Source organism: Budorcas taxicolor, chromosome 19 (genome assembly GCF_023091745.1).
Source record: "Budorcas taxicolor isolate Tak-1 chromosome 19, Takin1.1, whole genome shotgun sequence".
Taxonomy (NCBI): Eukaryota; Metazoa; Chordata; class Mammalia; order Artiodactyla; family Bovidae; genus Budorcas; species Budorcas taxicolor.
The window spans coordinates 5,139,506-5,427,863 of NC_068928.1; the positions used below are offsets into that span (position 1 = coordinate 5,139,506).

Below are 288,358 nucleotides of genomic sequence, written 5' to 3' on the forward strand. Positions count from 1 at the left end.
CTTTCAGTTTTTCACCATTGAGCATAGTTTTTGCTGTGGGCTTTTCATATGTAGCCTGTACTCTGTTGAGGTAGGTTCTTCTATGCCTATTTTTTGAAGCGTTTTTATCATAAATGGATGCTAAATTTTGTCCAAGGTTTTTCTTCATCTATTGAGATGATCATATGGTTTTTATCTTTCAATTTGTTAATATGGTGTATCACTTTGATTGATTTGCATATATTGAGGAATCCTTGCATCCCTGGAATAAACCTGACTTGATCACGGTGGATGAGCTTTTTAATGTATTATTGAATTCTGTTTGCTAGAATTTTGTTGAGGACTTCTGCATCTATGTTCATTAGTGATATTGGCCTGTAATTTCCTGTTTTGGTGTTGTCTTGGCCTGGTTTTGGTATCAGTGTGATTGTGGCTTCTTAGAATCAGTTTGCAGGTGTTCCTTCCTCTGCAATTTTTTGGAAGAGTTTCAGACAAATAGGCATCAACTCTTCTCTAAATGTCTGATGGAATTCCCCTGTGAACCTATCTGGTCCTGGGCTTTTGTATTTTTGGAGAGTTTTGATCTCTGTTTCAATTTCAGTGTTTGTAATTGGGTTGTTCATAATTTCTTTTTCTTCCTGGTTCAGCCTTCAGAGGTTGACCTTTTCTAAGAATCTGTTCATTTCCTCTAGGTTGTCCATTTTATTAGCATATGGTTGCTCATAATGTTCTCTTATGATCCTGTGATTTCTGTGTTTTCTGTTGTGTCGTCTCCTTTTTCATTTCTAATTTGTTGATTTGACTTTTCTCCCTTTTTTCCCTGATGAGTCTGGCTAGTGGTTTGTCAGTTTTGTTTGTCTTCTCAAAGAACCAGCTTTTATGTTTATTAACCTTTGCTATTGTTTCTTTCATTTCTTTTTCATATATTTCTGCTCTCATCTTTATGATTTCTTTCCTTCTGCTGTCTTTGGGGTGCTTTTGTTCTTCTTTCTCCAGCTGCTTTAGTTGTAGAGTTAGGTTATCTATTCAATTCTTTTCTTGTTTCTTGAGGTATGATTGTATTGCTATAAACTTCCCTCTTAGAACTGCTTTTGCTGAATCTCATAGGGTTGGGGTCATCATGTTTTCATTGTCATTTGTTTCTAAGAATCTTCTGGTTTCTTTTCTTACTTCTTCAGTTATCTTCTTCATTATTTAGTAATGTATTGTTTAATCTCCTTGAGTTTGTGTTTTTTGCAGGTTTTTTTCCCCTGTAGTTGATATCTAGTCTCATAGCATTGTGATCAGAGAAGATACTTGATACAATTTCAATTTTCTTAAATTTACCGAGGTTTGATTTGTGGCCCAAGATGTGGTCTATCCTGGAAAATGTTCCGTGTGCACTCAAGAAGAAAGTGTATTCTCCTGCATTTGGATGGAAAGTCCTGAAGATATCAGTTAGGTTCATTTGGTCTAATATTTCATTTAAGGTTTATATTTCCTTATTGATTTACTGTTTTGATGATCTGTCCATTGATATAAGTGGGGTGTTAAAGTCCCCTACTGTTACTCTGTTGCTGTCCATTTCCCCTCTTATGCCTGTTACTGCTTGCCTTAGGTATTGAGGTACGCCTATGGGTGCATAAATATTTACAGTTGTTACGTCTTCTTTGTGGATTGATCCCTTGATCGTTATGTAGTGTCCTTCTTTGTCTCTTCTAATATTCTTTAAAGTCTATTTTGTCTGAAATAAGGATTGCCACTCAGCTTTCTTTTGGTTTCCATTCACATGGAATATCTTTTTCCATCCTTTTACTTTCAATCTGTATGTGTCTTTAGGTCTGAAGTGGGTCTCCTGTAAGCAGCATATGCATGGGTCTTATTTTTTTATCCATTCAGTCAATCTGTATTTTTTGGTTGGTGCATTTAATCCATTTACATTTGAGGTTATTATTGATACATATGTTCCTATTGGCATTTTCTTGATTGTTTCGGGCTTGTTTTTGTAGGTCTTTCCTTTCTCTTGTGTTTCCTGGCTGTGTAAGTCCCTTTAGTATTTGTTGCAAGACTGACTTGGGGGTGCTGAATTCTCTTAACTTCTGATTGTCTGTAAAGCTTTTGAATTCTCCATAAATTTTAAATGAGATCTTTACCATCTGCCAGCAATCTTGATTCCAGCTTGTGATTCATCCAGACCAGTATTTCACATGATGTACCCTGCATATAAGTTAAACAACCCTAGGCTTATATAAATAGCTAATGCTGTCTCAAAGAATTTCTGCTGTCAGTTGTACAAAGAATTGTCACAATTTCTAAATGCTGTTATTTCTTTGTGGGTGTGTGTGTGATGACACATAATGCTGAATCTATAGGTCTAACTTTACGACAAGGAATGTTTACATTTTTAACATTAGTAGAGTGAATTATGTGTGCTCACTTGTGTCCGACTCTCTGTGGCCTCCTCGACTGTAGCTCACTGGACTCCTCTGTCCGTGGAAATTTCCAGCGAAAGAATGCTGGAGTGGGTTTTGTAGGGTCAAAAAAATAACCTTTAAAGGTATAAATGATCTTGTTATTCTATATATGAAGAAACTAGGGGGCAGAGTAGGTAGGTGGCTGTTCAAAGTCACATGCTCCTAGGCAGCAGAATAGAACTTAAACTTGTATGTTTTAACTTTTAGTCCGTCTTTCTCCAATGCACTGCATTTCTAAACAGAATCAGTGGCAAGAAGAATTCCACATTTCTTTTTGAAGAGACTGTTAATTTCAGACTGTTGATATTATGAGTCTCTTTGACTAGTCATTTCTTTTGAAATTATAGCAGAAAAAGATATGTTTTATTTATTTGTGTGTGTGTGTGCTGAGTCATGTCCAAATCTTTGTGACCCAATGGACTGTAGCCCATGTGGCTCCTCTGCCCATGGCAAAGATTACCAGAGTGGGTTGCCATTTCCTCCTTTAGGGGATCTTCCTGACCCAGGGATTGAACCTGAATCTCCTGCATTGGCAGGCGGATTCTTTACCACTAGTGCCACTGGGAAAGCCCTTATTTATTCGTATTTATTTTTACTACTTGCCAAGTTGCTTACAACGCAGTAATCATAAGACATTATTTAAAGAATATAGCAAATTTTCTTTAGCAAACACCAGACCTATGTTATTTTCTCTTTCAGCTTTAAAATTTGCTAGTATTTTAACAAATGTAAATAAAAGAATGACTTAAAAGGAAAATGACTTTAAAGAGAGATAGCTAGAAGGAACCTGTCTTGAATACTAGACACTAAACCTAATAACTAATTTTTAAAATATTTTTTCTTTATTATCAAAATAATACAGCAAAATATATATTTATAATTTATAATTTAAAGAAGAAACTTAAAAATAGCTGACTTTAAAAATAAACTTGTCAGTTATTATTATTTACATTTTAGTTATATTTTGCCATAAATGTGATTTTAAATGATGAAATTATTCTGTCCATTCTGTTTTTACACAGCTATTGTTTTTCACCTAATAGTGTATTGGGAAATTCTTTCCAAGTCAACAAACTGGAAGGAATGGATCTGCATGATCATTTTTGGTGATTATGTAGTATTCTTGTATGTGGGTAAATTATTTAACCAATTATAAGTTTTTACATTTTTAGGTGGTTTCTGATGTTTTATCATTATTAACTAGTCTGTGATGATATTCATGAGCTATTATATTTTTGCATGCTTCCTGGATCACCACTTGGCATCTGTAGACTTTTAAAGAGACTGTGTCTTGCTTTCATAGATAAACTGGATTTCCTACCATTACTAGTATCCTGTTTCCCCAAATGCCCTCATTAAGGTGTTCCTTCTTTCTCACTTTTCCTAATCCATTTTTTCCTTATTGTTCATAATTGTTCTTTAAATGTGCTAAATTTTTGCTTTTGAGGTATATTTTTCAAGTACTAAAAGCCACACTTACCTAACTTTCTTAAATGTTTCTGACCTCAGCCAAATCTTTAACAGTTCAGTTCAGTTCAGTTCAGTCACTCAGTTGTGTCCAACTCTTTACAACCCCATGAATCGCAGCACGCCAAGCCTCCCTGTCCATCACCAACTCCTGGAGTTCACCCAAACTCATGTGCATCGAGTCAGTGATGCCATCCAGCCATCTCATCCTCTGTCGTCCCCTTCTCCTCATGCCCCCAATCCCTCCCAGCATCAGAGTCTTTTCCAATGAGTCAACTCTTCACATGAGGTGGCCAAAGTACTGGAGTTTCAGCTTTAGCATCATTCCTTCCAAAGAACACCCAGGACTGATCTCCTTCAGAATGGACTGGTTGGATCTCCTTGCAGTCCAAGGCACTCTCAAGAGTCTTCTCCAACACCACACTTCAAAAGCATCAATTCTTTGGTGCTCAGCTTTCTTTGGTGCTCCAGCTCTCACATCCATACATGACCACAGGAAAAACCATAGCCTTGACTAGATGACCTTAGTCAGCAAACTAATGTCTCTGCTTTTGAATATGCTATCTAGGTAGGCCATAACTTTCCTTCCAAGGAGCAAGTGTCTTTTAATTTCATGGCTGCAGTCACCATCTGCAGTGATTTGGGAGCCCCCCAAAATAAAGTCTGACACTGTTTCCACTGTTTCCCCTGTTTCCCCATCTATTTGCCATGAAGTGATGGGACCAGATGCCATGATCTTCGTTTTCTGAATGTTGAGCATTAAGCCGACTTTTTCACTCTCCTCTTTCACTTTCATCAAGAGGCTTTTTAGTTCCTCCTCACTTTCTGCCATAAGGGTGGTATCATTTGCATATGTGAGGTTATTGATATTTCTCCCAGCAGTCTTGATTCCAGCTTGTGCTTCTTCCAGCCCAGCGTTTCTCATGATGTACTCTGCAGTCTTCTTAGTTGAACATAAAATCAAGAAATGCCCTGTATGTCTGTCTGGAATCTGGTTACTTAATGTAGTGTGTGAACCTGAAAGAACAATTGATGCCCTTGGAAAGGCTAACAATGAGTGCTCTTTCCTAAGAAAAAGCCTCCTTCATCTCCTTTTTTTTCTTTACTCTGACTCTAAAAACATAAACATAAACTCTCACACTCAATAATCAACTAAAGATCCTCGGTCACTTGATTGAAAGAATCTGGTGAGTCTTCAAAGACATTTAAATGTATATCACGTCAGTAGCTTCTGATGAAGCACCTTCCTCATGTGCTTTTAAATTATTTACTTATTTATTTTTGTGGTTTTATTTATTTACTTACTTATGGCCACATTGGGTCTTTATTGCTATGTGTGGGCTTTCTGTAGTTACAGCCAGTGAGGGCTACTCTAGTTGAGGCGTTCAGGCTTTTCAGTGTGGTGCTATCTCTTATTGCCCAGTGCAGGCTCTAGGTTGCAAGGGCTTCAGTAGTTCTGGTGCACAGGTTTCGTTGCCCCTCAGCACGTGAGATCTTCTTGGATCAGGGATTACACCTATGTCTTTTGCATTGGCAGGTGGATTCTTAACCACTGGACCACCAGGGAAGCCCTCTCAAGTGCTTTTTAAAATAATGATGATGATGGTAAAAAGAGGAGAGAGGGAAGAGACTGTTTGGATTTGGAGTCAGTATTAAGCTAATAAATCTTTCCTCCGCTGTTACTACATCTTGTCCTTTGTCTCTTTCCTTTTGGTTATCTTTTCAGTTTAGGGGAACAATTAAAAGACTTTAGGGTTCTTTGGCAATATTGCTTGTTAAGAAATTTGAAGTAGGTATAAAAATTTATCGAGGTGGGGGAATTAGGTTCTTGCTCATAAAGCTCCTATGAGTCTATTCTAGAAGTGTTATTTTAGTCTTTGTAATGATAAATCAGTCTTTTTTTTTATTATAGTACCATGCTATACTTTATTTTTTGAGTATATTCTTTTTTTTTTAATTGGAGAATGATTCCTTTACAATATTGTATTGGTTTCTGCCATACAACAATGCAAGACTTCCAATTAATTCGTTGTCTATAAGTTGTATGTGTATATGTATTGAAGTGCTAAATAAGGTGCACTTGGATATAAATCCACATGTTGCAGTTACACAGTTTTCAAGTAAAATCTAACATATTAATTGTGCCTGTTGTTATTTTAACTGGTTTATTAGCAAAAAGACATTTGGGAATTTCCTAGTTGTCCAGTGGTTAGGACTCCATTCTTTCACTGCCGTGGGTGAGTTCAATTTCTGGTCAAGCTGTGAGGAGAAGCCAAAAGGTAAAAATAAAAGAAGGACATTAAATCATGTGGTAGAATTTGGGGTGAAATAAATTGTTTTCTAAAAGGTACTTTGTAGGCATTCCAAAACCAGTTTTTAACCTTTACAAAATAATAGGTGTTTTAAAAGGCATTAAATGAATACCAAAAATGACTAAGAATTAAATAAATAAGAAATATGCTTCCCAGATGGCAACAGTGGTGAAGAATTGGCTTCCCAGGTGATGCTAGTGGTAAAGAACCTGCCTGTCAATGCAGGAGACTTAAGAGACATGGGTTCAATCCCTGGTTCATTCCAGTGTTGTTGCCTAGAGAATCCCATGGACAGAGGAGCCTGGTGGACAGTCCATGTGGTCACAGAGAGTAGGATACAACTGAAACGACTTAGCGTGCACGCACGCCAGTGCAGGAGACGTCAGAGATATAAGTTGATTCTTGAGTTGGGAAGATCCCATGGAGGAAGGCATGGCAATCTACTCCAGTATTCTTGCCTGGAGAATCCTCTGGAAAGAGGAGCCTAGCAGACTACGTTGGGTCCATAGTGCCACAACAAGTCAGATATGACTAAAGCAGCTTAGCAGCACACATATGAAGATAAGTTTAAAACACTGCAGAAGGTCACAAAAGAAGACTTGAACGAAAGGAAGTGTATAGCAAGTTTTTTGACAGGAAAATTCAACATCAAAATACTTCTTCAGTCAGTTTATGGATTTAACATGCGTGAGTGTGTGCTAAGTTGCTTCAGTCATGTCCAACTCTTTGTGACCCTGTAGACTGTAATTCACCAGGCTCCTCTGTCCATGGGATTCTGCAGGCAAGATTACTGAAGTGTGTTGCCATGCCCTCCTCCAGAGGATCTTCCCAATTGAGGGATCAAACCCACATCTCTTAATGTCTCCTGCATTGGCAGGTGGGTTCTTTAGCCCTAACGTGATTCCCCAACAATTAGCATTTAAAAAAAAGGATAAGGAGACTTAGATGTTAATGTATAAAAATCACCAAAAATAGCCAGGGAGGCTTGATTGAAAAAGAGCAACAAGGAGGGATTGGTCTTACCAGACATAAAAATATAATCTCCATCATTAAAATAAAATAGCATGGTATGTGAATATGTAGACTAACAAATGGGCCAGAATAAAAAGTCAGTAGTAGAACTAAATGCTTATGAGATTTGATGTATTATAAAGGTTGCATCTCAGATCATTGGGGAAACAATAGTTTATTTAATAAATGTGGTTGAGACAACTGAGTGATCTTTGGGGGAAAGAAAAGTTGGATCTATCTCTTACTCTGTGAACTAGATGGATTCCAAATGGGTGAAAGATTTTAGAATGAAACTATAAAAGTACTGAAAGAAAATGTGAGAGTTTTTTGTGACTTTGAAGTGGGGGAGGACTTACATTTGACTTAAACCTAAAACCGTAAAAGAAAAGATAAATTTAGCCACAAACTTTTGCCTAAACAACAACAACAAAAAAATCTGTAACTACGAATGAAATAACCTCAGATATACAGAAGACACCACCCAAATGGCAGAAAGCGAAGAAGAACTAAAGAGCCTCTTGATGAAAGTGAAAGAGGAGAGTGAAAATGTTGGCTTAAACCTCAGCATTCAGAAAACGAAGATCGTGGCATCTGGTCCCATCACTTCATGGCAAATAGATGGGGAAACAGTGGAAACAGTGTCAGACTTTAATTTGGGGGACTCCAAAATCACTGCAGATGGTGATTGCAGCCATGAAATTAAAAGACACTTGCTCCTTGGAGGAAAAGCTATGACCAACCTAGATAGCATGTTAAAAAGCAGAGATGTTACTTTGCCAACAAAGGTCTGTCTAGTCAAAGCTATGATATTTCCAGGGGTCAAGTATGGATGTGAGAGTTGGAGCACCAAAGAAAGCTGAGCACCAAAGAATTGATGCTTTTGAAGTGTGGTGTTGGAGAAGACTCTTGAGAGTCCCTTGGACTGCAAGGAGATCAAATCAGTCCATACTAAAGGAAATCAGTCCTGAATATTCATTGGAAGTACTGATGCTGAGCCTGAAACTCTAATACTTTGGCCACCTCACGTGAAGAGTTGACTCGTTGGAAAAGACTCTGGTGCTGGGAAAGATTGAAAGTGGGAGGAGAAGGGAATAACTGAGGATGAGATGGTTGGATGGCATCACAGACTCAATGGGCATGAGTGTGAATAAGCCTGGCATGCTGCAGTCCATGGGGCTGCAGAGTCACACGTGACTGAGTGACTGAGCTGAACTGAAGAACAAAAGGAGGAAGATATGCTTGCAGTTCTTAGTGCAGACAGAGGAATAATCTCCCTAGGATTTAAGAACTAGAATCTCGACAAAGAAAAGGTAACAATGAATAAAAAAAAAAACTGGCAAAAGGAATGCACAGTTTAGATAAAAAATTCTGAAACCATAAAGAAATGCTCAGCCTCACTCAGGCTACATTAAGAAACCATTTTCATCAATATGACTGTCAAATCCAAGATATATAGTGTATCATATTTGTGAGAATTTGCAGTAACAGGCAACTGCTGTTGATGTAGTGGTAATTAGTGCAACTCTGATATAGGGTAGTTTGGCATTTTCTGTCTGATTAGCAGGTATATAAACTGATTTTTCTAAATTTATCTTACAAATATATTTGTATAGGTGTAATATGACCTATATATAAAGATTTTATTATGGCATGTTTATAATAGCAAAAATTTCAAGCAATCTAAATACCTATCAAAAGGGAATAAATAAATAGTCATACATAAAATAGAATTAATATGCCATGTAAAATATATGAAAAGAATTCCAAGTTATATATTAAGTTAAAATAAGAAACAGGTTGTATAGTAGTGCATATAGTATGCAAGGCTAACACACACTTGACAGGGACTGTCCACATCAAGAGTCTGTGTGACCTATGCACTCTGGGATTTTACAGTGTACAGCCTGAACAGCTGGATGTTTTGCGCCTAATTTTAGCTGCTTTCTGTGTCAAAACAAAAGTTAAGGATTCAGAATATTTATTCATCCTTGTTTATTGTATTTAAAAGAACTAAAAGGATTCATAAGAAACTGAAATAGTAGATACCTAATGTTTAGAAATGGCGTGGGGGTGAATAGAATGGATATATACATGCATGTGTGCATGCTGAGTCGCTTCAGTCATGACCAGCTCTTTGCGACCTCATGGACTATAGCCAACTGGGCTCCACTGTCCATGGGATTCTCCAGGCAAGAATACTGGAATGGGTTACCATGCCCTCCCCCAGGGGATCTTCTTGACCAGGGGACTAAATCCACATCTTACGTCTCCTCCTTTGGCAGGTGAGTTCTTTACCACTAGTGCCACCTGGGAGGCCCATATATTTAGATACATAAGGCCTGGATAATTCCATCGGCAGAAGAGACTGGTAGGTTACAATCCATGGGGCTGCAAAGAGACACAACTGAGATTAAACATACATACACACACGTGTACCCACACACATATTTCCCCACTGCAATGTATTAACTTATTAAATTTTAAAAATAAAAATATTTCATTATGATAATTTAATCAATTAACCTTTACCGTAATATCTGTTAGATGTATTTATCCCTTTGCCACTTGTTTTCTTTATTTTTGGTCTAGTAAAAACTAGTTTTAGCAAGTACTGAACGTCACATCTCTGAGAATATAAATTATTAAATCTGTTATTCAGATATGCATGGGAGGCAGATTTTTATCTGATGAGATTTTTAATGATATGAAATAAAACTTTTAATGCAGTTGTGGGAGTTATATATCAAAGTAAAACTAATTTGTTTTCTAAAATAGATTCATCTTCTATTTTTCCCCAGCATTCCACTTTCTCTGTTTTTGCTGACCTAACCATTTTCGGTTATGAGTCACCAAACAAGGAAAACAATATTTTCTTCCAAAATATTATTGAAAGAATAGTGTTTTCTTTCTGTGTCATTCATTAATGCTGTGAAGTTGAGGTGCTGGGGTGGAGATGTAATATTAAACGAACCCCTATCAATTGAAGGCCTGCTTGCTTGTATTAAGGATGGAACAGGAGGGAAAGAAAAGGCATTTTATGATTTTTAAGAATATGACAACGGATACCTTTTCATGTGGAGGCAAAAACAAAACAAAACAAAAAAAAGCCTGCTTTTTGGATAGATAGATAAGATTAAATCAATTTCATTATTGTAATGAAGTTTAATTTAGGTTGGTGCAAACGTAATTGCAGTTTTTTCATTGTTGAAATTTGTCATTTGATACTGGAATACATGAAGCACAAGCTGGAATCAAGATTGCTGGGAGAAATATCAATAAGCTCATATATGCAGATAATACCACTCTAATGGCAGGAAATGAAGAGGAACTAAAGAGCCTCTTGATGAAAGTGAAAGAGGAGAGTGAAAAAGATGACTTAAAACTCAACATTCAAAAAACAAAAATCATGGCATCCGGTACCATCACTTCATGGCAAACAGACAGGAAAAAATAAAAACTGTGACAGACTTTATTGTCTTAGGCTCCAAAATCACTGTGGATGGTGACTGCAGCCTTGAAATTAAAAGACGTTTCCTCCTTGGAAGAAAAGTTTTTCTTTTCTCTGACAAACCTAGACAGCATATGAAAAAGTAGAGACATCACTTTGCCAACAGAGGTCCATCTAGTCAAAGCTATGGTTTTTCCAGTAGTCATGTACGAAATGTGAGAGTTGGATCATAAAGAAGGCTGAGTGCTGAAGAATTTATGCTTTTGTATTTTGGTGTTGGAGAAGACTCTTGAGAGTCCCTTGGACAGCAAGGAGATCAAACCAGTCAATCCTAAAGGAAATCTATCCTGAATATTCATTGGAAGGACTGATGCTGAAGCTAAAGCTCCAACACTTTGGAATCTGATGCGAAGCGCCAACTCGTTGGAAAAAAAAAAAAAAAAAACCCTGATGCTAGGAAAGATTGAGGGCAGGAGGAGGAGGGGGCGACAGAGGAGGAAATGGTTGGATGGGATCATCGACTCAGAGGACATGAGTTTGAGCAAACTCCGGGAGATGGTGAAGGATAGGGAAGCCCGGTATACTCTAGTTCATGGGGTTACAAAGAGTCAGACATGACTGAGCTACTGAACAACAACAAATTGTAATACATTCTTAAGTAAATGTGGTTATGTTACACATCATTTTAATACACATTTCTTGCTTTATTTTTTTTTTTGCTAGTGACTTAATTTCTTGCTATTTATTTTATATTTATTTTAGACTATGGAAATGATGTTAGACAAAAGGAAATATGAGCAGTTTTCTTATTCAGTTTTATAAATGTATCATAAGACAGCAGCTCCAACTCACAGCATCAACAACACAGTTGGCCCAGGAACTGCTAACAGAAGTACAGGGCAGTGGTGGTTCAAGAAGTTTGGCAAAGAAGACAAGAACTTTGAAGACGAAGAGCGTAGTGGCTGGCCATTGAAAGTCGGCAGTGAGCAACTGATAGTCATCATTGAAGCTGGTCCTCTTACAGCTACACAAGAAATTGCCAAAGAACTCAACATCGACCAGTCTAAGGTCATTGTTGAAGCAAATCCATTTGAGGCAAATTGGAAAGGTGAAAAAATTCGCTAAGTAGGTGCCTCAAAGAGCTGACTACAAATCAAAAACCTTGTCATTTTGAACTGTCATCTTCCTTTTCTCTGTGCAACTACAATGAACCATTTTCCAATGGGATTGTGACGTGTAATGAAAAGTGAATAGTGTACAACAACCAGCAGTGACCAGCTCAGTGGATGGACCGAGAAGAAGCTCTAAAGCACTTCCCAAAACCAGACTTGCACCAAACAAAGGTCAGGGCCACAGTTTGTTGGTCTGCTGCCTGTCTGATCCACTACAGCTTTCTGAATTCCCATGAAACCATTACATCTGAGATGTATGCTCAGCAAATTGATGAAATGCACCAAAAACTGCAAGGCCTGCAGCAGCCTTGATCAATAGAAAGGGCCCAATTCTGCACACCACCACCCAACCACACATTGCACAACCAACACTTCAAAAGTTGAACGAATTGGATTATAAAATTTGGCCTCATCTACCATATTCACCTAACCTCTTGCCAACTGATCACCACTTCTTCAAGCATCTGAGTGTTTTGCAGGCAAAATGTTTCCACAACCAGCAGGATGCAGAAAATGCTTTCCAAGAGTTTATTGAATCCCACAGCATGAATTTGTAAACTACAGGGATAAACAAACTTGTTTCTCATTGGCAAAAATCGGTTGATTGTAATGGTTCCTGTTTTGATTAATAAATATGTGTTTGAACCTAGTTATAATGATTTGAAATTCACAGTCCAAAACCACAATTACTTTTGTACCAACCTAACATCATTTTCGGGAGAAGGCAATGGCACCCCACTCCAGTACTCTTGCCTGGAAAATCCCATGGATGGAGGAGCCTGGTAGGCTGCAGTCCATGGGATCACGAAGAGTCGGGCACGACTGAACGACTTCCCTTTCACTTTTCACTTTCATGCATTGGAGAAGGAAATGGCAACCCACTCCAGTGTTCTTGCCTGGAGAATCCCAGGGATGGGGGAGCTTGGTGGGCTGCCGTCTATGGGGTTGCACAAGAGTTGGACATGACTGAGGCGACTTAGCAGCAGCAGCAGCAGCAACATCATTTTCATAAAAGAGAAACAGCATATTACTGCATTAACTAAAACTCTTTTCCTACTTTGTTGGAGGATGACATTTTTCCACATTAATTAATTTTCCAGCATGCTATAGTGAAAAAAGCTTGCATTTGAAGCCAGGTAGAACTGGATTCAAATTCTGCTTTATAGCTATTTAGCATTGTGGTCATAGACAAGTCACACAGTTTCTCCATTAACTGATTTTTTTTTTTTTTAATGTAAAATGGGTGCATATTACCCGTCTTCTGGTGCTGCTCAGAGGATAAAATGCTCTAGTAGCATGTCTGGCTGTATTGATGTTGCGTGATGACTCCTCCAAGTCCCCAGCACCCAGTGCATATCACTGTCAGGGCACTCAGCACCCTCCTAATGTCTGTTCATTTGATTATCTCTAGGGATAGACTCTTCACTTTTTTTTTTTTTTTTACCTCCAGCACTTAAGACAATGTCAGGTATGTTAGGTGAATGAAATAATTTAAAAACTGAAATTTCGTTTTAATACTTTAAAGTGGTAAAAAGTTTAAGTGACACTATGTGGAATCTATTATAAAATTTAACAATGACACATCCATTATGCTTGGATATCCATGATCCAGGGACCCAGTGCCCTGTTAAGACAAATCACTACCAGATCTTACTTGCTTTGGTAACACTGAAAAGGGCTGTTTTTCACATGTCCCTTAATCCTCCTGGCAACCCTTTGAGCTAGGTGTTACTGTCCTTACCTTAATATAAAGCGATGCCAGGAAGTTAGGTAACTTTCTAAGACTGTATGGCTACCATATAGCAGTATTGCCATTTGAACTCTGCTTTTTTTTTTTACTTAAATCTAATGTATTTTCCATGGTATTAAATAAGATAAATACATTTGAAATACTTAGCATAGTGTGTGACGCATGATGCCAAATGGTAGTTGCTAATATTGTAATATCAAAACTTCATCACTGAAGGGTTGGAAATCTTCTCCAAACATGTATTAATAAAGCAGTCTCCAATGTATTTATAAAAACTTGCTTTTAGAATTGAACCCTCTGATACAGCTGTCTTAGTCTTGTGGACTGATGCAGCAGTCCACAAGACTGCTTGACTTGGGTCATTACTCTGTCAAGCCCTAGGATTTTAAGCTCTTCCCTCAAGTTCCCCCTCCTTCCTCCGTGGGATACTGAGTAAACTTCCTGCCTCCTGGCCACTGGGCTCTTGCTGCTGACAGCAGTGTTGCTTGGTGGCTTCCCTTTCCTGCTGCGGTTGATGCGCATGCTCCCACAGTTTCTGTTGCTTGCTACCACAGGGGCTGTGAAAGTTGAAGCAGGTTTTTAACATCCAGGCCAGTGATACAACTCTGTGTTAGGATCTCAGAAGGTAGTTGGTGCTTCTTCAGAATCTGTTTAATTTATTGGTGGAAGAATCTAGGGTTTCTTTCACATAAATAGTTGGAGAAGAGATTTTAATTCTCTACCTCAGTTTCTCTCTGCTTAGAACTATGGGTCCTGAGTCCTCAGCCTCTGTGGGATACTGCAAGATAGGTTGATCTACAGCTCTGGCTGTTTTTGAGGTCAGAATTTTGCCATGAGTGAGATATGGTGTGCTGAGTTAGTGGTTGCCCTTGGGCTTCTTAGAGGTGTAAATGCCACCTCTGTTTACCCCAGTACACCCTATAGATATTACCATTTTCTTTATGTGTGCTCAAACTTAAAAGTGTTACAAAGCCTTTCCCTAGCTTTCAGCTTCCTCAGTCCTCTTTTTACCAATTATCATCCTACTGTCTATTTTTTTTTGTCTTCCAGAAATTAATTGAAATTTTTCATCTCATGGCTTTTCTTTCATTTTTTTCTTTAACACTATGAGTTCATACTGTTTGTAACCCTTTACTCTTGTATTGTGGGCGCTTAGAGGGAAAGAAGACACATGCCAAAGTCATGCTGACGTTCTTAACTGAAATCAGACTTTTTTAAATTTAACTTTACTAAGGTATTTTTGGTTTATAACAGATAGCACATATTTCTACTGAGACAGTCTGGTACATTTTGACATGAAACCCATCACTACTACCTACTGCACCTATAAAGAAACTGACACTTGAAGGAGCCTAGGAGCTCAGATTGGAACCCGGGCGTGTCTGATGTCAAGTTCCATGCTGTGGTCTCTGAAGTCTGAGTCCTAGCTGCGAAAACAACTGACTATTTCTCATTTGCACAGGGAAAGAACGCAATCTCTGAATCCTGCTGCTGCTGCTAAGTCACATCAGTCGTGTCCGACTCTGTGCGACCCTATGGACAGCAGCCCATCAGGCTCCTCTATCCACAGGATTCTCTAGGCAAGAATACTGGAGTGGGTTGCCATTTCCTTCTCCACTGAAGCTAACTACTCATTTCTTTAATAAGAGGGTTGTGCTAAATGATCCTGATGTCTTTTTCAACTTCACGTTTTTATACTTCATGTGTATTTCATATGCAGAAGTGGTAAATCTCTGTTTAAATACAGCTTTTTTCAATTAAATGAAACTGTGCTATTCTCTGTAATTTTCAAGTGGAGCTGTATATAAGACATTAAGAATAGTATTTTTTTTCTTTTTATAGGAAAGCATTTAAGAAGCTCTTGGAGTAACATGAGTCAGAGTAATGTAGGACCTACAGGAAGTCCCTCAAGATAGTTAGGTGAGACAATATTATTTTTTTCAGAGTGTATTGTATAATTATTTTGCAGATGATCTGACTATAAAATTTTTAGCTTTGTGCTCACAAGAGACATTCTGCTCAGTCTTTTATTATGTGGTTTTTAAGCTTAGTAATGGTAGAAGCTACAATAGTTATCTAATACTTAAAACTGTGTTCTTCACTTCTGCTAGAAAATGCAGATTTTTATATAATGATATAGATATAGTCCTGTAACTCCATCTAGCTGTCTATCTATAGAACTGTCTCTACAGTTCTTAAGATATTATCAGCAATGACTAAAATGGCATAGCCTAAAATATATAAAATATATAAATATCTATCATCTATACACAGGCACATATTGTTTACATGCAAAGTATATATAATGTTTTTATGCAAAGCTGAAATCAAATTTGACTATTCTAAGATATGACAATGTATTTTCTACTCTCCAATCTTAGGAAAAAGAAGAATTTATAGACTCTTCATCAAGATCTTCATTTACGCAGCTGTTAAATCCAAGGCTACAGTTGTGGTGAAACCATGAATAAAAATACATCTTCTGTAGCATCATCCAGTCTGCTTGAAAAGTAATTTCTAAATTAAATTTAATATGTTTGAAGTATCATAGTTTAAAATATATAGAATATTAATGAATGTTGGGGGAAGTTTCATACAGCTAACTACCTGTGGTGTAAGATAGTGGTAATAAAAAGGTTGATCAGTGATTACCTTTCATTGTAAATCAAGGTATAGGGTAAATCCTGCCTTCTCTTTTAGAATTATTTATAGAGCTGGATTTTTAAACATTTGGTCTGATTTTTTAAATATCTAAAATATTTTATAATTCCAGTATAACTATAACATAATGTAAAATTAACATTTGCTGAGTAACAAACAAGCTCTAATACCTTAAAACAAGCAAGCATTTATTCTGTCATGATTCTGTGGACAGCTCCAGTTTGCACCGGATCCTGTAGGATGGCCTCACTGATGTGTTCTGGGGCCTTGTTTTCAAGGTCGGCTGGCTGAGGTCTCTTTCAGCCTGGTCTCCCCTCCTCCAGGCAGCGAGCTCAGGCTTTCTCACGTGGTGCAGAGTGGTTCCCAGCAGCAAGCACCATTGGTTTTCAAATGTCTGTTTTCCTCACATTTGCTTATGCACCATTGACTGAAACAATGTAGGTAACAAGTCCGAATTCAAGGTCTAGAGTTACAGACTTTACTTTTTAATGGAAGGAACAATAAAGCCACATTCTGGGGGCATCCAGACAGAGATGGGAAGAATTGGTGGCCATTCTGTAAACATGTGACACACATAGAACAAAGTATACTCAGAGAAGGCCTTCTTTCAGTCTTATCCTTCTTTCTGTGCCCTCTTTCTCCTATAAATACCATCTTTTTTGTTCATTCTTTTTCAGTGTTTCTTTTTGAATGAGGAAATACATATCCATGTGAATATATATGCATGTCATATATATGTGTGTATATAATTATATTTTTTCTCAAAACAGTTGTTTATTCTGTATAAAGTTCTACTGGACATTAGATATTCTTCTACTCTTGCTTACGTAGTAAACGAGTGTACACCAGTGTTGCCTCAAGTTTTAAGGTCTTTCCTAGAGAATGGTGTCAGGTCAGTTAAATTCAGTGTATCTTTCTCTGATGCCTCATCCTGGGAGCACTGGGAAGCTCCAGTCTCCTAGGGACATAAGCCAGGCCCAGCTGTGTTGATGAAGAATTCTCTCCACAGTGCTCCATGCACTGGTACTGAACAGCTTTGCTCTGTGGCAGCACAGAGTTTTATTCAACTTCTTAAGGCAAAATAAAGCTAATGAGAAAGAAATATATTACTAAGGCAAGATGTTCTAAAACACCCAGTATCCCAGGCTCCACTTGCCAGTGCATTCTTAACAAAAATGTAGTGTATTATATATAGTGGTATTTTGGGGGGTTTTTTTTGGAAATAATTTTATTTATTTTTGGCTGTGCTGGGTCCTCGTTGCTGCTTGGGCTTTTCTCCAGCTGCAGAGAACTGGGGCTGCTCTCTAGTTGTGGTGCGTGGGCTTCTCACTGTGGCGGGCTTCTCTTGTAGAGCACAGGCTGGATGGTTGTGGCGCACAAGCTTAGTTGCTCTGTGGCTTGTAGGATCCTCCTGGACCTGGGGTTAACCTGTGTCTCCTGCATTGGCAATGGATTCTTTGCCACTGAGTCACCAGGATAGTGAAAGTCAAAGTCCTTCTGTCCTGTCTGACTCTTTGCTACCCCATGGGCTGTACAGTCCATGGAATTCTCCAGGCCAGAATACTGCAGTAGGTAGCCTTTCCCTTCTTCAGGGGGTCTTCCCAACTCAGGGACCAAACCCAGGTCTCCTGCAATGCAGGTGGATTCTTTACCAGCTGAGCCACAAGGGAAGCCTAAGAATACTGGAGTGTGTAGCCTATCCCTTCTCCAGCGGATCTTCCCGACCCAGGAATCAAACCAGAGTCTCCTGCATTGCAGGTGGATTCTTTACCAATTGAGCCATCAGGGAATCCCTGAGTCACCAGGGAGGTCCTGTATATATGAGTTTTTGACCAGGCCTTTTGTAAACTAAAGTTATGTCCTGATGGTCACTTCATATCAGTTTATAAAGTTCTTCCTTGTACCTTGTTGTAACTATAGTATTCTGTTCTTAATATATCAGTGTCATAGTTTATTTATCCAGTACCTTATTGATGGACATTTGAATTATTTGCAATTTTTGGTGATCACAAATTATGCCAAATAACTAACCTAGTATACAAGTCATTTTATATTTGTCACCAAATTATCTTTGGGAAAGCTTCCTAAAAATGAGTTTGTTAGATTAGAGGGCAAATTGTTGTTCTTGTTGTTGTTTAGTTGCTAAGTTGTATCTGACTCCTTTGCCACCTCATGGACGCAGGGTCCTCTGTCTATGGGATTTCCCAGACAAGAATTCTGGAGTGAGTTGCCATTTCCTTCTCCAGGGGATCTTCCTGACCCAGGGATCAAACCCATGTCTCCTGCACTAGCATGTGGATTCTTTACTACTGACCACCAGGAAAGCCTAGAGGGTAAATTAGAGATTACTAAATCCCCATTTCAGAGGTTGTACCATTTTTTATTACCACCAACAATGTGCAAGAGCACCTCTTTCCTAAAGCCTTGTCATATATTTTCAAAGTTCTAAATTTACATTGATCTGATTAGGTAAAAAGTAGTATTTCTGCCTGGATTTAGCTTGTAGATTCTCTTACTATGATTAAATTTGAGCAGCAGAACTATTTTTAATTGCAAAAAAATTAAGTAAATTCTTAACAAGGAGAGACTTTTTAAAAAAATTTTATTTAGTTATTTGTTTGGCTATACTGGGTTTTAGTTGCATCATGTGGGATTTAGTTCCCTGACCAGGGATCAAACCCAGGCCCGCTTAATGGGAACACACAGTCTTGACCACTGGACTACTAAGGAAGTCCCACAGTGAGGGAATTTTAAAATAAGGGCCTAGAAAGTAAATACACTGCTGTGTTCATCATAGATACTCTGTGCTGGGGTTAGAAAAGGAGGAATACTTTACTGAAATAGTAATGTGTCCTGGAGATCGTGTGTACCCCCATTGAGAGGAATTTACATTTAGACAGTTTAAGAGATTGTTGGAGGTGCCTAATGAGACCTTTGTCCCCTTTCTCCTTCATCTCCCCCGCTTCTAGGCTTCATCTCTTTATCTCCTTGCAGCCTAATCTCCCTTCAAGAAAGATTTTGAAATCTGACAATAGAACATTTTCTGCCTTTTTTCCTAGCTAACTGACTATTACCCTAGTAACCACATAGGCCTTCTTACCCTAGAGTTGAATTCAGTGTAATACAATCATAACGGACTTTTAAAGTTTTAATTTCTTTCATTATACTTTTTTATGATTTAACTTTTGAATACAAGTTCTCATGAAGATACAGCTTGAATTTCTATGGCAGAAGTTAAATATAAAAAATTTTTTAAAGCTGTAACCTTATGTAAAATATGAACAAACTCTTTTTAACAGTGGTTTCTGTGATGGCACGTTTGAAGACAGCTAGAAGTCTTGTATTGAACAATGGCTTTAATGTACCAGTGAAACATCGAGGTTGAGGTGCTCTTAGATCTTAGACCTTACTTAGACCATACTTTGGCTCTGGAGCGAGATAGACCAGCCTCACATTGCTGTTCTCCAGCTTTGTAACTTTAGGCCACCAAGTCAACCTGCCCAGATTTGGGTTCTTTTAGAAAAATGAGGGTAATAATATTAGGGATTTTATAAATATTAAATGAATAACATAATTGCTTAGCACAATACCCACTACACCATAAGTAAGCCCTGAGCTTCATTTCATACTTTACTCAAATTCTCTTGGACCAGTAAAATCTGTTCTGACCACTATTCAGAAACACAACTTGGGGTGGGGGGAGGGTGTACATTTTGCAGAATTCTTTTTAACAGTTTCTTCCTTCCTAATAGCATCACTTTTATGTCCAGCAGAAATCACAGCTGGAGCATGTGCTTTGTACAAGAAAAATACTCTTAAAGGATAAACTGAGGTGTTTTTTTTTGAGATTCAAATAAAGGTTATATTTATTTTGCTTAAAATGGCCACAAGCGTGTCTTTTAAAATTCGCTTACCCGATTCATTAAAGTGTTTCGTTTTGGAATCCTAAAGTGTAGTAAAAAGTCAGTTAAAAGCAAGTCTCTGCAGTTACCTTTAATAAATCTTTGTTTGTTTAAATAATATTTTTAAAGTGTTCTTCTACTCCAAAGAAATAAGCATTATGGCTGTAATTTCTCTTATTGTTTGGTTTACCAAAAATTTGTTTGGTTTACAGAAAAATTAGATTTGTTTTACAGAAAAATTAGAATTAGGGCTAAGAAAATTCATTTGATTGCCTTTGTATGATCATACTTTTAATAATGTCATTGCTAGTATGTACTGAGTATTTTGAATTATCTAGGTCTAAGAATTTAACAAATAGTTTAAAGAAACAGTAGGTACCCATCTCTGGGCAGGGTCTCCCTGGTGGACCACTATCTCTAGGCTAATTTATGCATGCTAATTTACTTTATCTTAGGGATCCTGCCTTTCAGATGATTACAGTTACCAAGAAAACAGGCCTTGGTCTGAAGATCCTAGGAGGAATTAACCGGAATGAAGGTCCATTGGTATATATTCAGGAAATCATTCCTGGAGGAGACTGTTATAAGGTAAAAATGAAGATAAAATAACCCTTCACCTAAAAGACAAAACCACTAGTGATGAGGCTTGTTTCATCATCAGTAAATTTTTTGTTAACTGAATGTCCACTATGACCATTTCTCAGTGAAAGACACAAAGAGAGTGGAAGTAGACCTTTACACTCAAGGAACTTTAACCTAACAAATGCATAAGAAATAAAAATGAATTAAATATGAAAAAGCAGATTTTAAGCTCTAACTAAAGGTTATATATTTTTAATTATATGCTGTTCAACTTTTATCGTAAGTCTGCTGAGAGAAATCATATCTGAAGACATGTTCTCTATTCACTGCTCTGAGTTTGGGTTAAGTTAGATCAGTTAAACTGTGTTCATTTGGCCTCTCTTAAATGCAAAACAAAACTAAGCAAATAAAATCTATTGATTTGTGAATTTACAGTAATTCTTGATAAGTTTGTTATCACTTACTAATTGTCCATATGAGAAATTAGATTTAGAATTAAGGCTAGAAAATATCTTATTTAGGAATGAGAAAGCCTACTCTTCTCATCACTGTAAGAAATATGTAAATCATGAATTCTTTGCTCTTGTTGCTAGGAAGCTCAGATTCATATTTGAAGCATTTAGTTAACAAATTGGTTACTATATTTTCATGCTCATTTCTCTTGAATTTCATGTTATTTCTGTTTTGCTAACGTGATTCTAGATTTCTTTTGTTGAAAATTTCCTCCAGTCCTTTTTGGAGAGATGTAGTATATAAAGAATTTAATAAAATATTCTATTAATATCAAGCTATTTAACATGAGAAAGGATCTTCTTACAAAGTTTATTTATATTGTTGTTCTTATTCTAGTTATTTTTGTTGAGTAAATAGTCCTACCCTTACCCCTAGTCCTATCCCGAACACTGTTTAGCAAGCAGTTTGTTTATTCAAGTGGATTTTTTTCCAAGTTAGGGAAAAAAAATCAACCAAAATTTTCAAAGCAATAGATTTAAATTTTCTCAGGTTTGTGGAGATAATACGGTGTCTTCCTAATACACTTACCAAGCTGTAAGTATTATATAATAAGTACAGGATATTGTCTCTGGAGTAGGAAATTGCAACCCACTCTAGTATTCTTGCCTGGAGAATCCCATGGACAGAGGAGCCTGGCAGGCTACAGTCCACGGGGTCGCAAAGCATCAATCAGACATGACTGAGCGACTGAGCATACAAACATAAAATAGGACATTATAATGATATAATTTTGGGCTACTGAATTTAATTTATTAACTAAATAAGAGCATACTTAAATGCTAAATTTAAACAAATTCAAACAAAAGACAAAATTTTTCTTTTAAGAATTGAGATATATTACTTTAGTTTTAAAGCGAAAGGATGTATGTATTCGGTATGGCTAAGCTATTTCTTAGACTATACTTGCAGTGATGCAATAGCTTATGGTACCTACCACGTGGTAAGAATTTACTTTTAAAACAAACATCAATTTGTGCTTTTTTTCCCCCCATGAAAAATATTTGTACATAAAGTAGTAGTAGTGACTAGGTGCTGAGTGACTCGTCTCCTGTCAGCAATCACTGAATAAGAAATTACACCTGTAATATACATTTTCTCTTGCTGATTTTCTGAGAATTCCGTTGTTTGAACGGGCATTAGAAAGCAAAACCATGTAATAAAGTATATTCTATATTTACCACTAGAGAGCAGCATTGGGTTATTAATGTATTTTTACAGTAGTTGGTTGTGCCCAAGAGAATAAAACTGCCAATACAGAGAAGAGTGTAGACAGAAGAGAAGTGAGTTTTTAATGCTTACAGTTGCTTTTATGTACTTCCTCAAAATGGAGAAGTACATACATCTTTTGCTCTGAAAAGACAGATTAATTCAATTTTATATAAAATATTTTAAATGAATAATAGATTTTACTTTGTTCTAAATACTGTGTTCTTGCCCAGAAAGTCCCATGGACGAAGGAGCCTGGTGGGCTACAGTCTGTGGTGTCGCAGAGAGTCAGATATGACTGAGCGACTAAACAACAGCAACAACAAATACTGTGTTAGGCTTGTTAAAACTTCTCATCTGCACCAAATTTCTGCATGTATATTCACAGAATAGTAAACAGACTCATAGGTTATCTTTATTAAGTTGGTACACTGAGCAACTGTTAATATTTTTTAAACGCATATGAGTGCTTTTACTTGCTGTAATTTTAACATTATATTGTTTCAGAGGTAATAACATAGCCAGTCTCAAGCTTATTCCCCCTCATACACACTTAAAAATATTTTTCCTCTTGGAAGATAAGAGATAGAATACTGGTTCAGTAACCAAAATGGTCATGTTTCTTTTAAAAAATGTATTCAGAGTTCAGACTTGAAACATCTTGAAATGTTTTTGCTGCTTCAAGTAGGAAAGAAGATTCTTGATTCTCCTAGCTCTAAGAGCTGGAGGTAGCCTATCGGTTGGGAACAACTATGCTAGGTACTGAGTTAAGGGAAGGATTAAATGTGGGAACTCCAAGGCTCTTTTCTCTCCACCAGCCAATTCCGTATCAGTTTGGAGTCCTCAGTGTTCAGTCTTAGAAATTTTGGGGAGTGGGACATTCCTTTGACCTTCATACACACATATCCGATTGTCTGATCCACATTTCCACTTGGATCTCTTCAAGGCATTTCACATGCAACTTGTCTGAGGCAGGATTTATGATAGTCACGTCGTACCTTCATCTACCCATTTCTCCCCAAATAGACCTTCTACCAGTGTTCCCAGTTTCTGTGAATGACACCTTCCAGTTGCACAAAGTCAAAGAAGCAGATCTCATCGTAACTACTTCCTCTCCCTTAACACCCATATCTAATTCATTAGTACTTACTGTTGACTGTTTCTAAACAGTTCTTGAATCCATCAGTCTTCTTGATCTTCACTGCCATCACTTTTGTTTAAGTTATCATCAGTTCAGTTCAGTCGCTTAGTCATGTCTGACTGTTTGCGACCCCATGAATTGCAGCACACCAGGCTTCCCTGTCCATCACCAACTCCAGAGTTCACTCAAACTCACATCCATCGAGTCGGTGATGCCATCCAGCCATCTCATCCTCTGTCGTCCTGTTCTCCTCCTGACCCCAGTCCCTCCCAGCATCAGACTCTTCTCCAATGAGTCAACTCTTTGCATGAGGTGGCCAAAGGATTGGAGTTTCAGCTTTAGCATCAGTCCTTCCAAAGAACACCAGGACTGATCTCCTTTGGAATGGACTAGTTGGATCTCCTTGCAGTCCAAGGGACTCTCAAGAGTCTTCTCCAACACCACAGTTCAAAAGCATGGTCCCTGACACATATTAACTACTAAATTAATAACTAATGAATGAGTAATTCTTTAGTCATGTTGCTGAGAATTACTGTTTACCATTTGACTGCCACCATCTGGGGTCCACACCAAAGTGCCTTTTCTTCCTAGCTCTTTGTGTCTAATTCTGAACAATACTTTTTTTTCTTCTTTCTCTGCTAATACTGTAAGAACAGGCAGGAATCAGACATTTTTCTTCAAACCAGATTTATTTTATTTACCTGATTCTAGGGTACACACAGACATGTACAGTCAGCCCTCCATATCCTTAGGTTCCAAAACTATAGGCTCAACCAACCACAAATTGAAAACATTCAAAAAAACATATTCCAGAAAATTCCAAAAAATAAACGTGAATTTGCCATAAAGCAATTATTTACATAGTATTTGCATTGTATTAGGTATGATAAGTAATCTAGAGATGATTTAAAGTATACAGGGAGGGTGTGCATAGATTTCATGCAACTATAATAGCATTTCATGTAAGGGACTTGAGCATCCATGGATTTTGGTATCCAACACTGAGAAATGACTGCATATGGATACACACCAATATTTATAAAACAAATATATAGATAAGTAATTACATGTGTATGTACATACACATGTGTGCTTGCTAAGTTGCTTCAGTCATGTCTGACTCTTCGTGACCACATGGACTGCAGCCTGCCACGCTCTTCTGTCCATGAAGACACAGGCACGAATACTAGAATGGGTTGCCATGCCCCGCTCCAGGGGATCTTCCCAATCCAGGAATCAACCTCATATCTTTTATGTCTCCTGTATTGGCAGGCGCATTCTTTACCACTAGTACCACCTGGGAAGTTCTGTACACATACATAGGGGTTTTTGTGTGTACATATGTCTGTATGTATCTATTTTCTCTCTAGCATCTCTGAAATTGAAATGCCTCTTAACAGTAAATGTCATGGTGTAACTGGCAGCATATTATTCAGTGCTACATAAAATAATGGTATATTTCATAATCAGTATTACGGATCTTAGATATGATAAATGATAGGATACTGAAATAGGAACTCCCCAGGTCAGTAGGTGCCCAAAGTGCTACTGGAGATCAGTGGAGAAATAACTCCAGAAAGAATGAACGGATGGAGCCAAGGCAAAAAAAAATAGCCAGTTGTGAATGTGACTGGTGATAGAAGCAAGATCCGATGCTGTAAAGAGCAATATTGCATAGGAACCTGGAATGTCAGGTCCATGAATCAAGGCAAATTGGAAGTGGTCAAACAGGAGATGGCAAGAGTGAAAGTCAACATTCTAGGAATCAGCGAACTAAAATGGACTGGAATGGGTGAATTTAACTCAGATGACCATTATATCTACTACTGCAGGCAGGAATCCCTCAGAAGAAATGGAGAAGCCATCATGGTCAACAAAAGAGTCCGAAATGCAGTACTTGGATGCAATCTCAAAAATGACAGAATGATCTCTGTTCATTTCCAAGGCAAACCATTCAGTATCACAGTAATCCAAGTCTATGCCCCAACCAGTAATGCTGAAGAAGCTGAAGTTGAACGGTTCTATGAAGACCTATAAGACCTTTTAGAACTAACACCCAAAAAAGATGTTCTTTTCATTATAGGGGACTCGAATGCAAAAGTAGGAAGTCAAGAAACACCTGGAATTACAGGCAAATTTGGCCTTGGAATGCGGAATGAAGCAGGGCAAAGACTAATAGAGTTTTGCCAAGAGAATGCACTGGTCATAGCAAACACCCTCTTCCAACAACACAAGAGAAGACTCTACACATGGACATCACCAGATGGTCAACACTGAAATCAGATTGATTATATTCTTTGCAGCCAAAGATGGAGAAGCTCTACACAGTCAACAAAAACAAGACCAGGAGCTGACTGTGGCTCAGATCATGAACTCCTTATTGCCAAATTCAGACTTAAACTGAAGAAAGTAAGGAAAACCACTAGACCATTCAGGTATGACCTAAATCAAATCCCTTATGATTATACAGTGGACGTGAGAAATAGATTTAAGGGCCTAGATCTGATAGATAGAGTGCCTGATGAACTATGGATGGAGGTTCATGACATTGTACAGGAGACAGGGATCAAGACCATCCCCATGGAAAAAAATTGCAAAAAAGCAAAATGGCTGTCTGGGGAGGTCTTACAAATAGCTGTGAAAAGAAGAGAAGCAAAAAGCAAAGGAGAAAAGGAAAGATATAAGCATCTGAATGCAGAGTTCCAAAGAATAGCAAGGATAGATAAGAAAGCCTTCCTCAGCGATCAATGCAAAGAAATAGAGGAAAAGAACAGAATGGGAAAGACTAGAGATCGCTTCAAGAAAATTAGAGATACCAAGGGAACATTTCATGCAAAGATGGGCTTGATAAAGGACAGAAATGGTATGGACCTAACAGAAGCAGAAGATATTAAGAAGAGGTGGCAAGAAAACACAGAAGAACTATACAGAAAAGATCTTCACGAACAATAATCACGATGGTGTGATCACTCACCTAGAGCCAGACATCCTGGAATGTGAAGTCAAGTGGGCCTTAGAAAGCATCCCTCAAAAAAAGCTAGTGGAGGTGATGGAATTCCAGTTGAGGTCTGTCAAATCCTGAAAGATGATGCTGTGAAAGTGCTGCACTCAATATGCCAGCAAATTTGGAAATCTCAGCAGTGGCCACAGGACTGGAAAAGGTCAGTTTTCATCCCAGTCCCAAAGAAAGGCAGTGCCAAAGAATGCTCAAACTACTGCACAATTGCACTCATCTCACATGCTAGTAAAGTAATGCTCAAAATTGTCCAAGCCAGGCTTCAGCAATACGTGAACCGTGAACTTCCAGATGTTCAAGCTGGTTTTAGAAAAGGCAGAGGAACCAGAGATCAAATTGCCAACATCTGCTGTATCATGGAAAAAGCAAGAGAGTTCCAGAAAAACATCTATTTCTGCTTTATTGACTATGCCAAAGCCTTTGACTGTGTGGATCACAATAAACTGTGGAAAATTCTGAAAGAGATGGGAACACCAGACCACCTGACCTGCCTCTTGAGAAATGTGTATGCAGGTCAGGAAGCAACAGTTAGAACTGGACATGGAACAACAGACTGGTTCCAAATAGGAAAAGGAGTACGTCAAGGCTGTATATTGTCACCCTGCTTATTTAACTTCTATGCAGAGTACATCATGAGAAATGCTGGACTGGAAGAAGCACAAGCTGGAATCAAGATTGCCAGGAGAAATATCAATCACCTCAGATATGCAGATGACACCTCCCTTATGGCAGAAAGTGCAGAACTAAAAAGCCTCTTGAAAGTGAAAGTGGAGAGTGAAAAAGTTGACTTAAAGCTCAACATTCAGAAAACGAAGATCATGGCATCTGGTCCCATCATTTCATGGCAAATAGTTGGGGAAACAGTGGAAACAGTGTCAGACTTTATTTTTGAGGGGCTCCAAAATTACTGCAGATGGTGATTGCAGCCATGAAATTAAAAGACGCTTACTCCTTGGAAGAAAAGTTATGACCAACCTAGACAGCATACTGAAAAGCAGAGACATTACTTTGCCAACAAAGGTCCGTCTAGTCGGGGCTATTGTTTTTCCAGTGGTCATGTATGGATGTGAGAGTTGGACTGTGAAGAAAGCTGAGCGCCGAAGAATTGATGCTTTTGAACTGTTGTGTTGGAGAATACTCTTGAGAGTTCCTTGGACTGCAAGGAGATCCAACCAGTCCATCCTGAAGGAGATAAGCCCTGGGATTTCTTTGGATGGAATAATGCTGAAGCTGAAACTCCAGTACTTTGGCCACCTCATGCGAAGAGTTGACTCATTGGAAAAGACTGATGCTGGGAGGGATTGGGGGCAGGAGGAGAAGGGGATGACAGAGGATGAGATTGCTGGATGGTATCACTGACTCTCGATGGACGTGAGTCTGAGTGAACCCCGGGAGTTGGTAATGGATAAGGAAGCCTGGTGTGCTGCGATTCCTGGGGTCACAAAGAGTCGGACATGACTGAGCGACTGAACTGAACTGAACTGAGATGTGATATATTCAGGATTTTTTTTTTGGTCCAATCTTACAGATTAAGATGAAGATCATATTAATGAATGCTAGTAGTCATTGCTCACAAAGGATTATAGCTGGACATATCTAACTTCGAAAAGAAATCTATTTTCAGGATTTGCTGAGTGTGTCTCTGGAGCTGGGACGAAGGCTTTTTGGCTAGGTAGGACAAAGGTCTCTAGATGACAAGGGCCAAAGAAACCAGTCCTTTGGTGAGAGCTAAAGCAGTAGCAGCCAAGAAGATTCACATTACAGTGTCACACGCGTTTCTCCTTTGCCGCTGCTGTTTGTGTTAGAGCCGCCTTAATTTCTTCAGTGTTTGCTGGGCCTTTCTCATTTATTGTGGACCTGTTGTGTACTTGGCACCACGCTCAGCGAGATAACCGTGAAAAGGCCATAGTTCTGGTCAGTTGAAAGAATGTGTACTGCTAATGTTGGAGTTGCTGAAGTAATATAGTCTAATGGCGAAGAAAAAGATATGCAAACAAACAAGGACAATATGGAGTAAGTACAGTAATATAGATAAGTGAAAGCGCTTTTGGAGCAAAGAGAAGGGGACAGTAAAGTAAATCTTGGGAGCTGGAGAAAACCTACAGCAGAGATAATGTTTGAATTTGGCAGTGAAGTTTAAATGAGAGTTCATCAGACAGAAGTGTCAAGGTGAGTGGTGGCATTCTAGACAAGAATTAATATGTATAAGCACGTTAAAGTTTGAAAGACCGTGGCAGGTTTGAAGAACATTTTCTCAGAATAGGATGAAGAATTTATATGCTGAGAAGGGAAAGTGGATATGAGGCTAGAAAAAGTAGGTTGCATCTAGTTTGTTGTTCTAGGTTTGGGAAATTCACGAGTTTCAACTTTTCCCGTCAGTGGGCAATCATAAGGGGTTCTTAATTTGAGGACTGGGAGGATTAAATTTGCTATCAGTGTGAAAATTGCCTTCAACAGATATGGGATTCTGATTCACCTCTCCGTAACACCTACAATGTGTTAGGATTTTATATACGTTATTTAATGATCACAGCAACGTTGTGCAATAGGTATTTATTCCCCACATCGCAGCTAAGAAAATGAGTCTCATGGAGATTAAATAAATTGCCTGCATTCATGTTAATAACTAGTATTGTGAGAGGACACCTCCATTGACACTTATTGAAATTATGGGAAAAGAATCTAAAAGCTCTCAGGAGCAATCTTTGTAGTGAGGAATACTGAGTTAGAGTCAGGCTGTGTGGATAGTTTCTGATGCTCTGATAATAGACATTGTTTGGAAAACTGTGTAGTGGTCGTTATAATATGAAATGGACAATGTTGACAGTTTTTAACAGAAGTATTCAAGAATACATTATTATTTCAACATCTTTATAAATGTCAACGTGAAAGAATTCAGACTGAAGCTGGGTGTGTGAAAGTGCTTGGCACCTTGCCTGTCATGTTGTGTAGTTGCTCAGTAAGTGCTGAATCAGAATCTAGACAGTGTGGAAGAGGCCTTGGCAAATCCCTGAAGTCACTATCTTCTCAGACACATTAATCAAGCTGGGGCAGAATTCATGGGCTTTGAATGCCAGGCTTTTACAGAAATAGCTTTGTTTTAGTTTGCAGGTTCTGACTTTTAAACCGGTTCAGAAATTCACATGATCAGCTAAGATCTTATTCTTGGAAGCAAAAGGGAAAAAAAAAAAAAAAAAAAAAAACTGCTGCAAGTACTTTTTAGAAAGAAAAATATATATAAACACCAGAAGCCACAGTCAGAGACTTTCTTCCTCTCTTCTCTGACTCTTGTCTCCCTGGAAAATACTACTTCAGTACATTGGTATACCTTAATATTAATATAAGATGTGTTAAATTGCCTTTCTGAGAGCTTTTTTGTTTTTATGGCCAATACCGTATGGCCAGAGAAGAGATTGTGGGAGAAGGTAGGTCATCTCAACCCTGTTGCCCACTTCTGTCTTCTGAAGGCCTTTTCTCCATAATGCTGACAACCAGCTGTGGTTTCTATAAAATACACAGAGAGAGGAACTGTCTCTGGCGATTTAGAATTTAGTTCTTTGTTCCTTGTGGATGAGATTGTGCACCCCCTGCATCCCCTTCCTTCACCTTCTCTCATTGTTTATGAACATCTTAGCTAACAATCTGTGGAGCTCAAATTCGAATTCAGATATATCTGGTTTCCATGCCTCATTCTCTTTTCTCCTCACCAGTCCACTGCCTCTGAAGGCTCCTGCCCAAATAACAGACAGTGGAGTTGCCATCTGGCTTATAGTCATCATCATGGAATTTTCCCTTTTCAAGGAAGTTTAATAAAAGCCAGGAACTGTTAATACTAAGAGTATAGACTAAAACAAAAATAACCAAATATTTACTGTCCACCACCCCAATTCTAAAAGAACTCTTTTCCCCTTGTCAGAGTCCTTTAAATGCTTTGCTTCAGTGGAGCAGAGCTTCTTTCACTGTTCCTTTTCTTTCCCTAAGTTATTGCCAGGCTTTGGGATATAAGTTAATAGTAGTATAGTCATTAAATTTCAGTTATAATCTACCTTTTTAAGCTGACTCTAAGCCAGAATTTTTTGCAGATTCCAAATGGGATAGAGTTGGACTTAGCAGACATTTATTTATTTTTAAGCTAGATTTTAAAAAAATCACTATTTTACCCTACTTCCAATGCAAATTTTGGAATATAGAACCAAAATAAAATTCATCTGGTTAGAAACATTGTTGAGCTTAAATGTCATGAAGTGAAAGTCACTCAGTCGTGTCCAACTCTTTGCAATCCCAAGGACTATGCAGTCCTTGGAATTCTCCAGGCCAGAATACTGGAGTGGGTAGCTGTTCCCTTCTCCAGGGGATCTTCCCGACCAGAATTGAACTGGGGTCTCCCTTATTGCAGGCGGATTCTTTACCAGCTGAGCCACCAGGGAAGCCCTAAATGTGCATTAGTCTAGTTATTTTAATGGGATGGAAATTTTCTCTTCTTTTTAATAATGTAATATTTTACACATACAAAAAGATATTGGAGCAGATATCTAACTTATAAAGCATAATAGTGAAATGAACCTATGAATCCACTTAGACTTCACTGTTTGGCTTAAGTAGAAAATATTACTATTAAGTCTTCCTATGTGTTTTCTTCCCACTCCATTACATTTTCTACCCTCTTTTTCAGAATTAAGTGCTCTCCAGAATTTTGTTTATTCTTTGGTAACTTTTACTAGCCTTATCTTTTTGCCTGTGGCAAAAAGGTTGTTTTGTTTCTTTGTTTGTTACCATTTCACTTTAACCTCAAGGAAATGACATCCTCAGACTAATATTTAGCATATTAAATCACAAGTTCTTGTATGTAAGTTTCTAAGTATAGTCTGAATATAGTTGACTTAAATGCATATGCTACCAAAGTCTGTCATCAGACTTGGTTTTATAAAATATTACAAAATCAGCTCCTTCGTTTTACTGAACATGTAAGATCCATATGGTAGATACTTTCTCCACGCTGCTTAGCCTTTTCCAGCTTTACTATTGTGTTTTAGTTCCCATACATTGGTCAAATGGAAGGAGGGGGAAAAAAATCTCTTGTGAATATAGCAATTGTGTGGTCTCAAACTTTACTAGTTATATTTAATCACATGCTTATAAAATCCAAATTAGTTTTCAAATACTATATATTTTAAATCAAATTGACTTTGTGGTTTTATATTTATATTTCAGAATGGTCATAGGGTCGTTATTCATTTAGATTATCATATATTTTATTACACAGTATTAGAAAGAACATGTTTATATTTATTTGCCTTCCTGTATACTCAGTGTTCAGTGTAAGAGATAATAATAAATACGTTAAAAAAAATATCATTACTCAACAGTAGTGAAGTGAAGTCGCTCAGTCGTGTCTGACTCTTTGTAACCCCATGGACTGTAGCCTACAACGCTCCTCCATCCATGGGATTTTCCAGGCAAGAGTACTGGAATGGGTTGCCGTTTCCTTCTCCAACTCAACAGTAAAGTAACCATAAATCACCATTGTTATATATAATGCAGTTCAAATCAAAGGTTAGTTATCCAAGGATATAGCTTAGATGATAAGACTTTTTAAAAACTGTTTCCTTGAATTTGTGGAATTTACTTAAATACCCTCAAGGGTAAAAATGCTTTTTAACTTTAAAAACTTTTCCCTAGTTGTAGAAATAATGGTTTCTGTATTTGTACTAATGACTGAGAAGCATCTTACGAAATGAAAATGAAAAGAGTTCATTTTTCATTTTCCGGTTTGAATTAAAAGACAAATGAAAATGAAGAAAACTTACCTAATGTATACAGTAAATCTTGTAACATTTATGCTTTGTCTTAAACAGTTAGGCTAGTTTTAGGCAGGGGGACTTTCCAGGTTGCTTATTGGTAAAGAAACTACCTGTCAAAGCAGGAGATGCAGGTTCAGTCCCTGGGTCGGGAAGATCCCCTGGAGGAGGAAGTGGCAACCCACTCCAGTATTCTTGAACAGAGGAGCCTGGTGGGCTACAGTCCATGGGGTTTCAAGAGTCAGACATGACTGAGCACACACGTGTATAGTTGTTGGCAGAGATAGGCCCTGGAAAAGACAATGCCAGGCAGCCAGTTAAGATTGGTTGTTATTACTAGGATGTCAGTAAAACTCCTTGTATAACCAACTGGTCCTATGTCAGTCACAGGAGGGACAGCAGATCCAAAAAAGATGATGTTTGACCATGAACATAAATGTGGGTAGAATCAATATAGTTAAGATCATTGGCTGAATTTTTAAAAATTCTAACTGTGAAGTAACTCTTAATGTTTGATGGGTTGAAAGATACAGGAATGCTCAGAAAATAAACTGACTGAGTCTTATATTCTGAAATATCCTAGAATTATTTAGCCTAGTTTATCACAGACAGACCTGTGTTTGTCTCATACAACTGACCTTTTAAAACAGGTTTCTTTTCCTAGTATACCAGGCTGTGTCTTCATATCTTCAGGATACCTTAACATGAAAGTTTATTCTAGGAATACATGAACATTTCCATTTCATTCATGTATATTAGAAAAGTGAAAGTCACTTAGCTGTGTCTGACTCTTTGTGACCCCATGGAATATACAGTCCATGGAATTCTCCAGGCCAGACTACTGGAGTGGGTAGAATTTCCCTTCTCCAGAGAATCTTCCCAACCCAGGAATTGAACCCAGCTCTCCTGCATTGCAGGGTGATTCTTTACCAGCTGAGCCACAAGGGAAGCCCATATTACTGGAATGGGTAGCCTTTCCCTTCTCCAGGGGATCTTCCTGACCCAGAAATTGTAGTGGGGTCTCCCGCATTACAGGTGGATTCTTTACAAACTGAGCTAACAGGAAAACATGTATATTACCAAATCAGACTTTAATGAAAACTTTTTACTATTGGGACTCTTTTTTTTCTTTTTACTCTTTTCTTTAAGTCATTCTTTACTAATACTGTGCTTTGCTTTAATTGTATCAAATTAATACACAGATCCCTTGCATTCCTAAACACTAACAATGAGAAAAAAGAGAAATTAAGGAAACAATCCCATTCACCATTAAGATGAAAAGAATAAAATACTTAGGAATAAATTTACCTAAAGAAACAAAAGACCTATGTATAGAAAACTATAAAACACTGATGAAAGAAGTCAAAGATGACACAAATAGATGGAGAAATATACCATGTTCATGGATTGGAAGAATCAATATAGTGAAAATGAGTATACTTCCCAAAGCAATCTACAGATTCAATGCAATCCCCATCAAGCTACCAATGGTATTTTTCACGGAACTAGAACAAATAATTTCACAATTTGTATGGAAACACATAAAACCTTGAATAGCCAAAGCAGTCTTGAGAAAGAAAAATGAACGTGAAGGAATCAACCTGCCTGACTTCAGACTATACTACAAAGCTACAGTCATCAAGACAGTATGGTACTGGCACTAAGACAGAAATACAGATCAATGGAACAAAATAGAAAGCCCAGAGATAAATCCACGCCGCTATGGACAGCTTATCTTCGACAAAGGAAGCAAATATATACAATGGAGAAAAGTCAATCTCTTTAACAAGTGGTGCTGGGAAAACTGGTCAGTTCAGTTCAGTCACTCCATCCTGTGCAACTCTTTGCGACCCCATGAACTGCAGCACACCAGGCCTCCCTGTCCATCACCAACTCCCAGAGTTCACTCAAACTCAACGTCCATTGAGTCAGTGATGCCATCTCATCCTCTGTTGTCCCCTTCTCCTCCTGCCCCCAATCCCTCCTAGCATCAGAGTCTTTTCCAATGAGTCAACTCTTCGCATGAGGTGGCCAAAGTATTGGAGTTTCAGCTTTAGCATCATTCCTTCCAAAGAACACCCAGGACTGATCTCCTTTAGAATGGATGGGTTGGATCTCCTTGCAGTCCCAGACTCTCAAGAGTCTTCTGCAGCACCACAGTTCAAAAGCATCAATTCTTCAGCGCCCAGCTTTCTTAGCAGTCCAACTCTCACATCCATACATGACTACTGGAAAAACCATGGCCTTGACTAGACGGACCTTTGTTGGCAAAGTAATGTTTCTGCTTTTTAATATGCTATCTAGGGAAAACTGGTCATCCGCCTGTAAAAGAATGAAACTAGAACACTTTCTAACACCATACACAAAAATAAACTCAAAATGGATTAAAGATCTAAATGTAACATAAGAAACTATAAAACTCCTAGAAGAAAACATAGGCAGAGCACTCTCTGACATAAATCACAGCAAGATCCTCTATGGCCCACCTCCCAGAGTAGTGGAAATAAAAGCAAAAATAAACTAATGGGACCTCAGTTCAGTTCAGTCTCTCAGTTGTGTCCTACTCTTTGCGACCCCATGAATTGCAGCATGCCAGGCCTCCCTGTCCATCACAAACTCCCGGAGTTCACCCAAACTCATGTCTGAGTCGGTGATCCCATCCAGCCATCTCATCCTCTGTTGTCCCATTCTCCTCCTGCCCCCAATCCCTCCCAGCATAAGAGTCTTTTCCAATGAGTCAACTCTTCGCATGAGGTGGCCAAAGTACTGCAGTTTCAGCTTTAGCATCAATCCTTCTGAAGAACACCCATGACTAATCTCCTTCAGAATGGACTGGTTGGATCTCCTTGCAGTCCAAGGGACTCTCAAGAGTCTTCTCCAACACCACAGTTCAAAAGCATCAATTCTTTGGCACTCAGCTTTCTTCACAGTCCAACTCTCACATCCATACATGACCACTGGAAAAATCATAGCCTTGACTAGATGGACCTTTGTTAGCAAAGTAATTCTCTGCTTTTGACTTTGCTGTCTAGGTTGGTCATAACTTTCCTTCTAAGGACTAAGCATCTTTTAATTTCATGGCTGCAGTCACCATCTGCGGTGATTTTGGAGCCCCCCAAAATAAAGTCTGACACTGTTGCCACTGTTTCCCCATTATTTGCCATGAAGTGATGAGACCAGATGCCATGATCTTAGTTTTCTGAATGTTGAGCTTTAAGCCAACTTTTCACTCTCCACTTTCACTTTCATCAAGAGGCTTTTTAGTTCCTCTTCACTTTCTGCCATAAGGGTGGTGTCATCTGCATATCTGAGGTGATTGATATTTCTCCTGGCAATCTTGATTCCAGCTTGTGCTTCTTCCAGCCCAGTGTTTCTCATGATGTACTCTGCATGTAAGTTAAATAAGCAGGGTGACAATATACAGCCTTGACATACTCCTTTTCCTATTTGGAACCAGTCTGTTGTTCCATGTCCAGTTCTAACTGTTGCTTCCTGACCTGCATATAGGTTTCTCAAGAGGCATGTCAGGTGGTCTCATGTTTCCATCTCTCTCAGAATTTTCCACAGTTTATTGTGATCCACACAGTCAAAGGCTTTGGCATAGTCAATAAAGCAGAAATAGATGTTTTTCTGGAACTTCTTGCTTTTTCCATGATACAGCAGATGTTAGCAATTTGATCTCTGGTTCCTCTGCCTTTTCTAAAACCAGCTTGAATATCTGGAAGTTCACGTTCACGTATTGCTGAAGCCTGGCTTGGAGAATTTTAAGCATGTAAGATGAGTACAATTGTGCGGTAGTTTGAGCATTCTTTGGCATTGCCTTTCTTTGGATTGGAATGAAAACTGACCTTTTCCAGTCCTGTGGCCACTGCTGAGATTTCCAAATTTGCTGGCATATTGAGTGCAGCACTTTCACAGCATCATCTTTCAGGATTTGAAAGAGCTCAACTGGAATTCCATCACCTCCACTAGCTTTTTTTGAGGGATGCTTTCTAAGGCCCACTTGACTTCACATTCCAGGATGTCTGGCTCTAGGTGAGTGATCACACCATCGTGATTATGTTGGTCGTGAAGATCTTTTTTATACAGTTCTTCTGTGTATTTTTGCCATCTCTTCTTAATATCTTCTGCTTCTGTTAGGTCCATACCATTTTTGTCCTTTATTGAGCCCATATTTGCATGAAATGTTCCCTTGGGATCTCTGATTTTCTTGAAGTGATCTCTAGTCTTTCCCGTTCTGTTGTTTTCCTCTATTTCTTTGCATTGATCACTGAGGAAAGCTTTCTTATCTCTCCTTGCTATTCTTTGGAACTCTGCATTCAGATGCTCGTATCTTTCCTTTTCTCCTTTGCTTTTCACTTCTCTTCTTTTCACAGCTATTTGTAAGGCCTCCACAGACAGCCATTTTGCTTTTTTGCATTTCTTTTCCATGGCCATGGTCTTGATCCCTGTCTCCTGTACAATGTCATGAACCTCTGTCCATAGTTCATCAGACATTCTATCTATCAGATCTAATTAAACTTAAAAGCTTTGCACAATGAAGGAAACTATAAGCAAGGTGAAAAGACAGCCTTCAGAATGGGAGAAAATAATAGCAAATGAAGCAGTGGACAGTTAGTTAATCTCAAAAACATACAAGCAGCTCAATACCAGAAAAATAAGTGATCCAATCAGAAAATGGGCCAAAAAGTAAACAGACATTTTCCAAAGAAGGCATACAGATGGCTAAGAAAGATATGAAAAGATGCTCAATATCACTCATTACCAGAGAAATGTAAATCACTATGAGGTTCCATTTCATGCTGGTCAGAATGGCTGCCATCAAAAAGTCTACAAACAATAAATGCTGGAGAGGGTCTGGAGAAAAGGGAACCCTCTTACTTACACTGTTGGTGGGAATGCAAACTAGTACAGCCACTATGGAGAACAGTGTGGAGATTCCCTAAAAAGCTTAAAATAGAACTGCCAATCAACCCAGCAATCCCAATGCTGGGCATATACACCGAGGAAACCAGAATTGAAAGAGACACGTGTACCCCAGTTTTCATCGCAGCACTGTTTACAATAGCTATGACATGGAAGCAGCCTAGATGTCCATCGGTAGACAAATGGATAAGAAAGCTGTGGTACATATACACAATGGAATATTACTCATCTTTTAAAAAGAACACATTTGACTCAGGTCTAATGAAGTGGATGAAACTGGAGTCTATTATCCAGAGTGATGTAAGTCAGAAAGAAAAACACCAATACAATATATTAATGCATATATATGGAATTTAGAAAGATGGTAACGACAACCCCAAATGCAAGACAGCAAAAGACCACAGGTATAGAGAACAGACTTTTGTACTCTGTGGGAGAAGGCAAGGGTGGGATGATTTGAGAGAATAGCATTGAAACATGTGTATTACTGTATGTGAAATAGATGACCAGTGCAAGCTTGATGCATGAAGCAGGGCACTCAAAGCTGGTGCACTGGGACAACCCAGAGGGATCGGATGGGGAGGGAGGTGGGAAGAGGGTTCAGGTCCTGGAGAGACACGTACACGTGGCTGACTCATGTCATTGTATGGCAAAAAACACCACAATATCGTAAAGTAATTAGCCTCCAATTAAAGTAAATTAATTTAAATTTTTAAAATTGGGTCAGTAATATTTTTAAGAAACACCTTAATCAGTTTCTTTACAAATATTACTATTTTTGTTAGGATGGACGTTTGAAACCAGGAGATCAACTTGTCTCAGTAAACAGGGAGTCCATGATTGGTGTATCATTTGAAGAAGCAATAAGCGTAATTACCAGTGCCAAGCTGAGGTAACTATTCTAGCCATAAGATAGAATGAATCATGTAGCATGTCTCCCTAAAAATAGAAATTTAAGTTGTCTTAGTACTTACTTTAGACCCAAAACAAGTCTTTTTTGCTAATATTTGAAATGTCATCTTAGAATTCAATTGTACTGTATCCATAAAGTGATTTCTTTTAATGCTAGGTCAGAATCTGCTTGGGAGATAGCATTCATAAGACAGAAATCTGACAGCAGCCATTTAGAAAATCCATCTTGTTCATCCCTTTTACAAGCTACAGGAGAATATGGACCTCAAGCCTCAAAATTTAGCCTTATTTCTTCTCCTGAAATACTAATTCCAAAGACCTCATCCACTCCCAGATCTACAGATGCCATTTTACCTTCTTTTAGGAGGAATCAGGTAATCTTGTATTTCTCTGTTTGTTTACATTGTCCATGAACTCCTGTGTATCTTTATGTTTGATGTATACATAATAGAACTTTAATTCTGATAATATAGTTTTGTTAACCAATTGGTGTGTCCTTGAAAGATCTTTTTTGTTTAAGATTTTTATGCTGTGCTATTAATAATTTTTCAGGTGAATGTATCCTATGTCAAGAAAGTCATAATCAGAAATGGCATCACAAAGATATGCTTAGATATCACTCAAAACTGTGATATGAAATGTTATATTTATTTTCAGATAGTCTCTCATATTATTCCATTCATTATTTTTTTTCTATTTTCTGCTTGACTGAAGGTGAACAATCTTCCTTTCTGCTCCTCAGCTCTTTTCTACACTGAGTAGGTGGATATTGTTCCCTCACATGCATATGCTGGAATATAATTCACCTTTGTTGTTGTTCAGTCGCTAAGGCATGTCTGACTCTTTGCGACCCCATGGACTGCAGCATATCAGGCCTCTCTGTCCTTCACTGTCTCTTAGAGTTTGCTCAAACTCATGTCCATTGAGTTGGCAATGCCATCCAACCATCTCATCTTCTGTCACCCACTTCTCCTGCCTTCAATCTTTCCCAGCATCAGGGTCTCTTCCAGTGAATCACACAAAAGGGGGTGTTTCTACATGGAAATCAATATAATTACAGTCATCCTTTGATGTCTGTAGATATCCAGGACAACCTCCTCCCACAGCCCCCACAGCAGATACCCGAATCCAAGGATGCTAAAGTTTCTTGTATACAGTGGTGTTGTATTTGCATATAATCTATGCATACCCTCCCCATATACTTTATATCATCTCTAGATTACTCGTAATAGCTAATATAGTATAAATGCTATGTAAATAGTTGCTGGTGCTGCAAATTCAAGGTTTGCTTTTTGGAACTTTCTGGAATTTTTTAAAAATAGTTTCAATTTGCTTTTGATTGAATCTGCAGATGCAGAACTGGCAGATACAAAGGGATGACTGTAATTACTAATCGTTACAGTGTAGTTAATAATGAATTATAGAATAGAGCATATACTCTATAAACAAACTTGAAACTCAAGTAGGCTTTTAGTCAGTAGGATAAAATTCATCATAGGTATCTTCAGTTTTGGGTCCATGCTAATCAGATATAGAGTTTAAGATTTTCTCTTAGCTCTTATACTTTTTCATTTGGGGTTATAATACCTTTTCAGAGACATGGTACATAGCCTTATATTTTGTTGTCCTTGGTTATGGTAGAGCTAAAAGCAGTTGTTGCTTTAATTCTGAATTGCTTTGTTTGAAGGTGAATATACCAAAATTTTAAAGGTTTCATATTTTTGGGACTATTGCTTTAATCTCATTAATCATTCTTTTTATGTTAACATGAACTCCTAGTCTGGTCTTTGACCTACTTTAGAAAATGATATTTCATATTCCTCATTTTCTTTCTTAGATAAAAACTGGATACAAGAAAACAGAACAGATTCCAATTACTTCTTCAGACAACAGCCCTACAGATATGTCTAATACAGGTAAATGCACATTTAATTCCTTTTTCCTGTTATTTTTTTCAATTACTCTCTCAATGAGGAGTGTATAATGTGACAATAGACTTTAAAGAAGAGTGCATTATTTCTTTTTTCTTCATTGAATAAAAGAGTAAAAATAATCTATCATGCAGTGGTCTCTGTTAGATTATGACTTTTATTGAAAATTTTCCTGAGCAAAGGGTTGTAATTTTAAAAGATAAATTATCATAATAGTATCTATGAAGCTGTAATAATCAATGGACTGTTAAAACCACATAATGAAAACTCTTCTTTAAATCAAGATGAGGTTTCCTTGCCCTTTTAGTGAAATCCTGGTGAGATATATTAAATGCAGCTTTCAGAGAAATTATAGAAGGGAGCATGGCTTAAGGAAAGAAATATGTTTTATTTTCCTTGGAAGAGATTATATAGATATAAATTGGAAAACATTTGAGTATTATGGATTCAGTATTATTGGTTCTTAATTTTCATGAAATGACTTTTTGATATTTTTAAACAATAAAGGATTAATTGTGTGTTACCCATAAAAAAGATTTTTATCAATCAATAAAGTGTTTCTAGGCTCAAGAACACAATCTTCCCCTTAAATTTTCTCCAAAAATTAAATGAGAAAACAAAGAAAAAAACTGTCCTTATTAAAAATTGTGTAGAAAAGAAGAGTTAATTTTATATCTATTAAGAAAATTGTTACTTATATGTTTTAATTTTTGGTATCATTGTATAGATTAAAACTGCAAAATAAGAGTTAGTAAGAATTTTATAGTGTCATAGTCTGGGTTACTTTAGCAAAATACCACAGACTGGATAACTTATAAACAACAGACATTTATTTCTCACAGTTTTAGAGGCTAGAAGTCCAGGGTCATGGTGCCAGCATGGTCTGAGAGAAAGCCTTCTTGTGGTTGCAATTCTCATTGTGTCTTCAAATGGGAGAAAAGTCTAGGGGGCACTGTGGGGTCTCTTTTATAAGAACACTAATTCCATTCCTGAGGGCTTTACCTTCATGCTCTAAGCACCTCCCTATGGCCCGAGTTTCTAATACCATGATCTTGGGGGTTAGGATTTCAGCATAGAAATTTTGGGAGGACACAACATTCAGACCATAGCACATAGCTCCTATGCTCAACAGGAATTTATAGTGGATTCCATAGTCATTTCCCTGACTTGGAGCAGTATTAACCAGTGCATTAGGAACAATTTTTAACCATCAATTATATGCCTTTTTACTTAGTGGGATTTGTTGGCCTTTAGAAACTTATTTAGTATTATTTCCTTTACATAATTAATTTCCTTTCTCTTGATATATTGTTTTTATTTTAAATTGGGAACCCATGTGAGAAAAAGAAGATAGATGAAAGAAGCAAGCAGTGGTATGGAGGCATTTATGCCACTTGTTTTTAATTTTGAGAATAGTTGAACTACTTAACGTGTCTTTTAGCCATTTATTTATTCAGTAAGTGTTTACTGAGTATGTCATGTACATCATGGTTCAGTAAGAATTATAAAGGAGCTAGAATATTTCTCATGAGATACTTAATAGTATATTGTCAACTAAAGTATGAGATTAAAAACCTTCATTATTCAGATTGGAAAGCATTGTGTATGTGTATGTTTGTTTATGTGTATGTGTGATTATTTTATTGGATAACCACTTGACTATTTGCCATGTTCTGGGTTGACTAGAGCAGGCGGTGAGTAGTTCAGTACTTTAGGAAGTATACTGTCAGACTTCTCTTGTGCTCCAGTGGTTCACCTGCCAATGCAGGAGACACAGGTTCAATCCCTGGTCCAGGAAGATCCACATGCCACAGGGCAACTCAGCCTGTGTGCCACAGCTACTGAGCCCACACTCCAGAGCCCACGAGCCACAACTAGCAAGCCCACATTCCATGACTGCTGGAGCCCATGCACCCTAGAGCTTGTGCTCTGCAACAAGAGAAGCCACACAATGAGAAAGAAGCCTGTGTACCACAACCAGAGAGTAGACCGTACTCACCGCAACTACAGAAAGCCTGTGTGCAGCAAGGAAGACCCAGCACAGCCAGAAATCAAGAAATAGAAATACACTGTCTTGCCTAAGAATCCCATGGATGAGGAGCCTGGCAGGCTACAGTCCATAGGGTCTCAAAGAGTCGGACATAACTGAAGCGACCTAGCACACATGGCACACACACACACTTATACTATCTTATTGATGAATGACATACTTGCACAAGACATGTGAAGACATGAACAAAGTGGATTAAGAAAAGTAGTCGTAAGTGACCTGAGTGTGATACAGGGAAAATACAACGGTTAATTACCAGGCCCTGAATGCAAACTTAGAGATTCAGATCTCTGTTCCCAACTTATTAGCTGAATTAGCTTATATTGAAACAGTTTCCTCACGGGGTTCTTATGAGTATTAAACAAGATTGTGTATACTAAACAATTTGTAGTTGGTACAGAGAATATGCTTAGTACATTTTGCTATTATTAATTTTACAGAAACTGAAGTTTAGAATATAGCTCAGATAATATTCCAGGACGTATTTTTTAGAGCAGAAGTGAAAGCTTCTGTCTTTCAATTCAATTTTACATCCTCCCTCTCTACCCCTGAAGCTAGTACATTGTGTCTGATTTGTCGCAAAATACCCAGGTGGTGTTTATGGTAAAGAATCTACCTGCCAGGGCAGGAGACACAAGAGATGAGGGTATGATCCTCGATCGAGAAGATCCCCTTAACTAGGAAATGGCAACCTGCTCCAGTATTTTTGTCTGGAAAATTCCATGGACAGTGGAGCCAGGTGGGCCACAAAGAGTCAGACGTGACTGAGTGACTGAACAAGATACAGAAATCAATAGGGAAAAATTTCTTGGCAAAAGTCAGACGTCTTCTATATCTTGAAAGAAGTGATAAACGTCAATGGATGGATGAAGATAAGAGATCATCCTAAGTGAATGAGGCACCATCATCAAAAGCAAAAAATTAAGGATGAGCTACATGTCAAGTGATCCTAGGAGGCAACTCCAATTAGAGCAAGGAGATCCTACAGTAATGAATGAACTGGGGTAAATTTACATCAGTGACTATAAGAAATGATGCTTGATTTTGTTGTAGAAAAATAATCTACTGAAAAATCTATTTGAGTGAGTAAGCTCTATGTAAATATTAAAACGCAATTAGAATGGGAAATTTTTTTAGAGTTGAAATGAAATTGACTTTAGGATGAATCATTTTCTTCCATAAGAATGTAGTAGACAAGATATTTCTGAGGGGAAAAAAACAAAGTCAGCTCTAAATTCTGTAGGTAACTGACATACATTGTGACTTGTTTAAAGTAGTTATTTATGAATTCCCAAATTAGATCCTTAACTGTCACATCTAAACTTCTTCAGCCAGTTGGTATTTATTAATCTTAAAAATACATGAATGTTAATATAATCTCAACAAAAATAAACTTAATGAAGCAAATCTACCCCTGTTCCCATCTCAAAAGCATTCTGAAGTGTAATGTAGTTAGTCGTTCAGTCATGTCTGACTCTTTCGTGACTCCATGGACTGTAGCCCGCCAGGCTCCTCTGTCCATGGGGTTCTCCAGTCGAGAATACTGGAGTGTGTTGCCATGCCCTCCTCCAGGGGATCTTCCCAACCTAGGGATTGAACCCAGGTCTCCCATATTGCAGGCAGATTCTTTACCATCTCATCCACCAGGGAGGCCCAAGAATATTGGAATGGGTACCTATCCCTTCTCCAAGGTATCTTCCCAACCTAGGAATTGAATTGGTGTCTCCTGCATTGCAGGCAGATTCTTTACCAGCTGAGCTACCAGGGAAGCCAGTAAAACTGGTTAGAATTTTTTAAATCCACTTTATACTTGAGTATGCCTTTAGAAACTATTCTGTTATATAAATTTCATATTTCAGAATACAGCTGTTTACTACTGCCATAAGCTGAATTATGAGGAAGCTAAAACCACACTAAAGACATTCCTGAGAAAGTCGGTAAAGAGTTATTGCATGAAGAAAGACAACCATTACTTTAACTTTACCACAGCAGAAGCCTTAATTCTCCTACAGTAAGGCTTTTATAACTGAAAACAAGCTAGTAATGAGAAAAACATCCATGGGAAGGTTCATAGTATTAACCAAATGGCACTGATTTTTGCACTCATAAAACATTTATTTCCTTTCTTCTAAAAAGAAGAAAAGGAAGAGAAGATCCAAGAGAAATAAGCCACAGTTTGAAAATTCTCACCCCCCACCCCCCACCGCACCCACCCACCACATGAGTAAACAAGGCGCTCAAGGCTGAAACTGAGAGGGACTCTGGAAGTTGAGGCAAACTGTCTGTGATGGGTGCTTTCCGGATCAACCTACCATGAATTACGGCATGCACGAATGCATGATTTATGCCTAGATCCTCCCAAAGTTTTGGCTCAAGGTAAAGATTTAGGGGATGCTTGGCTAGAAGAGAGATTTTGGTAAGCCATTGAGAGGTTAGTATAATTTTACACTAATCTCCTGTTTAATCTTTGTATGTATGTATGACCATTAACAGTACTTTATAGTTTACATGGGCTTCCCAGGTGGCAGTAGTAGTTAAGTACCCACCTGCACATGCAGACAGACTAAGGGATATGGATTTGATTCCTAGGTTGGGAAGATCCCCTGGAGGAGGGCACAGTGACTCACTCCAGTATTCTTGCTTGGAAAATCCCCATGGACAGAGGAGCCTGGCGGGTAACAGTCCATGGGGGTAACAAAGAGTCAGACACGACTGAAGCGACTTAGCACACACGCAAGCATAGTTTTCATAGTAGTTTTCTATGGTTTTTAATTTTACCATTACAGTTCCTGTGATCTGTTTTATTCCTCCTTCTTTACGGATGAGAAGACTGATGATGAAAGATATTGACACATTTAAACAATTGGTTTAAGAAGTCAGAAGAGATTAGAATCCTACATGGTCACCTACTTGCAGTATGATCTTGTGCTAGTTTCTTTACCTTTTGGGGTCTTGGTCTCATCATTTTTAGTTGGAAATAATAATACCTGTGTCACTGTGGTTATTGTTGATTAATGCCCTTATGTACCTAAAGACTTCCTATCTAAAAGTAAGCATGGTGGTTTAGTGGCTAAGTCTTGTCCAACTCTTGCACTACTTTTCTCTTATATCCACTGTTGCACACAGGGAATGTTTATGCCTGGATGTAGGAAAGTTATGACCAACCTAGATAGCATATTCAAAAACAGACACATTACTTTGAGAACAAAGGTCCATCTAGTCAAGGCTATAGTTTATCCAGTAGTCATGTATGAATGTGAGAGTTGGACTGTGAAGAAAGCTGAGCACCGAAGAATTGATGCTTTTGAACTGTGGTGTTGGAGAAGACTCTTGAGAGTCCCTTGGACTGCAAGGAGATCCACCCAGTCCATTCTAAAGGAGATCAGCCCTGGGTGTTCTTTGGAAGGAATGATGCTAAAGCTGAAACTCCAATACTTTGGCCACCTCATGTGAAGAGTTGACTCACTGGAAAAGACTCTGATGCTAGGAGGGATTGGGGGCAGAAGGAAAAGGGGACGATAGAGGATGAGATGGCTGGATGGCATCACTGACTCGATGGACGTGAGTCTGAGTGAACTCTGGGAGATGGTGATGGACAGGGAGGCCTGGCGTGCTGCGATTCATGGGGTCACAAAGAGTCGGACACGACTGAGCGACTGAACTGAACTGACTGAACTGAGGAAAACATAAGGAAAAACACACGCCTTGGTATGTGTCCCTGTCCTGCCCTCTCTTTGTCTCCTCTATACCCTTCCACGCACGCTTGAATTGAGTAATTCATACTCAGGGTTAGTCTTGATCTGAGTTCATAATTAAGTTAGCTTGGGTCCACCTTGTGTTAGTGTGGATTGATGGCACGTCAGGGACCAGGCTAAAAAGTCATTGTCAAGACTCACATGTCCACCCCCTGCAAATGAAAAATAAGGTTTGACTTATCTCCTGTTTGGGTTTCCATACTACTTTACTCCATGCTGACCTTTTATGCAACACTTCAAGTTTGGCAAAAAATTTCTCGTAAGAGGAAAAAGAATGTATTTGTAATTTATTTTTAGCCCTTGGCCAACAATTAGGTATCACAGTAAAAAGACATCTTTGTTGCCTTTGTCAAATTTGTAAAAATTCTATTATACTAAAATCACTCTTTCTCAACCTTTGAATTCCATTTAAAGTTAAAAGTCAGTAACCGGTTTTTGTGTGTGTGTGTGTGTGATCTTGACACCTATAAGTTATATTCAAGATTTTACATAGAATGTTAAGGAAGTGTTAAAGGTTTAGAGGAAGACTATTTATTTTCATATGCACTTCTTATGTTCTTAGGAAAGAGAATGCAAATCATTTTGTACTTAGAGACAGATGCTCTGAGAAATTAAAAAAAAAATTAAAACACTGCATAAAAATGTGACATTTTAAAAAGTTTTTTCTCTTCCTCTTGTTTCTATGTAGAACTAGTAAAATACCATTTAAAAGTGTATTTAGAATGGTGACAATTTAGATACAAGGATTGACATGGATTGCAGAAATCTGAGAAAATTTGGCATATTAAGGCAAATAATTTTTCAAATTCTAGTCACTCGGGACACCTGGTTTTTACTTATAAAGCAAGGATACAGCTTGTCTAAATAGTCAGGGTATACTGAGAAGGCGTTAGAGAATGGGTGAGAGGTGTGTGACCCTCAACTCTTGAGAATCATTTATGCTCCTCAAAATATAACCCTTCTGTAAGATAAGAAATAGGATTTTCAGTTCAAGAAGTTCTCAGACTAATCATACTTTATGTGCAACCTTGAAACAGTTTGCATTTGTGAGTTTTTCCATAGTACCTTCAGACCTCATATAGCAAACTACTTCTGCCAAGGAGAAATTATGACCTTTTTGAATTTCTAATATAATTTTACTAAGGTTGGAAGAAAAAAAGACTTTTCATTTAGCAATTAAGGCATTATGATGACAGGGTAAGTGGTGGGATGTATGTTTGTATTTTAAATTAATGTTTCTGTGGGACTTAACGCATAATTGGCTACTCTTTTTAGACCATGTCTTTTAAGGCTTAAGTCAAGTTGGTCTAGATGATACATTTTAGATTTAAAGAATAAAAAATAATGAAAACAAAAATGAAAGCTGCCAACTGATTAGCCAGAATTCTTTCTGAACAGCAGGAGCCAAGAACACCTCCTGTCAAATGAAAAGTTCTATTCCAATTAAATTTCCAATTAATCTGTACCCTGTTGTCTCTTAGATATTGCCCCTGCTTGGACTGATAACTATGGGCCACAAGGAAAGAAGATTTCCCTAAATCCATCTGTTCGCGTTAAGGTAGAGAAACTAGAAATGGTAAATACTTGAAATTTTTTCATTTTTCTTCCGTGAAACTATAGCAAGGAAGTATTGTCATTCTTTGTGAGGATGAAGGATCGGAGCCATTAGTTTCTTGAGTTATCCATTTGCAGTTAATTAGACTTCAAACCTGTAATGGCAATAAGTACAAGGAAGTAATACCCCATTATTCAATTTTTGAAAAAGTGAAAGGAAGCTAAATCCTAAACAACAAAATATAAACCTACTGGATAAAAAGAAAATGGTAGCAATGTACCCAAAAAATCATATGGAGGGTAACTTTATAGTGAGAATTTCTATGTATAAAAGAAACAAGATGATTAAAAAAGAAAAATTATAAGCAGAAAAAGATTTTAAAACTTTTCCTCTCAGGTTACCTGGGAGCTGACAGCAAAAATATAAGAAAGTTTTTTGGTTGTTCATTTGTTTTTTAAATATGAAAATAGATATAGTGCTAAAGGTTCACAGCCTCTACTTTGCTTTTGTGGATAATGATTTTTTACATTTAGGAAGAGTATAAAAATGGTCGCACAGAGTCAGACATGACTGAAGCGACTTAGCAGCAGCAGCCGCAGAGTAATTACACATTACCATTCATGCACATATTCAGACCTTTGCATGGTCCTCTAATAATACCCTTATCAACACCAGTTTGAATCTTACTCATTGTTCAAATTCTGACTCAGTTCCAACTCCTTTGTCCAGCTTCTTGCTAACGTTTATAGTTTAGGCCAAAATTGCCATTTTTGCACATCTGTAGCAATGAACATCACTTTACAGCACCCTGAAATCTTCTGTGTTTTATCATCGAGTGAACGCTTGCAATCTCTTTGTACCACTACTTAAATCTGTACCACCACACAAATCTGATTTGTGCTCTATAAAATTTTCTCATTAATTAGATACTTGATATGTCTCCCTTGTGTCTTCGCAATCCTGAGTATCTTTTTCTGTGTTTTACTTTCTTTTTGTGGCTAAAATGTAAGTTCTGGATAATGGCAAGTTTTACCATCAGTAACATTAAAATCATCAAAAAATAGAATATTAGAGGTTTAAAACCACATCTATTAATATCTAAAAATAAATAACTACTGTGTTTTTAATGATATTGCTGTTATATACATTTTGGAATATCTGAGGTTTAATATTAACCATTCCTCTGGATAAGGAGAAAGTTATTCAGCTAATGACTTTACCTGGCAGTGTTTATTCCTTGAATTAAACTAGTTAAATTTTTCTAGCACATACTTTAAAAAAATGATTAATTTTCTTAAAGATTCAAAAATCATCTAAATTTGTATTGATTCCGAGTTGCTTGCATATTGATTCGGTATTCCACTTTTAGTCCTCCTTTTAGCCTAAGCAAATTGATTATTTTTGTAGCAAAATAAAATTAGTTTTATAGCCAAGGAAACCTACATTCTGTGTAAATTCAGCCTCCCTGCTTTTATTCCAGATATTTTCAGTGACTATATTTAGTAGAGCAGTCTTTGTTTTCAGAGTTTGAAACTAAATTTCATGCAATAAATATTTTTTCTAAAATCCATTTTAGTTTCTATCCACCCATGTTTTCTAAGTTACTCTTACCTTTTTGAATAATTGCATATTAATGTAGTAATATCTGTATCAGTTTAATTTAAAAAAATCCTTCTATTTTAGTTGCTAGTTTGTAGACAGATTTATTGTCCATTACATTTTTAGCATATTTCCTTTTTACTGATAAATGTGTTCAAGTGTTTAAAATGTAATAAAATTCTTTTTACTCTGTTTCCTATAAGTATTTACATACAGTATCTAGGAAATTGGTAATATAAAATATTTCACAAGGAAAAGGTGTTGACTGGTTGTGTGGTTATTAAATCATTAGCAAAAACTGTACAATTTTTTTTTTCTGGGTTGCAATTTATTTTAAGAAACAAGGTCCCAGTTATCTTATTTTCTTCCTTATCCATCATTTTTCTTAACAGAACAGGTTAACAAAAAGTTAGGAGGTGGTACAATTTTTAAGAAAGGCAGAAAAGTTAGAATTTGATGAGGGAAATTGCCTGTGAAATGTATATTTCTGGGGCATTGTCTTCATGAACTCCTTCATGTTTTAGTAATCTAGGGAGACAGTTTTATATCAGGATATACTGGAAAGTAATTTCTAACACTGAACTAATACTATGTGTCTCATTTGATCCCATTGTTAAACTTATAAGTAGGTATGGTTAAACATAGAAATAGGGATATACTTTTTAGTTGGCTTGAAGGTCAAAATTTATTGCCTCTCCTTGCTATCTATATTTTTTGTACCTGAGAAAGATGCTTTGGGTTACAGATGCCATTTCACTGATGTTTACTTTACTCTTGCCATTTCTGTAACATTTGAAGAAATCTGTAGTGAGCAACGGTTTCCAATGTCTGAATATAGTTAATGAGGTGTTCTTTGTATTAGGTTAGGAAGTACGTGACTAATATATTAAAGAGTGACAGTTTTAAAATTCATCATTTTTTGGATATCAGAAAAAGTTAAGGACATTTATGTGTCTGACAAATTTGCATTTTTATTTACAGTTTAAAGATGACATTAGTTATTCAAGAAATTATTGGAACCTGTTTTTAATCAAAGATACATTACCTGCAATTTATTTTTATAATTGAAGTATAGTTGATTTATAGTATTATATTAGCTTCAGGTATCTCGCATAGTAATTCAGAATTTTTGCAGATTATACTCCATTATAGTTATTATAAAATGACTATAATTCCTTGTGCTATACAGTAAATCTTTGCTGTTCATCTCTTTTATATATAGTAGCTTATATCTATTAATCCCATACCTGAGATTTGTCCCTAATTCCCCCCTTTCCTTTCCTCTTTGATAATCAAAAATTTGTTTTCTATACCTTTGAGTCTGTTTTGTATATATGTTTGTATTGTGTTTTAGATTCCACATGTGATATATAATTCTTGTCTTTGTCTGACTTATTTCACTAAGCATATTCTCTAGGTCCATCCATGTTGCTGCAAATGGCAGAATTTCATTTTTTATGGCTGAGTAGTATTCCATTATATATACACTCACACAAACACAAGCACATACCCATCTTCTTAATCCAGTCATCTGTTGAGAGGCACTTGGGTTGCTTACATGACATAGCTGTTATAAATAGTGCTGTTCTGAACATTAGGGTGAATGTATCTTTTTGAATTAGTGTTTTCATTTTTTTCCCAATAAATACCCAGGCGTAGAGTTGCTGAATCATATATGGTAGTTCTAATTTCAGTTTTTTGAGAAAGCTATTTACTGTTTTCCAAAGTTTCAGCACCTGTTTACCCTGCTTTTAACAGTGTAAAAGGGTTCCCTTTTGTCCATATCCTTGCAACATTCATTATTTGTAGGCTTTTTCAATTGTAGTCATTCTGACAAGAGTGAACTGATTATCTCTTCATTGTTTTGATTTGCATTTTTCTTGTAATTAACATATTGTTGAGCATCCTTCGTGTGCCTATTAGCTATTTGTATGTCTTCTTTGGAGAAATGGTTATTCAGGTTCTGTGTTCTGTCCATTTTTTTATTGAATTGTCTGGTTTTTTTTCAATATTGAGTTTATGAACTTTTTATATGTTTAGAATATTAATCCCTTGTCTTTTGCATAGTTTACAAATATTTTTTCCCATTCCGTAGGTTGTCTTTTCATTTTGTTTATGGTTTCCTTTGTTGGACAAAAGCTTTTAAGTTTAATTAGGTTGCGTTTGTTTATTTTTGCTTTTATTTCTTTTGCTTTAGGAGACCGATTCAAAAAAATATTCCTATAATTTATGTCAAAGAGTATTCAGCCTATGTTCTCCTCTAGGAGTTTTATGGTTTCTGTTCTTACATTATGTCTTTAAACCATTTTGAGTTTATTTTTGTATGTGGTGTGACAGAATGTTCTAATCTCATAATTTTACACGTGACTTCAGTTTTTCCAGAACCACTTGTTAAGAGATGATCTTTTCTCCATTGTATGTTCTTAGCTCCTTTGATATAGATGATTTGGCCATTTGGGGTCTTTCCTGTTTCTTTTTTTGTTTGTTTTGTTTTATTTATTTATTTTTTATATAAATTTATTTATTTTAATTGGAGGTTAATTACGTTTCCTGTTTCTACATGAATTTTATGATTGTTTATTCTAATACAGTGAAAATGTCCTAATATTTTTTTCATAGCGATTGAATTAAATCTGTAGATCTCTTATTCCACTTTATATCAACTTCAATTTCCTTCATTGTTGTTTTATTAGTTTTCAGAGTATACTTCTTTCACTGTAAGATTATTCCTAGGTATTTTATTCTTTCTGATATGGCTTTTAAAAGGCTATCTTTCTCTTTCTGATATTTCATCATTAATTTATAGACCACAACATAATTTTGTGTATTAATCTTGTTTCCTACTACCTTGTTTAAATCATTTATTAGTTCTAAAAGTTTTCTGTAGAGACTTTAGGGTTTTCTCTCTATAGAATAGATGACTCTCAGATGTCATCTGCAAACAGTGACAATTTTATGTTTTCACTTTCAATTTGGATACCTTTCATTTCTCTTTCTTGTCTTATTGCTGTGGTTAGAACTTCTAATATTTAAGAAGAAGTGGTTACAATGGGCATTCTTGTCATGTTCCTGAATTTAGCATGAAATAATTTAGCTTTTCATCAGTTAGTATTATCTTGGGTTTGTGTTTGTTGCAAATGGCCTTTACTATGTTCAGATGTGTTCTTTCTATATCCACTTTAATGCAAGTTTTAATCATGAATGGATGTTGTATTTTGTCATGTGCTTTTTCTGCATCTTTTGAGGTGATCATATAATTTTTATCTTTCCTGTTGCTAATGTGGTATATCCCATTGATTGATTTGCATACATTGAATCATCTTTGTGCCCCTGGAATGAATCCAACTTCATCACGGTGTTTGTTTGTTTATTTATTTATTTATTATTTATAATTGGATTTGGTTTGCTAATATGTTTTCAGGATTTTGCATATATATTCATTGATGATATTGGCACATAATTAATTTTTTTGTGGCATTTTTGTCTGGTTTTGATATCACAGTAATGGTGGCCTTGTAGAATGAATTTGGGAGTGCTCCCTCCTCTTCAAATTTTTTGAAATAGCTCGAGAAGGATAGGTATAAATTCTTTATATGTTTGGTAGAATTCCCTGGAGAAGCTGTTTGGTTGGTCCTAGACTTTTGTTTGCAGATTCTATTATTTTTATTACAGATTCTATTTTACTTCTAGTGATTGTTCAGATTGTCTGTTGTCTTCTTGACTCAGCAGGTTATATGTTTCTAGAAATTTGTCTGTTTCTTCTAGGGTGTCCAATTTATAGGCATATAACTGTTTATAGTATTTTCATGATTTTTTGTATTTCTGTGGTGTCAGTTATTATCTCACCTGTTTCATTTCTTAATTTGTTTATTTGGGTCCTCTTTTTTCTTCTTGGTGAGCCAAGATACACATTTGTCAATTCCCTGGTAGCTCAGAGGTTAAAGCGTCTGCCTCCAATGCAGGAGACCTGGGTTCAATCCCTGGGTCGGGAAGATTCCGCTGGAGAAGGAAATGGCAACCCACTCCAGTATTCTTGCCTGGAGAATCCCATGGACAGAGAAGCCTGGTAGGCTACAGTCCATGGGGTCTCAAAGAGTCGGACATGCCTGAGCAACTTCACTTCACTTCACTCACTTTTCAAAAAATCACCTCTTGATTTTATTCTTTCCTGTTGTCTTTTTTTATCTCTATTTTATTTCCTCTGTGATGTTTATTATTTCCTTCCTTCTGCTGGCTTTGGCTTTGTTTGTTCTTTTGCTAATTCTTGTGGGTGGTAAGTTAGGTTGTTTGTTTCTTGAGAAAGACCTGTATCACTGTGAACTTCCCTCTTAGAGCTGTTTTTGGTTTTGTTTTTATTTTTCTTTTAAACATCTCAAAGATTTTATAAAGTTATATTTTCACTTTTATTTGTCCTGAGGTATTTTCTAACTTCTCTTTGATTTCATCAACTCATTTTAATACCATGTTGTTTAGTCACCATGTCTTTATTCTTTTTGTATTTTTCTTTCTGTGGTTGATTCCTAGTTTACGACCATTGTGGTCAGAAAATATTCTTGATGTAATATTTTAGATTTGTGTTGAGTATGTGATCTATCATAGAGAATATTTCATGCATACTTGCAAAGAATGCATGTGCTTCCTTTGGAGGGAATGAAGTGTCCTGTAGGTATCAATTAAATCCAACTCTATTGTGTCATTAGGACCTTATTTATTTTCTGTTTGGACAATTTGTCCATTAATGTCAGCAGGATGTTAAAGTTCACTGATATTGTACTATTTTCATTTTCTTCATTTGTCTCTGTTAATATTTGCTTTATATATTTAGGTCCTCCCATTATTTCAGTTCAGTTCAGTTCAGTCGCTCAGCAGTGTCCAACTCTTTGCGACCCCATGAATCGCAGCATGCCAGGCCTCCCTGTCCATCACCAACTCCCGGAGTTCACTCAAACTCACGTCCATAGAGTCGGTGATGCCATCTAGCCATCTCATCCTCTGTCGTCCCCTTCTCCTCCTGCCCCTAATCCCTCCCAGCATCAGACTCTTCTCCAATGAGTCAACTCTTCCCATGAGGTGGCCAAAGTACTGGAGTTTCAGCTTCAGCATTATTCCCTTCAAAGAAATCCCAGGGCTGATGTCCTTCAAAATGGACTGGTTGGATCTCCTTGCAGTCCAAGGGACTCTCAAGAGTCTTCTCCAACACCACAGTTCAAATGCATCAATTCTTTGGCGCTCAACTTTCTTCATAGTCCAACTCTCACATCCATACATGACCACAGGAAAAACCATAGCCTTAACTAGACAGACATTTGTTGGCAAAGTAATGTCTCTGCTTTTCAATATGCTATCTAGGTTGGTTATAACTTTTCTTCCAAAGACTAAACATCTTTTAATTTCATGGCTGCAGTCACCATCTGCAGTGATTTTGGAGCCAAAAAAAATAAAGTCTGACACTGTTGCCACTATTTTCCCATCTATTTCCCATGAACTGATGGGGCCAGATGCCATGATCTTCATTTTCTGAATGTTGAGCTTTAAGCCAACTTTTTCGCTCTCCACTTTCACTTTCATCAAGAGGCTTTTTAGTTCTTCTTCACTTTCTGCCATAAGGGTGGTGTCATCTGCATATCCTAGGTGACTGAGATTTCTGCCAGCAATCTTGATTCCAGCTTGTGCTTCTTCCAGCCCAGCGTTTCTCATGATGTACTCTGCATAGAAGTTAAATAAGCAGGGTGACAATATACAGCCTTGACATACTCCTTTTCCTATTTGAAATCAGTCTGTTGTTCTATGTCCAGTTCTAACTGTTGCTTTCTGACCTGCATATAGGTTTCTCAAGAGGCAGGTCAGGTGGTCTAGTATTCCCATCTCTTTCAGAATTTTCCACAGTTTATTGTGATCCACACAGTCAAAGGCTTTGGCATAGTCAATAAAGCAGAAATACATGTTTTTCTGGAACTCTCTTGCTTTGTCCATGATCCAGCGGATATTGGCAATTTGATCTCTGGTTCCTCTGCCTTTTCTAAAACCAGCTTGAACATCTGGAAGTTCATGGTTCACGTATTGCTGAAGCCTTGCTTAGAGAATTTTGAGCATTACTTTACTAGTGTGTGAGATGAGTGCAATTGTGCTGTAGTTTGAGCATTCTTTGGCATTGCCTTTCTTTGGGACTGGAATGAAAACTGACCTTTTCCAGTCCTGTGGCCACTGCTGAGTTTTCCAAATTTGCTGGCATATTGAGTGCAGCACTTTCACAGCATCATCTTTCAGCATTTGAAAGAGCTCAACTGGAATTCCATCACCTCCACTAGCTTTGTTCGTAGTGATTCTTTCTGAGGCCCACTTGACTTCACATTCCAGGATGTCTGGCTCTAAGTGAGTGATCACACCATCGTGATTATCTGGGTAATGAAGATCTTTTTTGTACAGTTCTTCTGTGTATTCTTGCCTTCTCTTCTTAATATCTTCTGCTTCTGTTAGGTCCATACTATTTCTGTCCTTTATTGAGCCCATCTTTGCATGAAATGTTCCCTTGGGATCTCTAATTTTCTTGAAGAGATCTCTAGTCTTTCCCTTTCTGTTGTTTTCCTCTATTTCTTTGCATTGATCACTAAAGAAGGCTTTCTTATCTCTTCTTGCTATTCTTTGGAACTCTGCATTCAGATGCCTATATCTTTCCTTTTCTCCGTTGCTTTTCACTTCTCTTCTTTTCACAGCTATTTGTAAGGCCTCCTCAGACAGCAACCCTTTATTAGGTGCATATGTTAATGAGTGTAATATCTTCTTATATTGATCCCTTTATTATTACATAGGGCTTCCCTGGTGGCTCAGAGGTCAAAGCATCTGCCTGCAGTGCGGGAGACCTGGGTTTGATCTCTGGGTTGGGAAGATCCCCTGCAGAAGGAAATGGCAACCCACTCCAGTATTCTTGCCTGGAGAATCCCATGGACGGAGGAGCCTGGTGGGCTACAGTCCATGGGGTCGCAAAAGAGTCGGACACAACTGAGCGAGGGACTTAACAATGTTCTTCTTTATCTTTTGTAATAACCTTTCTTTTAAAGTCTGTTTTGTCTGATATACATACTGTTACCACTTTCTTCTCATTTTCATTTTGCATAGAATAGCTATTTTCTATCCCCTCGCTTTCAGTCTGTATGTGTCTTTAACCCTGAAGTGATTCTTTTCTAGACAGTGTATTGAAGGATTTTGTATTTTTATCCAATCTGCCATCCTATGTCTTTTGATTGGACTGTTTATTCTCTTGACATTTACAGTAATTATTGATAGGCTCCAGGAGTTGGTGATGGACAGGGAAGCCTAGCGTGGTGCAATCCATGCAGTTGCAAAGAGTCGGACACAACTGAGTGACTGAACTGAACTGAAATTACGTACTGCCATCTTATTACTTATTTTTCTGTCATTTTTGTGGTTCTTCTCTGTTTATTTCTTTTTTTGCTTTTCCCATTGTGGTTTGATGATTTTCTTTAGTAATTTGCTTGATTTATTTTATATTTATTTTTTGTGTATCTTTTGTAAGTTTTTTATCTGTGGTTACCATGGGGTTCATGTATGTTGACCCAAAGTTATATCTACTTAATTTAAACTGAAAGGCATTTAAATTCAAATGTGTTCTAGAAGACCTACATTTTTTTCTCTCCTCCCCCATATTTTGGTTTTGATCTCAGATTTTACATGTTAATATTTATCCCTTAACTATCTAGAATAGAGTTGCTTTTATAGTTTTTTATCTTTTAATCCACATATTGGCTTATTTAAGTTATTTAAGTAAACTGTGATCCCTATTATATATCTATCTTTTCTAATGGGCTTTATCCTTTCCTATATATGCTTACTTCCTTAGAAGCATCTTAGAAAAGATCCTTCAGCATTTTTTTTTTTAAGGGTAGATTAGGTATTACTGAATTCATTCAGTTTTTGCTTGTCTGAGAAATCATCTCTCCTTTTCTACATGACAATATGGCTGGATAGAGTCTCCACATTTTGAATATACATGCTACTCCCTTCTTACCGGCAAAGTTTCTAGAAAAACATCAACTGTTAGCCTTATGGATATTCCCTTGTGCACGACTCTTTGTTTTTTTCTTGCTGCTTTTAGAACTGTCTCTTTAACTTTTACCATTTTAATTATGGCATATCTTACCATAGGTATGTTTGGGTTCATCTTTTTAATGAACCTCTGTGCTGCCTGTGCCCAGATAATGTTTCCTTCCTTCAGTCTGGGAAATCTTACAGCCACAACTTAATCACATATACTTTTGATACCCTTTTTTCCTCTTGCTTCTTTTCTCACATTATAGGAAACCCTATAATGTGAATATTGGCATACTTAATGTTATCCCAAAGATGTCATATATTACTTTTTTAAATTTGCCTTTCTAACTGCTATTTTGATTGGATGATTTCCATTATTTTATCTTCCAGATCACAAATGCAATTTTCGGTATCATTTCGTTTGCATCCATTTCTTCTAGAGTTGTTTTTGTTTTTAAATTTCAGATATTTAATTAATTATGTTTTCAACTATATGTTTTTTATATTTTCTAGTTCCTTGTTCAAATGATCTGTGTTTAGATAAATTATTTTCCCTAATTCAGTTAGCAATGTTTTAAAGTCTTTATCTGGAAAATTATTTCTGTTTCATTATTTACTTTCTTCAGGGATTTTTCTCTTACTCTTTCATTTGAGAGTAGTTCCTCTGTCTTTCATTTTAATTTTCTCTGTCTTTGTGAATTTAGATGAAAGATGTACCTGTTGTGGTCTTGAGGGATGTGAGAGCATCCCTATGCAGACTGCATGTGCCCAGTGTCTTTTGTGGGAGGGCTGGATTTGATACGGGTGCTTATCACATGTTTCCTCAGGGTGTGCTGACACCTGTCCCTCTGGTAGAGGGTGTGGCTGGTGATGGAGAAGCTAGAGCCTGCACAGGGTATGAGATGGGACTTCTCTGCTCACTGAATGTCACCACCCTGTCAGGGGCAGGATTTGCTCCCAAGTTTCAAAGCAGAATCCCTGAAGGTCAGGCTAGAACTGGCTCTGTTTCCCTTAGTATGTATTTTTACTTCTCCTTGCACTGGGGCCTTTGCCCCAAACGGGGGAAGTCCTGCAGCAAGTGGGGCTGTATATTAAAGGAGGTCTAAGTCTGCCTCTGCAGATAACAGCACCTCTGCTCAGATGCAACCCATGTTCACCCCTTTCCCTGGTTGTGGTCCCCACAGATCTAGTGCTGTCCTGTGGCTTAGAGTGAGCCTAGCTGGGGTGTTTGCTCTGCTCAAGCCGGTATACTTAGTGAGGCAGGTGCAGGAAGTCTGCCCCCATGCTAAATGTGGGCTGTTTCTGGGGTGCTTCCTGAGCAAACTGCCACTGCCTACCTGGGCTACAGCCTGCACCCCCAGGTCACCTCTGCATACCTAAGCCAAGTCTTTTCCCAAGTCCTGGGCGCCCTAGGTCCAGTACATGCTGTGACGTAGAGTGAGTGGGACTGGGTGTTCTCTCTGCTTGGACTGAGGAGCACAGCAAGGCAGCAGCTGCTAGGGCAGGCCTCTCTCCACCCTGCGCTAGTGCCTGCCCACTCCTCTTGAACTCTAGGCTTCCCCAGCCTTTCTCTCTATTCTCGCCGTTCTCCCAGTACCCATGGGGGCTTGTGTCTCCCCAGACTGGGACTGGGACACCCAGTCTGTGGTTCAGCCCACTGACTCCCAGGATGAATGTCCGTCCATGTGATCTCTCTTTTCCTCTAAGTTCCCAACCACAGGCATAGGTCCCAACCCTATCACTTCTCTTCCTATCCTGCACAGTTAGCCATATCTTTCTTTCAGTATCAGTTGTATGAAGGTCCTTATACCAGTTTCCAGTTATTTTTCCTTGAGAATTGTTCCATATGTCAATGTATTTTTTATGTGCTTGTGGAAAGAGGTGAGCTCCATATCCTCCTACTCTGCCATCTTCATCTCCCATCAGATTACTTCCGGTGTAAATTTATGAGCTTACCTCCCTCACCAACATGCTGTGTTCTTCCAGAGTAAATTTTACTTTCAACAAAACTTTCATCTGTAACTGTTTAGCTTAGGAACAATTTACACTGTAGTTAATTGCATTTTTCAGTATTATTATTGCTTAATATAATAAGAACCACTGTATATTGAGTACCTTCTGTGATGGATATTTTATTTGCATTATTTTTATGAAATTATTTTTATTTCTTTATATGAAAATATTAACTATATGCAAGAATGATTGAATTTTATGTCTAAAGTTTAAAGAATAATAAAACAAATACACATGTACCCACCACCCAGGTAAGAATGAGAATCTTTGACATTGCCTGTGCCTTTCTTCTTGATCATATATACCTCTTTCCTCAAAAGGTAATGCTATTCCAAATGTTGAGTATCACTTATATGCTTTTTCACAAGTTGATTGCTAAAATATTAACAAGATCAAAGTGTTTATTTTCAGCTTTGCTTAAGATACTGTTAAAATTTTCCTTCTGTTTCCTCATCTCCTAGAAAAGCATTTGGCTCATAGTATATACTCAGAAACTAATTGTTCGATTGGTGTATTTTTTTCCTAAAGTAATTGTACAGATTTTCATTCCTACCAGTCTTATGGAAGCGTTCCCATTGTTCCATATACTTTATACTTAGTCTTATTATAATGCATTTTTACTTCTTTATCCTGTCTTAATTTTAAATTTTTCTTTGTTCTTTTTTTAATCCCTTCTTTTCCCCCCCATCTTCACTGTATTTTTTTGGTTTGATTATATTTGATTTTTTGGTCAGTGATTTTTGTGTTTTATTTTTATTCTTCTGCATCATGTTTAGAAATTAAGTCTTTTCTTGGTAATCTTATTGGTTACCTTAAAATTTTAACATTCATCTTGCACTTAGTCTTAAGTTAATCAGAATCTTTACCTTTCTTTCAGAAATACAAGGTAGTTATATACTTATAACACTTTAAATCTGATTAGCCTCTTCCCAGCTTACATGCTCATAATTACCCACTATTTGACTTTAGTGAGGCATTGTTTCTTTAATTCACTTTCTTTTCAGTCACCTCCTAACCTCACGTAACCATTGAGTTTCTAATTTATTTTTTCTTTTTCTTTCTTTTTTGTTATTTAAATAGTAAAAGTATGATAACACATTTACAGGAGAATTGGAAAATGCAGAAGAAAGTTATGTATCATTCCAATATATACTACAATTACTTTTAAGTAGATAAACTAGAACTTTTATTAATAGTTGGAGTTTCAATGTCAAACTCTCAAAAATTAATAGAATGAATAGACAGAAAAGTAGATGATACAGTAGACCTGAAAAGCACTATGAACCAATTCAGCATAATTAAGATTTATTATATTTTCACACAATGGCAGGATATGAATTCTATTCAAATTCTTATAGAGATGAGACACTTTAACATACCCAGGGATATAAAACAAGGTGCAAAAATGTCATGGTCTAAATGTATTGATATCATACAGAGTCTGAATTATATTAGAAATCAACATCAAAAGGTATTTGAAAATAACCCACGTATTTTTAAGTGCAATATGACATTTACCAAGAGAGATCTTTGACTTAGCCATTGAAAGTCTCAATAAAGTTGAAAAACTGAAGAAACACAGAGGGTGATTGCAGAGAAGAAAGCATGTAATGAGAAATTAATATCAAAGGTACTTTAAAAATCTCATGTATTTGGAAATTAAATATCCACTTTTAAATGATGAGTGTATCTAAGAAGCCATAACAAGGAAAATTAGAAAATGTTTGTAACAGAATAAAAATGAGAAGAGAATTTGTCAGAATTTGTTGCATGCAGCTAGAGCTGCTCAGTGACTGGATTCAATGTGGAATCTTAAATAAGGTGTGAAAACAACATGATTTGTTATTTTCTATCTAGTATTTTAATAATTTTGAACTATGGACAGAGGTATGTAATATTGTACAGGAGGCAGCAAACCATCTCAAAGGTAAAGAAAAGCAAGAAGTCAAAGCAGTTATCTGAGAAGGCTTTACAAATAGCTGAAGAAAGACAAAAAGGGAAAAGGGAAAAGTATATCCAATAAACAAAGAGTTCCAAAGAATAGCATGGAGAGACAAGAAGGCCTTATTAAATGAACAGTACATAAAACTAGAAAAAATAAATAAATAAGGGGAAAGACTGGAGATCTCTTCAGGAAAATTAGAAATATCAAGACAACATTTTGCCCAAAGATGGGCACAATAAAGGACAGAAATGGTAGAGACCTAGTAGACACTGAAGAGATCAAGAAGAGATGGTAAGAATACGTGGAAGAACTATATAAAAAAGAGCTTAATGAACCAGATTGCTTCAATCGTGTGGTCAGTTACCCAGAGCCAGACATTATGGAGAGTGAAGTCAAGTGGGCCTTTGGAATCATTGCTGTTAATAAAGCTAGTGGATGTGATGGAATTCCAGTAGAACAATTCAGAACCCTAAAGTATGATGTCATCAAGGTGTTACACTCAATATGTCAGCAAATCTGGAAGACCCAGCAGTGGCCACAGGACTGGAAAAGGTCAATCCTTATCCCAATTCCCAAGAAGGGTAGTACTAAAGAATGTGCTAACCATTAGACAGATGCATTCATCTTCCATGCTAGTAAGGTCATGCTTAAAATCTTGTGTGATAGGCTTCAGCGTTTTGTGAGCCAAGAACTTCCAGGTGTCCAAGCTGGGTTTAAAAAAGGCAGAGGAACCAGAAATCAGATTGCCAACATTCACTGGATCATAGAGAAAGCAAGGGAATTCCAGAAAAACATCTTACCTCTGTTTCATTGACTATGCTAAAGCCCTTGACTGTGTGGATCATAACAAACTGTGGAAAGCTTTTAAATAGATGGGAATACCAGACTTATTGGTTCAAGATTGAGAAAGGAGTACAACAGTGTTGTCTACTGTCACCCTATTTATTTAACCTATACCTGAGTACATCATGAGAAATGCCAGGCTGCATGAGTTACAAGCTGAAATCAAGATAGGTGGGAGAAACATAAACCTCAGATATGCAGACGATACCTCTCTAATGGCAGAAAGCAAAGAGGAGCTAAGGAACCTCTTGATGAGGGTGAAGGAAGAGAGTGAAAGAACCAGCTTAAGACTAAATATTAAAAAAAGAAAAAAAAGACTGATCATGGCATCCAGCCCCATTAATTCATGGCAAATAGAAGGGGAAAATGTGGAAGTAGTGACAGATCCTGGGTTGTAAAATCACTGCAGATGGTGACTGTAGCCATGAAATCAGAAGATGTTGCTTCTTAGCAGGAAAACTATGACAAACCTAGACAGGATGTTGAAAAGTAAGACATTACTCATCTGACGTAGGTCCATATCATCAAGGCATTGGTCTTCCCAGTGGTCATGTACGGTTGTGAGAGCTGGACCATAAAGAAGGCAGAACACCAAAGAATTGATGCCTTTTAACTGTGGTGCTGGAGAGGACTCCTGAAAGTCCATTGGAGATCAAACCAGTCAATTTTGGGGGAAATTTTAAGGGAAGTAAACCCTGAATACTTGTTGGAGGGACTAATGCTGAGGCTAAAACTCCAGTATTTTGGTCATCTAATGCGAACAACCGGCACATTGAAAAGTCCCTGATGCTGGAAAAAACTGAGGGCAGAAGGAGAAGAGGGCATCAGAGGATGAGATGGCTGGATGGCATCACTGATGCAATGGACGTGAACTTGGGTAAAGTTCAGGAGATGGTGAGGTCTGGGAGGCCTGGCGTGCTATCGTCCATGGGGTTGCAAAGAGTTGGACACGATGACATAGAATAGAAAGCACTGTATGTAGTTTAATTTTGGCAAAAAGATACATTATTTATTTTTCTAAATATATAGATTCTATATTCATAGGAGAAGTCAGGAAAACTGATACACCAGTTGACAAATAGTGTTTGTCTCTGGAGCAATGGTTCTTAAGGTCAGGGATGCAGGTGTTTTGCCTCAGGGGACATTTGGCAATGTCTCAGGACATTTTGGGTTTTTACAGTTCGGAGAATGCAACCAAATTAGGACTCACTAAAAAAAAAAGAAAGAAAATACTTCCTAAATTGTTATATATGAAAATTTAAAATGTACTTCTAAATAAGTTATGTCAAAAACATTGCTATTAAATATATAAAGGAATCTTACTTGTATCAATAGTTAGGAGAATACAAATGAACAAACAACATACTATTCCATAATCAACATACTGACAAAAATTAAAGTGTGATAACAACAAATAGTTCACTTTTTAAAAATTTAAATGGTGTCCAACTGGATTAATGTATTATTATTATCCATTGTCTGATTGATGGACTTTTTAGAATTACTCCAGTCTGTTTTTTATAATGACATTTTACATGTCTCCTCATCATAGGATATATATACTGTTAACTTTCTTAGATACTGTAAAATTGTTCTCCAAACTGGTTGTACCAGTTGATGCACAATACTAGTATATAAGCACTTTTATTCTTCTATGTTCTAGTAACATTTGCTGTTATCACACTTTAATTTTTGTCAGCATGTTCAATATTAAACTATAACACTGAGGTAAAAGATAAAAATAATTTGTAAGGCTATCCTTTGTCTTATACTGTGTGAAATCATAAATATACCAGAGTGCGTGTTATTAGGGAATAAATGTAGTGGCCTCAAATCCTGGACAGGAAGGATACCTTAGCTTTAGGGTACTGGTTCCTGCTGAGAAACAATGGAGAGAGCTTTCAGCCAAGCATATGATGTTTCTTTCTTAAATCGGCAGATATCAATGAGTGTCTATTTGACAGCAGGTAAATAGGTGTTCTTTGTATCATTGCCTTTCCTTCCCCCCCCCCCCCACCTTTTTGCTGTCTTTAGAATATTTTTTATGATTAAAGGGAAAGACTATCAAAAGTTAAGAATCATTATCCTGTATGCAAGGCTATGACTGTGTAGACAGGGCAGGCAGATGATGCTGACTTAAGATCTAGAATCACTTTGGAAGAAATCTCCTGATGTTTTCCCTGCCTCTTGTGTCCTTTTCTTGCTATGCCTAGCCATCTATACGTTGACCAGTTTATTTGCTGTGGGAGTCTGGCGGGCTGCAGTCCATGGGTTCGCAAAGAGTCAGACGTGACTGAGCAAATAAGCACACATACCCTGTACCCACTGATTACATTTATTTATATGTTATTTTCACCATAGAGATGATGGTAGGTAGTGGCTATATCTTGTTTGTATGTCCCTTTGCCTAGTTTAGTGCATAACAAATAGTAAGCACTAAATAAATGCTTGGTAAATGGAGTGATGGGTGACTAAGCAGATTTAAAAGGAGGAGGCAATATATAAAGAGCAATCACTAGTATTAACTTTTACCTACATTTTAGTTTTGATGTTCTTGCCAGAATCTAATAATAGGTCATCTTGTTAGGTTTTATGCATTAGTTTACAGTTATGTTTTGCTATATATAACCTTTGAATATAAACCAAGAGTGATTTCCATTAGAGTTTTGTTTATTTTAAACCAAAAAAAAAACCTGAAAGAAGGTAATCCAGGGCTGCCATTGAGGCGCCTCATGCTCTAAGTATCTTTCTGCTCTACCATCTTTATTGAGGTAGCTCATGAACCAAGATAACTACTTTAATTCTAGCAATCTTTTCTTTCTTACCCCCTTTCTTTTCCTTCCTTCATTCTTTTTTTTCCTTCTTTCTTTTAATTAAGACAAAAGAGAGAAGGAAAAGGGATAAGAAGCACCTACCCCTACTTTTGAAAGACTTGCTGGAAGTTCCCTGCAAGTTTGCCTTCCATCTCCTTAACTAGTACATGGTCGTATGGCCTCATCAAGCTGAAAAGGAGGCTGGGAAATATCTTTTAGCTAAATGATGATGTTTTTAGCTAGAAATTGTTGTTCTGTTACTAAAGAACAAGGAGACACTGAACATTGAAATAGTAATACAATTTTCAGTCTCTGACATTTTAACCAGCTATGGGTACTACCAGTGGTCATGTATGGATGTGAGAGTTGGACTGTGAAGAAGGCTGAGCGCTGAAGAATTGATGCTTTTGAACTGTGGTGTTGGAGAAGACTCTTGAGAGTCCCTTGGACTGCAAGGAGATCCAACCAGTCCATTCTGAAGGAGATCATCCCTGGGATTTCTTTGGAAGGAATGATGCTAAAGCTGAAACTCCAATCCTTTGGCCACCTCATGCAAAGAGTTGACTCCTTGGGAAAGATTCTGATGCTGGGAGGGATTGGGGGCAGGAGAAGAAGAGGATGACAGAGGATGAGATGGCTGGATGGCATCACGGACTCGATGGACCTGAGTCTGAGTGAACTCCGGGAGATGGTGATGGACAGGGAGGCCTGGCGTGCTGCAATTCATGGGGTCGCAAAGAGTTGGACACAACTGAGCAACTGAACTGAACTGAACTGAACTGATGGGTACTAAAAACAGACCAGTAGAGAGAAGTGGGTTCCAGAGAATGCTTTTTAGTTTATTATCTGTGTAAGCTTGCCCATAAACAAACCAAAAATTAGAATATTTTGTATTCAACCCAGTTCTTGGCAACCTTAGTTTTGGTCTCAAGTACAAGATATCAAACAAAAGTCGACACTGTCAGATTTATTAGGATTTCCTTGCATTTTTCTTCTTCCTCGTCACAGATTTTTAAAAACTAAGAAATAGTTTGAATTTGGTTCTAGGGATATGCTTATAAATTTGACACTCACTAGAGTGATAACTTTCCTTGGGGGAAAAAATGAGGTGGTGAAAGATCAAGAAGCTAGTTTTTTATGGAAAATTAATCCATAAATAGTTATTAGACTTTTTTTGATCATGGTCACTGTTCCTGATATTGATTCTTTTCACTGGGTTGTAAAATAATGTGTAATGAACTTTTATTCTTTGGAGATTAGAAAAATTGCTTCACATACATTATTTCCATTCCAGGCTCTAAATTATCTTGGAATTCAGCCCACAAAAGAACAACACCAAGCCCTGAGACAGCAAATGCAAGTAGACCCAAAGGGGATGGTGTCTTTTGGAGGTAACGTTAGGTTCATCACGTTGCATCATCACAGAAACTTGGTCAAAGAGTTGTTGTGGCCCACATTTATTAAGAGTGCCTCTTCTTTAGAAGGAAAGAAAGAAAAACAAAAGCCACGTCTATTAATATGTAAGTTCCTTAAATGGTGGGACTTTGTTGGTGGCTCAGCGGTAAATAATCCACCTGCAAAGCAGGAGACGTGGGTTTGATCTTTGGGTCATGAAGATCCCCTGGAGGAGGGCCTGGCAACCCACTCCAGTATTCTTGCCTAGAGAATCTCATAGACAGAGAAGCCTGGAGAGCTATATACAGTCCATGGGGTCGCAAAGAGTCAGACACAACTGAAGTGACTGAACATGTACATAACGCCTTAAACAGTATTCTAAAAACTCAGAATTATTGGCCTAACTGAGTCAGCAGAAAGGAGAACTTTCTTAGAATCCTTCAGCTTTAAAGTTTTATTCTATCATGTTATGTTCTGTTTTTAATTTGTTGCATAAATGTTTTCAACCAATATGATATAATAATTAATATCTTAGACTTTGCACTATTGGAAATTTTGATGTTTTTTCATTAACTGATAATATAAATAATTCTATGTTTAATATAGCTTTTTTCTTCTTTCTCTTAGGATAAATTCCCACAAGTGGCTTAGACTTTTCAAATGTATTAATGAATTGTTTTTCAGAGACATTTTACACACATATTTGTTCTGCTACTAGTAATGTTTGAATGTAACTGTTTTTTGTATCCTTGATAACATTAAGAATTTGATTATTTTTTTATAGAGTAGATGCAACATTGTATCATTCTAAAAGCCTCAGTATTGCTAAAGAAAGAAATTTGGGGTTTTGAAGTGATAAAAAAGATACATTTGATCCCCTCTCCTTTTGAAAATCATCACAAAATAATGAGAACAAGAAATAGAAATACATGTATGACCACAGTGAATAAGGACAGAAAGTAAATGAGAACAGTAAATGAATTAGTGAGCAGAGGCATATAAAGCCCAAGAGTTTGAAAAGATAGGAGAATCACAGCAGAGAGCAAGCCAATTCCTGGAAAGGTTTAGAAATTGAGGGCATCAGGTACTTAAGGCTGGGTGTAGGCAGGGCATTTAGAACAGAGTTGTTAGGAATCTGTGTAAGGAGCAATTAGGTATGCTTTTCCCTGCCCTCTCCCAAGCAATCCAGCAACTACCACTCCCTTATCCTTGCAGAGGAAAATAAGTCTATCCTCTTGAGAAATTACACCAGATAGATTCCAGACCTACAGTTGCCAGCAGCTAGGGAATTTAGGGGTATGTATGGTGAATTATCACTCACAACACACACTCAGATTGCTCAGTGATATTTGCAATCATATTTATACTTTATGGGTAAGCAGTTGTAGGAGTTTCTCCAAAGAAACTGAACAAGACCTCAAAATAGTTGGCTACCTGATTGCTCTGTAATGAAACCCACTAGTTGACAAAGAGAGTTAGGCACACAAAATTTCCAATCAATGATTTAGTGCCTAATTTTGCTTGAATGTGAACTTAAAACCAGGAGTTATCAGACATTTGGAGAAATCCTTCAACATAAATGTAAAGCCCCAGAGTGTCAGATAAATAGAAAAAGAGGAACTCAGAAAAAAAGGAATATTGCAAGAGCAAAGAGAACTTCAGGTAAACCATATATTAGAAACGATAAAAAAAAAAAACTAAGCTGTCCATGAAATAAGAGAAGGATATTGTAAAATAGGAACAGTTAAAAAGATCATTGGAAACTAAATATATAATAGCCAAATTTTAAAAAAAAAATCGAAGATAGATGAACATGTCACATTCCATGTCTCAGGAAACTTATAGATAGTTTGCTAGGTGGGCAATAGGCAGTGTTATATAACAATCAAGAGCATATGACTTTCAGTCAGACCTTAAATGGAATCTTGCTTTGCTACTTATTTGCCAAGTTAACTTACCTTAGCCCCAAATTGTAAAGTGGAGAGGATTAGAGGGCCTATCTCAGAAAATTCTGGAGATGAAATTACAAAGTGCCATTCCTAGCATTTGAGGCAGTTATGGAAACATTCACTGCTATTATTATTATTACTTCTACTACTATTGTTATTATTATTAAGCCTATTTAAGTAAGTTAAATTTTAACTGTTATTATAACACATAGCTTTAACTTCATGTAGAGAAAGGTAAAGTTGAGTTAGATAAGGTTAAGTACTGTATTCTTACTGAAATGTGTTCTGTTTTAGATTTTGTCCACATTGCCAGAAACTTGTTTTGCTTGCAATTGGATGAAGCCAATGTTGGTGCACATGAAATTTCCAGCATATTAAATTCACAGGTAGAGTATGCCCTATAGAGGTGTCTTAATTGCACTTAAGTCATGTCTTAAATGGGCTTCCTTGTTAGCTCAGCTGGTAAAGAATCCGCTTGTAATGCAGGAGACCCAAGTTCGATTCCTAGGTTGGGAACATCCCCTTGAGAAGGGATAGGCTACCCACTCTAGTATTCTTGGGCTTCCCTGGTGACTCAGACAGTGAAGAATCCTCCTGCAGTGCAGGAGACCTGGGTTTGATCCCTAGATTGAGAAGATTCCCTGGAGAAGGGCATGGCAATTCACTCCAGTATTCTGGCCTGGAGAATCCCCATGGACAGAGGAGCCTGATGGGCTACAGTCCATGGCGGCACAAAGAGTCGGACATGACTGAATAACTGAGCACAGCACAGCATGTCTTAAGTGTTATGTGTCATATACATATGCTTCCTTGTTTTTTAGAAAATAAGTTATAGGGATTAAACATGCTTCCTGGGTAAATATATGAAATACAGATAATTTAAAATCAAAAGTGAAATTTTGTCTTGATCTCCTTTATCCTCCTCTCTCACTATTCCATTATGATACTCCCATCTTTAAGTTTACTACAGAAAAGTACTTATATCTTAAGTGTTAACTCTAAAATATTACAGTCTGAACCATCCTTGTGTAATGAGCAGCCACATCAAGACACCCAGGATTAAAGAAACTATTGGGACCCTGACATCTCTACCCTTGTGTTCCTTTCTAGTTTTCTAGTGCTAACCTCCCCACCCCAAGTCAAGATAGCAAGCTACTCTTTGGTCCTCTAACAACATAGATCTGTTTTGCTATTTTTGTGCTTTATCTAAAAAGAAGTTGTAAAGTCTGTTAACTTCATAAGTCATTTGTTCTATAAAACTTTGATATTAATATTGTCAAATCTTTCAGTCCTTTCCTTTATGGATATTTTATTTTGGTACATTATTAAGGAAGATCTTTTCATTTTATAGTATATATATATGTATATATGTAGCATACTCTTTATAAATAATTTTTGCTTATGCATGAGGTTGGACCTCAAATGAATAACCACTTGCCCTTATTCCATTATCATTTATTCAATAACTATCCTTTTCCACTTTTGCAACTAATTTAAAATATAAATTTTAATATGTCCTAAATTTCACATGAATACCCAGATATTTCTAGACAAATCACTCTGTTCCATTGATCTACTTCTTTCTGCCAGTACAGTATTATCTTAATTCCTCTAGCTTAATAGATCTAGGTTGATTGTTATCTGTTAGGTCAAGTCTTTCCTTCTTTTGCTAGCTTCTTGATTTTTATCTGACTACATGATCTTTAGAATCATTGTGCTATGGTAATGAAAATTCAGTAGGGACTTTCTGTTTTTAATTAGGATTTTATTGAATCTAGAGGATGGTTTGAGAGAAGTGAAATGGTTTATTTCTCCATTCATTTAGATCTTTCTTGATGTTTTGGAAAGAGGAAATTATAACTTGCTTCATAGTGGTCGTGAATATTTAAGTTAAGTCGAATAGGTACACTATAGATTTTGATGCTATTGAAACTGGGACTTTTTTTACCATTCTATTTTCTAATTGATTAATAAAAATTGATTTTTGAATGGCTATTTTGTGTGATGCCACTTTATTGAACTCCCTCATTCCAGTTATTTTTCAGTGATTTATCTTGAGCTTTCTAGGTAGACATTTGAAGTTAATTACTTTTGTCTCTTTCACAGTTTTTTACTTTTTCTGAATACTGTTGAATAAGAGCTACAAAACTGAGCAAGAACCTAATTTCCATGGTATTTGAGCCATTTAACATTTTTAATTTTTGAAAAGAAGCTAGCGTTATCTTACTTAATGAGCAAGTTTTACAGTTGGCCATTGAACTACATAGGTTTGTACTGTACAGGTCCAGTGAATCACAGGGTTTTTTTCAGTATTATATACTATAGTACTACATAATCCAAGGTTGGTTAAGTCGTTGGGTGCAAAACCACAAATGTGGAGGGCCTACTGTAAAGTCATACTCAGATTTTCCACTATGTGAAGGATCATTGTCCCTAACCCCTCACATTGTTCATGGGTCATTCCAGTTCCTCTGAAGAAATTTAAATAATAGAAACTTTACCTGTTCCTTAAAGGCTTGAAAATGTTTCATATGCCGAGTGATTGGGGCCTAGATCTTTCAGGAGAGGGGATGTTTCCTATAGAATGTCTTCTAAGGTGGCTTTATTCAAATGTTTGTTCCTTTCTTGGGTAATGTTATTGATGCACATTTTCCTAGAAAAAATTTCCGTTCATCAAGATATTAAAATTTATAAAACATTAACATAGATTTTTTCAGATTTTTAATCCTTATTTGTGATGATACTGCTTTTTATTTTATAGGTGTACTGCACAATTTTTTTTTTTGGTTCCGTCACACAGCTTATGGGATCTCAGTTCCCAAATTAAGAATCAAACCTAGGCCTCTGCAATGAAAGCAATGAATCCTAACCATTAGACCACCAGGGAACTCCCAACACAATTTTTACATAGTACTCACACCCACAAGTTTGTTTGTTTGTTTGTTTGTTTTAATCTTTAAATGTTTGACTGTGGTGGGCCTTTGTTGCTGAGCATGGGCTTTCCCTAGCTGCAGTGAGCAGGGCTACTCTTTGTTGGGGTGCGTGGGCTTCTCATTACAGAGTGCCGCCCCTAGGTGTATTGGCTTCAGGAGCTGCAGCATAAGGGCTCAGTAGTTGTGCACACGGGCTTATTTGCCCCATGGCATGTGGGATCTTCTGAGACCAGGGCTTGAACCCCTGTCCCCTGCATTGGCAGACAGATTTTTAACCACTGGACCAATAGGAAAATCCCATACCCATAAGTTTTTATGGGTAATATTTTAATAATCACTCAACAGTGTATAATTTTTCTGTTGTGGATGTGTCTGACTCTTATTTCAAACTGCTTTAAACATTTTCTAGTGATATACTATAGTTCCCTTTTGGTTACTGCTTTCTAGTTTGATTTAGAGGGCCATATTCAGAGACGTATTCATAGACATATTTAATTTAGACATATTCTGTGTGGTATTAATCCTTTGACCATATACCCAGTATATAGTCAGTTTTATGGAATGTTTTCTATTGTGTAAAAAGCACGTATGTTTTACAGTTGTCGGGTGCAGTGCTTTCTATGTGTCAGGTCAAAGTTCATATCATGTGGTTCAATTTTCTATTTTCTTTTACAATTTTCTCTTTCATTACTTATTGTTGTTTTTGTTGTTGCCTTTTATTGTATTGTCTGTTACTGAGAGAGAGGTGTTTTAAAATTTCCTCCATTTGGCTCTAATTTTTGCTTTGTGTATCATGAATCTTTATTATTATTTTTATTTTAGAATTGTCATATTCTGACAGGTTGTTGAATCTCTTCATCTTTAGAATGTTTCTTGCTTTAAAGCTACCTTAGTCTAATTGTGTAGTAGTTGGTTGGTTGGTTTGGTTTTCAATTATTATAAACATAATTTTTTAAAGTTATAATTAAACTATATTATTATATTAGTTTCAGGTGTATAATATAGAGAATCAGTTTTATACATTATGAAATGATAGCAACAATAAAACCACTTACTACCCATCACAGTAAATGTTGTTACAATGTTATTGACTGTATTCTCTATGTATACATTACATCCCTGTGACTTATTTATTTAATATATTTGGAACTTTGTATGTCTTAATCCCCTTCACCTATTTCACATCCATCCCCACCTGTCTCCCCTCTGGCAGCCACCTGTTTGCTTTCTGCATGTATAGTCAGTTTCTGTTTTATTTTGTTCCTTTTGTTTGTTTCTTTTTTAGGTTCAACATGTAAATGAGGTCATATGGTATTTGGTTTTTTCTGAGTTATTTCACTTAGCGTAATACCCTTCATGTTCATCCATGTTGCCATAAATAGCAAAATTTCTTCTTTTCATGGCTGAGTAACAATATATATATAAAACATTATATGCATGTGTGTGTGTTTATATATATGTTTATATATATGTACCACATCTTTATTTGTTCATCCATTGACAGAACACTTACATTGTTTCCATATCTTGGCTTTTTAAAATAGTACTGCAACATAATAGGGGTACATATATCTTTTTCAAGTAGTGTTTAATTTTTCTTCAGATACATACCCAGAAGCAGAATTACTGGGTTGTATGGTAGTTCTCTTTTCAGTGTTTAAAAATTATTTATTTATTTTGGCTGTGCTGGCTGTTTGTTGCTGTGTGCAGGCTTTCTGTAATTGTGGTGAGCAGGGCCTACTCTGGTTGCAGTACCAAGCTTCTCAATGTGGTGGCTTCTCCTGTTGCAGATCCCAGTGCTGGAACACCCAGGCTTCTGTAGTCGCAGTGCATGCAGTTCAGTAGTTGTGGCTCCCAGGCTCCAGAGCATGCAAGCTTTGCGCTCTAGATTTCAGGCTCAGTAGTTACAGTGCATGGGCTTAGTTGCCCTGTGGCATAAAGAATCTTCCTGTAATGGGGATTGAACCCGTGTCCCCTGAATTGGCAGGCAGACTCCCAACCATTGGACCACTAGGGAAGTCCTCGTTTCAGTTTTTTGAGGAAGCTCCATACTGATTTCCAAAGTGGTTGCAACAATTTACAATCCCACTGACAGTGTGAGAGTTTTCCTTTACTTTACATCCTTACCAACACTTGTTGTTTATTGTCTTTTTGAAAATAAGCATATGATATGTGTGAGGCGGTATCTCAGTGTGGTTTTAATTTACATTTCCTTGATGATTAGTAGTGTTTAGCACCTTTTCAAGTTCCTGATAGCTGTCAATATATCTTCTTTGGAAAATGTCTGTTCACATCCCCTGCCCATTTTTAATTGAGATTTTTGTTCTTTGATAATGTATTGTATGAGTTCTTTTTGTATTTTTAATATCAACCCTCTTATTGTATATATCATTTGCAAATAACATCTCTCATTCAGTAGGTTGCATTTTCATTTCATTGGTGTTTTCATTTGCTGTACAAAAGCTTTTTAGTTTGATGTATTCCCATTTGTTTATTTTTGCTTTCGTTGCCCTTGCTTGAAGAGAGATACCAAAAAAAAAAAAAAAAAGGTAAGGCTGATGTCAAAGAGTATACTGTCTATGTTTCCTTCTAGGAGATTTATAGTTTCAGGTCTTACAGTTTTTAAGTCTTAAAGTCACTCTGTGTTTCTTTTTGTATATGGTGTAAGAAAATAGTCCAGTTCATTCTTTTGCATGTAGCTGTCCAATTTACCAGCACCACATATTAAAAAGACCCTCTTCTCCACTGTGTATTCTTGCCTCTTATGTTGTAAATTAATTGACTCTATAAGTGTGGGTTTATTTCTGGGCTCTTGATTCTGTTCCATTGACCTATATATCTGTTTTTGTGTCAGTATCAAACTATTTTGATTACTGTAGCTTTATAGTGTAAATTCATGTTTTGGACTGTGAAACCTCCAACTTTGTAATTATTTTTCTCAAGATTGCTTTGAACGAACTGATCACTAGAAGGGAGATAGAATAGGTAATTAAAAAAAAAAAAAAAAAAAGCCTCCCTGCAAACAAAAGTCCAGGAGCAGATGGCTTCACAGGTGAATTCTACCAGACATACAAAGAACTTTTATCAATCCTGCTGAAACTCTTTCAAAGGAACACTCCCAAAGGCATTTTATGAAGTCATTACCCTGATATGAAAACCAGACAAAATTACCACCAAAAAGAAAATTATAGGCCAATATCTTTGATAAATGTAGATGGATAACCTCTCAGCAAAATATACCAAGCTGAATCCAACAGTACATAAAAAAGATCATATACCATGACCAAGTGGAATTCATTCCAAGGATGGTTCAATGTGCCAAATCAATCAGTGTGATATACCACATCAAGAAAAGAAGTAAAAAACCACATGATCATCTCAACAGATCAAGCAAAGCATCTGACAAAATTCAGAATGCATTCATGATAAAAACCCTTACCAAATTGGATGTAGAAGAAACATATCTCAATGTAATAAAAGCTGTAACAAACCCACAGCCAATAGAATATTCAGTGGTAAAAAGCTGAAGGCCTTATCACTAAAACCTAGGACAAGGATGGCAATTCTCACCACTTCTTTTCTACATAGTATTAGAAGTCCTAGCACACCAATCAGATAAAAGATATCCAGATTGGAAGGAAAGAGATAAAGTTCTCATTATTTGCCCATGAAAAGATAGTATATATAGAAAACCCTAAAGACTCCCCACAAAAACTACTAGATCTGATAAATGAATTCAGCAAGGCAACAGGGTGCAAGATTAGCATTTAGAAATAGGTTGTATTTCTTTACACTAACAATGAAATATCAGAAAGGGAATGTAAAAAAGCAATAACTTTTAAAAACCACACCAAAAAAATGATGCTTAGAAATGAACCTGGATGAGGAGGTAAAAAACTTATATAACTAAAGGTAATTGAAGAGGATTCAAAAAAATGGAAAGATATTATATGCTCTTGGATTGGAAGAATTAATATTATTAAAATGGTCATACTGCTCAAAGCAATGTACAGATTTAACCCGATCCCCATCAAACTACCCATGACATTTTTCACAGGACTGGGAAAAAAAAATCCTAAAATATGTCTGAAACTATAGAATTGCCATGAAACCCAGAATTGCCAACCAATTCTGAGGAAAAAGAACAAAACAGGAGGCATAACCTCCCAGATAGATAAAATAATCAAAACAGCATATATTGGCACAAAAACAGATAAAAGATCAATGGAACAGAATAGAGAGCCCAGAAATAAACCCATATAACTATGGTCAATTAATCTTTGACAAAGAAAGATAGAATATGATAGGAAAAAAGACTTAAATATATGACAAGACACCGTGGAACTCCTAGAAGAGAACATTGGCAAAGTATGTTTTGACGTAATTTGTACCAGTGTTTTTTTAAGTCAGCTTCCCAAGGCAGTAGAAATAAAAACAAAAATAAAGAAATAGGACCTAATCAAGCTTACAAGCTTTTGCACACCAAAGTAAACCCATAAACAAAGAGACAATCTATGAAATGGGGGAAAATATTTACAAACATTCCAACCAACAAGGGCTTAATTTCCAAAACATAGAAATAGCTCATACAACTCAACAAAAACAAACAGATAATCCAATTGAAAATGGACAAAAGACCCGAATAGACATTTCTGCAAAGACATACAGTTGGCCAATAGGCACACGACAAGATGTTCAACATCATCAATTATTAGAGAAATACAACTCAAACTACTACACCTCACACCAGTCAGAACAGCCATCATTAAAAAGTCTATAATAACAAATGCTAGAGGGGGTGTGGTGGATAAGGCAATGGCAACCCACTCCAGTACTCTTGCCTAGAAAGTCCCATGGATGGAGGAGCCTGGTGGACTACAGTCCATGGGGTCGCTGAGAGTCGGACAAGACTGAGCGACTCCCCTTTCACTTTTCACTTTCATGCATTGGAGAAGGAAACGGCAACCCATTCCAGTGTTCTTGCCTGGAGAATCCCAGGGACAGTGGAGCCTGGTGGGCTGCCGTCTATGGGGTCGCACAGAGTCAGACACGACTGAAGCGCCTTAGCAGCAGTAGCAGAGAGGGTGTGGAGAAAAGGGAACTCCTACACTTTGGTGGGAATGTAAGTTGGTGTAACCACTATGGAAAACAGTATGGAAGTTCCTCAGAAAACTGAAAATAGAATTACCATATGATCCAGCAATCCTGCTGTTAGACATATTAGCCAAACAATATATGTACCTTCATAGCAGCACTATTTACGATGGCCAAGACACAGAAACAACATAATTGATCATCAACATGGATGGATAAAGAAGATGTAGTACATATATACAGTGGAATACTACTCAGCCATCAAAAATGCAAGTAATGCTGTTTGCAGCAACACGGATGCACTTAGAGATTATCATACCAAGTGAAGTAATTCAGAAAGAGAAACGCAAATGCCATATGGGATCACTTTTATGTATTAATAGAATCTAAAATATGACGCAAATGAACCTATCTACAAAGTAGAAACAGACTCGTGGGCATAGAGAACAGATTTGTGGTTGCCAAAGACTGGAGTCAGGGGAGGACTGGACTGAGACTTTTGTGGTTTGTAGATGCAAAGTATTATTCTCAGAATTTTATCATCTTTCCTGTCTCTTTTAACTCTTATTTCTCTTCCATATTGCCCTAGAATGTTACCCCAATATGTTGCAATATCAAGGTTAAAAATCTTTCCTTAGTTATCCTATCATTTTGTTACCACCAAATTTAAATAAATTAAAATATATTTGTTTTAAATCACTATGTTCATAAACTCTTACATATTAAGATTTTCTTCTGAATTGGTTAATCATTATACTATTGATACACAGTCAAAAAATTCGTTTTTTTTTATTATGAATATTTTAATTTCCTTAAGTATTTTATTTCCCCCTTTTTAATATAAATTTATTTATTTTAATTAGAGGCTAATTACTTTATAATATTGTATTGGTTTTGCCATATATCAACATGAATCTGCCACGGGTGTACATGTGTTCCCCATCCTGAACCCCCCTCCCACCTCCCTCCCCATACCATTCCACAGGATCATCCCAGTGAACCAGCCCCAAGCATCCTGTATCATGCATTCAACCTGGACTGGCGATTCATTTCATATATGACATTATACATGTTTCAATGCCATTCTCCAAATCATCCCACCCTCGCCCTCTCCCACAGAGTCCAAAAGACTGTTCTATACATCTGTGTCTCTTTTGCTGTCTTGCATACAGGGTTATCGTTACCTGCCGGGGTCCAGCCCTGGTGGATCCAGGGTGATTCGAAGGGAAGACAGAGTAGGCGAGGAAAAAACTTATTTATTTATTAATATAAGATTAGATTAGGAAGAAATAGTGTAGTAGGAAAATTAAGTGGAGAAAAGATGCTGAATAACTTGGTTTACATGGAAAGCCAATAAAGTTCCAGACAAAGAGCTTGCACCATCTACATTAGGCCACCGGTGTCCGTTTGAATATCGGAGAGTGCCCCGCCTTGGGCTCTCTCTCTTACGGATCTTAGAAGCCGGGACAAGTAAGTAGAAGTGGCGAGCCTCCACGCCCCAGATGGGAATTCAGCCTGAAATTAGAGTAAAGAGAAGACACAGGGGAAACCAGTCCTTCCAATTACTGGCCCCCCCTCTATTGTCCTTCAAGGCTTTTTATACTTTTGATTATACATAAAGATCAATGGGTAATACAAAGTTATGCAGCGTTAGCAGGCCAGACTGACTCTTATCAAAACCAGGCTTTTCTCTCTGCATACTAGTCTTAGGTGATTTACATCATCTTCCAGTCAAAAGGGCCAATTAACATTTTACAGCCTTTTTTCTGATAAGGGTTTGTCAACCAGAAGACTTACTTGTGTTGTTCTTCCCAAGGTGTGGTGCCACTCTCAGAAAGCACTAAATAAAGTTACATTCTTACATAGCAAAGATACAGCAATTTATAACAAGTAAAAGGAGTACAGTGATTATAACAAAAGAAAAGTAATTAACTCAAAAGTCTAGTGTTGTTAACATCAAAACTATTATATATCCTTTTCATATCCCATTTACATTGATTAACATCCTCCCAGGTGCCTAAAAGATAAAGAATATGGAGGCCTGGCAGCAATCATTGAGTCAACAGTGAAAACCCATCACCAATATGATTTTTAACTCTCTAAAAAAGGCTCTGTATCTTTAAGATGCTTTTAAGCTTTGAGCCTCTTGCAGTTGGGGGGCTGTAAGCAATTCACAAGCTGTAAGAGGTCCAGGGAAAACTGTTAGGCAAGCTAGAGAGCTATCAGAGGGGTTTAACTGAAACATCCCTTTCAAATGCAGAAGACTAAAGCCCTGATTTGACTTTTTCCAGAGAATATCAGAAGAGTGGAAAAGCAGGCAGATTCTTATTTTGGGGGGGACATGCTCAGGAAATACCAGGGGGATAACGTGAGGTCTGATTAGCCTTGCCATCAGAGCTCTGCCGCATGACCTTGTCACGGGTGGAATTCCTCACGCTGGCTCCCGGCAGTTACCATCTTTCTAAATTCCATGTATATGCGTTACTGTACTGTATTGGTGTTTTTCTTTCTGGCTTACTTCACTCTGTATAATAGGCTCCAGTTTAATCCACCTCATTAGAACAGATTCAAGTGTATTCTTTTTAATGGCTGAGTAATACTCCATTGTGTATATGTACCACAGCTTTCTTATCTATTCATCTGCTGATGGACATCTAGGTTAGTTCCATGTCCTGGCTATTATAAATAGTGCTGTGATGAACATTTGGGTACATGTGTCTCTTTCAATTTTGGTTTCCTCGGTGTATATGCCCAGCAGTGGAATTGCTGGGTCATAAGGCAGTTCTATTTCCAGTTTTTTAAGAAATCTCCACACTGTTCTCCATAGTGGCTGTACTAGTTTGCATTCCGACCAACAGTGTAAGAGGGTTCCCTTTTCTCCACACCCTCTCCCGCATTTATTGCTTGTAGACTTTTGGATTGCTGCCATTCTGACTGGTGTGAAATGGTACCTCATTGTGGTTTTGATTTGCATTTCTCTGATAATGAGTGATGTTGAGCATCTTTTCATGTGTTTGTTAGCCATTTGTATATCTTCTTTGGAGAAATGTATGTTTAGTTCTGTGGCCCATTTTTTCATTGGGTCGTTTGTTTTTCTGGAATTGAGCTGCAAAATTTGCTTGTGTATTTTTGAGATTAGTTCTTTGTCAGTTGCTTCATTTTCTCCCATTCTGAAGTCTGTCTTTTCACCTTGCTTATACTTTCCTTTGTTGTGCAGAAGCTTTTAATTTTAATTAGGTCCCATTTGTTTATTTTTGCTCTTAGTTTCAATATTCTGGGAGGTGGGTCATAGAGGATCCTGCTGTGATTTATGTCAGAGAGTGTTTTGCCTATGTTCTTCTCTAGGAGTTTTCTAGTTTCTGGTCTTAAATTTAGATCTTTAATCCATTTTGAGTTTATTTTTGTGTATGGTGTTAGAATGTGTTCTAGTTTCATGCTTTTACAAGTGGTTGACCAGTTTTCCCAGCACCACTTGTTAAAGAGATTGTCTTTTCTCCATTGTATATTCTGCCTCCTTTGTCAAAGATAAGGTGTCCATAGGTGTGTGGATTTACCTCTGCGCTTTCTATTTTGTTCCATTGATCTATATTTCTGTCTTTGTGCCAGTACCATACTGTCTTGATGACTGTGGCTTTGTAGTAGAGCCTGAAGTCCGGCAGGTTGATTCCTCCAGTTCCATTCTTTCTCAAGATTGCTTTAGCAATTCGAGGTTTTTTGTATTTCCATACAAATTGTGAAATTATTTGTTCTAGCTCTGTGAAAAATACCGTTGGTAGCTTGATAGGGATTGCATTGAATCTATAGATTGCTTTGGGTAGTATACTCATTATATTGATTGCTTTGGGTAGTATACTCAGTATATTGATTCTTCCAATCCACGAACGTGGTATATTTCTCCATCTATTAGAATCCTCTTTGATTTCTTTCACCAGTGTTTTGTAGTATTCTGTATATAGGTCTTTAGTTTCCTTAGATAGATATATTCCTAAGTATTTTATTCTTTTCGTTGCAATGGTGAATGGAATTGTTTCCTTAATTTCTCTTTCTATTTTCTCATTATTAGTGTATAGGAATGCAAGGGATTTCTGTGTGTTGTTTTTATATCCTGCAACTTTACTATATTCATTGATTAGCTCTAGTAATTTTCTGGTGGAGTCTTTAGGGTTTTCTATGTAGAGGATCATGTCATCTGCAAACAGTGAGAGTTTTACTTCTTCTTTTCCAGTTTGGATTCCTTTTATTTCTTTTTCTACTCTGATTGCTGTGGCCAAAACTTCCAGAACTATGTTGAATAGTAGTGGTGAAAGTGGGCGCCCTTGTCTTGTTCCTGACTTTAGGGGAAATGCTTTCAGTTTTTCACCATTGAGGATAATGTTTGCTGTGGGATTGTCGTATATAGCTTTTATTATGTTGAGGTATGTTCCTTCTATTCCTGCTTTGTGGAGAGTTTTTATCATAAATGGATCTTGAATGTTATCAAAGGCTTTCTCTGCATCTATTGAGATAATCATATGGCTTTTATTTTTCAATTTGTTAATGTGGTGAATTACATTGATTTGTGGATATTGAAGAATCCTTGCATCCCTGGGATAAAGCCCACTTGGTCATGGTGTATGATCTTTTTAATGTGTTGTTGGATTCTGATTGGTAGAATTTTGTTAAGGATTTTTGCATCTATGTTCATCAGTGATATTGGCCTGTAGTTTTCTTTTTTTGTGGCATTTTTGTCCAGTTTTGGTGTTAGAGTGATGGTGGCCTCATAGAATGAGTTTGGAAGTTTACCTTCCTCTGCAATTTTCTGGAAGAGTTTGAGTAGGATAGTTGTTAGCTCTTCTCTAAATTTTTGGTAGAATTCAGCTGTGAAGCCATCTGGACCTGGGCTTTTGTTTCCTGGAAGATTTCTGATTGCAGTTTCAATTTCCATGCTTGTGATGGGTCTGTTAAGAATTTCTCTTTCTTTCTGGTTCGGTTTTGGAAAGTTGCACTTTTCTAAGAATTTGTCCATTTTTTCCACATTGTCCATTTTATTGGCATATAATTACTGTGATAGTAGTCTCTTATGATCCTTTGTATTTCTGTGTTGTCTGTTGTGATCTCTCCATTTCCATTTCTAATTTTATTGATTTGATTTTTCTCCCTTTGTTTCTTGATGAGTCTGGCTAATGGTTTGTCAATTTTATTTATCCTTTCAAAGAACCAGCTTTTGGCCTTGTTGATTTTTGCTATGGTCTCTTTTGTTTGTTTAGCATTTATTTCTGCCCTAATTTTTAAGATTTCTTTCTTTCTACTAACTCTGGAGTTCTCCACTTCTTCCTTTTCTAGTTGCTTTAGGTGTAGAATTAGGCTATTTATTTGACTTTTTTCTTGTTTCTTGAGGTATGGCTGTATTGCTATGAACCTTTGCTTAGCACTGCTTTTGCAGTGTCCCACAGGTTTTGGGTTGTTATGTTTTCATTTTCATTCATTTCTATGTATATTTTTATTTCTTTTTTGATTTCTTCTGTGATTTATTTGTTATTCAGCAGCGTGTTGTTCAGCCTCCATATGTTGGAATTTTTAATAGTTTTTCTCCTGTAATTGAGATCTAATCTTACTGCATTGTGGTCAGAAAAGATGCTTGGAATGATTTCAATTTTTTTGAATTTACCAAGGCTACATTTATGGCCAAGGATGTGATCTATCCTGGAGAAGGTTCTGAGTGTGCTTGAGAAAAAGGTGAAATTCATAGTTTTGGGGTGAAATGTCCTATAGATATCAATTAGGTCTAACTTGTCTATTGTATCATTTAAAGTTTGTGTTTCCTTGTTAATTTTCTGTTTAGTTGATCTATCCATAGGTGTGAGTGGAGTATTCAAGTCTCCCACTATTATTGTGCTATTGTTAATTTTCCCTTTCATACTTGTTAGCATTTGTCTTACATATTGTGGTGCTCCTATGTTCGGGCATACATATTTATAATTGTTATGTCTTCTTCTTGGATTGATCCTTTGATCATTATGTATTGTCCTTTGTCTCTTTTCACAGCCTTTGTTTTAAAGTCTATTTTATCTGATATGAGTATTGCTACCCCTGCTTTCTTTTGGTCTCTATTTGTGTGGAATATCTTTTTCCAGCCCTTCACTCTCAGTCTGTATGTGTCCCCTGTTTTGAGGTGGGTCTCTTGTAGATAACATATACAGGGGTCTTGTTTTTTGTATCCATTCAGCCAGTCTTTGTCTTTTGGTTGGGGCATTCAACCCATTTACGTTTAAGGTAATTATTGATAAGTATGATCCCGTTGCCATTTCCTTTATTGTTTTGCATTCAAGTTTCTACACCCTTTTTGTGTTTCCTGTCTAGAGAAGATACTTTAGCATTTGTTGGAGAGCTGGTTTGGTGGTGCTGAATTCTCTCAGCTTTTGCTTGTCTGTAAAGCTTTTGATTTCTCCTTCATATTTGAATGAGATCCTTGCTGGGTACAGTAATCTGGTCTGTAGGTTATTTTCTTTCATCACTCTAAGCTCTAAGTATGTCCTGCCATTCCCTCCTGGCCTGAAGAGTTTCTGTTGAAAGATCAGCTGTTATCCTTATGGGAATCCCCTTGTGTGTTATTTGTTGTTTTTCCCTTGCTGCTTTTAATGTTTGTTCTTCGTGTTTGATCTTTGTTAATTTGATTAATATGTGTCTTGGGTGTTTCGCCTTATGTTTATTCCTGTTTGGGACTCTTTGGATTTCTTGGACTTGGATGATGATTTCCTTCCCCATTTTAGGGAAGTTTTCGACTATCATCTCCTCAAGTACTTTCTCATGTCTTTCTTTATGTCTTCTTCTTCTGGGACTCCTATGATTAGAATGTTGGGGCATTTAACATTGTCCCACAGGTCTCTGAGATTGTCCTCATTTCTTTTAATTCGTTTTTCTTTTTTCCTCTCTGATTATTTCTACCATTCTATCTTCTACTTCACTAATACTGTCTTCTGCCTCCGTTATTCTACTATTTGTTCCCTCCAGAGTGTTTTTGATCTCATTTATTGTAGTATTCATTATATACTGACATTTTTATTTCTTCTAGGTCCTTGTTAAAGGTTTCTTGCATCTGCTCAATCCTTGTCTCCAGGCTATTTATCTGTGATTTCATTTTGATTTCAAGATTTTGCATTATTTTCACTATCATTATTTGGAATTCTTTATCAGGTAGATTCCCTATCTCTTCCTCTTTTGTTTGGTTTAGTGGGCGTTCATCCTGTTCCTTTACCTGCTGGGTATTCCTCTGTCTCTTCATCCTGTTTATACTGCTGTGTTTGGGGTGGCCTTTCTGTATTCTGACAGTTTGTGGAGTTTCCTCATTGTGGGTGGTGTTGTACGGGTGGCTTGTCAATGTTTCCTGGTTAGGGAAGCTTGTGTCAGTGTTCTGGTGGGTGGAGCTGGATTTCTTCTCACTGAAGTGCAGTGAAGTGTCCAGTAATGAGTTATGATATGTCAATGGGTTTGGAGTGACTTTGGGCAGCCTGTATATTGAAGCTCAGGGCTGCGTTCCTGTCTTGCTGGAGAATTTGCATGGTATGTCTTGCTCTGGAACTTGTTGGCCCTTGGGTGGGGCTTGGTTTCAGTGTAGGTATGGAGGTGTTTGATGAGATCCTGTCAATTAATGTTCCCTGGAGTCAGGAGTTCTCTGGTGTTCTCAAGATTTGAACTTAAGCCTCCTGCTTCTGGTTTTCAGTCTTATTTTTACAGTAGTCTCAAGACTTCTCCATCTATACAGCACTTTTGATAAAACATCTAGGTTAAAGATGAAAAGTTTCTCCACAGTGAGGGACACCCAGAGAGGTTCAGAGAGTTACATGGAGAAGAGAAGAGGAAGGAAGTGATTACTGGCTAGCTTGCTCTCTCCCCTTTTGATTCCACCTCATCTCATTCGGGTCACCTCTAACTCCCTCCTCCCTCTTCTCTTGGAGGAAGGAGACAGAGGTGGCCAGGAGGATAAAGGAGGGAATCAAAAGGAGAGAGACAGATCCAGCCAGTAATCAGTTCCCTAAGTATTCTCCACCGTCAGGAACACACAAAAGAGATTCAGAGAGTTGGGTAGAGAAGAGAAGAGGGAGGGAGGAGATAGAGGCGACCTGGTGGAGAAAAAGGAGAGTCCAAAGGGGGAGAGAGCAGTCAAGCCAGTAATCTTGCTCCCAAGTAAAAATGGGTACTGAAGATTGGGTTCTTAAAGGTACAAAATTGATAACAAATACCAAAAAGCAAAGATTAAAAATCTAGAGTAGAGGTTAGATTTTCAAAAATACAATATTAAAGAAAAGAAGAAAAAAAAAGTCACAAAAATTATAAATAAATATATATATATATGATGTTTGCTTTAAAAAATAGGGTCTCTTTTTTTGCAAATTAATAGTAGGTTATAAAAATGAAAATTAAAGGAGTAATAGAGGACTTAAATTTTTTTAATTAAAAAAAAGGATGATAGTAAAAATATATCTGGAACTTTCTCTGGTGTCGTTGTGGGCAGTGTGGGGTCAGTTCATTTTCAGCTAGTTCCTTGGTCTGGCTTATATTTCTCAAGATCTATAAGCCCCTTCCTATGTAATCGGTACTAACTACAGGGTTTTAATCTGTTGCACCTGTCACTTCCAAGATGGTTCCCTCTGTTTTAGCTTCTTCTATTTGCTGGTCTCTTCAGTGTCTGATTTCCACCCTGACACAAGGGCACGGTGGTGGACACTTTTTTAGGCTCACTTGTTCAGTTGCACTGTGGGGAGGCAGGGACGCTGCAAACAAATAACACTGGCATGTGCTCACAGTGTCTCAGCCACATTGGGCCTGCTCCTGCTCACGGAGCATGTGCCCTCCCTGCCCACACTGCTCAGGCTCTAGGTTGCTCCACTGAGAACCGTCCAAGGCCGGCCCTGGGCTGCATGCACCTCCCAGGTCTAAGCCGCTCAGGTTCAGGCACTCCAGTAGTCCTCAGAGGCGCAGACTCCGTTGGGCCTGTGTTTTGTGCCCTTCCCAGGTCCGAGCAGCTCAGGTGATGAGGCATTTGGCGAGCACGGTCGCTGCAACTTATCGCTTCCCCCATCCCTGCCGGTCGGTTTTCTGGGTGTACAACCAGTGCACCTTCTCAGATGGATGTTGACTGTCCAAAACCCCATGAAGTCTTAGTTAGCAAAGAAGCCTGCTTGCAGTTTGGTAGATAATGTCTCTCTGGGGCTGCGATTGCCCCCTTCCGGCTCTGGCTGCCTGTCACTGGAGGGGGATGATCTGCAGCCGGCTAGCTCTGTTTAGTCCTTTGTTCTGTAAGCAGGCCTGACAGTGTCTTAAGTTAGGGCTTTTCACATAGCTCTAGTCAGTCCTTTGTCCTATGAGCGGTCCTGGTGGTGTCTTAGGTTCGTGTGGTAGCTATCCCACAGTCTGGTTTGCTAGCCCAAGTTAGTTCCCTCAGATTCCTCTCGGGGCATTCAGGCCCGGTCCATACTCTAAGTAATGCAGCCCGCGCCTCCCTGCCCAGCCCCGGCGTGCTAGTGGTGGGTGCAGGCGTCTGCGCTGCTTCTCCACTGGGGGAGTTACCGTTGGGCTCGTAATCTGTGGGTTTTAATTATTTATTTATTTTTCCTCCTGATTATGTTGCCATCTGTGGTTCCAAGGCTCGCCACAGACTCGGCAGTGAGAATGTTTCCTGGTGTTTGGAAACTTCTCTCTTTATAAGACTCCTTTCCCGGGACGGAGCTCAGTCCCTACCTCTTTTGTCTCTCTTTTTGTCTTTTATATTTTTTCCTACCTCCTTTCGAAGACAATGGGCTGCTTTTCTGGGTACGTGATGTCCTCTGCCGGCATTCAGAAGTTGTTTTGTGGAATTTACTGTGTTTAAATGTTCTTTTGATGAATTTGTGGGGGAGAAAGTGGTCTCCCTGTCCTATTCCTCTGCCATCTTAGGACCGCCTCCCCGCCAAAAATTTAAGTTTTACGTATGAATTTTGATAAAATTTTTAAAGGTAGTATTTTAAGTGTAAATTCATATTTCAATGGATTGGAAGGATTATTTGCAGTCTAGTTCTGTCATTTATAAGATTTCCATATATACCTGGGCCTTTCTAGACTCTTTATTCTACTGATTGACTTGGCTTCATAAGTCTTGATATATTTTCCCACCTTGTTCTTTTCAGATATTACTTTGGCTATCTTATCCATATAAATTTTAGTCAGAATCTTGCTACTTTGAATTTATAGATTATTTTGGGGAAAATCAACATCTTTATAAGTTTAAATCTATCTGTGAACACGTTTTGTCCTCTTATTCATCTGTATCTTCTCAATGGCGTATGATAATACACTTGAGGTACTTTTTTCCAATACGACCCTTATTAATCTCTGTTAGATTTATTTCCAGATACCTCACACTTTTTTGCCATTATAAACAGTGGGGGTTTTTTTAAGAGTGTTTATTTTAGAGCAGGTTTGGGTTCACTGCAAAATTAAGGGGAACATACAGAGATTTCCTAAATACCCTCACCTCTACACATACTTAACCTTGTCTGTTGTTGACCTCCTCCTTCAGAGTGACACATTTGTTATAATTGACGAGCCTATATTGACACAGCATAATCACCGAAAGTTTGTAGTTTACATAATGGTTTACTCTTGGTGTATACATTCTGTGTTAGGTTAGGACAAATGTATAGAGACATACATCAATCATTCTGGTATCATACAGAATATTTTTATTGCATAAACGATTCTCTGTGTACTGCCTACCATGTCTCCACAGCCTTACCCCCCCCCCATCCAAATCCATCACAACCACTGATCATTTTATTGTCTTTCAAGAATGTCATATACTTAGAATCATACAGCATATAGCCTTTTCAGATTGGCTTCTTTCAGGCAATAATAAGCATTTAAGGTTTCTCCACGTCTTTTCATATCTCTTATCTAGATGGTTGTTTATCCCTTTACCTACTGAGGACTTGCCTGGTGGCTCAAACAATAAAGCGTCTGCCTACAATGCGGGAAACCCAGTTTCAGTCCCTGGGTGGGGAAGATGCCCTGGAGAAGGAAATGGCAACCCACTCCAGTACTCTTGCCTGGAAAATCCCATGGACAGAGGAGCCTGGTAGGCTACAGTCCATGGGGTTGCAAAGAGCTGGACACGACTGAGCAGCTTCTTTTTTTTTTCTTTTCTTTTTACCTACTGAAGAACATCTCAGTTACTCCAAGTTTGGGTAGTTATGAATAAAACCTCTGTAAATGTCCATGTGCACGTTTTTGTATGGACATAATTTTTCGACTTCTTTGCATAAATACCAAGAAACTTAATGAATGGACTGTATGTTAAAAAGATGTTTAATTTTGCAAGAAACTGCCGATTCTCTTCCAAAATGGCTGTACTGTTTTGTATTCTCACCAGTGATGAATGAGCACTCCCATTGCTGTGAATGAGAGTTCCCAAAGACCTGGTGGTTTGGGAACTCAGGAAATCACCCAGTTCTCCCTGAAATGAGGCACTGATTTAGCAAAACTGATTCTGTAGCCTTTAGAGTAGGAAGACTGAAGCAGTCAGAGCACAGTTTCCTTCCTCTCATCTAGGTGTTATGTTCTTACCTACTTAATGTGACAGCAGACCATTGTTTTCTAATTACCAAACAGTATTAGAAGTTACCATACCCATTTTGATAAGAAAAGGCAAAGGTGGTTGGGGGGCTTACATAAGCCAAGTAGGGAATGAACATGCAGAGCTTCCTTAGCAACTGCAAAGAAATACTTGGTCTCCAAATTAGTAGTTTACTTCCTTTTTATCAATACCAATTGATTTTAGAGCCAATAAGAATGTATTCAGTATTTGGCATTTTGATAGTAAAAGCAAAGTGCTGATGGTAATTGTACAAGGCCTACATGCCAATAATTTCCTGTTTTGTAGCTTCAGATCAAATATTGTGCAAGAGTCATTATATCAGTGTACAAGAATTTTTCTGTAATATTCTACTTGTCAACACACAGAAGAGTCCCCATTAAATGTTGGCTTTCCTTTTTTTTCACCTGAATCCACAAATCCACGATAAGAATCCATTTTTACTTCACCACACTCACATATGTAACTGAAACAAAAATCTCAAAGCGTTACTTAGCCTTTTTTACATCCTTGTATTCTTATTTAATACTCAATTCCAGTCCAGTAAATATTAGGTCTTATAATTTACTAATGAGTTATGCACCAACATTTGAAAATACTGTTAAAAATCACTGCTTGTGATTTTTTCTGGTAAGCAGCTTACCAGAAACATTCTAAAAATATTTTTAGTATTAGCCCGGAGAAGGCAATGGCTACCCACTCCAGTACTCTTGCCTGGAAAATCCCATGGACGGAGGAGCCTGGAAGGCTGCAGTCCGTGGGGTCGCTGAGGGTTGGACACGACTGAGCAACTTCACTTTGACTTTTCACTTTCATGCATTGGAGAAGGAAATGGCAACCCACTCCAGTGTTCTTGCCTGAAGAATCTCAGGGACGGGGGAGCCTGATGGGCTGCCGTCTGTGAGGGTCACACAGAGTCGGACACGACTGAAGTGACTTAGCAGTATTAGCCCAAGTTTTTTTGTTCTATTTTGTTTTTTGTTTTAGTTAACACTATAGTGCCTCGTATGAAATAGTATATCAGTTGATCTGAGGTTGGACTACTGACATTCTGTGAAGATGGGGAAATTCCAGTGTGCTCACCCTTTCAACCATGTCATCTTAAAGAAGAGAATCAGAGTTTGTAATCCATCTGTTAAGAATGCTTGTTTTTTACCCATATGTTTCTCTGATTTTTTGGCTTATGTTTTCCTTTATTTTTTAAAAATATTTTTACTGAAGCATAATGGATACAGTAATAAATAGAATCATACAATATGTACTCTTTTGTAACTAGCTTCATATACTGGTCATTCTGTCTGACTCATAAGATTTCTTGAAATGCTGTCTTAAGAAGGAATTGCTGAGTCAGTGTAAGTCCTGCTTTTGTTTAGTGGACAGAAAACTGTTTGCTTTTGTAATAATATGGCATTTAGAACCAAAAATATAATTATCTTGCTGTGATTCTAGTCATCACTGCTATATTAAAAATTCACACAGTGCTACACCTGCTACTGGCATGAGATTACATCTAGAAAAGGCAAGATTGGAGCCTCCATTTAGCAGTATTCTAAACTTAGCATCAGCAGATGATGGTCCATGATGATATGATGGGTTTACCACAGTAATCACATATCATAAATAGATTATATATTAAAATCACAACTGGGGTCCTTGCTCAATCAGTTATGTGATTGTATTTTAACAAGGGAAATAGAATAGAATGGAAAATATTCATGTGAACTGTATATAATAAAAGTGATAATGTTTAACTGATACTTGGGTCATGATAGAAATGATATTTCTCACTGTGTGTAGCAGTAAATACTTTATGCTCACTTCACTACATACTCATCCATAAAAGATTACATGTATATTAAACAGCTGCAATATGTGTGGCATTGCTAGTTGCTCCAGCACATGTTATAAGGTAGATAAAACTCAAGCCTGTCCCTCAAGGAATTTAGGATATAATGTAAGAAAATTCATGTATACAAATAAAGTTTAAAAATGCATTGTGATAAGGCCATAGTAATAATACAACTTAGAGCACTCAGGGAAAAGTTGAAACGGAGGTGGCATTTGAGTGAGTTTTCATTTTTTGTTTTGGTGTTTTCTTGGCTATGCCACATGACATGCTGGACAGGGGATCAAACTCAGGTCCCCTGTCGTGGAAGCATGGAGTCCTAACCACTGGGCTGCCAGGGAATTCCCTTGAGTGAGTTTTGAGTCATATAGGATTTTATCTGCTCAAGAGGTGATCAGAGTGATGAGTATTAGCATGAAGAAATAAATGTGTATAATGTGATAGTAAGCAGAGAGTAATCTACTTTTTAAAAAAGATAGTTGAGTACATGCAGGTCAGAGAAGAAAGGAAGAATAAATATTAAACTTCGATGCTGACTAGATACTGAAGCTGACTGGGGGCAGGAGGAGAAGGGGACGACAGAGGATGAGATGGCTGGATGGCATCACTGACTCAATGGACATGAGTTTGGGTAAACTCCAGGAATTGGTGATGGACAGGGAGGCCTGGCGTGCTGCAGTCCATGGGGTCACAACAGGTCAGACATGACTGAGCAACTGAATTGACTGATTGTACCTGAAGTTAAGTTAGTAACTATTAGGGAGGATAGTGATATAATCAAAGTGATATTTTAGAAATAGTAATCTTAAATAGATGGGTAAACAGTGGAAACAGTGTCAGACTTTATTTTTTAGGCTCCAAAATCACTGCAGATGGTGATTGCAGCCATGAAATTAAAAGACACTTACTCCTTGGAAGAAAAGTTATGACCAACCTAGATAGCATATTCAAAAGCAGGGACATTACTTTGCCAACAAAGGTCCGTCTAGTCAAGGCTATGGTTTTTCCAGTGGTCATGTATGGATGTGAGAGTTGGACTGTGAAGAAAGCTGAGCGCCGAAGAATTGATGCTTTTGAACTGTAGTGTTGGAGAAGACTCTTGAGAGTCCCTTGGACTGCAAGGAGATCCAACCAGTCCATTCTGAAGGAGATCAACCCTGGGATTTCTTTGGATGGAATGATGCTGAAACTGAAACTCCAATACTTTGGCCACCTCATGCAAAGAGCTGACTCATTGGAAAAGACTCTGATGCTGGGAGTGATTGGGGGCAGGAGGAGAAGGGGACGACCGAGGATGAGATGGCTGGATGGCATCACTGACCTGATGGACATGAGTCTGAGTGAACTCCAGGAAATGGGTGATGGACAGGGAGGCCTGGTGTGCTGCGATTCATGGGGTCGCAAAGAGTCAGACACGACTGAGCGACTGAACTGAACTGAACTGACTGAATCTTAAATAGTGTTGTTTATCTTGGAAGGGGTTAAAGTGGTGGTTGGTAGTCTAGACAGGAGACCAAAGAAAGACTGCAGATATGGATGAATAAAAAAAGGTGAGAAGAATGAGAAAGGAATGGAGAGACATATCTAACACATTGACCAAAACAAGTATGCCGTCAATGAGGCATGCTTTTGAATGTCAGAGCAAAGGAGAATGAGTTAAAGGTAACCCCAGAGTTTTTTATTAGGGTGATTAATGATATACTGGATTTTCCCTGGTGGCTCAGACGGTAACGTGTCTGCCTACACTGCAGGAGACTTGGGTTTGATCCCTGGGTGCGGAAGATCCTCTGGAGAAGGAAATGGCAACCCACTCCAGTACTCTTGCCTGGAAAATCCCATGGACGGAGGAGCCTGGTAGGCTACAGTCCATGGCGTCGCAAAGTCGGACATGACTGAGCAACTTCACCTCACCTAAATGATATACTGGTTTTTTACTAGGAAGAAGGAATAAGAAGAGAAAAGTAGAGAAGATGATGGGCTGTGTTTTGGAAAAAGTTCATGATGCTGACTGGTATAAATAACTGAAAGGCAATAAGGAACTATACATCAGGAGAGGGATTTGCAAATTATGTGGAGGATGATAGTTGTAATAGCATGGCAGTGCATGTTATCACTCAGGGACAGCTTGTAGAGAAGGCGGCAGAAAAGGACAAACTTTGGGGAACTTTTCTCCATTTAAGAAATAGAAATGAAATGAAGTCATTAGAAACAGCCTAAATATCCTGAGGGTAGATGAGACAGTAGAGTTTCAAAAATCTAGGGAAGAGAAGGTTTCAAGGACAAATGGCTTGAGCAATACTACGTGTAAGAAAGTGGTTAACGAAAGTTGATGAGGGGCATATTTTTTCTCATAGTAAGTTGTTTGGTAACACTACAAGTAATTATTATTAAAATATGAGGAGGGAAGAAAGATACGTAAACCAGATTATAAGAAATAAAAGGATTAGGCAGGGGAAAATAAGGGAATACACAGAAATTTTAAGGAAAGGAGGTAATTGGATGGGCTGGTTCAAAATGGAAGGCTTTATCAATAAAATTAGACTGAAACAGTGGTTGTTGTTCTGTTTAAGAAGAACTGAGGTTGTGAATGTGGCCAGTGCAATAGTGGCTATCCAGAATTGGCACAAGTCGAATAACTTAAAAACGATGATGATGGAGCAATAGTGAAGGGAGAACTGAGGTGAGGCCCTCTGAGCACAGTGCAGTGACTTTCTGTAGGGTCTTATGATACTGCATTGCAGACTTGAGAAAGCAGAATAGAAGTGATTTATAATGTTATTTACCAAGTATCACAGAGGTCAGGGGGCCCAAGGGTTGAAAATGATATCATGAGAACCAGGTAAGAAAGAGATGTAAGAAGGTCAAGAGGATAAAGGTCAAGAGCTGGAGGTAGATTAGAAAATAGGTATCTGTCTGGAATCATTGATGTTAAATAGCAACAGTTTATCTCATTCAGTTCAGTTCAATCGCTCAGTCGTGTCCGACTCTTTGCGACCCCATGAATCGCAGCACGCCAGGCCTCCCTGTCCATCACCAACTCCCAGAGTTCACTCAGATTCACATCCATCGAGTCAGTGATGCCATCCAGCCATCTCATCCTCTGTCATCCCCTTCTCCTCCTGCCCCCAATCCCTCCCAGCATCAGTCTTTTCCAATGAGTCAACTCTTCGCATGAGGTGGCCGAAGTACTGGAGTTTCAGCTTCAGCATCACTCCTTCCAAAGAAATCCCAGGGCTGATCTCCTTAGTTCAAGCATATTTGGAAAGTCACTGACCACGAAGGGGCTTTTCAAAGAATTCACAAATAATATCTATGGCCAGTTTTTGCTGCTTAGCCCTAAAATAACAATAGAGTTTAAAACATTTTGTAAATTATAGTTTGTTCTCTGAATGTTAGTGTAGTATTTTGCCTCCCAAAATGATACCATGGATTCTTTCATTCATGATTTATGTTCATTTTAAACTCAAAAATGATGACTATATGCCTAAAAACCCAGTCCATAATTTATCTTAGTAAATTTTTATAACTCTGTTATCTGCATTCTTATTTAAACTCTTAAGTTCTTCTTAAGAAGAATTTTGCTTCTTAAGATAACGAGGTAGAATAAGCAAATCTGAATGTTGAGTAGTGTTTCCCAGAATGTTCTCGGTAGACATTAGTCCCATGAGATGCTACAAAAAAGGAGGGTTGTGTGTGTAATATGGTCAGAAAACTTGAGGAAAACAAGTCGTTATGTTCCAATTTGGGATGTTCAAAATGCTTATTAGCATATCAGAGCTACTAGAAGACCTGCAGGGAAGAAAGGTAACTTTTCTAAATCTTATATTTCTCTAACTTAGCTGACCTGCAAGGACCACTGCCACCATCACCATCACCCTGTTACGGTTTTCTACAAAACTAGTATCTTTTGGAACACACTTTGGGAGTATTGCTACATTTGAGACTGTATTCAGAAGTAATCTAAACAGTTTAAGAATGAAATAGAATAGCAAAGACAGAAGAATATGAGATCATATATATTATGGATAATGACCATAAATACACAAAAGCAAATGTGTCAGGGCAACAGGAAGCAGTGATTTTAGGAAAAATATTTCTGCCAAAACTTAAGGGATGACTTCTACTTGTGATATCCTAGGATTTGGAAAGCAAATCTGAGTTTATCATTTCCATACCAGCATGATTTATTTTGAACAGTTAGTAAAAATCTGAACTCTGTGGGAATCTTGGAATAGCTGCTTTTTGCTTGTAAAAATACTCTAGGCATGTTGGTAAACTTTTGAGCCCTTTGCCTCATCTGTGAAATGGAGACAAGGTTTTAAAGATAATGGTAAGAATTAAATATTGAAAATATATAGTCCTTAGTATGTATCTGCACAAAATTCCCAGTCAGTGGTTGATATTATTAACTATTTGTATTATTTTTTCCTACTCGGCATTCACCTCTCCTCTCTGAAGGGCCCTGGTTTTATATCTCATCTTTAGATAGCAGTCAATTTCTCTATTCAGTCCTTTAAATTGTATTTTCTATACTTTATTTTTAGTTCTAACTTCCACATAGAAAAGAGATGTAATTAGACTTGGATTTTTATCTCTGATAAGATTGCCATTGTTTTTTTGTTTACCTTGTAATTATTAGAGATCAAACTAGAAGTAAGAGAAAATATCATCTCTGTTTCATTGTTGTTTTTATTCACCTGTGCATGAATTATTAATATTATCCTCAAGACACAGTTTCTGTGCAGGAATCTTTTTAAGGCACTTTGGCTGATATGTTTTGTTTAGTTAAAACAAGTCACATAATCAATTAATGTACTTTACTGGGTTCATGTAAACTATCTTGGTTGATAATGTCCAGTATTTTGTTAGCTATGGTTACGTACTTGGAGTGGATATCTTTAGGGAATAGTTTATGTTGATAACTCATAAAGTCTTTTTTTTAAATTGAAGTGTAGTTGATATACCATATTATGTTAGTTTCAGGTGTACAACATAGTGATTCAACTCTCGGTGCTACACAGTATATTCTTACTGTTTATCTAGTCATTTATATCTGTTATCCCATATGCCTAATTTGGCCCTCTCTTCTTCTCTTTCCCTTCCAGTGACCATAGGTTTGTTTTCTATTGCTGTGAGTCTGTTTCTGCTTTATATATACATTCATTTGTATTATCTTTTAGATTTCACATGTAAGTAATATCATATAGTATTGCCTTTCATCTGTCTAGCTTATCTCACCAAGTATAATGTTCTCTATGTCCAAACATGTAGCTGCAAATGGCCTTATTTTATTCATTTTTATGGCTAATACTCCATTGTGTGTATATGTTTTATATATATATAAACACATACATATTGAAAGCATTTATAAACACATACACTATAAACACAGCCCTAAAATTTGGATTTTAAGGAAAAATTGTTAGAATAAGAATTTTAAAGGTGACAGTAATGCATACAGAGTGTGTACACCTCATAAATATCTAAATTCTGTATTAGTAGCAAAACTATAAGGTTAAGCTTAAATGAATTGTTACCCCAGATTATTTAATATTCTCTTTTATCTAATGAAACAACTCCAAACTAAGAAACTGAATCTTGTTATTGTAATGCAAAAGCCTAAGATTCATCAAAAGAGGATTTTAGCTCTCATATTAGTATCTAATATATAACTTTTCTCTCATATCTTAATATTGACAGTTTCTCCCCTGTGATTGCTTTGTTGCTGTTGTTCAGTTGTTGAGTCATGTCCAACTCTTTGTGGCCCCACGAACTGCATCACACCAAGCTTCCCAGTCCTTCACTGTCTCCCAGAGTTTGTTTAAACTCATGTCCATGAGTCCGTGATGCCATCCATCCATCTCATCCTCTGTCACCCCCTTCTCCTCTTGCTCTCAATCTTTCCCAGCATCAGGGTCTTTTCCAGTGAGTCGGCTCTTTGCATCAGGTGGCCAAAGTGTTGGAACTTCAGCTTCAGCATCAGTCCTTCCAATGAATATTCAAGACTTATTTCCTTTAGGATTAACTGGTTCGATCTCCTTACTGTCCAAGGGACCCTCAAGAGTCTTCTCCAATACCACAGTTCGAAAGCATCAATTTTTTGGCCCTCAGCCTTCTTTATGGTACAACTCTCACATCTGTACATGACTACTGGAAAAACAATAGCTTTAACTAGACCCGACTTTTGTCATCAAAATGATGTCTCTGCTTTGTAATATGCTGTGTAGGTTTGTCATAGCTTTTCTTTCAAGGAGCAAGTGTCTTTTAATAATTTCATGGCTTCAGTCACCATCTGCAGTGATTTTAGAGCCCAAGAAAGTAAAATCTGTAACCATTTCTACTTTTTCCTCATCTATTTGCCATGAAGTGATGGGACCAGCAAATTTGGAAAACTCAGCAGTGGCCACAAGACTGGAAAAGGTCAGTTTTTATTCCAATCCCAAAGAAAGGTAATGCCAAAAAAATGCTCAAACTACTGCACAATTGCACTCACCTCACACGCTAGTAAAGTAATGCTTAAAATTCTCCAAGCCAGGCTTCCACAACACATGAACTGTGAACTTCTAGATGTTCAAGCTGGTTTTAGAAAAGGCAGAGGAACCAGAGATCAAATTGCCAACATCCACTGGATCATCGAAAAAACAAGAGAGTTCCAGAAAAACATCTATTTCTGCTTTATTGACTATGCCAAAGCCTTTGACTGTGTGGATCACAATAAACTGTGGAAAATTCTGAAAGAGATGGGAATACCAGACCACCTGACCTGCCTCCTGAGAAATCTGTATGCAGGTCAAGAAGCAACAGTTAGAACTGACATGGAACAACAGACTGGTTCCAAATAGGAAAAGGAGTATGTCAAGGCTGTATATTGTCACCCTGCTTATTTAACTTCTATGCAGAGTACATCATGAGAAACGCTGGGCTGGAAGAAGTACAAGCTGGAACAAGACTGCCGGGAGAAATATCAATAACCTCAGATAAGCAGATGACACCACCCTTATGGCAGAAAGTGAACTAAAAACCTCTTGATGAAAGTGAAAGTGGAGAGTGAAAAAGTTGGCTCAACATTCAGAAAACTAAGATCATGGCATCCAGTCCCATCACTTCATGGGAAATAGATACGGAAACAGTGGATACAGTGGCTGACTTTATTTTCCTGGACTCCAGAATCACTGCAGATGGTGACTGCAGCCATGAAATTAAAAGATGCTTACTCCTTGGAAGAAAAGTTATGACCAACCTAGACAGCATATTCAAAAGCAGAGACATTACTTTGTCAACAAAGGTCCATCTAGTCAAGGCTATGGTTTTACCAGTGGTCATGTATGGATGTGAGAGTTGGACTATAAAGAAGGCTGAGTGCCGAAGAATTGATGCTTTTGAACAGTATTTTTGGAGAAGACTCTTCAGAGTCCCTTGGACTGCAAGGAGATCTACCCAGTCAATCCTAATGGAGATCAGTCCTGGGTGTTCATTGGAGGGACTGATGTTGAAGCTGAAACTCCAATACTCTGGCCACCTGATGAGAAGAGCTTTCTCATTTGAAAAGACCCTGATGCTGGGAAAGATTGAGGGCGGGAGGAGAAGCGGACGATAGAGGAAGAGATGGTTGGATGGCATCACCAACTCGATGGTCATGGGTTTGAATGGACTCCAGGAGTTGATGGATAGGGAGGCTTGGCATGCTGCAGTTCATGGGGACGCAAAGAGTCGGACACTACTGAGCGACTGAACTGATGGGACCAGAGGCCATGATTTTCATTTTTAGAATATTGAGTTTTAAGCCAGCTTTTCACTCTCGTCTCTCACCCTCATTAAGAGGCTTTTAGTTCCTCTTTGCTATTTGTCATTAGGGTGGTAACATCTGCATGTCTGAGGTTATTGATACTTCTCCTGAGAGTCTTGAGTCCAACTTGTGATTCATCCAGCCTGGCATTTTCATCATGTGTTCTGCATATATGTTAAATAAGCAGTGTGGCAAAATACAACCTTGACATACTTCTTTCCCAATTTTGAACCAGTCCATTGTTCCGTGTTCTGTTCTAACTCTTCCTTCTTATCTTGCATACAGATTTCTCAGGAGACAAGTGATTCCTTAGAAACACATGAAATGGAAAAGCTTAAGCATGAAAGAAATAACGCCTTGGAAGAAGTGAATACACTTAAGGTAATCTCCAATTTAGCTTCCTTATATTTTCTTTTGTATAAAGAAAAGAAAGAAAATTATCTTGTGTTGAATCCTGGAGTATCGAGACTTAGTTTTTTTGTTTTTTTTTAAGAATATCAATATCAAATAGCTTAGTATAGAATATTAATATCAAATTAATTAATATTTATTTCCTTAGCTGACCTTTAGAGAGTAAATTTTTTAGCTCGTATACTCATTATTTATATTTCACAGTCAGTGATTTCCTCAGCTGACCTTTAGAGAGTAAATTTTTTAGCTCACATACTCATTATTTATATTTCACAGCTTCGTTGTGAACAGTGTGGTTTGTAATCATACCTTCTAATCTGACTACTTCTAACCCCTTTTTTTCTCACACTGATGGGAAGGATGAAGAGCCAATGAAGCAAGCCATGACAATTTTAGATCCTCAGATGTTCACTGGAAAATACATTTTCTCTTATGTTCATGGGAATGCTTCAGGGACATCTTGTTTTGCTAACATAATTTGAAATTAATGGATTGAGATTTAAAGGAAATAAAAAACACAATATATTTCCCAAATATACTGTAAGATTTTCTTTCTCTATATATGCTTTAATTTTGTGTTTAGAATATTAAATTTGTATCTTAATTTTTATGGAAAGCCATTATATTTTTCAGGTCTTCAAGAAAAGCAGTGTAACTACTTGTTTTCCGTTAATTCATCATAGGAATATATTTAAATTTTTTTCTGTGTTTATTTTTGGCTGTGCTGAGTCTGCATTGCTGCACAGACTCTCCTCTAGTTGCAGAGAGCGGGGGTGACTCTCTAGTTGTGGTACACGGCCTTTCGTGTGGTAACTTGGACTGTTGCAGAGCGCGGGCTCCAGCGCGTGCAGGATTCAGTAGCTGTGGCACATGGGCCCAGCAGTTGTGGTGCCCAGGTTCTAGAGCAGTTGAACCTGTGCACAGGCTTTCTTTCTCCATGGCGTGTAGGACTTCTCCTAGGTCACGTTTCGAAAGCCTGAGTCTCCAGCATTGGCAGGCAGATTCTTTACCACTGAGCCACCAGGGAAGCCCCAAATTATTTTTAATTAGTTTCTTAAATAAGTGAAATTCTAGTATTTGTTTCATTTTTATTGAGGTAAAATCTTTATACCAAATTTAAAAAAGAAAGAAATTTCCTTGCTACCTTAGTTTTTAAATTCTGACCTCTAGAGGAAGCTATTGTTTAACATATCTTATTTACCCTTTGAGAGACTTTCTCTGTGTACCCAAGCATATGCTAAAAAATATGTGTATATTTGCTTCTTTAACTTCCCCAGAATTGTTTCATGTATTATACACTTTTTTACAACTTGTCTTCTTTTTTTCTCTTTGTTATTAGCATTATATCTTGAATAACGTTTCAGGTTAATATATACAAATTTACCTAATTCTTTTCAATGCCTCTCCTATCCTCCAAAGATTCTGTTCTAGATTATTTAACCAGTTCCCTATGATGAAATGTAAAAGATCTGAGAGCCTCAGAAAATTCTGATGAACCATAAGATTCAATGACTTACACAGAGTAAATTATATAAAAATGCTATCTTACCAGTATAACCAACACTGCAGATGTTTTTTAAGAGAATAAGAAAAAACTGCTGTCAATTATTAAAGCTAAATTTATATTTTTCATCTTAATTCTTGATCATGTCTAACTCTTTGTGACTGTAGCTTGCCAAGCTCCTCTGTCTGAAATTCTTCAGGCAAGAGCAAAGGAGGTTGCCATTCCCTACTCCAAAGGATCTTCCTGACCCAGGGATCAAACCTGGGTCTTCTGCATTGCAGGCAGATTAAATTTACTGTCTGAGCTACCACGGAAGCCCCAATGTTTATCATTGTTAAACTTAGTGATATATTTTTGTTTTTTACTGGAGTATCAGTGGCAATAATTAGAATTTTAATTTAAATATATATTAATTTAACATTTAAGCAAAGCTTTCTGGAGGAACTATTGAGTAAATCAGGATTTGTATTTAAAATTTACAAGATGTAACTGAACATATCCTACTGTGACAAAACCTGAAACATATTCTATATAATTTCCTTCACCTGAAAACCTGTCTGTTAGCTGAGAGCCAGTTGCTTAAATACAGAAAAAACTACACAGCAATAAATGTTTTGCTTGAGATAATCTTTGTACTTTTGAGTTTTTCTGCTTGTATTATACACACATCTACACAAAAAGCAGAGGTTGTTATATGGATTTCACAGAATGTGTAGATGTCATCACATCCCATTATCCTGTGATCTCTGTTTATCATGTCTGATTTGAGTTACAAATAAAAATGGAACCAAGAAAATTTGATGCCAATGGCTAATTTTTATTCTGCAAGAATGATTTTTAAAGGTTCCATGGGCTTTATTTAACTTAAAACCTTTCTGCAGAGTTCACATTGCTACTGCTTTGCAAAGTTGAATGAAAATAGATATATTTTCCATTTACAGATGCAAAAAACTAGGACACAAAGAGTGAAGGTGACTTACCAGAGCATAAAAGCCCAGGAGCCAGAAGTTTCTTGGCTCCTGTTCTGTGACAGATTCGTTAGATTGCTATATTATATTCATCTTCAAGTACCTTCATTTCATCTCTTAGACAAGAATGAGCTCAAGTATAGCAGAAAGTAGATTGCTTCTTGTAAACATTCCAATGTTGCCATGAATGTTTACCACTCATTATAATCTAGCAATTCCTCTGCTCAGGTTTATAGTAAAATGGCTCTTAAAGTACTTATAGTATCTCTGATTTGATCAATAAAATGTGGATTATTTATGACATAACAAAATTGAATGTTTTAGGGTGTTATTCTCAATATGCTTAATTTTAAGTTCAAAGATTTTAATATTTATTAAATATATATTAATATTTATTAAATATTTACTATTTATTATTTCACATTTTGATTACACTAGTTATATGTTCATTTTTATGGATAATCTTACAAAAATTAGCTAAATTGGGAACATTATGGTCAACTCTGTTTCATAGTCCTCTTTCGTATGTACGGTAAGAGGGACTTCTAAGTTATAATAGTCATGCTCCTCAATTTGCAAACTCTTTGACAGTGATAGCTATTACCTAGCATTTAGTTGACATTGATACATTTTGATCCTGATTGACTTATTTTGGACCTCAGATTTTTAGGTTTTTTAAAAAGTGGCTAGTAAAGAGTTTCCTGGCGGCCTAGTAGTTAGGAGTCCAGGCTTTCACTGCCATAGCCTGAATTCAGTTTCTGGTCAGGAAATGAAGATCCCACAGCCGCCTGGCACAGGAAAAAAATGTGACTAATTATAGTAACAGAAAATATGTTTACATCCCATTTATACTGTAAAGAGCTAATTACTTTTAAATGGCATGAATAAGGCAGAAAATTGACTGGGAGCTACATTTCCAGATTCTAGAAACTGGATGTTTGAGGAATTTGTAAGCCTTGAAACAAAGCCCTGAAAATCATGCTCATTGATACCTTCTTAACAAGTTGTTAATTCAGTGGCTTTTTAATATAGGAAAAATTATTTGAATCGGAAAGGCAGAGGAAGCAATTGACAGAAGAACTCCAGAATGTGAAACAAGTAAGTGCATATATTGTTTATATGTGTCTTGTGGATATGTGTGTGTACACAAATGAGGTATAATTGCAATGCATTGCTGTGTATAATATATGAGAGCCTACAGATATATAAGTATAGCATAGTGTACTGCTGCTTTCAGAGTTGGGTATCTATGGACTGAAACAATCAGTCTCATTGCTTTTCTACTCTTTTTTCTTTCTCTTCCATTTTTCCTTTTTCTTTTCTTCTGTTTCTCATATTCATTTTATTAAAAGTAAAAGCAAATCAAGGGGGAAAAAAAAAACTTCCAAGGCAGAGCATTTTTAAATTTTTTTTTTAGTAATAAGTAAAAATTTATTTTCACTCTTTATCATTCTCCAAAGAATCTTAAGTAACTTACAGCAAAACAAATGCAATGATATCATGAAATAGAGATGCAGGTAACAAATAAAAGGTTAATAAGAGTAGAAAGTTAAGAGGACATTGCTATAGATCAGTGGCAGTCACCTGATTTTGAATCTCCCCAATATTATCCTCCCAGAAAACATAAAATTTACAGAGCACATAAAACCATACAGAAACCCACACCTTTTTTTTTTTTTTTTTTGGATATATCATGCATGGCTTCTGGGATCTTAGTTCCTTGACTGGGAATTGAAACTGGGCCCATGGCAGTAAAAGCACTGAGTCCTAACCCCTGGACTGCCAGAGAATTCCCAGGACCTACACCTTAAATATGGCTCTTGGATAGAGAGCACCAGAACCTTCAAGGCCCATATAAATAGAGTTTAAAATTCCAACAAACTGTTGCAACTTGCCTGCCACTGAAACTTGAGAGCAGGGGAGGCTTAAAAACTCTGAAAAGAGTAGGGAGAACAGAGTAATTAGACAAAGTACTGCAAGTAAGATCACCTCCAAAAAGAGAAAAATTTAACTATTAATGACAAAATACTAAACAGTGACCAGGATTTGGTGGTTCTCAGAACTTGAGGAAGTATGTGCAACTAGAAGCAGCAGCATTCTAGAATCATTGTTTGGAGAAAAGAATCAAATAAATAGAGAAGGGGTGGTATCCCTTGGAGGCTAAGAAATAACGAGAGAAAAGGAAATAAGAGGGGGAAATTAAGGGTCTTGCAGAAATGAAAGAGAAACAAGACATACCAAGCCTCCTCTATCTACCCTCCATCATGACCATCAACAACATGATCCATAAAAAGAAATTGCACAGAAGAGGGTGCTGTTGAACTAAGAACTCTTCCTGTTAAAGAAAAAGGAATTGGCAGGGGGGGGGGGGGGGGGGGGGGGGGTTGTGGGGAATCTGTCCCTGTCATTACAAAACAACTGTAAATATCAGACAGTATGAATTAAAGCTTTTTTCCTGATGAAAATACCCCAAAACAATTCAACCTTAAAAGTGTAACACAGAATAACTCAAAATAAGGAATTAAAAGCAAAGACTTAGAAAATGACAAAAAACAGGGATAAATGAAATGAGAGTTGATAAAACCTAGGAAAGAAAGAGAAGAAAAGACAAAGTGATGCTAGAAATGGAAACTATATTACAGGTTTCCCAAGGAAGAATATAATCAAATGAAAAGGCATCAAAGAAAACCAGAAAAATAAGAATGAAGTAAGTAAAGGATTTTCATGAGGAAGTAAATCAAAACAACTGAACAGCACTAATATTTTGAACTTTAATCCAAGAAAACTGTCAGATGTAAAAGATGACCTGGAACTATTATTGGGTGGTAGGGAAAGGTCAGTTTAGGGTACATCCTAGCAGGCTTTAAAGACAGAGCCTGGAACTATTATTGGGTGGTGGGGAAAAGTCAGTTTAGGGTACATCCTATTAGGCTTTAAAGACAGAGGAGAAATACATGGTTCCTCCAAATGAGAGGGTCAGATAACGTACAAAGGTGATAGAGTGAGACCAACATCAGCCTTCCTGACGCAGCATACAAAAGTAAGGCATTTGTGGGGTGATATCTTCATGAAACTAAAGAAAAGAATGTGTAAATCAAGAATGTTGTATCCCACCAAGTTGACTTTTAGATATCAACTCAACAGTTACAAATGTGCCGATATTCAGGGAATAATGTATGCATGTAGTATTCCTGAAGAATCTGGGAGAGGTGAGTTTTCCCCAGCCAAAAAATGTCTGGGATAACTTTGACAAGAATTTCCAAACAATGAGCATTTCCTATATGTTACTGTATAGCCAAGCCCCAAAAGAAAGATGCAGTTTTGCAATTTTTTGTTGTTAATGAGAAGATGAGGGAGAAAAAAAGGGGAAAACAGAATAAGATCATTCTGTAGTGTAAGTATAATAGTCAGTGAATATCACTTCAAACTGACAGCAGACAATAAAAAGATTAGGTAAAGACTGAGCAAATTTTGGGATTTTGTAGAATGAAAATATGGATCTTCCAGTTACCAAAAGAAATCCTTTTTTAAAAAAAGGAAAAATGTCAAAATGCAGTAAATATATACAACAATTTCAACAGAAGGCAATATGACAGAATTGAGACTGAACACAACAGTAATCTAATATAAATGGGATAACTTAAATGGGTTTTCTTAGGGAAATATAGTTTACCAAAACTGGCCTCAGTAGAGGTAGAAGCTTAACCATAGAAGAAATAAAGTTACCAAGAAGCCACCCTACAGGAAAGGACCAGGCCAAAATAGTTTCACAGGGGAATTTAACCAAAACTTTGGCAATTAATCCCAGAACTACATAAATGGGTTCAGGTATTTAAAAAAAGCAGAAAGAGAAAGAAACAAAGAAAAATTCCAAATTCTTTCCTGGGAGGAAGTATAACATTTGATGTCTAAACCTGACAAAAGTATCACAAAAAGAAAGAATGCAGTTAAAAAGCTGCAGACTGAAAAAACAACCAGGGACATATGAATTGGAAAAGAATAAATAAAACAGTGACATAATAGAAATCTTGAAAACCCTACAGAATCAATGATAAAAATAACTCGTTGGGAAATTCACAAGCTAGCAAGAAATAAAATTAATATGCAGAACTCAGTTACTGGACCACATACACAAATTATAAGGAGAAGTTTTAGTAGTCTAGATGAAACCAAAAATTACATAGAAAAATGGGTAAAAGACATGAACAGACCATTCACTGAAAAAGTTATTAAAGGTCATATGAAACATATAAAAAGATTTTCAGTCTTTCCCACAAGAGAAATGTCAATTAAATCTATGTTGAGATAGGACTTCCAGCTTCTAGTACTGAGCAAGATACAGAGAATGTTCTCTAACAGAAAACAGCTCTAAAACTGGTTTTGTTACACAGATTTTAAGGAATTACCAAAGGAATTGGAACATGAACATAGACACCTGCTCCTCTGCGAAGAAGGGAACTATGTGAACTAGATTTCTTGATCCCGGTTTTAAGCTTGGAGCTGCTGCTGCTAAATCGCTTCAGTCGTGTCCGACTCTGTGCGACCCCATAGATGGCAGCCCACCAGGCTCCCCCGTCCCTGGGATTCTCCAGGCAAGAACACTGAAGTGGGTTGCCATTCCTTTCTCCAGTCCGTGAAAGTGAAGTTGCTCAGTCATGTCTGACCCTCAGCGACCCCATGGACTGCAGCCTTCCAGGCTGCTCCATCCATGGGATTTTCCAGGCAAGAGTACTAGAGTGGGGTGCCATTGCCTTCTCCAAGCTTGGAGCTAGCAACAATTTAATACCAGTGGAAACTGACCCCCACTTAGGGTCGCTTGATGTTTGAAAATGTTCACAGACACTTTAATGAGGAAGCACTGCTTATCATCAGGGCTTCCCTGGTGGCTCAGTCAGTAAAGAATCCACCTGCACTGCGGGAGACCTGGGTTCGATCCCTAGGTTGGGAAGATCCCCTGGAGAAGAGAACAGCTACCCACTCCAGTATTCTGGCCTGGAGAATTCCATGGACTGTATAGTCCATGGTGTCACTCGAGTCGGACTTGACTGAGTGACTTTTTACTTTCACTGCTTATTACCATACATGATGCTAGAACAAGGGAATATTTGTGTGAGAAAAATCTAATCTCAACCCCTACTTCATATCATATTCAAAGTTAAGTTCAGTTTTTCAGTCGTGTCCGACTCTGCAACCCCATGAATTGCAGCACGCCAGGCCTCCCTGTCCATCACCAACTCCCGGAGTTCACTCAGACTCATGTCCATAGAGTCCATGATGCCATCCAGCCATCTCATCCTCTGTCGTCCCCTTCTCCTCACTAATTCCGAATGGATTATAGATCTAAACATAAACTAAAATTTAAATTCAAAAGAAACTTTTGTGATGTTGGGTTAAGCAAGGATCAGCTCAGTTCAGTTCAGTCGCTCAGTCGTGTCCGACTCTTTGCAACCCCATGAATCGCAGCACACCAGGCCTCCCTGTCCATCACCACCTCCCGGAGTTCACTCAGACTCATGTCCATCGAGTCCGTGATGCCATACAGCCATCTCATCCTCTGTCGTCCCCTTCTCCTCCTGCCCCCAATCCCTCCCAGCATCAGTCTTTTCCAATGAGTCAATTCTTCGCATGAGGTGGCCAAAGTACTGGAGTTTCAGCTTTAGTATCATTCCTTCCAAAGAAATCCCAGGGTTGATCTTCTTCAGAATGGACTGGTTGGATCTCCTTGCAGTCCAAGGGACTCTCAAGAGTCTTCTCCAACACCACAGTTCAAAAGCATCAATTCTTTGGCGCTCAGCCTTCTTCACAGTCCAACTCTCACATCCATACATGACTACTGGAAAAACCATATCCTTGACTAGACGGACCTTAGTCGGCAAAGTAATGTGTCTGCTTTTGAATATGCTATCTAGGTTGCTGTCAAGCTGTATATCTAAAATGAGTAAATTTTACTCTATGTAAATTCTACCTCAACAAAGCTACTTTTAAAAAATATGCCAATACAATTTTTCTTCCATTAACAAAAATTCAAATGCTTGACAGTGCATTGTTGATGAGGCTGTTTTGAAACAGGCGTTTTCATACATGCTAGTGGTAGTGCAAAACAGCACACAGCTGCAAAGGAGAATTTGGCTTTTCTAATAAATTGATGTGTACATTTACCATTCAGCCTGGCAACCTCACTTCTAGGAATTTACCCCAAAGACATACCTCTAATAATATTGAAATACCTAGGCACAGTATTTTTTTGTGGTATTATATGTAATTAGAAAATATTAGAAACTGCCTTAATCTTCAGTGTAGATGATTGAATGAACTACGGTCCATACATGCAGTGGAGCACTCTGCTACTGAAAGCAATCTTAACTCAGTAGCACAGAGTAATTTCCAGGAGATCCTGTCAAAGTAAAAAAAAAAATACAAAAAGTATGTATAGTATTATCCTTTATTTAAAAAAAAATAATAACCATACTGAAGAAAAATTAAAGAATCAGTTCAAGTAATTTACCAACATGGTATTTATGTTCAGTGTTTGACAGGTTGCAATAGAGTTAGAAAAGGATTGAAAACAAATCCCAAACATTTTATAGTATGAGAAAAATTGAATAGCATGTGTTGTTGTCTTGTTTCTGAGGTATGGCCAAAGCCATTCTGAAACAATTTAAACAGTTTTAAGATGTAATAATGCATGCATGCTCAATCTCTTTAGAGTCTGACTCTTTGTGACCCCTATGAACTGTAACTCACTGGGCTCCTCTGTCCTTGGGGTTCTGCAGGCAAGAATACTGGAGTGGGTTGCCCTGCTCTCCTCCAGGAAATCTTTCCAATCCAGGGATCAAACCCATGACTTATGTCTCCTGCATTGGCAGGCCAGTTCTTTACCACTAGCGCCACCTGGGAAGCCCAAGATGTAATATAGGTCTCCTATATTACAAAATCAAAATGTTTTGATTGTTGTTGAGAGCCAGAATCTCAGTGAAAAAAAAAAGACATACAAAGTAGAATTTAGGAAGTCAAGAAAGAATCCTTTGAATGGACTATATTTGAAAGTATCATTGTGAATGCATTATTTCTAAAATATATGTATCTATGTGAATATGAATATATATGTGCCCATATATACGTATGTGTGTGCATATATATTCCAAGCTCTAACAGCTGGAAGAGCCAAGAATCACATATCCCACTAGCAGTGAGCACCTAGCATATCTAAGTGCCTAGAAACTATTCCCCACTAATAAGAATCCAGGCTTCCTGGAGAAATCACTGATTTCAAGACTGAGGGTGGGTAAGTACAAAATGAGCTTGAAATGTCTTATGCCAGAAAATAAGGAAATCACCAAAGTGATGGGAGCGTGTCTTAAGGAACTAGCTTGATGCACCCTCCACTGACCAATCTGAAAGTAGTTGAGCACCAAAATAATTACATATAGTAACGAACTAACAAACATTGAAAAAAGGTGATTCATGAGTCCATACCATTAGTAAAGAAGTGAATTAATTAATGGAGAGAGCTGAGAGCTCTTGCTCATTAAAGACTGTTGAGTGCTGACTGGTAACAACAGTTATCAGAGTAGCTGCCGGATTTGGGAAGTCAGCATTTTGCATGTTTCAGTAATGACTGGATCAGACTAGAATCATAAAATGCTTAATCTAGGGGGAGTTTTTTTATGACAAGCAGAATATTCACATATTTATATGGCTGTAAAGTGGCTGTCTATAAACTGCTTATTAATTGCAAGAGGAAAATAGTGATTATGTGCTAGTAAAATCAGACAACTCCTAAACTGGTACAAAAAATGGATATCACCACTGAAGAACAGATGGATATGTGTGACTTCAAGTGTGAAACCTTGAGAGGACACAGCATCGCTTATGTGGTATTACAGCTGAGAATGTATAAACCTGAACCTGGCCATGAGGAAGTATCAGTCAAGCCCCAAATGAGAACAGTTTTATTTATTTTTAAAGGTGTATGTTTCTGTGTGTGTATGTGTCTGTGTGTGTATACGTGTTATATTCTTGAGAAATGTGAATGCCTTAAAAAATAAAAGAATGAAAAGAAGAACCAAAGAAAGAAAGGAAAGGACAAGGTAAAGAGGGAGGGAGGGAGGGGGAGAGAGAGAGAAAGAGATGGAAGAAAGAAAAATGAAGAAAGGATGACGGGAGGGAAGAAGGGTGGGGGGAGGTTCCAGATTAAAAGAGGGTAAAGAGACATGAAACTAAATAAAACACCTGACCCTAGACTCGATCCTGCACTGGAATGAGGAAAACACTACAAAGGATGTTATTGAGTCAGTTGACAAAATTGGAATACGGATGACAGATTAGATAATAGTATTGGCTAAATGTTGAATTTCTTAAATCTGATAGCTGTACTATGGTTGTGTAAGAGAAATCCTTTTACTTAAGAAATACTGAGAAATACTCAAGGGATAAAGAACCCTTGAGTAATTAGAATATGTGTGTACATATTTACATATGTGTGTATATACAAATGTATATATGTGAGAGATTGAGAGTCTGCAAAATCTTGGTAGCAGCAACCTCAAAATGTCAGTGGCTTGCAAGAATACTTTATTTCTCACTCATGAACATATTGGCAAAAAAGTGACTTGAATTAGGTAAATCTGGGCAAAGAATGTAAAGATGTTCTTTGTACTGTTCCTACTCTTGCAGGTCTTGTGTACACTTGAAGTTATTTCCAAATACAAAGTCTGTAAAAGTCCTCTATTTTTTGACCAAAAGCTTTTAGACCTCCATTTTATTAAGCTTTTTTGTAGTTTGGTGCTATATCTGCATCAGTTTATACGGCCAGGCCTTTTTACATTTTAGTGTATCTTTGCATCCTGCAGTTCAGTTCAGTTCAGTTCAGTCGCTCAGTCGTGTCCGACTCTTTGCGACCCCATGAATTCCAGCACGTCAGGCCTCCCCGTCCATCACCAACTCCCAGAGTTCACTCAGACTCACGTCCATCAAGTCAGTGATGCCATCCAGGCATCTCATCCTCGGTCGTCCCCTTCTCCTGCCCCCAATCCCTCCCAGCATCAGAGTCTTTTCCAATGAGTCAACTCTTCGCATGAGGTGGCCAAAGTACAGGAGTTTCAGCTTTAGCATCATTCCTTCCAAAGAAATCCCAGGGCTGATCTCCTTCAGAATGGACTGGTTGGATCTCCTTGCAGTCTAAGGGACTCTCAAGAGTCTTTCAAAAGCATCAGTTCTGCAGTGCTCAGCCTTCTTCACAGTCCAGCTCTCATATCCATACATGACCAGTGGAAAAACCATAGCCTTGGCTAGACGGACCTTTGTTGACAAAGTAATGTCTCAGCTTTTCAACATGCTGTCTAGGTTGGTCATAACTTTTCTTCCAAGGAGTAAGCGTCTTTTAATTTCATGACTGCAGTCACCATCTGCAGTGATTTTGGAGCCCCAAAAAGTAAAGTATGATGCTGTTTCCACTATTTCCCCATCTATTTCCCATGAAGTGATGGGACCGGATGCCATGATCTTCGTTTTCTGAATGTTGAGCTTTAAGCAAACTTTTTCACTCTCCACTTTCACTTTCATCAAGAGGCTTTTGAGTTCCTCTTCACTTTCTGCCATAAGGGTGGTGTCATCTGCATATCTGAGGTGATTGATATTTCTCCCGGCAATCTTGATTCTAGCTTGTGCTTCTTCCAGCCCAGCGTTTCTCATGATGTACTCTGCATAGAAGTTAAATAAGCAGGGTGACAATATACAGTCTTGAAGTACTCCTTTTCCTATTTGGAACCAGTCTGTTGTTCCATGTCCAGTTCTAACTGTTGCTTCCTGACCTGCATACAGGTTTCTCTAGAGGCAGGTCAGGTGGTCTGGTATCACCATCTCTTTCAGAATTTTCCACAGTATTATGATCCACACAGTCGAAGGCTTTGGCATAGTCAGTAACGCAGAAATAGATGTTTTTCTGGAACTCTCTTGCTTTTTCCATGATCCTGCAAGTGGACATTTATAAGTGAAAAGTGAAGTGTTGATCGCTCAGTCATGTCCAAGTCTTTGCTATCCCATGGACTATAGTTTGCCAGGCTCCTCTTTCCATGGAAGTCTCCAGGCAAGAACACTGGAGTGGGTAGCCATTCCCTTCTCCAGGGTATCTTCCCTACCCAGGGATCAAACCTGGGTTCTCCCACCTTGCAGGTGAATTCTTTGTCATCTGAGCCACCAGGGAATCCCATTTACAAATATTCTTTCTTAATTTTTACATATAAAATAAATTAGAAGGTGGGTTTTTTCCTCCATTTAATTAAATTTTTTTCCCTTCAGAATGCTTAGAACTTTAAAGTTTTGGAATATCAAGCATAGTTAATAAAGTAAGGTAATATGATATCGTGTGTGTGTGTATATATATATATAATAGCACATAGTAATTTAATAAATATTAACTATTATGGTCATTATTATTAATAATAGAAGAAATATTAGGTGCAGAGAAATAGGTGAAAATTATTTGTTTTAACAATTTTATTAGAGGAATAAAACCTAATTTTGACTGAGAGAATAAGGAGACTTTGTAGAGAAAAGGTGACCCATGAACTAGACCATCCATGTGAAGGGGAGAGCCCTCCAAGCAGAGAGTGCAACCTGAAAATCATGGTATGAAAGAAAAAGTCTTACCTTGAGCGTCAAAATCAGCTGACTTTGTATGCTAATTTAAGTATTATCTCTTAATGTTTTTGTATCTAATATGTGATGCTAACATCTGTTTATAATTTGTTCATAGGACTTGAGAGTTTAAGAGCCTAAAACTACCAGGAATATAATAAATTCCTAAAAACTAATAATGATAATTTGTATTTGTATTAGTTCATCATCATCCCCTTGTCATTATTAAAGGCTTGGGGACATAAGGAAAACATGAAGAGATGAAAGCATTAGGAAATAACATCTGAGGGCTGTCAGGGAGTTTTTGTGTTGGGACCAAAGCAGGCATGCACTTGAATACCAGTCTAAGATTTTAGACAGTGGATTGCCATTGAAGGTATTTGACAAGAGAAGAAAGATCAACTTGTTCCATCTATAATGTGACTCCTCTTTCCTTCACACTCTACATCTAACTGGTTGGCCCTCCTGTTTAAAAACTGCAGTTTTGCCCCTTTTTATCATTTCCATCACTAGTCTAAGCCATCATCATCTCTTGTCTGTTGAAACTATAACTTCCTACCAGATCACCCAGCTTTTATCCTTGCCCCGCCCCCATACAGTCTAATCTGAACACAGCAGCCAGAAATAGGCTTTTAAAACTTGTTAGAACCTGTATAACTTTCCATCTCAGAGTGAAAGCCCAAATCCTGCAAAGCCTGCCCTTCCTGGTCTGCCATCCTACCCCAACTCCACACTCCTTTTCCTCAGTGACCCCATCCCTTACTACTTTCCCCCACCTACCCTCCTTGTTCTCCAGCCCCTCTACCTCCTTGCACCATTACCCCACTAACGCTCCAGCTCTCACTGTGGGTGGATACGTTTTCTGGCATTTCTGATTGCTTTCTTGTGTATTATTTACTTGTTAAACCTGTATACTTTATCTGTATCCACCAACTAGAGGGTAAGCTTCCTGAGGAGGGCAGCTGTCTTTCATGTGTTCTCTAATTTACCTTAGAACCATCACTGACGTAGAGTAGGTATTCAGTAAATATCTGGTGAATGGATGGATGAAGAATGGTGAATGAAGACTATCTATACTGTAAGAAAGTTAACCTAACAGCAGATTTGGAAATAATTGAGTATCAGATAAGAGGCTTTTATAAAAGTCTAGACTTGCACTTTCTAATAGAAATGTATTGGAAACCAACTATGCCTTGTCAGTTTTCTGGTAACCACATTTTTTAAAAGCATGAAAAGAAACAGGTAAAATTATCTTAGATAAATTTTTAGTCTAATATATCTAAAATATGGTCATTTTAACATGAACAGTATTAAAAATTCATTAGACATTTTTACATTCTTTTCTCATACTGTATTTTTGAAGTCCAGTGTTACTTTACACTTAAAGTGTATCTTAATGCGTGCACTAGATTTTCATTGGAAATAACTGCTGTGATTTTGTTTAACAGCATTTATAGTTAAAAAGTAGATTCATATACCCAAATGTTCCAAATAAAGTTAAAAAGTTTGTAGTAACTGAAATGAATACCAAAAATCTTTTTCTTTTAATATTTATGTCCCTATTGGCAAAATTTTTTCATGTTTTTAGAAGATTCAGTCTTTAAAGCAAAATCCCTTCAAAACTACATCTTTTCAAGTTAAGTATGTCACTAATTCTGGTTACCATCAGTTTCAAAGGAGTATTGCATATACTGAAAACAACTGTAAATTTATCAATATCAGCTAAGCAGATGTCAAAAATTTTAAGGTTTTTGAGCCCAATCTACATATTATGAGTAATAAAATCTACATAATGATTTGTGTTAGATAATAGGTAAATCATTCTTACTGACTTATGCATTTGAAAATTTTCAGTATAGTATAAATTCTTACACTTGTCTAGCTTCACAAATAAGCTTTCTCGTTCCTTGGAGCTTCAAATTTATGTACAATGTGATATTGATAATAAAATGTAAATCACACTTCCATTTTTTTGTCTTTATTTGTTAAGTATTAGGCAACCAATCATTTCTTTTAAGAAAATCTTCAACTGAAGTTAAAAATACAGTAAGTCTTCATTAAGCTCTTTCACAACTCAACCAAGTAGCATTAGCAAAGAGCACAGGATCTTTAAAATCACTCTTTTAAACTAGTGACTAGCCATCAAATTTGCACATATACATTAAACAAGGTTAACAGCTGTGTCGATGGTGGTTTTCATATGGTCAGCTTCAAGAACTGAGACAGAAATTTTCAAAATAAATCCTGCAATGGCATGAAACAATGAAGAAAACAGTCTGTTGTTTGAAAATGCCAACAAATCAAATTTTGATTCAACATAGCTGGAGCACCTTCTATTACAATAAAAAAAAATTTTTTTTCAAACTTTTCTTCATTATCCAACTGAAAGTCTCATGTGATACATGTAAAAGTTAAAATGTCTAGGCCATAAGTCTGAATTTTTTAGGCTGTAGATTGACAACCTTATGTAAATTTGGAAGTCCTTTAAGACAATACCTCCCTTGGGAATTCCCTGGTGATCCAGTGGGTAAGACTTGTGTTTTCACTGTGGGGACTCAAGTTTGATCCCTGTTCTGAGAAGATCCTGCAAGCTGTATAGAGCAGCCAAAAAAGAAAAAGAGACAATACCTGCCTGAAGTATGCATTTAATATTATCTCATTATCATGTGGCTCATCTAAAGCTGAAGTAAAGTACTTGCAGTTTTTCAAATTTTCAATCATTTGATCATTGATATTGTTAGAAATGTCTTGTATTCTGTGAACCTGTGTGAAATAGTTGAAGATCTTTTATTTTTATAAAATATTTCTTCTATCAAGACCAAAATTAAAATATTGGTTTAGAAATGGTTTATTCTTTTACGCAAAAAAGCCAACCAAGCTGGTCAAAATTAACAAATGTAGAACTTTTACTTCTGATTTCATGTTGACTAACTTCATTAGTTCTTACTTAACTGTTAGGAGAAATCTTCTATTTATTTATTTTAATTTTTGGCTGCTCTGGGTCTTCATTGCAACGCTCAGGCATCCTCTGGTTGCAGGAGCAGGGGCTGCTGCTCGTCCCTTCCTCGCGGGTTCTCATTGCCGTCTCTCCTCTTGTTGTGGAGCACAGGCTCTAAGGCGCCCAGGCTCTGTCGCTGCAACTGGCAGGCTCTAGAGCAGACTCACTGGCTGTGGCTCCTGGGCTTAGTTACTCCCATGTAGGGTCTTCCCATACCTGGGATCCAACCTGTAATCCCTGCATTGACTGGCAGATTCTTAACCACTGGACCACCAGGGAAATTAAAGAGAAAACTGTTTAACAAGCCCATCACACATTTGCAGAAATCTCTCAATTGCTCACTTTTCATATGGTTAAAAAAACTTTATACAACAAACAGCTTTGTAAATTGCAATTGCATTCATCATAAAATTTTCAAAATACTTTCCTCTAGTTTTCTTTTTTTTGCATTACTAGCTAATTCATCTTATTCTTCATCAGTATGTCTTCATTTTAAAAAAACTTTCTCCATACCAACTTCTTTAAGTATAAATAATTTAACTGTAGTCTAATAAAAATAAGTATTTTCATTTAATTACCCATCATGATTTATACAAGTATTACTGTAACTCATGCTGTCTACATAAAATAGATAAGAACACTTATTGTATAAAAAAATTTTTTTAATTAATTAATTGACAGTGACCAGATTAGTTGTTTATGTATACAGCTTAACAGCTTCACTTGCCTGAGACAGGCACAATTCAACACTAATGTCTTAAATGATACAATGAAAAAAGTGCTATATAAAATAGTAAATAGCTACCAAAATAGTAAATTTTGGGGTAATGGAAAAGTATTTTACGCTTATTAAGCTTTTAAACTTAAATGCAAACTGATGAAAATTAAATGAAAAGTTCAGTCATTCAGTCAACTCAGCTATATCTCAAGGGCTCAATAGCCAAATATAGGCAGTGACTACCCCACTGGACAGGGCAGATCCATAATTCTGCATCCCTGCTATTCAAAGAGTAGTCAAGAACCAGCAGGGTCAGAACACCTGAAACTTAGAAATCCAGAGTCTCAAGTCTTGCCCCAGACCTACTGAAACAATCTGCATCTAACAAGTCCTTGGGTGATCTGTAATGTACCTTAAAACTTGAGAGGTACATGCCCAAATAAAAAGCAAAGGAGGATTTAATTGGATAGTGTGCATAGAATTATATCAAGTATACCAGGGGCATCTGTGTGAGAGATACCATGAGGGTCAAGTCATCCAGACGTAACAGGGATAGCATGTGCAGTAATAATCAGGAAAAGCAATCAAGGCTTTGTAATTTGGTGATTGAGAGTCTGCAATAATGCAATTAACAAAACAGGAGAAATGAGATTGAGAATTAAAATGTTTTAATTCATAGTATAGATTAATGTATATTCTCTAGTTTTAGCAAAAACAATTTTAAAAATATTATATATGTGTGTCTGTGTATACAAACACATGTGTACATACTGAGACAACTATTCATTTCAGAAACAAGCACTTGCAATAAATATATATGACCCAAAATCAGTCCTAAAACTTTCAATTTTTTTTAATTTAATTGACCTTGTATACCATTTATCTTCTCTTATGTATGTGAAATGTTATTCTGTTTAAGGGGATTTCTGACTTACTGTTAATGAAAGAGTTTCTGTGTTTTAGAAAATACTACTCCACTTTTCTAAGGATTGATTTCTTTTTTTACAATTAGCATGTCTTTAAAAATTATAAATAGAATGTAATTTTTATTAACTCTTTTCTTAAAAAAACTTTTAAAAACCAGAAATTTGAATTGTATGAAATTTGGCAAAGTTTCTTCCCCTCTTTTAAGTATCCTTTAGAAGATCTTAACATGAAACCAGTACAGTACTAATAATTTCACCATATGCAACCTTTAAATATATAAGTAATCTAATTGTTAAAACACCAGTAGATTGATTTTCAATTTATTTTACAATTCTGGTTTCCAGTTAGTTCCAAAGGGAAATAAAACAGTTTGATAACCTATGCTTACTTAAAACTTTTGCTTGAATTATTGTGAGACCCGATTCTAAAAGCGGAATCTTCCCTTTCTAAGGTACAATAGCTATTTAAATTATAGAAATGAGTTTAGCTTTATTTAGTGTAGTAGCCCAAGAAGAAAGCATTGAAGAACTGAAGACAGGAAGACAGGTAGAATGGGGAAAAGGGAGAGCAGGGGAAGAGAGAAATAAAAAATGGAAGAACAAGCTGTGAAGGCTCCTTTTCTACTGGAAGAATCAGGTCCCTTTGTATTTTTTTTCAACCAGGAATGGCTACCAGAATACTGTTTTGTAAAGAACTGTTCATAGTATTCTCCAAAATCTAAGTATATTTTACGAGTTTTCATGCCTTATAGAATAATCCAACCTTACCGTTTAAAATGATGAACACAATTTCCCATGAAATTATGTGTACTGCTTGTTATTTTTTCTTCAAGTTCTAACAACTTTTAACAGGCATGGGCCATTTTTCTAGCAACTTCTTTTGATCAAGAGCTTTCTAAAACTTGGTCTCACACAAGTTGTTTTTAAAGTTTCTTTCAGCATACTGTTATGACCTGAGGCAGCAATGAATTGGTGAACAGTACAAAGCCAAAATATTTAGCTTGTCTAAACCAGTCCTTGCCCTAAAGAAACAGAGTAAATTGTTCATTTGGCAACTTCTCCAAGTTCAGATAAGCCTGGTTGTAGTTGACCTCACCTGTGCAAAGATTGGGTGGAACATTTGAGGAGGGTGTGAAGTCCTGAGGCTGAAACCTGAGGTTAGATCAGCACAGGATTCTCTGTGGACAGTTGAACATGACCTTAGATACAGTTGGAACAGCTGGCATCTGAGCTATCTTGCTTTATGGATTAAGCAGCAAAGGAAACTTCAAGAACAAATGAAATATATCTCTTCAAGGAACAACAATATGTGATTACTAAAGAATATTCACATTTTCATACTTGGGGAGATTTGTTAATTTTGTACATTTATTAAAGAAACAGTAAAGCCTCTAACTTTTAGAATTGATGTGAGTTCTTATACCCTATTTATTCTTCTCCAATGATCTGAACTTTTTCCAATAGTTCCATATGAAACTAGCAGATATTCCAAGATGTCAATCTCATCTTTAGAGGGAAAAAAGAAGTAAACTACATATATTTGTCAGTTTTTTTCTGTTCTGAAAGGGGACTGTAATAAAATGTTCCTGTATTCCCATTTCAAATGGTCACTTGTAACCTCAGAATGTCAACCTGTATTTTCTAGCAAGGATCCCTCCTGCTACTCTTGTATAGTCTCAGCCACCTCCGTCCACACCCCATCTCTTAACACCTAGCAACCACGCATCAGTTCTCTATAACTTCGTCTTCCCAAGCATGTTACATAAATGTTATCATATAGTATATAACTGTTGAGGATTGGCTTTTTTCACTCAACATCATTCGTCTGGGTCCCATATAGGTTGTTTTAGGTATTTATCAGTTGTTTCCTTTTATTCCTGAATGTATATAAAACTGGTGAAATCTGATCAAGGTTGAATTGTATCAATGAAATTTCCTGACAGTGATGTTCTACTATTTTAATGCAAGATATCACCATTGGACAAGACTGAGTGAAAAGTACAGGAAACCTCTCTGTTGTATTTCTTACAACTATATGTAATCTGCAATGACCTTAAAGTGATTTTTAATAAGCAAATAAACAAAACAAGCAAAAAAGCATCCTCTTTGAGAAAAGAAATTATAAATCTCCTACAATAGTAGTCCAGATAACCAGGATGGTGTGATCACTCACCTAGAGCCAGACATCGTGGAATGCGCAATCAAGTGGGTCTTAGGAGGCATGACTACAAACAAAGGTAGTGGAAGTGATGGAATTCCAGCTGAGCTATTTCAAATCACAGAAGATGATGCTATGAAAGTGCTGCACTCAGTATGCCGGCAAATTTGGAAAATTAAGCAGTGGCCAGGGACTGTAAAAGGTCAGTTTTCATTCCAATCTCAAAGAAGGGCAATGCAAAAGAATGTTCAAACTACCACACAATAGCACTCATCTCACACCCTAGCAAAGTAATGCTCAAAATTCTCCAAGCTAGGCTTCAAATGTATGTGAACTGTGACCTTCCATATGTTCAGGCTGGATTTAGAAAAGGCAGAGGAACCAGAGATCAAATGGCCAACATCCATTGGATCATAAAAAAGCAAGAGAGTACCAGAAAACTATCTACTGCTTTATTGGCTACGCTAAAGCCTTTGAGTCTGTAGATCACAAAAAAACTGTGGAAAATTCTGAAAGAGTTTTGACCTGCCTGAGTCAGAATTCTGAAATTCTGACCTGCCTTCTAAGAAATCTGTATGCAGGTTAAGAACTGGACATGGAACAACAGACTGGTTCCAAATAGGAAAAGGAGTAAATCAAGGCTGTATATTGTCACCCTGCTTATGTAACTTACAAGCAGAGTACATCATGCAAAATGCCAGGCTGGATGAAGCATAAGCTGGAATCAAGAATTCTGGGAAAAATAGCAATAACCTCAAATATGTAGATGACACCACCCTAATGGCAGAAAGCAAAGAAGAACTAACAGCCTCTTGATGAAAGTGAAAGAGGAGAACAGAAAAGCTAGCTTAAAACTCAACATTCAAAAAACTTAAGATCACGGCATCTGGTCCCATTACTTCATGGCAAATAGATGGGGAAACAATGGAAACAGTGACAGACTTTCTTTTCTTGGGTTCCAAAATCACTGCAGATAGTGACTGCAGCCATGAAATTAAATAACACTTGCTCCTTGGAAGAAAAGCTGTGACCAACCTAGACAGCATATTAAAAAGCAGAGACATTATTTTGCCAACAAAGGTCCGTCTTGTCAAAGCTATGGTTTTTCCAGTAGTCATGTACGGATGTAAGAGTTGGACTATAAAGAAAGCTGAGCACTTGAAAAATTGATGCTTTTGATCTGTGATGTTGGAGAAGACTCTTGAGAGTCCCTTGGACTGCAAGGAGATCCACCAGTCAATCCTAAAGGAAATCAGTCCTGAATATTCACTGGACGGACTGATGTTGAAGCTGAAGCTCCAATACTTTGGCCACCTAGTGCGAAGAACTGACTCATTGGAAAAGACCCTGATGCTGGGAAAGATTGAGGGCAGGAGGAGAAGGGGACAACTGAGGATGAGATGGTTGGATGGTACCAGAGACTCGATGGACATGAGTTTTAGCAAGCTCCAGGAGCTGGTGATGGACATGGAAGCCGGGTAGGCTGCAGTCCATGCTGTCACAAAGAGGCAGACACGACTGAGCGACTGAACTGATAATGATAGCAATCTGAGTGGAAAAACATATCAAATAGACTTTGGATTGATTTTTCAACTTTAATTCCCTTCAGTTCAGTTCACTCAGTCGTGTCCAACTCTTTGTGACCCTATGAATCGCAGCAAGCCAGGGCTCCCTGTCCATCACCAACTCCCGGAGTTCACTCAGACTCCTGTGCATCGAGTTGGTGATACCATCCAGCCATCTCATCCTCTGTCGTCCCCTCCTCCTCCTGCCCCCAATCCCTCCCAGCATCAGGGTCTTTTCCAATGAGTCAGCTCTTCACAGGAGGTGGCCAAAGTATTGGAGTTTCAGCCTCAGCATCAGTCCATCCAATGAATACCCAGGACTGGTCTCCATTAGGATGGACTGGTTAAATCTCCTTGTAGTCCAAGGGACTCTCAAGAGTCTTCTCCAACACCACAGTTCAAAAGCATCAATTCTTTGGTGCTCAGCCTTCTTTATAGTCCAACTCTCACATCCAAACATGCCCACTAGAAGAACTATAGCCTTGACTAGACGGACCTTTGTTAGCAAAGTAATATCTCTGCTTTTTGATATGCTGTCTAGGTTGGTCATAACTTTCCTTCCAAGGAGTAAGCGTCTTTTAATTTCATGGCTGCAGTCACCATCTGCAGTGATTTTGGAGCCCAAACACTAAAGTCTGACACTGTTTCCACTATTTCCCAATCTATTTGCCATGAAGTGATGGGACCAGATGCCATGATCTTCATTTTTTGAATGTTGAGCTTTAAGCCAACATTTTCACTCTCCTCTTTCACTTTCATTAAGAGGCTCTTTAGTTCTTCTTCACTTTCTGCCATAAGGGTGGTGTCACCTGCATATCTGAGGTTATTGATATTTCTCCCGCCAATCTTGATTCCAGCTTGTGCTTCTTCCAGCCCATCATTTCTCATGATGCACTCTGCATATAAGTTAAATAAGCAGGGTGACAATATACAGCCTTGACATACTCCTTTTCCTATTTGGAACCAGTCTGTTGTTCCATGTCCAATTCTAACTGTTGCTTCCTGCCCTGCATACAGATTTCTCAAGAGGCAGGTATTTCTCAAGAGGTCTGGTATTCCCATCTCTCTCAGAATTTTCCACAGTTTATTGTGATCCACACAGTCAAAGGCTTTGGCATAGTCAATAAAGCAGAAATAGATGTTTTTCTGGAACTCTCTTGTTTTTTCCATGATGTAGGGGATGTTGGCAATTTGATCTCTGGCTTCTCTGCCTTTCCTAAAACCAGCTTGAACATCTGGAAGTTCACAGTTCACGTATTGTTGAAGCCTGGCTTGGATAATTTTAAGCATTACTTTACTAGCATGTGAGATGAGTGCAATTGTGCAGTAGTTTGAGCATTCTTTGGCATTGCCTTTCTTTGGAATTGGAATGAAAACTGACCTTTTCCAGTCCTGTGGCCACTGCTGAGTTTTCCAAATTTACTGGCATATTGAGTGCAGCACTTTCACAGCATCATCTTTCAGGATTTGAAATAGCTCAACTGGAATTCAGTCACCTCCACTAGCTTTGTTCATAGTGATGCTTTCTAAGGCCCACTTGACTTCACATTCCAGGATGTCTGGCTCTAGGTGAGGGATCACACCATCGTGATTATCTGGATTGTGAAGATCTTTTTTGTACAGTTCTTCTGTGTATTCTTGCCATCTCTTCTTAATATCTTCTGCTTCTGTTAAGTCAATACCATTTCTGTCCTTTATCGAGCCCATCTTTGCATGAAATGTCCCCTTGGTATCTCTGATTTTCTTCAAGAGGTCTGTAGTCTTTCCCATTCTGTTGTTTTCCTAATTCCCTTAATGAGAATCAAAAAATGACCTGTGTCCAATATTAGAGTTTGCCCAAGAAACTGCCTAAGTTAAAGACTGCTTGCTTGGAAAAAGAACACAAAAACAGCCCAGTTGGCATTACTGTTTCCAGACAGCACCCATAGCTAGTGATTCACTGTAGGTGAGTATAGCATTTTAAACAAGCTTTAAACAAACGTTTATATTCCAAATAACCAGATAGTTGTTTCTTTATAATGTAGGAAAGTTCTTGCTATTTTAAGAAGTCTGATAGAAATTTTACTTCCGTATAGATACTGTAGAATCCTTTTAATTGTGTTAAATTAAACAGATTCCCAGAATTTTCAGTGTTAAGAGAAATTTGGGAGGGAAATGCTCTTGTTCACAGAAACCTTTCAGTTCAGTTTGATTACAGTATTTTCTGTGTCAGTTGGCTTAATCAGAACTGGTGTTAGGATTCTGGTTTCTGTACCATGAGCCACTTTTTTTCTAGCTATTCAGGGACCACATTTACCATTCTTTCCTCAGTTTTTTCACACATGCCTGCAGTAACTTATAAGGGCCACTTGGCGAGGGAAATGTTTAAGCTTCTTTTATTTAATTCTTATTTTGTGTGAATGCAGTGTGAAAGCTAGACATAATCTTCAAGGAGCTCTCAATCTAGTAAGAAAAATGCAAAAACAAAGCAAAATCATCACTTTCTAGAAAGCCCTTCAGAATAAGTGCCCTAGAGGTGGTGAGTTGTCAGAGGCATGATTGTACACCAGAGTAGGTGTGCTGCCTATAATTTTCCTTATTTAACCAAAAACAAGCAATTATAAATCTGTAACATTCCATAAGTCAGTTGCTAAGAGAGCACCTTTCCAGGGCATATTTCAAACATTTAGGCAGATGCCAAACATTTTATATTTCTTAACACAAAGTGAGAGCAATATATGTTAACTTGGCTGACAAACTAGTAAATTTTACTCAAGGAGGAAGTAGTGATAAGGCAGTTGATACCATAAAACTCCTTTCTTGGCAGTTTAACATGAGAAACACTTTTGTTACTCTCACTTTGTCATGGGACTCATGACACTGTGTTAAATGATTTATTCACAAACTATTTTAGAATTAAAAGTAAGAGTTCTCTAGTCCTGCCTAACCCTACATAAATAAATCACCCTATTTGAAAATGTTTGTGTACTTTGATTCATTGTCCTCCATGTTAGATATACCAAAGATTTTCTATGACCATGGATTTCAAATTAAATTATGAATTGCATCACAGTTCTTCATATCCAAGGCAGCTGGTTTCCTGATACATTTCTTGTGACCATATATGCACCTTATATTTCATTTGCATTCCTTTCCTACTCTTGCTTTTTCTTCTTCACTTCTGTTCTTAATAACTGTTTCCCACTTTTCCCATATCATTTTATAAGATCTCTACATTGTAGTTGTTAATCTTACTTCTATCAAATCTGTGGCTAAAACTAGAAAATTATTTTTGATAAAACTAGAAAATATGCATTCACTTATATTATGAATTAAAACATTTTAACTCTAAATCTCATTTCACTTGTTTTCCTCTATATACAAATTGTCTTTCTAATTTTTTTAAAGTTTTTAAACATAGGTGGTTATGTGTTGTCAAGTCTCTGTTTCTTTGTGAGTTCTCCATTTTCTTTTAACTTTAAACAATTTTCAGTTCAGTTCAGTTGCTCAGTTGTGTCCGACTCTTTGTGACCCCATGGACCACAGCACACCTGGCCTCCCTGTCCATCATTAACTCTCGGAGTCCACCCAGACCCATGTCCATTGAGTTGGTGATGCCATCCAACCATCTTATCCTCTGTCGTCCCCTTCTCCTCCTGCCCTCAAGATTTCCCAGCATCAGGGTCTTTTCCAATGAGTCAGCTCTTCACATCAGGTGGCCAAAGTATTGGAGTTTCAGCTTCAACATCAGTGCTTCCAATGAACGTCCAGGACTGATCTCCTTTAGGATAGACTGGGTGGATCTTCCTGCAGTCCAAGGGACTCTCAAGAGTCTTCTCCAACACCACAGTTCAAAAGCGTCAATTCTTTGGTGCTCAGCTTTCCTTATAGTCCAACTCTCACATCCATACGTGACTACTTAAAAATTTTATTCCTAGCAATTTTGGATACCTATTTGCCTAGTTTTCTTCCTATTTCTGTCTTTGTTTAGCTCACAGAATAAGAAATTATTCTGTGTTGTATAGGGTATGAGATGAGAAGCTACACTTTATACTCTCTTTTCCAAATAGCTTTTTGTCACACCATTTATTTTTATGTGGTATCTCCACTACCATGGGCATCCCTGGTGGCTCAGATGGTAAAGAATCTGCCTGTGATGCAGGAGACTAAGGTTTGATCCCTGGGTCAGGAAGATCCCCTGGAGAAGGAAATGGCAACCCAATCCAGTATTCTTGCCTGGAAAATCCCATGGACAGAGAAGCCAGGCGAGTTACAGTCCATTGAGTCACAAAGAGTTGGACACGACTGAGCAACTAATACTTTCACTTTCTACTACCATAAATTAAATTCTCATATAATCTAGGGGTTAGTTTGGGGCAATTTAATTTTTCCAGTAGCTTTCTCAATAAATATTGGGTGGATGAATGTTTCATCTGGCTCTTCTTTGGCTAGTACCAATTTTTATATTTTATATATACCTTAAATTCTTAGGCCATTTCCCATCTTATTTGTTCATTTGTTTTCTGTTTTTCCTTCTTACTGTTGTTGTTTTTTCAGTATTTGCTCATCAGTTCTCACTGACTTTTTTTCTTCTTAATGAATTTAAGAATCTTGTTTATTATCTAGATTTTATTATGGGCTGTGCTATGCTTAGTCACTCAGTGGTATCTGACTCTTTGTGACCCCTAGGACTGTAGCCTGCTAGGTTCCTTTATCCATGGGGATTCTCCAAGCAAGAATACTAGATTGGGTTGCCATCCCGTCCTCCAGCAAATCTTCCCAACCCAGGGGTCAAACTCAGGTCTCCTGCATTGCAGGCAGATTCTTTACCCTCTGAGCCACCAGGGAAGCCTATGAATACTAGAGTGGGCAGCCTATCCCTTCTCCAGGGGATCTTCCTGACCCAGGAATTGAACCACGGTCTCCTGCATTGCAGGCGGATTTTTTACCAGCCGAGCTACCAAGGAATCCCAGATCTTATTGTAGCTAGATTCAAATTTGGAATTCTTGGTCAGGTTCCATCAAAACAAACAAAATTTGATAAAATTTTGATCCTAACTGAATGCTCTAAAGGTTAATTTGGAAGGAATACATTTCTGTTCTTAAACCCCAAACTTCAGATGAATTTTAAATATTTGACAACTGGAAAAGTAGCCTCTGAGTGATACTAGGTGTCACGAACAGGATTTAAATTCTGATGATTAAAGAGGTTTCCAATACTATCTTCTTTTGGTACACTTGTAACCAGGACTGGAGAAATAGGAAAATAGTTTTCTTTTATGTCAAATCTCACTAAACCAGAAAATACATGTTCAGGGTTAAGTATATTGTCAAAACAAGGTTTTAACTAATATTTATATTGTGAGCAGAGTTCACAGGGTAAAATTTATTAGACAGATGTACTTGTGTGTCTGTCTTTGATTAGGGACTTCTGTTTATAAACAGAGATTAAACATTGTTTCTTTGATTTTCTTTGATGTTCAGAGGCAGAATTCAATTTTGCAGCTTTTGGAAGATGAGGCAGCTGCAGGTAAAGAAGTTGACAGCTCTTGGGAGGTTTAATTAGAGCTAATTATAATTTGATTGACCTGCTTTTTCTCCAGAAAGTTTAACCAAGTCTTCCTTTGCAAAGTGAGGATTTTTCTTTTTCATACAAACTAAAGAAAATCTTGTTTGTTGGGCTTACAAATATCTATCATTTTTCACACTTAAAAGGAGTGTCACCACATGAATCATGGAATCAAGGATTTGGGTATGATTGGACAGGACTTTCAAGATTATATAGTCCTTGAGAGCATATATTCATTATATTAACTTATGATGGAAAATTATAAATTTTAGGGAAATATAAACTTGGTATACATAATTTTTAAATCTATTTAATGAGAAACCAAGCAATAAAATTGTAGCTCTCTGTCCTTTTTCGACCTTGGTATTCATTCCACATGGTTTAGATATAATTTCACTTACTTGATAAATACTGTATTTGTTTTAATTCATGTATAAAGAGAGTGTGATGAAATGATTTGCTTTTCATTATGTGCTATTTTTCATAGCATGACTTATGGTTGTTATTGTAATTATTTAAATGAAACACAATTCTACTAATATTGCTGTAAAATTGAAACCTTCATATGAAAGCTTTATACCTAACAAAATTCTATAAGGCAATTATATATGAAAAACAAAAAAGTCTTTTTCACTATTTGTCAACTCAGTTACATGTCATATTTATGTTGAATGGAGGACCTGTTAATATTAAATAGGGGTTTTACTCTCAGACAACTTGTGCTCTACTTTCGTCAGTCAAGATCTTTTGACATTAGAAAGTTTGCGAGTAAAATATTCTTTTCATGACGGTTTAACAGAGCAGTAGGAAATGCTAAGTAGCCTATGGAGTAATTATAGACAACAGATATTATTAAGGATAAAAGGACGGGAGGACTTCCCTGGTGACTCAGAGGTGAAGAGTCTGCCTGCCAATGCAGCAGATATGGGTTTGATCCCTGCTCCAGGAAGTTTTCACATGCCGTGGAGCAGTGAGGCCTGTGTGCCACAACTACTGAGCCTGTGCTCCGCAGCCCGGGAGCCACAACTACTGAGCCCACGTAGCACAGCTTCTGAGGCCTGCACGCCCTAGAGCCCATGCTCCGCACGAGAGCGCCCACTGCACGAGGAGTACCCGTGCACCACACCTGGGGAGCAGCCCACTCTGCTGCAGCTAGAGAAGAACCCGCTCCACAGCCAAAACCGTTTTAAGCTTAAGTGGTCTGGAAAGAGGAGAAAAGATAAAATCTAAAGTAGATTTTGAAGAACAGATGGCAGCTGGATGAAGGAAAAAAAGAGGAAAATATATATTCACCTAGTGGAAGGAATATTGTGCTCAAAAGTATTTTGGAGGTGAGAGAGTTTAGTCTGGGAAATTGATAAGTGAACGCACTTGGATATGTTAATCCATAAGAGAGTCAGTGTACTAAAACTGGAAAGACTGATTTGGAGCAAATAGTGGAGAACCTTGAAGTATAGAGATTGAGAATGTATTTATCATGTACCATGTACTTACAGCATTTTATCTAGGTTTGTTTCCTAGGCAATATTTCAGGAAAATTGGTCCTTCAGAAGTATGCAGAGCACATTATAGTGAAGAACAGAGTGGGCAGTATGCACCTATGTGTGAGGTGTTAAAGACATGAATAGTAGCTTGGTGGTAAGAATGGATATTAACGAATGGTGCAAACACATCACTAGTGAAGAATTCAGTGCCTGATAACTGGTTAGGTATGGAGGCGGAAGAGAGGGATGGATGTACACCCAGAGAAGGCAAAATGAAAGGAAAGAACACATGTCGGAGACTTACATAAAGTTCTGTGAATTCATTTTCTCCTCCAAGAATGTCGTGGTTAAGGGATGAGTTGTAGATTCCTTTTATGAACCACTAGCAAATTATTTGATATCATCCCTTGAGAGGAACATTAAGCATATTTTAATAAAATCAATACTTAAGGAAACTAAATATAGCTTGCTTTTAAACATTTTTCCTTCAACATCCCCCTTCCTGCAGTAACCCTTAGTCTTTTTCACAGGCTGTAATGGGACCAAGACCAAGAAGGGTTTTCCAATGAGTGGATGTAGGAAGCTGATAAGAAAAGTATTCTTTTGGGCTTGGTAGCATAAGTTACAGTACACTAAAACATATATCTCTTGGAGGCCTCTTTTTTCTCCTGTCAGCAGCTGACATTGTGAAAGATTTACTGATTAGCTTAAAAATTACAGAACTTCTCGGTTTAGTGATGTGGATGTGCTACCTAATTACAAATGAGCAACTGCAGTTAGTGCTTTTTCCTTCTACTTTGGGGAGCCGTTAAAACTCACAACTAGAGAAGGGAAGGTTTTACATAACTGTTGCTAACGTTAAAAAGGACATGTGCACGTTTTACTTCCAGAGAACTACTTGAGTGCCTCAGTCATTTCATCCAGCCTAGCTCTCTCCTCACACTGGCGATTGTGTGTCTATTTGAAAACCATGAAAAGGAACAGGGATAAAGTGTACCAAGAGCTGTAGTTCTTTAACCCTTATTGTGAGAGTTGTTTTGAGCTTATAAAGTGGATGCTGTTATTTACCCTTATACAAATGAAAAACCTGAGTCTTGGAGAATTACAGAGCCAGAAAATGAAAGAAAAAAAAAATCGTATCTAAGATTCTGAAGTATATCTAATGCCCATATTTTTTGTTCAATATCATGTTCATGAAACAGTGGCAGAGATTATTTTCTTGGGCTCCAAAATCACTGTGGACAGTGACTCCAGCGACAGAATTAAAAGATGTTTATTCCTTGGAAGAAAAGCTATGGCAAACATAGCCTCCGTATGAAAAAGCAGAGACATCACTTTGCCAACAAAGGTCTCTAGCCAAAGCCTTAGTTTTTCTAGTAGTCATGTACAGATGTGAGAGTTGGACCGTAAAGTAGCCTGTCAACTCATGGTACTGGAGAAGACTCGAGAGTTCCTTGGACAGCAAGGAGATAAAAACAGTCAATCCTAAAGGAAATCAACATAATATTCATTGGAAGCACTCAAGCTGAAACTCCAGTACTTTATCCACCTGATACAAAGAGCTGACTCACTGGAAAAGACCCTGATACTGGAAATGACTGAGGGCAGGAGAAGAAGCAGGCAACAGGGGATGAGATGTTTGGATGGCATCACAGACTCAATGGACATGAGTTTAGGTAAACTCCAAGAGTTGGTGATGGACAGGGAAGCCTGGTATGCTCGGTCCATGGGATCACAAAGAGTCGGACACTGCTTAGTGACTGAGCAACAACAACAGTGCCTTAAAGGGAGAAAAGTGCTGTATATGGAAAAACATGATATTTTGTCCTTTGAGCTTATGCTGCCCTTTGTCTGAGTTTATGCAGCCCTTTGTCTCAACACAATCACATAGTGAAGTTCTTGTAGCCTACAAAGATTTTCATTAGTGTGAAGTATATTTTCAAAGAATTTGGTCTGATCTTCCCTGAAGGTTCATTGTGAAATTCTAAGGTGGAAAATCCTGATTTAACAACCAGACAGTGTAAGTTGAAGTCATTTTCTCAATGTCACTAAAAAAATGTTAAGTCAGAGATATGCCTTCATAATTTAGGATTCCCTTTTAGTGCATTTCTTTGTACTGCTTAATATTAAAATGTGTAGTACTTTTGTTGATTTTTCTGATCTGCTATTACATCTTTGTTGTTCAGTTGCTAAGTTCTATCTGACTCTTTGTGACCCCTTGGACAGCAGCACAACAGGCTTCCCTGTCCTTCACCATCTCCCAGAATTTGCTCAAACTCATGTCCTTTGAGTCCATGATGCCATCCAACCATCATCCTCTGTCACCCTCTTCTACTGCCCTTAGTCTTTCCCAGCATCAGGATCTTTTCCAGTGAGTTGGCTCTTTGCATCAGGTGGCTAAAGTATTGAAGCTTCAGCTTCAGCATCAGTCTTTCCAATGAATATTCACAGTTGATTTCTTTTAGGATTGACAGATTTGATCTCCTTGCTGACCAAGGGACTCTCAAGAGTCTCCTCCAGCACCACAGTTCGAGTGCATCAATTCCTTGGCTCTCAGCCTTCTTTATGGTCCAGCTCTCACATCTGTATATGACTACTGGAAAAACCATAGCTTTGACTATATGGTCACTTGTTGGCAAAGTGATGTCTCTTCTTTTTCATACACTGTCTAGGTTTGTTATAGCTTTTCTTCCAAGGAACAAGCGTCTTTTAATTTTGTGGCTGTACTCACCATCCACAGTGATTTTGGAGCCAAAGAAAGTCAAACTTGTCAGTTTCCACTTTTTCCACATCTATTTGCCATGAAGTGATGGGACCAGGTGCCAGGATCTTAAGTTTTTTGAATGCTGAGTTTTAAGCCAGCTTTTTCACTCTCCTCTTTCACATTCATCAAGAGACTCTTTAGTTCCTCTTTGCTTTCTGCCATTAGAGTGGTATCACTTGCATATCCGAGGTTGTTGATATTTCTCCCAGCAATCTTGATTCCAGCTTGTGAGTCTTTCAGCCTGGCATTTCTCATAATGTACTCTCCATATAAGTTAAGTAAGCGGGGTAACAATATATGGCCTTGATGTATACCTTTCCCAATTTTGAGCCAGTCCATTATTCCATGTCTTTTTCTAACTGTTGCTTCTTGCCCTGCATACAGGTTTCTCAGGAGACAAGTAAGGTGGTCTGGTGTTCCCATTTCTTTAAGAATTTTCCACAGATTGTTATGATCCACACAGTCAAAGGCTTTAGTATAGTCAGTGAAGAAGAAGTAGATGCTTGTTTGGAATTCCCTTGCTATTTTATGATCCAACGTTTCCTAACTTTTAAACTGAATTAATCTGTACCTAACACAGAGTAAATCAGTGAACTGGCTGCCACATTTCGCCTGATTGGATTTCAGGCTCATGGTGAGGTACTAGGGAAATTCTGGCTCAATTATTACTGACATAGGAGGCTTTACAGTTATTAGAAAACAGCCCAGGAGGAAAAGAAAAAATGGATTTATGTGATCCTGTATTGCTAAATGTGGCACACTGCTGCTATCTTTTCTTTACTGCTTCCTCTAAGAGTCGTCATTTCAATGCACTAATCTTTTAAACAGCCATTCAGTGGGAATTGGGCTAGAACTTTGCTAAGGGGTCACATTTACCAGCCTGACAGTTATACATTTACAAAAGAAATGGCATGAATTTATTCAGCATCAAAACCTCTGCATCTCTTACCACCCCACTGCATTCCACACCGTATTACCATCAGTGCACTATAATGGCTATATAAATTCCATTCAGATTCTTCATTTAATTAACTAGCGTTCTTTGAACAAAAATAAAAGTGCTTTTTTTATAGAGGAATAAAGGCTGCATGAAGCAAATGTGAAGGAGACAAATCATCGAATTAGTTATTCTTCATTGCTGCTATGGTGAATTCTCTGCCCCTCCCTTTCTCTTCAGTGACAATATTATTTTTTTCCTAGCCTGATTGAATGGAAAATGGGGAATGGTGTAGCAGCCTCAAATGTGTTTGAGTGTGTTGTAATGGCCACATCCTAAGCTCATGCAGGGCTGGGCACCAATGATGTTGTCATCTACAAGATATTTGGTTTTTTAGCATATTCTATAGCCAAGACCGTGGACTTTGTAACTAGACGGCCTGGGTTCAAATCCCAGCTCTGCCACTTACTAAGTTTGTGATTCTGAGCAAACTGCTTAACTTTCCAGTTTCCTGTCTATTAAATGAGGGTAAAAATGGACATAGCTCTCACAGCACTGGGGAGATTATTTGAGGTGATCTATCTGAAACATTTAGAGCCCTGCTGACACACACTAGGCCTTTGCCTCCCACTCATACAGTCTTCTGTGAGGTTGATCCACTGATGACACTGATAACCCTTGATTGCCTGGGATGAACTGGCTGATGTGTTAGTTAGATAGGTGTCCTTTTACCGTGTCTCTGCTCAGCACTCTCCAGTTGCTTTCCCTCTGGCTGTGAGTAAAACTAAAGTCCTTACAATGGCCTACAAAAGCTCTCGAGATCTGCCACTCCATGCCAGGACCATCCCTGCCCAGAGACCTGTGAGCACTTTACCCCCACGTCCCGCACCCCCTTCTTCCTGTCCTCTCCTCCTGTCTACTTTGGCCAACCTGGGTTCCTTGCTGTTCTCTGAAGATGCAGAATGCTGTGGATGCACAATGCTATCTCAGTTCCTTTGCACAAACTGTTCTCTCTGCCCAAAAAGCTCCTTCTCTCAGAAATCTGCGTGGCTCCATCCTTTCTGCTGTTCTCTGATTAAAGGTCTTCTAAGTGAGCTCTTCATTGACTCTCTAGTTTGCCATCTCCCCAAACTAGATTATAAATATCAGGGGACAAAAGGAGGACTTTGTATTGTGTTAGGTGCTCCATCTTCAGTACCTGAGACAGAAACTGACACACAGAAAGTACTTAATAGTTACTGAATGTATGAATGAAAAATTGACCCTTAAAATATGTCCTGTAGTAAAAATATTTCTAACCCTCCCCTAGGCTCAAACAAAAGCAAGTGTCGTGTAAAAGCTTCCAGAAAATTAAAATAGCCATAGTTGAATATTAGCCGTGGCAATTGGAGCAGAAAGTTCCATTGCAGAGAAAAACAATTTCTGCATCAAATAAAAAAAAAGAAAGAAAGAAATGGTTTACATTATAGCAAGTGCAATATTATATTGGTGTCCTGGGAACTGTTATTGAGCCAGCACCAAGGCACATTTTTGAGAGTGCAAATGCTTTGGGCCACACCATCCACTTCCTAAGGTGAAAAATACAATGAGTGTATAGTTTTGTTTTTGTTTTTGTCATCTAGTGGTGGAGTAAAATGGTGAGAAGAGCATTGATGTTGGAGTCAGGTAAAGCTGGGTTTAAATTCTGGCACTGGTATCTGCCCTTGCATAGGTTATGTTACCTCTCTGAGCCTCTGTTGATTATGTATAAAATGGTTTTTAGTAATGCCTTTCCCACAGTGTTGTTCTAAATGTGGTGAGCATTGCATCCTATAGAAATAGCTGTATATTTTGCTACTGAATTCTGCCTTTTGGCTTAAATCAAAATGGGGAGGTAGCTCTTAGACTGATGTCTAGGAATAAGATTTGGCTCCTGGGGCTTGGACCACCGAGAAGCCCTTAACACTATCAGTCTCTCAGCAGGATCTGATGAAGCTGCAAAAACCTTCATAGAACATGAGCCCTACCACCTGCTTGACTTTTGTAGAAGTCTGCTCTTTTCATCTTTTGAGCCAATTCTTATTCTATTTTGCACTTTCAATTTTCTTCTGCTTCTCTTATTTTCAAAATTCTCTCCTAAATATGTGAAGTTGGAGTGTCCATACTGAAACTTATCTAAGAAATTAAGGAAAAGTAAGGTCACGCATGACCTTAATTAAATAACATGAATATTAGTTTTCAAATTGAGATGTGAAAAATATAAGTATATTGATTCATTTTTTGAATTATAACTTCTAGAAGGAAGAAAATATTTTGTTTAAACCGCTACTATTTTTACATTCTTTTCTTCAATGACATTATTTTTTTTTTACTATTTAGGAAGCCAAAGCTGTGGTCGAAGAAACAAGAACCCTGCGAAGTCGGCTTCATCTTGCCGAAGCTGCACAGAGACAGGCACAGGGAATGGAAATGGATTACGAGGAAGTGATCCGTCTGTTAGAGGCTGAGATTGCAGAGCTGAAGGCTCAGCTTGCTGATTATTCTGACCAAAATAAAGTAAGCAAAACAGTTCTCTCTTCTGGTTACCATGGTTTCCTTGCCGTAGCTATGTATCCTGTTTTCATTTTTTTTTTCATCTGCACTTCTAAACTAGGTCAGTGTTTGTCTTCTGTTATTCAGTGGTAGGATGATGTGTTATGGTGGGGGTAATGTGAAGGTTATGAGCCTCCCTTTATCCAGATAGCTTTGGGATGGAAAAGTATGTGCCCCAAATTTATTTGGGTCACTGGTCAACATTGTACAACTCAAGCATTAAGTCCCATTACATTGGTTTCCTCCTTTTTCCCTAAACTTGCTAATTTGTCTTTTAATTCTGTTTTACTCTTTGTTTAGAGCACTTGAGGAAGTGTGAAAGTTAAATAATTTTTTGCCAAAGGCCTAAGTTAATTAAGAGAAAGAAACTTGAGTTTGAGTTAAGCAGGCTTCAATTTCAGTAGCAAAATACTGAATGCTTTTCAGAAGACAATGTGACCTTTCTTTTAATGTGAATTTTTTTATTATGTGATTTTGTAAAACATTATATATACTATATTCATTGAATGGTCTTCAAAAACTGTAATAGACATATATACTTTTTTTCACTGAAATAAGGTAGAAAATTAAATAAATTGAAATAGATATTTTATAACATCCTAGAATTTATTTCTAACCATAATAGTATTTATGTCTCTAATCCAGTCATCTTTCAAAAGAACATAAAACAAATTTGAAAATTTTACATTTATTTATTTAAACATAAAAGAGTTAAATACTTTAAATATACCAAGTGGAAATGAAACTAGTTTTAGAAAAGCAAGATACAGAAGAAAATCTGAAATTTTCTTTGATTATCTAAGAGATACATTTTTCACATTTGCCATTTAAACGAGTTCCAGAAGAAGTCTGATGTTCCTGTCGCCCATTGATAATACCATAAGGCCAAGGGGGAGCAATACTTTAGATGGCAGAAATACTAAGGAATGTTGCATATATTTATTATTCTTGACCTAGGTTTATGTTCTGAAATCAGAGATATATGCTTATTTCATGTGAGTAACTTAACATGATTCTGAAAATATTGGTGGGATTATCAAAATATTAAAAGTACTTTTTAAATAATAACTTGATTTATTTTTGGAGGGATAATCAAGTCTTTAAAAATACTTTATTTTTAAATAATATAACATTTAAGGAATTCATATGAAATTTTTCAATTTTTTAAAGCGTAGGTGATTTGCTAGTCTCTATTTCAGCTCCTAGCTGAAGAACATTTTTGTCCTAAGTTTTGTGGTAATATAATTAATTCAGTTCTCTTTTTTAGCATAATGGTGTCTCATGCCATTTCGAGGTACAAAATTTTGTTAAGAGAACAAAATCCTAAACTAAGCCATTAGCCCATGTCTGAAAGTAATCTTTTATTTTTTTCCCAAGAGATGTTAGAGATGAATCTCAACATTTTCCAAGCCCGATACCAGTGGAGAAAGAGAAGGAAACATTTTTTTTAATTGTTTGAGATTGCTTGAAGAGATACTGGCCAAAATATTACAGAATTCAGATTCAGATATTCATTTTTAAAACATTATTTTTATAACAAATATTTTTCTTACAAGTTTTCCCTTTTATTATCTCTGTGTTTACTTAGCTCCCTTTTTATTTATTTTTTCCTTCAGCTTAAGAAATAAAAATTTACTAATATATTTGAAGACCCACAATGTCCCTTTCCAATTTCATCCCATAAAACCACTTTCCTAGATTTAATCTTAACCGTTTTCTTGATTATTTTACTACCCGTGTATGTATATCCCTTAGTCTTCACTGGCGGCTCAGACAATAAGGAATCCACCCACAATGCAGGAGACCTGGGTTTGATCCCTGGGTCAGGAAGATCCCCAGCAGAAGAGAATGGCTACCCACTCCAGTATTCTTGCCTGGGGAATCCCAAGGACAGAGGAGCCGGGCGGGACACAGTCCACGGGGCTGCAAAGAGTTGCACAGGACTGAGCGCTTAAGCATGCATGCACATATCCCTTAACAGCGTACTGCTGAATTTTACCTGTTTCTCAACTTCATATGAGTGGAAAACTACTACTTTTATTATCCCAACTTGTGTTTTTTTCACTCAAAATGTTGTATTTGTGATTTATTTATTTGAAGTTCATAGCTAGTTCATGTCTTTTCATTGCTTTTTTGTATTCCATTGACTGGATATACTACAGTATATTTGTCCATGCTGTATTTGATAGATAGTACAACTGTTTCAGTTTTCTTCTTTTATGAACAATGTCGCTAAAAAGTTTTGTATATATATCCTATTCCACATGTGTAGCAGTTCTCTTTTGTTCATACTAGAGTGGAATTGGTAGGTTGAGTGATGATTGTATGATCAGCTTTACTAATTACAATTAGGCAATGCCGATTGTGTTTGAAAGTATTTAAACTGATCGTAACTCTGTGTTCAATGACATCAGGTGGTTAGCTTGAAATGAGCCATGGTAAGATTATTTACACCACCAAATGCAGTAAGCCAGGGCTTTGCCTCTTGTCCTAGATAGCCAGTTGAGCTAATATTTATGCATTTATTAGGCATTTGTGTTTCTATGTGAAATGTTTCTTATTTTTCATGTTGTAAAAATCTTCTCCTGAATTTATGCTTGCCTTTGCACCCTAAGGTGAAATGAACCAGTTATTTTCATATAATCCAATTAATCGGTCTTTTCCTTCATGTGTCTTTCTAGAAGTCCCTCCATTCTCAAAACTGTTTTTATATTTGTCTCTAAAAGTTTTTAAAATTTGATCCTTCTGTCATGGTTTTATGTCATTGTATGAGATAGGGGTCCATTCCATTCTTTCTTTCTTTTTCTAAATGAATGATAAAGTATCCCAGTCCCTTTCAATTCAAAAGCCTCTTTTACTCTAAATCTTGATCTGATGACCCTGTCTAGTTCTTTTTCTTTACATGTGTGGTGGCTACATAATCCTTTGATCTTTTATGTGTATTTTAGACTCAGATTTTCAGTTCAGTTCAGTTCAGTTGCTCAGTCGTGTCCGACTCTCTGCGACCCCATGAATTGCAGCATGCCAGGCCTCCCTGTCCATCACCAACTCCCGGAATCCACTCAAACCCATGTGCATCGAGTCGGTGATGCCATCCAACCATCTTATCCTCTGTCGTCCCCTTCTCCTCCTGCCCTCAATCTTTCCCAGCATCAGGGTCTTTTCAAATGAATCAGCTCTTCTCATCAGGTGGTCATTTTTAATATGCTGTCTAGGTTGGTCATAACTTTCCTTCCAAGGAGTAAGCGTCTTTTAATTTCATGGCTGCAGTCACCATCTGCAGTGATTTTGGAGCCCAGAAAAATAAAGTCAGCCGCTATTTCCACTGTTTCCCTATCTATTTGCCATGAAGTGATGGGACCAGATGCCATGATCTTCGTTTTCTGAATGTTGAGCTTTCAGCCAACTTTTTCACTCTCCTCCTTCACTTTCATCAAGAGGCTCTTTAGTTCTTCTTCGCTTTCTGCCATAAGGGTGGTGTCATCTGCATATCTGAGGCTATTGATATTTCTCCCAGCAATCTTTATTCCACTTGTGCTTCATCCAGCCCAGCGTTTCTCATGACGTACTCCACATATAAGTTAAATAAGCAGGGTGACAATATACAGCCTTGATGTACTCCTTTCCCGATTTAGAACCAGTCTGTCGTTCCATGTCCATTTCTAACTGTTACCTCTGGACCTGCATACAGATTTCTCAGGAGGCAGGTCAGGTGGTCTGGTATATACATTTCTTTAAGAATTTTCCACAGTTTGTTGTGATCTACACAGTGAAAGACTTTTTCCACAGTTTGTTGTGATCTACACAGTCAAAGACTTCAGTATAGTCAATAAAGCAGGAGCAGATGTTCTTCTGGAACTCTCTTGGTTTCTCGATGATCCAACAGATGTTGGCAATTTGTTCTCTGTTTCCTGTGCCTTTTCTAAATCCAGCTTGAACATCTGGAAGTTCACAGTTCACATACTGTTGAAGCCTGACTTGGAGAATTTTGAGCATTACTTTGCTAGCGTGTGAGATGAGTGCAATTGTGGATAGTTTGAACATTCTTTGGCATTCCCTTTCTTTGGAATTGTAATGAGAACTGACCTTTTCCAGTCCTGTGGCCACTGGTGAGTTTTCCAAATTTGCTGGCATATTAAATGCAGCATCATCTTTTAGGATTTGAAATAGCTTAACTGGAATTCTATCACCTCCACTAGCTTTATTCGTAGTGATGCTTTCTAAGGCCCACTTGACTTCACATTCCAGGATGTCTGGCTCTAGTTGAGTGATCACACCATTGTGATTATGTGGGTCGTGAAGATCTTTTTTGTACACTTCTTCTGGGTATTCTTGCCACCTCTTCTTAATATCTTCTGCTTCTGTTAGGTCCAGACCATTTCTGTCCTTTATTGAGCCCAGCTTTGCATGAAATGTTCCCTTGGTATCTCTAATTTGAAGATATCTCTAGTCTTTCCCATTTTATTGTTTACCTCTGTTTCTTTGCATTGATGGCTGAGGAAGGCTTTCTTATCTCTCCTTGCTGTTCTCTGGAACTCTGCATTCAGATGCCTATATCTTTCCTTTTCTCCTTCGCTTTTGGCTTCTCTTCTTTTCACAGCTATTTGTAAGGCCTCCTCAGATAACCATTTTGCTTTTTTTCATTTCTTTTTCTTAGGATGATATTGATTCCTGTCTCCTGTACAATGTCATGAACCTCCGTCCATAGTTCTTCAGGCACCCTGTCTATCAGATATAATCCCTTGAATCTATTTCTCACTTCCACAGTATAATTGTAAAGGATTTGATTTAGGTCATACTTGAAAGTTCTAGTGGTTTTCCCTACTTTCTTCAATTTAAGCCTGAATTTGACTAAGGAGTTCATGATCTGAGCCACAGTCAGCTCCTGGTCTTGTTTTTGTTGACTGTATAGAGCTTCTCCATCTTTGGCTGCAAAGAATATAATCAGTCTGATTTCAATATTGACCATCCAGTGATATCCATCTGTAGAGTCTTCTCTTGCATTGTTGGAAGAGGGTGTTTGTTATGACCAGTGTGTTCTCTTGGCAAAAACTCTATTAGTCCTTATATGACCCATTTATTAGATTGGCTGCATCAGGTCCTAGTTGTGTCATGCAGAAGCTTTCATTGCGGTGCATGTGCTCTGTAGTTGGGGCACACAGGCTCAGTAGTTACGGCACAGGGGCTTCAGTAATCGCAGCATACAGGCTTTTCGTTGTGGAGCATGGGCTTAGTTACCGCATAGTATATGGGATCTTAGTTCTCCAAGGGATCAAACCTGCACCTCCTGCACTGCAAGGCTGATTTTAACCATTGGACCACCAGGGAAGTCCCTGTCCTTATATTTTAATTGTAAAATAAAATATAAACAACAGGTAAACAACAGGTAATTGGTTTTTTTCCCATTTTACTAATTTTTGACCTTTAATAGGAAAGATCTTTCCATTTACATTCTTATTCACTAATGCACTTGGCTTGATTTCTGCCCTTTTATTTTCTGCATTTTATTTGTCCCATGTTTCCTAGTTGTTTGTCATTTCTTACCTCCCTCTCGCCCCTTTTGTTTGGACTGGGTCAGAGTTTTCCTATGTTCTGCCACTCCCATTTGATTTATTTTACTATGCTGCTTTCACTTGCAGGTGGCTCAGATGATAAAGAATTCGCCTGCAATGTGGGAGACCAGGGTTCGATCCCTGGGTTGGGAAGATCCCCTGGCGAAGGGAATGGCTACCCATGCCAATATTCTGGCCTTTAGAATTCCATGGACAGAGGAGCCTGGCAGGCTGTGGTCCATGGAGTCTCAAAGAGTCGGACACGACTAAGCAACTTTCACTTTCATGCTGGTTTCGAAGTTAGACACTTGGTTTCTAATTTTAATGATTATCTTGTAATAGCAATGTTAGTGTTCTATTTTAACTTAAATTATAAAAGTAATCACTATCATTCTACTTGTAAGTACTGTAATAACTTTACTACAAATCCAGTAGTCTTGCTATTTAATATTTTTTAAGTATTTTAGTTATTTCTTGACTTTTAACATCATAATTTAGATATTATTACAATTTCTTTTGTGCTGTGAATCTTTGTTTAGATAGACCTCCAAGTTTATCATTTTCTTTGTTCAACATTCTTGCATTTCAGAACTTGCTTGAATTGCTTTCTTTTTTCCTGAAGTACAGCATTTAGAAATTCATCTTTCAAAGATAGGATCTGTTGTAATGAAATTTATTTTTGTTTGTTTGGAAACATATTTATTAACTCTTGTTCTTGAAGTGTAGCATTTCGGATGTTAAACTGGCACTGAGTTTCTTTAATGTTTTTGTTCCATGGTTGTGATATCAGATTTCAGTCTGTTATTTGTTTGCAATGTGTTGTTTCTTTTTAGGTGGTTTTATCTTAAGTGGTCAGAAGTTTGACTATGGTCAGCCATGTATTGAGCTATCTTTAATTATATGCTTGCGATTCAAGGAATGAGCTTCCTGATCTGAGTAACAGTGTCTTTCACTGTTTCTGCAAAACCTTAAGCTGTTATCCTGACCTATTTCTCTTTCATTATTTCTTGTCTCTCCTATCTAATTTATATTGGATATATGCTAGATCTTCTGGTTATTTTTTCCTTACCTCTTCTCTTTTCATATTTTCCATTTTTATTTTTCTGCTCTATCATAAGAAGTTTATTTACCTCTCTCTTCTAGTTCACCTGTTCTCTTTTCAACTTATCTTAATGTGTTGGATAGTAAACACATTAGCTGAGTTTCTGATTATTACTGCCTTTTTGTAAGTTGAAGGATACTTGCTTTACAATGCTGTGGTGGTCTCTGCCGCACATTAGCACAAATCAGTTGCAGTTATACCTGTGGTCCTTCCCTCCTAAGCCTCCTTCCCCCACCGTTCCACCCCTGTAGGTCGTCGCAGAGCACCAGGCTCGCTCCCTGTGCTGCCCAGCAGCGTCCTGCTGCTTATCCGCTTCTCACCTGACAGTGCACGCGAGTCAGTGCTGCGCGCTCGGCTCGCCCTGCCCGCTCCTTCCCCTGCTATGTCCACCAGGCCGTTCCCTACGTTTGCCTCCATTTCTTCTCTCTAAACATCTTCTTCAGTACCATTTTTCTAGATTCCACATACATGCATTAATATACGATATTTGTTTTTCTTTTTGTGACTTCAAACTGTATAACAGGCTCTAGGTTCATCAGTCTCACTACAGCTGACTCAAATTCATTCCTTTTTATGGCCGAGCAATATTCTATTGTATATGTCTATATACATGTACATATATTTATATATATACATACATACAACTTCTTTACCCATTTTTCTGTTGATGGACATCTAGGTTACTTCCATGTCCTGGCTATTGTCAATGGTGCTGCAGTTAACTTTGAGGTGCATGTGTCTTTTTGAATTGTAGTTTTCTCAGGATTTATGCTCAGTAGTGAGATTGGTGGGTCATATGGTAATTTTATTCCTAGTTTGTTAAATCTCCATACTATTCTCCATAGTGGCCGTATCAATTTAAATTCCCACCAACAGTGCAATAGGGTTCCCTTTTCTCCACATCACTTCCAGTATTTATTGTTTGTAATTTTTTTGTTGATGATGGCTATTCTGATTAAAAGACACTGCTTGCTCCTTGGAAGAAAAGCTATGACCAACCTAGACAGCATACTAAAAAGCAGAGACTTTTGCCAACAAAGGTCTGTCCAGTCAAAGCTATGGTTTTTCCAGTAATCATGTATGGATGTGAGAGTTGAACTATACAGAAAGCTGAGAGCCAAAGAATTGATGCTTTTGAACTGTGGTGTTGGAAAAGACTCTTGAGAATCCCTTGGACTGCAAGGAGATCCAACCAGTCCATCCTAAAGGAGATCAGTCCTGGGTATTCACTGGAAGGACTGATGCTGAAGCTGCAGCTCTAATACTTTGGCCACCTGATGCGAAGAGCTGACTCATTTGAAAAGACCCTGATGCTGGGAAAGATTGAGGGCAGGAGGAGAAGGGGACGACAGAGGATGAGATGGTTGGATGGCATCACCAACTCGATGAACATGAGTTTGAGTAAGCACTGGCAGTTGGTGATGGACAGGGAGGCCTGGCATGCTATGGTCCATGGGGTCACAAAGAGTCGGACATGATTGAGCAACTGAACTGACGATGATTCTGACTGGTGTGAAGTGATATTGTATTTCTGTTTTGCATTTCTCTAATAATGTGCAGTGTTGAGCATCTTTTCATGTATTTATTGGCCATCTGTATGTCTTCTTTGGAGAAATGTCTGCTTAGGCCTCTTGTCAGTTTTTTGATTAGGTTGTTTATTTTTCTGATATTGAGCTGTATGAGCTGCTTATATATTTTGGAGATTAATCCTTTGTCAGTAGCTTTGTTTGCAATTATTTTCTCCCATTCTGAGGCTTGTCTTTTAATCTTATTTATTATTTCCTTTGCTATGCAAAAGCTTTTAAGTTTAATTAGGTCCCATTTGTTTATTTTTGTTTCTATTTCCATTACTCTAGGAGGTGAGTCAAAGATGATCAAAGAGTGAAAAATATGGAACGCTTCATAAATTTGTGTATCATTCTTGTGCAGGGGCCATGCTAATCTCTGTATTGTTCCAATTTTAGTATATGTGCTGCCTAAGTAAGTGCTGCATTTTTATTTCTAAGTTTGATTTTTTTACTTCATCTGGATCTATTTTGATAGTAGCTTGTCTCTTTATTATGCTTTAAATTCTTTCTTAGTTTTTAAAACATATTGAACATCAGTTCAGTCCAGTCGCTCAGTCATGTCTGATTCTTTGTGACCCCATGGACTGCAGCACTCCAGGCCTCCCTGTCCATCACCAAAACCGGAGTTTACCGAAACTCATGTCTATTGAGTCGGTGATGCCATCCAACCATCTCATCTGTCGTCCCCTTCTCCTCCTGCCTTCAGTCTTTCCGAACATCAGGGTCTTTTCAAATGAGTCAGCTCTTCTCATCAGGTGACCAAAATATTGGAGTTTCAGTTTCAACATCAGTCCTTCCAATGAACATCCAGGATTGATTTCCTTTAGGATGGACTGGTTGGATCTCCTTGCTGTCCAAGGGATTCTCAAGAGTCTTCTCCAACAACACAGTTCAAAAGCATCAATTCTTCTGCGCTCAGCTTTCTTTATAGTCCAACTCTAACTATATTCTGTATTCAGTCACTTCAGTATCTGCCTTCTCTGTAGGTCTGATCGTATAATTTGTCTCCTTCAGCTGACTTTTTATCCATAGTAGCTTATTTACTGAGGCCATGATCTTTTGATACATTAAATATAGGAATTCTTTGATATCTGAATTTAGAAATTAACCCACTAAAGAAAGTTTGTGTTTGCTTTTACCAGTCAGGGACTAATTTAAACTAAATTTTCAGCTTATGAATGTACAGACCACATAAGTAATATAAATCCTGATCTCTAACCTGCGTGAGTGATGCACTGAGGTCTACCTTTCACCAGAGCCAAAATCAAGAGGTTTGTTTCTCCCTAATTTACCCATTAAAGTTCTCCTGTTTGTGCCTGATGAAACCCCAAACTAGAGGCCACCAATCATCAGCAAATACCCTGAAATGAAGTTGTGCTCTGCTGTACTCTCACTTGAGTGGATTCAGGCAGCAATGCTGTTGCACCTCTTCATGAAATTCCTTTACTGTTCACAGCATTCTTTTACTTCTCCGCCAGCTCAGCTTCGAATTCAGTTATGCTATATTAAATATGTATGTGTATCTTCAGCATGTTGGATTGTGCCACACTAACAGGGGTTTCTGTCAGCATCTGGTAAGCCATGTTGTCCAAAAAAAGCCACCATAAGCTAACTAAAATGATTTTACTGTAGCAGTCAATAGAGTTATGTGTATGCTCAGTCACATCCAACTCTTTGCAGCCCCATGGACTGTGGCCTGCCGGGGTCCTCTGTCCATGAATTTTCCAGGCAAGGATACTGTAGTGGGTTGCCATTCCCTACCCCAGGGGATCTTCCAACCCAGGGATCAAACCCGCGTCTCTTGTACCTCTTGTATTGGCAGGCGGATTCCTTAACCCTAGCCCCACGTGGAAAGCCCCTTTAGGGTTAGCATAGCTCTATTCCTAAGGTGTGGTCTTACTGTGGTCTCAATTGAGGACCCAGGGTGTTCAGTTAAACTTCTCTTCTCTAATTGGTCAAACACCAATGACTTACAGCCAAATGTAAACTTCAGAACCTCTGTTTAGCTTATATTCCACCATAGTGGGCCAGCCTTTTAATGCCTGGCTGTGCATATGCAGAGCTTCAAATCCTGCTGAAGACCAAGAGATACTTAGGTGTAGTTTCGCAGCTTTTATTTTGTGTAGCTTCCTCTTCTTTTCTACTATGCCCCACAGGTTTAGCCATCTCTAAATTTCAATTTTTATTTCCTCAGGTCAGTAAAACCCTATCTTCTTTTTAGACCCTCTTTCCCTATGCCATGTTTTGCAAACTTTAGACAAAAGGCCAGTCATGGAGCTTAACTTTTGTGTTTTTAATCTCTCCAGAATCCTGATCTTTCACTGCCTGTTGCCCAAAATCTGAAAGCAATTGATTCATATGCTTTTCCTGCTTTATTATTAATATTTATATTTATTATTAATATTTTCTTTTTATAAAAAGACTAATAAAGTAGTAGTTACTCCCCCCTGTGTGGAAGGAGTAATATATAATCAATTTTATACTTTTCCAGTGTGCCATTTATCAATGTAGTTCCTTTCAACTTCAAATTTGCTTCAATGCTTGCTCTGAAGAAACTGAATTGGAACCCTGACAGCTGGTACAATGTTAAGCTTTGTCAGTAAAGTTATATGTAGCTTATATTATAAAATTTGCAGCATCCCTGTGCAGTTTAGCTTTTAAAAATATTGCAATTAGTGAAGTCCCCCTCCAAATCAAAAGATATATACAATAAGAGAAAATCCCTTTTGATATTTCTCTCCAGGAAAGTGTTCAGGAGTTAAGAAAGAGAATCACAGTACTGGACTGCCAATTGCGAAAATCAGAAATGGCTCGGAAAACTTTTGAGGCATCCACTGAAAAGCTTCTCCATTTTGTAGAGGTAAATTTTCCTGTTACATCACTTTATGTCCATTTTTAAGAAATGTGTAGACAACTGACATATAGATAAATGTCATGGTGTTTGTTGGCTAGTGAAACCTTCCCTGGGCTCAAAATAGCAATGCTGACTTCAGTTCACTTCAGTCACTCAGTCGTGTCTGACTCTTTGTGACCCCAAGGACAGCTGCACACCAGGCCTCCCTGTCCATAACCAACTTCTGGAGCTTACTCAAACTCATGTCCATCGAGTCGATGATGTCATCCAACCATCTCATCCTCTGTTGTCCCCTTCTCCTCCTACCTTCAGTCTTTCCCAGCATCAGGGTCTTTTCCAGTGAGTCAGTTCTTCACATCAGGTGGCCAAAGTATTGGAGTTTCAGCTTCAGCATCAGTCCTTCTAATGAATATTCACGACTGATTTCCTTTAGAATTGACTGGTTTGATCTCCTTGCAGTCCAAGGGACTCTCAAGATTTTAAATTGCTTAGATAATGAAAAGACTAACTACATACAGATTAAGAGAAATGATTGAGATAGAGTTATATGATCCTTAATATATGCTATATTTTAATGAAAACTTTCTTAAAACTTTTGATACTAAGTAAACATTAGTTGATAAATACCCTTACAGAAATAGGTCTATGTATTATAATTCTGAGAATTGTATGTTAATGTAACTGATTTTTCTACATATAACAAAAATACCTTTCTAATAATATGGGTGGAGGGGTTATAAATATTATTTAAACAAGAAAAAACATTTTAAAAAGCTATCAAAGTTACATATTGCCTTTACTGTTTTGTTTGTCTCTAGGCTATTCAAGATGTATTTTCTGATAATTCTGCACCTTTGTCAAATTTAAGGTAAGAAAATTGAAGCGCTTTCATCTGATACTTGTGGCTAAAATGCTAAAAATCTCTTATAGCCTTGAGATAGTCAAAGCAATTATTCCCTTCTATAAAGGATGCTAGTAGCAATATACTTCTACTTCTAGCAATATGTGCTTGAAGAAACATAGGGAAACTCCACCCTTTACTGTGAAAGTAGCGGTTCAGTAAAGATGATTCATTGGACTTTAGGTTTCCACATAGCATTTTTGAATTTAGAAAATCGCCTATGGTGGTATACCTTTTAACTGATTTTACTATAATATTTCTTCAAGTGAAATCTGATGTTTTTGTTGTTATCTGTTGTCATCGAATTTCACTGCTTATGGTGCTGCTTATGGGGCTTCCCTGGTGGCTCAGCTTTAAAGAATCCGCCTGCCAATGCAGAAGACTCAAGTTCGATCCCTGGGTCAGGAAGATCCCCTGGAGAAGGAAATAGCAACCCGCTCCAGTATTCTTGCCTGAGGATCCTGTGGACAGAGGAGCCTGACAGGCTACAGTCCATGGGGTCACGAAAGAGGTGGACACAACTTAGTGACCAAACAACAACAATAGCAACATGCTGCTTATGATGTAAGATAATTATGTGAATTACATGATGATTATTTTCAGTAAAGATGTTAAAATATTCAGCAATTAATTCTCCTTTTATGGTTTAGACATGACCCCGACTTCTACCACCCAAGGTTTCATTGTGGCCTTGAATAATAATTCAAAAGTTTTGGTATTAAAAATGACCTTTTAAAAGCCAGAGTCTGCTCTTGCAGATTCATGGAACAAAGGTAACTTTAAAAAGCAACATTAATATATATATAACTGAATCACTTTGCTTTACACTTGGAAGTTATTCACTATTGTAAATCAACTTTATATCAATTTAAAAAAAAAAAAAAAAACCTTAAGCAGCTTTTTACCACAGCTTGAAAAGTTAAACAGGAGTAAAATTTGGCTCAGTCTATTTAATACACTGTATCTTCTCTAGTGGATATTGGCCTTGGTATTCTACACAGAAAGACTCTGTATTTGAATTTGAGAATTAATGCTTTAGTTTTTCCTTGTGAATTAATGCTGTCTTGCCTAGGAAGATGGATTATAAGTAATGATGCCTTTGTCATCAGTTTAAAATTGTCTCTTTTCAAGAAAAAGTTTTAACATAATGTTAAAAATAAAACCTTGCATTTTAATTGTATCAGAATGCATGCATTTCAGGTGAAATTGGCATTTTTTAAAAGTGGTATAAATGCTCTAGGCTGTTTTAGATTTAAGGGACAGCAAACGGAAGAGATAATTTAAGAGATAATATCAGTAGCAAATTTAGTAGTAGAATTTATATTTAATATTACTAGTTCAGTTCAGTTCAGTCCAGTCGCTCAGTCGTGTCCAACTCTTTGTGACTCCATGAGTCATAGCATGCCAGGCCTCCCTGTCCATCACAGCTCCCGGAGTTCACCCAAACTCATGTCCATTGAGTCGGTGATGCCATCCAGCCATCTCATCCTCTGTTGTCCCCTTCTCCTGCCCCCAATCCCTCCCAGCATCAGGGTCTTTTCCAGTGAGTCAGGGTAGTAGTAAATGTCTGTTTAATGAATTTATGTTTAAGTGTTTAATTTAAATGTCTACAAGACTTAATAAAAGGCTGCATCATGTAAGCCAAACAGTGATTTAGAAGGAGCTGTCCTTCTATTCCTTCTCCTTATACATAAGGTCAACCTAATATTTTAAATACCCCTATTTATTATGTATTGAAGAGTTGAAAACAAATATTATTTTATAAACATCATTTCAGTTTATGACTATAAGAATACAGCCCAGAGGGATGGATGGGGAGGAAGGAGGAAGGGGAGTTTAGGATGGGGAACACGTTATACCTGTGGTGGATTCATGTTGATGTGTGGCAAAACCAATACAATATTGTAAAGTAATTAACCTTCAATTAAAATAAATAAATTTATATTAAAAAAAATGAAGAATACAGCGTTCTCAGAAATCAGAAATTTTGTTCAATTTTATAACTAATAAGAATTCAGATTTAGCAAAGATAGATATTCTCCATTATGTAATAAGTTCAGCTTTATTTTCTTGCCCCCATAGTGAAAGAAGAGCTCTCCTAGCTTCCCAGACATCCCTCACGCCATTGGGAAAGAATGGACACAACATCCCAGCAACACTGGCACTTGAGTCTAAGGAACTTGTTAAATCTGTCCGTGCCATACTTGATATGGATTGTAAGTTTTCTATACGTTTTCACTCTTTTAAAAATCACTTATTTAGCTAAACAAAAGAAGAAAATTTCACATTTGGTCATTTACTCTTGTGAAATGTATTGGTTTACCTATGGTGAAATTGATAGCTCTTTGATAAAAACCTTAAAAGGTTTAATGCAACCAGTTGTAGGAGGAGAATATTTGTTTTATTTTAAGTGCTCAAAATGACTTCCAGCAGAAGATAGATGATTAACACTTTTTTTTTTTTTAACCTCTACTTCCATTTAAAGTCTCTTTGAAATGGTATAATAAATTACAAAAATACATCTACAACAGCACTGGAGACCTGAAAGGGTGGAATCAACCTTGAGGGATTTTTTAATAGTATAGAACAGATGGAATAAGATTGAAGGTAAGGCCCAACTGAGCAAAAGACCCTAGAACACAATGAAGATGAATGACAAAGCTGCTGAAACATTAAATGTAACTATGAAAAACCCCTGGATCACAACCAGAGAAAATTGGGAGCAAACCCTGGGGCAGTCAGCAGGGTAAGTAGTTACAGGGCTGCAGAAGAGCTGAAGCAGCTCCCTGCTCTTCAGAGCTGAGGGAACACTCTCTCAAGGAGCTGCATGTTCTGTCGCTGGATGCCTCCATTGCTCTCGTGACCTCCCCGCTGACAGGGAGATCCTTGGGGAAAGCCTCAATATTGGACATTGCCATCCTTCCCTCTTCCTATCTCCAGGTACTTTTTTCCCCAACATATATTTGAACTTCCTGTTTATTGTTTGTTCTCTGTCTCTTTCCTTGGTTTCAGTCTGTCTGCCAGTTGTCTTTGTATTGGCCTTTTACATTCCACTGTTCCTCTAGTTTGTACTTGTAATCTCTGCTAGGGACCAGATACACACAGACACACGTAGCAAAAGTCTATGTTAATATGCTAAAGAATTACAAAAATTTACAAAAGAGAAAGTCTGTTTTAATCAAGTATTAATATAGTAAGTAAACCAAATATTAATGTAGTAAGTCATCTGCTAGCCAGGACTTCGATTTAGTAATTAGGTAATATTCAAGACTCTTCCTTCAAAGTAACATTTGACTTTAAAACAATGCTATAGAGGATTAGAATCCGTGCTTCGAAGAGTGTCTGCTAAATTTTTGTAGTGAGCATTTTTTTATAATTTTGATTAAACTACTACATTTTTTTAAATTAAACGTATTTCAGAAACCCTGTAAGAACTCTTTATGTGGAGAAATTCTGTGTTTTTAGGGGGGATGAAAATAACCACTACTAGTGTATTATGTGTATGATCAGAATTTTATGTCAGGCATTTTTAAGTGAGGGTGGCAACAGCAGAGAAACACCTGCACAGACATAGCCCTGTGGACATTACAACCATTCATTTTAATACCTTGCTACCATTAACCTTTATATTTGTCAAACATGATTATTCAAAGAAATTTTTTGAAGTTCAGCACTTCTTTGGATGAAAAGTAAAGAATTACATCTACACTTTTTATCTGTTAATAGAATTATACCTACTCTGCTGTTTAAAACTAGTGAATAGTTTCTGTGTTGTCTTCTTATTTAGAAATACAGTTGCTAATGTTTGCATATTTCCCAGCACTTTTGTAATTACATATAACTTATCTTTTAAGTGTGATAATTCAGATAAACTCAGCTCATTTTTCTTTCTCTTTAAGCAGTAGCTTTTTCTGTCTGTAATGCAAAGGAGAAAATCACTATCAGGAGGTAGATAATTCAGCTCCTCCACTTCATTTCCTTTGACCTGGCTATCTGATTATTTCAAGTTACAGTTTGAAGTTTCCATTTGGGTAATTATCTCCACTTTCTTGTTAAGTACACTTCAGGAAGTTATACTATGGAATTTCCTTAGAAATTAAGTTAAGATTTCTTAGGTCTTATAAATTTAAAAGCAGTCTCTAAGGGAGGTCTAGAGGACAATTCCAAACCATTTTTGGATCTTGTACGCCACTGAAATTTGATGAAAGTCCTCTTCCCAGAAATGTGCAATTGAACACATTTTTTCATCCATTATCAGAGTGTTTATGAATCCCAACTTAAGAACCCCTGATGTAGAATTACAGGGAACACGAATGCTTTCTAGAGCATTGCAAACATGGCCATCCATCTCTCCAAAAAATACCTCTAGCAGTGGAGAAGTCTGTGCATCATAGAGGCAGCCAAGAGTTCAGTAGCACTTGGAATCCACGTAAACAGTGCACCTCAGAATCTCGGTGTATCCTTGAGGTGCCTCAGAGAGCCTCTCAAGTCGGTCAGCTAACCTCAGAAGGCAAGTTACCTAAGCTCTCGCCTGTTTCCTCATGTGAAAGGCAGAGATCATGTCTCAAGGGGCAGGATCGAAGGATTACACAAGATACATGTCAAGGACCTGATAGTATAAGATGTTCCATAAATTGGTGTTACTGCCACTGGTACCACTTACATTATTAATAGTGTACCACTGGTACATTATTATTTAAAGTAATTAATTTAAATAATACTTTTTCTCTATGGTAATTAAGTAATTTTCTAAAGCTTCATTCAACTTGGATGCATTTGAAAATGTGATAAATGAGAGCTTTGCTTAATATATGACATTTAAAGTTATTATTGATTTTCAGTTAGAATGTAATCATCACAGGAAACTGCGGTTACATGTCTGAACCGGCATCTTATCTTTCAGTTGTTTATTGCTAACTATAAGGAAACTTAGGTCGGCTCTGTTCTGTTCACCTTCAGTGAAACAGCATGAAGACCTAATAAACATTTTCAGTCAGTACTGGAACACCTGGAGGTCTTTACATTGATCTCCATCAATATTTACATGATCAGTGCTGTGATGCTTTAGTGTAGTCTTTATTTGAAATAACTACATCTTTTAAAGTGTAATCTTTGTTTGATTGACATTTAGGTTAGCAAAATTTTATAATAAAAGCAGGAAGAGGCAGTTCTAGTTAAGAAAAATGCACATTAAAGCAGTATCTGGCTGGGTATCCAATAGGAGGTCTTTTATAAAAAGAGAAGTTGTTGACTTCCTGGTAAAGCGACAGCATAAGCACAGGCTTCTCCCTTCCTTCCCATGGAAATGGTAAACGGAATGTAAAAATAGGGGGAATCTTCAAAAGCACTAGCAGGTGCAGGCAAATCCCAAGAGCTTGTCAGTATAGGACGACTAGAACTACAGAGAAGAGAAGAAGGAAGGTCTGTCTTGTTACCCTCTCTGCTGAATAACAGTTGCAATTTGGGGAGTGACTGGAGGGAACCCTGGCCGGAGGACACTCCTTAATGCATGCTAATCTGAAGGGGTACTGAATACAGAGACTGCCTAGAGGCAGACAGACTGTTTTCACTCTAATGTTTTGGTGAGTCAGTGTCATTTGGTGAAATCCCCAGGGTCTATGTGGATTCCGGGTCAAGCAGAAGGTCAGTGGGGCTTGGTCCGTTAGGCAGCCTAGGTACACGTTAGACCTGACACACTCTGGGTCACACAAGAGATGTGTGTAAAGAAATAAATGTAAAGGGAACCTGACACCACCGGCCACAGTGCTCTGCACAGCCGTCTCTGGTCCGGCTCGTGCCTCACTCCCCTCGGACTGCTGCATTGTCCTCGTGCCCGCAGTGCAAGTGCACACGGGCCACCCTCCAGCCCGAGCTTAGCTCGCAGCTTCAACAGCTCGGTCGCGTGTCAGAGCAGCCGAGGGTCCACACCTGGAACAGGGCAAAAACCAGTTCTGAGTAAAGAGCTCTGTACATTCAAGACTTTTATAAAGAGACGCTCGTTCATTCAGTTCATTCAAGTTCTTGTAAACAAATATGTATATGTATCAGTTCAGTTTAGTCACTCAGTCGTGTCTGACTCTTTGTGACCCCGTGGACTCCAGACCTCACTGTCCGTCACCAAGTCCTGGAGTTTACTCAAACTCATGTCCATCAAGTCGGTGATGCCATCCAACCATCTCATCCTCTGTTGTCCCCTTCTCCTCCTCCTGCCTGCAATCTTTCCCAGCATCAGGGTCTTTTCCAGTGAGTCGGTTCTTCGCATCATGTGGCCAAAGTATTGGAGTTTCAGCATCACTCCTTCCAATGAATGTCCAGGACTGATTTCCTTTAGGATGGACTGGTTTGATCTCCTTGCAGTCCAAGGGACTCTCAAGAGTCTTCTCCAAAAACACTGTTCAAAAGCATCATTTCTTCAGTGCTCAGCTTTCTTTATAGTCCAACTGTCACATCCATACATAATACTGGAAAAACCATAGCTTTGACTAGATGGACTTTTGTTGGTAAAGTAATGTCTCTGCTTTTTAATATGCTGTCTAGGTTCGTCATAGCTTTTCTTCCAAGGAGCAAGTGTCTTCTAATTTCATGGCTGCAGTCACCATCTGCAGTGATTTTGGAGCCCAAGAAAATAAAGTCTGTCACTGTTTCCATTGTTTCCCTGTCTATTTGCCATGAAGTGATGGGACCGGATGCCATGATCTTTGTTTTCTGAATGTTGAGCTTTAAGCCAACTTTTTCACTCTCCTCTTTCACTTTCATCAAGAAGCTCTTTAGTTCTTCATTTTCTGCCATAAAGGTGATGTCATCTGCATATCTGAGGTTATTGATATTTCTCCCAACAATCTTGATTCCAGCTTGTGCTTCATTCAGCCCAGCATTTCTCATGATGTACTCTGCATATAAGTTAAATAAGCAGGGTGACAATATACAGCCTTGACGTACTCCTTTTCCTATTTGGAACCAGCCTGTTGTTCCATGTCCAGTTCTAACTGTTGCTTCTGACCTGCATACAGATATCTCAGGAGGCAGGTCAGGTGTTCTGGTATTCCCATCTCTTGAAGAATTTTCCACTGTTTGTTGTGATACACATAGTCAAAGGCTTTGGCATAATCAATAAAGCAGAAATAGATGTTTTTCTGGAACTCTCTTGCTTTTTCAGTGATCTGATGGATGTTGGCAATTTGATCTGTTTCTCCCACAGTCAGTCTCTCCCATCAGAAAGCTTCCATAAGCCTCTTAATCCTTCTCCATCAGAAGGCAGACAGAATGAAAACCACAATTACAGAAAGCTAATCAAACTGATCACATGAGCCACAGCTTTGTCTGACTCAATGAAACTATGAAGCACGCCGTGTAGAGCCACCCAAGATGGACAAATCATGGTGGAGAGTTCTGACAAAATGTGCTCCACTGGAGAAGGGAACAACAAACCACTTAATCATTCTTGCCTTGAGAACCCCATGAACAGTTGAATAGTATGTATATGTATACATAGAAATATTTGATTATGAAAAAGCCCACTGTCAAGAAAATAAGAGATAGCTGTTGAGATTCAAGATGGTAGGGTGGTCTCATTCGAAAACCTCCCCTTTCTGTTCCTACACTTAGAAATGACGCTTAAAATTGTGTGTGTTCAAAAGATAAAAACCAAGAAATGAATGCCTCCCTGCACCAAAAAACAGAAGGTAAAGCTATAATCATAACTGGAGTCTTAGGCTTCTGAGACCAATAAGATTAATATGGGCAGATGGAGCAAAGGTGCAAACACCCCTGAGACCCCAAGCGATGCCAGAGAAAATGAAGCAAGGTACAGAAACATTTCTGTAGAAAATACACTTCTTTTTTCAAGTCACTCACATATTAGGCTTTTTTTTTTTTTAATCTTTTCAATTTAGGAACCACCTGGGCCTGCTACCAATTGAAGTTGAAAGTAAATATTCTCATCTGCTATAGATGGGAATATAACTTTGCATAACATTTTGGGAGTCAGTTTTGTAGTATATATTAAGACCTTTTAAAACGTCTATTTGAAAAAATTTTTTGAAGATAAACAAAAATGTTTTAATGATCATATAATTTAACCCAATAATTCCACCTGTTGGTATTTTTGCAAAGAAAATAATGAGTGATGTGCATAAAAATGTGTATACAAGTACTTTCATCATGGCATTTCTTATAACAGCAGAAATATGGATGTTCAACTGTTGAATAATTGTATAGTTTTTACTCAACCCATTGAAAATAAGGATGAATTTTCCCCAACAAGCAATGACCATCTAACAACACATATTTGTTTATGTAAGACTCCTGACTCGGTTTAGGTATTTCTGTCTGAAATTAGCAGTATTCTGACTTTTAAAATTAGAATGTCAGTAATGGCTGCTTTTTTGTCTTTATATTCTGATGCTAACTAGAAGTTATTTAGACATGGGAAAAGGCTTTTTGAGAAAAAGGGAAATGTGGTACTATAATATTTAAAACCCTTCATGATTTTTCTTTTAAATCTAAAACTCACACTTGATATAACATCTTCATCTTCTCATTCTACTTATTCTGGGTCTCAAACTCTCATCTTTGCTTTCCTTATTTCCTTCAAAACATATTTTTATTAACCAACAAGAATTTATCAAAGGAAAAGTGATGTATATATATATATACCTTATTTGGTGAAGATCAGCCATACTCTTTAGAATGAGCATTACGGTATTTACTTCCACCTAAAATAATCATACTATTAATATATCTTTCTTCTCCTAGAATTGGGGGAAGTGTTTTATGTATAGCAAATAGGTTACATGATTCTGATGCCATTTGAGAGACAGTTTCACTTTTTTTTTTAAGGCTGACCTATTCTCTAATGACTTGGTTATTCAGAATCAGATAATAACCACTGAAAATATTCATGGTGTTTTACCGTTCAAGGAATATGGTAAACTTACATATTCTCTTGTATTGTTGCAGAGTGAAGAAAGTAGATTACTGCTATAATGTTTCATTAAGAGAATATATCAAATTTAATCGGGTGATTTCTGGAAAATCAACTATGCTTGAGTTATTCAGTTTTGTTTTAAGAAGGCAAATTATTATTAGCCTCGAGAAAAATAAGTAATTTTTTTCCTAGTACAATTTCCAAAAATAAAAAGGTGAGAGAAAAATAGATCATTTAAGAGAAGGTAATCATTTAGATTCACTTAGACTTTTTTACTTCATTCTTTCATTAACTATTTATTGGGTATCTTCAATGGGCACGACCCTGACCTAGGCCTTTGATAGCAACATAAACAAAGTCCTTGCTCTCAAACTGTGTAAATAAACTGTAAGGGCAGAGATGGACAAACAAGTTAGCAAATAAGTACACGACAATTTCAGATAGTGATGACTGTTAGGCATATAATAAGCCAGTTGTGTAAGGAAATGTGAGTATGTGGTAATGCTGCTCTTTTTGAAGAGATGATATTTGAACTGAGATCCAGCCAACAGGAAACCTGTATGGGAAGAGCTTTTTAGACTAAGTACAAAAGCCTTGAGGTAAGAGCAATCTTGACGTATTTGAGAGAAATAATTTAAAAAAAAAAATCCTGGGGTATCTGATACATATGAGAAAGCAGAAAAGTAGCCAGGAGGTAAGGGTGGAGATGCAGAAAGGAGCCCGATCATATAGGACTTCGAACACCATAAAAGGAGTTTGGATTTTATTTTGAGTATCATAGGCGCCATTAATGGTTTTAAGCAGGAAGGAATAACATTATCTGGTCTACATTTTAAAAAAAAATCACCCAGGCAGTTGTTTGAAACTGGACTGTAAGAGTAACCAAGAGTGAAGAAAGCAGGAAGACTAGTTGGCTATTACACAATGACATAGGCGATGGCAGTACCATGGGCCAAGAAACAAATATTCACTTTTAAAAAGAGAAGTTGGTCAGTGTGTATAATTTTTTGGAACATTTGAAATTTGATATTAATGTTTAAACTTGATATTTGTTGGATATTGGGTCAATAAGTAACCAAAAGTCCACAGGCCCAAAGCAGTTGCCTGTCATTACTTTGGATCTTAAGCTATCTCATGTTTCCCTACTGCTCCTTCTGCACATTAATTAACTGTTGGGTATTTGCCCTTTTTGTTAAATAAATTTCTGAGAATTGAAGTCCTGAGATAATTTAGTAATACCAAATCCATAGTTGTTGTTATTGTTTACTCGCCAAGTCATGTCCAACTCTTTGCAGCCCCTTGGACTCTAGCCCGCCAGCTCCTCTGTCCATGGGATTTCCCAGACAAGAATACTGGAGTGGGTTGTCGTTTCTGCCTTCACGGGATCTTCTTGAACCTGTAGTAACCATCAACTATTCTTGTTTGGTACATAGGAAAGAAACATAGTATAGTTTGTTAGTCTTAAAAATCAGGATGCCACTCTGTTTCCTGTATTCAGCATATGTGAACAGATATTCAATAAATCAATCCCAGAGCTTCCACATGATATTTGTCTTCATAGACGATCATTTCCAGGACAGTATTTCAGAAATATACTTTAATCACATATACTACCAGCAGCTGTAGACATAAAAGCATGGCTAGACTGTAGCCCGCCAGTCTCTTCCATCCATGAAATTCTCCAGACAAAAATACTGAAGTAGGTAGCCATTCCCTTCTCCAGGCGAACTTCCTGACCCAGGGATCAAACCTGAGTCTCTTGTATTGCAGGCAGATTCTTGATGATCTGAGCCACCAGGGAAGACCAGACAAGCAAGACCTAATTTCTCCCACAAGACAGGAATAAGTTGTCAAGGGGCTAACAGAATGCACAGTATATAGGATTAATTAAGTAAATGTCTGTATACCTCAGCACTAACATGGTGAACAGACTATAACTTAAAATGATTTCCAATACAAAAGCAGAAAAAATATACGAATACTTCATAAACTACAGAAGACAAGATGGTAGAGTGTAGGGAATTAGCTCTCTTCCAAGAAATGAAGGTCTGTAATTCCTGGCACAGTTAGAACTGACTACAATAACAAAATGTCTAAAGTGTAGTTCATGTTTCTATCCTATAACTGGACAAACAAAATGTACATGATGGCAGAAAAAAATATTTTCCCTCAAGGCCTGAAAATGTCCTCATTCAGACTGAATGCGTTCTTTCAGATTAATGGGATAGGTGTTCTCCAGAGTTCATATGAGGACAAAGTATTAACAGCTCATCTCAGGAAACACAGCAGCAGTAGCAGTTGTGTGCAGTTACAGCTTTAATAATTATTTAATATGATAAAATAGTTCATTTTAGATCCAGAAGTTCCTTCCTTCAACAACAGACTATTAATATTACTGTTACAGATAAAATATTTTAAAATAATAATACCAAAGATATAGAAGGTTTTTTAAATTCTATCAGTTTTACAGTTTAAAAGAACTATTTTACATCCATCCCTATGTCCTCATACAACCCTATGAGATAGTCATTGTTATTTCTACTTTAAAAGATATGAAAAGAGTAAGGCTCAGAGAACTGAAATAATTTTCTTAAGCCACATACTTGGAAAGTACAATGCCAGAACCCTAACCTAGGTCTTCTACTAATATTAAGTCCTATGAGTCTCACAGGGGTGTAGTTAAGTCATTACATCACAATTAACTGGTGGATTTTTTTTCTCTTGAGAGTATATAAAATAGCAAGGTACCCTATATCCAGTATCGTCCTAAGTAAGATAAAAATATGATGACCTCTTGGAGTCTTGGCTTTCTGTCTCTAAATTGGGATACAGTCTTCATAAGGTTATTTCAAAGATTAAATGTACTAGTACAGAAGCACTTTTTAAAATATAAGAAGTGTGTTGGTGTTACTGGCTGAGTCATGTTGGACTCTTTGCAACCCCATAGACTGTAGCCCACCAGGCTCCTCTGTCCATGGGATCCTCCAGGCAAGAATACTAGAGTGGGTTGGCATTCCCTTCTCCAGGGGATCTTCCCAACCCAGGGATCCAACTCAGATCTCCTGCTTTGCAGGCAAATTCTTTAATATCTGAGCCACCAGGGAAGCCCTTTAAATATAAAGCGCTTTGTAAATATGAGATTATGTTTTAGAGTCCATTTTTTAAATTTTAATTAGAATCATTGACCAATTTTCATGATATAACAAATATTCAGAATAAAGCAACAGATTACATTGATTCAGGAAGCTTTAATAATTTTCAGTCATGAATAGAAGAATACCTGACTCGTTGATATAGTTATTTTCTCAGGTCAGAATGGGAGAGCATCTTTTTTCTTTTTCTTTTAATTAAAAACATCTATATCATTTGTTTGTTTGTTTTTTAGAGCAAACATTTGTTACTTCTAAAATTAAAGCATCCTTAAGTACAATAAATGTTTAAGCACCATGGAAACCTCAGAGTAAAAATTAAAAGCTCTCTTTGGAACCGTTTAGAAAATATTGTATGAAGAGGGAATAATAAATGTACCTAAGAAAAAAACTTAAAATCTGTAATAATATTTTTCACAAATTTGCGACCTTCTAAACTCATCCAACCAAGCTTACTAATTAAAGTGATTAAATTTGGGGACTATACAGTACTACTGGTGCCTCTCATTTCTTTTATAATCACCCCCAAATGCTAAAGAAACTTAAACTCAACGTAGACACAGCACTTGACGTGAGATGCCTACTTCTTGGACAAGATCTTAGGTAAATTCCTCAACTTCACTTTTGCTCCATTTATAAACTGGAAAGATGAGCATCATAGCTCATTTATTACAGGATAAAATGAAATAACATTGTGAAATTAGCTTTTACTTAGAAATTAGTTGTTTGCACCCTAAATGATATCTTTGTAGATTCATTGGATTCATTTTTCCTAGTATAAGGCAGAATAGTATGCTGAAGAGATCATATCTTGAATTCAGATTCCAGCTTTACGACCTAATATTTGTGCAGAGAAGTCCCAAAAGGGGTTCTGTACGCTCTCTGAGTCTGAATTTCTTCACCTATGAAAATGGAGATGTCATCAGCTCATGGGGTTGTTGGGAGGATTGCAGAAGATGTAACTGAATTAACTAGCTGATTAAAGTTAATGTTTATAAAGTGGCTCCTATCTGGTAGGTACTCAGTATACATCACCATTATTATCATTGTCATTATAATCTTCATCATTCATTGTCATTATGTAAAAGAAGCAGCCTACTCCAATGTGATCAACTGTTCTCTTCTTCCCTCTATTTTTAGGCGAGGGGAAGCTGGAAACCTTGGGAGGTGGTGAAAGATTTCTATTGATATAGATTTATGTAATTTATCATTATTAAGTCACTGAGAACGTGTAAAAACAATGTGCCAAAACCTCTGAAAACAATTCAAAAGTAACATTTCACTCTTTAATTCAACAGTAAAATTTGAATAGGAAACCAAACTTCAACTCAGTTTTTTTCATGGATATAAAGCTTGAAATAATAAAGAAATTTATGTCTAACTAGTAGCTTGGTGGGCTGCAGTCCATGGGGTCGCAAAGAGTCAGACACGACTGACCGACTTCCCTTTCACTTTTCACTTTCATGCATTGGAAAAAGAAATGGCAACCCACTCCAGTGTTCTTGCCTGGAGAATCCCAGGGACGGGGGAGCCTGTTGGGCTGCCGTCTATGGGGTCCCACAGAGTCGGACACGACTGAAGCGACTTACCAGCAGCAGCAGCAGCAGTAGCTTCAAGGGCACTCAGATTTTACACAGCATTGTATGTGGAAAGGGAGGTCTTGCTAACCTTGTATAGAAAATAGAAATACTGAAATTGCCCATGGATTGGTATAACTAGTTCTCTGCAAGACTTTGACAGACATTTCACCACTGTGAGGGAGAAGTAAGCCATATAGATATCTGGTGCAAGAGTGTTCCAGACAGCAATTGCAAAGGCCTGAGATAGGAGGGGGTCTTGTATATTTAAACAAGACAAAGAGGACATCTGTCTGGACAGAGGGATATCCAGCTCATTGCATCGTCAGTCCTCAGCTGATTGTCTGCTTCTCAGAAGGGTCTTTCCTAACTACCCATTTAATTTGAGCCTTCTGTCTCCCTCCAAGCTCTGTTACACTCCCCTATTTTATTCTGTCCTTAGGACAGCAGACTGTTTTTCTATTTTCTTTTTAACTTTCTGTCTCCTCCATTAAAATATGAGATGCCCTGAGAACAGGGATCTTGGATATCTTGTTCACTGCAATTTAGGTAATGCCTCAAACAGTACCTGGCACATGGTAGGTGATCATGAAATAGTCGTATTTCATTATGATAGTATCTGTTTAATGAATATATTTACTATATATGTTTCAATATCACTTACTTTGGTATGAGCTTAAACTAATGAGGCCCCACTTCTGTTCAGCAGAGGGCTGTTATTAGCAGTGTCCCTCACTCAGTCTTCAGTGTTAGTGAGTACCCATGAAAACCAGCACACTCACACACTTTTGGAGAGCAGATGTCTGTGTCTCTAGAAGCCTAAAATGTACATGTTCCTGGACCCTTTAGTTTCATTTCTAGGATCTCTTATGGAAATTAATTCCCATTCATATGCATGAATCTAACAAACACAAATATCCATTGTATATGCACATAGATGTCAGATAGTTCTTTCCACAAATATTCATTGAGTAAATGTGTATCGGGCATTGAGAATAGAGGCTGGGTCTGCTCACACTGAGGATGTTCAAGAAGCAGGTGAAACTTGAGGAGCCCCAGAATCACTTCTTCTCTCTTGTACCTGTAGAACCTAGGTGGGGTGATGGGACCAGATGCCATGATTTTTATGTTTTGAATATTGAATTTTGAGCCAGGTTTTCCACTCTGCTTTCACTTTCATCAAGGCTCTTTAATTCCTCTTCGTTTCTGCCATAAAGTTGGTAGCATATGCATATCTGAGGTTATTGATATTTCTCCTGGCAATCTTGACTCCAGCTTGTGCTTCATCCATCGCAGCATTTCGCGTGATGTACTCTGCATATAAGTTAAATAAGCAGGGTGACAGTATACAGCCTTGACATACTCTTTCCCAGTTTGGAACCAATCCATTTTTCCATGTCCCATTCCAACTGTTGCTTCTTGACCTGCATACAGATTTCTCAGGTGGCAGGTAAGATGTTCTGGTATTCCCATCTCTTGAAGAATTTTCCACCATTTGTTGTGATCCACACAATCAAAGGCTTTGGTGTAGTCAATAAAGCAGAAGTAGATGTTTTTCTGGAACTCTCTTGCTTTTTCTATGATCCAATGTATGTTGGCAATTTGATCTCTGGTTCCTGTGCCTTTTCTAAATCCAGCTTAAACATCTGGAAGTTCTTGGTTCATGTACTGTTGAAGCCTCACTTGGAGAATTTTGAGCGTTGCTTATCTAGTGTGTGAAATAAGTACGGTTGTACAGTATTTTGAACATCCTTTGGCATTTACTTTCTTTGGGATTGGAATGAAAACTGACATTTTCCAGTTCTGTGGCCACTGCTGAGCTTTCCAAATTTGCGGCATATTGGGTGCATCAAGTTTTAGGACTTTCACAGCATCATCTTTTAGGACTTGAAATAGCTCAGCTGGAATTCCATCACTGGACTCCACTAGCTTTGTTTGTAGTGATGCTTCCTAAGGTGCACCTGACTTCACACTCCAGGATGTCTGACAGGTGAGTGATCACACCATCATGGTTATCTGGATCATTAAAATATTTTTGTGTGTATTTCTATGTATTCTTGCCACCTCTTCTTAATTTCTTCTACTTCTGTTAGGTCTATACCATTTTTGTCCTTTATTGTGCCCATCTTTGCATGAAATGTTCCCTTGGTATCTCTAATTTTCTTGAAGAGATCTCTAGTCTTTCCCATTCTATTGTTTTCCTCTATTTCTTTGCATTGATCACTGAGGAAGGCTTTCTTATCTTTCCTTGCTATTGTGGAACTCTGCATTCAGATGGGTGTATCTTTCCTTTTCTCCTTTGCCTTTAGCTTCTCTTGTTTTCTCTGCTATTTGTAAGGCCTCCTTAGACAATTTTTCATTTCTTTTTCTTGGGGATGGTCTTGATCCCTGCCTCCTGTACAGTGTCATGAACCTCCATCCATAGTTCTTCAGGCACTATGTCTACCAGATGTAATCCATTGCATCTGTTTATCACTTCCACACTGTGTAATCCTAAGGGATTTGATTTAGGTCATACCTGAAAGGTCTAGCGGTTTTCCCTACTTTCTTCATTTTAAGTCTGAATTTGGCAATAAGGAGTTCATGACCTGAGCCACAGTCAGCTCTCGGTCTTGTTTTTGCTGACTGTATAGAGCGTCTCCATCTTCGGCTGCAAAAAATACTATCATTCTGATTTTGGTGCTGACCATCTGGTGATGTCCATGTGTAGAGTCATGACTTATGTTGTCGGAAGAGGGTGTTTGCTATGACCAGTGTGTTCTCTTGGCAAAACTCTGTTAGCCTTTGCCCTGCTTCATTCTGTACTCCAAGGCCAAACTTGCCTGTTACTCCAGGTATCTGTTGACTTCCTGCGTTCGCGTTCCAGTCCCCTGTCATGGAAAGGACGCCTTTTTTTGGCGCTAGTTTTAGAAGGTCTTGTAGGTCTTCACAGGACCGCTCAACGGCAGCTTCTTCGGCTCCGGTGCTTAGGGCGGAGACTTAGAGTGCCGCCCTATTGAACTACTCGCCTTGGCGACGGGCAGAGACCATTTCTGTCACTTTTGAGATCCCCCCCAAGTACTGCATTTTGGGCTCTTGTTGACTGTGAGGGCTACTCCATTTCTTCTACGGGATTCTTGCCCACAGTAGTAGGTCTAATGGTCATCTGAGTTAAATTCCCCCATTCCAGTCCATTTTAGTTCACTGATTCCTAAACTGTCGACGTTCACTCTTGCCATCTCCTGCTTGACCACTTCCAATTCACCTTGATTCATGGAGCTAACATTCCAGGTTCCTATGCAATATTGCTCTTTACAGCATCAGACTTTACTTCCAACATGAGTGACATCCACAACTGGGAGCTGTTTTCACCTTTACCCCGTCTCTTCATTCTCTCTGGAGTTATTTCTCCACTCTTCTCCAGTAGCATATTGGGCACCTACCGACCTGGTTCAATCCTATAACCACAAGGAACTGAATTCTGTTAATGATACCAAAGCCTTCCCAGTTAAGCCTCAGATGAGACCACAGTCTTACCAGACCCAAAGCAGAGGAGAGGACTCGGCTAAGCCTCACTCAGATTCCCACCCTGCAGAAACTGTGAGATTAAAATCATGTATATTACTCTAAGCTGCCGAGTATGCCGCAGTTTAACAGCAATAGAACGTTAACATCATGTGCTAGTGCCATTTGCTTCTGCCTTCCTAGTTGAGAAAATGACTGTCAAAGCTGCAACGCTGGAATTTTCTCTGGAATAAAAATATTTCCTTCTATTAAATTAAGAGATACAGGTTACATTTGTAGAGTTTTGAATCAACTTTCAGACTCCTCATGGGGTGACTCTTTTCTGTCTCCCCTATTTCTTCAACTCTTTTCTATCCAATCGAAGGAAGTTCGAGGGGAACTGAAGGATGCCCCTTTACAACTGTAATGAAGACAAGAGCCTCTAGAAGCACACAGCTGCTACATTAAAGGTGGTGTCGTGAATCTTCCCAGGAGAAACAGCTCTCCCTCCTCCCAGGGCGACGTCTCATTCGCATGTCACGTTCCCAGTACCGATCCCAGTGCTTGACACATAGCTGATGCTCAGTGACTGATGAATGTTCCTTGGTTTCTACCTCACCTATAAATCCAGTGAGAAAGAAGAGAAGTCATTATCCCTCCTTACTGTGGTCCTTTTCCTTCCTAGATTTTTGGGAATGAAAAGGCGATCGTGACACTCATTTGGGTACAGGAAAGCAAATGAGCACTGAGAGTCCAGAGATGAGTGAATTGCTCTTTGTTCATAAAAGGAATCTGTAAAGCCTAACATGAATACAAATAATTCTATAATTCTTTTTTCCTTCTCAGTCTACAGAGTTGTATTTAGTTTTTGTGTTGTTTTTTTTTTGAGGTATAATTGACATGTTTAATTTAATATGCGTCCTCTTCAGTGTTGATAAATGCCAAAAGCTTAATTGTCTGATTTCAAATGATACTGACATAATGGACTCATTTGTTATGTCTCCATTTTCTATCTTCACATCACATAAAAGTACAAGCCTTTTATAACCTGACAATAATGGGAATGCCTTTATCTTTTATTCACTTTATTGTCAGCTTCCCTCTTTGTAGACTTCTAGCAGAAACATAATTTTAACATTATTCATTCCTGTTTGGTACATTGAAGGCCTGGTACATTGTACCTCATTACTAAGAATTTGTGAATCCTTTATACATACTCTCATTAATTAATTCTTAATTGCTTTGTTGGACATTGCTGATGACAAATGCTCCAAGGTTTTGTTTTCATTTGTATAACATGTAAGTATAAAATGAACAAAATATATATACTTCATTGCTTTTACTGTCCATATCAGAAGCATGGTAATTTTTAATCTAAACTAAAGAAGTGAAAGTATTTCAACTCATAATGTTATTATATGAATTAGGAAATTACATATCTGTTATATTGAAGCCTTTTTAAAAAAAAAACAAAGATGAATTGATAAATGTTCAGGGGCATGTGTATTGCCTAAGAACATGGTTAATTTTTTTTAATTTAATAAGCAATGTATTATTTTTCCTCTGCAGTCTGTTCTCTCCTGGTCTTTAATACATAAATCATGCCACATCACTCTCCAAGTCAGAACTCTCCAATGACTTCCCATCACACTTAGAATAAGATCCAAACACCTTACCATGGTTTACAAGACCCTTCATCTCTGGCCCTGACTAGCTCTCTACTACCCTTCTTCTGCTTATGTTACATGAGTCTCTTTGGTCTTTTTATAGTTCTTCAGACATGCCAAGCTCATTTCTATGCCAGTGCCTTTGCACTGGCTTTTCCAACTCCGAGAATCCTCTCCATTTAGATCTTCACAAGACTTACTCCTTCATTTCGTTCAGGTCCATGCTCTCATGCCTTCTTTTGAAAGAGGCTTTTCCTGGCCATTCTTAAAATGCTAGCCCCCATCATCACTACCAATCACTCACAATCCGTCTCTACCCATGTTTTTTTAGTAGCACTGCTTTGCCATCTGAAATTGTGTCTGCCCCTCAGCACATGCACTTCAGGAAGATAGGGTCCTCTCTTGTGTTGTTCACCACTGTAGCCCCTGAATCTACTACAGCAGTTATTCAATATGTGTTAAGTAAATAAATGAATAGAATCCTAGAGGCACCCTGTGTAGAACTAAACAGCAGTTGAAGAGAGAAACAAGAAAGTAAAGTAAAACTAACATGAATTTTCACACCTGGATTATTGGAGGTTGGTAGAACCATTAAAAGTCACAAGGAACTCGGAAGGAAAGACAGATTGGGAAAGAAGTAAGACCAGTTCTGTATCAGACATTAGAAATGGTAGTAGGCATCGAGAGGGAAATGGGAGAACAGGTCACGATCGGAGATGCTATGTAAGGAATAATTGATTGTCTTCCTGATCGTTGAAGCCCTAAGGTTGCAGCAAAAGGACGTAATAGGAGAAGAAGGAAAAGCCCTTCTGTGACAAGCTCGGGAGAGGGTCCAGATGGGGCAGTCAGGCAGGACTTAAAGAAAGCTCCGGGAAAAGAGAGTTTCAAGAAGGGAGTGTTTACCAGTTCTAAATGCTGATAACAGGAGGGGAACATGTGAAAAATAGATTGGCCATGATGGTAAGCATTTGTGACCTTTAAGAGAGAAGCCTCACTAGATTGGTGAGGGCAGGAATACATTTTACACCAACACTGTCTTGAATGTCAGTTTAATCTTTCCTCTGTGATTCATAAGGCATTTCTGCATCTCTAAGGACCTCTTGGTCATTTTGTAAATATCAATTATGTAACTCTGTAGTTAAAAAGATGTTGGATTAAGGGGAAAAGGTATAGGAAATTGAAATTAATCTATACTGATCCTACAACATTTGGTAGAAGTTACATAATTTAAACACATTCCCACCTGTGCCCAGGTTTCTGTGACTTTCTAGTGAGGGATGCAGTGTGCTCTGTTCGCTGTCAACAAAGAGTCAGTTTAGCATGTGCAGTTTTTTTACATTACAAAGTGCTAAGATCAAAGGGAAAATGTTAGTTAGGACAGCAATATTTTTTATGTTATTGTCTGCTGACATAAAAATGTGTTGAACTTTTACTTTTGTTGTTTTGAAAAGATATGAAAAGAATGAATAAGCAGGAGAAATTGCTCATAATCCACCACCAAGAGGCCATCAGTGTTTACATTTTCACTTTCAGTCTTTTATTCAGCTTTTTAAAACTTGTAACACTTTTGTGTTATTTCTTATATAATGGAAGGAGGAATATAGTAGCTAAAAGCAGGAGCTTGAGAATCAGATTACTTGGGTTCAAATCCCATCTCTGCCTCTTATCAGCAACATGATCTTGATGAGTTTCATAACCAGTCTGCACCTCAATCTCTTCACCTATAAAGTGCAGGAACAAATAATTCTTTTATAAGCCAATTTGTCCTGATACCTGCCATATAAAACAGAGTTGATCCCATACTCTTTCCACCTTTCTTTCCAGACTTACTTGTTGCATTTTCCCCCTCCACTGGCACTCATTGCCAGACTTTTCATCACTTTCTGATGTTTTGTACTTTTGTCCTTAGTTTTAAGGTGCAAATACTGTTTCCAAATAAAATCTAGGTTGGGAGCCACCTCTCCTGGATACTAAGCTAATATGAGAAACTGAGGAACCCAGTTGAGGATTATAGTTGTCTACAACGGCCTTAAAGTTTCACTGCACCCCCATGTTAAAGTCAAATATGGCCTGACTCTGCTCTGAAATAAAAAAGGATAATAAACTAATTAAAGCATTTGATTGTCTGTATCAGAGTTATTATTCTGAAGCCATTTACCATACAGTGGTAATCAAATGACTGGATGGGCCGTTAACAGTAATATGTCCCTTCGGGCACCACATCACAGTTGTGTTATGTGGAGACTGTTGTGACAGAAATGTTTCTAAGACTAGGTTAAATGTGGACTATTTAAGTAATAGAGACTTCAAGGGAAAACAGTTTTTTCTTTTGTTTACTTCAGGAAAGTATTTGAATTTATTTCAAGGTTATCTTTAAAGAAAGGGGAGGTTAAGAAAAATGGTCATGTTAGCCCTTTATTAAAATAATTGATCAAATAGCATCAAGGCAGAACACAGATACAATAGATGTAACACCTGTCTCAGGACTTCATGATTGAAAACAAAACTAAGCCCCTAGTTCTCCCAGTCAAATTCAATGGGTCATTTGGGTGTGACAGTTACAGTCATGTTTCCAGAACCAACCTTGATTTTGAGTGTCTGGGCACCCTTTCAATTACTCTCCTGTTTAGGACTCAGAATAAAATAGTTGAAGTATCTGTAATGTTCTTTCTTTGTGAGCAAGGTTTTTATCAATCTTACTCTTTTCTATGTTCTAGTAATGTAAGGTACGTTGTTATCCAAAAGTGTATCTGTCTTTATTAATAAGGTTACTGACAAGTTCTATGAAATGCGTTACTATGCTATGGGTTGTAAAGTTTTTATAAACAACAAAATGCTATTGTTTTGTTGCTTGAGATGGTGGTGAATTGACTAACTTAAGGAAACAGGCTGCTGCAGGTTTTTCTAAGTATCTTGCAGTAAATCAACCTTCAAAGACTTCCTTAGGAAACAGATTGGTGCTTTTTAAAAATATAAATGCAATATATTAAACATACTTCTTAAATCATCTAGTTCTTTTTCCTAATCTAAAAATAAGAAAAATATATCAATTTGTAATATGACTGCCTAGAGATCTGAATAACAAAAAGCGTCGATGTTCTTAATCCAGCATAGCTGTCAATTTCCTAGTTCTTTTGTGTGTTTCGTTGTGTGTGTATATGTTAGTCAGGCAGTTGTGTTCAACTCTTTGTGACCCCATGGACTGTAGCACACCAGGCCCCTCTGTCTGTGAGATTTCCCAGGCAAGAATACTGGAGTAAGTAGCCAACCATTCCCTTCTCCAGGGGAATCTTCCCAACCCAGGGATCGAACCCAGCTCTCTCGCATTGTAGGTGGATTCTTTACCAGCTGAGCCACAAGGGAATCCCTTACTGAAACATACACATTTATAAACATATTTTTTTAATGCCTAAAGGAGATATTGCTATTTCCCAAAGACCTGATAAGTGTACTCAAAACATTACTTTGGAATGTTTGCATTTGAGAGTATAACTGAAATATTTTATTGTCAATGTAGTTTGTGGTATTTTATTGTTTCCAAAGGCCATTGTGCCTAAATGGCAGCACAGAGGTTGTGTTTGCCATAATATCACATTCAGAAAACCATGAATGCAAGCCAGTCTATTGGAATGCACAGGCCAGCAAGTATGCTCTTTTCTATTTAGTCAACTTTTGTTTAAACATGATTTACTTGAGTGGAAGTTGACAAAACACTGAGCTTTTATGATCTTGTCATAGCAGTGCTCTGTTATGTGACCTAGATTTCAAATCTCTGTAGTATTTCCTGTATAAAACTAGTGTAGTCCCTCTCTGTGCACCTACCACAATAATAAAATATGAGTCAGCTATGTAGAGACACTATCTGTGGAAGGTTTCTTTTTAATCAAAACCTTTGTTAATAAAGAAAAAGTACATAGTGCTATTTATATTCCAGATGAGCTAATAAGTTAGGTATAATTAAGAATCTTTCTAGGAGGAAATTTCTTGGGAGATATTTAAAGATACACTCCTTAAATTTTTTTTTATTTCTTTTTTTTATTTTTATTTTTACTTTATTTTGCTTTACAATACTGTATTGGTTTTGCCATACATTGACATGAATCCACCACGGGTGTACATGAGTTCCCAATCCTGAACCCCCCTCCCACCTCCCACCCCATATCAACTCTCTGGATCATCCCTGTGCACCAGCCCCAAGTCTCCTGTATCCTGTATTGAACATAGACTGGCAATTCGTTTCTTACATGATAGTATACATGTTACAATGCCATTCTCCCAAATTATTTTTAAATAATATGCTTTTTTGTATACATAAAGAATTTTCTTATTTCTTAGTCTGGTGTAACCTTGAAATTCTTAGTAGGCAGAAATTGTGACCTTTATTTGTACTGAACAAATATTTTTAACCTGTTCTCTTCAAAGAATTTTTGTTATTGCAATCTACTATTATAATTTCATTTTTCTAAATGAGCATTTACACCCTGGAAATGCCTATTCAGTTCTGTCCTATGTGAAGTGACATTGGCAGATTTCAGCTATACTATAGCCTTTCCTCTTGGCTCAGCCCTTAGTATAAAAAAGGCTAGTTGTGAAATAACAGCCATTGTGCTATAATATTACTGCTAGGAAACCAGATAAATTGATTGCACATGCATCACATGGTCAAGGCTTCCCAACACTCCAGTCTTGACTAAATAGCACAGCAGATTTTAAATATTATGCATAGCAAAGAAATGTAGGTCTATCCAAATTGGCTGTACTAATGGAATAGAATGATAGTTGCAGCTATATCTAAATAATATCAAACATCTGTATAAATACTGGCTCATCTAGGTGTAGACATTTACATTTATGTGGGCAGAACGACTGGGTGATGAATTGAGTGACCAGAGCCTGTGTCTGATTCTCAGCGTAGGCCCAGAGCGCCGCTGTGCAGCATTCTCCTTCAGGCTCTATTCTCTCCCTTAATCGCATCTCCACTCCTTTTCCTTCTTCCCCATCCTTTCCTTTCCTTCAACAAATTCTGATTGAGAACTCACACTGTATGTTGAGTGGGGACAGGAGACATAGCCTTACTGGAACCATGTAGAGAGCAATTGGATAGTTTTTAAAGTTTAATTATATACTTACAAATTATGGTAAACGTCCTAAAGAATACAAAGTGAAAGTGAAAGTGAATTCGCTCAGTCGTGTCCGACTCTCTGCGACCCCATGGACTGTAGCCTACCAGGCTCCTCTGTCCATGGGATTTTCCAGGCAATAGTACTGGAGTGGGTTGCCATTTCCTTCTCCAGGGGATCTTCCCAACCGAGGAATTGAACCCGGGTCTCCCACATTGTAGACAGACGCTTTACCATCTGAGCCACCAGGGAAGCTTAATACAAACAGTATCATTTATTTCTTCAGCAAACATTTCTGAGGATCAACGATGTGTCAGGCGTTTTGCTAGGAACGAATGAAACAAAGTGATCCCTACCCTCATGGAGGAAACTGGGAGAGGAAGAGTGGACTCTCTTTGTGGTAAGATTCAAGTAGAAACTTGAAAGACAACTAAGAGTCACCTGTCTTAACAACCTAAGGAGAGAGCATTCTAGGCTGAGGCAAAGAGCTGCCTACCCAAAGGAATGAAAGGAGCCCAGGATAGGTTCATTTAGTGAGACGGGGACAGTTAAGTCGGGTCAGCTTTTGAAAAATAAAACTTAATTTTAGAAAAATTGTATGTAATTTTCCTGTGAAGCATGTAGTGGAAATATTATTGGGAAATTGCTTATACTAGCCTAAGGTAAGAAGAAAGGCTGGACTGGAGAAATAAATGTGAGAGTCACCAGCATGTATAGAATTTTTAAAGCTATGAAAGTGGTAAGATCGCCTGGGATGAGAATATAGTAGGGAAAGGAAGGGGATGCAAGACTGAACCCTAGGAACATTTACATGGCTACAGAGAAAGAAGAAACTGAACTAAAAAGGAATGATCTTTTAAAAATTTAGATGACATTTTTCATTTTCTAAATTTAGGTACAAGACTGTGTGTGTATAGTATTGTGGAAACCAGGAAAAACTGAAAGCTTTTAACAGCATATACTATTTTTTAACTTCATATTTTATATTGGGGTATAGCTAATTAACAACATTGTGATAGTTTCAGGTGAGCAGTGAAGGGACTTACCCATATGCATGCATAGATCCATTCTCCCCTAAATCCCCCTCCCATCCAGGCTGCCACATAGCATTGAACAGAGTTCCATGTTCTATACAATAGATCCTTGTTGGCTGTCCATTTTAAATATAGCAGTATGTACATGAAGAACTATGCACTGGGGTTCATGACATTGTAGAGGAGGCAGGGATCAAGACCATCCCCAAGAAAAAAAAATGCAAAAAGGCAAAATGGTTATCTGAGTAGGCCTTACAAATAGCTGTGAAAAGAAGAGAAACAAAAAGCAAAGGAGAAAAGGAAAGATATACCTATTTGAATGCAAAATTCCAAAGAACAGCAAGGAGAGATAAGAAAGCCTTCCTCAGTAATCATGCAAAGAAATAGAGGAAAACAATAGAATGGGAAAGACTAGAGATCTCTTCAAGAAAATTAGATATACCAAGAGAATATTTCATGCAAAGATAGGCACAATAAAAGACAGAAACAGTAGGGACCTAACAGAATCTGAAGATATTAAGAAGAGGTAGCAAGAATACACAGAAGAACTATACAAAAAAGATCTTCACAACCCAGGTAATCACAATGATGTGATCACTCAGCTAGAGCCAGACATCGTGGAATGCGAAATCAAGTGGCCCTTAGGAAGCATCGCTACGAACAAAGCTAGTGGAGGTGATGGAATTCCAGTGGAGCTATTACAAGTCCTAAAAGATGATGCTGTGAACGTGCTGCACTCAATATGCCAGCAAATTTGTAAAACTCAGCAGTGGCCACAGGACTGGAAAAGGTCAGTTTTCATTCCAATCCCAAAGAAAGGCAATGCCAAAGAATGCTCAAACTACCACACAATTGCACTCATCTCACACACTAGTAAAGTAATGCTCAAAATTCTCCAAGTCAGGCTTCAACAGTACATGAACTATGAACTTCCAGATGTTCAAGCTGGATTTAGAAAAGGCAGAGGAACCAGAGATCAAATTGCCAACATCCGCTGGATCATGGAAAAAGCAAGAGAGTTCCAGAAAAGCATCTGCTTCGACTTTGTTGACTATGCCAAAGCCTTGACAGTGTGGATCACAACAAACTGTGGAAAATTCTTCAAGAAATGGGAATACCAGACCACCTGACCTGCCTCCTATGAAATCTGTATGCAGGTCAGGAAGCAACCATTAGAACTGGACATAGAACAACAGACTGGTTCCAAATCGGGAAAGGAGTACCTCAAGGCAGCATATTGTCACCCTACTTATTTAACTTCTATGCAGAGTACACCATGTGAAATGCCAGGCTGGATGAAGCACAAGCTGGAATCAAGATTGCCGGGAGAAATATCAATAACCTCAGATTCACAGATAGCACCACCCTTATGGCAGAAAGTGAAGAAGAACTAAAGAGCCTCTTGATGAGAATGAAAAAGTTGGCTTAAAACTCAACTTTCAGAAAACTAAGATCAGGGCATCCGGTCCCATCACTTCATGGCAAATAGATGGGGAAACAGTGACAGACTTTATTTTTGGGGGCTCCACAATCACTGCAGATGTTGATTGCAGCCATGAAATTAAAAGACTCTTGTTCCTTGGAAGAAAAGCTATGACCAACTTAGACAGCATATTAAAAAGCAGAAACATTACTTTGCCAACAAAGGTCTGTCTAGTCAAAGCTATGGTTTTTCCAGTAGTCATGTATGGATGTGAGAATTGGACTATGAAGAAAGCTGAGTGCCAAAGAATTGATGCTTTTGAAGTGTGTTTTTGAAGAAGACTTGAGAGTCGCTTGGACTGCAAGGAGATCCAACCAGTCCATCCTAAAGGAAATCAGTCCTGAATATTCATTGGAAGGACTGATGCTGAAACTCCAATACTTGGGCCACCTGATATGAAGAACTGCCTCATTTATAAAGACCCTAATGCTGGGAAAGATTAAAGGTGGGAGGAGAAGGCAACGACAGAGAATGAGATGGTTGGATGGCATCACTGACTCGATGGACATGAGTTTGGGTGAGCTCTGGGAGTTGGTGATGGACGGGGAAGCCTGGCGTGCTGCAGTCCATGGAGTCGCAGTCAGACACGACTGAGCAAGTGAACTGATCTGTATGTATATGACCATCCCAAACTCCCTAACTATCCCTTCCCCTCCAGCCACTAAGTTCCTTTTCTTTGTCTATGAGTTTCTTTCTGTTTGTGAGTAAGTTCATTTGTTTCATTTTTTTTAGATTCCCCATATAAGGGATATCATATCATATCTTTTCTTGTCTGTCTGACTTACTCAGTATGACACTTTCATCCATGTTGCTACAAATGGCGTTATTTCATTCCTTTTAATGGCTGAGTAATATTTCATTTTATATGTTGTACCACTTCTTCTTTATCCATTCCTCTGTCAATGAACATTTAGGTTGCTTCCAAAAAAGCATATACTCGAGGTAATTATCCTGGTAGATAAATTTTTAAAAATTATTCTCAGCAAATTGTAAAAGACTGCATAATCATTAATGTATATATTTTTCTGTTTTATATATTTCTTTTACATTATATAGTGCTGTGCTCAGTAGCTCAGTCGTCTCTGACTCCGTGATCCCATGGACTGTAGCCTGCCAGGCTCCTCTGTCCATGGAGTTTTCCAGGTAGAATACTGAAGTGGGTTGCCCCTTCCTACCATAAGGGGCCTTCCCAGTCCAGGGACTGAAGCCATATCTTTTGCATCTCCTACATTGGCAGGCAGATTCTTTACCACTAGCATCACCTGGGAAACCCCATATTTTATAGTATATGATATATAATATATGTTTTTATATATCTATTACAGAACCACTTTATAGAATTGTAAGTATAGTTCTAAATATAGAAACAATATATATTTTTAAATAGAACATATTTTATATATATATATTTTTAGAACCACTTTCTCCAATGTAGAAACTATCTTAACCAACCTTAATAGGTCCCTCTCTAGTACTACCATGAACTTAAACTGCTACCAGTTAAAATGTATATCAGAGTTGATTGTTTCCAAAATGATTAATGCCAATTGTACTTGCCACTGTAAATTAATTGTAATTTTTGTAATTTGATGAAATGTGAATGTAGACATCAAAAGTTGATTTTACAAAAACTAAGTTGAATACTTTAGAGATTTGATAATGGTGAATTAATATTGTTATTGATTAGATGTAAGAAGGGCTTACCAGGTAGCTCAGTGGCATAAAGAATCTTTCTGCCAATGCAGGGGATGCAGGTTTGATCCCTGGGTCAGGAAGATCCCATGGAGGAGGAGATGGCAACCCACTCAGTAATCTTGCCTGGAAGGTCCTATGGACAGAGAAACCTGGCAGGCTACAGTCCACGGGGTTGCAGAGAGTTGGCGACAACTCAGTGACTGAGCACACAGCACAGATGTAAGAGTCATTTGTAAAAGACTGAAGGAAAATTATAAAAGTCTAGAAGGGTTCTTTTGCTCTTCAGTTGCTTCATGACTGTTCTTAATTCTCAATCTACTTCGAAGAACCTGAAACTGGAAATGAGAGCTGATGCATTTTGAGTGTGGTTTCTACGAGAAAAACAACACAGACCCCTATCAAAGCAGTGATCAATAAACAAAAGACTAGCCTAATAAAGACTGGCAACTGAATGTGTTATTTATGTGTTTTGATTTAAAATAAAATATATAAGCGTAAAATAATATATCCACATATATATATGATACCTTAACTAACCTATGGTTAGTCTTCTTCTGTAGCCAAAACAAAAGTAAACTTTAACTCAGCCTAAGTTGATTACCAGAATGCGTTCACAAACTTATCATTGGATAAATGGAACCTTACGATAAAAGTTTGCTCCTTTTCCTTCATGATTTTGATATTTAGATACTTCAAGCAAGGAAAATGACTCTGTGAATGTGTTGAACTTTCTAACCATATGTGTTTTTCTAAGCATATTGTGATTTTACACCCAGCCTTTGTTTCTTTGCTATAATAATCATGAAACAAAAATGAAAATATGAGTCACTCAGTTGTGTCTTTATGACCCCATGGACTGTAGCCCACCAGGCTCCTCTGTCCATTGAATTCACCAGGCAAGAATACTGGAGCCATTCCTTCTCCAGGGGATCTCCCCAACCCAGGGATCAAACGTGGGTCTCCCACATTGCAGGCAGATCCGTTACCATCTGAGCCATCAGAGAAGACCATATAATAATCATATTGGTAACTTTTCAGCATACAATTATGTATTAATTTAAACCAACATTGTTACCTCACTTTTATTGTCAAATATAACCTCAGTTAAGGTTAATAAAATATACTTCTCAAGTAGAAAATGATATAAATTATAAAGGTTCAACTCTTATTTTCTTTAATTCTCTTTACAGTTAGTTCCAAACCTTACTCAAAATACTTAGAAGACACAAGGAATAATAGTTTTTAATATTGCTACATGTTAAATATCAGTTTCTACTGTTCTATAAGTTTAGCTGCAAGTATTTAATTATCAGTAATAATAATTGCTTTATTGACTATGCCAAAGCCTTTGACTGTGTAGATCACAATAAACTGTGGAAAATTCTGAAAGAAATGGGAATACCAGACCAGCTGACCTGCGTCTTGAGAAACCTATGTGCAGGTCAGGAAGCAACAGTTAGAACTGGACATGGAACAACAGACTGGTTCCAAATAGGAAAAGGAGTCCGTCAAGGCTGTATCTTGTCACCCTGCTTATTTAACTTCTATGCAGAGTACATCATGAGAAACGCTGGGCTGGAAGAAGCACAAGCTGGAATCAAGATTGCCGGGAGAAATACCAGTAACCTCAGATATGCAGATGACACCACCCTTGTGGCAGAAAGTGAAGAGGAGCTAAAAAGCCTCTTGATGAAAGTGAAAGAGGACAGTGAAAAAGTTGGCGTAAAGCTCAACATTCCAAAAACGAAGATATGGCATCTGGTCCCATCACTTCATGGCAAATAGATGGGGAAACAGTGGAAACAGTGTCAGACTTTATTTTGGGGGCTCCAAAATCACTGCAGATGGTGACTGCAGCCATGAAATTAAAAGACGCTTATTCCTTGGAAGGAAAGTTTTGACCAACCTAGACAGCATATTAAAAAGCAGAGACATTACTTTGCCAACAAAGGTCCGTCTAGTCAAGGCTATGGTTTTTCCAGTGGTCATGGATGGATGTGAGAGTTGGACTGTGAAGAAAGCTGAACGCTGAAGAATTAATACTTTTGAACTGTGGTGTTGGAGAAGACTCTTGAGAGTCCCTTGGACTGCAAGGATCCAACCAGTCCATTCTAAAGGAGATCAGTCCTGGGTGTTCATTGGAAGGACTGATGCTAAAGCTGAAACTCCAGTACTTTGGCCACCTGATGCAAAGAGTTGACTCATTGGAAAAGACCCTGATGCTGGGAGGGATTGGGGGCAGGAGGAAAAGGGGACGACAGAGGATGAGATGGCTGGATGGCATCACCAACTTGATGGCCGTGAGTTTGAGTGAACTCCGGGAGTTTGTGATGGACAGGGAGGCCTGGCATGCTGCGATTCATGGGGTCACAAAGAGTCAGACACGACTGAGAGGCTGAACTGAACTGAATAATATTTTCAAATTAAAATTCCATATTTAATAGTCAAATCGTGAACAGTGTGGGATGGCAAGTGCTTAAACTGAGGAGGTAGTAAAATAGAGTATAATAAAGGATAGTGATCCAGTGGGGGAAATAGAGATGAAGACTCCCAGAATTTATAAATTAGGTTTTACTTTAATAAATATTTATTGATTTAGTTGGCTGCATCAGGTCTTGGTTGCAACATGCAGAATCTTCATCGTGTCACACAGAATCTTCACCTGTGGCACAAACTCTAGTCATGGCAGGTGGCTCCAGAGTACAAGGGCTTTAGTAGTTGCAGCGTATGGGCTTAGTTGCTACATGGCCTGTGGTATCTTAGTTCCTCAACCAGGAATCAAACCTGTATCCCCCGAATTGCAATGCAGATTCTTAACCACTAGACCATCAGGCAAGTCTCCATAAATTATATTCTTAAAGTAGATTTTATTTATTGGATTTTTAAATACTGTTTTTTTGTACATATGCACAGATGTCTAATAAATACAATGTCTGTGATCCCTAGCTGTAAATAGTTTCACATCATTCTGTTCGTTTTGTGTTGCTGACCAAGTAGCTTCCTTCCAGAGACATGTATGGTGCTTTGAGATGTGAGTATTATATAGCATCAGAAGTTAAGTCTTTGGGCTATCAAATAGAAGCACAAGAAGACGAACTTGGGCTCAATTCTGAAGAAGATCTTTGGACAATCAGAACTATCCTGTGTGTCCCATCACTACAGAGCCTGGAGAAATCCTATAAGACTTGTAGATACATTAGCGAAAATGAAACTGCTGAAGCCCCTCTGTATGTCTGCCACAAAACATGAGCATTTTGTGCAGTCAGCAAAGATCGAGGGGTTCTGGGGGGCTGAAATACCATCCTTGCTGTGTTTGCCTGCCTGGATTTTGAGGTAGAACACTACATCTCCTAGAGGAAGAAGTGCCAGTTTATGATTTCCACAAGGCCACCAGCCTTCCAATCTCCATACCTGCGTTGCATCAACTCAGAGGAGGTGCTATTTTCTAGCACTTGCACATTTCCAACCCATAATGGGACTTTTTTTTCTTTGTTCTTTTTAACGTCACCATAGGCTAGAAGGGGCCTTGTTTTTCCTTCCCACCAACACTGAGCGTCTGATTAAGCAAATGAAAGGAAATGAATTAAATATTCAACTCAGAAAATAAATTTTTTGGAACCAAATATGTTTGAGTAGGACTCAGTCCCCTCAAGGAGCTAGCAGTATATGGAAGGAGGGGAACAAAATAACTATGCAAATTATCATAATGCTAAATTGAAGATATTAACTATTTTATGAATGGTAAAAAGTGCCAGTAGCTCAAAAGAACAATGAGGGAAATTGTTTTAAAATCAGGCAAGCATTTACAAGGAATGAAACACTTAAGATTTGGCTCTGAGGAATTTTGAATGGCAGCAATGGAACCAAAAGGGAATTGTAGTGACTGGAAGATAAAAGAAAAACTGTCATAATTTAAAAGCACTGAAAAAACTTTGAGATACAAGATTGAAACAGATATCTCATTATTTATTTTACTATAAGCAACACAGTCTTGAGAAAATATTGCAACATGGCTTATTAACTATTTGCCCTGATACCCTAAGGTCCCCAAGGGCTCAGGCACACTCAGTCTGACAGACCTTGCTATCTTAGCTAACCTTAATCCACTCTCTTGTTGTTTTTTGTTTTTGTCATCTGTGGCAGACTGATTGTCCTACCAGGTGTGTCACAGCAGAAACTGTAAAGCCAGGTACTTGCTTTCTGAACCTCCTGCTTCTGAGGGTAGCCCATTCCTGGCCAATGACATGAACGAAAATCTGCTTAGGAACTTTTGTAAAGCTTTTGATTAATGAATAAGGACAGATGGAGCTCAGACCACTTTTTTCCTTTCTTCCTGTCTTCAATATAGATATGTCTATAGCTTTGGAGGCCTTGCAACTACAAGGTTGCACTGGAGTAGAAATATAGAACCTGAGACCTTGATGCTATTATTGGGCACACTCTAGGCTGCGTAACTCCTGTTTGTTTGCCCCCGTCGTTGGGTGGTCTGGTCTCTTTCACCTGAAAGCATTCCTACTAATGTGCCACTTTTTTCCTGAATCCCTTCAGGCAATCTTGCTTTTACAAATCTGAAGATAATCTTCCTTCTGGGGATGTGAATACTCAACAAAATATTGTTGAACCCTTACCATGTACCAAAGACTATACTGTATACCAGAAAGCGATACAGAGATTTAAAACATAGCCAGTACCCTCGAGGAACTCATGGTTGCCATGGAAGAGTGAGAAGTGCTATGACAGAAGCTAGTACAGACCACAGAAGTACCGCAGAAGAGGGAGAGATGAATTCTGCCAGGGAAGCCAGGGGAGGGTGCAGAGGCAGTGCCGCTCAGGGTGGTTCCAGCTTGAGGAGCAGAAGTTTACAAGGCAGAAAAGAAAGGAAAATGTTAGTAATTTTAGGCAAAGTTGATAGCTTGTGCAAATGCAGTGAGGAGTTGAAAGCACATGACATGTATTGAGGAAAAGCAAAATGTTGAGAGTGGTTGGAACATTTTGGCTTTTTTTTTTATGAAAGACTCTATTTAAAAATGAAAATAGAATTAAACTCTATGAAGCTACTTGTATAATTAATAGAAGGTAGTTAATTTAAATTCTGTCTACTTTGAATTTATGAAAACATGAGCTGGTCAGAAATTTCTCTCTAGATTGTAAATTCACATATTTAGATGTATGTGTTGGTGTATCACTTTCTAAGGAAATTAAAATATTAAGATTAGGAAGAGATTGCCTAAAGTAGAAGCAACATTTAAACACTTTTGAAGTACTTATTTTTGTTATAAATACTTAACATTTTTAGTTAAAGGTGTTACAAACAATCATTAAAATACATCATTAAAGATCATTATCTCAAATCAAAGTGTAAATGAAAGTGGGAAAATGAATTTTCTTAATTAGAAAATCTCTTTGAGAGATTTCACTAGTCCCTCCTTTTTTCATTCACATTTGAGAGTTTTTAATTCCTTGAGTTTGTTATCCATCTTCTTTTCTGTTATTAATTAAAACAGATACATAATTTTAGAAAGGTTTGCTGAAGCTCCAGTCCTAAAACCCCAGATGCCAACATAGTATTTGGCAAACCTCCAACCTAAGGACATTTGTTATCAGAATCCCCAAATATAACAGCTTTTCTTTTTGTTCAGTAATTTAGTATAGTTAAATGAAGGGGAAAGGAATACTTGGGGGCCTAAAGCTGGATATGTTGATATAAAGCTAAGGGGAGACTTGCAGAATTGATACCTGATTTACTGGGTATTGTTGTCTATATCAGTCAAACCAAATCAATATATAGAAATAAAAATCGACTATTTATAATTGAAGGTGTTTTTATACTGAATTATCAGGAATCATCATCATCACTGGTCAAGTGAGAGATAACTCTCGTATTTCTTAGCTTCTTATGATATTGATCTTCACTAAGTGCTGTTAGATTGAAAGATGCAAATAAGGAATATGTGTTCAGGCCTTACTTTTTACATGGCACCTGTTTACATGCTGTTTTAGAAAGTATGACTCTGTAAGGCATTTACAGAATAGACTCTGACTCATTTTAATAGATAGATATAGATGCATTTAAAAAAGAAGATAGGAGAAACAATAGAATAAATTGTCTTAGAAACACTTTTTGCTCTCCCATCTCACAGAAGATTTACCTAAAGTGATGGGTTTAGCACTCAAAAGAAATTTATTTTTATTGTAGTGATTAGCAGATTTTACTTTTAAATGAGTTCAACCTCTTTTAAAGAAGAGTATGAATGTACGTCAGTGTGGTCAATCTAATTTCGGTCAAGTAAACTGATTTACCAGTGTGCAAAATTTAGACCCGTTTTTATAGCTGTGTTAGCTAACTCAGGCTGCCATGACCAAATACTGCAGCCTGAGTAACAACAGAAACTGTTTTCTCACAGTTCCAGAGGCTACAAAGTCCAAGGTCGAGGAACCGGGAATGTAGGTGTCATTCTGAGGCCCCTTCTTTTGACTTGTAGGCAGCTACCATCTTTCTGAGTGCTCACATGATCTCTTCTTTATTCACACATGAGTAGGGAGAGAGGAGTCAGAATCTCTTTTTATAAGACAGTAGTTTTATCAGGTCAAAGCCCCACCTCTATGACACCATTTGTCATTAATTACTTTCTTAGATGCCCCCGTCGCTATACACAGCCACACTGGGGGTTGGGGCTTCAACATACGAATTGTGCAGGAACACACACACTCAGTCCATAACAATAGCAAAACTGTTAAGCAGGCAGTAGCTAATAATTGAGAATTAATACACTGTTTACATTTGAAAGAGAAGTCTGAGTGCAACTTTTTTTGCTCTGCACAGAAGTTGCATTATTACAGAGCAGCATACTAGATGATGTCTAGATCAGAAGTTAAATTACTGACCTTCCATATAATTGACTCTGTGATAAAGCTTCTTAACCTATTTTGGCGTCAGTCTCCAATTTATAGCATTAGACAAGTGAACCAAGAATTTCTAAAATCTCTTTCTACTCAAAAATTCTTTGATTCTGAGAGTTCTGCTTTCAGTATGACTGAATAATCTCCTGACAGACTAACTGTCTTTCAAAACTCAATTATAAACCCTGGGAAAAATCTGAAAAACAACCACTTGAAGCCTCTAGAGAGTAAAATCAGGCAGATTCTGGACAATAGTCAAAACGTGGAAGAAAGAACAAACTGGGGATAAGTTTCTTATTTGTTCCACTTTCAGACTAAGGGCAGGACCCAGGGCTGGGACTAGAGTGAGGTAAGCAGAACCCTGTTAAGGGGAGCACTCACTCTTGGGCGCCGACTCTTCACTTACATGAATGAGCCTGAGGGTGAGCACCTTCTTAAATTTCGAACCATGGACACCTTGCTTGCCTCGCTCTACTCCAAGGCCTAACAGGACCCATGGAGCAGTAAAACTCTTGATAACTTGAAGTCTCTATGACATAGAACTAGAATATGAAGTTTGAAGCAAACTTTACTGATGCAAAGTGAGGGAAGAAAAGTCTAGAGAGGAGACAGCCAAATACAAGGCCCCCAGATTCTGTGTATAAATTCCACTCAACTCTGTGACTGACCCCAACCAAGCTCAGAAGAGACTGCAACAGCCCAGCCAAGGGGGTATAGAAAACTGAACTGAGATTTCAGTCATTGCCCAAGAGGTAGATAGAGCCTATAGCTTGAGTCTGACCAAGTAAATCTCCTGCAAAACTGGAAAAATCAACACTCTTCAGAGTAATGATAATGGAATTCAGAGTTTCTACCATATAACATTCATAATGTCCAGAATATAAAACACAATTACTCAATGTAAAAAGAAACAGGAAAGTATGACATTCTTCACCAAAAGGACAAAGAGCAGAGACAGACTCCCAAAGGATCCAGATGCTGGAAAAGGATAAGAAAGTGCTTTTTAAAACTATGTTCAATGAAGTAAAGGAAAATATATTCACAATGAATGCAAAGATAAGATATATCAGCAGATAAATAGAAATCCTTTATTAAACTAATTGGAATTTCTAAAAGTAAAAAGCATAATGTTTCTAAAAATTATGGTAGTCTGTGGAATGGTGGTAAAAATCATCAGGAATGGTCTCTTTCTGGGGTGATGGTAATATTCTGTATATTGATGGTATTTTGGATTACACAGGTGTAAGCATTTGTCAAAAATCAGTGAATGTACACTTAAGGCTTGTGCATTTTATTGTATGTAAATTACATATCAAAGAAAAAATTCTAGATATACTTCCCAAATGAAAAAGGCCCTAAATCAGAGAATTGCCTACATCCTGACAAAGACACTCTGGTATATGACTGTTGTCTTTGAAGTTCATTCAAAAGTGGTTATTGAGTGAATATATTCCACAGTGGTGAACATTCCAGGTAGAAAGAACAGTATCTGAAGAACCATAGAAAGGAAGACATCAATACTTGTAGGAGACTAGACAATAAGTAAGATTACTAGGACATGAAAATAAAAAAAATAAAAGATTGAAGCTATATTTAAAAAGCGTTTTTTAATGAGCTTGTTTATATTGCTGTCTTTAGAGAGTTCCCTGTTATTTTTAATTTTAAAGGAATAATTTATATATAATAAAAATAAGTGTGCAATTCACTGAGTTTTGATAAATATATACAATTATGTAATGCCAGCATAATCACATTAGAGAACATTTCCATCACCTCAGAACTTGTTCACGTGCCCCTGTGTGGTCAGTCTGTTAGCCCTGGAGCCAGGCAGCCACTGATCTGCCTTCTGTCACTTATAGTTTTGCCTTTTTGAAAATTTCATATAAATAGTATGTGGCATCTTCCACTTAGTATTGTGCTTTTGAGATTCATCTATGGTGTGTGCATCAATTGTATCAGTGTTGTTCAGCAGTATTGATTGATTGATATTCCACAGTTTATCCAGTCACCACTTGATGGGGCATTTGAATTATTTTCATTTGGGGCTATTATGAATAAAGCTTCAGTGAAGATTCAAGCATGTCTTTCTGTGGATATGTGTTTTTAAAAGATTTTAAATGCCACACTACATATATTTTCCTTTTTTAAGTGGTAGTCAACTATTCTGTGAGCACTAATATTCTTTGAGGAGAAAGAGGAGAAAAAGCAAAGTTCTTTTATTTGAGTTTATAACTCTTTAATGTAATCAGTATTGAGTTTATCTGACTGCATGAAAGCTATTGTTTGAAAATTTTATTTGCTCTGCTAAAGTGTTTTTATTGCTTGTCTTTGCATCTTTTTAAAAATATATTTGATAAAAATGTAAGCAAATCTTTTTTTTTTTTTTTTTTGTAAATTTTATTTTTACTTTATTTTACTTTACTGTATTGGTTTTGCCATACATTGACATGAATCCACCACGGGTGTATACTAGCTCCCAATCCTGAATCCGCCTCCCACCTCCCACCCCATATCATCTCTTTAAAGGTGAATACCCAAAAGAGGGACTTCCCAAGTGGCACTAGTGGTAAAGAACTTGCCTGCCAGTTCAAGAGACATAAGAGACGCGGTTTGCTCCTTGGATTGGGAAGATCCCTGGAGGGAGGGCATGACAGCCCACTCCAGTATTTTTGCCATGGAGAATCCCATGGACAGAGGAGCCTGGCGGGCTACAGTCCATAGGGTCGCAAAGAGTCGGACACAACTGACAAAAGATTTAACACACATGCTCGCACATGTGCAAACCTCCAAAAGAGGTTTTGTTTTTATGATTTTTTAAAAATTTTGAAACAAGGATGTTAACAGCAAAATGCTACATGATTAGGTACTAGTGATGCTTAGAGTTCCATTATTTGCCCTCTGGGTAGAAACATAAATGATCTTGATTTAATTTCATCTGCTCTGTGATAGTGTTTCTAAAATTGCATGTCTGTTGGTCCTCTACTATCCTGTTGTCAAAATCCACAAGTAACAGTTGTGCAAATATTTTTGTGAAAATCTCCTGGTGAGTACAAAGGCCTTAATAACAACGATAAAATTTCAAATATGTGCTGGGTTCCCTGAAACATCAGCCTTCACAGGTGTCAAATTTCTGCAGTCAGTCAACAGTATTTCTTGAGTGCCCGGGCTGTTCTGAATCTGGTCACCATTTACCAGTCCTTGGATAGTAGCCACTAAACAAATGTGAGTAGAAAAAGTGTTGAGTGAAGTTTCTAAGAGATCCAGGGCCTAGATAGATAAAGAGCCCAAGGTACTGCTGAGAATGTTCGGGAGATTACCCTGCTGGACAAGCATGAGGAGGAGATTTTGACCAGGGAGAGTCTGATGAGATTCCAAATCAGATTGAGAGACGGAATCTAGAAATTTCAGTCCACTGTCTCTAAGCTCACTTTTTCTGCCCAAGTTTACTGTGCCTAAATTTAAGGAGTACCCTTTTATGTTTTCTCTCCCTCTCCCTTTTTCTGTTTCTATTTTCCTAAATCAAGTTTGTCTACCTATTACTGTCAGTTGACTCTTAGTTGCAGACAAATAGTAGTGTCCAGTTCAGACTGCCTAACATATTGCTGATAATATGTTGTCATTAACCAGAGGAAATCAAGATACTTGACAGCAGCTTTGCCACACTTAGTTACTGAATTCAGTCTTGCTGAATGGAGAAGAAAGAAGATGCAGTTCATTTTCCCTTCTAATATGTGGATTAATTCATGTTCACCAGCCACTGACCTCTTAATACCTTTATTATTGTAACAGTGGCAGTGCTTTAAAGAAATCCTGTTTATCTTTGTACACTTAAAAGTAATTAGGAACACACACATGCATTTAGGCTAAAGTAATGCTAAAAATTCTCCAAGCCAGACTTCAGCAATATGTGAACCGTGAACTTCCAGATGTTCAAGCTGGTTTTAGAACAGGCAGAGGAACCAGAGATCAAATTGCCAACATCTGCTGGATCATCAAAAAAGCAAGAGAGTTCCAGAAAACATCTATTTCTGCTTTACTGACTATGCCAAAGCCTTTGACTATTAGATCACAATAAACTGTGGAAAATTCTGAAAGAGATAGGAATACCAAACCACCTGACCTGCCTCTTGAGAAACCTATATGCAGGTCAGGAACAAACATAGAACTGGACATGGAACAACAGACTGGTTCCAAATAGGAAAAGAAATACGTCAAGGCTGAATATTATCACCCTGCTTATTAAACTTCTATGCAGAGTACATCATGAGAAACGCTGGGCTGGAAGAATCACAAGCTGGAATCAAGATTGCCAGGAGAAATATCAGTAACCTCAGATATGCAGATGACACCACCCTTATGGCAGAAAGTGAAGAGGAACTCAAAAGCTTCTTAATGGAAGTGAAAGAGGAGAGTAAAAAAGTTGGCTTAAAGCTCAACATTCAGAAAACGAAGATCATGGCATCTGGTCCCATCACTTCATGGGAAATAGATGGGGAAACAGTGGAAACAGTGGCAGACTTTAATTTGGGGGGCTCCAAAATCACTGCCTATGGTGATTGCAGCCATGACATTAAAAGACGCTTACTCCTCGGAAGGAAAATTATTACCAACCTAGATAGCATATTAAAAAGCAGAGACATTTCTTTGCCAACAAAGGTCCATCTAGTCAAGGCTATGGTTTTTCCAGTGGTCATGTATGGATGTGAGATTTGGACTGTGAAGAAAGCTGAATGCCAAAGAATTGATGCTTTTGAACTGTGGTGTTGGAGAAGATTCTTGAAAGTCCCTTGGACTGCAAGGACATCCAACCAGTCCATTCTAAAAGAGATCAGTCCTGGGTGTTTTTTGGAAGGACTGATGCTAAAGCTGAAACTCCAATACTTTGGCCACCTGATGCAAAAAGTTGACTCATTGGTAAAGACTCTGATGCTGGGAGAGATTGGGGGCAGGAAGAGAAGGGGACGACAGAGGATGAGATGGCAGGATGGCATCACCAACTCGATGGACATGAGTTTGAGTGATCTCCAGGAGTTGGTGATGGACAGGCAGGCCTGGCGTGCTGCGATTCATGGGGTCACAAAGAGTTGGACACGACTGAGTGACTGAACTGGCTGACTGACTGATGCAGAGAGACATCTCTAGTGAAGAAAGTTTCAGTATGTTTTATGCCAAGTCCTATTAGTGCACAAAATGAAGTCTACTCTATGTTATTGATTTTAAGCCAAACAAACCTAAACCAAATCATTCCCCCAGCATTGTCTGAATGCCCAGAGACAATACCCAGTGAAATCCCGCATTCCTGCCTTCAGTCTGGGTCATGGGATGAAAGCTAGCTACATAGGAAAGAACATTTCAGCTGGCTTCTCGAATGTGTGCATATCAGAGTTAAGGGAAATCAGCCCTTAGTTTTAACTGTAAAAATAACTGCCTTTTGCATCTGTTGGGAAAAGAAATGTAGAAAATAAATGTTAGCTTTTTCCATCTTCCTAAGTGGATATTAGGGTAATAGTTGCCCAGAAAGAGTGATGTGATAAAGAAGACTATGAACCACCAGATAACTTCTGGGAATATTTTTGCCATTTTGTTACTTTAATGTATTATAGCTGTTAACCTGCTCGATGAGTAACCTCTAATTGGAAAAAAACTTGTCTAATTATGTTAACATTTAAACTCCTGAATTTGAGACATGCAAATATAAAAACATAAAATCTTCCTATATCATATAGTCATTTGCTTTTTGGTTTGTTTAAATGATAATGTGTATTGTTGTTGTTCAGTCGCTAAGTCATGTCCAACTTTTTGTGACCCCATGGACTGCAGCAACACCAGGCTACCCTGTCCTTCACTGTCTCCTGGAGTTTGCTCTCAAACTCATGTCCATTGAGTTGATGATGCCATCCAACCATCTCATCCTCTGTCACCCACACTTCTCCTCCTGTCCTCAGTTTTTCCCACAATCAGGGTCTTTTCCAATGAGTCAGCTCTTCACATCAGAGGGCCAAAGGATTGACTGATTTGAGCTGCTTGCTATCCAGGGGACGCTCAAGAGTCTTCTCCAGCATCACATTTCAAAAGCATCAATTCTTTGCTGCTCAGCCTTCTTTGTGGTTCAGCTCTCACGTTTGTACATAACTACTGGAAAAATCATAGCTTTGGCTCTTTAGTTCCTCTTCGCTTTCTGACAATGTATGTGACCATGTGTAAAAAATCAGTCACAAATCCAAAATTGTCTGTGAATATAGAGTTTATGCCAGTCTGTTAAGGAGTGTTTAAAGCACAATTCAGGAAATCTATATAGTTTTTTAACAAATTATTTCCTTAGAAGGTTTTTATACTTAAAATACCATATTATTTGATTATTTATAGGTTACAACCATCTCTCAGTATAATAGATTCCTTTTTCATAGGAAAATTAGCTAGTACTTCTTTTAAAATTGGCACTGCAGGTCATACCTACAAATTAACTTGTGCAATCATAAATCGAACATTAGAATTTCTCTAAAATAGACCGCTTTGTGTTAAAGCCTATAAATTATTTCAGTTTCTTTCAAAAGAGCATTTTTCTAGGTGATAATGCAGAATTTGAGATGTTGAGAGTTTTGGGGTGTTTTTTTTTTCAGTTCTTCAAAAAATTAATCAAAATACTTTGGGACCATTTGAAAATATTGATTATTAGCAATGCTAACAAAAGTTAAGGAAATGGAAGCAGTATGACAATAGTTAAAAGCATAGGCTAGCACCACTTTTCTTGGATTCAAATTGTGACTGTACCATTATTAACAGTATGACAAGGGGCAAGTTCTTAAACCTCTTTATTCCTTCAGTTTCTTCTCAGTAGGATAAGGTTAATAATAGCACCTAGCTCAAATGATTGTTAAACTGAGTTAATATTTATTAAATATTTTTATAAATTTGTAAAACATTTGATAAATACATAGTTTATTGTTAGGATAGTGATTCTCCACATTATTAGAGACTGATTGATTTTATGTAATCATCTTTTGGACAAAACAGTATTTTCCATCTATTCTATTTGAATTTTGGAATTTTCTGTTAGGACCAGGGAGATAAGAGATAGCTTCCACAGTGGTTAAACTGAAGCTGGCTAGTAGCGGCTTATAAAAATTTTGTGAGCTAATTGTGGAACATAACCATTGTTAACAATTAAAAATTACATTAAATTTTCAATTTAAATATTTTTTAAAAAAGAAACATAAATGCTCAAAACTTAGCACTTCCTAATTCTTTTTCTTATCTTTGTCATTGAGGTTATTTATGTCTCTTATGTCTGGGAAATCTACATCGTAGAATACTGCTACTCATTTCTTCCCAACTCTATAGTTCATTGACATCACATAAGTAGCTTGAAATCAGTCATTGGTAGGAGTGTTTACACCACAGAAATCAGTAAATACTGTAAATTAGGGCTCCTTCTGCCCCCAAAAGCTCATTGTTATACATTTATCATCACACCACTCAATGAGTGTCAGATTGTCCCACTGGTTTCTGTTATTCTTGTACTAAATGTTAGCATGAGTGAAATAGAGATGATATGATTTCCTGTATTGAGAAGATTGTAAAAAAAATATCCAAGCATATTAGTAGAGATTTCCCCTGTAGATAAACACCTTTCCTGTATTAAACATCCAGAATACTCTATGTCTGTAGAACCATAAAAAATGAAGACGGAGCTATTATTTTTCTTACTCTGAGTAACAGCAGTCTCCTTTTGTATATCATTGCATAGTTCTATATTCTTTGATAAGAGCCTCATGATAACCCTGTCAGCTAGGCAAGATGACTGCTATCCTCACTGTCATACAGACTCCACAAGATTATTACTTTCCCATGGTTTTTCAGTTTATAGTTGAGGAATATTACATATAGATTCAGATTTTGTGACTGCAAAAAATAGTTTCACTATGTGATGAATGTTACATTCTTTAGTGAAGCTTCATTAAATGTGAGTTAGAGACTCTCTCTTTTTTCTCATAGCCAGCTTTCTCCAACCTTTTGCCCTCTCCTTTCTCTTTTTCTCAAGATGGTGCATGCATGCTAAGTCACTTCAATCATGTCCAACTCTTTGCAACCCTTTGGACTGTAGCCTGCCATGGGATTCTCCAGGCAAGAACACTGGAGTGGGTTGCCGTGCCCTCCTGCAGGGAATCTTCCTGACCCAGAGACCGAACCCAGGTCTCACGTCTCCTTCATTGGCAGGCAGGTTCTTTACCACTAGTGCCACCTGGGAAGCCCTTTCTCAAGATATCAGATGCTAAAAGTCAAATGTGTTTGAGTTTTTATAACAGTTACACTAGCAAAAGTTTTCTCAGATAGATTTGGTTATTTGAGCTCTCTGAGACTGATGCTATTGTCTTTGTTGTATTTTTAGAATTCTCATTCTCCATCATTTTTCCCCATCCCAGCTCCTGACATCATCTGTGTGAGTCCACCACCCCTACTTTCCAGTTCATTTTGTCCAACGCCCATTTTTCCCCAGGTTACTGTGGTCTTCCATTCCCACCACAGTCCTTGGCACCAACAGACAGTGGTTCAGACTCCTGACTCTCCCACTCCAGCCTCCCAGCTTTCCAGCTCAAAACATGGTTTACTGTCTTCAGTGAGATCTGCTTTCTCTGTCCTTCAGCTTCCACTGTTATTCTCATCTTCTTATTCAGCTTAAAGTCTGGGGCCCATTGTTCCAGTCATTCTTACACATTCCCTCAGCTCACCTGGTGCTCTCTCCTTCCATCCCATCATTTAACAAGACTCTGGGCCTCAACAAGCTCAGTCTCTACCTTCTGCATAATATACCCATGTAATGAGCAAGCCTGCAGTCACACAACCATAATTCACTATATTCCCTAGATCTTTTAGTGTGTAGTTATCTTAAAGCTCAGCATTGTCTCTGGATCTGGTTCTGTTTGCGATTTTATCTTTTGGCAATGGATCTTTTTATTTCCTCTTGCTTTTCTGTGTCTCATAATTTTTATTGTCATTCACTGAAGGTACAAAACTCTAGGGACTGAGGCAAGTGTTATTTAAACTCAGATGTGGGTCTGTCTTTTCTGTCAGGCCTTTAGTGTGGGGAGGGTTATTCGCCCTCATTTGTAGGCAGGCTGGTTTTGCATTTTGTTTCTAGGCTTGTGCTAAGTTTGCCACAGGCTTCTCATTCCTCCAGTGCTTGTCTGCTGTCCTCTTGTGCTTCAGTGAGGTCTGGGGTGCTGAGGGTGGGGGCCCTCAGGATACCTGCTGCCAACTCAGCGCATATTTCCTGTCTGCTCTCTCGCCTTCCCCCAGAGCAGGCAGCTCGGTGCCAGGTGAGTGGTGGATGGGGGGAATAGGGGCTGTGGGAGGGGCTCTTGGCTCTCCTACTGCAGTCTTTTAGGGTTTTAGGCAGGCACTATGCCCGAGTCTCAGGGGCAGGACGTTCTCAGCCTACCTGCCCTGTTAGCGAGCTGCTAAGTGCTCAGGTGGGCCTCCTGCCCCCGCCTTGTGGAGGTCAGTGCAGGACTCCAGATGTGGACGGCCTCCTGCCCTCCCCTCTCCGTCGACTAGTGTCAGCGCAGGGTGAAGACATCAGGTTTTCTGCCCACCCCACCCCTAGGGCAAAGGCGGTTTCCTGCAGTCTGGGAGGGACGGGGGCTGTGACAGTTCCTTGCCCCGCCCCCAGGAACAGATGAGCAGCCTTGTGTCACACAAAGTCCTGTCCATGGTGGCCCTTGCTTCTCCAGCTGCAGCCGCTATTACTTCGTGTCAGAGGAGGATCCAGGGCGTGGATGATCCTCCTGCTGCACCCTTGAACCTGTGCGGGTCCTGTGTGCACCCGCGCCACCCAGAGACTCTCTGAGGTCTCCTGCCCACCCTCAGTCTTCCTCATGAGAGAAAGCAGGCTCTCTTGCATCTAGGGCTCTGGGGATACCAAACTCCCATGCTAGCCGATAAGCAGGCTTTACAGGTTGATCACAGCTTTAGCGGTCTTCTTCTTGCCTACTTTTATGGCAGCACTTCATCCTGTGCTCTGCCAAGAGAGAATGAGTTCACATGGCCCATCTTCTCTCACGGGGGCTTACCACCCTTTGGAATCCAGGTCAGCTGAGGGCCGGCTCAGTGAGGAGCCATTCTCGGAGCTGTGCGGCTTTCCCCGTATAAGGTCAGAGCAACATTCTCTCGCAGCTTTCCTCATCTTAAGCAGCAGCAAGTCTCCTGCTTCCCTTTTAAGAAACTTCCAAAGAGTTTTCACAGGCCCTGCAAAGCCTGTCTCCCCACCCATTCTCCTGTCATTCCCCTTCGCCCTCGCTCACCACCTTCCAGTAACAGTGCTGCCTCAGTCCCTCAGGTGTGCCAAGCTCTTCCCCCTCCCAGAGCCTTTGCACTTGCTGTCACTCTGCAGCCTAGAGCATTCTTGCCCACATTTTACCCGGGTGACTCCAGCAATTCCAGAGATTCTTCCTTCCTCCTTCATCCCTTTCTCCAAACTGTGCATAAAACACTTTCTTGTTCTTCCTCACAGCTGGACAGTATCCCCGTATCTGACATGTTGTCTTTAATCAGTCCCCAAGGGTGGTTATTTAGATTTTCAATCTTTTATTTTTATAATTAATTACCTTGTACATAAAGGTTATCTGTAAGATAAATTCTTAGAAGAACTGCCGGATCATATGGAGCCAGTTCAGGGGTTTCCCTGGTGGCTCAGATGGTAAAGAATCTGCCTGCAGTGTGGGAGACTCGTCTTCAATTCCTGGGTCAGGAAGATCCCCTAGATTCACTATGTGAATTCACAGTGACAACCTACTCCTATATTCTTGCCTGGAGAATCCCATGGACAGAAGAATCTGATGGGCTGTAGTCCATGGGGTCACAAAGCATCAGACACGACTGAGCAGCTAACATTTTTCAACCTAAGTGGTTAAGACTTTGGGCTCTACTATCTGCCAGCTGTGTAACCTTGGGCCAGTGATGGAAGCTGTCCATGCCTGTTTCCTCATTTGTAAAATGAGGGTAATAACAGGACCATTAAAATTGTTGTGAGATGTGAGAAAGTCGGTACATGTGTAACAAGTGTCCAATATACGCCACTCCATTATTGTGAACTATTGTTATTGGCATTTAAAGTTTAGGTAGATCTTGACAAGGTTCTCCCTTACATATGTGATCATATTTATACGCCCATCAATATGAGAATATTGCCTCTTCATACCCTCAACACAGTGTCTTATTAAACTACTTTTTACCCTTCACTAACATGATGAATATGGCCTCTCATAGTAGTTTAATTTGTATTTTTCTTGGGAAGAGTGAAATTAAGCTTATTTTCATATTTTAAGTATGTTCGTGTCTTGAATGTTCTACAGACTCCTATTTGTCATTTCTTCTCTTTTACTGATTTGTAGAAGTTATTTATGTATTAAGGAGTTTAATTTTTGTCTGTGCTATGAATTACTATTTTAGAGTATTCAATACTTTTTTTTCCTAGTTCTTATTCTTATTTTTGATGATGTCTTTAATTATGATTACTTTTTTAATGTTCCATAAGACCAAGGTCCAAGTTTATTTGTTATTCATTATCTATCGAACACCAAGTAAAATGCTGAACATATAAAATTAATCAATTACAGAAAATGATCAATAAATATTTAATGAATGGGCCAAATATGACAAAAAGAACTTTAATACATAAGTAGACTGGGGAAATGGAAGGGAGCTATTTTGTATGGACGCGTGAGGAGTTTGGTTTTGGATACACAGAGTAGGTGACAGCCAGTATTCTAAGCTGAATTTGCAGGAGACTCCTACTTTGGCAAAGTACTCATGAAGAGTCCACTGGAACAAATGATCTGTGATGGAAAGAATGTTATGTGAGGGTTCATAAACAAATACTTGCAGTCAGAAACAATAGTTGTCATAACAGTTTTAAAGCAAATATAAAAAGAAAAGGAAAATAAGAGCATTATGTATTTGCAAGTATAAAGATGTGGGGAAGGTAGAAAAATTTTAATGCCTTGAGTCTATTACTAATATAACAATTATCAAAAAGTATTTAGATAATATGTTGTATTTATACCCAAATCACTTACTATGAAGTGATGAAAACCTTTACTATGGGAAAATTGAATCCATCATAGTTATACAAGCTTGTAGAAATCAAAAGTGCCCTTTCTCTATAAAGTAGGATATTTGGTTTATCAGTATATTGTGGTTTTTAGTTTATAAATGGACAGTGATTGTGTTTTCCATCAATGAACTCTTATTGAAATATAGCCACTATCACGTTAATCCCCAAGTTGTTTTTTCAGACTGTATTACCTGCATGAAAAAGAAGAAACTACCCTGTTTCCTAAAAGGAAATACTGTTTTTTCAGAACAGATAATTTATTCTAAAATACTGTTTAATTCACAGGAATATCTTGATGGCTACAGTCATTGATAATCATTTTGACTTATATAGATATAAACTGGTACCTTTAATAAATCTGTTGTGAAGTTATAGTCCTGGTAATAATTGTAAGAAAATAATCAGACAGAAACTTTATTTAGATGGCATGGGGATGTGGTATCCCAATGTCAGTCTCAAATTTCAAAGGATCCTATGGATTAAAAGATACTATCTTTAAATATGCATATTTTTTTCTCCTCATTAAAAAAAAAAAAAGACCTGTGAATTAAGATTAGAAATATGACTGTAACTGCACTTGACAGACAAGTCATTTAAAGAAAAATCTTGGTCCCATTAGAATGTCTTTCTACTTTTAGCATGTCTTTGCCTTATTGATTAGCATTCCTGGCATTTCTGAACATTTTTGTCATAAAAGCATGGTTTTTGTGTATAGTCATCAGATTCTTCCCTTCAAGTGAGAGACTTGTCAGTGAAGAATGAAGTGATTCGTACAAAGATGCAGAAAGCGTAAAGAAGATAAATCTATACGAACTGAAGCAGCAGCAGCGGTTGATCACGGCCTGACTGAATGCGTGCTGGCCATGAGTACTAGCAGAGATGTATACAGTGTCATTTCAGGGGCTTTTAAGAAACTAGTCATTTGCTTATGATGAGTCCCCAGAAATGCTTCTTTTCTGCTTAAAATAGAAAGATTTATTCATTAAGAAGTAAGAGAAACTCCTAGGTGGCCTATGTTAATCTGCAGAGGAAATAATTACAGAATTTTGGGCCAAGGTCTTGTTTTGTACAACTTGTGTTAAAATATTGGAGGTAAATATAAAAAGTGTTTTTCTTAGTTATAAAAACAGCATACTTAGAGCTGTTCTCAAAGAATGCGAAGTAAATGGTGATCGAGTAAGGTTTTATTTCATTCATAGTTGCTCTTCCTGATTTTTGCTCTGCTGCTTGCTGATACTTTGAAAGTGAAGTCAATGGTTTGTTGTTATAGCTTAATTACTTTCTAAAGAAGTAAGCTACCTGTGCCATGAGTCTGTTCTTTGGCAGAGGAGACTTCAAAGGAGACTTGATAAGTCAGTACCAAAGACTGATCCAATTACAACCCTTAATAGTACTCAGGGGTGGAGCCAAGAGATGGAAACCCTGTCTTCTAAAGGAGTACCACCCATGTATGAGCAGTAAACTCTTTGCAACCCCATGGACTGTAGCCCACCAGGCTCCCGTGTCCATGGAATTTTCTAGGCGAGAATACTGGAGCAGGTTGCCATTTCCTTCTCCTGGGGATCTTCCTGACCCAGAAAGAGATCAAATGTGTCTTGGACCTTTTATATTGGAAGGCAGATTCTTCACCGCTGGCGGCACCTGGGAAGGCCGACCTACCCATAACTGGAATATAAGAGAATGGGCTGCCTCAACCTGAACCTGTTTTGTTGGCATGATGAGGATAAAAATGTACTCATTTACAGAAATATGGTCAAATAATTGCTTGCTTACTTCAATCTGCATTTTTTTTACATCTGACTAATTATTCTCAATCCCACTACAGAGCTGGAAGCTAAGTTTAGCAAATTATTTGGCCATTTATGTTTAGTGCACAAAATTCTTAATTAATGAAATAAAATGCCACAATCCAAGGTAAATCACTTTGCTAAGCTTTCAAACTTCATAAGGTATTTTGTCTTGTGCAAGAGCTACTTGCAAACCCCTGCTGACCTGGCACTCATAGCAATTCCCTGTAGAACTGAGCAAAAGAATGTAAAGGGAGCCAATTAAAGAAACTTTGAGCCCAAATAGATAAGCAGAGGCCATCTTGTCCATCCTTCTACCTCCAGGCAAAAACCATCCGTTGCACCACAAGTTTTGGCGTGAATCCTGCTGACAAAAACGCTCACCACATGTAAATGACAAGTCATAATCCATTTAATGCAACTAAAGCAGATTGTTAACTGAAGACTTATTTCTTGTGTTCTAAGATGCTGAATATGAAAGCTCATCTGAATTGTTTTAATTCCTCCTTTCTAGACAATTATTTTGTACAAGAAACATACTCAAATAATTGTAAAGCGGTGGGAATTCTGTGCCCAGGAAATAAAGTTATCTTTATCATCTTATTAAATGTATTTTTGGTTTCCTTTCACTGTAGGTCTACCTTACGGGTGGGAGGAAGCTTACACAGCAGATGGAATCAAGTATTTCATCAAGTAAGTACCAGCATCCCAACCAAGTAAGCAGTTTTCTTCACATCTGGAGAGAACCTGGAAGTTGCAGAATAATCAGTAAAACCAAGAAACCCTCTTGGAGGTTAAAAAATTAGTATCAAGAAATGAAAGTTTGCCATTTTCATCTCATGTGATTTAAATGTTAATATCATTTAGGGAGGAAAAACCTAATAATTAATTCAAGGGAAACATCAAAAAATTGGAACAAGACTGTCATTTAAACCTAAATGTTACTACCTGAATTCATTTCTGGCTAAAAGTATTAATATTTGTGCAAAGTTAATATCTGTTGAAAAACTCTGTTTTGTGCCTTAAAACTTATTAACAATAATACTAATTACAATCAACATTTTTCATGCTTTACAGTATACACAGTTCATTCATTCTGCGAAGATTCTTTGAGCATTTGCTGTGTGGCAGGCTATACTCCATACTGTAGTGAAATATATAGACTGTTTCTCTGATATTAGGGAATTTACTTAATAGGGAAGAAAAACATTCAATATATAACAGAACAGATAAATGAGACAGTCTAAGAACAGATCCCATCTCACTGGATTCTCAGAACATCCTTCATGTATAGATGAAGAAAATAAGTACTAGAGTAGTTGCCCGAAAATCCACAGCTAACTAAATCACCCAACCAGAAGAGAATCCAAGTCGTCTGCCACCAGGATTCTTTCTGCTGTACTAGACTGTCACTGACAGAGACCTTTCTTTTAAAGTCCTGGCAGAAATGCGTTTTCTAGCTGCTGGGCACTGTGCTCTGGGTAACTCTTCTCATGTCAGAGTTGGAGTTAGGAGAACACAAAGGGGACTCCCAACCTACTCTTCAGATCTCAAGAGACTTTCTTACATGGCCTTTTTTAAGCAAATGATCCTTGATGTACACGTGGCGAGGAAAAGAGAGATGTGTCCTTGCTGCTCTTTCAAACGTACAAGTATTTTTCTAAGCAATATCCACATTTTGAATTTTTAACTTCTGTGATTTTACACAGATTCCCACATCTCTCTTCATCTCAGTTTTCTCATCAAAAAATACGGGGGATTTTACGTGCTTTGTAGAGTTGTTAAATGTTAAGCACCTACCGTAAAATTTTGAACACAATAGATGCCTAATAAGACAGTCGTCATTAATTTACAATATGGAGAAAACATCATGGTGGAAAAAAGAGCAGGAAAAATTGTATGACATTTAAAACATTGAAAATTTAAAAGCTTCATATTTTAAAAACATTTAAGGGAAAGCTAGGGGTAAAGCTGGCAAAGTATTTTCTTGATTTATTTTTCTTTTGGTCTCTAGCAAAAAGTAATTAACAAAGCAAAGGTGTAGCTTATAACACATGAAGGAGAAAGGGACTTTGGGAGCAAAGAACTCAGGAATTCCATGTACAGATTACGTTTAGGGTCACTTCCCAAATCGTAACTCTTCCAGAAGGAACATTTTGCTTCAATATGCTGTTTTAAGTATGTTTATTCCTGAAAGACTTGAATCACTATTGTATAGGGATGGCAAGAAAATGAAAAATCACATTCAAATTTATGTCAGTTGGTAAAGAATCTGCCTGCAATGCCAGAGACCCCAGTTTGACCCGGATTGGAAAGATCCCATGGAGAAGGGATAGGCTACCCACTCCAGTATTCTTGGGCTTCCCTGGTGGCTCAGCTGGTAGAGAATCCACCTGCAATGCGGGAGACCTGTGTTCGATTCCTGGGTTGGGAAGATCCCCTGGAGAAGGGAAAGGAACGGCTACCCACTCCGGTATTCTGGCCTGGAGAATGTCCAAGGGGTCACAAAGAGTCGGACACGACTGAGCAAGTTCCACTTCACTTTTCTTTCTTATGTTCACTTTGCGATGCATACGGGAATAAATGTGGGGATGGGGGATGATGCTTAGCAACCAGGCATCTGTTAGGTGTTGGGCTGTTTTCTTTTATGCATTATATCATGTAATCTTCCTAACAATGTGGAAAGTGGGCATTGCTCAGCTCTTAATAGGATGATATGATGGTGGTGAGCTGCATCCTGCTCTCAGCCGTGCCTGTCTCCTAGAAGATCCCCAAAAGAAGTGCTCCATCAAAGGAAGGCGAATTAGCCTTCACTGTAAACCAGGGTTCTTAATCCAGAGGCCTTGGAAAAAGGTTAGTAAAGGGGTCTGGACCCAGTGGGGAACTCCTTCACCCCAGCTGCGCCTTAGCCATCTGTCAGTATCCTGACACGCAGCTGTGTCAGAGCCTACCCAGTGCCCTGTGAGGGAAGGATATTAACAGCACCATCACCCACCACCAAAGAAAATGAGGGGGAGAGAGACATGAGTGTGAGAGGGTCAGAGTGAGTGTGCCCCATCGCCTGGGACCCAGAGGTTTAAGCCACTGTCCTTTGTGGGCTAGAACAGTAGCCTCGAGCTGGGCTTCTGCTACAGAGGAGAATAGCATCCAAGGAGAGGAGGAAAGAGAAGTAAGCAAGCCCTTTAACTGCCTTGAGATCTAGCTCAGTCTCTGTGAAGAAATAGAAAGAGACACCGCATTTGTATAGTCCACTCCAGCCATAAAAAAACACATTCCTTAGGGAGTTCTCCTCCTTGACCTTGATCTTGACTCCTACCAAAAGCAGAAAAGAGATAAGATTTTTTAAAGCATAGTGGTGGGTATCCTTGTCTCTCCATTACCACTGGAGAAACTGTCAGAGTAGTAAAATTTCAGAGTCAAGATACAGATCCAGGGTTGTCTGAGTCCAAGCCATCCCCCCAAAACACGCCCCCTTGCGGCACCTCTCCATCTCCTTATTTTAACATGGTGTGTTTACATGTGACCAGAAAAATTTATAAACAGATCTTGATTCAGGTAGATTTCTATACTTGTCTCATGGAAGAATGGGGTGCTTACCATCCAGCACCAACATTTATTTTACTTTGACTATTCTTAATGGATGTCTTATTCTAAAAGTACTGCATGCTTCCCTACCTTCTTATACCAAAGCCAGTGAACAAAATCATTATGAACATCTGTCTTATACACAATTCAGTCAGTTCTGCAGGGGAATATTAAGCAGTATAAGCTGGAATAGAGACAGAGCTGTCATCTCCCCCTGCTCTCAGCATGCCTGGCCATCTCCTTATCTCCATTCCCCTTTTTTATCCTCTACACACTTTACCATCTTCCCCAGGAGTTTCTTATTTGAGGAAGACAGGATGCCAAATAATCAGACTAATTTGAATTGCTTGTAAGTAGTCCTTGAGTGCCTGATGGCATAAAAGAACACGCTTGCAATGCAGGAAACCTGAGTTCGATTCCTGGGTCAGGAAGATCCCCTGGAGGAGGAGATGGCAACCCACTCCAGTTTTTTGCCAGGATAATCTCATGGACAGAGGATCCCGGTGGGCTGCCATCCATGGAGTCACCAGAGTCTGATACAACTTAGTGACTAAACCATCACCCGTCCTGAAGTGTGAGTCTCCAGGGGATTGTATGTGAATCAAATGTGTAAGTTCTAATGCTGGTGCATTTGTTTGAGAAAGGCCATCTGGTGTAGGGAAAAGAGCATGGGCTTTGAATTTGCAGCAAGTTGAGTTCAAATGCTGGTGGCTGCATAGAATTGCTGAACAACCTCGGCCTGTGTGCTTAACCTCTTTGTGCTTTAATGTCTACATTTATAAAACGGAAAGACGATTACCCTCAGAGGGTGAACTCCTCACAGAATGAATGAGTTTACGTATGTAAAGAACGTATCATGACACCTGACCCAGAGCATACACTTTGAGCCAAGTGTTAGGCCTCTTCACTTGAGGGTTTCATCTCAGCTCTTAGCTGCATCAGATGGGTTGCTAAATAAGTAATGTCCAAATAAGCAAGCATCGACTTTATGTCTTCCTTGAAACTATTTAGACTTTTATTTTTTCATCTTTCTACTCTCCCAACCAAAATTTTGAGCCTGGATAGACTGTGTTCCCTTTTGAGTAGGAGTAGTTCATTTACCCGGAGAAGGTAATGGCACCCTACTCCAGTACTCTTGCCTGGAAAATCCCATGGATGGAGCAGCCTGGTGGGCTGCAGTCCATGGGGTCGCTAAGTTTCGGACACGACTGAGCGACTTCACTTTCACTTTTCACTTTCATGCATTGGAGAAGGAAATGGCAGCCCACTCCAGTGTTCTTGCCTGGAGAATCCCAAGGACGGGGGAGCCTAGTGGGCTGCCATCTATGGGGTCGCACAGAGTCAGACACGACTGAAGCGACTTAGCAGCAGCAGCAGTTCATTTACCACATGGATCATACTTTGGAGGTAAGAATAGCAAGTAATGAACTCAGGTCATTGCCTCTGTCACCTTTACTTAGAAAGAACAGTGACTGAAATCCCCTTTCCAGAACACTGGAGTAGATGATAGTCTGTGTACATACAGTCTCTTCCCTGAGATTGACACCTGTCAGTGTCTTCCCAGAAACTGAATGATTCCATCTGGTGGAAGCCTAGCCTCGGGCGAAGGAATAACTGCCAGTGCTGCCCGAGAGCACCTAGATGAAGACGGTCCTCACTGAATATTCCGATCCACCCACACGTCCATTGCACATGCATTAACACTTTGTAGTCAGTCATCTGCTTACATTCTGACACAAGAGAAGAAAGCATTTTACCTGGTGTAAACAAGTACAGTCAAAATGCTGGCATTGTTAGAGCCAGCGTTTCACGGAATTAACAAACTTCTATATATGCATATGTGTATATACAAATATTTGTATTCGCATATGCAAATAGGCAGAGCTTACTCACTTGCTATATATGTCAATGCATTCAAGGGAAATTTTTCTTGTTTTCTCATTAGAGAAAGAGCTGTAGCATTCTTCTATTCAATGACAAAATGCCAGTTATCTTGATGTTACTGTAATGAAACTATCTAGTGAATCTGACCATCTTACCACCCAACTTCTTATCTTCCATTTGTAGTTATATACTATTACATATTTACAATAGTTTTTTGACATCATTTCAGTTTAAAAGTTCATATACTTTGCATGTTATAATTTAACAAAATTATTATAAGATCTATGTTTAATAGTAAAAAATGAACTTAAATATTACAAACTAGAATAGCTGCTACATTGCTTTCATTGAACTCTTTTTTCTATTGAAAAAAATAGAGATTCACTGTGATCAATAGCCTTGATTTCATGTATTAATTCTCTATTGCTGCTTAATAAATTCCCACAAATTTTGTTGCCTTAAACAGTAAACATTTATTTTCTTACCCAAGTTTCAGAGGGTCAAGAACCAGAAGTGCTTTTGCTAGCTCATTCTGATTCTCTCTCTGTCTGTGTTTCTCATGAAGTTGTAATCAAGCTCTTAGCAAGGTCTGGGAATTGAAGAGTAGCTTAGTGGGGCTGGAATATTTGTTCCAAGCTCACATGAGAGGTTTCGGTTCCTCACCGTACCTGGACCTCTCTCCATTGATAGGGTCATAGGGCTGCACAAACATGGCAGCTGGCTTCCTCGGAGCAAGGAACAAAAGACACAGTGAGAGAAAGAGAAACACCAAAACAAGAGCTGCAGTGGGTTCTATAACCAAGCTCAGAAGTGAGCGACTTCCTTTCTGCCATGTGCTACTATTCACACAGACCCCGGTACAATCTAGGAGGCAGCTACGTAAGAGTGTCCATGCCAGAAGGTAAGGCGCTGTCCTAGAGGACAGTGCTGTTTCACAGTGTAGTATGTGTAATATATTAATAATTAAATCATAATATAATCTATACATCTGTACAAACAACACAAAAAATCTCAATATCATATTCTTGCTTGAAAGATTAAGTTGTACTGTTGCTGATTTTTTCAAGTGGGTATAATCATTGGTTTTTAAAAGTGACTCATACTTGACTTATGGTTCATTTTTGCTGATACACCTTTATATCAGATCCTGAAACCTGAGCTAGCACTCCACATATTATAAAACCTGTTCTCCATTACATAGGAGATATTAACTTCCAGCATTACCACTGCATATCAGTAAAACCTGAGCAGTCTCTGATTTCTGCATCAAACAGAAGTTTCTGTCTTATAGCAGAGAAGGCAAATAGATTTCAACTCACTTTCTCAAGTGTTGCTTATGAAGAATTCTGGGGCCACATTCAACCTCACTGACGTGTGTCTTGACCCATCAGCAGTGTCTGCTGTGGGTGCCGGGGGAAGAGACGTGTGGGACACGTGCCACATCTTGTGGTCTCTGGTCTTCCAGAGCATGTTGCCAACATAGAACTCTGTGGGATAAGCAGTAATAATGCAGACTGTAGTTTGGAATGAAAAGTTAAGCAGTGATGCCTCCTCCCAAAACAAGTACAGTACAGAAGAGCTTTGCCTGTATGACTTCAAAGGAAAACTGATTTCCAATGGGCCTGTTTTTCTCATATCTTTCTAGTCCGAGTTCATTAGCTACCCTAAATGATAGTCTGAATTTGGGTTGTTAAAGTGGTAGTCAGTCATGTCTTAATTTTTTGTGACCTCGTGGACTGTAGCCCACCAGGCTCCTCTGTCCATGAGATTCTCCAGGCAGGAGTACTGGAGTGGGTAGACATTCCCTTCTCCAGAGGATCTTCCCAACCCAGGGATCAAACCCAGGTCTCCTGCATTGCAGGCAGATTCTTTACCATCTGAGCCACCAGGGATGCCCAGCTTGGGGTAGAATATCCTATTAGGTTGTTTCCAGGCAGGAAAAAATGTAGATCATAACCTGTATATGAATGAAATTTGTCATTGTCAGCCTGCTGTATTAATTAAAGGCTTAAGTTACATTCATCATCTCATTTATAAAATAATGCATATAGTAATTCTAACGTGACTAGAAATTAGGGAAATTAGAGAAGGGAGGGTGGAGAGCAAGGGATGTTTTCTGGATTGGAAATAAAAAGCTACTACTTTTAAGTTTTCCTAAATCCTTGGCAGATGATTTTTTTTAATTTATTTATTTTTAACTGAAGGATAATTGCTTGACAATATTGTATTCGTTTTGCAAGGAGTCGCACACGACTGAGACACTAAGCACACACACACGTTGACATGAAGCAGCCATAGGTATACATATGTCCCCTCCCTTTGGAACCTCCCTCCCACCCTCTCCCACCCCTCTAGGTTGTCACGGAGCCCCAGTTTGAGTCCCCTGGGTCATACAGCAAATTCCCACTGGCTATCCACTTTGCAGACAGTAGTGTATCTATTTCCATGACACTCTCTGTATTCATTCTACCCACTCTGTCCCCCGTCCCGTGTCCATACTCTGTTCTCTATGTCTGTTCTCCCTTGCTGCTTGGCAGATGATTTGAACTCCACTTTAGGAGATACTGTCAGGAGCCCTCCCTCTGAAGACCTCATTAATTTGGCTGCTTTGATTAATTTTGAATGAGTTAAGAAAAACCCACAGACAGACCTCTAAAGTTTAAGTCTCGCTTGATGAACTGTTAGGGCAATTTCTATGCTCCTAACTTCAGCATCCGTAAGGAGCAATGGGGTAGGCTCTTCAATCCTGAGCATTTCATTCTTAATAAAACTGTAATGAAGAAACCAGCAGAGGACTTGAGGAAGGGAATATGGAGCTTTTTAACGGTTTGTCTCCAAACATTTCTTAGCTATGAGTAAATTGTAAGGTATTGAAACCAGGTTTGGATGTACACATCTATGTGATAACTGGTTTAGAATATCCAGTAACTAGTACAGTGCCTGGTAGGTGTACTGACTAAATAAATATTAATATTTATCAAATGAGTAAATACTGTCTTTAAGGAAGCAGTTTTGGGGGGAAAAATATGGCCCTTCATATCAGAAAGAGCTGGTTTTGTTTTTTTGTTTTGGTGCATGTGTGGCTTGTGGGATCTTAGTTCCCCGACCAGGAATCAAACCTAATTCCTGGACCACCAGGGAATTTCCCAGACCTAGTATCTAATGTTTATGCCACCATTTTTTGGTGTAAACTTGGTGTAATTGATATTATTTCAGTTGTCTGTACTCCCATTTCTCATCAAAAAACAAAGATAGCAGTTTATCCAGTTTGAGAGTTGAACAAAATAACTCGCCTGCCACAAGGTGAGGGCATAACAGATGTTGGTTTCCCCTAGCTCCCCTTACATTATTCTACTGCTCTTTGCCAGTGGAGGAGTTTTAAATGACAGCATTTGCACAGTTGCAAATAGAAACCAACAGCCAAACCTACCCCATACCCCTCCCCAGCCAGCCAGAGCTGTGTGACAGGAGCAGAGAGATGGCGGTGCTCAGGAGCCTGAGACGCCTGCGCTGGATATTCTATAAATACGACACGGGGCGTAGCCGCATGAAGCCTGGGATGAGCAACTGTCATTCAGACAGAAGGCCAGCCAGCTGTCCAAGGTTGCTCAGAATGCCAGAGCCCACTGAAATGAATAAAACATCCAGATCCAAACAGACAACATCAAACACTTTCCCCCGCGCTTCCCCCCCGCCCCCCACATTTAACCAATGACAGGTATGACTGAGGCAGGAAGCATGGTTTTTTTTTTGGCTTTTTATCAGAAAGATATAAAAAAAAATCTTTAAAGACTGTGTGAAGTACTTTAGAAATTCATTACCTTTCCAGGGTTATACTTTTTTCTTGATTTATATTTTGTTCAGTTTTTAATTTTGGAAATTCTAAAAATACAGAAAGTATGAAAAATAATAAAATATTATCCAGTGCCCACTAACATTTTATTATATTTTCTTTTAGAATTTTTTATTTAAAAAATAGGACATTTTAGATCAAACTGAAATCCCCTTTGTTCTCCATTCTCTGTCTTATCCCATCCCAGGGGACAGTTGCTATTATGAATTTAAGATATATTCTTAAAATATTTTTAATACTTTTTATGTGCAGAGGACATATGAGTGTATTTTAAATGTACAAGAGGGACAGTTTACCCTACATATTTTTTTGTATCTATCATCTTACAAGGTGCTTTTCTCATTCAGTATTGATTTAACCATGAATGTCTTGATTAGTGAATGAGCCTTATTTGTTTTATATTATTTATGGTATTTGTAGGGTTATATTAAATACTTTCATTTAGCCAAATGTGTAATCTTCTCTGCCTCCAAGACCCTTTATTTAAGTTGCTCAATAAATACTAACTTTTTTGTCACTTTCACTTCCAAATTTGGTTACTGTATTAGTCTGCTAGGGCTTGCATAACAAAATACCACAGACTGGGTGGCTTAAACTGGGTCAGAACTTTTTTCTCACAGTTCTGGAGGCTAGAAGGCCAAGATCAAGATGCCGTCGGGATTCACATCTTGCGAGGACCCTCTTCTGGGTGTAGACAACTGCCTTCTCGCTGTGCCCTCACATGGCCTCTTCTCTGTGCATGGAAAGAAAGGTCTAGAGTGTCTTCCTTTTCTTACGAGGACACTAATCTCACTGGATCAGGGTCTCACCCCCATGATCTCACTTAATCTTAATCATCTCCACAAAGGCCGCATTCTCCACCAGACCCACATTAGGGTTTAGGGCTGCAACATAGAGCTGGGAGGAGCGGAGGACCCAATTCATTCCATAACAGTTGTTTCTCCCTTAAATTACTTTCCAGAGATCTCTAGTTCCTTTTTCTTCAGCCAATAATCTCCAACACAATATAGCATATAATCTTTCTTGCTGTGTATTTGCTGAGTTTCATGCAAATTGCAAGAATTGATACACACCCAGTGCCCCTTCCCTCAAGACGCAGTCTTCAGTGAGAGAAGTAGCTGATGGGGCACCGGGATGTGGTAAGTGGAATAACAGCTCCCCAGTAATATTAATGAGCTAATCCCCAGAATACTTGAGTATATCAGGTTCCACGGCAAAGGGGCCTTAAAGCTGTAGGTGGAATTAAGGTTGCTAATCAGCTGACTTTAAAATAAGGAGGTTATCCTCGATTTTCCATGTGTGACCAAACTAATCACATGAGTCCTCAACAGTGGAAAAGAGAGGCCAAAGGAATGAGTCAAAGGAAAAGATATGACAACCAGAGATATACTGTGTGGCTGACTTTGAAGATGGAAGCTGCAGGTCATGGAATGTGGGTGGCCTTTAAAAGCTAGAAAGGAAAGGAGGTGAATTCTGTCCTAAAGCCTCCAGAAAGAAATTTAGCCTTGCCAACACCTTGACTTGAGCTCGGTAAGAAGAACCATGTTGGACTTCTGAGCTACAGAACCATTAGTCAGTAAGTTAGCATTTTTTTAAGCACTGTGTTTGAGGCCATGTGTTACTGCACCAAGAGAAAACTAATACAGAAAATCAGAAGTGGAGGGGCAAGAGTGATGCTTATGATGGACCTATTATGTGTCAGGCATGAAACTAGGGAATTTATATGTTTTCTCTATGTGTATTAACACTGTTAAGACAGTTCTTATGTTTTCTAGATTGGGAAACTGAGACTCAAAGTTTAAGTAAGTTTCCCTGGGACATACAAGTAATCCAGTGAGTGCCTGTTTTTCAGTCACTCAGTCACGTCCAACTCTTTGTGGCCCCATGGACTGCAGCATGCCAGGCTTCCCTGTCCTTCACCATCTCCTGGACCTTGCTCAAACTTGTGTCCATTGAGTGAGTGATGCCATCCAGCCGTCTCATCCTCTGTCGTCATCCCCTGCTGTCTGGGCAATACACGATTTCAGGCCAGGTCTGCATGGTCTGCTCTGCTACTGTGTGGCAGGGCACTGGGACTCTCTCAGCTTCAGTTCCTTCAGTTGCCACATGATGTGAAAAGTTTAAGTCTGCCTGGGAAGCAGGCATCACACATAATTTTTATTTATACTGAATGAAGTTTTTATGAATGTTGTGATAAATGCTTTTAAAATGCTTTAGAGATATAGTCTGTGATCACTGAATTAATCAGTCATATGAAGTACACTCAAGTCATGACCCCATGGACTGTAGCCCGTCAAGCTCTTCTGTCCATGGAATTCTCCAGACAAGAATCCTGGAGTGGGTTGCCATTTCCTTCTCCAATCAGTCAATACATTGCATCTTGTAAAGCTAAAAAGCTCTTTCCAAGTGATGTCATTTAATCCATCCCAGAGCCTCCATATATATTGTTGTTGAAACCAACCCATACAATAGAGCCTCAGAAAGGAATATAACCGTGGTAAAATTCTCAGGAGTCAGATTTGGATCCAGATCCTGGCTCTAACATTTACTAGTTTTATTACCTGGGATAATGTATTTCACCTCTCATATATTTTAGCTTCTTCATATCTAAAATGAGGATAATAAATGTAACTCTCTCTCCTTTACAATATAAATATATATCCCACCTGGCTCCTCTGTCCATGGGATTCTCCAGGCAAGAATACTGAAGTGGGTTGCCATGCCCTCCTCTAGGGGATCTTCCTGACCCAGGGATCAAACCCATGACTCATGTCTCCTGCATTGCCAGGCAGGTTCTTTACCACTAGCACCACCTGGGAAGCCCATATATAAAATATAAATATGTAAATATATAAATCAGTATCTATAATATTTATAAAATATAAGCATAAAACAAGATTCTAAAAAACAGTTAAGCCTGTTTATTCACAAAGCCAAGGTGGTACCATTAGAAACCATCAGTATGTAAAGTTCATGAGAAAATGGTAATGGCTGGAGGCATATTTGATTTTTATCCCATAACTTTTCACTACAATTGCAGGTTTCTGTTTTATAGCACTCACTCCCAAGTACCTTTTGCACTTAGGATTATGGATTCCATAACACTGATAAAATACCTCAAGAGTGTAGAGATGGTCTCATATGGGACCCCTCAAAGTTTCCAGTTTTGTGATGCTGTTCTTTAACATAATATGTGTATTTATAGCTTTATTTTTTAGTGTAGTCAGCTTAACTTTGATAGAAAAATAATATTAGGGTTAGTATGAAATTAGTTGAAACTATATATTTCAAATAATTTTAGTTTTTTTAAGATTTGAAATTTCATAATTAAAAAATACAGTCAGAAATTTATTAAACTTATTTTATTGGATAAATTAAATGAAAGCCTTACAACTTGTATTATAATTCTTACCATTTTATTATAATAACATTAAAAATTAAAGTAACTTCTATGTTTCATCTACTTCTACTCATAAGTCATAATTTAATATGGAAACTTTGGCAATGGTCTTACAGACTTACTTCTAATTAAATTTAGTTTCCATTAATCTATAGTCTGACAAAGTCTTTTAATTACTGACATATGTAGAGTAGCTTGAAAATATGTATTTATTGCCTGTTTTTTGTATTTTAGAAAGACAAGCTGTTTGGCTTATAAAAATTTGTACATATATTTACTGGGAAAGTAATAGTCATGGCCTCTTCTTGAAATACTCTCTTGTAGTCCTTCAAAGTAACACTAGCTCACATGAGGATGTAGGCGGAGCTGAGAAATGAAGTCTCTGCCTGGGAAGTGCCTCCTGGTGACAACTCTACAGTGTGGGACGGAGAACATAAACTTAGGGGGACACTGCCAAAGGGCACGTTAGAACGTACAAATACACCAGCTGTAACAGTCTATAAAATTGCTTATTAGTATCTAATAGTTCAGTGTCTAGGTACCAGTGTCAGTTGGACATGTTCTTAAAGGTCTTCTGAAATTTTTTTCCTATCACCATCAAAAACTGCATCAGTTTTTGAAAGTTACCCAAAGCTGTCATCTGAGACCAGCTTCTCTTTCTGAAAAATTTATTGTGTCAGCTTTAGACTTGGGATGTTTTTGGCTATACGATAATTGGCAGCAATCTAAGCCTGTGTGTATTACTTGAAAAAATATAATTCATACTTTTAATACTTTTTCAGGGCTTTTAAATATTCATTTTTTGTAAGTCTAGTGGCATAGTAATTTTTTCCAATACTATGCATAAGTAATATATTACTGTAGCTTTAGATTCTCATATGTAATGTAATACATAGGCCTAAAGATCTTTTAATTAATTGGATTTTTTTAATTTTAAAATATATCTTATGTATTTTTTATAGAGAATGCCATAAATATAGAATAGAAATAAAACTTGTCTTCAGAACCATAGAGATTTGGGATCCTGCTAATATTTGATCAGAGCCTCACCGGATTTCCAAATGCCTGCTTGCAAAATTCTCAAAGTATTCTGTGATATTTACAGAGTTCATTAATGAGAAATGTTCATTTTGATTTTAGGGGTATATTTCCAAAATTATGTAAGAGGGAACTCTTTATACTGTGTATCAGTGGGAACAAACTGCTTGCAATTTTCTCTTAAACATGTTTTAGAATGGATACTTTCTATTACTAATATGTAGTCATTCTCATAAACAGTGTCTGACAAGATTACATGCTGCATCACCAAGGTTCGGTGACTTTTTTATGTGTTTATTGACATGGTTCACTTTTTGTTCCTGCCTTTTGATTTGTTTTCAATTGGGAATATTTTTTATTAACTTTTTAAATTTTTCATTACTACTTACAGTTTATGGCCAGCTCTTTTTTTTTTTTAATAGTTTTTAATTTTTTTAATTTTAAAATCTTTAATTCTTACATGTGTTCCCAAACATGAACCCCCCTCCCACCTCCCTCCCCATAACATCTCTGTGGGTCATCCCCATGCACCAGCCCCAAGCATGCTGTATCCTGCGTCAGACATAGACTAGCGATTCAATTCTTACATGATAGTATACATGATAGAATGCCATTCTCCCATATCATCCCATCCTCTCCCTCTCCCTCTGAGTCCAAAAGTCCGTTATACCCAGCTGCGTCTTTTTTCCTGTCTTGCATACAGGGTCGTCATTGCCATCTTTCTAAATTCCATATATATGTGTTAGTATACTGTATTGGTGTTTTTCTTTCTGGCTTACTTCACTCTGTATAATTGGCTCAGTTTCATCCATCTCATCAGAACTGATTCAAATGAATTCTTTTTAACGGCTGAGTAATACTCCATTGTGTATATGTACCACAGCTTTCTTATCCATTCATCTGCTGATGGACATCTAGGTTGTTTCCATGTCCTGGCTATTATAAACAGTGCTGCGATGAACATTGGGGTACATGTGTCTCTTTCAATTCTGGTTTCCTCAGTGTGTATGCCCAGCAGTGGGATTGCTGGGTCATAAGGGAGTTCTATTTGCAATTTTTTAAGGAATCTCCACACTGTTCTCCATAGTGGCTGTACTAGTTTGCATTCCCACCAACAGTGTAGGAGGGTTCCCTTTTCTCCACACCCTCTCCAGCATTTATTGCTTGCAGATTTTTGGATCGCAGCCATTCTGACTGGTGTGAAGTGGTACCTCATTGTGGTTTTGATTTGCATTTCTCTGATAATGAGTGATGTTGGGCATCTTTTCATGTGTTTGTTAGCCATCCGTATGTCTTCTTTGGAGAAATGTCTATTTAGTTCTTTGGCCCATTTTTTGATTGGGTCGTTTATTTTTCTGGAATTGAGCTGCATAAGTTGCTTGTATATTTTTGAGATTAGTTGTTTGTCAGTTGCTTCATTTGCTATTATTTTCTCCCATTCAGAAGGCTGTCTTTTCACCTTGCTGATATTTTCCTTTGTTGTGCAGAAGCTTTTAATTTTAATTAGATCCCATTTGTTTATTTTTGCTTTTATTTCCAGAATTCTGGGAGGTGGATCATAGAGGATCCTGCTGTGATTTATGTCTGAGAGTGTTTTGCCTATGTTCTCCTCTAGGAGTTTTATAGTTTCTGGTCTTACATTTAGATCTTTAATCCATTTTGAGTTTATTTTTGTGTGCAGTGTTAGAAAGTGATCTAGTTTCATTCTTTTACAAGTGGTTGACCAGTTTTCCCAGCACCACTTGTTAAAGAGATTGTCTTTACTCCATTGTATATTCTTGCCTCCTTTGTCAAAGATAAGGTGTCCATATGTGTGTGGATTTATCTCTGGGCTTTCTATTTTGTTCCATTGATCTATATGTCTGTCTTTGTGCCAGTACCATACTGTTTTGATGACTGTGGCTTTGTAGTAGAGCCTGAAGTCAGGCAAGTTGATTCCTCCAGTTCCATTCTTCTTTCTCAAGATTGCTTTGGCAATTCGAGGTTTTTTGTATTTCCATACAAATCTTGAAATTTTTTGTTCTAGTTCTGTGAAAAATATGGCCGGTAGCTTGATAGGGATTGCATTGAATTTGTAAATTGCTTTGGGTAGTATACTCATTTTCACTATATTGATTCTTCCGATCCATGAACATGGTATATTTCTCCATCTATTAGTGTCCTCTTTGATTTCTTTCATCAGTGTTTTATAGTTTTCTATATATAGGTCTTTAGTTTCTTTGGGTAGATATATTCCTAAGTATTTTATTCTTTTCGTTGCAATGGTGAATGGAATTGTTTCCTTAATTTCTTTTTCTACTTTCTCATTATTGGTGTATAGGAATGCAAGGGATTTCTGTGTGTTGATTTTATATCCTGCAACTTTACTATATTCATTGATGAGCTCTAGTAATTTTCTGATGGAGTCTTTAGGGTTTTCCATGTAGAGGATCATGTCATCTGCAAACAGTGAGAGGTTCCAAGATACTGGTGCCAGAAACATTTTGGATTAACATACTTATTTGTTTTTATTTTCTGATTCATACAAATATTGTATACATAATATTACTCTGCCCTTCATAAAAAATCGTAATTACTTTGACTTATTATTCTTCAGGTTTATCTTAAATAGATAAAATAATGCATGTGATCGTGTTAAACTCACAATGACATATAAGTAGTATCATTTACAATGAAAGATTAACAAAAGAACCTCTTTCATCATCACAGACTATTATAAAAATGAATTTCTACAAAACTAGTACACTTTTTTATCTTTAAACCACTTTTCTCTTAATAAGCTGTCCTAAATTTTTATTTTGAAAGAAAGCATTTTGCATGCTAGGAGGTAAGAAACATAAGGAGGGTAATTATAATGGGAGTTAAATAATTCACTTATATTTCTTTGCCAGTAAATAAAGCATGTTCTCTTGGGGTTTTTTTAATAAGCTCTAAAATATGTCTTTCAAATTACTAATATTACAAAAGGAAACATACAACACTGTCATCTTCCTGGCTCAGATATTATTGTTTTCAACAGTAGACTTGGCAGTCATTCAGAGGCAAGTAGTATTAGGCTTTTTAGATTTTCAGATATATCTGAACTGCTGTTGATTGCTCCCCAAATCAGGTCAGATGCACTCTATGCAGGAAGAGTTGCCAGAGGTACTGTATGTTCAAATGGAAGATTTTTGTGTTTCATAGTCAGCCTCATTTATTTTCCAGACCTCTAAATTTTTCACAGTAAATAGCAGCATCTCACTTTGTGAACTATGGAGTCTTTATTAATTAAACAGAGTCAACAGGGCTGATTTATTCTCTCTCTTCTCAGTTGAATTACCAAGCACACAAATCAGAGAGGAAATATTTCTAATATAGAATGTTCGCCTAGCCTGTAAATCTGGGATTATCTCATCATACTGATTATGTCAAAGCTCTTCAGTCACCATGCTCACTAGGACATAAAATTGAATGGTACACACACAAATGGCCCCATTCCAGCATCACAGGAAGAATTCCAAGTTTTTCTTACAGTATTCAGAAAGCCCTAATTATTAAAAAATTTTTTAAAAGGCAGAAAAAACAAACAACAACAACAACCATGATCTTTATTGAATACTTACTTTTTGCCAGGCACTTTTTGCATTTTAGAAGCATTGGTTCTGTGTGGTTTTACAAAAAAGCCAGGTGTGAAATATGTACTTGAAGCATAGAAACTAACCCTCTTGGCTTCAGTTTTATTTTTTCTCTTGTGTTTGCATGTTTGGTGCTAAGGATGTGTTTTCCAGTTGTGAAGAGAAGTATATTGTGAACATTAGAGAATCAATGTTTTATGGCATTATTTTGTATTTGGAGAAAGATCAGATATTGATTTGTTGCTATAAAGTGCCTAATGCAGCTTACTGTCAAGGTGACCTTCTGGTGGTGGACCTTTCCAATACTGATTGTTCAGAGTCTATAACCACATCTTCTTGAACATTTTACTTTTGCTTATTTTATGTTATCAATTCAGTGGAATGTCCATATATGGGCAGCAATAATATTTCAAGCATGAGAATTTGTTTTTTAATATAAATTTATTTATTTTAATTGGAGGTTAATTACTTTACAATATTGTATTGGTTTTGCCATACATCAACATTAATCCACCACGGGTGTACACATGTTACCCATCCTGAACCCCCCTCCCACCTCCCTCCCCGTACCATCCCTCTGGGACATCCCAGTGCACCAGCCCTGAGCACCCTGTATCATACATCGAACCTGGACTGGCGATTCGTCTCACATATGATAATATACATGTTTCAGTGCCATTCTCCCAAACCATCCCACCCTCTCCCTCTCCCACAGAGTCCAAAGACTGTTCTATACATCTGTGTCTCTTTTGCTGTCTCGCATACAGGGTTATCGTTACCATCTTTCTAAATTCCATATATATGCGTTAGTATACTGTATTTTTAAGTCATCTAAGAAAGCCTGCACCTGCACTTACCCCTCGGGTAACTGTGCCTGGTTCTCTTCCTTTCCAGCCTCCCCAGTTAGGAGGCATTGTAGGGGAGGAAGGATTCACAATAATTTATTAAGTCTCAGCTTTGGACTAACCTATTACAAATGTGCTGATAAAGAGTAAAGTAAATACACTAAGATATTAAAATTAGCAAAACTATCCCATCAAACTTTCCTTTCAGCTTTAAACGGGTACTTTGTACAGGATGGTGTGTCCTCATTTCCCCTTGCAGTAATATTCTAGCCCTCTGTGTTAACACTCACTGGTAATTCCTTAAAATCACTTTCAATTTAGGCAGCTTTCCAGCTTTAAAAAACCCTCAAAATGAAATTAACCTGTGCAAAATCACATGCTGTGTAGGTTTAGCCTCCATAATAAGAAACTGTGCTAAACCATTTTAAAGAGTTCATAGTAATATGGATTATTGTCAAGAGAATAATATTTCTTTGTGTCACTTAGCCACACTCTGAGGTTTTAGAACTATGAAAATATCTGGCCTTGCTTGCCACTTCCACCTTCTTCTTAAGCAATTTAAGTACTTTTAGTCCATCATGAAACTATAAGTGCTGCATTTTCAATATCTAAACAGAGGAATTGAACAGTTTGTATTGGGGGACATGGATGGAATTGAGAGTAAAGGATTGAAAACAAAACAAATCCAGTAATGGCAGTGAGCCTGGCCATGGGTATTAAGTCCATCATTTCAGTTATTGTCATCAACAGCCAATATAGTAAGTGCCTGTTTGCAGTCAAGCCCAAACTGTGCTCAATGGCACACTTGTCCCGTGTGTGCTAACAGGCCACAGTAGGGTAAGTATTATTACAACTCTTCAGTCGCTCAGTCGTGCCCAACTCCTTGCGACCCCATGGACTACAGCACGCCAGGCCTCCCTGGCCATCACCCACTCCCAGAACTTGCTGAAACTCATGTCCATCAACTTGGTGATGCCATCCAGCCATCTCATCCTCTGTCATCCCCTTCTGACCTCCTTGCAGTCCAAGGGACTCTCAAGTCTTCTCCAGCACCACAGTTTGAAAACATTAATTCTTCAGTGCTCAGCTTTCTTTCAGGTCCAACCCTCACATCCATACATGACTACTGGGAAAACCATAGATTTGACTAGACAGACAATTGTCAGCAAAGTAATGTCTCTGCTTTTTAATATGCTGTCTAGGTTGGCCATAGCTTTTCTTCCAAGGAGCAAACATCTTTTAATTTCATGGCTGCAGTCACCATCTGCAGTGGTTTTGGAGCCCAAGAAAATAAAGTCTGTCACTGTTTCCATTGTTTCCCCATCTATTTGCCACAAACTGATAGGACTGGATGCCATGATCTTCGTTTTCTGAGTGTTGAGCTTTAAGCCAACCTTCTCACTCTCCTCTTTCACTTTCATCAAGAGGCCCTTTAGTGCCTGTTTGCTTTCTGCCATAAGGGTGGTGTCATTTGCGTATCTGAGGTTATTAATATTTCTCTCTGCAATCTTGATTCCAGCTTGTGCTTCTTACAGCCCAGCATTTCTCATGATGTGCTCTGCATAGAAGTTAAATAAACAGGGTGACAATATACTGCCTTGACGGACTCCTTTTCCTATTTGGAACCAGTCTGTTGTTCCATGTCCGGTTCTAACTGTTGCTTCCTGACCTGCATACAGATTTCTCAGGAGGCAGGTCAGGTGTTCTGGTAGTCCATCTCTTGAAGAATTTTCCACAGTTTGTTGTGATTTACACAAAGGCTTTAGTATAGTCAGTGAAGCAGAAGTAGATGTTTATCTGAACTCTTTTGCTTTTTCTATGATCCAGCAGATTTTGGCAATTTGATCTCTGGTTCCTCTGCCTTTTCTAAATCCAACTTGAACAGCTAGAAGTTCTCGGTTCTGTACTGTTGAAGCCTGGCTTGGAGAATGTTGAGCATTACTTTGCTAGCATGTGAGATGAGTACAATTGTGCGGTAGTTTGAGCATTCTTTGGCATTGCCTTTCTTTGGGACTGGAATGAAAGCTGACCTTTTCCAGTCTTGTGGCCGCTGCTGAGTTTTCCAAATCTGCTGGCATATTGAACGCAGCACTTTGGCAGCACCATCTTTCAGGATTTGAAATAGCTCAACTGGAATGCCATCACCTCCACTAGCTTTGTTCATAGTGATGCTTCCTAAGACCCACTTGACTTCTCACTCCAGGATGTCTGGCTCTAGGTGAGTGACGACACCATCATGGTTATCTGGGTCGTGAAGATCTTTTTTGTACAGTTCTTCTGTGTATTCTTGCCACCTCTTCTTAATATCTTCTGCTTCTGTTAGGTCCATACCATTTCTGTCCTTTATTGAGCCCATCTTTGCATGAAATATTCCCCTGGTGTCTGTAATTTTCTTGAAGAGATCTCTAGTCTTTCCCATTTTATTGTTTTCCTCTATTTCCTTGCACTGATCACTGAGGAAGGCTTTCTTATCTCTCCTTGCTATTCTTTGGAACTCTGCATTCAGATGGATGTATCTTCCCTTTTCTCCTTTGTCTTTTGCTTCTCTTCTTTTCTCAGCTATTTGTAAGGCCTCCCCAGACAGCCATTTTGCCTTCTGGGATTTCATCTTTGGGATAGTTTTGATCACCGCCACCTGTACAGTGTTATGAACCTCTGTCTATAGTTCTTCAGGCACTCTGTCTATCAGATTTAAGTCCCTTGAATCTGTTTGTCACTTCCACTGTATAATCATAAGGCATTTGATTTGCTCATACCTGAATGGCCTAGTCGTTTTCCCTACTTTCTTCAATTTAAGTCTGAATTTTGCAATAATAAGTTCATGATCTGAGATACAGTCAGCTCCAGGTCTTGTTTTTGCTGACTGTATAGAGCTTCTTATTTTTGCTGACTGTATACAGTCTTCTCTATAGACTATATAGAGCTTACTGAATGTATAGAGCTTTTGCTGACTGTACAGAGCTTTACACTGGTCATAGCCAACTTCCTCTTCCAACAACGTAAGAGATGACTCTATACATGGACATCACCAGATGGCCAATACTGACATCAGATTGATTATATTCTTCGCAGCTGAAGATGGAGAAGGTCTATACATAAAATGTGTACTTAAAAAGCCTTGTTAGATACTTTAGAAATGTTATTCTGTGATATTTTAGGAAGTAGGAGATTCTTTCAGATCCACAGTCTTATTTGATCTTCATAAGGGCTAGCCCTCGGGCGCACTTGGTCTAAGACATGGTGCTGCTCTGAGGTTGAGTCTGGGTAGGATGGGACACAGGAAGTGGATCCAGGATGGGTGGTGCAGCAGGGTAAACCAGGGCTCGAATGAGGATCTCAGGAGAAGGAGCAAGTCAGCCTGTTCCAAAAGCTATCTCTCCAGGACCAAGGAGCTGGTCAGGTAGAGGTGGATTTAGGCGAGACATCCAGCTGAAGGCTGGGATTGGATACGAGTTCTGAGAAACACCATCCCTCCGTAGGGGCACATGCAGTGATGTTTGACCACCCCCTGAAAATGCACCGTGTCTTTGTACACTCTTCCTTACCTCTGCTTGTGTTCTTCCCTGAAATGCCTAGTTATTTGTTATGGAAATATGTTAGGTACCATAGATTCAAAGTTGGGAAACCCAGTTCCTGCCCTCACATGCAGTGAGAAGGACTAGGAATAGTCACTTGTAATATTGTGTGAGCGGTAAGGCCATTGGCACAGATTGGAGGAATCTTGAGGGGTATTTGATTCTTTAGAATTAGTTAGCTGGATAAACCAGATGGGAAGGAGGAGTATTGTAGCAGAGAAGAAAGTGTGGAGGCAGGTAAAAAGCAAGGTGTTTCATACTGTGGAGTGTGTATTTAATCCAGAAAGCATTCATTGGCACTGAATTTTTAACAGGTGAGCAACAGTGTATGGTTTGTCATTTAGAAAGATCTCTTGGCTAGAGTGGGGAATGAATTAAAAAACCAGAACAGAGGCAGAGACACAAGCTGTTTCAGTGACCCTAGTCTGTAGCATTGGAAAAGAAGAGGAAGACTCCAGAAATGCTACAGCATGGCAGTCGCAGGGCTTGCCGATGGGTGAGGAAGGGTGAGCAGCTGAAGGTGGCGCGCTCTCCTGCCTTGCTTTGTTGTTGTTGCTTCTGTTTTACCAAAAATAAAGGAATGGGTTTTGTTGAACCTGGAAAACGTATCTAAAGACTTTCAAAAACTACCAGATCCTGTTCCAACTGCTTCGTAATTCAGGGGACTGCAGTAGGGTGGAAGCAGTGTCACCAGGACCACTGCTTGCGTAGTGGGTAGAAGGGTAGTCTCTCCAGTCGTGATTGTGTCTCTTCTTGTGCCTCTTCCCAAGTCACGTAACACAGACTACGTCCTGGATGCACCCCGTGATGAGCGCACTGAACTTGTCCTGCTCAGAGGAGAATGAAGAGGATTGTTCCAGAGAACCTCCTGACCAGAGGAACTGATGATTTTCTGTGGGAAGCTGTGCTCCATGGTCTTCCAGCGGCTCCATCTATGCAGATAACTCTGAGATACAAAATCTAAACGAGGAGTAAAACACACACTAGTTAGTGAAGTTGTGAAATGGAGACTCTGGATTTAAGCTGTTTTTGTAAAACTTTTGGCTATAACTGTATACATTTGCAAAATTGATTGCCACTATAGTAGTTCTTTAATCGAGCCCTATTTTTTAATCATATGTAATTAGATTTTATAATATGTATAATTTTTCATATGTAATTAGATCTTTGTAATTTTATATTTAGTTCTTTATGGAATATCAGACAGTGGTTTTTATAACTAAGACTGAAAAATTATGCGAACATAGTGAAACACTTCGTTTATTTGATAATTCACTAATCTTTTATATGCATAGCATAGGAAGCTTTAAGCAAGCTTTGGGGGGTTCTTATGGATCACATTTAGACAACTATCTCACAAGCCACTGGATACAGCTTATATCTTGATGATGCTTGCTAATTTACAAAATGCTTTTCAGACCCTGTCTTATGTAAAGCATACAATGTGCTTGTGAGGCAGCTCCAGTGGGTATTTTATAGTTAGGAAAATAACATTCAGAGAAACAAAGCCCCTCTCCTGGAGCTGAGGCTCACACCATTGTCTTCCAGTTCCACACCCAGGCCCCTTTGCCCCGCACTCCGCTGTCCCTACAGAGGCAGGTCACCCGACACGCGGGGCCGTGGGGCTCTGTTGATACAGCTGAGCTTCACCGCTGCGCAGCCCAGGAGCCACAGACTCAGGGGGCATGTCTGCATTTAAACCTAGCTCCCACGTTTAATGGGTCCACACTTCTTTATAAGCCGTTCCCCCACACCCTCAACTGGCAGAGGCAGGGCTTTGTGATGCTGTTATAAACGGCTTCTTTTCAACAGCTCACATTTTTCTAAAGTCAAATGACTGGCTCCCATCAGGGATTTGCCCAGCTTGGGTTATGCTTGCCAGAAAAGGGGTTTGAGAGGGGCCAATGAACAGAGAATAGAGGGGCATCCAGAATCTGTGTCGAAAGAGACATCTATCGGCCTCCAGACTGATTATGCTTTTGATCTCATTTTCATTTTATTGTAAGGAGAGTTTCTGGAAGGAATGAGCCATTGACTTGCAGTGCTAAAGATTTTCTCTCCGTTTAATGATTTAAACCTGGAGCTGGAAAATGAGGGTAGGGGAAGGAATGGAGTTGGGAGGAAGTCATTTTAAATGCTCTGGGCATGAAGTACCAACTGAATAATAAAAAGGGACTTATCCTTACCCAGTGTTGTTAATATTGTTAGGTAATACTTAGGAGGAAAGTCAGCAAGAATCATTAAACATCTTTTGATGAAAAAGACTCATTTTTCAAATGAGTTCTTATGTAGAATGTCAATACTTGTAATGGATTTTTTTTTTTTTAATATTACTGTCTTACTTAAAAGATGGAGGCTTGGAGCTCAATTAAAATAGCAAACCTAAAACTCCTTAGGATATATACTGTCAGAATTATCGATTATAATCATTTTGTAGATGAGTAAACTGAGATCTTCAGAGTTCACACAGTAAGTCAAACTTAGACCTAGATCCTGAGTCTCCGAGTCTGCTACCCTTCATATGGTATGTTATGTAGACCTATGCTATAAATACATGTGTATATGTACTCACACATCCCTGAATATATGTAGGGTTTATAATTCTGTCTTGAATGATAACATAAGTCAAATCCAGGGTGATAGGTAGTCATTAGCCCTGAGAAAAGTTGCAGAATGGCTGCAGAAGACCTGAGTTTCCTCTGACAGCTCTTTGAATATCGGGAAGCTGCAGGGAGACATGTTTTGAGAGAAGGCCCTGAGGGAGCTCTCTCCTTACATCCCCTAGAGATGAGTGAGGTTCTCAAACACCCCAAGTTACTTTTATATGTTAGTATCTATAATCGTGAAAGTACAGAGTATTTGTTGTTGCCGAATTAATGGTATGAAATGTCCCTCCCCTTCTTGGGAGTGTTTTTCTAATTAGTTTCTAGTGAGGAAAACACAGGGGACGCTTGAATCACTTGGCATCAAGGTTCTCAGGGCACATTTCACTGGCAGAGGCCTCATATGTTGACTTTGCTATTTGGTGGCACTTTCCTCACTGACTCCTAATTGAACACCTAATGGAAAAGGCCTATAAAAATTGTAATATCAGGGACTTCCCTGGCAGTCCAGTGGTTAAGACTCTGAGCTCCCACTTTAGAGGGCACAGGTTTGATCCCTGGTCAGGGAACTAAGATCCCACACGGCACACAGGACAAAGCCAAAAAATAAATAATATCTAAAAATAAAATTTAATATTACTTATTGAGCATATTGCCATATGTTTGTGATGGCAATTTGCAAATATTATTTCATTATCTTCTTAAAACAGCCCCATGAGGTAGAAACTATCTTTGATCATTCCCATTTTGTAAAGAAGTTTACAATTAGAGAGAATTGCTAGTCTTTGCTTCAAGGTCCACACAGCACCCAAGAGTGGAAGCTGGGTCTCAAGGCAGGTTTCCCAGGGCCTGTTCTGGTAAACCACTGCACCACTAAGAACCATTGTATGTGACACTGGAGGGCAGAGCTGGGATCCACGGGTCAATTTTACAAAGAAACAGATTCCAGCTCAGTTCGATAAGGAGCTTTCTGGTAGTTAGGATCCATCAGGACAGAATTCCCCAGGAGGAAATGGAAGCTATGTTCCAGGAAGAGTTCCGTCAGTCTGAACTCCTTATTATGAGACCATTGCTGAGGAGGTTCAGGGTTCTCTGCCTGGACCTGAGCATTCCTCCATATGCCTCTGTGACCTCTAAACCAACAGAGAAATGCCCCAGGAGACGCCCAAAGAAACATATGGCAGGGACTCATTAAGAATCCTTGTTCAACACAGGCAGAGCCCCCCCCAGTTAATTTGGAGTGAGTTGACATTTATATAGCCCATCTTTCAAATTCTTCTCCTTTGACTGACTGACTCAGATTTTAGGGTTAAAAAAGCCCAATGTTGTTATGTGCTTCCACCTCACTTTACTAAAGAGTGACCTGGCTTATTGACCAAGCACCACCACCATGCCAAGCATGGTACTAGGCACTGGGGGGCAGTAGGGCAATGGCCAACCACTCCTGGGGTCTACTTACTGCTGGTTAACACGTGGAAAGCTTCCAGGTAGTCAGAATTGAATAGCTTTTCTTTAATTTTGATTTTTAAAATAATCTATTTCCATTTTTAAAAAATCAAGTAGTAGGGGATTGAATGAAGTTAAAAAAATCTCACTTTCTCAAGGTAGCCATCACTGATACTTCGATGGGTGTTTTTACTAAAAGGAAGTTATCCTGTTAAGTATCTTTGAATTAATATATTGTAGTTATTTTCATGGTGATTAATGTTATATTTCAAATGGCTCTAACTCTATAAAATATCACTACCCAGATAACTCCTAATTTCTGTAGCCAACAATCTATTGATGAACTCTTAGGTTAATTTAAGTTGTATTCTGATACTGTACTGATCTAGATAATATAATTGCTCTTAATTTTATCATTTCAAGACATAGACATCAGAATTTATTAAAAGGTCATATGTACTATAAAATACAATCTACTCTGTCCATGAACCACCCCCCCACTTCCCTCTGAGCCAGGTTAAAATTTTCCTTTATGCTCCATTTTTTAAAATTTTTTAATTTTATTGAAGTATAGTCGATTTTCCTTTATGATCCTTATTGTCCTTGTGTTTGATTTTATGCTAGTGTTTATTGTGTTGTACAGGATTTATTTATTGTTCTCTTTTGATAGTTTGTGAGTTCTGCGGGGGGGGCTGTTTTTCATTCTCCTTGTCCTTAGAATTTATGCATGTGTTATGTCCTCCATGATTGTTTTTTTCTCCAATTTTTTTGAAATCTAATTGACATACAGTACATAGAAGTATTTTAATCCTGTTACTAACAATGCCCCAGTGAACATTCTCATATTCATTAAATCCTTTTCCTCATATATCTGTGCACTCTTGTGCCAGTATGTCTATAGTGAGAATACACCGTTAAAAGTAAATCGCAGACTTTCCTGGTGGCCCAGTAGTTAGCAGTCTGCCAGTGCAGGGGACACGAGTTCAATCCCAGGTCCGAGAAGATTCCACATGCCTCAGGGCCACTAAGCCCGCACACCGCCTTTATTGAGCCCATGCTCCCCAGCAAGAGAAACCACCGCAGTGAGAAGCCCCACACCACAACGAAGAGTTGTCCCCCCTTGCTGCAACTAGGGAGACCATGTACAGCAACAAAGATCCAGCACAGCCAAAAATTAAAACTAATTAATTTTTAAAAGTAAATCACTACATCAAAGTCATGTTCACTTTAATTTTGATATATACAAGTTTTCCTGTGTAAAAAAAGGAGTGCCAGCACTAATGTGTGAGAGCTTTTCTTCTATGTGTTATAGGACACTTTTTTTAGTCCAAATATTGCCAATAACATTTCTGATTGTTTTTGTCCTTAGAAAAGTAATCTTCTTTCCATCATTGTATAAGGACGTGAATTTCTCCATCACTGGGTTTTAGCTGTCCCTTGGCAGCAGAGGCTGACTGACTCGCTTTATGTGGGGGGAGTCTAGCAGTGACCAATTCACTGTATGTCAAGCACATCATTACTGTCATCTTTTTACTTGCAAGTATTGGCCTTTCCTACTTTATGTATAATGATGGTGAGGACCAACTTTTAAATGAGCTAACTTGGGTGAGAGGCCTTGGTAAAGTGCAAAGCACTTTGAGCCCTGGTTTCCCTTTCTGTGAGGGAATAGTCATCCTCTGACTGTCCGGAAACCATTCAACTCAATAGCCACTTCCTGAGCACCTGCGAGACGCCAGACAAGACACAAGGGCTTGAAGACCCACACTGGATAGTTCTGATTCCCAAATCAAGAAGCTCATAGTCTGAAACCTTTTCCCTTTCCTTCCTTTTTTCTCAGAAACATTTTATTTTTCCTTAAAGGAGTAAGAAGTTAGGGATCTGGTTAGTAAGAACCCCTGAAGAGAGGCCCTTTATCACTCTCAAATTTGAATAATTCCAAAATAATATTAACACCCCTTGACTAGAAATGAAAGGATCATACTGTATGAAGGGCCTCTCCAATAATAAATGCTAAGCAGCTATAAAAATAAGGAGTCAAATGATACTTTCATAAAGCGTTTGCAAAATTAGAAAATATTATCCTTTTTCTGGGGTAAATGGACATTTTATTTTCTTTGCTAAATAAAATACAACTCTTTCAAAAGTCAACACACTTGAATTTTACAATATACAGAACAAGAGGAACTAAACTAATGAAAAGAACTTACATAGCATGTAAATTTTGAGAGGATGAAAAGAACTTTAAGTAGAATACACCCATGAAAATTAACTTTAGAAATAAAATTCCAAGATGTTTTAACCACAGCTAACCACATATAATATCACTGGACCTGCATGATGGTTATGTGAATATTAAATGCAATTCTGTGTTTGCTTTCTTCATATGACTTCTTACATTTAACTAATACTTCTTTTGTTAATTTTGTTTGAATTTCATTGTCAGGGTACAGGGGTGGTCTGAGGGACAGTGCAATCAGATTAATAGTTCTGACCCCTCCTCATTCCTGTTCCCCCATCACCAAAATATTTTCTGTCATTTTACCCTGTTTATTTCTTTTACATTATTTATCAATTTGTAATGATATATTTGTTTATTATCTTTCTGAATAAAGAGAATAAGAATGAGAGTGTGTTCCATGATGGCAGGGATTTATCTGCCTCATTCACCATTGTAGGAAAGGTCTAGCACCATGGAGGAGGAGCTAACACAGTGCCTGAACACAGTAGGTGTTCAATGCATCCTTGCCAAATTGAATGTGTAATGAGCTGTCCATAAGTAAGACTTATTTCCCACTTTAACTCTCATGCCCTTGTATTCATTTACTCACTTATACAATTACTTAATGCTACAGATGCCAAACACTGCAAAGTCCTAGAATTCAATTCAAAACAGATCTAGTCTTAACTCTTATGTGATTTATATTTTATGCAAAGAACATTCAACTGAAATTAACCAAAGCTTTTTCCATTTATTTTCTTTATTCCCCTTATTTATTCCATAGCTGAATTTCTAGGCCATTTAATGTCATTGCCTCGAGAAAGGTATGTGACATCAGAAAGCAGAGGAACGCTTGCTCTTTTGAGTTTCAAAAGTCTGACTCCTTAGGGAACTGGAAAGGATTCATGATTTAGAACAAAGATTTGAAAGCATGTGTGATGCAAAAGAGTAAGGTTTTCCTACTCCCACTCTAGTTATAATTCTCCTGGCTGTGGGAGAGGACAAATAACAAAACTGTTGGAGGGGCTCAGAGAAATGGGCTGGGCCCCACCTCCTGGACCACCTTCCCGGGAGCAGTAAAACCTGGTGATATATGTTAGCGTTGAGCAGAGGAAACCCATTCGTCGTTGTGCCCCAGGATGGAAGTAATTGCAAGCTGTGTACAGGCAGATAGAGCCTTGGACAACATCAGTGAGCTTCCTCCAGCCCAGTGTGATTCAGACTGAAAGACCAAATGGATTTCCATGAACCCCAAAGGATCACAGAAATAGGAAGACCCTCCCACACCCCCACCAGACCTAAAAGATTTTTTTCTTCCATTTCATCCAGTTAATGAGGATTTTTTTCCTTTGAAGCCTCTCAGTGAAACCCAATTTGGACAATGACATCACACCATCCAAACCCAGAGTGCCCTGGCACTTAGTAAGTCTCTCAGAGTTTAGCAATGACTGAAGAATGGAGGGAACTACAAGGTGGGCTGAGAATAGTATCGGTTGAGATCACTTATACCCTGCTCGTAATGTTCCCTTCCTCCAGAGGAAAACCTCTAGATAACCACGATGGTGTGATCACTCACAGAGAGCCAGACTCCTGGAGTGCGAAGAAGTCAAGTGGGCCTTAGGAAGCATCACTACAAACAAAGCTAATGTAGGTGATGGAATTCCAGCTGAGCTGTTTCAAATCTTAAAAGATGATGCTGTTAAAGTGCTGCACTCAGTTCAGTTCAGTTCAGTCACTCAGTCATGTCCAACTCTGCACCCCATGGACTGCAGCACGCCAGGCCTCCCTGTCCATCACAAACTCTGGAGCTTACTCGAACTCATGTCCATTGAGTCAGTGATGCCATCCAACCATCTCATCCTCTGTCGTCCCCTTCTCCTCCCACCCTCAATCTTTCCCAGCATCAGGGTCTTTTCCACTGAGTCAGCTCTTTGCATCAGGTGGCCAAAGTATTGGAGCTTCAGCTTCAACATCAGCTGCACACAATATGTAGCAAATCTGGAAAACTCGCCCGTGGCAATAGGACTGGAAAAGATCAGTTTTTCATTCCAATCCCAAAGAAAGGCAATGCCAAAGAATATTCAAACTACCACAAATTGCACTCATCTCAGGCTAGCAAAGTAATGCTCAACATATTCCTAGCAAGGCTTCAGCAGTACCTGAACCAAGAACTTCCAGATGTTCAAGCTGGATTTAGAAAAGACAGAGGAACCAGAGATCACATTGCCAAAATCTGCCGGATCATAGAAAAAGAAAGAGAGTTCCAGAAAAACATCTGCTTCATTGACTATGCTAAAACCTTTGGCTGGGTGGATCACAACAAACTGTGGAAAATTCTTCAAGAGATGGGAATACGAGGCCATCTCTCCTGCCTCCTGAAAAACCTGTATGCAGGTCAACAGTTAGAACTGGACATGGAACATCAGACTGGTTCCAAATTGGGAAAGGAGTACTTCAAGGCTGTATATTGTCATCCTGCTTATTTAACTTATCTGCAGAATACATCATGCAAAATGCCAGGCTGGATGAAGCACTAACTGGTATCAAAATTGCTGGGAGAAATATCAGTAACCTCCGATGACACTATCCTTATGGCAAAAAGTGAAGAGGAACTAAAGAGCCTCTAGATGAAAGTGAAAGAGGAGAGTAAAAAAAACTGGCTTAAAACTCAGCATTCAAAAAACAAAGATCATGGCATCCAGTCCCATCACTTCATGGCAAATAGTTGGAGAAACAATGGAAATAGTGACAGACTTTATTTTTTGGCACTCCAAAATCACTGCAGATGATGACTGTAGCCATGAAATTAAAAGACTCTTGTTCCTTGGAAGAAAAGCTATGACCAACCTAGACAGCACAGTAAAAAGCAGAGACATTACTTTGCCGACAAAGGTCCATCTAGTCACAGCTATGGTTTTTCCTGTAGTCATGTATGGATGTGAGAGTTGGAGTATAAAGAAAGCTGAGCACCAAAGAATTAGTGCTTTTGAACTGTGATGTTGGAGAAGACTCTTGAGAGTCCCTTGGACTGCAAGGAGATCAAACCAGTCCATCCTAAAGGAAATTAATCCTGAATATTCATTGGGAAAGACCCTGATGCTGGGAAAGATTGAAGGAAGGAGAAGGGGATGACAGAGGATGAGATGGTTAGATGGCATCACCAACTCAATGAGCATGAATTTGAGCAAGTTCCAGAGATGGTGAAGGACAGGGAAGCCTGGTGAGCTGCAGTCCATAGTGTTGCAAAGAGTCAAACATGACTGAGCAACTGAACAACAACTGAGTAACTCAACTGAGCTGGCCTGTCTGCCTCCTCACTCTCAGGTAAGAGCTGACTTGCTTGGTGACTTTCAGGTAAAGAAAAAGACGTGTACTGTACATATTAACGTTTGTTAATATGTTCTCCTTTCTTTGATCCATGCCAACACTGCCGATTAGTTTGGCTTTCCTCTTTATTACCTGGATAATGGCCACGGAGACAATATGTCTTTCTTCCTCTCTACCACACCTGTCTGCATCAACCTCCCCACCACATTTCCGTCAGAATTCTCTTTCTGAAACACACATTTGACTCTGTTGCTCCCTTGCTGGTCTTCAGTCCTCAGCACCTTCCATTATCTGCCCTTCCTCTTTTTCTCCAGCCTCATTTCTCAGGCCCCACAGTCATTCAGACTGTATAGGGAACTCCCGCCTCGTTCGCTCAGCAGATTCCTCCTTCTTTAGACACCACTCGGCCCAGCTCTTCTCTGAAGATGCTGACGTGCTCCGTCCCTCTCCCACCACTAGCGGGCACCACCTCTGCATTTGTTCACACCTGTCCAGCCCCTCTCGCCACTCGAGGGCATTGAAGAAAGAACGTCCACCACCAGAGGAGTTGCTGACCTGCTTGTGCAGGTACCCATTGGGACACTGCAGTCATTCACTAATTTATTTCTGCCTAGCGAGCTGGGTTTCTGAGACTTCAAGGCTGACCCTATGTGCTCTTTTGTGTTTCCTCTGAACGTGGTAACAAGCTCTCTTAAAGCTAACTAGTCTCTCACCGCAGCTGTCCCACCCAGCATCCCAGATAGGAGAACACTTTAGGGAGAGCTGGGGGGGTTGGGAAGACAGAAAGGTGGCTCAGCCTGTTGTTTCTTACTTGTCCTTGTGGCAGGAGGGTGTTTTTACCTAGAACCCGGAGGCTGAGAGGGTTAACTGAGTGGAGATGTGCTGTAAAATCCTATATCACCCCCCATCACTGCAAACCTCTTACTAAATCCTCTATCACACTGTGTTTGCAATTATTTTTGGCACGAAAGGGAGGCATGTGTCTCTCCTACAGACTCTGAGTCCTTTAAGGGCCCATTGTTATTCTTCATCCCTCTCATTGGACATGGCACAGTGATGTTCAGTGAGTGTTTACAGAATACATTGTAAAGTGAATTACTGCTTTCAAAAGCTCCTTCACTGGTTCCTGTGTCTGGCTGGGAAAAACAAAGTGAATGAAAAAGAAAATGAGATGGGAGTTTAGCACATCAACACCAACTAGTTTTACTAAACTTGAAATGATGTGATGGATTTTGCTGAAGAAGGCAGCGTATACTACATACGTTTGACCATAAAACTAACAGTGTAATTACAGAAGGATTGTTAAGCATATACGCACACTTTGTTGATTTTTGCATACATACAAAAGTCCTGCAAAGTCCTGCAAAAAACCTTGATTTTTTCCCAAGATTTTGAAAAAACACAACAGGATGACTTTGGTATGGAAGGGTAGGTAAAGCCCATAAGCAAAATAACTGTGCTTTTCAATGCAACAGTGTTAAACTTCTGTTCTTACCAGTTAATTAATCATGTTGCTGAAGAATTGATTTGGCACAAAGGAGTTATATATTACCACGGTACTCTGAAAGTGCAGAAATTATCCCATCTATAACTAAGCCTATTGGAATTGCTTGTGTGTGCTGTTTCACAATAAAGAAATTCATCATTCATCAGCAAAATGCGGGGTGAGAAAACAGGAAGACAAAACAGATTGGGTGGATATAAAGGTACCTTGGCATATAGACAGTTCAAGTGAGGCATTTCTCTGAAATGGAAAATGAAAAGATGTTTATGGGCAGATCCTATTAATATTTCTATATGCTGAGTAGTTTTATCATTTAGCAAAATGGCTGTCTGGGGAGGCCTTACAAATAGCTGTGAACAGAAGAGAAGTGAAAAGCAAAGGAGTAAAGGAAAGATATAAGCATCTGAATGCAGAGTTCCAAAGAATAGCAAGAAGAGGTAAGAAAGCCTTCCTCCGCGATCGGTGCAAAGAAATAGACGAAAACAGCAGAATGGGAAAGACTAGAGATCTCTTCAAGAAAATTAGAGATACCAAGAAAACATTTCATGCAAAGATGGGCTCGATAAAGGACAGAAATGGTATGGACCTAACAGAAGCAGAAGATATTAAGAAGAGATGGCAAGAATACACAGGAGAACTGTAAAAACAGAGATTCACGACCCAGATAATCACGATGGTGTGATCACTCACCTAGAGCCAGACATCCTGGAATGTGAAGTCAAGTGGGCCTTAGAAAGCATCACTACGAACAAAGCTAGTGGAGGTGATGGAGTTCCAGTAGAGCTACCTCAAATCCTGAAAGATGATGCTGTGAAACTGCTGCACTCAATATGCCAGCAAATTTGGAAAACTCAGCAGTGGCCACAGGACTGGAAAAGGTCAGTTTTCATTCCAATCCCAGAGAAAGGCAATGCTAAAGAATGCTCAAACTGCCACACAATTGCACTCATCTCACACGCTAGTAAAGTAATGCTCAAAATTCTCCAAGCCAGGCTTCAGCAGTACATGAACTGTGAACTTCCAGATGTGCAAGCTGGATTGATAAAAGGCAGAGGAACCAGAGATCAAATTGCCAACATCCGCTGGATCATGGAAAAAGCAAGAGAGTTCCAGAGAAACATCTATTTCTGCTTTATTGACTATGCCAAAGCCTTTGACTGTGTGGATCACAATAAACTGTGGAAAATTCTGAGAGAGATGGGAATACCAGACCACCTGACCTGCCTCTTGAGAAACCTATATGCAGGTCAGGAAGCAACAGTTAGAACTGGACATAGAACAACAGACTGGTTCCAAATAGGAAAAGGAGTACGTCAAGGCTGTATATTGTCACCCTGCTTATTTAATGTCTATGCAGAGTACATCATGAGAAACGCTGGGCTAGAGGAAGCACAAGCTGGAATCAAGATTGCCGGGAGAAATATCAATAGCCTCAGATATGCAGATGACACCACCCTTATGGCAGAAAGTGAAGAGCAACTAAAAAGCCTCTTGATGAAAGTGAAAGAGGAGAGTGAAAAAGTTGGCTTAAAGCTCAACATTCAGAAAACGAAGATCATGGCATCTGGTCCCATCACTTCATGGGAAATAGATGGGGAAACAGTGGAAACAGTGTCAGATTTTATCTTTTCTGGCTCCAAAATCACTGCAGATGGTGATTGCAGCCATGAAATTAAAAGACACTTACTCCTTGGAAGGAAAGTTATGACCAACCTAGATAGCATACTCAAAAGCAGAGATATTACTTTGCCAACAAAGGTCTGTCTAGTCAAAGCTATGGTTTTTCCAGTGGTCATGTATGGATGTGAGAGTTGGACTGTGAAGAAAGCTGGGCGCCAAAGAATTGATGCTTTTGAACTGTGGTGTTGGAGAAGACTCTTGAGAGTCCCTTGGACTGAGAGGAGATCCAACCAGTCCATTCTGAAGGAGATCTGCCCTGGGTGTTCTTTGGAAGGAATGATGCTAAAGCTGAAACTCCAGTATTTTGGCCACCTCATGTGAAGAGTTGACTCATTGGGAAAAACTCTGTTCTGGGAGGGATTGGGGGCAGGAGGAGAAGGGGATGACAAAGGATTCGATGGCTGGATGGCATCACAGACTCGATGGACGTGAGTCTGAGTTAACTCCGGGAGTTGGTGATGGACGGGGGGCCTGGCGTGCTGCAATTCACGGGGTTGCAAAGAGTCGGACACGACTGAGCAACTGAACTGAACTTTATCATTCAGGGCAGTAATCCACGCCTTTAATCTAATACCAGCTTTTCATTTTTGTGTAGTGATCACATGGGTTATATATAGGTCTGTGTGTGTGTTAGTTGCTCAGTCATGTCTGACTCTGTGTTTCTGCATCCTGTAGACCATAAGGTTCTTCTTTCCATGGGATTTTCCAGGCCAGAATTCTGGAGTGGGTTGCTATTTCCTTCTCCAGGGGATCTTCCCAACCCAGGGATTGAACCCAGGTCTCCTTTGTCTCCTGCATTGCAGGCAGATTCTTTACCCACTGAGACATTAGGGAAGCCAATATAGTTCTGTGATCACCATTAAAAAATGAAAAGCTGGCACAAAATTAAATGCATTGATTACTTCTCTGAGTAATGTATAAACATATGTATATACATTTTATATATATACATGTATATATATAATGTATAAATGTATAAACGTACATTTATTTGTGTATATGTACACACATATACACACTTTAGAAGAATAAGAAATATTTAATAGACTAAAGTCTACAGAATTTTAAGAATATGATGAAATAGTGGCCTATCACTCACAAATATAACCCTTAATATGACTCATATAAGGTGAAAAGTCTATGAAGTTATCTTGGGTTTTCAAACGTTGCTAAGACTGTTCATTGATTATATTCTTTCTGTCTCTGAGTAGCATATACTTGATTAGTATTTAGTTCAGTTCAGTTCAGTCACTCAGTCATGTCCAACTCTTTTCAACCCCATGGACATCATTACTATTGGGTTGGCCAAAAAATTCGTTCAAGTTTTTCTATAAAATGTTATGGAAAACCCAAACAAACTTTTTGGCCAACCAAGTATTTCACCAAATTTAAGACTCATCCCTCTTCCCTGGTGGTCCAGTGGTTAAGAATCTGCCTGCCAATGCAGGGGACGTGGGTTCAATCCCTGGTGTGGGAGGATTCCACGAACCATAAGGCAACCAAGCCAGTGTGCCACAGCTGCTGAGCCTGCACATGTGCAGCCTGAGATTCACAACAAGAGAAACCACCACAACAAGCAGCCCACATGCAGCAACGAAGACCCAGCACAACCAACAATAAATAAATGAATATAAAGCCAAAGAAGCAAGATTTTTTAAAAAGCCATCAATTATAAGACACACCACTATTTTATGTAAAACCAAAAATGATAAAAAGAATCTAAACTATGACATGGTAGTTTGAATTTTGTCTTACGCTTTTTAAGTATATCTAAGAGCTATTTTAACATAGTGTTTATCATGTGTATGTATAAAGGAAAATTAAATACAAGTAAATTATGATATTCCTAAAATTTCTATATATTCAGAGTGGAACTCTTCTGAATCTCTCTTTTAAATCCACAGTTTTCATCCACATTTTTCATAATACCATCCTATCTGCCATCAAAGTGAAGCTTTTCTTAAAGGAATGTTCTACTACCATCCCTAGGGGTTTCTTCCTGGGCTTTAACATCTGTTCTGAAGTTTGATGCTGGTACTTTTTTGATCTTTTCAAAAAGGTTCAATAGAAGAGCTTTTAGACTAATCAGGATTTATATTCCTTCCTCAAACAGTCCTTAAATACTTTATCTCCTGAAAAGTAAAGGAGTAACTGTCCATTCACATCTCAAGAAAAACGGCCAAAATCATGCATGCATGGGCAAAGGCAATTGTGTTGGTTGCCTTTGGCAGCACTGGTGGCACAGGGGTGAGTCCAGCTGCTTTCCTGGCCAACAGCACGTGCAAGATATCATGGGTTGTAAGACACACCTTGTAGTGTGTTCAGTTCCCTGAGGTGAGAAAATTTTTGAATTAGGAGGGAAAAGATAGGAAATAGAAAACTAGGATTAACACAAAGGGAGGAGGGAAAAGCCCACATAGGGGTATGATGTCAAGCAAAGCCCATCCATCAGAGGGCATGGAGAGGGGATGGCATTTTGGGTCAGTCCCACAAGGGAGCTCTGGAGACAGTGTAAGTCCTACCCATGTCCGTTGTCCAAGCTGAGGCTCCCCCCACCCCACTGTCATTGGTTAAGCATAGGAAGCCTGGCAGGAAGATGTGAATTTCTAGGTCCTTCAACCTCTGTGTAGACAAGGTGGGCTCCACAGCCCTATAACAAAGTGAAGTGGGGCCAAATGTTAGGAGTAAGAGCACACAGAGCTCATGTTCACGAGGGTGGCGGGCGGATCTGAGAGCGCTGACCGTGTCTGTTACACGTCCCGAGTTCAAACACATTTAAATTTGAAAGATGTGTGTCTTAGAGCTGAAGGAATATGGGACAGAGGGTCAAATTTCCTTTTTCCTGACTCATAGTAACCTTAAAATTGAGTTAAAGATGAAATGTCTTAACAAATCAAAACAGAATGGCCTTTCTAAAATAGCATTTAATTCAATCAAAGGTACTTTAAAGGCTATTCCTAAAAATCCTAACAGAAAATACTTGAAAGAGAGCAAGCAATTCATGTCCCTCCATTGACAGGAATTGAATGCCTAAACTAGGACAGATTAACTGTATTATCTATCTATTGTGAAGTCAATCCTTAAGTCTGTGGACAATGCAAATTCCTTCAATAACCCATACCAGTGCCTTTTCCTGCCAATTTCAAAGAAATTAGAAACAAGCTTCCCCCTTCTGTGATATGAGGTTTCCCTAGAATTATTGATGAGTTACCTAAGATATGATTTAAAAAAACAAAACATTTTAAAAGCACAATAATACTCTATGTTGGTTGCATCAATAGCCTAAGATATTTTGCAGGCATTGATAAATCACTATAAACTTTCTGGAAAGCAGTCTTGGAACACCTATCAAAAACCTTAAAAATATTTAAACTTTTTGACCTATAGTTCTAGTACTGTGAATTTATTCTCACATGCATGCGTGCTAAGTCACGTTAGTTGTGTCTGACTCTTTGTAACTCTATGGACCATAGCCCGCCAGGCTCCACTGTCCATGGGATTCTCCAAGCAGGAATACTGGAGTGGGTTGCCATGTCCTCCTCCAGGGCATCTTCCCAACCCAGGAATCAAACCTGGGCTTCTCTCTTTTTAAAATTTATTTACTTTTTTAAATTGAAAGATAATTGTTGTACAGAATTATATGGGTTTCTGCCAAACATTAACATGAATCAGCCATAGAAATACATATGCCCCCTCCCTCTTGAGCCTCCCTCCCACCTCCTTCCCCATCCTACCTCTCTAGGTTGTTACAAAGCGCTGGTTTGAGTTTCCTGAGTCATCCAGCAAATCCTATTGGCTGTCTATTTTCCACATGGTAATGTAAGTTTCCATGTTACTCCCTCCATATATTCCACCTTCTCCTTGCTTCTCCTCCCACCCCCTGCCCCCACGTCCATAACTCTGTGTCTCCATTGCTGCCCAGCAAATAATTTCATCAGTACCATCTTTCTAGATTCCATGTATATTTGTTAGTATATATTTGTTGTTCACTTTCTGACTCACTTCACTCTGTATAATAGGCTCTAGGTTCATCCACATCATTAGAACTGACTCAGATGTGTTCCTTTATATGACTGAGTAATACCCCACTGTATATGGGTACCGCAGCTTCTTTATCCATTCACCCATCAATGGACATCTAGGTTGCTTCCATGTTCTAGCTATTGTATATAGTCCTGCAGTGAACATTGGGATACATGTGTCTTTTTCAATGTTGGTTTCCTCAGGCTATATGCCTAGAGGGATTGCTGGGTCATATGATGTGAACCCATGTCTCTTATGTTTCCTGCCTTGGCAGGTGGGTTCTTTACCACTAGAGCCACCTGGGAAGTTTATCCTCACAAGTGACTACAACTTTAGATTTTAAGAAAATGTATTGAAAAGGTTTTCTGAAGCACTATTTAAAATAAAAAAGTCCTCTATAGGCCTTGGACTTCCCTTGTGGTCCAGTGGTTAAGAATCTGCCTGCCAATGCAGGATACGTGGGTTTGACTCCTGATCTGGGAGGGTTCCACATGCTGCAGTGCAGCAAAGTCCATGGGCCTCAACTACTGAAGCCCACACACACTAGAGCCCATGCTCCATCGAAAGAGAAGCCACCTCAAGAAGAAGCCCTCACATCGCAATGAAGAGTAGCCCCTGCCCTCTGCAGGTAAAGAAAGCCTGCTCAGCAACAAAGACCCAGAGTGGCTAATAAATAAATAAATGAAATTTTACAATAATAGATATGCAGGTGACACCCCCCTTATGGCAGAAAGTGAAGAGGAACTAAAGAGCCTCTTGATGAAAGTGAAAGAGGAGAGTGAAAAAGTTGACTTAAAGCTCAACATTCAGAAAACGAAGATCATGGCATCTGGTCCCATCGCTTCATGGGAAATAGATGGGGAAACAGTGAAAACAGTGTCAGACTTTATTTTGGGGGGCTCCCAAATCACCGCAGATGGTGATTGCAGCCATGAAATTAAAAGACGCTTACTGCTTGGAAGGAAAGTTATGACCAACCTAGATAGCATATTCAAAAGCAGAGACATTACTTTGCCAACAAAGGTCCATCTAGTCAAGGCTATGGTTTTTCCAGTGGTCATGTATGGATGTGAGAGTTGAACTGTGAAGAAAGCTAAGCGCCAAAGAATTGATGCTTTTGAACTGTGGTGTTGGAGAAGACTCTTGAGAGTCCCTTGGACTGCAAGGAGATCCAACCAGTCCATTCTAAAGGAGATCTGCCCTGGGTGTCCTTTGGAAGGAATGATGCTAAAGCTGAAACTCCAGTACTTTGGCCACCTCATGCAAAGAGTTGACTCATTGGAAAAAACTCTGTTCTGGGAGGGATTGAGGGCAGGAGGAGAAGGGGAGGACAAAGGATGAGATGGCTGGATGGCATCACTGACTCGATGGATGTGAGTCTGAGTGAACTCCGGGAGTTGGTGATGGACAGGGAGGCCTGGCGTGCTGCAATTCATGAGGTCGCAAAGAGTCAGACACAACTGAGCGACTGAACTGAACTGAACTGATAGGCCTCAAACCAGGAGAATATCTGAGTAATATATATCTAACATGATGGTAAATACTTAATAATATTTAAAGGCCCAGGGAAAATAGCACACTATAACACTGTGGAAATAAAAGAAAACAAGTGTCTGTTTACAGTATGATATCAACTGTATTTTATATATAAATACTATAGAAGAGCTTGAAGAAAATATTAGATGAAATTATCAATAGTATTTTATTTGTTATATTTTTCTACATTTTAAAAATTCTCTATGGTAAGAAATTTATAAGAAAAAATAAGTGGTAAATTTATAAGAAAAAAATTTTACATGGAAAAATTTTCCATAAAAATAAATTTTATGGAAAAAAATATATGTGAGCTGATGATAGTTTTTGTTTCCTTGTTATTCCCTAGGAGAGTTTTGCTTTAGAACTCTGTATACACTCTGGTAAAAGTTTTTAATGCTATAACATTAGGGCTGAAAAGAGGAATGATTGGGCTGTGGGTATGAATGAGGCCTCATCTGTATTCTTAACACTTAAGTTGATTATTGTGGAAAAAAATATTTGCATTAAATATTGCATGCCGGGATCCAGCCCCAGTGGATCCAGGGAATTCGACACGTGGACGGCGTTGGCGAGGAAAGACTTATTTATTGATTGATGTAAGATTAGATTAAGAAACAACAGAGTAGTAGGAAAATCAAGTGGAGGAAGAGGGCTGAATAACTTGGATTACACAGAAGACCAATAAAATTCCAGACAAGGAATTTGCACCATCTACGTTGGGCCACTGGCGCTTGCTTGAATATCTAAGGGTGCCTCGCCTTAGGCTCCCTTTCGCACAGGTCTTTTTTTTTTTTTTTTTTTTTAATTTTTACTTTATTTTACTTTACAATATTGTATTGGTTTTGCCATACATTGACATGAATCCACCACGGGTGTACATGCGTTCCCAAACTTGAACCCCCCTCCCACCTCCCTCCCCATAACATCTCTCTGGGTCATCACCGTGCACCAGCCCCAAGCATGCTGTATCCTGTGTCGGACATAGACTGGCAATTTGATTCTTACATGATAGTATACATGTTACAATGCCATTCTCCCAAATCATCCCACCCTCTCCCTCTCCCTCTGAGTCCAAAAGTCCGTTATACACATCTGTATCTTTTTTGCTGTCGTGCATACAGGGTCGTCATTGCCATCTTTCTAAATTCCATATATATGTGTTAGTATACTGTATTGGTGTTTTTCTTTCTGGCTTACTTCACTCTGTATAATCGGCTCCAGTTTCATCCATCTCATCAGAACTGATTCAAATGAATTCTTTTTAATGGCTGAGTAATACTCCATTGTGTATATGTACCACAGCTTTCTTATCCATTCATCTGCTGATGGACATCTAGGTTGTTTCCATGTCCTGGCTATTATAAACAGTGCTGTGATGAACATTGGGGTACATGTGTCTCTTTCAATTCTGGTTTCCTCGGTGTGTATGCCCAGCAGTGGGATTGCTGGGTCATAAGGTAGTTCTATTTGCAATTTTTTAAGGAATCTCCACACTGTTAACAGCCAGGGCAAGTAAGTAGACTTGGCGAGCCTCCGCACCCCAGATGGGAATTCAGCCTGAAATTAGAATAAAGAGCAGAGGGAGGGAAAGGGAGAAAAGGAGAGAGAAAGAGACACGGGGGGAGCCAGATTCCCAAGAAACCAGGCCGAGAGACTAGTCTGAGAAACTGGTCCCATCCTTTATTGTTCAGAAGGCTTTTTATATTTTTGATAAAACATGGGGATCAATGGGTAACACAAAGGTGTGCAGCGTTAGCAGTCCAGACTCTTATCAAAACCAGGCTTCTCTCTCTGCATACCTAATTGCACACACAAGTCTTAGGTGATTTACATCATCTTCTGGCTAAGAAGGGCCAATTAGCATTTTACAGCCTTTTTTTCTGATAAGGGTTTGTTAACTAGAAGACTTATTTGTGTTGATCTTCCCAAAGTCTGGTGCCAATCTCAGAAAGCACTAAATAAAGTTACATTGTTACATAGCAAAGATACAGCAGTTTATAACAAGTGAAAGGAGTACAGTGATTTATAACAAAGGAAAAGTAATTAACTCAAAAGTCTAGTGTTGCTAACATTAAAACTACTATATTCTTTTTTCTATATCCCAATTACATTGATTAATATCCTTCAGGTGTTAAAAGATAAAGAATATGGAGGCCTGGCAACAGTCATTGACTCAACATCAGTAGTTGATTCACCAGTATGATTTTTAACTCTTTAGAAAAGACTCTGTATCTTTAAGATGCTTTTAAGCTTTGTGCCTCTCGAGGTTGGGGGGCTGTAAGCAATTCACAAGCTGTAAGAGGTCTGGGGAACCTGTTAGGCAAGCTAGAGAGCAATCAGAGGGGGTTTAACTGAAACATCCCTTTCAAATGCAGAAGACTAAAGCCCTGAATTGACTTTTTTCCAGAGAATATCAGAAAAGTGGAAAAGCAGAGCACAAAAGCCGACAGATTTTTTGTTGGAGTACATGGTTAGGAATTTCCGGGGGGGGTGGGGGGGGGCGGGTCCCTGAAGTCTGATCATGCCTTGAGTATGTCAGCTTCCTTCCTCATGACCTTGTCACGGGCGGGATTCCTCACACTGGCTTCCGGCAATTGCATTTAATATTCTTTACACCTCTTGTGTGGCCAGATTCATTGCCTTTAACTCTTATTCAGAATTTTCTCTTGCTAGAAAAATAAGATTGTCACAGATGTGATATTCCCTTTTTCATTCTCTAGTTGGATGGTAACATAAAGACTGAGGCTTTCATCGCTATTATGGATGGCAATTTAAATATTCCTGAACAATATCATTGAGAAAACATCCTGCAGGTTACCCAAGTTTTCCGTCTATATCTTGCCTTTTTCAAAGATCCTGGACCTGTTTTCTCCCCACTGAAAACATTTAAGCAGTTAAAATAGCAGGGGATTTTAGCAAAGTTGATGTGTTATTAGGTTTTTCACATTAATTCTTTACACTTAGAGCCAAGTCTGAAGTATTCCTCCTTTGGACACAGTGGCTGGTGGTGGGCTCTGCCCTGAACTAGGTGAGCCTCTGAATAATGTCTTCTCAGGAAGCACAGAGATGGGAATATCAGACCACCATGCCTGCCTCCTGAGAAACATGTATGGCGGTCAAGAAACAACAGGTAGAACTGGACATAAAACAACAAATTGGCTCAAACTTGGGAAAGGGGTACATTAATCACTGCAGATGGTCACTGCAGCCATGAAATTAAAAGACGCTTACTCCTTGGAAGAAAAGTTATAACCAACCTAGATAGTATATTCAAAAGCAGAGACATTACTTTGCCGACTAAGGTCCATCTAGTCAAGGCTATGGTTTTTCCTGTGGTCATGTATGGATGTGAGAGTTGGACTGTGAAGAAGGCTGAGCACCGAAGAATTGATGCGTTTGAACTGTGGTGTTGGAGAAGACTCTTGAGAGTCCCTTGGACTGCAAGGAGATCCAACCAGTCCATTTTGAAGGAGATCAACCCTGGGATTTCTTTGGAAGGAATGATGCCAAAGCTGAAGCTCCAGTACTTTGGCCACCTCATGCGAAGAACTGATTCATTGGGAAAGACTGTGATGCTGGGAGGGATTGGGGGCAGGAGGAGAAGGGGACGACTGAGGATGAGATGGCTGGATGGCATCACGGACTCGATGGACGTGAGTCTGAGTGAACTCCGGGAGTTGATGATGGACAGGGAGGCCTGGCGTGCTGCAATTCATGGGGTCGCAAAGAGTCGGACACAACTGAGCGACTGAACTGAACTGAACTGAACTGAAGGCTACATATTGTCACCCTGCTTATTTAACTTACAGCACAGTACATCACATGAAATGCCAGGTTGGATGAAGCTCAAGCTAGAATCAAGATTGCCAGGAGAAATATCAATAACCTCAGATATGCAGATGACACCACCCTCATGCAAAAAGCAAAGAACTAAACAGCCTCTTGATGAGAGTGAAAAAGGAGAGTGAAAAAACTGGCTTAAAATTCAACATTCAAAAAACTAATATGATGACATCCAGTCCAATCACTTCATGGCAAATAATGGAAACCGTGACAGATTTTATTTTCTTGGACTCCAAAATCACTGAACAGTGACTGCGGCCATGAAGTTAAAAGATGGTTGCTCCTTGGAAGAAAAGCTATGAAAACCTAGACAGTTATTATAAAGCAGAGACATTACTTTGCTGACAAAGTCCGTCTAGCCAAAGCTATGGTTTTTTCAGTAGTCATGTACAGATGTGAGAAATGCATCATAAAGAAGGCTAAACACCGAAGAATTTATGCTTTTGAACTGTGGTGTTGGAGAAGACTCTAGAGAGTCCCTTGGACTGCAAGGAGATCAAGCCAGTCAATCATAAAGGAAATCAACCCTGAACATTGGAAGGACTGATGCTGAAACTGAAGCTGCAATACTTTGGCCACCTGATGTGAAGCTGACTCATTAGGAAAGACCTTGATGCTGGAAAGCCAAAAGCCTTTGACTGCGTGGATCATAAAAAACTGGAACATTCTTAAAGAGATGGGAATACTAGACCACCTCACCAACCTCCTGAGAAATCTGTATGCAGGTCAAGAAGCAACAGTTAGAACTACACGTGGAACAACAGACTGGTTCCAAATTGGGAAAGGAGCACATCAAGGCTGTATATTGTCACCCTGCTGATTTAACTTATATGCAGAGAACACCATGCAAAAGAAATGCTGGGCTGGATGAAGCACAAGCTGAAATCAAGATAGCCGGGAGAAATATCAATAACCTTAGATTCAGAGACGGCACCACCCTTATGGCAGAAAGCAAAGAACTGAAGAGCCTCTTGACGAAAGTGAAAGAGGAGAGTGAAAAAGTTGGCTTAAAACTCAACATTCAAAAAACTAAGATCATGGCATCTGGTCCCATCACTTCATGGCAAATAGATGACAGACTTTATTTTTTTTGGAGCAGATAGTGACTGCAGCCATGAAATTAAAAGATGCTTTCTCCTTGAAAGAAAAGCTGTGACCAAACTAGACAGCATATTAAAAAGCAGACAAATATTTGGCAAAGGTCTGTCTAGTCAAAGCTATGGTTTTTTCCAGTAGTCATGTATGGATGTGAGAGTTGGACTATAAACAAAGCTGAGAGCAGAAAAATTGATGCTTTTGAACTGTGGTGTTGGAGAAGACTCATGAGAGTCCCTTGGACTGCAAGGAGATCAAACCAGTCCATCCTAAAGGAAATCAGTCCTGAATGTTCATTGGAAGGACTGATGTTGAAGCTGAAACTCCAATACTTTGGCCACCTGATGGGAAGAACTGACTCCTTGGAAAAGACCTGCAAAAGACCTTGAAAAATATGCTAACAAAAGTTGAAGGTGTGAGGAGAAGGGGGCGACAGAGAATGTGCCGGTTGAATAGCATCACTGACTCAAAGGACATGAGTTTGAGCAAACTCCAGGAGATAGTAGACAGAGAAGCCTAGAATGCTGTAGTCCATGGAGTTGCAAAGAGTCGGACACAACTTAGTGACTGAACAACAATAATAGGAAGCACAAAAATCTTAGAGTCCCTCTAGTCAACCATCTTTCCAATGAAAGAAGCCTTTTCAAGCATCACAGTAATAGCTACCTGAGTGCCTGATATCATTGTTGGTCATTCTCTGTAGAAGTGAGTTCTTGTTCTATTGAAATCAGAAGTCAGCTCTCCTGGAGGCACACTGCAGCCTCTTTCCTTGTGATGTGAGCTCACTAGACAGACCACCATCGGGGGTAGCAGTAAGAACCAGCCTCCCGGGGGTCATTTGGATGATGATCAGGAAAGTCACCCAAAGGGGATGTTCAGTAAAATCATCTGGAGAGATTTTTAAAATCATGAAGCTTAGTCAGACTCCAGGGCAATTAAAAATAATCTTTGGGAGTTGGACCCAGGTACCTGTGCGTTAAAGATCCTCGTGATTACAGTGTGTATCCAAGGTTAAGAATCATTTCCCTAGACTATCTTGGAGTCCAGGTAACTAAAACTTCCCAAGAAGCAGGCTGCTGAAAACAATAGTTACAGTCTTGTGCATATATTCTTACAGTCAAAAAATTGAAACTGCAACCTCAGCAAAGCTTACAATCAGATATGCACACACCTACTCTCCAGTTGCGTGACTTCCTTTGATAACACTTTCTCATTTTGCACATTTAAAGACTGCCCCTAAATCCTGTTTATTTTTTTAAAATGTCAACAATAATGCCACAACTCACATTTTTACAGAATTTACCATTTAAAGTTTGTATCTCATGATAACCAGGTGAAGCAGTCAGGGCAAGCATTCTTTCTGTTTTGCATATGAGAAAATTGAGACTCAGATAAGTTATGTGAATTTCTCAAGCCATGTTACGGTTACCAACTGTAATCATATTCACAATTTCCCTGGGACTTTCCTGGTTTTAAAGGTAGAGATCCCACATCTCAGGAGCCCTCTCAGCCCTTGGCCAGCCAGAGTGGTGGGTCACTCTGCACCTACAGCAAGGGTCCCAGGTATCTGTTCTGAAGGGCTGTAGAGCTTGTGTAAGCCAGCCCCTCCTTTTTTCAGGGAGAAGAAAAGATCTGGGCGAGTCTCCAGAACATGTGCTGGATCTCCTTCCACTCTGAGATCAATGTAGCAGGCCTGCCAGGGCGAGAAGAAAGAGAAGTGATGGGTCTCCACCCCCAATTGTATTCATAGAACATTCCCTAGGAGTTGAAATTCCCAGACCACAGAGCAGAAAGTTGTGTCAGGTTTGTCTCTGTTTCTGTTTTGTTATTGTTGGGTTATTATAATTTTGCTTTAATATTTTTGAAATAATCATACAGAAAACTGAATTTCTTGCGGGTGTAAAAATTCTATGAATTTTTAATGCAGCATGCATAGACACATTTGACCACCACCTTGAAGAAATAGAGCAGTTTTATCACCCCACAAGCCCCCTTCTACCCTCCTTGTATGACATACTCAGTCCATCCGCAAATTCTGCCAATCACTGTTCTATTCTCCATAACTACAGTTTTGTCTTTTTGAGAATATATAGGGTGTGTAAACTCCTGAGACTGGCTTCTTTCACTAGCATGCCTCTGAGATGCGTCCAGGTCTCTGGGTGTACCAAGTTTGTTCATTTTCATTACTGAGGAGTATTCCATTACATGGGTGGACCCCAGCTTGTTCCTCCATTCACCTACTGAAACACGTAGGGTTGTTCCCAGGTTTTGGTGATTATGAATTGAGCAGTTATAAACATTCATGTCTTAGTGTTTGTTTTTCAATTTTGCTTTTTAAAATGCCACATAACATAAAATTTGTGTGCTGGCTTTTGTATAAACATGTGTTCACTCCTCCAGGGGAAATACTTGGAGGCAAGAGTGCTTGAGCATGCGTCGTGTTCATTTTTTTATTGCTGCTGTAACAAATTACCACAAACTTTGTAGATTAAACAATACAAATTTATTATCATCTCACCATTCCATAGGTCAGAGGCCTAAAATGGGTCTTAGCAGGCTATATCCAAGCTGTTAGCAGGTTGCATTCCTTTCTGGAAGCTCTAGAAAGGAACCCACTTTCTTGCTCATTCAGTTACTGATGGAAGTCAGTTAGTGAACTAAGAACACTCTTTCCTTCTTTGGCTCATGGTCCCCTTGCTGCACTCTCAAAGCCATTCACATCACATCTCTATCTGACCCAGCCAAGAAAAATTCTCTGCTTTTAAGGACTCAGGTGGTTTGAGGAGATTCAGTTCAGTTCAGTTCAGTCGCTCAGTTGCGTCTGACTCTTTGTGACCCCATGGACTACAGCACACCAAACTTCCCTGCCCATCACCAATTCCTAGAGCTTGCTCAAACTCATGTCCATCAAGTTAGTGATGCCATCCAACCTTCTCATCCTCTGTTGTCCCCTTCTCCCGCCTTCAATCTTTCCCAGCATCAGGGTCAATGATCCTTCCAATGATTCAGTTCTTTACATCAGGTGGCCAAAGTATTGCAGTTTCAGCATCAGTCCTTCCAACGAATATTCAGGACTGATTTCCTTTAGGATTGACTGGTTGGATCTCCTTGCTGTCCAAGGGACTCTCAGAAGTCTTCTCCAACACCCAGATAACCCAAGATAGCATCACCATTTCAAAGACCATACCCTGGAGAGTGGCTGAGATGGCAGTATAGGAAGACAGCTCACTTCCTCCCACAGACACATCAAAATTAGAACTATATATGTAGCAGTTTATTGATGAGGAAAAACTAGAAGACTTGCAGGAAAGATCTACAACTGAAGATATAAAGAAGGACACAACAAGACGGGAAAGAGGGGTGGAGATGAGGAGTAGTCAAGACCATACCCCTGTTGGGCAAGCCACAGATGAGAGGATGATTATAGTTGCAGAGATTCCCCCTAAGAAGCAAGGGGCTGAAGTCCCACATTGGGCTTCTCAGCTCAGGGATACTGCACCAGTCAGCTTTGATGCCTACGGGTGACCTAGAGCATTGTGAGAGTCAGAGGCTTTACTCGACACAAAGTCTCACATACTCCAGGACCCAGGGCAGGAGCAGTAATTCAAAAGGAGCATAGGTCAGACTCACCTGCTTATCCTGGAGAGCCTCCCAAGAGGCAGAGGCAACCAAAGTTCACTCTGGGACATAGACACTGGTGGAAATCATTTTGGAGAACCTGTTCTACCACATGGACACTGGTGTTGGCAATTGCTATTTTGGAATCCTCCCTCTAGCTTATTAGCTGTGAGACCCAGACCCTCCCACTAGACTGTTGTCACCAGTGTTGGGACACCTCAGGCCAAGCAACTAGCTGGACAAATGACACAGCCCCACCAACCAGCACTCCTGCTGTCTTAAGACTCCTTGAGCCCATGGCTGCCCCAGATCTGGCCTTGTTGACCAAATGGCCCAGACACCAGTGCTCTCTCACTGTGCCCTGAACCCCCATGCCTGCAGCAAGAGACTCTGGGACTGTCTCTGCCCAGCAGTTGGCTGGCACTAGCCCTCGGACCAGCCTCACCCACTGACAGGTAGGCCCCAGACCTAGAAACCCCTAGGCCCCAGCTCTGCCCACTGGGGGCTGAAAACACCTACTCTGGGGCCCTTGAGTCCTGCAGCCCTAGACCCAAGGCCTGGTTCCACCTGCCACAGGGCAGGAGTTCACCCCAGGATTTGGCCTCACCCACCAGCAGGTGGACACCAGTCCCAGGGCCACCACGTCCCCACATCCTGACAGATGTGGCCCAACCCACCCAACACCAAGCCACCACCAGCCCCAAGACCCCTTTGGCCCCAGCCCCACCTACCAGCAGTTTGAGACACATTGGAATCCTTAGTCACTCCAGAGTCCATCCCCACTTACCAGCAGATGCACACTAGTTTTAGGACACCCCAGACTCCACAGCTAGCCATGTCAGGAACTGGTCCCACTCACTATCAGGTCAACACTAGGTCCAGGACCCCTAACCCCACAAGCACCCACTTCATAACAGGATTCTGTGCACCAGAGGGCCATCACTAGCCCCAGGACTCCCTGGGACCTAAAGTCAGCAGCTTGAGGCCCAATCCCACCCATCAGTGGCCAGAAGCTTTCACACAAGGCAGGTCCTAGCAAGCAACCAGACTGGGGACCAGCCACACCTACTAGACCACGCAGAGTAGTCAGCCCATCACAACAGAAGGACCCATACAGCCCCCACAAAATGCACCCTTAGAGCATATATCTCTGGTGACCAGAGTGGGATGCATATGATGTCTCCTACAAAAGACCATTTCTCCAAAGTTGGGAAATGCAATCAACTTCTCAAGTAAATAGATATAAAAATAACAAATTAAGCAACCAGAAGCAACAGAGAAATATGTAAATGAAGGAACAAGATAAAACCATAGAACAAGAACTAAGTGAACTGGAGTTAGGCAATCTACCTGATAAAGTAATCAAGGTAATGATCATGAAGATATTCAAAGTAACTCACAAGAAGTTTGGATGAACAGAGTGAGATGATAGAATTTTTTAACAAAGAGTTAGAAAATATAAATAAGAATCAGAGATAAGGAATACAATAATTGCAATGAAAAAATTCACTAGAAGCAACAGACAGTAGATTAGATGATACAGAGGAACAGATGAGTGAGCTGGAAGATAGAGTAATGGAAGTCACTGAAAAGTGAAGTCACTCAGTCGTGTCCGACTCTTTCCACCCAATGGACTGTAGCCCACCAAGCTCCTCCATCCATGGGATTTTCCAGGCAAGGGTACTGCAGTGGGTTGCCATTTCCTTTTCCAGGGGATTTTCCTGACCCAGGGATTGAACTCAGGTCTCCCGCATTGCGGATAGACACTTAACCGTCTGAGCCACAGGAAGTCACTGAAGTGGAACAGAAAAAGGAAAAAGAATAAAAAGAAATGAAGATGATTTAAGAGACCAACATTGAGCATACTAACAGTCACAGTACAGGGGTCCCAAAAGGAGAAGGGAGACCACAGGGGGCAGAGAACATATTTGGAGACTTAATAGCTGAAAGCTTCCCTAACCTGGGAAAGGAAACAGACATCCTGGTCCAAAAACCACAGAGAGTACCAAATAGGATCAACTCAAAAAGGACCATACCAAGACACACAGTAATTAAAATAGCAAAAATTAAAGAGAATGATAAAAACAGTAAAAAAAAAAACAACAACAACAAAAAAAAAACCAATGTTATGTTTAAGAAATCTACATTCTCAAGTAATGAAAATAAAAGCATAACTACACAAGTGAAACCTAATTAAACTTAAAATCCTCTGCATGGTAAAGGACACCATAAAAAAATAAAAGACAGCACACAGAATGGGAGAAAATATTTGCAAATTACATGACTGATAAGAGATTAATTTCAATATATAGAAAAAGCTCATAAAACTCAATATCAAAGAAACAAACAACCTAATCAAAAAATGGGCAGCAGATATAAACACACATTTCTTCAAAGAAGACATACAGATGGCCAAAAAGCACACGAAAATATGCTCAGCATCACTAATTATCAGGAAAGTGCAAATTAAAACTGTTAGCACAATGACCACATCACACAAATCAGAATGGTTATCATCAAAAAGGTCTACAAAAATACATGCTGGAGAGGGTGCAGAGAAAAGGGACTCCTCCTACAGTGCTCATGGGACTATAAGTGGGTAGAGCCATTATATAGAACAGTTTTCTTTAAAAAACTAAAAATAGAGCTATAGATCCAGCAACACCACTCCAGGGCATATACCCAGAGAAAACCATGTTCACTGCACCTCTGTTCACAGTAAACAAGAGGCGGACGCAACCTAAATGTCCATCAACAGAAGAATGAATAAATAAGGTGTGGTATATGTATACAATGGAATACTACTCAGCCGTAAAAAAGAACAAAATAAAGCCATTGATAACAACATGGATGGACATGGAGACTATCACACTAGGTGAGGTGAGTCAGACGAAACAAAAAAAGACATCATACAATACACTCATATGTGGAATCTAATTTTTTTAAAGTATTACAAATGAACTTATTTACAAAACAGAGACAGACTTACAGATAATGAAAACAAAATTATAATTCAAGTCAGTTGCTCAGTTGTGTGTGACTCCCTGCAACCCCATGGACAGCAGCACACCAGGCTTCCCTATCCATCACCAGCTCCCAGAGCTTACTCAGATTCACATCCATTGAGTCGATGATGCCAACCAACCAATCATCCTCTGTCTTCACCTCCTCCTCCTGCCTTCAATCTTTCCCAGCATCAGGAACTTTTCAAATGAGTCAGTTCTTTGCATCAGATGGCCAAAGTATTGGAGTTTCAGCTTCAGCATCAGTCCTTCCAATGAATATTCAGGACTGATTTTCTTTAGGATGGACTGGTTGGGTCTCCTTGCTGTCCAAGGGACTCTCAAGAGTCTTCTCCAACACCACAGTTCAAAACCATCAATTCTTTGGTGCTCAGCTTTCTTTATAGTCCAAATTTCACATCCATACATGACTACTGGAAAAACCATAGCTTTGACTGGACAGACCTTTGTTGGCAAAGTAAGGTGTCTGCCTTTTAATATGCTGTCTGGGTTGGTCATAACTTTTCTTCCAAGGAGGATGTGTCCTTTAATTTCATTGCTACAGTCAACATCTGCAGTGATTTTGGAGCCCCAATAAATAAAGTCTGTCACTGTTTCCATTCCCCATCTATTTGCCATGAAGTGGTGGGACCAGGTGCCATGATCTTAGTTTTTTGAATGCTTAGTTTTAAGCCAACTTTTTCCACTCTCCTCTTTCACTTTCATCAAGAGGCTCTTTAGTTCTTCTTCACTTTCTGCCCTAAGGGTGGTGTCATCTGCATATCTGAGGTTATTGATATTTCTCCTGGCAATCTTGATTCCAGCTCGTGCTTCATGCAGTCCAGATTTTCTCATGCTGTACTCTGCATATAAGTTAAATAAGCAGGGTGACAGTATACAGCCTTGATGTATTCCTTTCCTGATTTGGAATTAGTCTGTTGTTCCACGTCTAGTTCTAACTGTAGTTTCTTGACCTGCATACAGATTTTTCAGAAGGCAGGTCAGATGGTCAGGTGGTCCCATTCTTTAAGAAAGGCTTTGGCATAGTCAATAAAGCAGAAGTAAATGTTTTTCTGGAACTCTCTTGCTTTTTTTGATAATCCAACAGATGTTGGCAATTTGATCTCTAGTTCCTCTGTCTTTTCTAAATCCAGCGTGAACATCTGGAACGTCATGGTTCACATACTGTTGAAGCCTGGCTTGAAGGACTTTGAGCATTACTTTGCTAGCATGTGAGATGAGTGCAGTTTTGCAGTAGTTTGAACATTCGTGTGGCATTGTCTTTGTTTGGGATTGGAACAAATACTGACCTTTTCCAGTCCTGTGACCACTGCTGAGTTTTCCAAATTTGCTGGCATTTTGAGTACAGCACTTTCACAGCATCATCTTTTAGGATTTGAAATAGCTCCAGTGGAATTCCATCACCTCCACTAGCTTTGTTTGCAGTGATGCTTGCTAAAGCCCACTTGACTTCACATTCCAGGATGTCTGGCTCTATGAGTGATCACACCATTGTGGTTATCTGGGTCATGAAGATCTTTTTTGTATAGTTCTGTATATTCTTGCCACCTCTTCTTAATATCTTCTGCTTCTGTTAGGTTCATACCATTTCTGTCCTTTATTGTGCCTATCTTTGCATGAAAAGTTCCCTTGGTATCTCTGATTTTCTTGAATAGATCTCCAGTCTTTCCCATTCTATTGTTTTCCTCTATTTCTTTGCATTAATCACTGAGGAAGGCTTTCTTATCTCTCCATGCTATTCTTTGAACTCTGCATTCAGATGGGTATATCTTTCCTTTTCTCCTTTGGATTTCACTTCTCTTCTTTTCTCTGCTATTTGTAAGCCCTCCTCAGACAACCATTTTGCCTTTTTGCATTTCTTTTTCTTGGGTATGGTCTTGATCCCAGACTCCTGTACATTGTCATGAACCTCCATTCATAATTCTTCAGGCACTCTGTCTATCCGATCTAATCCCTTGAATCTATTTTTCTCACTTCCACTGTATAATCATAAGGAATTGGATTTAGGTCATACCTGAATGGCCTAGTCGTTTTCCCTACTTTCTTCAATTTACGTCTGAATTTGGCAATAAGGAGTTCATGATCTGGGCTACAGTCAGCTCCCAGTCTTGTTTTTGCTGACTGTATATAGTTACCAAAGGAGAAATGTTGTCAGGGGAAGGGTTAAATAAGGAGCTTGGAATTAACAAACACACACTACTGTATAAAAAATAGATAACCAACAAGTATCTACAACATAGAACAGGAAACTCCACTCAATATTCTGTGATATGTGATATGTGAAAAAAAATTGATAAAGATTGAATATATGTATGTGTATAACATGTGATCCTAAAGGAAATCAGTCCTGAATATTCATTGGGAGGACTGATGTTGAAGCTGAAACTCCAATACTTTGGCCACCTGATGTGAGGAGCTGACTCACTGAAAAAGACCCTGATGCTGGGAAAGACTGAGGGCAGGAGGATGAGATGGTTGGATGGCATCACCGACTTGATGGACATGGTTTGAGTGAACTCTGGGAGTTGGTGATGGACAGGGAGGCCTGGCATGCTGCAGTTCATGGGGTCACAAAGAGTCGGACATGACTGAGCAACTGAACTGAACTGATGTGTATAACTGAATCAATTCACTGTACAGCTAAAACTAACACAGTATTGTAAATCAACTATAATCAACATTTTTAAATAAATAATAAAAGGAACTGAGAATAAATCATTCTATCAATAAATGACGTGATGATTTTAACTCTAAAAGCCATACAATCATCTCAATATATTCAGAAAAACTTTTAACAAAATTCAGCATCCATTTATGATAAGAACTCTCAGCAAAGTAGATATAGATGGAATGTACCTAAACGTAGTAATGACAAGCCCACAGGTAACATCAGACTCAACGGTGAAAAGCTGAAAGCATTTCCTCTATGATTAGAAACAAGACTAGGAGGACCAGTCTCTCCACTTTTATTTAACATAGTATTGGAAGTTCTTGGAGAAGGCAATGGCAACCCACTCCAGTTCTCTTGCCTGGAAAATCCCGTGGATGGAGGAATCTGGTAGGCTGCAGTCCATGGAGTCGTGAAGAGTCAGACACGACTGAGCAACTTCACTTCACTTTCACTTTCACTGAAAGTTCTAGCCACAGCAGTCAGACAAGAAAAAGAAATAACAAGAATATAAGTTGGGAAGGAGAAAGTAAAATAGTCATTCTTTGCAGATGACAAGATACTTTAGAAAATCATAAAGACACGACAAAAAAACTACTAGAACTCATCAATTAATTTGGTAAACTTGCAGATGCAAAATTAATATATAGAAATATGTCCAACATCCACTGGATCATGGAAAAAGCAAGAGAGTTCCAGAAAAACATCTATTTCTGCTTTATTGACTATGCCAAAGCCTTTGACTGTGCGGATCACAATAAACTGTGGAAAATTCTGAAAAGAGATGGGAATACCAGACCACCTGACCTGCCTCTTGAGAAATCTGTATGCAGGTCAGGAAGCAACAGTTAGAACTGGACATGGAACAACAGACTGGTTCCAAATAGGAAAAGGAGTACGTCAAGGCTGTATATTGTCACCCTGCTTATTTAACTTATATGCAGAGTACATCATGAGAAACGCTGGACTGGCAGAAACACGGAATCAAGATTGCCGGGAGAAATATCAATCACCACAGATATGCAGATGACACCACCCTTATGGCAGAAAGTGAAGAGGAGCTAAAATGCCTCTTGATGAAAGTGAAAGAGGAGAGTGAAAAGGTTGGCTTAAATCTCAACATTCAGAAAACAAAGATCATGGCATCTGGTCCCATCACTTCATGGGAAACAGATGGGGAAACAGTGGAAACAGTGTCAGACTTTATTTTTGGGGGTTCCCAAATTACTGCAGATGGTGATTGCAGCCATGAAATTAAAAGACACTTACTCCTTGGAAGAAAAGTTATGACCAACCTAGATAGCATATTCAAAAGCAGAGACATTACTTTGCTGACTAAGGTCCATCTAGTCAAGGCTATGGTTTTTCCTGTGGTCACGTATGGATGTGAGAGTTGGACTGTGAAGAAGGCTGAGCGCCGAAGAATTGATGCTTTTGAACTGTGGTGTTGGAGAAGACTCTTGGGAGTCCCTTGGACTGCAAGGAGATCCAACCAGTCCATTCTGAAGGAGATCAACCCTGGGATTTCTTTGGAAGGAATGATGCTAAAGCTGAAACTCCAGTACTTTGGCCACCTCATGCAAAGAGTTGACTCCTTGGGAAAGACTGTGATGCTGGGAGGGATTGGGGGCAGGAGGAGAAGGGGACGACAGAGGATGAGATGGCTGGATGGCATCATGGACTCGATGGACGTGAGTCTGAGTGAACTCCGGGAGATGGTGATGAACAGGGAGGCCTGGCATGCTGCAATTCGTGGGGTCGCAAAGAGTTGGACACAACTGAGCGACTGAACTGAACTGAACTGAAATATGTTGCATCTTTTGCTGTTGTTGTTTTGTGCTGTTCAGTCACTAAATCATTTCAGACTCTTTGCAACTCCATGGACTGCAGCACACCAGGCTTCCCTGTCCTTCACTATCTCCCTGAGTGTGCTCAAACTCATATCCATTGACTCAATGATGCCATCCAATCATCCAATTCTCTGGCACCCCCTTCTCCTTCAATCTTTCTCAGCATCAACGTATTTTCCAATGAGTGGACTCCTCACATCAGGTGGCCAAAGTATTGGAGCTTCAGCATTAGTCCTTCAGTGAATATTCAGGGTTGATTCCCTGATAGCTAATAGTTGATAGTTGATAAAGAATCTGCCTGCATTGCAGGAGACCCCGGTTTGATTCCTGGGTTGGGAAGATCCACTGGAGAAGGGATAGGCTACCCACTCCAGTATTCTTGGGCTTCCCTTATGCCTCAGCTGGTAAAGAATCTGCCTGCCATGTGGGAGACCTGGGTTCAATCCTTGGGTTGGGAAGATCCCCTGGAGAAGGGAAAGGCTACCCACTCCAGTATTCTGCCTGGACACTTCCATGGACTATATAGCCCATGGGATCGCAAAAAGTCGGACACGACTGAGCGAGTTTCACTTTCGCTTTTCCTTTCGGATTGACTGGTTTGATCTTCATGTAGTCGAAAGGACCCTTAAGAGTCTTCTCCAGCACCACAGTTCCACAGCATCAGTTCTTCCACACTCAACCTTCTTTATGGTGCAAATCTCACATCTATACACAACTACTGGTAAAAACCATAGCCTTGACTCTATGGAACTTTGTCAGCAAAGTGATGTCTCTGCTTTTTAATTAGCTATCTAGGTTTGCTATAGCTTTTCTTCCAAAGAACAAGTATCTTTTTTTAAAATATAAATTTGGTTATTTTAATTGGAGGCTAATTACTTTACAATATTGTATTGGTTTTGCCATACATCAACAAGAATCCGCAACAGGTGCACACGTGTTCCCCATCATGAACCCTCCTCCTCCTCCCTCCCCATCCCATCCCTCTGGGTTATCCCACTGCACCAGCTCTAAGCATCCTGTATCATGCATCAAACTTGGACTGGCGATTTGTTACACTTATGATATTATACATGTTTCAATGCCATTCTCCCAGATCATCCCACCCTCGCCCTCTCCCACAGAGCCCAAAAGACTTCTATACATCTGTGTCTCTTTTGCTGTCTCACATATAGGGTTATTGTTACCATCTTTTTAAATTCCATATATATGCGTTAGTATACTGTATTGGTGTTTTTCTTTCTGGCTTACTTCACTCTGTAAAATAGGCTCCAGTTTCATCCACCTCATTAGAACTGATTCAAATGTATTCTTTTTAATGGCTGAGTAATACTCCATTGTGTATATGTACCACTGCTTTCTTACCCATTCATCTGCTGATGGACATCTAGGTTGCTTCCATGTCCTGGCTATTATAAGCAGTGCTGTGATGAACATTGGGGTACACGTGTCTCTTTCAATTCTGGTTTCCTCGGTGTGTATGCCCAGTAATGGGATTGCTGGGTCATATGGCAGTTCTAGTTCCAGTTTTCAAACGAATCTCCACACTGTTCTCCATAGTGGTTGTACTAGTTTGCATTCCCACCAACAGTGTAAGAGGGTTCCCTTTTCTCCACACCCTCTCCAGCATTTATTGCTTGTAGATTTTTGAATAGCAGCCATTCTGACTGGCGTGAAATGGTACCTCATTGTGGTTTTGATTTGCATTTCTCTGATAATGAGTGATGTTGAGCATCTTTTTATGTGTTTGTTAGCCATCTGTATGTCTTCTTTGGAGAAATGTCTGTTTAAGTCTTTGGCCCATTTTTTGATTGGGTCATTTATTTTTTCTGGAATAGAGCTGTGGAGTTGCTTGTATATTTTTGAGATTAAGTCTTTGTCAGTTGCTTCATTTGCTATTATTTTCTCCCATTCAGAAGGCTGTCTTTTCACCTTGCTTATAGTTTCCTTTGTTGTGCAGAAGCTTTTAATTTTAATTAGGTCCCATTTGTTTATTTTTGCTTTTATTTCCAATATTCTGGGAGGTGGGTCATAGAGGATCCTGCTGTGATTTATGTCAGAGAGTGTTTTGCCTATGTTCTCCTCTAAGAGTTTTATAGTTTCTGGTCTTACATTTAGGTCTTTAATCCATTTTGAGTTTATTTTTGTGTATGGTGTTAGAAAGGGTTCTAGTTTCATTCTTTTACAAGTGGTTGACCAGTTTTCCCAGCACCACTTGTTAAAGAGATTGTCTTTTCTCCATTGTATATTCTTGCCTCCTTTGTCAAAAATAAGATGTCCATAGGTGCATGGATTTACCTCTGGGCTTTCTATTTTGTTCCATTGATCTATATTTCTGTCTTTGTGCCAGTGCCATACGGTCTTGATGACTGTGGCTTTGTAGTAGAGCCTGAAGTCAGGCAGGTTGATTCCTCCAGTTCCATTCTTCTTTCTCAAGATTGCTTTGGCTATTCGAGGTTTTTTGTATTTCCATACAAATCTTGAAATTATTTGTTCTTGCTCTGTGAAAAATACCATTGGTAGCTTGATAGGGATTGCATTGAATCTATAGATTGCTTTGGGTAGTATATTCATTTTTGCTATATTGATTCTTCTGATCTATGAATACAGTATATTTCTCCATCTATTAGTGTCCTCTTTGATTTCTTTCACCAGTGTTTTATAGTTTTCTATATATAGGTCTTTAGTTTCTTTAGGTAGATATATTCCTAAGTATTTTATTCTTTTCGTTGCAATGGTGAATGGAATTATTTCCTTAATTTCTCTTTCTATCTTCCCATTATTAGTGTATAGGAATGCAAGGGATTTCTGTGTGTTGATTTTATATCCTGCAACTTTACTATTTTCATTGATTAGCTAATTTTCTGGTGGAGTCTTTAGGGTTTTCTGTGTAGAGGATCATGTCATCTGCAAATAGTGAGAGTTTTACTTCTTTTCCAGTTTGGATTCTTTTTATTTCTTTTTTACTCTGATTGCTGTGGCCAAAACTTCCAGAACTATGTTGAATAGTAGTGGTGAAAGTGGGCACTCTTGTCTTGTTCCTGACTTTAGGGGAAATGCTTTCAATTTTTCACCACTGAGGATAATGTTTGCTGTGGGATTGTCATATATAGCTTTTATTATGTTGAGGTATGTTCCTTCTATTCCTGCTTTCTGGAGAGTTTTTATCATAAATGGATGTCACATTTTGTCAAAGGCTTTCTCTGCATCTATTGAGATGATCTTATGGCTTTTATTTTTCAATTTGTTAATGTGGTGTATTACATTGATTGATTTGTGGATATTGAAGAATCCTTGCATCCCTGGGATAAAGCCCACTTGGTCATGATGTATGATCTTTTTAATGTGTTGTTGGATTCTGATTGCTAGAATTTTGTTAAGGATTTTTGTATCTATGTTCATCAGTGATATTGGCCTGTAGTTTTCTCTTTTTTGTGGCATCTTTTTCAGGTTTTGGTATTAGGGTGATGGTGACCTCATAGAATGAGTTTGGAAGTTTACCTTTCTCTGCGATTTTCTGGAAGAGTTTGAGTAGGATAGGTGTTAGCTCTTCTCTAAATTTTTGGTAGAATTCAGCTTTGAAGCCATCTGGACCTGGGCTTTTGTTTGCTGGAAGATTTCTGATTACAGTTTCAATGTCCGTGCTTGTGATGGGTCTGTTAAGATTTTCTATTTCTTCCTGATTCAGTTCTGGAAAGTTGTACTTTTCTAAGAATTTGTCCATTTCTTCCACATTGTCCATTTTATCAGCATGTAATTGCTGATAGTAGTCTCTTATGATCCTTTGTATTTCTGTGTTGTCTGTTGTGATCTCTCCATTTTCATTTCTAATTTTATTGATTTGATTTTTCTCCCTTTGTTTTGTGATGAGTCTGACTAATGGTTTGTCAATTTTATTTATCTTTTCAAAAAACCAGCTTTTGGCTTTGTTGATTTTTGCTATGGTTTCTTTTGTTTCTTTTGCATTTATTTCTGCCCTAATTTTTAAGATTTCTTTCCTTCTACTAACCCTGGGGTTCTTCATTTCTTCCTTTTCTAGTTGCTTTAGGTGTAGAATTAGGTTATTTATTTGACTTTTTTTATTGTTTCTTGAGTACAGTGTCCCACAGGTTTGGGGTTGTTGTGTTTTCATTTTCACTCATCTCTATGTATATTTTGATTTCTTTTTTGATTTCTTCTGTGATTTTTTGGTTATTCAGCAGCGTGTTGTTCAGCCTCCATATGTTGGAATTTTTAATAGTTTTTCTCCTGTAATTGAGATCTAATCTTACTGCTTTGTGGTCAGAAAAGATGCTTGGAATGATTTCAATTTTTTTTTAATTTACCAAGGCTAGATTTATGGCTGAGGATGTGATCTATCCTGAAGAAGGTTCCATGTGCACTTGAGAAAAAGATGAAGTTCATAGTTTTGGGGTGAAATGTCCTATAGATATAAATTAGATCTGACTGGTCTATTGTATCATTTAAAGTTTGTGTTTCCTTGTTAATTTTCTGTTTAGTTGATCTATCCATAGGTGTGAGTGGGGTATTCAAGTCTCCCACTATTATTATGTTATTGTTCATTTCCCCTTTCATACTTGTTAGCCTTTGTCTTACATATTGCAGTGTTCCTGTGTTGGGTGCATATATATTTATAATTGTTATATCTTCTTCTTGGATTGATCCTTTGATCATTATGTAGTGTCCTTCTTTGTCTCTTTACACAGCCTTTGTTTTAAAGTCTATTTTATCTGATATAAGTATTGCTACTCCTGCTTTCTTTTGGTCTCTGTTTGCATGGAATATCTTTATCCAGCCCTTCACTTTCAGTCTGTATGTATCCCCTGTTTTCAGGTGGGTCTCTTGTGGACAACATATATAGGGGTCTTCTTTTTGTATCTATTCAGCCAGTCTTTGTCTTTTGGTTGGGGCATTCAACCCATTTACATTTAAGGTAATTATTGATAAGTATGATCCCATTGCCATTTCCTTTATTGTTTTGGGTTTGAGCTTATACACCTTTTTTCTGTTTCCTGCCTAAAGAAGATCCTTTAGCACTTGTTGGAAATCTGGTTTGGTGGTGCTGAATTCTCTCAGCTTTTTCTTGTCTGTAAAGCTTTTGATTTCTCCTTCATATTTGAATGAGACCCTTGCTGGGTACAGTAATCTGGGCTGTAGGTTATTTTCTTTCATCACTCTAGGTATGTCCTGCCATTCCTTCCTGGCCTGAAGAGTTTCTATTGAAAGATCAGCTGTTATCCTTATGGGAATCCCCTTGTGTGTTATTTGTTGTTTTTCCCTTGCTGCTTTTAATGTTTGTTCTTTGTGTTTGATCTTTGTTAATTTGATTAATATGTGTCTTGGGATGTTTCACCTTGAGTTTATCTTATTTGGGACTCTGTGGGTTTCTTGGATGTGGGTGATGATTTCCTTCCCCATTTTAGGGAAGTTTTCAACTGTTATCTCCTGAAGTATTTTCTCATGGTCTTTCTTTATGTCTTCTTCTTCTGGGACTCCTATGATTAGAATGTTGGGGCGTTTAACATTGTCCCAGAGATCTCTGAGATTGTCCTCATTTGTTTTAATTAGTTTTTCTTTTTTCCTCCCTGATTCATTTATTTCTACTATTCTGTCTTCTACCTCACTAATCCTATCTTCTGCCTCCGTTATTCTACTATTTGTTCCCTCCAGAGTGTTTTTGATCTCATTTATTGCAGTATTCATCATATATTGACTCTTTTTTATTTCTTCTAGGTCCTTGTTAAACTTTTCTTGCATCTTCTCAATCCTTGTCTCCAGGCTATTTATCTGTGATTCCATTTTGATTTCAAGATTTTGGATCATTTTCACTATCATTATTCGGAATTCTTTATCAGGTAGATTCCCTGTCTCTTCCTCTTTTGTTTGGTTTGGTGGGCATTTATCCTGTTCCTTTACCTGCTGGGTATTCCTCTGTCTCTTCATCTTGTTTATATTTCTGTGTTTGGGGCGGCCTTTCTGTATTCTGGCAGTTTGTGGAGTTCTCTTTATTGTGGAGTTTCCTCACTGTGGATGGTGTTGTACAGGTGGCTTGTCAAGGTTTCCTGGTTAGGGAAGCTTGTGTTGGTGTTCTGGTGGCTGGAGCTGGATTTCTTATCTCTGAAGTGTAATGAAGTGTCCAGTAATGAGTTATGAGATGTCAGTGGGTTTGGAGTGAGTTTGGGCAGCCTGTATATTGAAGCTCAGGGCTGTGTTCCTGTGTTGCTGGAGAAATTGCATGGTATATCTTGCTCTGGAACTTGTTGGCCCTTGGGTGGGGCTTGGTTTCAGTGTAGGTATGGAGGCATTTGATGAGCTTCTGTCAATTAATGTTCCCTGGAATCAGGAGTTCTCTGGTGTTCTCAGGATTTGGACTTAAGCCTCCTGCTTCTGGTTTTCAGTCTTATTTTTACAGTAGCCTCAAGACTGTCCTGAAGACTTGTCCTCTCCATCTTGTCCTGAAGATCCTGGACAAGCCCCCAAGATGAAAGCTTATGGAGCCAAGTGTCTTTTAATTTTATGGCTGTAGTCACCATCTGCAGTGTTTTTGGAGCCCAAGAAAATAAAATCCACCACTATTTCTGGTTTTTCCCCATTTGCCTTTGAAGTGATGGGACTGTGTGCCATGATCTTCATTTTTTGAATGTTGAGTTTTAAACCAGCTTTTTCACTTTCCTCTTTCACCCTCATCAAGAGGCTCTTTAGTTCCTCTTTGCTTTCTGCCATTAGAATGCTATCATCTGCATATCTGAGGTTGTTGATATCTCTCCTGGCAATCTTGATTCCAGCTTGTGTGTGATTCATCCAGCCCAGAATTTCACATGATGTACTCTGCACATAAGTGAAATAAGCAGGGTGACAATATACAGCTTTGACATATGCCTTCCTCAATTTTGAACCAGTCCGTTGTTTCACATTTGGTTCTAATTGTTGCTTCTCAACCTTCGTACACATCTTTTGGGAGACAGTAAAGGTGTTCTGGTATTCCCACTTATTTAAGAATTTTCCAGTTGTGATCCACACAGTCCAAAGTTTTAGTGTTGTAAATGAAGCAGAAGTAGATTTTTTTTCTAGAATTCTATTGCTTTTTCTATGATCCAGTGGATGTTGACAATTTGTTGATTCCTCTGCCCTTTATAAATTCAGCTGATGTATCAGAAGCTCTTATTTCACATGCCATTGAAGCCTAGCCTGACGGATTTTGAGCATAACTTGCTAGCTTGTGAAATGAGTGCAATTGTAGGGTAGTTTAAACACTCATTGGCATTGACCTTCTTTGTGATTGAAATGAAAACTGACCTTTACCAGTCTTGTGGCATTTTTATACACTAACAATGAAATATCAGAAAGAGAAGTTAAAGGAAAATACCATTTACAATTGCATCAAAAAGAATTAACTACCTAGGAATAAATCTAACCAAGGAGGCAAAAGACCTGTACTCAGAAAACTATTAAGACACTAATGAAAGAAACTGAAAATGACACAAAGAGATGACAAGATATACCATGTTCATGGATTAAAAGAATTAATGTTGTTAAAACGACCATACTACACCCAGGCAACCTACAGATTCAATGCAATCCTTATCAAAATACCAAAGGTATTTTTCATAGAACTAGGACAAATATCTCTAAAATTCATATGGAAATACAAAAGACCCAGAATAGCCAAACAATCTTGGGGGAAAAAATGAATGAAGCTAGAGGTATCATGCTTCCTGATTTTAAATTCTACTACAGAGCTACTATAACCAAAACAGTAAGGTACTGGCACAAAAAGAGACACATAGATCAATGGAACACAGTCAAGAGCCCAGAAATGAACCTCCACTTATGTGGGCAATTAATCTGTCCCTATATTCCATTAGGAGAATACAACTTTTGCTCTATTAAAACTGTTATAAGATTACAAGATCTTAAAGGGGAACCCTGATGCCTAACCTCATGACATCTACAACTTCTTTCACATGAGTGTCCCTTCTAACAAATGTTTAATTGTGTATGTGGCCTTCACAAGGAACCATGGGGGAGGTCAAATGATAGGAAGTAAAAATGAACTAGAAGGAATTTTTTGTGTATTGAAGAACCATTCCTAAGCAGGGGTGAGAGATTTTCCTTAACACTCAATTGAATAGATATATAGATACCAAATCTTCTTAGAACAATATGATTTCTGAGATATATCACACCTGGTGATGCTCATAGATGAATCACTGAAAAGTAAGCAGAGGGAGGAAATGATATTTCTAGCCTTCTGGAAATTCTTATCTACATCTGTACAATAAGGCAGCAATCTGGAGCTGTCTTAAGAATTACCTCCAAGAATCTAAAGTTGCTAGAAACCATTCCAGAGAATTTGAAAATCCTAATCTTACCTGTACCAAGTAGAGTACTTTGTCAGAAACGTGGGAGGAAATAGAAACCACCACAAGCGGTCCAAATGAAGATGTTACTTATAGAGACATGTGAGGGTTCAGGGAGGAAGCAGTTGATGGTGAAACACCCAGAAACTAACAGTAGTTAGAAACCATTTCTACTTCTAGGGCTAAGAGGTGGAGGAAGATGTAAGGTTTCATGGACTGGGCACTGGATGACGGAGGAGAAGGTTCCTTGCTGGAGGGATGCAGCTGCTCTCAGAACACGGTGTCAAAGCAAGAAGGGGGCAGAAAGGACTGTCCTTACCTTGCTTTCCTCCCATGCTCCCTTCTCCTGTGGTTACTTCCCACTGCTGGGATGAAATCAGTTCAAAACACCCAGCAGAAGAGCTGAGGGCTCCTCTTCTTTCTGAGGCTAAGACAGCAGGTGGAGGATAACCAGCATAAGGAGTCAGCCAAGCACTCCTGATCTGTGTGCAAGAAAAGATCTGCTATCTAAGAAATTTCATCAGAAGGCATAAACGGACTCACTCCTTGATGGATGATTCCTGCCAGCCTTCGAGGTACACCAGTGCTGCCCATCAACGCGATGCACATGGTCCTCATGCACACAGAGCTTACTGCCCAGGGGGAGAGACAGTCTGATAGGCCCACTTGAGAGTGTGACAGTGGCTCAGAGGAGAGGCAGCTGACCTAGTGTAAGAGATCAGGGAGAAGACCTCTCTGGTAGCCCAGGGGTTAAGCATCCACCTGCCAATGCAGGGGACACGGGTTTGATCCCTGGTCTGGAACGATTCCACGTGCTGCAAGGCAACTGAGCCCCTGAGTGCAGCTCCTGGAGCCCGTGCACCAGAGCCCATGCTCCACACAGAGAAGCCACTGCAGTGAGAAGCCCGCCCACCGCAGCCAAGAGTAGCCCTTGTTCGCTGCAACTAGAAGAACCCTCTGTGCAGCAACGAACACTCAGAGCAGCCAAAAAGAAATGAATTAATTTAAAAGAGAGAGAGAGATCAGGGAGAACTTCTTGGAGGAAGTTATGCCTAAATAGAGATTTAAATAGTAAGTAGAGAGGGCCTCCCAGTAGGAGTAGAGGGGTGAGATGGCAGAGAGGTGAGAAGGAGGATGATACAGTGCGATTCAGAACAGCCAGAGCATAGTCTGGGGAGTAGGTGGTGAGAACAGCCTGGGGGAAGTTTAGAGAGGTGAGCAGGGCCAGATAGCAAAAGACCCTGTAAGCATGCTAAGAAATGTGGGCATTTTTCTAAGAATAAGGGTGATGAATGGAAAGATTATAAGCAAGGCAATGGCGTAATCAGATATTTCTCAAGGCTCTCCAAGGTGTGAAGGATAGATGGGCAAGGAACAAGAGGGGAAGGAGTTTCACAGTATGGCCCTTTCTCTGTCTGAGACCCTGACCAAGTCTCTCAACAACACTGAGCTTCAATTTCCTCACCCACATGACAAAAATAATCAGCCTCAACCAGTCGACCTCCCTGCTTGGGGCAAGAATCAGAGGAACATGAACAGGCTCTGGCAACCATAAAGTGCAGTTAGAACTCCCACCAGTGCTGTGAGGAAACGAGAATGTGGCTGAGATCGTTATAAATATTGCCCAAGGAAATCTGCATGGTCTTCTGACCCATTTCCGAAAGACCAAAGAGGAAACTGAGGATGAAGCAGGCCCAGAGCCAGCAGTGAAGAGCGTGAGCCTGCCACGGATTCTGAAATGGAGACCGCGTTTCCTGCCCCCCTACCCACGTCGTGTGGCTCATGATCATTGTCCCATAAATATGAATTGATGAATGGCTGAGTGGGGCTTTGTTTTTGCTTGTTTTCATTTTTGCAAACTCTCTTACGACCACAGAGGGAAAACTAAATTAATGCCATATGCCTGTAAAAATGCCTCTGACATCTTTTATTGTAATGGAAGATGACAATGGTTATCAGAGCAGAAGGAACATGCTTGAGTGAAAGTAAATACCAAACACCTTTTGGGAAACAGAGCACCTCCTGATGACCTTTGCAGATGTTCAGCTTCCTGAAGCACAGCACCCTGGAGTCTCATGGCAGTCTAACCAGGATTTCCTCCTGTTTCCAGGAGTGTGCCTCCTCCCTTTTCCTGGGTTGCACAGAATTTTAAATGTCACGGTAATCACATTTTTCCCCAGGATAACATGAAATATCATTGGAGCTTAATGGAGATGAACAAATGATTAAATTCAGATGTTACTGATATATTGCATTGGAGAAATTACATCTATTTCACAAGCTGTAAATCCTCTGAACTTTGTAGCACAATAAGTAATAAAACTGCAAAAGCTACTGTTTCTGATTTTGTGCCACCCTTTCTACCCTATCCAAGTAAGTCACACCTATCACCTCAAGCCCTCAAGGTAGGCATTATCATCTCCATTTAACACATAAGTACAAATAAACTCATTGACCTACTCAAAATCACATGACTTGCAGATGTGTGAATGTCCCCCCACTTAAGCTCTATGGCCTTGGCAGAGTTACTTTTCTCCTCTAAACCTCATCTGTGGAACAGAAATAACAAAATACTAAATTCATTAGGATGTAGAGGGTCATATTAAATGAGATGCTATGTGCACCGCTTTACTGCTGTGCCTGCTACACAGTAATCACTTACTGCATTAGTCAGGCTTCTCCAGAGAAACAGCACCAATGATATATATTAAATTATGTGACATTATTAATATACATTTATAAATCATATAATATTATATAATAAATAAAATGTATTACATATCATATTATAAGGGATTGGCTTTATGCAATTATGGAGGCTGAGAAGTCCCACCATTTGCAGTCTAGACATTCAGGAGAGCCATAAATATCAATCCAGTGTGAGTCCAAAGGCCTGAGAACCAAAGAGAGCCAAGTTCCACTCCGAGTGCAAGAGGAAAACCCATGAATAGGCTAGAAAACTGGTAAAGAGAGGGAATTCTTATCAACCTTTTATACTATTCAGGTCTTCAGTGGATCGGATGAGCCAACCCACGTTGTAAAGGTCAATCTGTTTTACTCAGTCTAATTCAAGTGTTAATCATACCCAGAAATACCACCACAGACATGCCCAGAAATAATGTCTAAACAAATATCTGACTACTCTGTGGTCCAGTCAAGCTGACACATAAAATGAACTATGGCACTTACTAAATGGTGTTTTGTTAGCAATATTATTGCTATTGTTATTACTATAGATTTGGCAGTCTGTCTAGCCACTTGTTTCACTTTGCCTCAAAACCAAAAAGAGCCACTAATATAATGATAATAAAGTCAAAAGCCACATACAGTTTTTCCTTCCCTCAGGAAATTTTTTGACATCTTACATATTTAATTCATGGCAAAGATTCTAACCACCAGGGTTGTTTTCCCTAAAACTCTTGGGAAAATGTGAGAAGTCATATTAGTGATTCAGAAATAGGAGAATGCCACATATTGAACCCTAGAGCACTAAGGGGAAATAAAAGGCCTAATTAACAGCTTGCCAACCTTCTAGGCTAAGGCTGTGAGTGTAGATAACCAAGTAAGGAAAAGTTTAAACTAAGAATTAAAAGAATGTGCATCCTTGGGCTGAGGCATCTCATTAGATGCTCCCGTATCACACTAAATAAGAAGGAAAAAATTAGTTTAACCTGAAGGCAAGCACACAACATGTGTGTGTGTGGACTTAGTCACTCAGTGATGTCTGACTCTTTGTGGCCCCATGGACTGTAGCTCACTAAGCTCCTCTGTCCATGGAATTTTCCAGACAAGAAACCTGGAGTGGTTGCCATTTCCTCTTCTAGGGGATCTTCCCGACCCAGGGATTGAAAACGTGTGTCTCTTGTGCTTCCTGCAGGGAGATTCTTTACCACTGCACCACCTGGGAAGCCCATATATATGTGTATATGTGTATATATACAAATCCATCATAGAAAATAGCCTATGGCATTTGTCTGCACCCAAACCTGTGTTTCATTTGCTGAGGGGCCCATTACTTACACATCACCTTCATGTCTGATGGTCAGGTCAAAAAGTTATGAACTTGAAATGCAGCCCTGCCATATTTTAGACATGTTACCATGAGCCAAATAGTCGTCTTTGAGTTTCAGAGGTCCCTCCACTGTCATAAACTCCAAAGTGCCCATTGGAAGGTTGAGGAAAGTGCTTAGTGTGTCTGGCACTTAACAAGACCTCCATAAATGTGAGCTTTAATTCCACTCTCCACCTCCCACCTCAATAAGGGGGAAAGTAAGCTTTTCTTAAATTACTGTTATTTTTAAATGACTGAAAGGTGGTATTCATTCTTCTCTGTATAAGGAAATAGCTAGAAATGAAAGAAACATCAATTCCACTGGTTATTCTACTGAGCCTTCTTCAGGGTCACGGGTGAGGAATACGTGGGTAAGAGTCTCACCCTACCCAGCCTTCCACTTCAACTAGAGTTCATTTTACTTTGTGCGTGCCTGCTTCCATTGAAGACTTCATTTTAACAAAAGATTCCTCAGAGGACAATCACAAACCCCTGATCTATTGTAAATCCATTTTAGAGATAAGGAAGGTAAGGCAACACCCCTACAACCATATGAGACAGTCTTATAAGGCAGCACCCCTACAATCATATGAGACACAGTCTTAGAACACAGATTCCTGGACTCCTGGCTCACTGCGCTGTCATCTTAAGCTATAACACCTCTCTGCGACTGACGTGGGAATGGCAATATGGTGTGGAAAGACAGCCTCTGTTCTCACAGGGCCCAGGTTTACACTGAGGGGAGTGTCCCAGGAAAAGACTCTGGATGGGAGAGAGAAGCTTTAGTTGTAGCCTTGAGTCATGATGGACACCCCATACAGCCTACAGAAGTCCAAACCAAACCCCTTTCTAGGTTTCTATTCCAAGACTCCACCCTATACCATGTCAGCTACCCAGAATAAGCCATGTTTTGCTTTCTACTAAAAAGGCTGAATTCATTCAATCTCACTGAAGATTGCGGGGGGTGGAAGGGCAGGTGAGGTGCGGCCCTGCTGAGCTCACAGCCTCTCCTCTGCCGGCATCTGTCTGTGTTAACCTTCCCTTTGTCTCCTTTCACCTCCTCCGTCTATGATTGCCACACAAAATGCCAAATTCTTATCCTTTCCTGTAGTTATTCATATTTCTCCCCTCTTTGATTGTCCAAATCTATCAAGGTATCTAACAGATTTGAAAATCTTCATGCTTTTACTGGCCACATCTTTTAGAATATAGTTGTTGTTAGATACAAAAAATTTATGCAAAACCTGAAAGTAAATTATATTCTGAGAAATATGAAATGAGAACTTAGAGCAGTGGTTCTGAATTTTTCCTTCTTAAATTTCACCTTCTCTCTGAAGGGCTCTCATAATTCTTTTTGCCACTATCTTTCCCAGGTACTGGAGAATGTTCCATTTACCTTAAAACCCACTGCACAAGCTTGGATCTGATTCCGCTCTTTGGTTCCTTTAGGCAGCACAGAGAGAGGGCAATTTCATTTTAAGCTAATTTAATTAAATAGTTTCTGGAATGGTAAGCTAAGAAGCCATCATGAATGAGGCCAGTGCTTTTCTAAGAGTCATAGGAGAGCTTGTTTCCTCCCTCTTTCCACCATGTAAGGATGCAAGGAGAAACTTGCCATCTGTGACCCAGAAGAGGACTCTCATCAGAACCCAAGTATGCTGGCACCATGATCTTGGACTTCTAGCTTCCAGAAATGTGAGAAATATATTTCTGTTTTTGATGAGCCACCCAGTTTTTTTTTTTTTTAATGTACAGCCCAAATTAAATAAGACATCACCAAAACACTAATAAAAGTATAACCATCAAGCAAATTAAAGAGGGAAATGAAATGATGAAAAAATTCAAACATTACAAATTCTTTTATGTTCTTGTCTTCTGACAAGAAACAAGAAATATAGGAGTGCAGATTGGTTGACAAAAACAGAAGGCTAAGAGTGAAATGAGAGATCCAAACCAAATATATCAGTAATAAATTGTGCATAAATTGGACCTAACTTTCCAATTAAAGACAAAGATGCCAGGCTTTATAATAAAACAAAGTTCAGCTATCAACTACTCATAAGAATAATCTAAAATATGGAGATATTATAAAAGCATATGAAAGTAAAAGAATGAAAAAGATATGCTATGCAAAGAATAACTGTAAAAAGCTAGAGTGGCTAAATTAATATCAGAAAAATGCATTTTGTCAAAGTATTATAAAGGAAAAAAATAAATTCTATAATTTAAAGATCTTTTATTTACTAGATGTTGTTGTTCAGTCACTAAGTTGTGTCTGACTCTTTGAGACCCCATGGGCTGCAGCACACCAGGATTCCCTGTCCTTCACTGTCTCCCAGAGTTTGCTCAGATTTTTGTTCATTGAGTCAGTGATGCTATCTGTCCATCTCAACCTCTGCTGCCCTATTCTCCTTTTGCCATCAATCTCTCCTAGCATCAAGGTCTTTTCCAACAAGTCAACTCTTCACATCAGGTGGCCAATTATTGGAGCTTCAGCTTCAGTGTCAGTCCTTCCAGTGAATATTCAGGGTTGATTTCCTTTAGGATTGACTGGTTTGATCCCCTTGCTGTCCAAGGGACTCTCAAGAGTCTTCTCTAACACCGCAGTTCAAAGGCATCAATTCTTCAGTGCTCAGTTTTCTTTATGCTCCAACTCTCACATCCATAATGACTACTGGAAAAATCATAGCCTTGACTAGATGGACCTTTGTCAGCAAAGTGATGTTTTTGCTTTTTAATACGCTGTCTAGGTTTGCCATAGCTTTTCTTCCAAGGAGCAAGTGTATTAATTGCATGGCTACAGTCACTGTCTACAGTGATTTTGGAGCCCAGAAAGTAAAATCTGTTTCCCCTTCTCCTTGCCATGAAATGATGAGACTGGATGTGATGATCTTTGTTTTATGAATGTTGAGTTTTAAGCCACCTTTTTTACTCTCCTTTTTCACTTTCATCAAGAGACTCTTCACTTTCTGCCACTAGAGGGGTATCATCTGCATATCTGAGATCATTGATATTTCTCCCAGCAATCTTGATTCCAGCTTGTGATTCATCCAGCCCAGCATTTCACATGGTATACTCTGAATACAAGTCAAATAAACAAGGTGACAATATACAGCTTTGTCATACTCCTTTCCCAATTCTAAACCAGCCAGTTGTTCCATGTAAAGCTCTAACTGTTGCTCTTGATTCACATACAGGTTTCTCAGGTAGATATGGCAATTATACATTTATATGTACCAAGGAACATAGGCCAAAATACACAAAACAATAACTGATGGAAGAGGAGAAATAGACAAATCCAGCATCTTAGTGGAGGTTTTATCATACTTTTTTCAGTAACAGTATATGTAGTAATAAAAAAAACAGTCAATGAAGATAAAGATAATCTGAACAACACATTGGTGAATGTAACCTAAGTGCCATGTATGAATATTCTACTTAATAATTATAGCATACACATTTTTCCCAAACACATATGAAATAATTATAAAACTTAACTATATCCTTGATCAAAAGCAAAAAACAAGTCTCAACCAATGTCAAAGGACTAAAATCATACAGAATATATTTTTAAATACAGTACTTAATTAAGCTAAGAATCAAGGACCCCAAAATTATAAATTTCCATGTGTTTGAAAACTAAGAAATAGCTTTCTAAATAATACATTATTCAAAGGAGGAAAAATCAAAATTTTAAATTATGTTTTCAATGAAAGATCTAAAAGGTAAAAGAAACTGTACAAAAACACTTGAAGTATACATCTTACAGGAAGTTACTACTTTTATTGTATGCGTTCTAAAAGAAGAAGGACTAAAAAGTGGCGAATTAAGTAGTCATCTCAACAATTTAGCAATATAAAAGCAAATTACAAGCAAAAAAAATGGAATAAAGAAGAAAAATAGTAGAAACAGAAGTTAAGGAAAGAGAACAAATTTACAATAGAGAGAAATCAACAAAGACCAAAGAAACTTCTTCTGGTAAGCTTAATGAAAATAATAATTAGTAAGGCTAATCAAGAAAAAAGAGAAAAAGAAAAAGAACCAACATTAGGTAACAAAAAAGGAAAATTATTAAAGATTTTATAGATGTTAAAAGATAGCAAGAGAATACTATAAGCAATTTTAGGTCATTAAATTTTAAAGTTTGATAGAAGCAGAAAGCAATTTCATTTAAAAATACAACTTGTAAAACTAACACAAGAAAAAATAGAATATCTGAATCATCTTATAACATCAAATAAATTGAATCTATAATCTTAAACTCTCCACAAAGAAAACCCAGTACCAAATAGTTTCACCAGTGTATTCTAGAACATTTATGGAAGACATAGCTAACTATACACAAACTGTTTCAGAGAATAAAAAGGGATACTCTCAAACTTGCTTATGAGATCAGCAAAATCTTTATGTGAAATTCTGACAAGAACATTACAGGAAGTGAAAATTACAAGATGATTTCAGTCATGAAGATGCAAGAGGTATAAACAATATGTTAGCAAACAAAATCCAGCAATGTTGAAAAGGTTAATGCATTTTAACCATGAAACATCTAGTCCAAGAAAGCAAGACTGATTTCACAACTGTCAAAAAATGGAACAATTAACTCACTACATTAACAAACTAAAGGCTATTTATCATATTGTCCTCTCAGTGCAGAAAAAGCATTTAACAGAAGTCATCTCCATTTTATGATTTAAGAATTTCATAGCGAATCTCAAAATAGAAACTTTCTTGATATTATACAGGATATCTTTTTTTAAAATCCACACAGAAACCATACTTAGGGGTTAAATGTCCTATGATACACCATCACTTTCAGGATGAGTCCAGGCTGCTTTGTGGTCTGCTGGCTCCACACTTAAAACCTGGGTCCCAGCCATAGGCAACCATTTGCAGCTTCTCAAACTGAAAAGTGATGTAGGCCGACTTCATATCACAAATTTCCTATTAAACAGAGATCCTGCTGCCATTATAAAATTGCTTGTCTACAAGTATCTCTCAAATTCTGGCTGACATGAAAACAAATGAATTTTTGAATAAAAATATGAATTAACCAAGTAGTTTGGAATAAATAACTTTAAATACTGAATGCCACGAAGCTTTTAGGATTAAAAACAGTATGTGGAAAGAAAAGCACTAGCTGTATTTCAAGCTAACATGAGAAGAGGCTTTAAGATTAATAGCTGGACTATATATTAATACTTCTAACACTAGTCAAATTAGAAGAAACTTGGGTGGTTTCGTACATGTAGTATTATAAAAGAATAAGTACGCAAGGAAATAAGTGCATGCACGCTCAGTTGTGTCCGACTCTGCGATCCCATGGACTGTGGCCCACCAGGCTCTTCTGTCCATGGGATTTTCTGAGCAAGAATACTGGAGTGGCTTGCCATTTCCTTCTCCAAAGGAAATTAGTATTGGAATCCATATGGGAAAAATATGCAGTGCCCCAGATCCTAAGGACACATGATGTTTAGGTCAAAAGAACACACAAGTAGGAGGAGTTGAATTGCAGGATTAAAAAAATGAACTTAAAAAAAAACGACCTGGAGAAGAGGTAGTAAAATGACAAAATCATTTTATCTATGTTGTATGCATGGTCTTTGGAGGCCAACAAACCTAGGGAGAAATTTAAAAGTTCCTTGTGAGCTCCTGCCAACCAATTAACCTCCCTGAGGGCCAGTTGCCATGAACGTTAAATGACAAATGGGTATACTTTCATGTGAGTCCTCCCCGCACAAAAAGTTCTCCATTCATTCCTCTGGCCCCACTTCAAAGCTGCATCTTTATTTTCACAAGTGACAAAGAGCAAGACAAGATTCTCCATATCCAAAATAGAAATGGCTCATTCCTCAAATCAAAAGGGACAAAGAAACCACAAAAGGTAATCACTCCAATGAGCCTCAGAGGCTGTGGAGCTAAGAAATGCACTGTTGGCTAGAGCTGTCTTGTGCAGACAGAGTATTTTGCAAATCTTTTCCAGACCTCTGCTGAAGCTTCCCTCCAGAATGCATTGCCTTCATAAGTATGTTGAATAACCAACTTGCCCGCCAACTAGTTGTGCACAAAAGTGGGTTGTGTACTCAGTCATAGGATGGTTTGCAGAAGAAGAGCAGAGAGGTTTGTGCATCAGCAAAAACCTTGTGCAGAAGATGACTCATTACTTTAGAAGTGATCAAGCTTCAGAAGGAACCAAGAGAACTCTATTATGCTCTTACGAACGTGGACAGCCACATATGTGCTGAACGGCTCTTCCCATGGATCTTGTCAAAAGGGCTGATGTGCTGTGTTGCTGATTATATTGGCTTTTTTTTGTTCTTTTTTAACTCCAGGGCTCTATAGAATCCATTCTTAGAATGCCAAAGATTATTACAAGTCCCAGAACTTGTGAGCCAACCTAAACCTGACTGGGCTCAGAAATGGATGACATGCCATCCGAAGGCTGGTCCATGTTCCACTCTGAATGGAGCAGGAGATGCAGGCACACCATTGATGAAGCTCCCTCCCAAAGTTATGAGGCTCTAATAAAAACATATTTTAATTCCCTCCAGGGGAGGCGGCCAAGAACCTGAAGGAGGGAAAGAAGGATCTAGAGAAAGGAGATGACTGTGAGGGAGACAAGCTCTAGCCCTCCAGACATGTCAATTCCCTGTTGCAAGGGGACCTGAAGAGAATGAAGGGCTTCCCAGGTGACCCTGGTGGTAAAAATCTCACCTGACAATGCAAGAGACATAAGAGAGGCTGGCTTGATTCCTGGGTCGAGAAGATCCCCTGGAGGAGGGTAGGGCAACCCACTCCAGTATCCTTGCCTGGAAAATCCCATGGACAGAGGAGCCTGGTGGACTGCAGTCCATGGGGTCACAAAGAGTCAGACACGACTGAAGTGACTTAGCACGCACACACACATGGAGAGAGAATGAAAGCACTCAAAGAAAGAAACCTTTCATGATTATCTTTAGGGCATGCAGACAGAAGAATTACAGAGCACTGATCTTTGCTCAGATAGAAAGCCCAGAAGGATTAAATCCTAGCAACCTGGGTATTAAGTGTGCCAGATGCTGTACTGAGCTTTACGTGCATTATCTCATTTAATCTTCATGATTTCCCTGCAACAAGGACTCTTATCTCCTCCATTTTATAGATAGAGAAGTGAGGCTTAGCGGGGCTATGCAACAAGCCCCACACCCAATAGCAGTGAGCACTGGAACTTTGTAACTGAATACTGCCTCTCGGCTGAAAATAATCTACGGCAAAAATAATCCTAACAAAGCACTAAGCACACCAAAAATGGAGAGGGCCCTGTGAGGCCCTCCTGGGTACAAATTCTTTCCATGTCCCCCCATTTCTTGTTTGTAAGAAATAGACTTCATTCCCTGAGTTCCAAATGGTAAATTCAAGCAGCTATTTACCAGGGAAGGGAGGGAATGCAGAAACAAGGGAGGGACAGTCAAGAAACAATAGTGCAGAATTGGGCAGGGCCCTGGTTCCTCCTCAGGGAACAGAACAGCGGTATCTCTGAGTTCTTCAGCAGGAACTAAGGCTGGCACTGAGGTACAAGATGGTAACTCCAAGCTAAGTACGCAATTCCTGGAACACGGCCCTGGTACCTCACCACCACCCAGTCAGAAGAAAATCTGCACACAGTGAAAGATAATGAACACTCTGATTCCCTCCTAGAATGACTGTCCCTTTAAAAACTTTCATGGTCAAGCAGAATCTTTGGAGTTGGCTTTTGACATGAGTCCACCTTCTCTCCAGATTGCCAGCCTTCTGAATAAAGCAACCTTTCTTTCCCAGTCAACACTTATCTCTCAGGTATTGGCTTTCAAGCAGCAAACAGCTGAATCTGACTTCAGCAACACCATAACAATTCAATAAACAGTTATTATTGAAATAATTAACTAATGTTATTATTATTACATTTGCCAGGAGAAATATCAATAATCTCAGATATGCAGATGACCCCACCCTTATGGTAGAAGTGAAGAGGAACTGAAGAGCCTCTTGATGAAAGTGAAAGAGGAGAGTGAAAAGCTGGCTTAAAGGCTAAGAACATGGCATCCAGTCCCATCACTCCTTGGCAAATAGATGGGGAAACAATGGAAACAGTGAGAGACTATTTGCTTGGGCTCCAAAGTCACTGCAGATGGTGATGGCAGCCATGAAATTAAAAGATGCTTGCTCCTTGGAAGAAAACCTGTGACCAACCCAGTTCAGTTCAGTTCAGTCCCTCAGTCGTGTCCGACTCTTTGTGACCCCATGGATCACAGCACTCCAGGCCTCCCTGTCCATCACCAACTCCCAGAGTTCACCCAAACTCATGTCCATCGAGTCAATGATGCCATCCAGCCATCTCATCCTCTGTCGTCCCCTCCTCCTCCTGTCCCCAGTCCCTCCCAGCAACAGAGTCTTTTCCAATGAGTCAACTCTTCACATGAGGTGGCCAAAGTATTGGAGTTTCATCTTTAGCATCAGTCTTTCCAAAGAATACCCAGGACTGATCTCCTTTAGGATGGACTGGTTGGATCTCCTTGCAGTTCAAGGGACTCTCAAAAGTCTTCTCCAATACTACAGTTCAAAAGCATCAATTTTTTGGCGCTCAGCTTTCTTCACAGCCCAACTCTCACATCCATACATGATTACTGGAAAAAACATAGCCTTGACTACACAAGCCAGAATCAAGATTGCCGGGAGAAACATCAATAACGTCACATATGCAGATGACACCACACTTATGGAAGAAAGTGAAGAGGAACTAAAAAGCCTCTTGATGAAAGTGAAAGAGGAGAGAGAAAAAGTTGGCCTAAAGCTCAACATTGAGAAAACGAAGATCATGGCATCCAGTCCCATCACTTCATGGGAAATAGATGGCGAAACAGTGGAAACAGTGTCAGACTTTATTTTGGGAGGCTCCAAAATCACTGCAGATGGTGATTGCCGCCATGAAATTAAAAGACACTTACTCCTTGGAAGGAAAGTTATGACCAACCTAGATAGTATATTCAAAAGCAGAGACATTACTTTGCCGGCTAAGGTCCGTCTAGTCAAGGCTATGGTTTTTCCAGTAGTCATGTATGGATGTGAGAGTTGGACTGTGAAGAAGGCTGAGTGCCGAAGAATTGATGCTTTTGAACTGTGGTGTTGGAGAAGACTCTTGAGAGTCCCTTGGACTGCAAGGAGATCCAACCAGTCCATTCTGAAGGAGATCAGCCCTGGGATTTCTTTGGAAGGAATGATGCTAAAAGCTGAAACTCCACTACTTTGGCCACCTCATGCAAAGAGTTGACTCATTGGAAAAGACTCTGATGCTGGGAGGGATTGAGGGCAGGAGGAGAAGGGGACGACAGAGGATGAGATGGCTGGATGGCATCACAGACTCAATGGACGTGAGTCTGAGTGAACTCCGGGAGTTGGTGATGGACAGGGAGGCCTGGCGTACTGCGATTCATGGAGTTGCAAAGAGTCAGACACGACTGAGCGACTGAACTGAACTGAACTGACTACATGAACCTTTGTTGGCAAAGTAATGTCTCTGCTTTTGAATATGCTGTTTAGGTTGATCGTAACTTTCCTTCCAAGGAGTAAGCGTCTTTTAATTTCATGGCTGCAATCACCATCTGCAGTGATTTTGGAGCCCCAAGAAATAAAGTCTGACACTGTTTCCACTATTTCCCCATCTATTTCCCATGAAGTGATGGGACCAGATGCCATGATCTTCATTTTCTGAATGTTGAGGTTTAAGCCAACTTTTTCACTCTCCTCTTTCACTTTCATCAAGAGGCTTTTGAGTTCCTCTTCACTTTCTGCCATAAGGGTGGTGTCATCTGCATATCTGAGGTTATTGATTCTTCTCCCGGCAATCTTGATTCCAGCTTGTGCTTCTTCCAGCCCAGCGTTTCTCATGATGTACTCTGCATAGAAGTTAAATAAGCAGGGTGACAAGATACAGCCTTGACGGACTCCTTTTCCTATTTGGAACCAGTCTGTTGTTCCATGTCCAGTTCTAACTGTTGCTTCCTGACCTGCATATAGGTTTCTCAAGAGGCAAGTCAGGTGGTGTTATTCCCAAACCTTGACAGCATACTAAAAAGCAGAGACAGTATTTTGCCAACAAAGGTCCATCTTGTCAAAGCTATGGTTTTTCCAGTAGTCCTGTATGGATGTGAGAGTTGGACTATAAAGAAAGCTGAACACTGAAGAACTGATGCTTTTGAACTGTGTTTGGTGTTGGAGAAGACTCTTGGGAGTCCCTTGGACTGCAAGGAGATCCAGCCAGTCAATCTTAAAGGAAATAAGTCCTGAATATTCATTGGAAGGACTGATGCTAAAGCTGAAATTCCAATACTTTGGCCACCTGATGCAAAGAACTGACTCATTAGAAAAGACCCTGATGCTGGGAAAGGTTGAAGGCGTGAGGAGAAGGGGACGACAGAGGACGAGATGGCTGGATGGCATCACCGACTCAATGGTCATGAGTTTGAGCAAACTCCGGGAGTTGGTAATGGACAGGGAAGCCTGGCGTGCTGCATTCCATGGGGTCGAAAAGAGCTGGACATGACTGAGTGACTGAATTCAACTGAATAGTATTATAAAGTCTTTGTAATAAAGATTCCCTGGTGGCTCAGATCGTAAAGTCTCTCCCTGCAATGCAGGACACCTAGGTTCGATCCCTGGGTTGGGAAGATCCCCTGGAGGAGGGTATGGCAACCCTCTCCATTATTCTTGCCTGGAGAATCCCCATGGACAGAGGAGCCTGGCGGGCTGCAGTCCATGGAATAGCAGAGTCAGACACGACTGAGCAACGAAACACAGCACATTACAGAGTCTGCACTGGATTAACACAGATCTGGCACCAATCTCCTGTGTGTCTTTGTGAAAATTACTTGACTTCTCTGGGTCACATTTTCCCCATCTAAAAAGAGAAGTTTAGACTAGATGCTCTCTAGGTTATACAATATGGTTAATGAGTCATATGACATGCCAACATTTAAACAAAACTATCCATCTAGAGTAAACCAGAACCCTCAATGTAACTTTAACCCAAGTCCCTTCAGCTATATGAAATTGCTTCTCTTTCCCAAGAGAAAAAAAAAAAATGCATGGGGACTGGAAAACACACACATCTTTCTAGAGCACCCTATGGCTTGGTTGCAGAGGGTACTGCCATTAACTAACGGGTCGTTTGTCATTGCTGTCACTTCATTCTCAGTGACCAGATTGTCCCAATTGTCTCAGTCAAGATTTGAAAGGACCCCATGAAGCGCTTCTCTCTTTGCTCAACCCAATGACTCTTTCCTGGCAACTGAAATACAGGGTTTTTTCTACCAAAATGACAACACAAGGGCAGGAAAAACCTATTTGAACGTGCTCAGAGCAGAAGTATGGCCTTGAACATTTTTAGCAGCTGCTTTACTTTCCTTTAAAATTCCTTTTGTGTGTGTGTGTGTGTGTGTGTGTGTGTGTGTGTGTGTGGTTGTTAATGCAGTAAACAATAATGCATGGACAGAATTTATTAGACCTGAAAAAGTTGATCGTTTTTCTATTTGTCCTTCAGCATCCCGACCTTACACATCCTTGTCTCAGCTGCCACTCGTCTGCTCCTAGACGTGTTCATTCTTCTCCTCTATCCAGTCTCCATCAAGGTCTCCTCCTCCAGAAAGCCTTTCTTGAGTCTGCCAGGTAGACATGGACATGTTTTTTAGGAATAAACTACACCTGATGCCAGGGCTTATGATGTCTCCCTTTGGCATTCTCACCTAGCAAAGTACCTGAGGTAAGGTAGGCATCCACACAGTCAGGTAAGCACAGTCAGCTCTCCCTCTATATTTATTGGGTCCACATTCATGATTCAAAAAGCCATTGATTAAAAATACTTAGAATAAAAAGTTCCAGAAAGTTCCACAAAGTAAAAGTTCAATTTGCTTCATACTGATAACTATTTACAAAGCATGTTCATTGTGTTTACAACTATTTACATAGCATTTACATTGTATTAGGTATTATAAGTAATCTATAAATTAATTTAAATCTAAAAATCTCATCAGATTTATAAGAGTAAGTGCATAGTTCATGTGCAACTAGCATGTCATTTTGTATAAGGAACTTGAGAGGATTTGGGTGCCCACATGGTCTCCTGGAATCAATCCCTTGTGGATATCAAGGGACAACTGTTCAGTTGACCCTTGAACAAGGTAGCAGGTTGGGGTGCCGATCCTCCATGCCGTCAAAAATCTGCATATACCTAGAGTCAATTCTCTGTATCCACAGTTGGCCAGCCAAGAAGTCATCCAACTGCAGGTGTATAGTAGCGTAGTAATTACTGTTGAAAAAAATTCACATTCAAGTGGATCTATGCAGTTCAAACCTTTGTTGTTTGAAGGCCAACTGTTATTTGGTGAATGAATCTTAAAAGGATACTTCAAAAAAATCAATTAAAATAGTAAGTAATATATTAAGCAAAATGCAATTACAAGAATATGTGTTATGAGGATATATGTGAATGTGTGTTAAGAATATGATAATGCTTATGAATGGGTCTACAGCTAAGCAATAATTATATTACTGATCATTTTTCCTTTTTATATAGACTTTATGAGCTATGTGACTTGAATAGACCTGGTGTAAGTAGAAACGAAAGACAGATCATTTATCTGGGAGAGAGGAAGATGTAGGGCTTAAAAATCCAAATACATTTACATCAGAGCTTACTCTGAACCTAAACCCCGTTTCTATCACTGGATGAAAGGATCACCAGCAAGCATTTATGACAGGCAGGCTGACCATCACTGCCTTAGATCTGAAAAAGATAGAACAAGTCCATGGTCAAGTGACAGGTCCCAGCTTCATGTGGAAGAGTGAAGGCTGAGTTATGAAGTGGTTCTGAAAATAAATCTATACAAGGAATTAAATTCAGAATATCTCTCTTCTCGAACATTGATGAGATCTGTGGCCCCTATTCAGACAAAGCTGCTGCCTTGAGGCAATTCTATGTAGGCAGCGTGATTCGTTACAAGACTGACTGTAAATTTAGCTCTGTAACCTTGGTCATACCACTTACCCTTTGAGCATTATTTTTTGTCAGTAGAGATAATACCACTTATCATTACATGTTGTTGAAAGTAGGCATTTAATAAACATTACTTTCCTTCTCTCCAGGTAATTGGCCACTAGAGAAAAAGAACTGAGAGGGAAACTTCCTAAACTGGGGAGTAATTGCCCAAATTTCCAACTGGGGAACATGCACTGTTGAAATAAGCTGACTGTAAAAAGGATCATAAAAAGTGGGAATCCTCTTTTTATGCCAAAAATTGGCATCTATATCAAATCACTCACTTTAATTCCATAGATATTTTGTTGCATATCTACTATTTGACAGATATTGTTCTGAGCCCTGAGGATATGGGGAGGATAGGAGAGACAATACTTGCTGTCAGAGGTCACATAGTGAAAGTGAAAAAGTGAAAGTGAGGTCGCTCAGTCTTGTCTGACTCTTTGTGACCCCATGGTCTGTAGCCAACCAGGCTCCTCTGTCCATGGGATTTTCCAGGCAAGAGTACCAGAGTGGGTTGCCATTTCCTCCTCCAGGGGATCTTCCCAACCCAGGGATCGAACCCAGGTCTCCTGCATTGTACGCAGATGCCTCACCATCTGAGCCACCAGGGAAGACATAAGCTATCAGGAAAGATACTTGTTCAAGAGGTACACACATATGAGGGTCTTTCCTGGCAGTCCACTGGTTAAGACTGCTCTTCCAGTTCAGGGGGTATGGGCTCGATCCCTGGTTGGGGAACTAAGATCCTACATGCTGCACAGCACAGCCCCAAAATACATTAAACTTGAAAAAAAAAAAAAAAGGTACATGTGTGATAAGCCTTTTGAAAGGGTGCTAGGGGAGCACAGTGTTAGCCACTCAGTCATGTCCAATTCTTTGTGATCCCATGGACCATAGCCTGCCAGGGAATTCTCCACGCAAGAATACTGGTGTGGGCTGCATTCCCTTCTCTAGGAGATCTTTCCAAGCCAGGGATTGAACCCAAGTCTCCTGCACTGTAGGCAAATTCTTTACTGTGTGAGCCACAGGAGCACAGGGTCTAGTCTAAGCCATCAAGCTTATATAAAAATCCCATTGATACTGAGAGTAAATCAATGAATAAAGACAAATTGGTAGACTTTTTTATTTTCCTCCACCACTCACATAACCTAGATATTTCTTGCATTCCTACTATGTGCTAAACCCCAAGGAGACAGAAATAAAAAAGAAGCTGTGAACAGTCTCTGCTCCCTCAAACCCCAAAAGCTATCAGAGGAAAAAAAATAAATGGCAGAGATGCCAATTGATATCATGAATCAAAGGCTTTGGAAACATAGCAGGGAATGGTAGATCTGTTCCCAAGGGGAGATTAAAAGCCTACCAAGAAGGAGATCCAGCATTGGGCTTTGACTGGCAATTTCCATTCTACCCTCTGAGCTTTTACACTATAAGGATAAGCGATGCCTGCAGTGCCAGCTGGTATTGTTAACAACTTGAAGCATTAATGTAATACAGTGATGCTCTCGGAGAATAAATAGAGCTGATAAAGAAATTAATGTGTTCAAAAACAAATGCATCATCTGCAGACTTGTTCACATCTCCTTCACACAGGGTGAAGTTTACTCAGGGCTAGAAATAAAGACTGCAGAAGCTAGATTCGACCCACGAGTGATAGCCAGGGGAAGCATCAGTGTTTCCTCCCCAGCCTCATGTGCCAAGTAATGGAAAAGCTTACTTTTGGGGGGTCCTTGGCAGTTTTCAAAATATCTTTATATTCAGATTTTATTGGTTCTGCCCAACAAGTCCTGAAAACAAAGAGTGGGATGTGCCATTCCCACTATACAGATGGGGAAGCTGAGACTCAGAAGAAGCCATTTCTAGAGTCACATGCCGGAAAAGGGTGAAGGGAATGTCAGCACTCAAGGCTTCTGATTTTCCCTTCCTGATCTTTGGATACCCTCAGGCAGTTCTCAACTGTAAGTGCGCATGAGCCACGTGGGAGTCACAAAGGCAGAGTTGGAGTCATAAGTGGGGCGAGGCTTGAGAGTCTATATTTCCAGCGGACTTCATGCTGCTGCTGCTAGAGAAAGACACTCTTCACAAGAAACGATAGTCATAGCTGTGTTTCCCAGAAGAAATTATTTCAAATGATTATGGCAGTGGGTGATCCTTCTTACTTCTTCAAAATACCAAGTAGCAGTCCCTCAGCAATTTTTACCTATGTCAACTGTTTCCCTTTGATGTTCGTGGGTCATGGGAAGACTCCTGTTAAAGTACATCTATCTCACTTTTCACCCTTGTCTGGGTCTGGAAAAGGTCAGTTTTCATTCCAGTCCCAAAGAAAGGCAATGCCAAAGAATGCTCAAACTACCGCACAATTGCACTCATCTCACATGCTAGTAAAGTAATGCTCAAAATTCTCCAAGCCAGGCTTCAGCAATACGTGAACCGTGAACTCCCTGATGTTCAAGCCGGTTTTAGGAAAGGCAGAGGAACCAGAGATCAAATTGCCAACATCCACTGGATCGTGGAAAAAGCAAGAGAGTTCCAGAAAAACATCTATTTCTGCTTTATTGACTATGCTAAAGCCTTTGACTGTGTGGATCACAATAAACTGTGGAAAATTCAGAAAGAGATGGGAATACCAGACCACCTGACCTGCCTCTTGAGAAATGTGTATGCAGGTCAGGAAGCAACAGTTAGAACTGGACATGGAACAACAGACTGGTTCCAAATAGGAAAAGGAGTCCGTCAAGGCTGTATATTGTCACCCTGCTTATTTAACTTATATGAAGCGTACATCGTGAGAAACGCTGGACTGGAAGAAACACAAGCTGGAATCAAGATTGCTGGGAGAAATATCAATAACCTCAGATATGCAGATGACACCACCCTTATGGCAGAAAGTGAAGAGCAACTAAAAAGCCTCTTGATGAAAGTGAAAGAGGAGAGTGAAAAAGTTGGCTTAAACCTCAACATTCAGAAAATGAAGATCATGGCATCTGGTCCCATCACTTCATGGGAAATAGATGGCAAAACAGTGGAAACAGTGTCAGACTTTATTTTGGGGGGCTCCCAAATCACTGCAGATGGTGATTGCAGCCATGAAATTAAAAGATGCTTACCTCTTGGAAGAAAAGTTATGACCAACCTAGATAGTATATTCAAAAGCAGAGACACTACTTTGCCGACTAAGGTCTGTCTAGTCAAGGCTATGGTTTTTCCTGTGGTCATGTATGGATGTGAGAGTTGGACTGTGAAGAAGGCTGAGCGCCAAAGAATTGATGCTTTTGAACTGTGGTGTTGGAGAAGACTCTTGAGAGTCCCTTGGACTGCAAGGAGATCCAACCAGTCCATTCTGAAGGAGATCAACCCTGGGATTTCTTTGGAAGGAATGATGCTGAAGCTGAAACTCCAGTACTTTGGCCACCTCATGCGAAGAGTTGACTCATTGGAAAAGACTCTGATGCTGGGAGGGATTGGGGGCAGGAGGAGAAGGGGACGACCGAGGATGAGATGGCTGGATGGCATCACGGACTCGATGGACATGAGTCTGAGTGAACTCCGGGAGTTGGTGATGGACAGGGAGTCCAGGCGTGCTGCGATTCACGGGGTCGCAAAGAGTCGGACACGACTGAGCGACTGAACTGAACTGAACTGAACTGGGTCTCTTCTAGTCTCTTGCTGGGTCTATCTCAGTCCCTGACTATATAGTACCCTCTCTCTCTTGCTTGACCATCAATCCATATTCTTGAGTTACAGTAACAAGTAATGGCTCACATCTCCATTGTGTCCTGCCTTCTAAACAAAGGCTAATTCACTCTGCTGCCTTTCAGTATAATGTTGTCATTGTAGTTGTTCAGTTGCCCAGTCATGTCTGACTATTTGCGACTCCAGGGGCTGCAGCATACCAGGCCTCCCTGTCCCTCACCAAGTTCGTGTCTATTGCCTCAGTGATGCCAGTGATGTGTCTCATCCTCTGATGCCCTCTTCTCCTCTGCCGTCAATCTTTCCAGATCAGAGACTTTTCCAATGAGTTGGCTGTTTGCATCAGATGACCAAAATACTGGAACTTCAGCTTCAGCATCAGTTTTTCCAATGAGTGTTCAGGATTGATTTCCCTCAAGATTGACGTAAGAAAATATTCAGTATAATTGACAATGACAATCATCCTCATAATTAATCAATCAATACCTGTTCACTAACTGCTCCAAGGTACTCGGACATACTATACTTCAAAATGACCTGCCTAGAGATAAGATGCAAGATGGTTTAGGACAAGGATAACATGGCATCAGGAACAAGATAAGGGGATACTTATCTGTTAAGGGGATCAAACTGTGTTCTTGGAAGTAAGAATAGAAAGAAAATATGTTCAATGCTATAAAATATGGGGGGAAAGCATAAGACATAGTTATTTCTCGTCACTTCAGTCGTGTCTGACTCTTTGAGACCCTACGGACCACAGCCCACCAGGCTCCTCTGTCCACCGGATTCTCTAGGCAAGAATACTGGAGTGGGTTGCTGTGCCCTCCTCCAGGGGATCTTCCCACCTCAGGGATCAAGCCTGAGTCTCTTATGTCAAACCTGCATTGGCAGATGGGTTATTTACCACTAGCGCCACCTGGAAGCCCTATTTCTTTCTAAGATGCTTTAAATCTAATTGTGGAATTTATGATGAGAATAATTACACTCATTTTTATTGATGGTTCAGTTCAGTTCAGTTGCTCAGTCTTGACCAACTCTTTGCGACCCCATGGACTGCAGCACGCCAGGCCTCCCTGTCCATCACCAGCTTGATGGTAGAGGATAGTTATTAGTATATTTGTTCAGTTTTGCAATCCAGCATTGTGTGACAAAGCAGAGAGGGGCCACGTTTCCCTCCTTGGTCACCGTCTGAGGAGGCTCCCAGGTGACCTTGGTTTCATCTGGTAAGGGGTGACTATGTGACCTCAGCCAAGGGAATCAAGGACTCTCTCCCTAGAATTTGAATTTTGAGCAGCGTGACAAGAAAGTAGTTTGAGCTGATACCCTGGATGGAAGTGCCCCCCAAGAATTCCCCACCAGTTCTTGTGAGAGCTTCTTTATCTCCTGTCCTCTGAGTCTCATTCATCAGCTTTTCTTTTTATTATATGAGCAGTCCCGTGGCCTTCCAATAGTTGCCTGGTCTATGTAAGTTGGCCAGAGAGTTGTTTAAATCAAAGAATTCTAATTCAAAACCACCTATATTTGGTTAGGTTCTGTGTTGTGTGCTTTTATGCACATTTACTTTAATCATCTCCAAAATCAAAAGACTTCGGTGCTGTTGAGTCTGATAGGCATATTCTCTCTTTGTCTGAGTTCTGAATGGAAAAAAAGACAAAGGTCCCAAACATATCATTTTTATTACTGATAGAGCATATATTTTCAGATGAATGGATTTTCCGATACTATAGCCCAGAAGTGAAAAAAACTCATACAGGTGCCCTGTGTCAGAGCAGACCTCCTAATTCAGAGGCAGTCTTCTACAGAACATCTGTCATGAAGCAACAGAAAAGGAAGATTCCTCGTGTGGTCACTCACTCTCAAGAAAAAGGAACGGAGGAGCCAAGAATGATCAATTTGTTCTTCCTGAATTTACCAGTCAAGTCGGTTACTCGCTTCTACTTGTCTTCTTTACATTGCACTAAGTAAAAGGGAAGAAAGGCATTGCTGCTGCTAAGTCGCTTCAGTTGTGTCCGACTCTGTGTGACCCCATAGATGGCAGCCCACCAGGCTCCCCTGTCCCCGGGAGTCTCCAGGCAAGAACACTGGAGTGGGTTGCCATTTCCTTCTCCAATGCATGAAAGTGAAAAGTGAAAGTGAAGTCGCTCAGTCGCGTCCAACTCCTAGCGACACTGCGGCCTGCAGCCTACCAGGCTCCTCCATCCATGGGATTTTCCAGGCAACAGTACTGGAGTGGGTTGCCATTGCCTTCTCTGAGGAAAGGCATTAGGGCTTTTATAACAACTTAGCTCCTTCTGCAAGGAAGGAAATACCTGGAGAAGGGGAGAATCACCCTTCCCAAGATCAGTTAGCTCTTGTTGTTAATCCTATTTCCAGGAATTTGCTAAACATTGTGTATGGATTATGTTGTTTCATCCTCACAATTACTCTCCTAAGTATTTACTAAAAGCATGCTCATCTTACAGATGAAGATACTCGGGTTTAGAGAGATTAACTAACTTCCCAGGAGACCCAGCTAGTATGGGATAAAGCCAGGCTTCCAACCCAAGCAGTGTTGACCCGATTTTGTGTCTTATGTCACTGTTCCAGAAGAGCCTGTTCAAGGAGGAAACTGACACCAAGAGAAGTTAGTCCACTGAGATAGTAATTGGTTGAGCGAGATGTCAAACCTGCAGTTAGATCTGACAGCAAACAGCATGTACTTAGCCATTATATAAATGCGCAAAATAGTCAGAAAAGTTTGAGTACCAAGAGGCACTCACAAAAGAAACAGGAATTTAATCTGGAGCACTGACACAAACAGGGCTTCCCTGATAGCTCAGTTGGTAAAGAATCTGCCTGCAATGCAGGAAACCCTGGTTCGATTCCTGGGTTGGGAAGATCCCCTGGAGAAGGGAACAGTTACCCGCTCCAGTGTTCTGGCCTGGAGAAGTCCATGGACTACACAGTCAGTCCATGGGGTCGCAAACAGTCGGACACGACTGAGCAACTTGCACTTTGCTCTCACACAAACTATATAGATGGCTGGTGTTAGGAACTGGATATTAAAAGGTAGGTTGGATATATTTTGGAGAAGGAAATAGCAACCTGCTTCAGTATTCTTGCCTGAAAACTCCCATGGACAGAGGAGCCTGGGAGGCTACAGTCCAAAATGTTGCAAAAATTTGGACATGACTAAACACACACACGCACATGGGGTATGTTTTGAGGAAGGCGTTTCAGTCTGAGACCAGCATGAATCCTAGGTGGCTGGGTAAAAGTGAGCTTAGAAAACACTGCATCCATGAGGAAGATGAAGAAGCAGAGATTGAGGAGGTGGGGTGAGGAGAGGACAGAGCTCCAAGAGCATTAGATCAAAGGACCACGTGTGAGGGGATCAAAAAGATAGATGAGGAAATCAAATAGACAAAATCCCAATTACAGGATTTTAAACCAAGCAAACAAGTTTAGGGTATAAGATCCTTGAGCACAGTTTGAGGGAACAACCTGCCACACAAGCCTGTCAGTGATCCTCATCATGGAGGAGGATGAGATGGAATTGAAGAGACCTTGCTAACCCCTAGTGGGTTCTCATCGTGGAGGAGGACGGGATGGAATTGACGATATCTTGCGAGACCCTAGTGGGTTCTCATCATGGAGGAGGATGGGATGGAATTGAAGAGAGCTTGCGAGACCCTAGTGGGGACCTCAGTCCGAAAGGAAGGTGATGAGAGACTGAACGAGGTGCCACAACCCCACTGGAGAGGTAACGAAACCCACGGAAAGAAGTGGTAACTGAGAGACACCTGCAATTTGGTGGCAGGAATGACTCAGGGAGGCATAGGAGGGGAAAAGTGAAAACTTATATCGGTTTAGAAACTAAGGGATTTGAAAATATCATTTGAAGAAATTGGAGAAATAAAAATTTGGCTTTGGAAATCTGGTCTTCTGTTCCTGGGCCCCTGTTGTCACCTTAACCAAGACCTGAGCTCGGGAAAGGGCCTTATTAATTCCACCAAGGCTTGTATGACAGGCCAGAACTAAGACAACAGTACTCTCAGGGGAAAAAGAAAAAGAAAAAACACTGACCTTGGAGATGAAGGATTTTTAAATTATCCCAGTTAGAGAAATGCAGGCAGAAGCAGCCGGCAGAGGAGGAATCTGAGGGGAAAGGAGGACTCACTACGCTTGGGAGCTGGTGTCGCGTCAGCGCTCCCCGCCTCGTGGCTCCCCTGGTGCCCTAGGGCCCTTCTCAGCGCTGACATGCTTGCCCATGTTCAGCCCCAACAGCAGCCCTGCAAGGCTGACACTGTAATCCTCATTTGAGAGACGAGCAGTGAGGCACAGAGAGGCTGCACAAAGTGCCCCAAGTCACAGCATTAAGAAGGGGCAGAGCTGGGTCTGAACCAGCAAGGTGGCTTTTAGAGGATTAGTTCTAATGACAAAAATGAGAAGTTGGGGCAATATGAGCAAACCTTCACATCAGCACTTCTGAAACTTTTTAACTAGTAAAATTCTTATTTGTTTATTCCTAGTTAAATCTTCCTCAGGAGATGGGCAGATAGATGGTAGACAGATAGATAGATAGGAGGAAAAGAGCTGAACTATTCCAGGGCTTCCTGATAGCTCAGCTGTAAAGAATCCACCTGCAATGCAGCAGACCCCACATCAATCTCTGGGTTGGGAAGATCCCCTGGAGAAGGGAAAGGCTGCCTACTATAGTATTCTGGCCTGGAGAATTCCATGGACTTCTCCAGGGGGAGAATAGTTCATGGGGTCACAAAGAGTTGGACACGACTGAGCAGCTTTCACTTTCACTTTCATTCCAGGTCAAAAGGAACACAGTGAGAATCAGGAATCTGGAGCCTCTCTTGTCCCCCTGTTGCTTCCACAGATATTAGGTTGTCCACGGAAATGCAATCAGAACACAACTGCAGTGTGAAGCAGCTCATTCCTTTCACCTCTTACTCTTCTAAGTGTTACAGAATGTAGACAAGGAAAATCAGAGACTGAAATACCAGCTTTATTGATAGGCCTCTGCTAATGACTAGATTGGAAAACACTGTGAACTCTTCCAGCTTCCTCGCTGAACTAAATCGATGAACTACCAATGCAGATACAGACAGGAGTAGGATCACTCATCACAGATTCAGACAGATCAGAGATGAAGAGAACCAGAGACAAGAGACAAGACATCACTATGAACAAAGCTAGTGGAGGGGATGGAATTCCAGCGGAGCTGTTTCAAATCCAAAAAATGATGATGTGAAAGTGCTGCACTCAATATGCCAACAAATTTGGAAAACTCAGCAGTGGCCACAGGACTGGAAAAGGCTAGTTTTCATTCCAATCCCAGAGAAAGGCAAGGCCAAAGAATATTCAAACTAGCACACAACTGCACTCATGTCACTCATCTAACACTCTGGCAAAGTAATGCTCCAAATTCTCCAAGCCAGGCTTCAGGACTATGTGATCCGTGAACTTCCAGATGTTCAAGCTGGATTTAGAAAAGGCAGAGGAACCAGAGATCAAATTGCCAACATCTGCTGGATCATCAAAATACCAAGAGAGTTCCAGAAAAACATCTATTTCTGCTTTATTGACTATGCCAAAACCTTTGACTGTGTGGATCACAACAAACTGTGGAAAATTTTTAAAGGGATGGGAATACCAGACCACCTAATCTGCCTCCTGAGAAATCTGTATGCAGGTCAAGAATCAACAATTAGAACTGGACATGGAACAACAGACTGGTTCCAAACCGGAAAAGGAGTACATCAAGGCTGTATATTGTCACCCTGCTTATTTAACCTATATGCAGAGTACATCATGTGAAATGCTGGGCTGGATGAAGCACAAGCTGGAATCAAGGTTGCCAGGAGAAATATCAATAACTTCAGATATGCAGATGACACCACCCTTATGGCAGAAAGTGAAGAAGAACTAAAAAGCCTCTTGATGAAAGCAAAAGAGGAGAGTGGAAAAAGTTGGCTTAAAGCTCAACATTCAGAAAACTAAGATCATGGCATCCAATCCCATCACTTCATGGCAAATAGATGGGGGAACAATGGAAACAGTGACAGACTTTATTTTCCTCAGTTCCAAAGTCACTGCAGATGGTGACTGCAGCCATGAAATTAAAAGACGCTTGCTCCTTGGAAGAAAAGTTATGACCAAACTAGAGAGCATATTAAAAAGCAGAGACATAACTTTACCAACAAAGGTCCATCTTATCAAAGCTACGGTTTTTCCAGTAGTCTATAATGGATGTGAGATTTGGACTATAAAGAAAGCTGAGCGCCGAAGAACAGATGTTTTCAAACTGTGGTGTTGGAGAAGACTCTTGAGAGTCCCTTGAACTGCAAGGAGATCCAACCAGTCCATCCTAAAGGAGATCAGTCCTGGGTGTTCTTTGGAAGGACTGATGCTGAAGCTGAAACTCCAATACTTTGGCCACCTGATTCAAAGAACTGACTCATTGGAAACAATCCTGATGCTGGGAAAGATTGAGGGCAGGAGGAGAAGGGGATGACAGAAGATGAGATGGTTGGGTGGCATCACCAACTCAATGGACATGAGTTTGAGCAAGCTCCAGGAGTTGCTGATGGACTGCAGGCAAGTCCAGGGGGTCGCAATGAGTTGGAGATCACTGTGCAACTGAACTGACTGAGACAGGAGGTTTAGCTGTACAAGAAACCTGTGCAGTGAAGAAATGTCAAACTTTCCCCCTTTACTCTGCCTTACATGTAGCTGTAGAGATAGGTAGGAGCAGGGTGATGTGCACAATTCTACGGGCACCTGAATGATGTCCTAAGGTGGAAGAGTCAAGGGCATGTTCATAATATGCAATGATCTATACAGTTCAAGTATTAACCCACAAAAGTGGGACCTGGATATTAAGTGGTCATACCTTTAAACCAACCAGGAGGGGAAAATGGCTGAGAATAGTTAAAATCTAGTGGAAAGCACAAGAGCATTTTTGACATACCACCTTCAGCATCAACAGTCTGTACAGTCAGTCTGTCCAGTGGTGATTGGTCCAATAAGCAAGGTCCAAATTTGTCAATGGGCTTCCCTGGTGGCTTAGATGGTAAAGAATCTGCCTGCAATGAGGGAGACTGGGGTTCGATCCTTGGGTTAGGAAGATCCCCTGGAGAAGGGAATGACAACCCACTCCAGTATCCTTGCATGGAGAATTCCATGGCCAGAGAAGCCTGGCAGGCTGTAGTCCATGGGGTTGCAAAGAGTCAGACACAACTGAACATAACAAATACACAGATGACCTATGCAGAAAGAGTACCTTAGATGGGACTACAGAGCTGAGGGGTGTTCTGAACATCTGTCTTTAGAGTTCAAGCATCCAGTCCTCATTAAGGTCCAAGACAGAAGCCTCTTCACTCCTGTGAAGACTTCCCTGCTTACTCTAAATTGTTTCTCTTCTATATAAGCCCTCATAACAGCTTGTATCTCATTTATGATACTCCTCTTTGTTGGATTGGATGCCTTATTTGTCCTTGGATCCCAGTGGTTCTCATTCAGTGGCAACTTTTGATTGTCACAAGTTGGGCTGGGCTGGTGCAGGGGGAGGGCATCTAGTGGAGGCCAAAGGTGCTGGTAAACTTCCTACAATGCACAGGACAGCCACCACCCCCTCAACTACACAAATGTCCCGTGTGGCCAAAATGTCAACAATGCCAAGGTTGAGAAATCTTTCTATATCCCTAGTGCTTCACCCATGGCAGGTGTACAATAAATGTCTGCTCAGAGAAGAAACAGATGAATGGATGGTTTGTATTTTTTTTAAGTAGTTCATCTCCTACTTGAAACTCCTACTAAGAGTTGGCCTGTGGATGTTGTAGCTGTTTGGTTTTGGATGAATAGTCGGTCATGGTGACCTGCATTTTGTAAGATGGTACATGACTCATCTGCTTCTTCCTTCTCTTCAACAGTGCTCCATTGCCTATAGATCAAAATGTTTATGCCTAAGGATGGCATATGAGGCCTTCTATGATCAGTCCCTGCCTACCATGTACTATTCCCCATTGCATATCCCGTACTCCGGCCAACTCCACTAAATTATATTCAGCTCACATACATACACTGCTGTTTAGAATTCTCATGGCTTCATTCAACGTCTTCTTCTTGCCTAGAATTTGCTATACAACCCTATACCATAACTACTAGTTGAGCTTCCATTCACCTAGTTTAACTTTTCTATTTTACTTTTATGTATGGCTGATCCTTGAAGAGCAGGGGTTAGAACTGCCCAGGTTCACTTATATATGATTTTTTTTCCCAATAAATACACAGTTGTCCCTAAGCACCTGCAGGGGATTGGTTCCAGGACCCTCCTTGAATACCAAGATCTGAGGACATTCAAATCCCATAGGCTTCTGTATCTGCAAAATTTGTATATGTGTTTTAAATTTATACTTGCAGCTGGCTGAATCCTTGGATGGGGAATTTACCAATAAGAAAGATGATTATATTCCCTTATTCACCTTACAGAAGTTATCAGGCATTCTTTTGTGATTTTCCTTGTGTCCCCTGCTCCCATATAGGATTTTTATGACATCATATTACATCAATTTGTTTGCACATATGTCCTTCTCATATCTCCCTTTGAGATATATATCTCCCCAGCACCTATCTCCATTCCTGACAAAAAAGAGGTAGTTTTTGTTCAGTTGCTAAGTCATGTCCGACTCTTTGTGACCCCATGGACTGCAGCATACCAGGCTTCCCTGTCCTTCAACATCTCCCAGAGTTTGCTCAAACTCATGTCCATTGAATTGGTGATGCCATCCAACCATCTCATCCTCTCTTTTCCCTTTCTCCTCCTGCCCTCAATCTTCCTCACCATCAGGATCTTTTCAAATGAGTCAGTTCTTCACATCAGGTGGCCAAAGTATCGGAGTTTCAGCTTCAGCATCAGTCCTTCCAATGAGTATTCAGGGTTGATTTCCCTTTAGGATCAACTGGTTGATCTCCTTGCAGTCCAAGGAACTCTCAAGAGTCTTCTCCAGCACCGCATTCAAAAGCATCAATTCTTCATCAGTCAGCCTTGTTTATGGCCCAATTCTCACATCTGTACATGACTACTGGAAAAACCATAGCTGTGACTATACAGACCTTTGTTGGCAAAGTGATGTCTCTACTTTTTAATATGTTGTCTAGGTTTGTCATAGCTTTTCTTCCAAGGAGCGAGAGTCTTTAATTTTATGGATGCAGTCACCATCTGCAGTGATTTTGGAGTTCAAGAAAGTAAAATCTGTCACTACTTCCACTTTTCCCCCTTCTATTTGCCATGAAGTGATGGAACCAAATGCCAAGATATTTGACTGTTGAGTTTTAGTCAGCCTTTTCACTCTCCTCTTTCACTCTCATCAAGAAGCTCTTTAGTTTCACTTCACTTTCTGACATTAGAGTGGCATCATCTGCATATCTGAGGTTATTGATACTTCTCTTGGCAAACTTGTTTCCAGCTTGTGATTCATC

At 38.8% G+C, this 288,358-nt stretch overlaps 1 protein-coding gene, 1 non-coding gene and 1 pseudogene across 2 annotated transcripts; 2 read left to right on the plus strand and 1 right to left on the minus strand.

Moving 5' to 3' along the window:
* Positions 1 to 11,492: 11,492 nt before the first annotated feature.
* Positions 11,493 to 12,471, plus strand: LOC128064750 (histone-lysine N-methyltransferase SETMAR-like; annotated as a pseudogene).
* Positions 12,472 to 16,055: 3,584 nt separating this feature from the next.
* STXBP4 (syntaxin binding protein 4) lies at positions 16,056 to 216,189 on the plus strand. The gene is made up of 16 exons (XM_052658542.1): positions 16,056 to 16,102; positions 20,611 to 20,743; positions 38,123 to 38,229; positions 38,407 to 38,623; positions 40,087 to 40,165; positions 47,467 to 47,561; positions 66,097 to 66,193; positions 68,441 to 68,532; positions 97,696 to 97,791; positions 101,326 to 101,391; positions 132,388 to 132,564; positions 143,566 to 143,682; positions 144,495 to 144,544; positions 146,660 to 146,793; positions 194,146 to 194,203; positions 216,075 to 216,189. The coding sequence occupies exons 1-16, from the start codon at positions 16,056 to 16,058 to the stop codon at positions 216,187 to 216,189; spliced, it is 1,680 nt and encodes a 559-aa protein (XP_052514502.1).
* LOC128065695 (U6 spliceosomal RNA) lies at positions 141,139 to 141,242 on the minus strand. The gene has a single exon (XR_008201079.1). It is a non-coding gene; the product is annotated as a U6 spliceosomal RNA (small nuclear RNA).
* Positions 216,190 to 288,358: the final 72,169 nt, after the last annotated feature.

Bases quoted from the DNA above. Each gene is read 5' to 3' on its own strand.
- STXBP4 (XM_052658542.1), top strand. From the start codon at position 16,056: ATGAATAAAAATACATCTTCTGTAGCATCATCCAGTCTGCTTGAAAA. The intron at 40,166-47,466 runs GTAAATGCACAT...GTTGTCTCTTAG, and splicing joins TACAGATATGTCTAATACAG to ATATTGCCCCTGCTTGGACT. The intron at 47,562-66,096 runs GTAAATACTTGA...TTTCCATTCCAG, and splicing joins AGGTAGAGAAACTAGAAATG to GCTCTAAATTATCTTGGAAT.